Source organism: Myotis daubentonii, chromosome 8, assembly GCF_963259705.1.
Source record: "Myotis daubentonii chromosome 8, mMyoDau2.1, whole genome shotgun sequence".
Classification (NCBI taxonomy): Eukaryota; Metazoa; Chordata; class Mammalia; order Chiroptera; family Vespertilionidae; genus Myotis; species Myotis daubentonii.
This window is the reverse complement of record NC_081847.1, coordinates 43,565,646-43,854,003: the sequence shown is the minus strand read 5'-3', so window position 1 is coordinate 43,854,003 and position 288,358 is coordinate 43,565,646. Positions and strand designations below refer to the sequence as shown.

Sequence of the window (288,358 nt, the reverse complement as noted above, 5' to 3'; positions counted from 1 at the left end):
CGAGCAAAGAGCTAAGCCTGCCATGCCAGCCTCGCCCCCAGGGCCCGAGCAGTGAGCGAAGAGCAAAGAGGGAAGCCCGCCACGCTGGCTTCACCCCCGGGGCCCGAGAGAAGAACGAAGGCCTGGGTTCCGGGCGCTGGAGGAAAACTGGTGCCAGCAGCCAGGTGAAGGGGCCCCGAGGGGCCCCAGACTGCGAGAGGGCACAGGCCGGGCTGAGGGACCCAACCAAGTGCACAAATTTTTGTGCACCGGGCCTCTAGTAATATCATATTGAAGATTAGGTTCAACACAAACATTCAATCTATATCATTCCAGTCTTGGCCCACCAAATTCATGTCATGCATTCAAAATACATTCATTTCAATATACACACACACGCAATATAATTTTAAAAGTGTCTGGATGGAGGCATGTGCCTCTATGTGGAAATACAGATACATGGATAATAATAAAGAGTAAATTTCACTTTTAAATCATTGTGAAAGTTCATATTTGATTTCTAATATGAATTTGCTTTGGACTAACCTCTTAAGTAAAATAGCTGATAAAGATCTACTTTCCCAGAATATTCAATCTGCTGTTCATGTTTTCTCTTATGGGTTGACAAGATGAATCTATGGGGAAAGGACTGAGAATTTTTTGTAATCAGTTAATTTTTTTTTTTTTTTTTGTGGTGGGCAGGTATAGAAGAAGGTCACCGAGGGGGAAAGCCCTGGGTGCCTAGCAAAAGGCAGCGGTAGGGTGGGACCTCACCCCCAGGGTGATTTTTCCCCCCCTAGCAGGTCCCTGGTCATGCAGTTTGGACCCCCTGACCTTTCTTCCCTAGAGATAACATCTAGGCCTCAGGTGCATTTCAGCTCCAGGCCCAGAAAAGCAATAAAACCAGACCAGTGATCCTATAGCTGCCCTCAGGACCAGCTGCTTTGAATAATGACCCCTGTCCTGGTGTGGACCAATCATCAGTGGAGAGCACAACCCTGAAAGGACACACCTGGAAAGCTGCTGAATATTCTATTAAGATCTTCCCCTGGGACCTCCCCTAAGCTCTCCACCTTTAAAACCCTTAGGACAGAGGACCTAGTGCACTCTCCCTCCGGGAGCAAGCCTGTGCCTTTCCCTACCGCTTCCTCCTTCCTTCCACTGCCTCCCCCCAGACAGGTTACCAGTACCTTCCTCACACCTAGGGCCCTTCCTTTGCCTCCATAACTCATTTCCTCAGCCTATCTCTTGTACAAATTACTTCTTCTACCTCTGGAATTTTATAAATAAATGTCCTCTTATGGTTTGAGTCTTATCTCTGAATTCTTTCAGAACTCAAGTACCAAGATTGCTGAACCCATATCCAGTCTGACCCCATGGGTCTAACACCCAGAGCCATTCCCATTACCTACAACAAAACAATGGCTCTCTTTCATTAAAACATTTATAATAAATGTTATTGGCTAAGTGCTGGGGTCCAACCCCAGCAGGTCCAGGGGTTCCCAAAGGTGTGGACGGAGTCAGCGAACGAGGAATGACACGGAGACAGCGTTTGGTTGATCAGCAGCCTAGCCAGGATCTCTAGCCAAGTTCTGGTCAGGATCTCCAGCGAAGTTCTGGTTAGGATCTCCAGCCAGGTTCTGTGTCCATGTTCCCTCGCTAGGTTCTCCAGCCAAGTTCTGTCCAGGTTCTCCAGCCAGGTTCAGTCACCAGGTTCTAGTCAGGTTCTCTTGCCATGTTCTATCCAGGTTCTGTAGCCAGGTTCTGTTTCTAGGTTCTTCAGCCAGGTTCTCTCGCTAGGTTCTGTCTCTAGGTTCTGTGGCCAGTTTCTGTCCAGGATCTTTTGCCATGTTCTCTCCAGAGAAGTTCTTCTGTCTCTAGGTTTTGTGTAGGTTCTGTGTCTAGGTTCTGTGTAGGTTCTGTGTCTAGGTTCTGTGTCCTGTTGTCTTGTTACATCTGTATTTATACCAGTTGATTCCAATCCTATCAATCTCTATTCCAAAGGTTAGGGCGTTTCTTATCTCCATTTCAGGGAGTAAAGATTATGTAGCTTAAGCGTGATTGTTCATAGTTAAAGTGATTAATTACCTGCCTGGCACTTAGTTAAGGGGTTTTATTCCCTCCCTAACTTCAGGGGAAAATCCCTACCTGGGGAAACAACCTTTCTCAGAGAGGTGACCTTGGTTAAAACACATAGTGCCCAGAAGGTGAGCAAACATATTAAGAACAGTATGCCATATACGCCAGGTCCCTTGAAACAGCAAGGATGGACCGGCTCCCGGCAGCTAAGTTGTGACACCTGCCTCCCTTCACATGTTAAAGTCCTAACCCCCAAACCTCAGAATGTGACTGTATTTGGAGACTGGGGCTTTAAAGAAATAATCAATGTAAAATGAGGTCACGTGAGTGGGCCCTAACCTGATATGAGGGGCATCCTTAGAACAGATTAGGACACAGACAACATGCAGAGGAGAGACTGTGTGAGGACACAGCTAGAAAGGCCATCTGCAAGCCCAGGAGAGAGGTGTCAGAAGAAAACTGACCTGCTAACTCTTGGTTTGGGACTTCCAGCCTCCAGGATGGTGAGAAAATACATTTCTGTTGTTTAAACCCCCCAAGTCTATGCTACTTTGTTATGGCAGCCCTCGCAAATTAACACAATAGTATTAACAGGTCCCTACATTTCTCCCCTTTTCGTGACATATGGAGCTCCTACTCCTTTGGGATTCACAGGGGCCCACTGAGACCTCACCTAGTCCTCAGGGAGGACTCTCCTAGGAGCCACTTTACCCGCCCTGTCCTTCATCTCTGAGCTTCCACAGGGAAGCAGGAAAGGAGTGAATCATTGTTAAGATCAAGCTGAAGCTAGGATGGCGAGGGATCACTTCAGATGTGTAAGTGCAAAGACTGAAACACCAGAGTGAGAAGCATTAAATTGGCCACCATGTCAAGAAATAAAATCTCTGATTTTTGGATGATAGCCAGGCTCTTTATATTGCAGAAAGAAAACACAAGACCACTGTTTTCCTGTACTTACTACATCTGATTCATTATCAACCCCTTTCTAATTCTAAGTACAAGTGAGTGAGTGAGTGTGTGTGTGTGTGTGTGTGTGTTAGGAGTGGTGGCTGGTTGGGAAGGGTTACCTGTCTTTAATAGAGCTGTGCTCATTTATCGAGGCCCAAACATGTATCATGTATCCTTGGTTGAGTTAGACTAATAGTACACCGCCCTCCAAACCACTCAAACTATTTTTTTATTTTACTGTTTATAAAATTAAATTGTTGCTTTCTGGTCTGGCTGCTTTGTATTTAATATTTCTGCAGGGCACAATTTATTTCCAAATAAGCATCAAAGAAAACAATAAATTTAAAAAATTCTTTAGAAAAATGGGAATGGCTTTTCTGGGGTAACATTATCCATTTTCTTTCTTATTTTCCTGCTGCTCACTTTATTATTTGCAGTCTTTCTGTTTCATTGGTCTCTGAACACTCAGAGCGAACATCTTCAATAGAATTAGTTTGACTAGATTCATAATTCTCTGTTGGAAACTAACTTTTGTGGTTTTGGTTTGTTGCTTTACCCAAAAATGACCAGGAGATGCCTCAAAGTTACCTGTATGTACAGGGTCTGAAATGACTTTTTTAAAGTGATACTTTGGAACACTTCGCTTTCTGAGTCCCATGGAAAGACAGCCATGAACTGGGGGGAGGCAGAGTCCGGTGCTGTAAGGATGAAGAACCCCAATCTCAGCAGCCGTGGGGCTCCCATTGCTGTGAGGATCCGGAAGTCCACCTCACATGAGGAGGATTGCTAAATTAAAGACTTGCTTTCAGGATATTGCTTACCAGAGGCAACCGCTCATGCAGCAGCGCAAGACACTGCATTGCACGCTAGGATCTCTAGATGGCGCTGCGAGCCCAACAGGAGGAGCTACCTCCCGGCTGACGAAGGGCCGCTGAAATGCAAGGCCTGGGACTTCTTAGATTTGCTTTCTCTTGGCCTTGGTGGCTGCCTCAAACCCCAAATAAATGCCCGTGCCAGCGCATGTAAGAATCTTCTCCTCCTCATTCTCAGAAAGGGCTCAGCTCCCAGACGCACATGATAGAAAAATACAAGGGAAGACCAGCCCTGTGGATTTCTAATTGTTCGGAAAAGAGAACCTTGCAGGGAGGGGTGGGGAAGGCGGGGGTGGGGAAGGCGGGGGGAGGTAATTTATGAATGCTCTTTGGAAAGCTGTGACTGTCATAGAGAAAGCCTGGCACAAAAGACACAGTTGGATGTGGGTGAACGAGAGAAAAACAGATGAACCACAGCAAAAAAAAGCAAACAAAAGTAATTGGCATCATAAATCATCGCTGAGCTCTTGGGATGATATTCATCTTCTGCTTTCATGCAATGAACACATTTGGCCCCGCTCTGTCCAGCTGTTCATGGAAAGTCAATCACTCTCACCGCGGGATCGTTCCATTTCAAACTCTTCTGACAAAATCAGCCTCCAGCTTTTCATCGGTTCCTCTTCGGCACAGTCACCTGCTGTGTTAGGCCAGGCTGCTCCCTTACAAAAAAGACACAAGAGAACTTGCTGACCAGGTTATAGAGAGCACAGGAATTACACAGGGGCAGGGCCCCGTGGTCTGTATTGTAATAAGTCCCCCGTCCCAACGCCCTCCCCAAATGATTCTTTTCTTAGGAAACGGTACCTAAGAAATTGTCTAGTCCAATTGCCTGTGAAGGGCCAGAGAGCAAATATCAGAGGCTTTGCAGACCATACAATCCCTGTCACAACGACTCTGTCACAGTGGAGTGGTCATAGACAATATGTAAATGACAGCCTGGCTGTGTTCCAAGAAAACTATTTACAAAGACAGATTGACGGCTGAAGAATGCTTGCGGCTGGGCCAGTCTGAGTTAATTTTACAGGTGAAGACACTGAGGACCAGAAGACGGAGGTGGCTTGCCCCAGCTGCAGTGAGTCAGTGGTCCAGCCAGACCGAGGCTCCCGGCCCCTGGAACAAGGCTCCCTTAACCACCCAAGCCCCGGCTCCCATGTCAAGTACAGGTTCACCGTGGTGGATTGACTGTGGTTGATTGACTCCTTTGGAATAAACTTCTGTCAGGCCCCTTGTGGACAGAGACTCTCATGATGGAAATGTTCATATCCCCTACTGAAGGTCCAGCCACCTCCTTTCTCTGGCAGGTGAGTTAAAAAAAAAGAATAAGAAGACAGAATCAAAGAATCTACTGGGTAAGTTGAACACAGCCTAGAGATTTGGGGGTAACTGAATTTTCCACACTTTCCACACTTCAAATGGCTTTAGAAATGCTCTCTTAAAGGTATCTGTGTCCACGTCTTGGATCACCTTGAGACGATACCTAGGTCTCCTGGTAATGCCCGCCCCCTTTTTAACAACCTTCCAGAAGCCAATCTCTTCATTACGGCAAACAATCTCCTCTCTCCCTGCTCTCCTGGCAGCGGGTGCATCTGGTTGCCATTTTCTTTGTGCATCTGAAGAACCATCGTTAAATCGCCACATAGTTGCTCTTCTGGCAAAGCAGCGGTTCTCTCAAAACTTCCTCGGAAAACCGGGCCTTTCATCCTGAAGGCATTTTTATGAGTTTGGATCCTCCTCCAAGCTGTCTACACCCTCTTCAACTGCGTGGCTTTACACCAGGCTCAGGCTGGTGAGTTCTGAGTTCTAAAGGGCGAACTTCAGAAGATCCAATTGTTTTCCTCTGTTGGCTTCCAGGATCTCCACCTACTCGATGGGTGATCCTTTCAATGCCAACCTCGTTCTAAGTTTATCTTGGGAGAAGCCAGAAAGCCAGAGAGCTGGGCTGCTGGTCACTTCTGGCAGGAGAGTCCTCACTCTCACTCAACCATCAGAAGCTCATGTCCTTTCTCAGTGGGGTAGGGGAAATTGGATTTCGTGTGTGTGTGTGTGTGTGTGTGTGTGTGTGTGTGTGTGTGTGTGTGTTGTTTTTTTGGTACCCAGAAAAACTTTGCCCAGAATATGGAAACAGTCAGGCATTTTTGGAACTCCTGTAGAATTATTTGTTATGCAGGAATTTAGGAAACTTTTAGGAATGGAAAACAATGTAGCAATCACTGCTTTCCAAAAACAGAGAGCATTTGGAATTCAAATGACTCTGGACTCCTGTCCCTTCGCCCTTCTTGCATTCAGGGTACTTTCAGCAACTTGCCACAGCCCCTCCTGTTTTTCTTACCTCACTTTTATCTGCAAAACTTTCAAGTCAGCAGTGAAGTTGAACACACATAGTATACTGTCCATCAGAGTCACCAGTTGTTAACATGTTCCCACATTTGCTTCATTGTTCATTCACTACCTTTGTACGCCTACACTGACACCCCCGCACACCACTCCCCTTTTTTGGCAGAAACACTTAAAAATAAGTTGCTGATATCATAACACTTCACTCTAAGTATTTCAGCCTACATCTCATGAGAATAAGGCCGTCTCCCACATAAATATCATTTAAATATCACTCCTAAGAAAAGTAATATTAATTCCATAACATCATCTCATACACAATCCATATTCAGATTTCCCCAGCTGTTCCAAAAACGTCTTTTCACAGCTCTTCTATTTTCTGATCCAGGATGCAATCTAGGTTCACGTGCAGCGGTGCCTTTTGTCTCCTGGGTCTCTCGCTAATTAAGAACAGTCCTCTCACTCTCTATTTTCCTTTATGACATTGATTTTTTTTGAGGGATCCAGGCCAATTGGTCTCCTGGAATATCCCATATTCTGAAACTATCTGATTGCTTCCTTATGATTAGATCCCATTTGGACATTTTTGCCAAGACAGTCACACTAGTGATACTGTGTACTTCTTTCTATATCACATCAGGCGGCCCACAAGGTTGATGCTAAGTTTGATCACTTTCCTAAGGAGATGTCCACCAAATCTCTCCAAGGGAAGCAACATGTCAGTGCTACTTTGAGCCTGTGGGAATAGTATGTTCTCCAATTATCTTATACCTGATGGTCTTATTGCCCATTGATTTTGTTTTTTAAAATATATTTTTATTCATATTAGAGAGGAAGAGTGAGAGGGAGAGAGAAAATAGACACATCAATGACAAATAGAATCATCGATCAGCTGCTTCCTTCCTGCACACCCCCTACGGGGGATCGAGCCCACAACCTGGGCGTGTGCCCCGACCAGGAATCGAACCGTGACCTCCTGGTTCATAGGTTGACACTCAACAGGTTGGGCTTATTGTCCATTGTCGATCTTTGCCTGAATCAACACAAGAGGCTGCAAAATGGCAATTTTGTAATTTTATTATTCCTTCTGATTATTAGCTGGTATTGTTCTATTGAGAATAGTTTTGCTCCTCTCTCTTCCTTCACCCTTTCTCCAGTTCATGCTCTTGACTAAGATGATTCACATAGTGTCACTGAGTTTTGCTGATGTGTCCTTTATGACAAATGACATGGAGTGGGTGGTAGTGAAGGTGTCCATATTCTACTGTGTTCTCATAATTAAATCACAGATTTAAGCTGAATTCAGTTTTTTCCTTTTGTTGGACCAGGTCTTCCATGTGGATGCTTAAGGCAGATAAAAAATGCACAAAATGGTGCTTGATGGACAATGACCATGAACTTCCTGGGCCTGCCATGCTATCTTCCAGTTATGCTATCTTCCCTAGTCTGTTCCCACTCTCCATCTCCTGTGACTGCTGCACACTTTCTACTCTCTCTTCAACCTTCACACCACCTCAGCTACAGGTCCCCGCTACCTGGGCTCTTCACCATGTATCCTTCCTTCCCTCCTGTGAGCACAGGTAAGCTCTCCCTGCTCCTCCCCAAAACACTCCCCCTGCTAGACCCCGCCCCTCCTCAGCCACCCTGTGCGTTGCTTCAGGAAGGCTCTCCTCTTTCCCCTTCACCATCAAATATGCTCTTTTAATCCTATAGTCACATCACCATCAGCAAAAAACGGTTATTATTTCTCCCCACTAAAGGAAACTCCCCTCTCCAGACCATTTTCCTGGCCGCCATCTATCCCATTACTCTGAGCCGGCAAAGCTCCTCAATGCAGTGATCAGTACTAGTATGTGTCTCCACACTGTCTCCTCCCTTTCCGTCTTTACTTTGTTTTAATTGGGCCTTTCCTCCCTGTTCCCTCTAAGGACACCAATGACTTCCCCGCACTTGCTCTGTCAGCAGCGTTTGACACAGCTGACCACTCCCTCTTCCCTGATTCGCTTTCTTCACTTGGCCTTCGGAGCACCTCACCCTCTCTTGACTACGTAAACTTTAGTTACCCAACCCTGCGCCTGATCTTCTTTCCAATCAGCTACGCCTGCTCTTTCCCATCTCAGGTGATGTAACTGTATTCTTCCATATAAAAACTTTGGAGTCATGACTCCTTACTTCACATTTGATCCAAAAGTAAATCATATCTGATCTTCCTTTAAGACAGATCCAGATCTAACCACTTCTCAGGAATTCCCTTTCTACCACCTGGCCACCTTATTTCCATGTGGCTGCCTACCTGGTTTCCCTGATCCCCTAGTCCCCCTCCTGTGTATTCTCAGGGTTTGCTGAACCCTGAATCCAAATACCACCACCTTCCCCACTCCTGCCTTTCCCACTCCCACCTTCCTCTCTCTCTGACCTCCTTTCATCACGTTGACCTCCTTGGTGTTTCCAGAACGTGTGGCATGTTTCCACCTTCCAGCCTTTGTATTGTCTCTTTCATCTGTTAGAAGTCATCTCCTGTAAGCTAGTAAGCGAGTAAGAAGTCATCTCCTCACTTCCCTCTCATCTTTTTTTAGTTATCATCTTCAGTGAGACCTGTTATGGCCATTCTATTTTAAGTTGCCATCCTCCCATCCCACCTGCACTTCTGACCACCTTTACTCTGTTCTACCTTATAAAATACTGCATAATGTATATATGTTTTAGGACAACAGTTTGCTGTCTATTTCCCCCATGAGTATATGTGAAAAGATGGTCCTTTTTCAATTTTGTCCACTGATGTATGCCAGGTGGCCAGAAGAGTAAACTTTCCACAAATATTTGAATTGTACAAATGAATAAATGAAATCAGCCCCCCCCCCCCCCCCGCATTTCTTATTAAGCAGTTTTGATCAATTTTAGAGGGAGAAGTATTTAGGGAATATGTACTTGATAAATTGGATGAAAACCAATCTCTTGTAAAATAAGTTACACTTTAAATAAGCCAGAAATCAGACGTCTCATTTAATTTTTATATGTGTGTGTATTTTAAGAATTTTATTGATTTTTTTAAGAGAGTGGAAGAGGAGAGAGAGAGAGAGAGAGAGAGAGAGAGAGAGAGAGAGAGAGAGAGAGAGAGGAGAAAGAGAAAGAAACATTGATGTGAGAGGGAAACATCAATTGGCTGCCTCCTGCATGCCATGGAGCCTACAACCGGGGCATTGCCCTGACCAGGAATTGAACCAGCAACCTTTCTGTGAACAGGATGATGCCTAACCAACTGACCCACACTGGCCAGGGCGAATTTATATATTTTTACAGTTTATGCACATTCACAGTTTTACAAGTTAAACAGTTGCATTGTTTAAAATGAAAAACACCATACCCCTGTCCTACCTCCTCCCAATCTTGATTTTTCAGTCTTTTGATAAAAGCATTTGTACCTACTTTAGCTGGTTGGGAGACCTATTAATAATTACACCAGGACTACAAGCATAAACCAGAATCATCCAGGGCCACCAGGATGAAAAGTCACCATATTTAAAGTGAACCATGGGCATCCCCAGAGGATTTCTGCTACCTGGACTGTGACATTCTTCTATTTTTTCAAATGTCTTTAATGGGGAGTCACACTTCTGTGGCCCTTTTCTTAAATATGTTTTAGTCATTTCATAGGGAGTACAGAAAAATAAAAATAAAGATGTGTTTCAGTCACTTGAAAAAGATGTCTTAAAGTAAACGTTTGTTGAGTGAATAATGCATAAACAAAAGTGTAATTGAAAAATTATTTTCTGTGAATAACAAAATGAAGGAAGGAAGAAAGAGAATGAATACTCACTGAGAAAATGTGACTCATTTAACTGTGTTCTAAATTTGTGTGGACCGTGGCTCTGTATCTCATAAAAAGTAATGCTCAACTAGCCAAGAAGTCACCAAGAGTCCAGTCCATTCCTGGATGTTTGAAGAGAAACAATCTCCAGCAGGTTATTGACCATTAATACACTTTACAATTGGGGGAGAGTTTTCTTTTCTTTTTTCATTTCCTGCTTCTTATCTTAGGTTCTCAAATTGAGGCCATTCCTTGGCCAGAATAGCACGTTTCTGCACAATCTGCCTCCTGCCATTTATCAAAACTTTGTCTTGACTCTTTTCAGTTAATCAAAACCAGGAGGCAGAATTTCAGAAAAGGACAGAGCTGTGTTTTTCACATCGAGAGTAGTCTGTGTGTGTGTCTGTGTGTGTGTGTGTGTGTGTGTGTGTGTGTGTGTGTGAGAGAGAGAGAGAGAGAGAGAGAGAGAGAGAGAGAGAGTGTGTGTGTGTGTGAGAGAGAGAGAGAGAGAGAGAGAGTGTGTGTGTGTGTGTGTGTGTGAGAGAGAGAGAGAGAGAGAGAGAGAGAGAGAGAGAGAGAGAGAGTGTGATCAGAGGTGGCATTGGTGTTACAACACAAACATAAGCATGGATTTTGACTGGAGGGGTGAGAAGTAAAGGGCTTCAAAGAAATGCCAACGTAGGCATCAACGTACACTCTTGGAAGTATAATCTGATGCCGCATACTTATTCAGGGTCCTTGGTAATAATAACAAAGTTGATCAACTTCAACCCCGAACAATTGTTTTATTATTGAATTTGTTTTGTTTTTTACTGAACACAAGGATATGAATTTAAGGTTTCCATTTGTGGTTTCCAAAAAGAGAGCAATTCAGCATTGCTAGTTGCCCACTGAGGGCAAATACAGCATGCTATGACACGAACCTGGCTTCCTCCTTGTCCACAGTGATTATTATATGTCAGCTTGGCCAGCCTCATTTATCTGCATGAGAAGCTTCGGGACCAGCAGCTGTGACCACGGAGACCCCTGAGACACTGTTGCATTCTTTAGGCTTGGACTGTTTGGAGAGCCAACGGTCATTTTGCTATGGGAAAATGGAGCACCATCTTCCTTCTGGAGAATCTTCCATAGGTAAGTAGAACAAAGGGAAAATGGTGACAGCTAACTTACATTTTCTTCCAGGTACTTGACATGCATTGTTTACTTATTGCTCATAACTCTGATATTTTATAGAAGAAGAAGTTAGGATTGGGAAATGAAACATTTTCCCAAGGAATGCAGCTCATAAGTAGTATATGTGGGATTCAAATCTTCATTTGTTTGGATTTAAAGACTGAGCTCCTAACCACTATTCTATACTACCCTACCTCCCTACCTAGACCTCACCATCTTATACATCATTTTCTTTCTCTCGCCTCAGGTGCAGTTAGTCATCAAATCCTATTAATCTCCATTCTGTCTTAAATCCACCTTTCCATTCTGATTGGCAAGATACCTTCCTCCGTGGGATCATCATACCAATTCCTACAAGGTGTGCCTGCTTTGCGTCTCCCCTCTCAATCTGGCATGTACATCACAGTCAGACCAATCTTCCTTCTTCACCATTTTTAAAATCCATTCTACCAGTAGAGCTTAAGCACCCTCTTTGTGCTTAGCTTGGCACTGTATAGACCCCATCATAAAGTGAATTAATCCGTTCCAGACCCCCAAATGATTCCCTGTTTTAACCTTTCTTATATATAGTGCATGTCTAGTGTACTTTTAAATCTATAAATAAACACTTCTTTTCTTAAATTTATTGAACCACACCCTACTAGACTTTTTTTTTTTCTTTCACCCTACTAGACTTAAATGAATGTTTTATATATCATTGACTCCCAAATGCTATCATCAGCTAACTATGTTTGGTTTATCCAGTCAACAACAGTTTTTCTACCTATTCATTTGCCTATGATTATTGTTTTGTGAGCATTTTCACACCCTAGGCAACATTAGCACTCTTGATGGCCTCTTTATGTTTTAAAATTGTGCTAATATAGATTTCTGCCAACAACAAAAGCATTCTCTCCTTTGTTTGTTGTCTTGAGAGATGCTTTTGTCATGCTGAGGTATCAGCATGAAAGGGTTGTCAGGTCAAAAACTGAAGTTTTGGTCCACAACCCAACCATTTTTTTTTCTGTGAACAACTTGGTTGAGAACCGAATTGTTCCAGATGGGAGATGTTCTAGAAGTGAGGTTTGACTGTACTTGCAATCTTACCTGGTGATTTGCTGGGATGAGTACAGGCCTGGAAAGGGACTGGCAATACCAACTAGCTTCAACAGTCCACCAACCGCTTCCTGCTTTGGGAGATTTGTGACTCTGTGCACAGTGCTCAGTTGGAGTCTGAGCCAAGTAGCTAAGAGAGAAAATAAGGGTGGTCAGACTGAGCACCATGAATGAGGCTGAAAAGGCCAACAATAGAAAAAGGAATGGACTATGCAGTTGGCATTGTGATGCCACCTGAGAAGGAAATTTAAGGCTGGGGGATGGGAGGCAGAGTGGGAGCTGGGCAGTAGGTCAAGGGGCTGTGGCCTGGGAGGAAGGGGAAGGACAGGAGGATCACTCTAGTCGTTAATGGGAAGTAGAAGGAAGAACAGGAATAATTTATGTTATTTGTCCAGGATCCATTCTTAATCAACAGCTTTGGGATTGAAAAAATAATAAAATGACAAAATAAAAACCAAATATGCACACTATTAGTTTGAGTCATATCAGTTTAAACAGTCTGATATATCTTTTCAGTTGGGAAATTGAAAATGTTTTGGTTATCTACATGTCAAATTTCAAGAAGGTAACAGGAAGCACTATTTAGTAATTGTAAGTGTCCTAAGGAAATATGAATAGCACTTTCATTCTGTACAGTGGACAGTTAAAGGAGCCAGAGGAAGGAGGCAAGAAGAGTGTACTTAAAGGAATGGAACCAATACTAAATGAGGTTCTAACCAAGGCAAAACATCCATAGAAAGATGGCATCATCTGCACCCTATGCTCATTGCAGAGCTATTTACAACTAGAGGCCTGGTGCACAAATTCGTGCACTGGAGGGGTCCCTTGGGATGGCCTGTGGGATCGGTCCCCAGCTCACACCCCCAGCCTCACAGCCCCACAATCCCACCTGGCACCCCACTGTGACCTGGCACCGCCCCCTCACCTGCTCCACCATCCCGCTTGCAGGCGATCAATAGAGGCTGCCCTCTCAACCCCCCGCCTAGCTCCCTCAGAGCCTGGGAGTTGGGCGGCAGCCCCACCCCCTGCTGCTGCTGCTGCTGGCCACCATCTGCAGGGCTATTGGTAGGGTGATCGGGGCCCCTGCTCACACCTGCCTTGGCCTGGTGCCGCCCACTCACCTGCTCCACCATCCTGCTGCGGTCCTGCTCTCGTTGGGGCCCAATGGGGCCGACAGCACCTCCACTGCTGCCCACTGCCAGTGCTGTGTCACCACTTGCCATATTATGCGCCGCCCCCTGGTGGTTAGCACATGTCATAGCGAGCGGTCGAACTCCCAGTTGAACGACCGCCCGAGGGGACAATTTTCATATTAGGCTTTTATTATATAGGATAGCCAAGATTTGGAAGCAGCCCAGGTGCCTATCAGTAGATGAGTGAATAAAAAAGCTGTGGTACATTTACACAATGGAATACTACTCGGCAATGAAAATGAAGGAAATCTTATCTTTTGCAATAGCATGGATGGACCTGGAGAGTATTATGCTAAGTAAAATAAGCCAGTCAGTGAAAGATAAATATCACATGATCTCATGGAATCTAATGAACAAAATAAACAAACAAAATAGAAACAGACTCATAGATACAGAGAACAGACTGACAGCTGTCAGAGGAAAGGGGGGATGAGGGCCTGGGTGAAAAACATGAAGGGATTAAGCAAGACAACACACACAAAAATCCTAAAACTCATGGATACAGACAATAGTATGATGATTACCAGAGGGAAGGGGGTCAGGGAGGAGGTAGAAGAGGGTAAAGGGGGGGGTAAGTGGTGATGGAAGGAGCCTTGACTTTGGGTGGTAAACACAATACAATATACAGATGATGTATTATAGAATAGTACACCTGAACCTATATAATTTTATTAACCAACTAGAGGCCCAATGCACGAAATTCGTGCAAGAGTAGGCCTTCCTTCCCCTGGAAACCATCACCAGCTTCCCTCTGACACCTGAGAGCTGGGCTTCCCTCACAGCCCCAGCTTCATCCAGAAGATTGTCTGGTCTAATTGGCATATGCTTTTATTATTATAGATGTCACCCCAATAGACTTAATTTAAAAAATTTTTAAATAGCACCATGGGAATCAGGCCAATAGATTAGAAGGCAAAGTGGCACAGACACAACCCACCACTTTGCATACTTCTTTGTTGAAAACACATCTGTAAGAATGGGGCTACCTTAAACAAATGTGTATACCTCACATTCAGCAGATTGAAAGCCGACCAACATGGCTGCAGAAACCTTTTCCTCTTTCCTCAAAACAATGAGACAAAGGCTTCAAATGAGCAAAAGCTTATCCAATTCTCAATCAAATGAGCATGCTATGGGACCAGGGCCAACTAATAGTTTGTAGTGACTTTAGTCAGTGCCCCTCATTTAACCAGCTGGACTGTTTTACAAATACCAGGCCTTCAATTCTTTAACATGAAGGATTTGTCTCTTTTGGGAAATCTGCATCTCGTCATAAAAATGGAACACAGTGTCCTTGGTTTAGTTCTTCCCCAGAGAAGCAGGCTTTATTGCTCTAGATGCCAGGACCATATAGTAAAGGCAGGGGGTGGCGGGAAGCTGATTGCTGTGAATTCATTTCAGGCATGAGAGACTAGGAGATTTCTATATAGATAGATGGATAGATTAGAAACATAAAACTATAGGCTCCACTCCCAGGCTACTAATATTCATGGAACAAACTCTAAGACAGAAATTATTACTAATTCTGTTTTTTTTAAATGTCCAAGAATTCATGAAGATAGAACAAGCCAAGAACAAAGGACTAGCTTCAGAAGAAGTATGATAGATTCAAGGTTTTAGAAAACAAAAGCTCAGTTACAAACACTGGGTCTAGTTTAGATAGGAAACAACATTCCAGAGCTCTTTCTCAAACTTGTGCATTTTTTTTCTTTAACCCTGGAAAAAAGGTAAAGATTGATACCATTCTTGGACCACACATCTTTTACTAAAGTAAATCACAGACTAATTGGAAATTTTAATGTAAAAAAATTAAACCATACAAGAACCACTGAAAAAATGCAGGGCAAATAATAAAGGAAAACAGAACAAAACAACAACAAAAATACAGGTGAATATTTCTGTAATCTTGAGGTGCAAATATGGCTAGTTGAAGGATAAAAACAACAGCAAAAACTATAAAGGAAATGAGAGTTAGATTTGACTTTATTCAGGTTAAAAAAAACATATTTGTTCAAGATAAAAACACCATAACCAAAGGCAAACCAACTTGGAAAGAATGTGTACAAAATTCTCTTCAAGTTTCCTTTGGGTTGCTCATAAGCCACTCAAGGCTGGCTTATTACAAAAGAAAAAGGATAGAAGACAAGGGTTAGAAATATCTCCCAGACTCCAAGGGCAGGAGCATAGCTGGATCACAGGAGAAATTGAGAACCAGGGCATACGAGGCCCTTGGGAATGAAGGGATGAAGCGGCTACCCTTAGCGTTGTCCTGGGACCAGAATCTCCTGCCATTCATTTCTCGGTCTACACCATTACTTCCTTCCTTTCTCTCTCAGGCTGTCTGTCCCCACCTCCATGAACCTAACTGCTCCTGACCTTGTAGGTCCTCACTTCCACCCACATACAGAAGCTGCCTTTTCATTGCAGCCTTTTGTCCCCATAACAGAGAAGATTACTGGCCAGTTTTTCCAACTGTAAATTCCTAATCCAGAGAGCTGTGACCAGACCCCATGGTCACATGGAACACACACAGCTGAGGGTAACTGGGCTGTTATCAGAGGAAAAGGGTCAGCACGGGCTGATCAGACACCAGAAATGGTGACTACTACAACCTTGTGCGGATACTATTTGCTCTTGACCTTTTACAAATTAATTTTTTAAAAACCAGTAGATAAAGAAACAGAGGAATAAATGAAAAAGACCAATACAATAATCTAATAGAAATGTTAGACCTACCTTACTTGCAAACAAAATAATGACAATTAGGATTCAAAAATTCCTATTTTTATATAAGATTGTTATATAAAATTGGTGAATATTAAAAATATAATAAAACAACTATTATAACTATATATGATTATATTAATTATTGTATTGTAATAAAATTCTACTTATAATAAAATATTATTAAAGTACTAGAGGCCCGGTGCACTGGTGGGGTCCCTTGGCCTGGCTTGAGCCCTCTCACAATCCAGGACCACACTGGTGCACGACAGGGACTGGGGAGGAACCGTGGGAGGACTCCAGGGCGTGTTTGACCTGTCTGTGCCAGTCCTGATTGGCTGGACCTCAGCAGCAAACTAACCTATCAGTTGGAGTGTCTGCCTCATGGTGGTCAGTGAACGTCATAGCTACTGATTGGTAGAACGGTCGAATGGTCAAACGGTTGCTTAGGCTTTTATATATATATATATACTAGGGGCCCGGTGCACGAAATTCGTGCACTGGGTGTGTGTGTGGGGGGAGTGTCCCTCAGCCCAGCCTGCCCCCTCTCACATACTGGGAACCCTCAGGCGTTGACCCCCATCACCCTCCAATCGCAGGATCGGCCCTTTGCCCAGGCCTGACGCCTCTGACAGAGGCGTCAGGCCTGGGCAGGGGACCCTCATTTCCCCCCATCACTGGTTCTGCCCCCAGCCCAGGCCTGATGCCTCTGGCCTAGGCGTCCGGCCCGGGCAGCGGGGACCCACAGCTGCAGCGGCCCCGCGATCTTGGGCTCCGCTTTAGGCCCAGGCAAGGGGCCCCTAGCTCCTGGGACTGCCAGCTTCGACCGTGCCCAGCTCCCATCGCTGGCTCCACCCCTACTTCCTGCTATCACTGGCCAGGGCGGAAAAGGCACCTGATTCTCCGATCATGGCTAGGGGGCAGGGCAAAGGTGGCCCCCCAGCTCTTAGCTCCCCCCTGGGTTTCCGATCACTGTCAGTGGCAGGGGTCTTCTTCCTGCTTTCCCTTTCGCCTCCCTGCATTGTGCCTACATATGCAAATTAACTGCCATCTTGTTGGCAGTTAACTGCCAATCTTAGTTGGCAGTTAACTGCCAATCATAGTTGGCAGTTAATTTGCATATAGCCCTGATTAGCCAATGAAAAGGGTATCGTCGTACGGCAATTACCATTTTTCTCTTTTATTAGTGTTGACTAGAGGCCCGGTGCACAAAAATTTGTGCACTCTGGGGGGGAGGTGGGTCCCTCAGCCCGACCTGTGCCCTCCCGCAGTCTGGGACCCCTCAGGAGATAACGACCTGCTGGCTTAGGCCTGCTCCCGGGTGGCAGAGGGCAGGCCCAACCCCTAGGTGCAGCCCCTTGTCGGGCTCAGAGCAGGGCCGATTGGGGAGTTGGGGCACTGCCCCCTGTCATGCACAGAGCAGGGCCAATCAGGGGGTTGGGAAGCTGTCCCCTGTCACGCACAGAGCAGGGCTGATCAGGGGGTTGAGGAGCTCCCCCCTGTCACTCACAGAGTAGGGCTGATAGGGGAGTTGGGGCACCGCCCCCTGTCACACACAGAGCAGGGCTGATCAGGGGGTTGGGGCACTGCCACTCTCACACTCAGGGCAGGGCCGATGGGGAGGTTATGGCTCCACCCCGTCACACACAGAGCAGGGCCCGTGGGGGGGAGGGGATTGGGGCGCCACACCCTGTCACACACAGAGCAGGGCCTGTTTGGGGTTGGGGGGGGTTGGGGTGCCACACCCTGTCACACACAGAGCCGCAGGGTGATCAGGGGGTTGGGGAGCTCACCCCTATCAGGCACAGAGCAGGGCTGATCAGGCGGTTGGGGTGCCTTCCCCTGTCACGAACAGAGCAGGGTGGATAGGGAGGTTGTGGCCCCGCCCCCTGTCACAGAGCCGCAGAGCGATCAGGGGGTTTGGGCGCTGCCCCCTGTCACGCTGATCCCGGTGCTGGGAGGCCTCTCGGCTCTGCTGATCCCGGTGCTGGGAGACATATTACCCTTTTACTATATAGGATAGAGGCCTGGTGCATGGGTGGGGGCCGGCTGGTTTGCCCTGAAGGGTTTCCTGGATCAGGGTGGGGGTCCCCATTGGGGTGCCTGGCCAGCCTGGGTGAGGGGATGATGGCTGTTTGCAGCTGGTCACACATCCTTCAGGGTGGGGGTCCCCACTGGGGTGCCTGGCCAGACTGGGTGAGGGGCTGAGGGCTGTTTTCAGGCTGGCGGGTGACTGAAACTCCCAACTGCTCCTTTTTTTCTTTTTTTTTTATTCTGGGCCAGCTTTAGCTCTGGCTCCAGCTCTGAGGCCTCTGCTGCTGAAAGCAAGTATCTGGTTTGTTTGGGTTCTATAATTGAAACACTATCAACTCCAGCTCTGAGATCCTGGCTGGCTGAAGGCAGGCTTCTGGGGTTTTGTTTAGCTTCTATATTTGTAACAATGTTTCAAACTGCAAGCTCAGAGGCCGGCAAGGCAGGCGGGGAATGTTGGAGTCCTCTGTCACTGAAGCAAGCAAGCCTCATGTTAGCTTCAAGCTGGCTGGCTGCCAGCCGCCATCTTGGCTGGCAGTTAATTTGCATATCGCCCATATTAGCCAATGGGAAGGGTAGCAGACGTATGGCTAATTACCATGTTTCTCTTTTATTATATAGGATATAGATAGATAGATTATAACATCCAGGATCTGGAGAAGGTGTAGAGAATCAGGTATTTGCATGTGCTACATATATGGCCTTTATCATGTTAAAGTTCATTCCTTCTATATCTAAGTTGTTGAGAGTATCATGAAAGAAGCATTTGTCAAATGCTTTTTTTGCATTTATTGAGATGATCATATAATTTTTATCCTTTGTTCTGTTCAGTATCAGTATGAACATGTAGTGGTGATTGCTAAAGCATGGAGGAATATTTACCTGAATTTAACATCGCCAAAATGAAAACCACTACATGTTAGAGACATTTATAAAACAATAATTACATAAGCTATTTCATGAATAGATTTTATTATAAAATTTAGTACAGTCTTGACATGTGTTATTATGCACAATAAACATATCTGATACAGTTTTCCTGCTATTCATTGTGAATTTCTAGATCTAACACTGTTCCTTTAGCAAAAGGAGAGTGGTCTCTGGTGGGGAAAATAATATTCTAAGTGAATGTGTATAACACGCATTAAAGTGATGCAAAATCTTACATGGTTTATGTGATTAGTACACATATAATTTATGCTGAATATGACAGTACTGAGGTGTAATAGAGAGTAATGCACAGATTCAGTGAGAATCACATTCTCTTTAGCTGGAAAAGTAAAAGAAAGAACAGATGTTTACTGATATTGACTTTGGAATATGAATTTAAGGAGATTGCTATCTATTTATAATACTATGTAGAATGGTGCTCTAACGTTTGTGAGAAATCAATTTGTATCTCATTTAAGTCCTTCCACATTTTCTTTAATTCAATTTTTCAAATTCCATTTTAAGCCTACTATAATAATTGCTAAAAAAATGTTAATCTTTACCTGAGGTTATTTTTTTAGATAAATTATTGATTTTAGAGAGAAAGGGAGATAGAAAAACATTTATGTCAGAGAGAAATATCAGTAGGTTTTAGATTGCTTCCCATTTGTGCCCGACCAGGGACTGAGCCTGTAACCTTTTGGTGAACAGGATGACATTCCAACTAACTGTGCCACTTGGTCAGGGCCAATAATTCCAAAAATTTTGAGAAGACATTCTGTATCAGAGGAGAGTGTTTTACAGTTCTTTATGTTCTTTTTTAAAATATATTTTATTGATTTTTTACAGAGAGGAAGGGAGAGAGATAGAGAGTTAGAAACATCGATGAGAGAGAAACATCGATCAGCCGCCTCCTGGACACCTCCTACTGGGGATGTGCCCGCAACCCAGGTACATGCCCTTGACCGGAATCGAACCCGGGACCTTTCACTCCACAGGCCGACGCTCTATCCACTGAGCCAAACCAGTTTCGGCATTCTTTATGTTTTTTGAGGTAAAGAAAGAACAATATAAATCTATGTCAAATCATACACAGCCACCACGTGTGGGCATTTTGGCAGGGGAGCAATTTAGAGTTGAAATTGGTGCGCTGATTTGTTCCTCTATTTCAGTGGTTCTCAACCTTGGCTGCACATTAGAATCACCTGGGAATCTTTTTAAGAGATCAGGATTTTAAAAAGATTCCCAGGTGATTCTAATGTGCAGCCAAAGTTGAGAACCACTGCTCTATTTTGAGGGCAACCATGTTAGTAGATAATATACACTCATTTAAAAAAATCTCTTCAGTGCCTGTCTCTATAGTTGACTGAAGCATTGAAGGTAAGAAAGACAGAGTGGCAGCCTTCAGCGAATGTATGTAGTGATACATATGAGCAAGGTTGGCGCCCAGGAGGGAGGGGCCAAACCCATGGGGTGGGTGGGTGGATAGGCAGGAAGACGAAGGAAGAGGAGGAGTCAGGAAATGGCCCTGAGAAAATGTGCCAGCTAGTTCCTGCTCCCGGCTTGACCAGTGAGGGAGAAGGGTGTAGATAGGATTAAACTGCCTGGGCATCCGGGAAACAGCTGTGGAGACTCAGTGGGTAGTTTCTCCATCTTTTCATCGAAGCCGAGAACAAGTGCACCTGAGGAAAGAGCACCAAACGGCATGGAGAGCGACCTGCCGCCCTGGCTGCGGGAGTGACTAAGCGCACGCGGCCAGCCCCAGCCGGCAGGGCCCAGGCCCTCAAAGCCTGTGCTTGCTGAGGTGGCCGGGACCCAGTGCCAGGTACTTGCACGAGGGGCTTGGTGACTTTCAGCCCCAGATCAGTAAACAGCATTTGGGAATGATCTCACACTCCTCCCTTCCCTGGTTCAGCTGCCTTTGATCCCAAGTGGGAACAGATGAGGACTGTTTGCTTTGAGAGAGGCCTTTCCTGAGGTCAGTGCAGGCCCTGAAGCTATTTGTTGCGCTGCCGGCTTTCAGCTTTGGTTCAGAAGAGCCCCGGGTCAGATGCGTTCCTCTTTTCCCCAGTTGCATAGTGTTCTCTAAAACTGATATTTTGACCATGGTTCGAGGATGGGGAGATAGACCCCTCAAGACTGGACTGCGGTAGATTTATACATCACGTCTGTAATCGGTACTGGAAGCTGACTGCCCCTCATACTGCTCTTCCCAAGAAGAATGAGGTGGTGAGTGTCCAGTGGGCAACTTCACAAGTGGACCTTTAGAACACAAGCCATTTCTCTGCAGGGTCTGGGTTTTGTTTGTTTGCTTGTGTTTATTTTGAGAGTATGTTTATTAAAGCTGGGGATGGTGAAACAAGGGCTTAAGATAGAAAAAGCAACAGGAGAGAGCTTAGGCAGGGGTGCTTTGCTCAATAGATATGTTATAGGCCCTGGACAGAATGGCTCAGTTGGTTGGGTGTCTTCCCATGCACCAAAAGATTGCTGGTTCAATTCCCAGCTCAGGCACATGCCCAGGTTGCAGCTCGATCCCCAGTAGGGGGCGTGCAGGAGGCAGTGGATCGATGATGTTTCTATCTCTCTCTACCTCTCTTCCTCTCTCTCTAAAGATAAATAAAAATGTTTTTTGTTTTTTTTAAGAAATGTAATAGGCTCCAGGGTCTGGTTTTATTCGTCTCAGGAGAGGATTGCTGGACCTTGGCTGTGGTTTTGTTTACTCTGTGTGCTCAGTGTCTGGCATGAAGCCGGTACAGTGGGCACGCAGTAAAATGTGTGGAATGAAATAATTGTAATAATTAGGAATTAGAATGGAAATTTTCCAGATGCTAAGTATTTGTGTCTAATCCTTCATGTTTTGTTACATATCGTTCAGAATATTGTTTCTGATACTAAAGTGATTTTTGTAGTTTCAGCACAATGCTATCGCATTAAACCTTATTTTGGAAATAATGAGTACAAAATTCAATGACCGAGTAGGGCTTCCTGAGTTGCACTTACAGGGAACTTCTTTTAAATGCAAAGCCTTCCTAGGAGACTGCCACAGTCAATATGTGGCCTCACAAATGAATGGCATACCGAGTACCCAGAAAACAATAGAAAAATTCTCAAACCCCATTGACAGAAGAAAGAGTAAGCTATCTAGATTTAAAAAAAAAAGTTAATAAACAAAGACAGCATGAATCAAAGTAGATAGTCACTCCATGCAGTTCTGACAGTTAAAGGGTCTAAGTGCCTACATGGCAAGAGTCACATGTGTTGTGCTTCTAAGGCACAGGGCTGTTTGCTTCAGTATTGAGAGTCCTAGCAACCAAGAAGGGGGTAAGCCTTCAATTTAATCCTGTGCAGTACATGAAAAAAGCATTCCTCTCTGGGAATAAATGGCACTAAAGTGTGTTCAAGGCTTGTTGAGACCTGAGAACCCTGCCTCTGATATCTGGTGTAGTTCCAGAGATAATCACAGAATTGCAAAGGCAGGAAGGGAGAGACTTGGGAGGGATGAGGAGAGAGGGAAGTGGAGGGTGAGGAGGAAGAGGAGAATGTAAAGTAGAAGATGTGAGAAGCCAACACAGATGTTCAGGGCTTGGTGAATTTCTGAGCTCTCCAACAGTGACAACCCATGTGGATTTGGCCTTCCCAGAAAAATTCTAAAGTTTTCACAGTATCTTCTCTACCATCAACACTTACTTGTTCTATCCTTACTTTCCCAACTCCTTCACTATCATCAAAGCTTGCGGGTCGTATCCCTTAAGTTACTCAGGTCCCAGATACGGGACTCACAGACTCGATAACTGAATGAGAGGAGGTGTGAATGGCTGATATCAGCAGCATGGTGCATCCCCAGCAGGCCTTATTTCCATTTTAATTGAGGTCTTGAATGCCTTAATCTGAGAGAGAAAGAAGTGGTTAACATGAGAACCTTAGGCTCTATGGGGAGGCGTGGGAAAGCTAATTGGGATGTGGGTAATGAGTTCCCATTGCCATTTTTATCACGTCATCAAAGGGATGGGGGTGGGGAGTAGAGGGGGGATGGGGGAGGCTGTGATCTACTCGGGTGAGAAGCCAATACCTAAGCCTTCCAAAGTGGATGGTTGGATATTCTTGGGTTTTATTGTCTAAGATCAATAAATCCAAATGTTGAATTAAAAAGTCTTCTTTTTAAATTTGAACTCGTTTTCTTGTTTCTATCTCAGTGAAGGTGGGCTGAAATTGGGCTGTAACTCTTCTCGTTAAGCATTGTTTTATATACAGAAGACAGTCTTTAAGTATCGTCCTCTCTGGCAAATAACCTCAACTTCTCTGTATTTCTCTTAATAAGAACCCCGTTGGCATTGCTTTAACACTATCATTACCTTTTCCCGGAACTTGCTCCATTTTTTTCACATAATATCTAAAATGCAAGGGTTGTGCCTGGTTGTTGCTGTGTCACTTGGAAAGCCACCAGCCAGTGCAGCCTACGTCAGTCAACAGAGTTGCTGCTTCCCAGAGACATTGCTGGTCAGCAGCCATACCTCCCCAAAGGTTAAACTTTTAAGTAAAATAACTGAAATCACAGTGTCTCTCTTGAGTTTCCCCACATCTCGTCAAAGTCCTCTAGTATGAAGATACAAAATCGGGGACAGATTTCATGTTTCAATTACTTGTACATTGTTCGTAGCCCCTAGCATGCTGTCCTGACTCTAAGCGGCTCCTAAAAAGAATAGCCATTTCAGCTCAAACCATCTTTTCATTTGGTCTATTTCCCATGTCTTCCAACATTCACAGTTAAGAAACAGACCAAATGTGGACTCTAAACTAATGCCACTTATGCCCACTGTTGACTGACGGCTTAATTTTTGAGTTGGCTTTTAAAGCACAATGATTAAACACTAGGGAAGGTTTTCTTGGATGAAAGCCAGTGCTCTTGGGAATGTCAGTTCTGGAGAAAACTGAGACTGAAATCTATCTCAGCCAACGTTTCATCACATCATCATAGAGTGGCTGTCATCTGTTCAGATGAGAAGGGTATACCTTAAGTCTTCCCAAGTGGATAGTGTGTATTCTTTTGAAGGTTCTTTAGGGATATAGAAACCACAGAAACTACTTTGGGGATGGAATGAAAAAATTAACAGAAATATAATAATGTTGGATAAAAATAATGGTTGTGAGGGTCATGGTTTTTTATTTTACATATTATTATTATCACTAGAGGCCCGGTGCACAAAAATGTGTGCACTGGGGGGGGGGGGGGGGCGGTCCTTCAGCCCGGCCTGTGCCCTCTCGAAGTCTGGGATCCCTTGGGAGATAACGACCTGCTGATCCCGGTGCTGGGAGGCATATTACCCTTTTACTATATAGGGTAGAGGCCTGGTGCATGGGTGGGGCTGGCTGGTTTGCCCTGAAGGGTGTTTGAGAGGCCTGATGCACGAAAATTCATGCAAGAAGGACATCCGGAAAAGTCCTGTCTAATTAGCATATTACCCTTTTGCCTGGCCAGCCTGTTTGAGGGGATGATGGCTGTTTGCAGCTGGTCACACACCCTTCAGGGTGGGGGTCCCCACTGGGGTGCCTGGCCAGTCTGGGTGAGGGGCTGAGGGCTGTTTTCAGGCTGGGACTGAAGCTCCCAACCGCTCCTTTTTTTCTTTTTTATTCTGGGCCAGCTTTAGCTCTGAGGCTCCAGCTCTTAGGCCTCCACTCCTGAAAGCAAGTATCTGGTTTGTTTTGGTTCTCAAAACTCTGTATCAACTCCAGCTCTGAGATCCCAGCCGGCTGAAAGCTGGTTTCTGGAGTTTTGTTTAGCGTCTGTATTTGTTACAATGTTTGAAACTGCAGGCTGAGAGGCCGGCAGCGGCAGGCGGGGAACGTTGGAGTCCTCCGTCACTGAGGCAAGACTCATGTTAGTTTCAAGCTGCCTGGCTGCCGGCCGCCATCTTGGCTGACAGTTAATTTGCATATTGCCCTGATTAGCCAATGGGAAGGATAGAGGTTGTACGCCAATTACCATGTTTCTCTTTTATTAGTGTAGATTATTATTATTTAAAGTACTAGAGGCCTGATGCACGAAAATTCATGCAAGAAGGACATCCGGAAAAGTCCTGTCTAATTAGCATATTACCCTTTTGTTATTATAGATATTTTTATTGACTTCAGAGAGGAAGGGAGAGGGAGAGAGAGAGAGAAACATCAATGATGAGAGAGAATCATTGATGGGCTGTCTCCTGCATGCCCCCCTCACTGGGGATTGAGCCTGCAACCTGGCCTGTGCCCTTGACCAGAATAGAACCTGGGACCCTTCAGTCTGTAGGCTGACACTCTGAGGATCATGATTTTATTTTGTTTTATTTTAATTAATTAATTTATTTTTAATAATTCTTTATTGTTGAAAGTATTACACATGTCCCCTTTTTCCCCCATTGACCTCCTCAGGCCAGCCTCCACCCCCTCAGCCCCAGGCCTTCAGCCCCCTATTGTCTGTGCCCAGGGATTATGCATTTGTGCATATAAGATCTCTGGTTGATAACCTCCCACCTAACCCCGCCCCCCCCAAACCCCTCCTTCCCTCTGAGATTCTGCACTCTGTTCCATGCTTCCTTGTCTCTGGATCCTCGCTGTTCATCAGTTTATTTTGTTACTTAGATTTCACATGTGAGTACGACCATGTGATACTTGTCTTCCTCTGACTTATTTCACTTAGCATGATACTCTCCAGGTCTGAGGCTCATGATTTTAGATTGCCTCCTTACTCCCTTTGGGGCATAGTTCAATAGTCAGATCACTGCAGGCTTACATATCCATTCACTTCTGAGTGAGGCCGACTGCAGTTTCCCCACTCTCCAACAGGGTTCAGAACCCCTAAGCCATACCTCTTTACCCCTTAGTGTTTTATTGTGTTTACTCTAGAAACAAGATATTCTCTTATATACCACAGGACAGTTATCAATTTTAGGAAATTTTATATTAATACCATAATTTTATCTAGTCTGTAATCCATATTCCAGTATCGTCCATTATCCCTAATAACGTTTGGTCCAGGACGCAGCCCAGGATTACAGTCTCCTTTACTCTGGAACAGTTTCCTAACCTCTTTTTTGTCCTTTATGACAGTGACTTTTTAAGAATACAGGCCACATATAGAAACTTTCTCAGTTTGGGTATGTTTGGTGATTCCTCAATTACATTCAAGTAGATTTTGAGGGCTCTTCCTTGGAAAGTTAAAAATCATGGGGCTCTTTCAACAGCTTCCTATCACATTGAGAATGAAATTTATATACTTTGCCAAGCCCTACAAGGCCCTGCTTCCCCACTACTGGCCCTGGCTCTCTCTTTCTGCCTCAGGCCCTTTGCACTTGCTGTATTTACTTCCTGGTACATTCTTCACCTTTTTTTTCCTCTTGTTCCCTCACTTCATCCAGGTACATTTAGCTACAGAGTGAGCAATAATATCAGATTCCAATCCATAGCATTCTTTCATTGTTTGCAGCCCTCCCATCCCAAGATTCTGAAACCTTGTCTCCTCTCCGCAAAGTGTCCACGTGCGTAATGCTGATTAATACATTGCTCTTTGGAACCAATCTGGTGTCCCTTCAGTGTCTAGTCTTACAAAGGAGTTTGCATTTAGAACACTATTAATTAGGTGAGAGTGACATCTAGTGGGCCAGTAATGGCAGTTTTTGAGTTAAAGGCTCTCCATTAGCTCTGAAGACTTAAGGAGGGGCAAAACAACCAAACCCTCCACGAAAACTCCACACTGATTCCTGGATAGGTTCCATGGTGAGATCTGGAGATTTCAGTGAGATTCCTGTTGACATTTGATATGGCCAGCCTTCCCGGCGACCCTGGAGGAGCGCAGGCAACTGTAGCCTTGACCGCAAGCCCATGTTGCTGTAACTGGCCTCACTGGAAGAAATGTGGTGAAGGTCTGTCACCATGGACTGGTCCCCATATGGTTTTCACTCAGTTTGACTTGTTTGGAGCAAGGCTCACAGAACCGGCTTCTGCTTTTCGGTATCTGTCTGTCCCAAAGGAGTTCCCACCTGTACTCCCCAGGCCACCCGCTGGCCCACACTTGCTTCCCACTTATTCTTTTCTGGTTTGATCCCTGACTTACCAGGTGAGCACATGCTGAACCACCACTCAACTGAGCACGCGTGGCCCTCTGGATTTCCCACCAGTTCTCCTCTAAATTTTAATTTATAAATTGATTCACACAGCAAAAAACTCTTCATTTTGGCAGGTAGAGGCCCTGCCCGGCCGTTGGGGACCTGACTTAGCAGCCGGTCTCACCACAGGACGGGGAATGGACCGAAAGAAGATGCCGAGTTTCCTGGGAACATCCCTCCTTCCTCACAATCCTGAGTCCGGCAGGCTCTGCTGCGATCAGGAAACCTTTGTTTTGTGTACTTACGTGGGGCAGACATTATTGGCAATGGCTTTGTACCACAGAGCACTAGGCTTAGGGCTAAGGAAAACTCCATTTTATATGTTCACAAGGTCTCTCCATTCTGAGCAAATGGTTTGCTGCTCGCCATGTGAAAGAACAAACTTTCTCTTTTGAGACTTCGGGGGAAATCAAAGGAAAAGTGAAATGAATGGATCAAAGAGAGTTGGGACAACAAACTGAACAAACATTTGCTTTCCAAACGCATGTTTCAACATTTTCTCTTGAAAATCTTCCCAAAGTTTATAAATAGCTCCTAGCTAGCGGTTCCAGATCAACCTTGGAGAGGCACTTCCAGCTTTATGACCGAGTGTGTGCCTGTGGCCAAATGGGTTTGGAATGGAAACTTGTTTCTGTCATCTGGCGTATTGTTATTCCCTTCTGTGGCCACAATATTTGTCTGGGCCATGGGATTACTCAGGCAATTAAATATTTATTGAGTAACCAGACAAACAATGGAAAAATTAGACTGGGGCCATATTCTATTCCATACTATCTGCCTTAGACTCATCAGGCAGCTGGGATGATGGACGCTCATCTTTTGCTTTGGAGCTTAGAAAAGAACCTAGGTTTGGCTGGAAAAGGAGAAGATGTATGTGCAGAAAGACATTTTTTTTTAAATCTTCATCCGAGGATATGTCTTTTATTGATCTTAGAGAGAGAGAAAGCTGGGGAGGGTGGGGGCAGAGAAACATCAATGTGAGAGGGAAACATCTATCTATTGCCTTCCGTAAACACCCTGGCCGGGCATCGAACCTGCAACTCAGGTATGTGCCCTGACGGGAGATTCAACCAGCAACCTTTTGGGGTACAGGACAATGGCTCCAACTCACTGAGCCATCTGACCAGGGCGGAGATACATCCTTATGACATTTTGCAAGTAAAATGTTCACACTTTCAGTTGCCCCATTCTAGTGTCTGTTTATGAATGTTTCTCTCCGTTTTGGCCGTTTTCTCTGTAAATGTTGACTGTGCCAATGGCATCCACTTGAAACTGGAAGTTCTGGGAATTAAATTTTAGCCTCTCCAATTTACTATAGGAACAGGTCCCTGGAGACTGTAAGTCCAACATAAACAATGTGTGTGTTGGGGGGAGAGTATATTTGTACACATATTTTTACTAAATGGGTGTGGAGGGAATCACTAGTGTTATTTGCCCATATTTCTGCTTCTCCTCCTTCTGGGACATGGGAAGATTTCACTTCTCTGCCCATATGAAGTTAGGGTTGGGCCTATGACTTGCTTTAGCCACTGAAAAATGAGCAGAAATAAAAATGTGCCTCTTTGGGGTCGATGCACAATTTTTAGTGTTCCCTTTCTCCTTACACAGTAACTCAGTAATGTTCCAGAGATCCCCAGTGTGGGTCCAGGAGTGAGGATAATATAAAGAAGTGCCCACACTAACTTGAGAGGGACATGGAACAGGAGACAAAAAATCCTAAGATTATTCCAGGCTGCTGAAATATCAGGGGTGTTTTTTCCTGCAGCATAACCTTGTGTATACTGAATAACATAGCAATTGGTCCACAGAAGAGGGCTGCAGCTATGGCAAAAACCTAAAACAAATGGCATGGATTTAAGGGCCAGGGAGTGGGTGGCAAAGACATTGTGTCTGTGGCAGTTTGGGATATAGATTTTACCCCATGGATCTATGCTTTTAGGGGAAAAGAGTAGGGAGAAAAGATGATTGTTAGTAGAGTGTGTTGTTTGCTGATGACTGCTTTTGGCAAGATATTACAAGAAAGCGGTGAGCTCAAAAAGGAAGTGGCTCATGTTCAAGCAGGAATGTGGAAAAAAAGAAAAGAGTTCAGGGACTTAAAAAAGACTGAAATAAGACTCAATCCTAAATAGCAAATGATAAAATGAAGAAAATTGAAAGTGGCTGAGACCCATTAAAACTCTACCTTGCACCAAGGGGCAAACTGAGGGTTTGGTAGTCATACTCATTATTAAAATCTGTGAATGAATTAAGATCTCTCTGAGTAAACTTCCATTAATGGTGTGGTGTCCAAAAATCCTTTTACTTCTACAAAATGGCTCAGGAAAAGAGAAAAAGAAAGTGTGTGTCTCTCTCATTGAAGCCTGATGGCCCCAGGGAATTGAAATTAAATTGATAAAGTGATATGAGAGCAAGAAAGCAGAGCAATATAGTAAATATGAGGATTGTGTCTCAAAAGGAACTGTGGCTATTGGCATATGGAGCTGACCAGAAGGAAATACACAAGAAGCTATGTTTTTCACAGCGTTGTACTAACAGATGAAATATCTATCAGCCTGGATGAAAGAGAGGTTTTTAAGACCTCACGTGACTTTGGGACTCCACCTTATAGCAGGAAGTGGGCGGAGAAAGCACCTCATCCCAAAGAGGAAATATTCCCATTGGTCACCTCAAATGTGGCCACAGAGGATAATGAGAATGGAAGACACTTTCAGAATTGGAGCCAGGCTTCAGGAGAATGCTTGGGTGAGAGAGCTTTTCCCAGGAAACAGGATCAGAACATAATCGAGGGATGATCCCTACCTCCTGGTAGGAGCCCTCAAAATGTCTGATTTAGAATTGCTATGGACTAGTGTCTGCCACCTGTCTCTTATCCTTCCCTTTTCTGAATGGGGGTACTTACTGTAGTTATCTTGTTCCTGTATTGCTGTTGAAGGGTGGTTATGTGCGTGGCATGGGTCCCTGAATCAGTAGGTGCCATCTCCAGACCTCACAAGAAAATGTCTGTGCACCTCCCCAAATCCTGCATTTGGAACTCAAACCCCTTTCAGAAGGAAACTTGCTAACAGTCTTTCCTGGAGGCAGAGATGAGTATATTTTGTATGCACAAAGGAAAGTGAACTGAATCTTCCGTACAAAAAGGACAAACTCTAGTAGTCATGGGGCTGTTTACCAGTATTTCCGGGTCTTCTCTTTTCAAGCATGAAAGGAATACAGCATCTCTTTTTTAAATATATATATATATATATATATATATATATATATATATATATATATATATATATATATATTTTTTTTTTTTTCAGAGAGGAAGGGAGAGGGAGAGGGAGAGAGAAATAGAAACATCAATGATGAGAGAGAACCACTGATCCATTGCCTCCTGCATGCCCCTTAAGTGGGGATCGAGCCCACAACCTAGGCATGTGCCTTGACTGGGAATTGAACCATGACCTCCTGGTTCCTGAGCCACACCGGTCTGGCAGACTACAGCATCTTGCCATCATGATGTTTCGCAGGCCATGTGATTTGCAGTGTCTATTAATAAGTAAACTTGCTTTTACTGAGTACTTCCTGTTACTTGGTGCTCATATATTTGTTGAAATTTTAGTGAAACAAATAATCTACTGTTTTAAGACACCTCCTTATAGGGACACTGGAGATTCAGTTATATATGAGTGTCCCTTACTCACATTGTCAGGTAACATGTTTTTCTTAACCTCCTGGCACTTGGATTAAACCATGATTCAGCAACATATTCAGTTTTATTTGTTTAAAACTCACATCTTCCAAGATAGTACACAATATTTTTAGACATATGTAAGAAGAAAAGAAAATAAACACACTCATTTTTATAAATTTATAGGAAAAAGAGAGCAGTCCTGAAGCATTTGGTATGAATTAAGTTACTGCGTTTGAGCTTAAATCAGCTCCTGGCATTGGGTTATGAAGTTGTTATTGCTTGATAACAGCAAGTATACAAATTTGTCCAGGGAAAAAGTCTTTTTCAGATTCTTTAAGGATGGATAACATGGTATGCAGTGTGTACAGTGCATATGATTTCGCAAAGATAAGAAAATATTCTTCAGATTAATGTTCTATTTCTCTTCTCTAAAGTCCAAGGACATAACATTAATCTTAATTCTATGGAACCTGATCTGTGGGGAGTGAAGATAATAAAGTTCAGGGTTGTGGCTTTCTGATGATCTACTTTACCTCAGGGATTGGGTTTATAGGATCTAGAGAAATGGAGAAATAACCTATTTCCTTCAAATCCCAGATGCTTTAAGCAAACTTTGGCAAGTGCTGAGCTACAGTTAGTTTGTGATGGGTTCCATGACAAATGCCTGAAGTGCGTGCACCCTCACTGTCTTCTCTTCCTTCCTTAATGTTGTCTCCTCAATTTGGAAAGTCCCTTTCTTCTCCAACCATCAAAGCCCTACTTGTGTTTCCAGGTCCAGCTAAAAGGGTAATCCTTCATGGAACATTTGACAGAAGCAATAATAATAATAATAATAATAATAATAATAATAATAATAGATGACATTTAAAAAATATATTTTTTCACTGTATATCTTTTAATTTATTCAAATCTTTACATTTTCAGTAATATTTTGTAGTTTTTCAGCATAAAAGTCTGTCCATATGAACAACTGTAAACCTACTTTTGCCCCACCCTGTAAGTGAAACTATATATTTGTCTTTCTCTGTCTGATTTGTTTTGCTTAACATAATACCCTCTAGGACTCAGTGATGGCGAACCTTTTGAGCTTGGCGTGTCAGCATAAAAAATATATTTTTATTGATTTCAGAGAGGAAGGAAGAGAGAGAGAGAGATAGAAACATCAATGATGAGAGAGTATCATTGATCAGCTGCCTCCTGCACGCCCCCTACTGGGGATTGAGCCTGCATCCCGGGCATGTGCCCTTGACCGGAATCGAACCCGGGACCCTTCAGTCCACAGGCTGATGCTCTATCCACTGAGCCAAACCAGCTATGGCAGAGATGACATTTTTAACTAGAAGTAAGACAGTAATATTTAGGATCCCACTGTGCCAGGCACTGGGTAAACACTTTGGGTGATTATCTTATTTGAATCTCACTGGAAGCTTATGTCTTGAAACTAATACTATCCACACTAGGCATTCTTTTGCTCAGAATCCCGTAATTATAGAACTGCTTTATCATGCCTTTGCAGCAGACATACTTGGGTTTAATTCTTAAGTTTAAACTTACTAGACTAGCTGTGTAACCTTGGACAAATTATTTTACTTTTCTAAACCTACGTGCAAATAATTTAAAGAATGAACAAGTCAGAAGCATAGATAGCTGTTACCTGGGACAGTCCTTTATCAACAACCCAGGATGCCGTGTGCCTCCCTTCTGTGTTAAATCCCATGCCATCTTGATTCTTGGCTTACTCTTTTATTTTGGTGGAACACATGCTCCAGATGCTTTCTGAGAAGTAAACATGAGGCAGAAGGCTATGTTTGTGAGACCTCACATGTCTGCAATTTTATTTATTTGATTGCTTCTTTAAGAGGTGCCTGGAGCCTCCTCTTCCTGACCATTTCTGGGGTTCACCCACGTTGATTGCTTGTTGCTGGCTTTTCCCCTCTGCCAATGAGGTTCTGATTTTCGTTGGTTTGACTATTTATCCATGTGCTTACCTTCTGAGATTGTATAGCTGTCCTCTCCTCACTGTCTCATTATCCTTGTGGGTTTATGCTTCTTTTTAAGTGCTTTTATTGTAATGCAATTCTGATGGGGTTTTGGTGGGAACAGAAATACCCACAAGTATTTCATTCACTAAATTGAACCAGACGTGAGGACTGTTGTTATTTTAGCATGAACACTTGCAAGGACAACTAGAGTTCTCATCCATATAGAAGGTCACACCTCTTTTGCATCAAGGTTGGAATATGGTAGGGGGAGTTAGGGTGGGGAGTTAATGATTTCCATTTGGGACAAGTTGATGTTGAAGTTCCTAAGGGACATGCAAATAGAGATTTCTTGGAGATGTTAGGAGTTTAGGAGATAATTCTGGGTTAGATAAAGATGTATGCAAATTATCAGTAGGGAGGAGACACTGTGGAGAGCAAAGACTTGTTGGGGGGGGGGCGTGCAGAATCTCAGTAAGGGTCAGATAGAACAGAGCATTTTGACAAGGAGACTAGATTATTCCCCAGCATTTGGTTTTGTTTTGCTACCCCCACCCCACAATTTCTGGGATTAAAAAAATTAAAGCAAATGTTCAAATTCTCCTCTTTTATTTTTCAAATAGACTTTATGGGGGGGGGGAGCATCAGTTAAAATTGAGCAGAAAGTAAAGAGAATTCCCAAATTCCCTCTGTCCCCCCACACCCACAGCCTCCCCCACTATCAATGATACAATTGATGAACTACATCATTATCACCCAAAGTCCATGGTTTACATTAGGGTTCACTCTTGGTATTGTACATTCCATGGGTTTTGACAAGAATATAATGACATGTATTCACCATTTTGGTATCATACAGAGTAGTTTCACTGCCCTAAATCTCCTCTGTGTTCAAGTCTCTTCTTTTTTAGGGAGTTACGCAACTTACTTTGATCTCCAGTACTGCTTTCTGAACCTCAGCCTACATAAAACCAGAACAGAGATAATAGGGATAAAAAAAAAGCTAAGACGGATGGAGGGTTGTTCCAAAAACTGTGGATTACCTTAAAAGGTCTAAGTGATTTATAGCATGTCACTAAAAACTGCCTTCCTCCTTAAACACCCACAGACAGGCTAGAACCGGCCTCCCTGCCATAGAAATGGGTCATCCTCACTCATGATCCAAGAAATGCTGACGGGAAGCCAAACACCCTGACAACACGAGCAAGGCAGTGCCTCAGTTACTAGGCAAAGTCACACACACACTCCGGCATTCAAGCATAGTAGCATCCTCTGAGGGGAAGCTAGTTAATCACTTAACATGGGAGGATTTGCCTCTGACTATCCCAGGAGTTGTGAATCATTGCATGGCATGTCTCCTGTGGAAGGAATTAGAAGAATACTACTCTGTGCTGATTATGAGTTCGATTACCTGTGGTCAGCAAACTGCAGCTCGAGAGCCACATGCAGCTTTTTGGCCCCTTGAGTGTGGCTCTTCCTAAGCCTTAGGAGTACCCTAATTAAGTTAATAACAATGTACCTACCTATATAGTTTAAGTTTAAAAAATTTGGCTCTCAAAAGAAATTTCAATCGTTGTACTGTTGCTATTTGGCTCTGTTGACTAATGAGTTTGCCAACCACTGGATTAGACCGTCAGACCTCAGAGGAAAGGTAGGGGAGGGTGGGGGTAAGGGAGAGAGAACAGCCAAAGGACTTGTATGCATGCATATAAGCCTAACCAATGGACACAGACATCAGGGGGTGAGGCTATGAGTGGGGGGTCGGGGGGGGGGGGCAATGGAGGAATAAGGATACATATGTAATACCTTAATCAATAAAGAGAGAGAGAAAAAGGAGTTTCTCCGGCAGGGTCAAAATATTTCTCCAGACAGGCCTTTGAATCATCCCGGGTGTGAGGGCAGGTATTTGATTAAGAGCTCCAGGTTCTGCGCCCTGAAGCAAGGTGGAGATGCATTTGATCTGAAAACCTTAAAGGGCAAATGTTACCAATTTGTCACCAAGACAATAAAGAGATCACCATGCAGCCTTGCGGACTGTCTGATTTTAAGTGAAATTACCCAACGCTAATGGCTGCTCATTAGAATCACCTGGGGAGCTTCTAAAAGCAGCGATTCCCCAGGTGCCATGGGTAGAGTTCTGATTAAATGGGGCAGAGTGGGCCTGGGCGTATGTTCATCTTCAAAGCTCCTTCTGCGGATTCCACATGCACCCAGCTGGAGACCCATCGTAGGAGCTAGCTCCGCCTGTGCTCCCAATAGCTGAAGGATGTCTGTTCAGATGTCAGCATCCACTGACAAAAGTGAGCCAGGCGCAAGGCTGGAGTGACATGGTCTTTGTTGAATGAACAGATAAGAAATTGAAGTTGGAAGAGGAGAAAGCCTCCCTGGGAGTCACAAAGCAAGACCTGTACCAGGTGCAAGATCAAGCACTCCGCTAGAGACAGACTTTTGCTTCTTTGTCGCATTGAGTTCTATTCCAAATTCCGTAAATCAGCTCACCTGGCAGGTTTCAAAGAGCCCTAGCATGTTAGTACTGGTGGGACACCGTGTGGCCTCTGCTCGCTTCCTTGAGTGTCTTAGGGGCTTGTTTTATGCAGAGGAAGCTGGGGATGGGCAGAGATGGAGAGAAGGGTCAGGATAGACCAGGATCTGGGTGCCCCACCCCTGTTTCCATCAGAGCAACTCCAGTTTTACCTGTTTTATAGTTTGGTATCCCACACAAGAAAATGTTTGGAAGGAAAGTGTCCAATCCTAAGAAACAAAAGGAGGATTAAAAGTAATGGTTTAGTCCAATCAATCCTCTACTGTTATAAAAGAGAAAACAGGCTAAGAAGCTAAAAGACATCCAAGACCTAAGCAGGTGATGCTGCAGTAGAAAATAGCTTTTATGGTGTCTCCATATTGTCAGTTATAATCATGGACCATGCAGTGACTGAAACTTCCAGAAAGATGTTAAGTAACAATGATGTTGAGCATCCTTGTATAATTCCTGATTTATTAAAAATACCTACAATGTTTGAGTGTTACGCTTCTTTATTCTAGATCAACTGTGGGCAAACTACAGCCCGCGGGCCGGATCCAGCCCATTTGAAATGAATAAAACTAAAAAAAACAAACAAACAAACAAACAAAAAAAACCGTACCATTTTATGTAATGATGTTTACTTTGAATTTATATTAGTTCACACAAACACTCCATCCATGCTTTTGTTCCGGCCCTCCGGTCCAGTTTAAGAACCCATTGTGGCCCTCGAGTCAAAAAGTTTGCCCACCCCTGTTCTAGATAGATCTTTTTGGTGATTTTTTTAAAAAAATCAATTATAAGAAAGTTCATTAGAATAAATGAGAGAATTATAAGCATCTGAAAAAATCATATGATTTCTCTTAGTTTTAACATTTTTTGAAATAAGTATAGATTCACAGGAAGTTGCAAAGATTCTACAAAGTGATCCTAAGTTCCCTTCATCTAGTTTCTCCCAATGGTTACATCTTCTAGTAACATTACTCTACTTCTATTTTGATGCATTTGCCTGTTTGAGGTTTTTAAATATATTCTTGATTTCAATTTACAGCATTGCATGCATATTCCTAATTATATAATTTTATCATGTTGGTGCTTTACCAACTGCTTTCTACACAGATTGAGGAAAATGAGGAGATAGTCAAATGGTACAAACTTCCAGTTATAAGATGTATAAGTTCTGGGGACCTAAGGTACAGTATGGTGATTACAGCTAACAATACTGTATTGTATACTTGAAGTTGCTGAGAGGATAGATCCTAAATATTCTCACCACCGTCACAACAAAAAATGGTAATTATGTCAGTTGATGGATGTGTTAACTAACCTTATTGTGGTAATCATTTTGCAGTGGATACGTGTATCATATCACCACCTGTACACTTTAAATTTACACAGTTTTAGATGCCAATTATATTACAGGTAAGCTGAGGAGGAAAGAGAGAAGCAATTAAAGGCTCAAGATAAGCAATTGACTTTATTTCCTCCTCTCTTGGATGATATGGACTACACCCTTTCATTCAAGTTGTCCAGTTACATTTATCATTATTAGAATTTCTAAAACAGGCAAAGGGAGAATACATTCCCTTTTTATAGACTTGGGATAAAACCTAATACTACTTAGCTTTGCAAAGGAAGTGACTGTCCTCTTAGCCAGCCCTGGTAATGGTTTAAAGATGAGACACTATGTTTAAGTAAAAACAACAAGTAATATAATAAAGGGTAGCTTATTTAACTAACTGCTCTCTTTATCAGGGATCATTAGTACCTTGATTGTTCAGTAGGTTTCATAAAATAATGTGCTCTTTATTCTTTGCTGAAGGCAATATCCTTTTTAGCATTTTATGACCCCTAACGAGGACAGTAAGTTACAACATGAGACTAGCATTTTCCAAAATGTGTTCCAATGGATATTGCAGGAACATTTTTTTCTGTGGTCAAATACATTTGGGACACATTGGATTAAACTAATTTAAACAGGTTACTATAGGACTTCTCAAACATTCAATATGCCGTGTGTATTATAAAACTTCATAAGTGGAATGTAACATGCAGTGCTTCCCAAACTCATATTTCTGTAGAATTCCTCTTTCTGGGGCCAGATGATAGGCAAGGAGGCTAGGTGCCAACAGAGCACGCTTTAATAAAATAAAAATTAGACTAAGAACAAGAGGAACAACAAAGGCATATTATTTAATTTGTTGAACATCAATGGACTTAAGTTGCCAGACTTCAGCTGTAATATATTTAAATCTGCTATATTGAAGGATGTGTTGATTTTCAAAATATAGCAGACAACTGGGGCATACCACCAACAGAGTGTTGCCAGTCAGTGGTTAGTAATGAGGTAAAGAATGAGTGGAAGCATTGCTCATACAGATGCAAAGAAATTTTGAATTTTCTTAGGAGTATAATAAAGCCTCATGATTGATTTTAAACTTTTGAAAAGATCTAAGGTAAAAGAAGTTGTCTTAGACCTCAATAAAAGGACACAGAGAGCAATAACACCAATTATTGATGTAAAAAAGTTTATATTAAGAGAATAATCATGCTGTCCTTAAAGATCAAACAGTTCTTAAAGATCAGAAAAGGTAGCTTAATAACAGTATTAGTAAAAGTTCTCCAAAGAAACAGAAACAAGATTTATATATATCAATTGACAGAGAGAGCAAGTCAGAGAGAGATTTTGTTTTATTTTAAGAATTGGCCCACACAATGATGGAGGCTGGCAAATCCAAAATCTGCAGGCCAGGCCTTTGGGTAGAGCAGGAAAGACGGTTTCTATCTCTGTTAGCACATTTTCTTGATACATTCATTCACTGATGGACACTTAGGTTGTTTCCATACCTTGGCTGTTGTGAATAATGCTGCAGTTTTCATAGGAGTGGTGGTATCTCTTTAAGATCCTATTTTCAGGGGAGAACCAAGATGGCGGCATAGGCTAACGCTGGAGTTTGCTGCTTTGAACAACTACTTCAAAAGTGAAACCAAAAAACGGAAGGGACATCACCCAGAACCACAGGAACGCTGGCTGAGTGGAAGTCTTACAACTAGGAGGAAAGAGAAACGCACACGGACACTCAGAGGAGGCGCAGTACTGAAGTCAAATTCTGAGGTGCGGAGTGCGCGGAGCCGACTGGCGGCGGAGGGCGCGGTTGTTGTTTTCAATCGGGAGGGAGTCGCAGACTCTGAGCACCAGATCCGGGCGAGTCTTTAGGGACCCAGACTCAAACGGGAGAAGCGGGACTGTCTGGCTTCGGTCAGAGCGAGTGCAGCTTTCTCTCCGAGCTTTGCAGTGGGTGCTGGGACTCAGAGAGGCAGAGCCCCTGGGGACAGGACTGAGAGCCGCCATAACTGCTCTCTCCGGCCCACCCTGTTGATCCTGTGCGACCCGCCCCGCCCAAGCCCTGCACAGAGGCATTTGCCGGATAGCCTCAGGCAAAGGCTAGATTAGCACCTCCCTAGAGGACAGAAGTTCTCTCACTGCTGACACTCATAGCTGATTCTCATAGCCACTTGGCCTGGAGGTCAAATCCTCCCTGGAATTAGCTACAACAATCAAGATTTATCTATAAGACTGCGAACAAAGACCACTAGGGGGTGCACCAAGGAAGCATAACAAAATGCGGAGACAAAGAAACAGGACAAAATTGTCAATGGAAGAAATAGAGTTCAGAACCACACTTTTAAGGTCTCTCAAGAACTGTTTAGAAGCTGCCGATAAACTTAATGAGATCTACACGAAAACTAATAAGACCCTTGATCTTATATTGGGGAACCAACTAGAAATTAAGCACACACGGACTGAAATAACGAATATTATACAGACGCCCGACAGCAGACCAGAGGAGCGCAAGAATCAAGTCAATGATTTGAAATGCGAGGAAGCAAAAAACATCCAACTGGAAAAGCAAAATGAAAAAAGAATCCAAAAATGCGAGGATAGTGTAAGGAGCCTCTGGGACAGCTTCAAGCGTACCAACATCAGAATTATAGGGGTGCCAGAAGATGAGAGAGAGCAAGATATTGAAAACCTATTTGAAGAAATAATGACAGAAAACTTCCCCCACCTGGTGAAAGAAATGGACTTACAGGTCCAAGAAGCGCGGAGAACCCCAAACAAAAGGAATCCAAAGAGGACCACACCAAGACACATCATAATTAAAATGCCAAGAGCAAAAGATAAAGAGAGAATCTTAAAAACAGCAAGAGAAAGAAACTCAGTTACCTACAAGGGAATACCCATACGACTGTCAGCTGATTTCTCAACAGAAACTTTGCAGGCCAGAAGGGAGTGGCAAGAAATATTCAAAGTGATGAATACCAAGAACCTACAACCAAGATTACTTTATCCAGCAAAGCTATCATTCAGAACGGAAGGTCAGATAAAGAGCTTCACAGATAAGGAAAAGCTAAAGGAGTTCATCACCACCAAACCAGGATTATATGAAATGCTGAAAGGTATCCTTTAAGAAGAGGAAGAGGAAGAAAAAGGTAAAGATACAAATTATGAACAACAAATATGCATCTATCAACAAGTGAATCTAAGAATCAAGTGAATAAATAATCTGATGATCAGAATGAACTGTTGATTATAATAGAATCAGGGACATAGAAAGGGAATGGACTGACTATTCCTGGGGGGGAAAGGGGTGTGGGAGATGTGGGAAGAGACTGGACAAAAATCGTGCACCTATGGATGAGGACAGTGGGTGGGGAGTGAGGGCGGAGGGTGGGGCGGGAACTGGGAGGAGGGGAGTTATGGGGGGGAAAAAAAAAGGAACAAATGTAATAATCTGAACAATAAAGATTTAATTAAAAAAAAAAAAGATCCTATTTTCATTCTCTTTGGAAATATGTCCAGCCTTCTTGGCCACCACCCGAGATAGCAGTTTTCTCTCAAGTCAAGCAAAACCTTCTCTTGGGTTGCATCAATTCTGAGCCACAAGTCCATCAGCTATCCAGCCACCACAGAGTGGCTCTATTAATCTGACTCAATTCTTTCTGGAGTTGGGGCACAAAGGTTGCTTGGTTTCCTGGGTCTCTTAAAAGTTCCAGGTAGAATGCATGTATTTCTTAAAATTAATTCATATTTATTTTGCTCTGAGCCATTTGTGACTAGTGAGATCATCTGGAGTTCTAATTTTAGAATTATTTTTTCTAAATGTTATGTATTTGCATACCCAGAAAGAATATTTCCTTGTTATATCTCTTGTAGCTAAAAACAAAAAGTTTGAATGGGCCACAGCTGGATATTCAAATAAATAGGAGCATTTTTCTATTTCTAGTTTCCCATTGATGTCTTATGGAAATAGCACCCATTTGATGGGACCATCCTGCTGAGTCACAGACAGGCTGCTTCACAGAACAGATGACTAACAAACACAACATGCATGGCATCCACATAAAGAAAGGGGAGGGGAAGGAGGAAGAGGAGGAGGAGGAGAAGGAGGAAGCAAGTAAAGTGGGGAAGGAGGGAGGAAGGGAGGGATACTCAAATTCAATAAGGCAACTTTAAGACTATTGTCTTAGGTCATTTACCAACAACATTTCCAGAAAGTCTTTTTGGCTCAGGCCTTTTTCACCATTTTATTGACACAGAAACTAGTAGCATCTCATGTTATTCTGTCTCAGTGTTAAATGGGATCCCTGGCCAAATTTTCATGTTATATCAAGAAATAAAGACAAGAGCCCTAGCTGGTGTTGCTCAGTGGATAGAGCATCGGCCTGTGGACTGAAGGGTCCTGGGTTTGATTTCAGTCAAGGGCACATGCCCGGGTTGTGTGCTCGATCCTCAGTAGCGGGCGTGCAGGAGGCAGCCAATCAATGATTCTCTCTCATAATTGATGTTTCTATCTCTCTCTCCCTCTCCCTTCCTCTCTGAAATATATATATATGTATATATACACATATATATGTGTGTGTGTGTATATATATATATATATATATATATATATATATATATACACATATATGAAATAAAGACAAGAATTAAATTACAGGGGATCTCTTTTCTCTGCTATGTTGAATAAAGATACAAGTTCAAGGTCTAGTTTATAACCTTGGATAAGTCATTCACCAGGTAGTCTCAATTTTTTCATCTATGAAATGGAAACAATAAGGATGACAGTATTTTTTTTTTTAAAAAAATTTATTGATTTCAGAGAGGAAGAGAGATAGAAACATCAATGATGAGAGAGAATCATTGATTGGCTGCCCTCCGCATGCTCCCTACTGGTGATTGAGCCTGCATGTGCCCCTGACCGGAATTGAACCCGGGATGCCTCAGTCTGCAGGTTGACGCTCTATCTACTGAGCCAAACCAGCCAGGGTAAGGATGACAGTCTTCACACAGCTAGCATATTCAGCTCTTTGCATGATACCTTAAGAGACACCTGGACAAACTGAACTGTACTGAGAAAAGTAGCCAGGATGGTGAGGGGGATGGAAATCCATACTCATTTAACCTGAATACAAAAGCACTGTGGAGGGCAAGCCAGTTGCCTTTAACTATTCTAAGAGCAACTATGTGAAAAAGATGTTACGTTTCAAAACTTGGGTCAAGGGGTAGAAGTGACAAGATTCATACTAACAAAGTTTTTTTTAAAATTTTTTTTCCCCAATAGTCAGAGGTTTTTTTTAAGATGGTGTGCTTTGATTGTGTGACGGTGAATTTCCTACCACTAGAGCAGTGATTCTCAATCTTCCTAATGCCACGACCCTTTAATACAGTTCCTCATGTTGTGGTGACCCCCAATTTCATTATTACAAATTGAACATAATTAAAGCATAGTGATAAATCACAAAACAATATGTAATTATATATGTGTTTTCCGATGGTCTTAGGCGACCCCTGTGAAAGGGTCATTCGACCCCCAAAGGGGTTGCGACCCACAGGTTGAGAACCTCTGCACTAGAGGGATCTAAAGAGAGGACGGGTGACCACCTATGTGGTTTCAATAGGAGGTGCAATTGGAAAACATTAAGGTTGTATTCAATCTGGAAACTCCAATTCTCCTTTCCTGGTTATTTTATTTAAAAATGAACTAATGTATGGGGAAAAAAAGTTGAAAAGACTTAGCTTTATGGATGTCAGATGTCAAATACAACGATGAAAACGTGAGCAGCAAAAGAGTCTTTGAAAGCTCATGTTTATATACAGTGCTGGCATGCAATGAAAGCTGAGTAAGAGAAACAGAGCTAAAGCTTTTATTTTTATTTATTTTTCTTTTTAAATATATTTTTATTGATTTCAGAGAGGAAGAGAGAGGGAGAGAGAGATACACCCTCTACTGGGGATCAAGTCTGCAATCTGGGCATGTGCCCTGACCAGGAATCAAACCCTGATCTCCTGGTTCATGGGTCGACACTCAACCACTGAGCCACACCAACTGGGTCAGAGCTAAAGCTTTTAACTACAAGAAGAAAATTGCCCCAAATTTTCCTTGACCCTTCACCCATCTGTATTTTAGGACTTCTTTGGAGGAAAACATGGGAGGTTAAGCTTGGCTAAGGGGAAGGAAAGAACAATGAGCATTCACCCAGAAAAAGGGCGAGTTTTAGAGCTTGCCCTACAGAGAGAAAGTGATCTTGGCTCTGCTCTCTTGGCCAATAGGGATCAGTTGTGGGCTCATATGTATGTCCCACAGAGCATGACTGTGAAGGATCTCTCTGCATGGGGGTAGGGAAGAAAGCTGCAGGTCACCTGGGCCTGCACTTAGAGTTTCCTGCTCAGTGCCAGTGAAACGGAGATCCAGAAAGCAGCCTACAGAGAGCTCAGTAGGTGACAATTCTTAGATTGTCCTAACTCTTGAGTTACACAACTTTGTACATGTTAATTTTCAGGTAAATATCATGCATTTTATACATATGAGACAAAATATTAGCACACACTTTAGAGCTAGAAGCATCTTAAAAAAAACATATTTATTCATCATTAAGTAATTATGTGTCACCAACCTTGTCCTGCAGGTCACATTTGCCACAGAATGGTTAGTACACTCAGGATTACTCAACCAGGGCCTTTCTTGAAGGAATTGACATCCCATTTGTACTGAAACTACCCGTCCTCGACGGTCTGCTGGAGAACCACACTTATTTGAAGAGTAATCTTTCTTGGCAAGGGCAACAGAGTTGGTGGGGGTCTCCATGAAATCTTCAACAGGTTTTATTCTGATGATGATTAACAGGGTGAGCTAATGTCTTGTCTGACCACTGGAGTATGAGGCCAAACAGTTAACTATGATCCCCGAGTGTTCCTTAGAGGCAGCAACGAGAGAGAGAGAGAGAGAGAGAGAGAGAGAGAGAGAGAGAGAGAGAGAGAGAGAGAAAGGAAAGGACCCCCAGAGACATCACAAATCTGTTCTGCTCAGGACATAATGACCACCAACTGCAGAAAGCCAAGAAAAATCCCCAGGACTGAACCAGAGATGAGTGAGAAGAGTTGATAAATAAGGCCCAGGGTTAAAGCAGGCTTAGTTATTATTTTCCAAATGGGGAAATTTGTGGTCAGGAAGTGGTTCAAGTCTGTTCAAGGAATGCAAGTCTATGGAAGACCAGAGTGAGGAGTTAGGGAATATTCATTTAAAATAAAGTAACCCACAAAGAGGAAATTCTAATTCCCCTACTATGTAATCACTTGGACTTCTCCTCCCTTAGAGGAGACATAAATACTACAGTATCTAATAGAGTGCTTGAAGGCTGGAGAGGCAGATGAGAAAAGAAAATTTATTGTGAAGCCCTTTCCAATGGCATTAAGACATACTTTATCATCTACTTGTATGAGTATGAAGGATAAAGTGAGGTCTGGAGGTATTGATTGTACACCATCCCTAAAGCAATCTAAAGGTGGTATGGGACAGCACTGGCAGAGGTGAGGAGGCAAAATGTCAACAAATGACCAGCTTGAAGTTCCCATTTGGTATCCCTATGGAACATAGCTCCCAGAGGTCGCCTAAGGAGGGAGTCTCTGGGAGGACTGCTTTGTTGTCAGGCCAATGATCCAATGTTCCCACAGGGAAGCCAATCTTCTGTAGTCCATGCCCATTCCTCTTCCCAAGAAGGAAAAGAAATATAAGCTCTTCAGGCTGAGGTCAAGACATAGCAAGTAATATAGAGATGGATTGAAAATGAGTGAGATCCCATAGAATTTTCTTTGTCTCATGAGCTAGCAAGGCAATTCTATATGTCATGACTACAAACACAGAGCATTTGATACTCCAAAAGGGAAGCAGTGGGAAAGGGGGATAATGGAAGTCAAGAGGTCAGCCCAACACTTGTGACACAGTAGCAGTTTCCACAGTAGAGGTCCCAGCAATAATCCTCTCAGTTGCTGGGTTCATCCATGCCACTGCTCAGGAGTTTGTAGAACACACAGCTATTAAAAATAACCTCTCAAGGCTGTCAGTGTTGTGTTACAAAGGGCCAATACAAAGGCCTGTGAGTTTTCAGAGCATGAGATAAGCAAGGACAGACTCTTGAGTTTCTGTCCTTTAATTTCAGATTAAGTGGGTGCTCCAGTGACCTCTAGTTTTGGCCTTGGCCCAAAAACTTAAGCTAGAGATCTAAGCCCAGTCTACAGTATGTAAACCAGGACTGTGCAGCCATTGTAAAACCAGTCAGATAGGCAGTGTCCTAACAATGGTAGTGATTAACTGAAGAGAGGAGATTCTGCCAAGCAAGCACATATTATTAACTGATTCTTAAGTGGGTCACCTACCTTTTTCCCCCCTATGAGTCTATTTATGTTTTTAGGATCATAGAACCAATTTAACAATGGAAGGGCAATTGTAATTTATTAAACTCTCTGCCTAAATTCTGTGGCTAAGATGAGAGAAAATAAAATAGAGGTCTTTGGGGAACTTTATAATCTAATTTGGAATTTATGGTCTAGTTTGGAACATCAGATGAATATACAAAATGAGTTGATGCTTAAGGGGGTGGGATGGGGGTGTGATGTAGCATGAGAGGCTAGAGAAGGGACATGGGTTCGGGAGCCAGGAATGCTCCCAGAGAAGGGCTCAGGTTAGACATATAAGGTTGGGTTGCATTTGGGATCTGGATGCCTGGCAAAGGGAAAGGCAGGGAATCTTTGGAACACAGAGTGAGCTACCTAACAAGAATAGTAGGTTTGATATTGAGGAGTGACTGGAAAAAAGAGATGGCGAGTACTACAGGTAGGAACATGGGTTCAAAGTCAGATTTGAATCCCAGCTCTATTTTCTTGTACCCGTGTGACCTTGAGCAAGTTACTTAACTTCTGAGCCTCAGTCTCTTCACCTGTAAGTTGGAGCTGTATTCTTCATCAGGCTGTGCGGATGGACAGACAACCCAAGTTAAGTACCTAACACAGTGCCTGGACTTGTAAGCTGTCAAGAAATATTAGCTCTTTACTTTATTAGTTTCCATGAGAGTAGGGACTGTCTGTCTTTCTGTCATTGTTTCCTAACACAGCATGTAGTGAACTGTCAATATATGATTTTGAATAAAAGAATGAGTGAATGGTCCTAGCTGGTTTGGCTCAGTGGATAGAGCCTCAGCCTGCGGACTGAAGGGTCCTGGGTTCAATTCTGGTCAAGAGCACGTGCGGGCTCAATCCCCAGTAGGGGGCGAGCAGGAGGCAGCTGATCAATGACTCTCATCATTGATGTTTCTATCTTTCTCTCTCTCCCTCTTCCTTCCTCTCTGAAATCAATAAAATATATATTTTTTTAAAAAAAGGAATGAGTGAATGAACAGAGGACATGAAAGGACAAAGAAATCCATGTGAGCACATTGGCAATGATGTCATCACCAAGAGCACCAAGTTTCTTTCAACCCATTGCCATGTTTATTTAGACAGAATTTCCTCCTCAGGAGTATTTCTTTCTTGAGTCATGGGAAAAGCAAACAAACAAACCACAAAGAACCTGATATCTCATTGATGGCATTATAATTACAAAGAGGATTACCCAAATAAATGATGTGTGGTAACATTATCATGTTAAAATAAATCCAATTATTTATTTGTAAAAGTTCAATGAGTGATCAGGTTTCTCTACAGAAAGACAAAAAAGATCTCTATTATATAAAACCCTTGCTAATTTGTTCAGACACACAACAGAGAGAACTATAGCACAATGTTAAGAACAGTCGTTTTTTTGTTTTGTTTTGTTTTTTACTGATAATGATACCCCATGCAATTCAATTCATTACAATAACTTCCCCCCAAAGTCAATTTGATATTCACTTCAGTAGGCTAGCTTATTGTAACATAAGTTAATTGAAATTTTAACTCTGACTCTGGGCATGAACCTAGAATGTTTTATGTAGAGTCTGACTGAAGAGAATACATGAATTTGGCAAGTGTGCCAAGAGAACAGGGTTAGTGATGTTAATGATATTACCCTCCATTCGCTGCAGGCTTCCCATGTGTCAGGCACTTGGAAGAACTTCAGTTGTACTTACTCATTTAATCCTTACGACAACTCTACAAAGTAGGTAATTTTACCATCCTCAATTACACATGGGAAAATAAAGTTACAGGGAGTTTTAATAACCTGCCCAAGAGCACCCACCTTGCTCAGGTGTAGAGCTGGGAAGCGAAGCCAGACACTGGGATGTGTGAGTCCAGGCTCAGTGGTTCGCCAGCGCTGTCCCAGCACCACCTCTATGGCTGTGCACTGCCACCTGTCTCCTCTTCTGTGCAGGACTGTGCATGCAAAAGGGGAGGGGTGACCAGCAGGTGGATCCTTATCCACTCTGAGACCAGGGAATGAGACTGCTTTGAGGGAGGACTGGGCTGCTAGAGAGTGACTCTTTCTTTCTCTTTCTTTCTTTCTTTCCTTTCTTTCCTTTCTTTCCCTTCTTTTCTTCTTTCCTTCTTTCCTTCTTTCCTTCTTTCCTTCCTTCCTTCCTTCCTTCCTTCCTTCCTTCCTTCCTTCCTTCCTTCCTTCCTTCCTTCCTTCCTTCCTTTCTTTCTTTCTTTCTTTCTTTCTTTCTTTCTTTCTTTCTTTCTTTCTTTCTTTCTTTCTTTCTTTCTTTCAATATATATTTGTATTTATTTCAGAGAGGAAGGCAGAGGGGGAAATATCAATGATGAGAGAGAATCATTGATCGGCTGCCTCCTGCATGCCTCCTACTGGGGATTGAGTCCACAACCCAGGCATGTGCCCTTTCTGAAATTGAACCCAGGATCAAGGGACCCTTCAGTCTGCAGGCCAACACTTTATCCACTGAGCCAAACCAGCTAGGCTCAAGTCCCCTTAGGTTTGTTAGCAAAGCCTGGGGTCTTCTTTTTAAAATAATTTCCAGCTTTATTGAGACATAATTGACAGATAATATTGTGCAAGTTTAAGGTGTACAGTGTGGTAGTTTGATACACATGTATATTGTGAAATGATTAGCACAATAAGGTTTATTAATATCTCCATCATCTCCCATGGTTATCATTTTTTTGTGTGTATATATGGTAAGAACATTTAAGATTTTTTAGCAATGTTTAAATATGCATATAGATTGCCAACTATAGTCATAATGCTGTACATTAGATCCTCAGAATGCATTTTAAAACTGGAGGTTTGTCCCCTATGACCAGTATCTCCCCATTTCCCCCACCCTCCAGGCCTTGGCAACCACCAATCTACTCTCTGTTTCTGAGTTTGGCTTTAGAGTATACCTATACTAGTAAGTGAGATCACTGGCTGGCTTATTTTGCTTAGCATATGCCCTGAAGGTTCATCCTGGGAACTTTGAAATTATGCTGATTCTTGGGCCCTGCATGCCATAGATTTTGACTCAATAGTTCTGGTAGTGGGACTCAAATCTGTATTCTAGTACATTCCCAGGGGATGCTGACACAGATCTTCCCCTAGCCACAGTTTAGGATACTCTTTTCTGATTTACCTTAAAATATTCCACCCATCTCTCTCTCTCTCTCTCTCTCTCTCTCTCTCTCTCTCTCTCTCTCTCTCTCTCTCTCTCTCTCTCTCTTACACACACACACATATACACAAATGGGTAACAAATAATAAATATATGGTTTGAAATTTTCCATGATTACAAATGTTAAATAACAAAGATCCCTCCCTGGTCTATGTGCTATATACCATAGCATGTGATAGAATTTTAGATCGTGTACTGAAACTAATACAGAACGCTGTATTAGGTTTCTATTGCTGTGTAAAAAATTACCACAAATTTAGCAACTAAAGACAGTATCCATTTATTCTCATAGTTTTGTCAGTCAAAAGTCTGGGTGGGCTCAACTGAGCTCTCTGCTTAGATCCCAAGAAGGCCAGACAGAATACGGACTTTGGCTGGACTGGGGTACATCTGGGAGCTCTGATGAAGTCTGTTTCCAAGCCTTTCCTGACTGTTGGCGTTTAGTTCCTTGCACTTGTAGAACTAAGTTCACTTTCCATGCTGACTATTGACTGGGGTCACTGTCAGCATCTATAGGCTGTTTTGCTGTCCTTGCTCACAGGTCACGTCCCTCTCTGAGCCAGCAACAGTGTGTCCAATCCTTCTGGAGTTTCCAATCTCTGACTTTCCCCTGCCATCAGCCAGAGAAAACTCCCTGCTTTTAGAAGACACATGATTAGTTTGGGAACATCCAGATAATCTCTCTTGATCATTTCAAAGTCAACTGATCAATAATCTACGTACACCTACAAAATCTCATTTGGCTTATCTACACTAATGAAAGAAAAACATGGTAATTGGTGTACGACCACTACCCTTTTCATTGGCTAATCAGCGAGATATGCAAATTAACTGTCAGCCAAGATGGCGGCAGGCAGCCAGGCAGCTTGAAACTAACATGAGGCTTGCTTGCCTCAGTGACGGAGGAAACCAACGTTCCCCGCCTGCGGCTGCAGGCCTCTGAGCCTGCAGTTTAAGAAACATTGTAACGAATACTGCCGGACTTCAGCCAGCGGGATCGCAACATTGTAAGCAAAGGCCAGAAACCTACTTTCAGCAGTGGAGGCCTAAGAGCTGGAGCCAAGCCTCAAGCTAAAGCTGGCCCAGAATAAAAAAAAAAAAAGGAAAAAAGGAGTGGTTGGGAGCTTCAGTCACCCCCAGCCTGAAAACAGCCCTCAGCCCCTCACCCAGACTGGCCAGGCACCCCAGTGGGGACCCCCACCCTGAAGGGTGTATGACCAGCTGCAAACAGCCATCATCCCCTCACCCAGGCTGGCCAGGCACCCCAGTGGGGACCCCCACCCTGATCCAGGACACCCTTCAGGGCAAACCAGCCAGCCCCCACCCGTGCACCAGGCCTCTATCCTATATAGTAAAAGGGTAATATGCCTCCCAGCACCGGGATCAGCGGAGCCACGAGGCCTCCCCGCACTGGGATCAGCCTGACAAGGGGCAGCACCCAAACCCCCTGATTGGCCCTGCTCTGTGTGTGACAGGGTGCGGCACCCCAACCACCCCCCCTCCCCCCAACCACGGGCCCTGCTCTGTGTGTGACGGGGTAGAGCCATAACCTCCCCATCAGCCCTGCCCTGAGTGTGAGAGTGGCGGCGCCCCAACCCCCTGATTGGCCCTGCTCTGTGGGTGATAGAGGGCGGCGCCCCAACTCCCCTATCGGCCCTACTCTGTGAGTGACAGGGGGGAGCTCCTCAACCCCCTGATGGGCCCTGCTCTGTGCGTGACAGGGGGGAGCTCCCCAACCCCCTGATGGGCCCTGCTCTGTGTGTGACAGGGGGGAGCTTCCCAACCCCCTGATGGGCCCTGCTCTGTGCATGACAGGGTACGGAGCCCCAACCCCCCTGATGGGCCCTGTTGTGTGCGTGACAGGGGGCAGCGCCCCAACCCCCTGATTGGCCCTGCTCTGTGCGTGACAGGGGGTGGTGCCGCAACCTCCCCATCGACCCTGCCTTGAGTGTGACAGGGGGCGGTGCCCCAACCCCCCAATCGGCCCTACCCTGAGCGTGACTGAGGGTGGCATTGCAACCCCCCAATCCGCCCTGCTCTGTGTATGACAGGGGGCGGCGCCTCAACTCCCCAATCGACCCTGCTCTGAGCCCGACCAGGGGCTGCACCTAGGGATCGGGCCTGCCCTCTGCCACCCGGGAGCAGGCCTAAGCCAGCAGGTCGTTATCTCCCGAGGGGTCCCAGACTGTGAGAGGGCACAGGCCGGGCTGAGGGACCTCCCCTCCCCCCTGAGTGCACAAATTTTTGTGCACCGGGCCTCTAGTCTAATATATAAAAGGCTAATATGCTAAATGTTAGACCATCTGACCAGTTGCTATGAGGCGCACTGACCACCAGGGGGCATGCACTCAACACAGGAGCTGTCGTGACGCATTCTGGCCATTTCTAGAGAAATGGCACTGCAGACCTGGTGCCCACAAAGCAACACTCAGCTTCCCCCAAGTGGGACACAAGCCCTGCTATCACCCGGGAGTGATACCCCACCAAATTGCAGCCGACACTACTGAGACCACACAATGCAAAATGCGGCCCACAGCCCAGCCTAGCCTGGAAACGGTGGCTGTGGGCACCAGGTAATGATGTCACGTAGCAATGCCTGGCTTCCTCTCCCTAGCGACTAGTCCCCTTGGAGTTTCTTGGAGCCCAGAAACACGACTTGCTTTATAGCCAGGTGGAAACATTTTACACTTTAACCAAATGTCTGTGAAGCATTTTCCTGTGCCTCATTTCATTTGATCCTCACAGAAGTCTTGGAGTAGGTAGATAAGAGACTCGGTGGAATCCTATTTTCTTTTCATTAGCTGGAAAATGGAGATTTAGAAAGCTTAGAAACTTGACCCGACTGAGAAGTAAGAAATGGTGGACTTTGAAAATGACCAGGTTTTCTCACTGTGCAGAATACAGTCAAACACTGCTGCAGTTAAATATTTTACCGTTTGTTCTCCCTGCATATTCTAAAATAATAATCTGCTTCATGTTGATATTTACTGCTGTGTTGCTGACAATTACCTGAAAGAGAAATTGGGGTCCTTCACTGGGCTGGAAAAAGTTTAGCTAAATCAGAAAGCAGGTCTAATTAAGCAAGTTTATATATATACATATATATACTAGAGGCCTGGTGCACAAAAATTTGTGCACTCAAGGGCGGGTCCCTCAGCCCAGCCTGTGCCCTCTCGCAGTCTGGGACCCCTCGGGGGATGCCCACCTGCTGGCTTAGGCCCACTCCCTGGGGAATTGGGCCTAAGCCGGCAGTCGGACATCCCTCTGGCAGCCTGGGAGCCCTCAGGGGATGTCCACTTGCCAGCAGGGAGCAGGCCTAAGCTGCAGTCGGACATCCTTAGTGCTGCTGAGGAGGCAGGAGAGGCTCCCACCACCACTGCTGTACTGGCAGCCATCAGCCTCGCTTGTGGCTCAGCAGAGCTCCCCCTGTGGGAGAGCACTGCCCACCAGGGGGCAGCTCCTGCATTGAGCGTCTGCCCCCTGGTGGTCAGTGTGTGTCATAGTGACCAGTCTTTCCCAGTTGTTCTGCTGTTAGGGTCAATGTTCATATTACCCTTTTATTATATAGGATTATTATATAGGATAGAGGCCTGGTGCATGGGTGGGGGCCAGCTGATTTTCCCTGAAGGGTGTCCCGGATCAGGGTGGGGGTCCCGCTGGGGTGCCTGGCCAGCCTGGATGAGGGGCTGAGGGCCGTTTACAGTCTGGCCACAGCCCCTTCAAGGTGGGGGGTCCTGCTGGGGTGCCTGGCCAGTCTGGGTGAGGGGCTGATGGCTGTTTGTAGGCTGGCCACAGCCCCCAGCCACCCAAGCTCTCAGTGGAGGCTGGCTGGAAGCAGGTATCTGGGATTTATTTATCTTCTATAATTGAAACTTTGTTGCCTTGAGCGGAGGCCACAGCTGGCCAGGGCAGGCGGGAAGCTTGGCTTCCTCCATTGCCGGGACAACCAAGCCTCCTGCTTGCTCCAGCTCCTTGGCTGCTGCCGCCACCTTGGTTGGGTTAATTTGCATATAGCCGGTCTGATTGGCTGGTGGGCATGGCTTGGGGCATAGTGGAGGTGCAGTCAATTTGCATGTTTCTCTTTTATTGGATTAGATAAAGCTCTCGCTGGCGCCAATCACATGCATGTGTTTCCATTGGTCATTGTCGATTGTGAATTTGGTTGACACTTCTATTATAGAGAAAGGGCGAATAGTGATATTAAAATATTTCTTCTAATTAATTTCCTCTCAATGTGCATGAATTCATGCACCAGGCCTCTAGTAACATAACATAAGCACAAGTGTGATATCTCACCATTTTCACAGTTCCAATATTTAGGGCAGGAAGTCATCTAAGTCCATTTTGGAACTTTGTCTTCAGTAAGCTCTCATTGTTAGCCATGTTTCATATTCTTTCATATCACCCTATGGGCCTGGTCCAGGATCTTTCACAGAGACCCCTCTTCTAAGAGTAAGTTCTCCTTGCTTGCATTAGTCAGACAATTGCTGAACTCAATTCTTTTCTCTATTTCTCCTGGAAAGACATAGCCAAAGTTTCTTTAAGTCAAGTGAATCTTTAAAATATGCCCCAGACCCCATTTTAAGAAAATTGAAGTAATGATTAAATTAGAGAATTATGCAGAATGAATCTTTCAACTTATAATGATGCAAACTTACTTCCTTCTAATGCTGCTCCAGGGGCCCAAAATATTTCAATAGATACAAATTGGAATTGGAATCAAAAACTTTTGGCCAATTAGTAGCAGGTTTTCCAGAGAAGTATTTTTTTACTGACATTGTGGAAACCAAAATAGGCTTCTCCCTCAGGGTCATCAAAAGAGTCTGGAAATATCTATCAGCCCTAAACACAGTCCAAGACTTTATGTTTTCTGGTTTTTTACAATGTCAGTTTTGATTTTTTATTGAGCAACAAGAAATTTGGTTGTTTATTGGAACAAACAAGGCTAGAAGTAATTCTTTCCAAGTGCTGGATCTTTCCACTCACTTAAACTAAATAAAGTATTTCTGGTATGCCCACGAGAGACAGGAATGTGGAACTGTGGAGCATGTCTTAGAAGAGTCCCAATGCCTCCCTCAGGTCATTTCCCCACGATCAGCCCATTTGCATTTTTAAAAATATCTTTAGCAATTCAAATTGGATACAAATTCTAACTCCCTGGTGGGGGAGTTGAAAGAAACTTTTAAAAATGAATAAATCAGGAATTGCAATTCTATGGCTACATCTTCATTTTAAAGCAAACAAACCTAGCATCATGTCCTCAAAGGTAAAAGCCTGGAGACTCCCACCCTGAAGAGGAGAGACAGGGCATGTGGTGGGGGACGAATTGGTGGGCGCCTTGGTGGTGTGGCCTGTCAGTGTGAATGGTGACAAAGAATCAGTCACTGACACCCAGGAAGAGGGTGTGAGCATGTTGAAGCTGTAGCTTAGGCCTTTCCCTCATTTGATTGAAGGGTGAGAGATTCATATATAGTTTGATATCAATTAAGTGAAACAAAATCTGTGCATAGAAAAATGTTAATAGAAACAACTGTTGTGTGGTGGGATTTCAAGTGAATTTTTTATATTTTTTTATACTTTATACCTCTACTACAATTTTTTCTAAATTCTCAACATTGGCAAAAATGACTTCTGTAATGCAAAAGCAATTTCATGTTAAAACTAAATGCACTGAAACATTCATAGTTGTTTTTGGCAGATTGTAATATTGTGAATCATTTTTTCTTTATTCTAGTTTTTCTTTCATTCTCTTCTCTCAACAGAACCATGGTTTTAATATATATATATATAATATTGTACAATCATCACCACTACTCACTCCAAAATATATATTAAGCATTCCCTATATCATTAAACATGCTTTCCAAACAAAATATTAACAACAGTCAAGCATTCCAGCACATAGAGGTCCTCTATCCAATCACTTATGTAGACTACTTTTATCTTCATCTGTCAACACTCTTAAGCTAATGCTTTCTGCATTGTTTATAAAGCATATCTTTAAAAAACAGGTAAAGATGAAGGGAGTATATCCCTGTTAGTGATAAAATTCTAGTTTTATACAATATTCACTAGTAGACAACTCAACTATTAGCCAGGCTAATCAGGATGGGAGCCAAAATTCACCAGTGCCAACAAAAGACACAATAATTCCTTAAAAGTCCATAGCTGGCTCATGTATTACCCTAGTAATAGTAACATATGTTTTCCTGGTGATATTTTCTAGTGATTTTCTTCTAAGGACTGACAGTTTGATAAAAACTCTATTTGGTGATTGTTTAACTAGATGAAGAGACATATGAAAACTTTAAATCATAGAATTTTGATAGTTTATAATGTCAATTGCTTTTCCTTGTAAGGACTTCAAGTGTTAGCAGAAGTGTAGCCCTCTGCTGGACCATTTAGGGTGTGGCAATATTATTGATGAGGCTGGAAGTGTTAGTAGATGCAAATGGTTTACGGACTAATTTTTGAATATTTAACCTAACTAATCCTTTATATACTAAAAATAGACATCCAATAGAATTAAAACTATAAACCAGGTATGTTAGTTTCCTAGTGCTGCCTTAACAAAGTACCACAAATTAGGTGGCTTAAAACAACAGAAATGTATTATCTCACAGCTATGGGGGATAGAAGTTCAAATTCAAGGTGTCAGCAGGGCCATGTCCCTACTGAAACTTGTAGGGGAGAAGCCTCCTTGTCTCTTCTGTTTTCCAGCAGTTCTTGGCTTATGGTGCATCGCTACAATTCCTGTCTCTGTGACATGTCAACATGGCCATCTCCATGTGGATGACTTTTCTCCACTTTATAAGGGCATCAGAGATATTGCATTAAGGACCCATCCTACTCCAGTATGACTTCCTCTTAGCCAATCACATCTGCAAAAACCCTATCTCCAAATAAGGCCACAGTCTCAGGACCTGGGGTTAGGACTTCAGCATAGTTTTTTGAAGGACACAACTCAATCCATGGCACCAGGAAATGGAAAGTTAAAGCCCTGAGTAACTGAAATTCCCCATGTGAGTATCTGCTCCTATTGCTTAGCTGGAAAGAGTGAATAAATAATAAAAACATGTTTCTACAATTGTGGGATGGCTTTAATTAATAGAATGATGGAAAGTTCTTCTTTAGTCACTTACCAACCCACATTCTATTTAAATTCCAAATTTCAAGAGTATCATGTGAGCATTCTGAGAGTATAGTATCTCTACATAGCATGGTCACAAACTTAGTAAGGGAACCTCCTGAGTTAACTACTGTTTTCTTGGAATTTCCCAGATTTCTCTGAATTTCAATATGAGTGATATGATCCAGAGTAACAGTACTGTGTGATATAGAGTGATCTGGCTGGAAGGCACAAATTTTCCTGGCTCTTCATCTGATTTGCGATTGAGTCCATCTCAGTTGCACAAGAGCCAAAGGAGAAGATGTTTCCCAGAATGAGCCTTGATTAGAAAAGTCTGCATCAATGCACTCCAGCTCCAGGCTAACTGGCAATGTCCTGAGTCACCAAAGACAGCATTGCAATGTGGCTTTCCTCGTCATTCTCCTCATCATTCTTGATAAGTAATTACTGGCCACTCGGATATTTCAGAAAGCACTCATTTAAACCCCCAAGCTCATTGATGAATTGATTGTCATGTTATAAATTAACTATACACAGACATTGTAGCCAAATTGTGCATGCTTTATTTAACCAACTGCGCTTATAAAATACCCATGGTGGTACGAAGAATCTGTAGTATGTAAAATAAGCTTGCTAGTAGAATAATTTATAAAATACCTCTAGAACAAGCTCAACAAAGAGACTTACAAAGGTTAAGATAATTTTTCTTTATATTAGAACTGATGAAGGATAGCAGAAGGACACTTTGTGTTAATAATATGCTTCTCAGTAGAATGTAAAGTACTATCTAAAAGTTATTTCATTAATTGCCCCCATCGTTGAGGTAGGCATATCAGTTTAAAGGAGGAAAATCTGAGACAAAGAGCGAATTAAGTGACTCTCTTTTGATCCGGGTGTTGGATAAAATTCAGATCCTTATTTATGACTTCTCCAGTCACTAAGTGCACACTCACAGAAAATTGTGTGCAGTATGTTTACTGAGCCCACTTTGTATACTCAGTACTCTCTCCTGTGTGGGACTTTCACGTATTATCTAACCTCCCAGTAACCTTACGTAATGGGATTTATCAACTCCATTTTAAAGAAAAGGAAACTGAGAACTAGAAAGGTTGAGTGGCTTGACTATGACCCCTAGCTAGTAAGGTACAGCATAGATATGAACCCATGGGGGCAATTCCACCATCTGTTCCCTTCCTAAGTCAGGTTTATTCCCCCTCCTCTAAAGAGAAGACATCCTGTGATTGTGTTTCCAGTCAATGTGCATTCCAGAATTCATCATAGATTCAAGTGTGACCTTAGTTATGTGAGCTGAAAAGTTAAGGCTCAAAGATGCAACAAGTAGCATCTGATCAGAACCAGCATCCTTGTCACTGCCATTGTCATAGACTGACCGTGATGTCCCTGCTGCAGGTCAGGCATGCACTGAAGTTTGGGCTCAGACAAGTCTGTGTGCGGGACCATCGCTTCCTAGCCCTCCCAGGAGGCCAAGCCTCTTCTAAATTGGAAGCAGGCTGCAGGTGTCAGGAGAGCCAAGTACCTCCCTTGCATTCCTCCCAACTCACATGAGCTGCTATTCTTGCTGTGGAAAGCAACCCCTGGATGTGTTCAGTATGAGGATTATGAGAGATTATAAATAACACCCCACCCGTACCCCTCGCCGTAAGCATATTCCAGGAAAACACTTGGGGAGCCTGGAGGAAGATGAGTAAGTAGGAATAACCTTGGCCAGCTATGACTTGCGCCAAAACATGCGTTTTGAAGTCAGAGTGTTTCTCTTTTCAAGTCAGATTTAACTCTGTAACAGTGAGCTGCTGTGGGGACCACCTTTTCTCTGATTTGTTTCTAAAATGTGTCATTCATGTACTGAAATAGTCCCCCAAAAGGCAAAGTACACCCAAATAAAAGAACCCAACAGCTGACTTCCTGAATGGATTACACAAGGTATTAGAAAACTTCAGATAACATCCCTTGATGGGGAATGCAAGAGATGGTCTCAGTGGTTTGTTGGCCATGGAGAATGGGGGAAGGCACTGTTCCCTTCTGATACTCATAAAATGTTTATGCAGCTTTTATCATTAAAACTGGGGCCATAGCTTCCCAAGGAAGTGATGTTGCCCACAAGGGGGTGTATTGAGTATGAAGCACACATAAGTCTCCTCCCCACCCCATCCCTGTGCTATTATCTGCTCATCCTTGCCTCTGGCAGACCTCACCATGATTGCAGTAACCTCTCATCAGGGACCAGGCCACTTCCAACAATCACAACACCTCATTAACTGCAACTTCCAACCTCTCCCATTGGGCCGCCTAGCAGAATTGTACCAATAGGGAAAGCTTCTGACGAAATTTTAATTCTATTTCCTTTTCTTCCCCCAGACTTGTAGAGTCTGGTGAGGTGGCTACGTAGTGAAGAACTTCAGGGAAAACTGGCATCTAGAGGTCTAGAAACCTACACTATGTGTTCATTACATCAATTACATAACAATTGATTGAGCTGTGAGGGTTGACTCAGATTCATGGAGAGGGGAATGGAGTCCTAATCCCAGGTCGCATCCTTAACACTGGCTGCACAGAGCCCAGGACTTCATATCCAGCTGCCTCTGCTGCAGCCTCCTGCCCACCGGGGGAGCCAGCTCTCAGCCCCTGCTGGGGTCAGTGTCTGTTTCCCATTGAGCTTCCCAGCCCATTTCTCTCTCTGAGGTCCTGTTAAGTCCTTTATCTTAGGGTGCCCACACACCCAGTCATTCCTCTGCTGCTTGTTTTTCCTCAGGAAAGCCAGCTATAGCTGAAAATCCTCAGAAGCTGAGTTGATGGAAAAGAACCAGAAAACCAAATAGCCAAGGACCGAGCAAGGCAGCCAACCTATCCTATAGCCTCCAGCCAGCTGAGAAGGAGGTGGATATGGTTGGGGTGAGACAGGCTGATCTGGACACTGGCTACTAGCTTCAGTTTCATGCCTGGAGCAGCTGATCTTTATCACTAGATGATGATGATGATGATAATGATGATGATTAAAAAAAAACTTAGCAAATCGTTTCATAACTGACTCTGATCACTTCCTTCCGACCATGGTGGAATCATTTAACAAATAGGAGATGGACATCCTATATGAAGAATGCTACCATGCACTAAATAAATCTTTGTTTTCTTTATCCAGTAATCAATTGCTAGGAATATGTTATGTATAAGGCCTACAGAAAATATTCAAAGATGTATAAGGTTTCTTGTCTTGAGTCTTAAACTTGGGCTTCAGGCTCTAGGCAGATCCCCAGTGACTGTTTTCTTGTCAATAATGTAGTAACATGTCCTTTTGTTCACATGCATGTCCCTCGTCCCCAGACGTGCTTGAAGTAGCTTTTCTAGTTGTGGTCCTGTTTGCAATCATCCATTTTTATGTGCTCACCAAGGTCCCTCCTGACTCTTCATGAATTTGCAGATGGCTGCCTGGAATTACACACACAGCCTGTGGCCACGGAGCCCAGCACAGCTGTCTGGCTCACACAAGAACTGTTCTGTGAACCTTGGTGCCATGAATCACCCAACTGGGCCAATTAATCGTGAGTGTCAAGAAGGCACCACAGGGCACTGTGGGGAATGAACTCTGGGTTCCCTTCCTCTTTCCTTAAGGGACTCTCAGACCTTGTTTCCAGGCAAACCCCCAGCTGCCTGGTGACTCAGGTCTCCAAGGACTCAGTGGAGATCAGACATGTCAGGAAACAGTAGCGACAGATCCAAACGAGGTTTCTGTAGAGGGGTGGCCTAGGCAGTGACTCCCTGTGCAAAACAGTCTCTTTGTCTAGAGCCAGAGCCGGGTGGTACAATGGCTAAGCGTGTGCTCTCCCAGACCATACAGGCCCCACCGCTTACTGGCCAGGTGACCTTAGATGAGTGACTGGCATTGCCTGCCTCAATTGTCCTCATCTAGAAAATGGAGATCATAACACTTACCTGGCAGGCTTGTTGTAAGGACTGGATGACATCACATCACTAAATCACTTGGGACAGCCCTCGGGAGGGAGGGAATGATCCATCAAGGATTATCAAAATTGTTGGGGCATGACAGGGCACAAGCTCAACCGTGATGGGGACACCGGGAGGCCGAGTTCTCACCACAGGCACATTACTTGCACAGAGCCGTGAAGAATGTGCCTCTAATCTTCAGTCTGGCACCAGCACCCCAGCCTGGCAGCAGATAGTGGTATCACAAACAGGATTAAGGTCCTTTCAGGGACACCCACACACCCACAGAGAAAGGCCCTGCTCGTGGGAAAACAGAAGGTGAGAATGCACAGGGAAAGGAGTTTCAAATGGGTTTTGGGCTCAGTTTGATCTCAGGGAGGGGGGATCCTCTTCCTTTTCAGGGACCTTTCGGTACCCAAGTTGCCCCTCCAGGAATGATAGTGTTTTGAAGGCTTAGGCTACATCTTCCTGTTTTCCTTCAATCCCCTAAACTGCTGAGCTAAGTTTTCTTAACCTTGCCCTTATATTTCAGGGAAGTCAGGCCAGAAGAAAAATAAAACCGGCCTCAAAATAGTTACTGTTGGCTACAGATTCCATAATATTGGGAAGACGTCCTATCCCCAAGCTGGGGCAACTTTCCCACTTTTCGTAAATGTCTTGATTTCCAGAGGTGAGGCCTTTTTTGCTGCCGACAGGGTCGAGTTTCCTTTGGTAGCAACACAACTCAGTGGCTTTGATTTAGTAATTGCTCCAGGTTTGGAGAACAAGTTTGGTCTTAAGAGAAAGACAGTATTTTTTTGTAGGGAGGGGCTGGTAAGCATAGGTAGTTAAAACCACTTGCCTTCTGACCCCTTCCTTTGAGACTTGATTGAACATTGATAGTGTTTTTGTAAGGAGTGAGAAATAAATAAATACACAGCCATGGAGCTGTCACAGTGGCATAAAAGCTCCTGAGTCACGGTGTTTTGTGCTTTGGGGTCAAACATAGGAATCTCCAGTTACAGTGGTCTTTTCCAGAATGCTGGGTTTTAGTGCTGGTAGTAGGGAGACGGGAGGTGGTAGGCCTGGGTTTTGATGATGGTTCCACTAAGCTATATTGTGTCCAACTGGATGGCTGCACTTCACCCTCCATTCATCTGTAAAAGAGGGATGTTAGATACCAGGAAGGAAACTGATGATTGGCAGCCTCTGATTCCTGGTCCTTGCTTTGCTGTAGCCTCACACATTCATTCAGCTTTCATGGCCTGCAAACATTTAATCAATAAGCTGTACATTGGAGTCCTTGGTTTTATTTTATTTCAATTTTTATTTATTGATTTTGAGAGAGATTAACATCAATTTGTTGTTCCACTTACCTATGCATTCATTGGTTATTCTTGCATGTGAGGATGAAACCACAACCTTAACCAATTGAGCTGCCAGGGCAGGGCCTCCACTGGAGCCTAAAAAAAAAGAAAAAAAGAATAAGCTCATTGTTTCTTTCCTTCCTGCATCCAATCAAAATTTTCTTCCAGATCCTGCAAAAGGAACAAAGTCCTGCTGACACCTTGATGTTAGCCCAGTGAGACTGACTTCGGACTTCTCACTTCCGGAACTACAAGGTGATAAGTGTGTGTTGTTGTAAGCCACTATGTTGTGGTAACTTCGTCTCCTTCTTCTTTAAATGTTTTTATTTATTTTAGAGAGAGAGAGGAAAGGAGAGGGATAGAAACACCAATGAGAGAAACATCGATCGGCTGCCTCCTGCACGCCCCTTACTGGGGATTGAGTCCACAACCAGGGCATGTGCCGTGACCAGGAGTAGAACTGGTGACCTCTTGATTCATGGGTCGATGCTCAACCACCGAGCCATACTGGCCAGGCTGTGCTAACTCCTTATAACAGCCATAGGGAACTAATATAAAGGACTTACACCACGCAGCACCAAGTCCGGGTATGGGCACTTGCCCTGCCTGTCTCCCCGTTAGAGCCGGAGCTCCTGGGGACAGTTGTTCTCTTGTTCACTTTTGTTATTACCATCCCCAGTATTGCCTGCCGTACAGCAAATGCTCATTTGATTTTTTTTTCAGTGAAGGAATGAAGGTAGGGGAAGGTGTTTCTCCCCTCTCTTAGAACAGGAAATGAGCTGGTACTATCACACCACACCAATGCAAGCAACACAACCATCAACATCATGAAGACACGACAGGGTGGCCTGTGTAGCCAGCAGCGGGTGAGCGGAAGGAGGTGTAGCTGGATGGAGCGTGGATGCTCAGCGCAGATGGTGATGTGGCTGCACCTTCGGGCACATGTGACATGCTCGAGAGAATTTAAAACCTAAAGCTTAAGAGCTGCCTTGGATTTGTGAAGACTTGGAAAATAAACAGAATTCTAAGAATAATATTTTCACAGTTCCTCCAGTTGAGAGATAAGGGAACTGCTGAACTAAGGTGAGAACACAGAGGTGGGAGGAGGGAGAGTAGGAGGTGAGATCTGACCAAATGTAAAGGCATAAAGGAGATGCAGCCAAGGAGAGGAATGCATGGCCAGGAGGAAGCGATAAAGAGAAGATGGGAAATAGCCCTAGCTGGTTTGGCTCAGTGGATAGAGCATCTACCTGCAGACTGAAGGGTCCCAGGATCGATTCTGATTAAGGGCACATGCCCAGGTTGTGGGCTCGATCCCCAGTAGGGGGCGCGCAGGAGGCAGCCGATCAATGATTCTCATCATTTATGTTTCTATCTCTCCCTCTCCCTTCCTCTCTGAAATCAATAAAAATATATTTAAAAAAATAAAAGAGAGAGAAGATGGGAAATAAACTAAAGGGTGGTCTGGGGAGGGAAGGGATTAAGCAACTGGGATTTGGAAACAGGAGATAAAAATCGAGTTGAAAGATGGACAGATATCTGCTTAGGGTGGGATTTCTCAGTCTCAGGCACGTTTGACACCTTGACCCTGACAATTCTTTGTTGTGAGAGGGGCTGCCCTGTGCACTATAGGAGGCTGAGCAGCACCCTGGCCTCTACCCACTAGAGGCCAGCAGCATCCACCTCCCTGCTTGTGACAACTAAAATGTCTCCGGCCATTGCCAAATCTCTAGGGGTGATAAATTGTCCCCCAGTTTGTAGCAGGCAGTTAGACAGGCATGAGCAGAGCAGGAGCTATAGGCTACGTGCAGAGGGTCACCAGGGTGGAGACCCCTAAGTGCTTAGCAAGGGGCAAAACTACAAGCCCTTGCAAGAAAATCAGACCAGTGATGCCATGGCTGACATCAGAACCAGCTACAATGGCCAATGACCCCCTGCCCTGGCGCCCACCAATTAGCAGAGACCATGAGGAGGGCACACCTAGAAAGCTGACTCCCCGCTGAGGCCCCCAAATAAAAGTCTGGTATAGGGATCCAGGTAGGCTCTCTCTATGGGGCATGCCCGAGCCTTCCCCTCACCCCCCATCTTTCCCAGGATGCACTACACCTCCTCCCCTGTCCCCATGTGCTGGAACCTTCTGGAACTGTTCCCCGTCTTCTGCCCTACAGGTGCATTTTCTCTGTTCTTTGTCGCTCTCTTTCTCTTAAGCTGTAACTGGTTTCCTGAGCTCACTTCTACCTCTGTGACTTCCTAAATAAACTTCCTCTTAAAGTTGGAGTCTTGGCTCTGAATTCTTCTCTTAGCCAGAACTCAAGTACCAAGGTTGCTGAACCCAGGTTAACACCCGGTGCTGACTTTCTGCCACTGGCAGGTTGAGAACCAGTCATTTTGAGAAGGACATAGGATTGGGGGAGGAGAATACTTGATACTTGGGTATTTGGGAAAGGATGGACGCTAAGGAAGAGCAGAGAAGGGGAAAGAAAATAACACAGATAAGATAAGGGGATAGAAAGTGAAAGTTGGTAGGTGAAAGGGCAGAATCTGACCAAAGGAGGAATTACAGCAAAATGATTGATGAAAAGAGAGGGACGAACAAGGAGACAAGCAAAAAAGCAGAAACAGGACTCAAAAGGAAATCAGGGATGACCGGCCAAGAAGGAAGGACGCAGCCTGAGAGGGAATTGACTTCAAAGCAGGTCACTCGTGGGGTTTAATGATGGGTTCCTGACATGAAGGGTCAGAGCCCATTAATCTTCTATCAGGAGGTGAAGGTTCGAGAGCCAAATACATGTCAAACTGCATACACATGACTTTCAGGCTCATTATATCTATACCACAGATAAATGCTGGAACAGGGAACATTCGAAAGGCCTTAACTCCCTTTCTGATGAATTGTCAGGATGCTCATCAGCAATCAAACCAAGTAAACAACACAAAAAAGATACACTCAGGTCTAAACATCACTGATCAAGCAGAAGGAAGGTAAACAATTGTCCGGCTAGCCCGCAAACAAAAAGGGAACCTAAACCAAGGCAGCTTATTTTATCTGGCATTCCTTGGGGCTTCTGCTTTGTTGGTAAAGATTAGAACTGAGGAATGCAAACCCATGCTGATCTTAAACATCCCCTGCAGACCAGCACACAGCCTCTGAGAGCTGGGGGCGGGGGAGATCCCAAACTCTTCCGACCTTGGTTGCAACTGCTTACTGTCCTCTATTCTTTCCGAATCTTTGAGAGGAATCCGTGTCCAGTTGGGAGGACATTGCCTGGGACTATGCCGGACTCTGAAGTTTTCAAAACACGTTGCCTCGGTATTTCTTTGTAATGATTACAGAAATGCTTTCCCCCCACCCCTCCAGAGCTTTCCTAATCTCTACATTCTGTGCGAGTTCTAGGTCTGAGAAAGACCAGTATGAGGTCCAGGAATAGAACTGGAAGCATGGTTTGCAAACGTGCCAGAGCTCCCAGAGTTCTGAGCTCCGCGAGCTCTGCCATATTCCCACATAAATCAGCAGGCTGTCTGCCCCATGAGGACGGTCTGGTGCATCTAGCTCAGCTCTGTTGTAAAGAGAGGGGTCAGCTGATACACAAAGGTGAGAATGTATGGCAAACGGGTTGGCATAGAGCAGCAGAAGAAGGATTATACCTGAGCATGAACCATAATAGATCCGTAGGGTTATGGGTTATGGTGGCAGTCCTTTGGCTTCCCTGGTTACACCCCTGGACAAATTTCCAGGATGCAGTCTGTCTCTTAGGACAAAACTGCCCTGATACTTAGTGTAGTGTTGAGAGCATGCGCCTGGGGGGTCCAAAATGCCCCAATTCAAAACCTGCTCAGTTTCTCATAACTCTGGATCTGAGGCAAATTAATTGCAATCTCTACCTCAGTTTTCTCATCTGTAAAATGCAGATAATAATAATCCTATAATAAGGATTAAATGAGACAATGCTTTGTGCTTTGTCTCAAGTGCTCAAGAAATATTCTTTGTGTTAAATTCTTGGAAAATTATCATGATCCATTGAAAGTTTGCAGGAATGTGGCTCTTTTGGTATTACATCATGAATAGGTGCCATTTTAGTTCATGCATCTCATGTTTTATTAGAATCTAACAACCTTTAACTTGAACTCTAAGATGTTGCTACACAATGGCCTTGGAACATTTTCTTTATATCTTCTGTTTGTTTGACTTTTAATCCTCACCTGAGGATATTTTTTCTATTAATTTCCGGAGAGAGTGAAAGGGAGGAAGGGGGGGGGGAGAGACACTTTGACTGGTTTCCTCCTGCATGTGCCCCACGCCCCCACCAGGTATGTGCCCTTGACAGGGAATTGAACCTGTGACCCTTCAGTCTGTGGGTTGACACTCTAACCACTGAGCCAAACCTATCAGGACTGAAATGTTTTCTTAAAACATAACTGCCCTGCTGGGAGATTGTGGCCTCCTCAGGCAGAGGCCCTTCACACTGGTGCAGATTTTCCAGACCTGACCCGCTAAGCTGCACAGGAATGACACAATCCCACCAACGGATAGCTTTGAAGAGAGTGTTTGCTCCACTCTAGAATTGACCACAGGTGGGTTTTCACTAGCCAGCTCCTTTACATTTAAATCATGATTTCATTTAGAATATATGAATGTCAGACAGCACAGTACCCAGAAGCACAGCTATTCTCCACGGGGAAGAATATACATTCTAATCTCCAGCCACTGTTATTGATTTCACTTACCCAGAGCCTTAATCACTCCCCAACGTCTAATTAAAGCACAGTGGAAACGACACCAATATCAACCCAGCAGCTTAGTTTAGTCTGTTCTGTGACAGGGCATCTCCACGCTGGCCATCCACTTCACAACGTATCTCTTAGGCAAAGCAAATGAGATGAGACAGGGTGGATAATTACATAATCACATCCACATTACTGAAGAAAAGCAATTAAAATTATATTAGCTATCATTTATCATCTCCGATGCGACTTCATGCCTATTATATTTCTCATTTACTCTTTTCAATGATCCTGACTTGGAGATTGTTGCTTCTATATTTTTTATGGATAAACTGAGTCCCAGGATGGTTATGCAATTTGCTCAGGGTCGTTGAGGTTTTAGGTGGAAGAGCAGGATTTCAAACCTAATTTCTTCCCACTTTCCAACGCTATTTCTCAAAGCCCATTTTTTAAAGGAGGGAGGTAAAGTCAACCTCCTATCCAGAGGAAAAAGTTGTTTTTCAGGATACTAAGTACCCATGCTCTGCTAGCATGGGTAATATAGTTATTCACCATAAAAGATATCATGATTCAGATCAGAAAACTTCCAAAGTCAACATTCTTATTACCTGCCACACTGGCTTGATACCATATTTCAGGGCTGAGTATCTCCCAGTTCTCACTAAATGTCAAATAAGAACTCTTACCCTCAAGGAGATAAGGCCTATAAACAGAATTAGCTCTACACAAGGAAAGCAGAGAAGCTGTGGGATTGGAGTTGACACACTCAAAGGAGCCAGCTCATAAATCCTGGGAGAATCCCAACACCCTTTTCTCTATCAGAGACTGTCGTGTGGGCCAGCAGCCCTGCCTCTCGTGCTGGCCCCTTACCCTCCCTTGTTCAGGCTGTGGGGACCACAAGAGATGGCGCCATCCCAACCGTATGTCCTGCTGTCTCCACTTGAGCTACAGAATCGAGTGGTATTAGAACCCAGTTCTCCGAGAAACCCAGGGTTTGGTCCTACAGTTCTCACTGGTCAAGGAGACTGCCAACTCCTATTGTCTCAAGGAGCTCCTGGTTCAGGAGAAACCCGAAACAAGGACTCAGTATCAGAACTTTTAAGAATATGATACTAAAATCACAAGAATAATTTTTCTTGATTTTTTTTGGAGACATTCAACCAAGTAACAAGAAGGTTCTCTTTTTTGGTATGGTTCGCACATTTTCTGTCAGCAGCCTGTATACACAGAAGGCTAACTCACCTTTTAAAATTGTTTTTATTTCTACGTTTGGCAAAAATGGTGTGAGTTTGTTATACACATAGGAATCAGATGTTTCTTCCTGTCTTGGGAGGAAATTCCAGAGACCTATAGCTTCAATGTATTGCAAATTAAAACTAAGGTAGAGTAAGTGCAAAGATAATGACACACCCCAAAAGCAGGGCTTTAAAGCCCTTTTACTGTATTAACATGTTGGATTGTTGTTGCCTCAAGCATTTCCTCACAATGGCTTGGAAATTGGCACACTTTACCACTTTTCAAGGTGTAGCCCTGATTCTCTAAGTCTGTCAATCAACTGAAACTGAAGGAAAGGATTCAAGGCAACCTGTTTATTGTCGAGAAATTATGTTGTACGTACATCACTCACAATTCAGTAGGAACTCAACCCATGCTTGTTGAGTCCTGTTTCTGTGAAAGACATTTACCTGACAGCAGATGGCTGTTGTAACGTTTCAGGGAGATCTACAGGAAAAATCTGTAATTTTTTTTTTTTTGAGGAATTTATAGGTTTTTCCTTTATGGCAGCAGTTCTCAACCTGTGAGCTGCGACCCCTTTGGCGGTCGAACGACCCTTTCACAGGGGTCGCCTAAGACCATCCTGCATATCAGATATTTATATTACGATTCATAACAGTAGCAACATTACAGTTATGAAGTAGCAATGAAAATAATTTTATGGTTGGGTCACAACATGAGGAACTGTATTTAAAGGGCCAGAAGGTTGAGAACCACTGCTTTATGGCTACCATGAAACTTGTAACTGATCATGTAATTATCCTGAATGGACTTCTGAGAACCTGAGAATTGAGTGTGATCAACTTTAAACAGCACGGGACTTTCTGCTTATATGATCCTGTAGCTTCATTTTATTATCCAGTCCTGATTTTTCCTCCTTTGCCTTAATTGCTTCATTCAATCTTGTTCTATGATATAATATGTCTAATATGCACAGAAATATACATACTGTATAATAATATGTATTTTTATCAGCCACCAGAAATCCTTTTAATTAGGACATTTTTAAACAAGCAATAGCAAAATGATTTGTGCCCCTAATTAGTGGTGTGTTTTTTTCTCTCTAGAGTAACTTATTTTTTTTATTGATCTCTCTTTTGCAATACTATGTTAATTGTCTCCAAATGAGATGCTGGGGTCTCTTAAAAATGAGTGGGCAAAATGGGTGAAGATGAATGATACAAAGATATAAATGTCCAGTTATAAAATAAATAAATCAAGGGAATGTAATATACAAATAGTGACTACAGTTAATATCATCTATTGGAAAATTGCTAAGAGAGTAAATCTTTAAATTTGTCATCACAAGAAAAAAGCTGCAACTTTGTGTGATGGTGGATGTTAACTGGACTTATTGTGGTGATCACTTTGCAACATAGACGAAATCAAATCATTATGCTGTACACCTGAAACCAAAATGCCATATGTCAATTTGGCCTCAATTGAAAAATAAATAAAAGTTAAAAAAAATGAGTGGAAGAGGCCACTGGTTTTATTTAGAAGGACACTCTCTGCTCGATGGCCCTAGCTTTTCTTTTCTTTTTTCCTTTCACATTGGCTTTGTATGCTGGCCTCTGTATTCCACAACCCATCTCCTCATCCCCACCCCACTGCCCCCAGACAACACTCAGCGGTCCTTAACAATACCCGGGCCACCAGGGAGTCCAGCACATGGCACGGTCCTTGCGCGAAAGCCCTGGACATGGTAAAATGTATAACTATCCACTCTCTGGTTTGTTTCAGGGGAGCTGACAGGTCTCTGTGGAAAACATCGCAGAGAGTGGTATGCTGAAAAGAAATAATCACACAGAGCCTCCCCTGGGGAGCACTGAGGTCCACATCATTCATCTTTGTAACACTCTGATGGGAGAGGCAGGAGGCGAGTCCGCTCATCCGGTGTTTCAGAGAGGAGGGGGACATCAAGGGTCCTCATGACTTTGATTAAATTTTGTTTTAAGTCCTAGCTCTAGAAATCATCTCTGTCTCTCTGTTTCTATCCCTCAGAGACCTAGTCTTTCCCCCTGATAATCAACACGCCCTAAGGCAGCAGAGGGAGGTTGCCCAGACCTGCCTAATGGTCACAGCCCCAGGCCCCTGGCAGCTAAAGATAAACTTCTTGCTGTAAGTTGTGTTTCAGCTCCTGAGCCCTAAGATGAAACAACCCCCTGGCTACTTGTTTAAGAAACCAGACAGAGGGACACGGGAAAGGACCTCAGAGCTGTTCTCAAGACCCGAAGAAATGATTCACTTCCCTTACCTCACCTCCGACCAATCAGCTCCCAGCAAGACCCAAACCCCTGCGACTTCGCCCTGTAACCCACATGCCATCAGGGAGTTCGGGCTTAGAGCATTAGCTTCCCGTTCTCCTGGATGGCACCATTCATTACAAAACAGCCAATATTTCTCCACTGCAGTTCTCAGGTGTCGAGTTTTGGACTCTGCTAGTGCCAGGAGGATGAACTGCCTGTTCTGTAACAAGGAAATGGGAAGGGAGAGAGTCAGGGTGTCAGGAGAGCAAACCTAAGACCCTGGAGGTCCCTATTACACTCAGCCTCATTCTGACATGTCCCATGCAGGCTGCAGCCTGAGCAGACGCAGGCTTTGTCTTTTACAGGAGTGTTTACCTCCTCAGGGGACTGTTATCTATACATGGCCAGTCACATCCCCTTCTGCTTGGCTTTGCTCTCTAGCCGGCCCCTCCAGCCCCACGCTGAATGTCACACTGTCAGTAGCTGCCAATTCGTTTCAGTTCCAGGCCTCCAGGCAAAGGTTTTCAAGAGGTCCCTGCTGCAGCTCACCTCCTTCATAAACGCTCCGACCACCTTGGGATTGCCTCCCCTGGCAAACCCGGGCTGTTAGCTTGGCCTGGGCACCTTCTCTGACACCTCATTCTTATCTGTGCTCAGTGTAAGGGGCTGAAAATAAGGAGGCAGCAAAGTTGGCTCGGCCCCGATCTTCTGCCACACAGCTGTGCATATGGACAGTTTTGCTTTTATCATCTGCAGCCTGAGTTACTTTCTCTGCAAGGCAGTGTGTCCCCATGGGTGGCTTACTAGCTATTTAACGAAGCTGATAGCTAATCTCCTACACCGGTCTCTATTATCTGCAGAATTAGCATCCACAATGCAGCAGTAGAAAAACAAAAGGAGTAAAGATGGGGAAAAAGATAGCAAGATATTAAAATAGAGTAATTGGTAAGCAAATAAAAACAGGACCTGCTAGAGAATGGCCTCTTCCCTGCAAGACGAAGATTAAATACCTTTGTGGGTCAATCTGGAAGTGACACAGTCTTTATAAATTCTAGGATGGGTTTATTTTTCATATGCTTGTCTCTTTAGGAACCCAAACAACAGTTGTGAAATAAACTCTTATATAGCCAGAAAGGGAAAGCTTAAAAGTTAAAGCTGAAATTTCTGTGCAATGGTTTATGTAAAAAAAAAAAAAATAACAATAGTTAATGTCTACTGAGCACTCAATATATCCCTGGCACTATAAAAAATGCTTTATAGGCATGACCTCATTTAATACTCACAGATATTTATGAGGGAGGTTTCCCCATTTTACAAATGAGAAAACTGAGCTTCAGAAAGGTTAAAGGTAACGTGCCCAAGTCCACACACCTAGGAAGCTCACAGCCTGGGTCTCAATCTAAGGTTTTTTTGTTTTTTGTTTTTTCTCTGACTACATAATGGCCACTCTCAGGTTTTGCAAACTTCTGAAGTATCCTCTGAATCACTACGTGAAAATACACTTAATTTGTGTAGTGCCATATTTAAATATTTGTGTGGTTTATGGTCTTCTTTGTCTAGGTAAGATTTGCAGGGGGTGAAAAACACCTCACTGAACCAACAAGTCAGACTCGTAGCTTCAAGGACTATTGTGAGTGTCAAATAAAATCGTAAATGTGGAAAATCCTTTGGAAAATATAGAAGCATTCTACAGAGGAATGAGGATGTCATTGCTGTTAAAAATGTCGAGGTGTATGTGACAGGCACGGTAATTCTCAGTTGATCAGACTATTTTGAATCAGAACACCTGCCTACCTAACCAGTTAGCACGCCCATAACTTGTGACAAGCTACCTCCCACCTCATGGTCCTGGGGCTGGAGTTAGACATTACAACCTGGCGCTCTTCCTACCATCTCTGGGCCAGACCACTTGCTTGGCACTTCGGGGCACGTTTATATCGCGAGCTTCTCGTTATCAGAAGAGAACTCCTAATGTGCAATAAAGTGTTAAGATGCAGACATGTACGAATTACAGCCGAGCCCCCACCAAATGCGCTGATGGACGCCCCGCATTTCAGGCTACCCATACAGCGCTGTGTTAACTGGATGGGGTTGGGGGTGGACTTTCAGCCTCTCACCTGATCTTCCAGGAGTTTCCAGCTCTCACGTGTGACATATAAACAGCATTCAAGCGGCTCAGGGTAAGAGGATTTAGAACCCCTGGAAAGAGCCGCTGAGAGCTCATTACTGAATCGAGCGGCCCTGCTAACGAATGAAGCGAATGAAGCGAAGCGAGCAGGGAACGTTCTCCTGGGATTCTAACGGGGGCACACTAGCGATCGGACATGAAAGGCAGTTTGGAAAAGCAGTCTGAGTCTCCCCACCACCTCCTTCCTCTGTTCAGGGAGAAGGCGGCGGGAAAGCCCAGGGCAGGCGCTCCAGGAGGGAAAGCCAACGTCCTGGTCCTGGTCATTAGAAGCCAACTGACGACAGGAAGGAAGCGTGTTAACCCCTCGGCCCCCCTTCTCCCCGGGGGAGAAGCGGCTCCTCCTCCTCTTGGTCGGGCTACCCTGGTGTAAGATGCGAGCGGCCGCCCGCTTTCCGCACCCTGCCCTCGGCTCAGCCCAGGACGGAGGCAGGAGGGAGCGCGCGGCGCAAGGCTGAGTCCAGCGAGTCTGGTGACAGCGTGACCATCCCGGCCGAGACGACGTGGACCGCTCCACCCTCCAGGTCGTTCACCAGCCGGTCTACGGAATTTGCACTCTGCACCCCAACTCCTAGCCTGGTCCCCCAGCGCCACAGCAGCCCAGCCCCTGTGCCTTCGCAGGTGGCGCAAACGCCCCTGCCCTCCGGCGCCCCCTGCCGGGGAGAGAGACGGCGGCGGCGGCGGCGGGCGCGGAGGAGCCGGGCGCAGGGCGAGCGGAGGGCTCGGGCGCCTGGAAGAACCGGGAGCGTCCCCGATGGTGCCGCCGCCTCCGAGCCGGGGAGGAGCGGCGACGGGGCAGCTGGGCAAGAGCCTGGGTCCGCTGCTGCTGCTCCTGGCGCTGGGACACACGTGGAGCTACCGCGAGGAGCCTGAGAACAGCGACAGGTAAGCGCTGCCGGCCCCTGAATGGTGCACGCCAGGCGCTCGGGGTGCAGGCGACCCGCACCCTCGCCACCCATCGGTCACGGGCTGGGCGCTCAACTGTCCCGGGCGCCACTCAACTCTGCCCGGGGGGTGACAGTCTCCGCGCCATCAGCCTGGGCTTCCCCGATCTGTGATACCTCTGCCCCCCACTCCTGCCGCTCTCCTGCGATCCGCTTCTTCAGCTCCAGTGCCCCTGGGACTGGGTTCGCTCGGTGGGACCCTCTCCGGAGGCCGCTGGGAGTCCGCGCCGCTCGGGGACCAGTGGCTGCTCGGCGCGCCGGGACGCGGATCCCCCGGCGCGCACTGGCCTGCGCTCTCACGTGGGGAGTCAACGACTTTGCCTCTCTAACTTTTTCGTAGAGAAGTCTGCTCAGAAAACAAAATCGCCACGACCAAATACCCGTGTCTGAAGGCCTCGGGCGAGCTCACCACGTGTTTCAGGTAAGCCTCAGGCTGTGTCGTGTCGCCGCTGGGCACCCTGGCTGGTGGGAAGGCGGCGCCGCAAAGGAGGGGGATGGAGGTGCTTTCGGGCACGGGGTGCTGGGATGCGCTGGGTGACTTCTCCGTGGTGCGCACCTTTCTCTGTGTTTTCTGGACCAGGGCAGCAACGGGCACCCGAGTGTCTGCACCTAGAGGCTGTGCCCTAAGGGCCAGAGGCTGTTTGCTGGTCTTGGGAACTTTTGCGTGGCTGAGGTTGGAGGGGAAGAGGTGGAAAGTTTATAAGGAAAGTGGATCGGATTGTGGTTGTAAACAGCGAGGCAAAGACGAATGGCTGCTTTTGTATCTTGTTTTGAAAACACAACATCAACAAGTAAATACTTGGCCTTGGTCTGTCTTGTGACCTTCTGCCAGGACAGAGTGTAACACTGTCAGGGCCTCTGTGGGCAAAGGGGTGGGGAGATGGTTGTGTTGATTGAAAACAAAAACAAAATGTCAAGATTGTTGAGCCATCAAGAAGAGGAACAGCCTTTTTCCTAAAACATGGCCCACAGAGCACCTGTGTGCTTGTTAAAACTAAGCCTGGATGGAGCTAGGGAATCTATAGTTTGGAAAATGCTTCCCAGTTGTTGTTTTCTCAACAAAAGGAAGGGAAGGGACTATTTTTTGCTTGCAGCTTTTCGGAGGTGAGGGTTGATGTGATTTTCATCATGTGTTCTTGGCTTCTATTCATTCCAGTGCTCTCACTGGACGGAGGAGGCGTGCACCCATAAGCGTGTATTAGTTGCCTGCTTTCTAAAGGTGCTGTGGGAGATACTGTGATCCCCATACACACCCGACTCATCTCCGTCTTTGGGAACCGTACACCGTTTGGGGTGCCAGGATAAATATTGGGCAGTGCTAGGTAACACTGCAAACCCCAGAGATGAACTTGAAAGAAAAGGAAATTTTACTATTTATAATGTCATCGCAGATGAATCAACATGATTGTTTTCAGCTTTCAGGAACATGTTATTTCACGAGCTCAGAGGTTCTGGTGTAAGTGGTTTCAGGGCTGGTCAGTTTAGTGGTACAAAAGCGCATCAGTTACGCCAGGTGCCATGCTTTAAAATCTGCCCTTGGCAGTGGAATGATGACGGGCTTTTAGACGAATCAATAGTCACTCCTTGGGAAGGGCTGCCTTCTCCGGGACATGGTGTGTGTGTGTGACCACTGAACAAAATACGTGAGCGTTAGAGAAGGAGGAAGAAGTGTGTTTAGTTGGCAGGTAAAGATTGGAAGAGGTTAACTGGGTATGCAAGGTCACCCAACTGGTGAAATGACTTGGTGGTACTGGCACCAGAATTGCTTGCCTGGTTCTAGCTCTGTGTTTCATCCACATGACCACAATATTTCTTCGGATGCATTGTTTTCCTATCACCACAGTAGAAAGCCTCTAATTTAACATGGAAAGTGTCCCTGAGGTGGTTTGCTCATTTGTTCAGAGCCTGAAGGTCCGCCTGTGCATAAATCAGCGAGTTACAGAATGCATGTCCAATTTGCAGGAGCCACGGGTGCCTGATGAGTGTCCTAAGGTTAGGACAAGTCCGTTTGTTAGGACTGTTACTGTCATTTTTTTCCCCTTCAGATTTTTGAAACAGCAGGGTTTCTTTCACACCTAGACTCTCGGCAAGAAACACGAGCCGTGTCTCGATGTGTTTCCACTGAGAGGAATGGGAGAGGATGTTTCCAGCCGGAGAAAATGCCCCATGGATATTCAGTTATGTGGGTTTAAGTTACTTTATGGGAGTGGAGAGTTCTAGGTGTACTCCATTGCTTTAACACTACTTCCATAATTTAGTGCCTTTTTCCCTTTATATTGTCATTCCTTTATTTTCTATTTTTGATTTTTTTCCCCCCAAATTGAGATATAAGTGACAGTGAGCACACAAATCTAAACTCTGCAGTTCCATATGTGTACACCCATGCAACCTCTACTTGGGGACAATATAGGGCAGTTCTAGTGGTTTAGAAGCTGTCTCAGGCCGTCCAATCAGTACATCCCACCAAAAGTTAGTAATTTTGTAAAGATAGTGTCTTGGCAGTTGCTGCCCCTATTTGGTTTTTGAACCCTGAGAATGGAGGAATACTATGGACGCCTTGGTTTGTGAATTGCGGTTGTCCTGGCTCTTGCTAATTCAACTGTGGTCTGGAAACCAGCCACGTGGGCATCATCTGGAAGCCTGTTCGAGTCCTGGACCTCTGGAACCAGAACCTGCAGGTAAATGAGATGTGATTAAAGCTGGGAAAGCTTCAGCTGTAGAAGGCAGGCTCCTCAACCCAGGTCATGGTGCGAACCCATTTAGCTCGGTCCTCGAGGAGTGCGGGGCGGGGCGCTCTGCAGATGGACTGCATTCACCTTAAACCAGACCGAGAACCAGCCTTCCAGAAAACCAACTCTTCAGCTCTTAGGCGACCCCCAATTAAACTGTAAGTACCATAGCAACGCTACTGCTACGTAGCCTACTGATTACGTAGGCCCACTCTTTACTAGCTATTTTTGGTGAACAACTTTATTTTATTTATTTATTTATTTATTTATTTATTTATTTATCTATTTATTTTTAAAAATATATTTTATTGGTATTCTTACAGAGAGGAAGGGAGAAGGATAGAGAGTTAGAAACATCGATGAGAGAGAAACATTGACCAGCTGCCTCCTGCACACCTCCTACTGGGGATGTGCCTGCAACCAAGGTACATGCCCTTGACCGGAATTGAACCTGGGACCTTTCAGTCCGCAGGCCAGTGCTCTATCCACTGAGCCAAACCGGTTAGGGCACAACTTTAGCACAAGAGAAAGAACTTCTTGAACTTGTTGAAAATGACTTGAGAAATTATTATTGATATGGAGACGGGTTTAATACTAAAATGAGCATGGTAGATGCAATAAATCTGATCTCCTACCTAAAAAGATAGGGAGATGAAAAAATGAGAATAATCTTCATTCTGCCCCGCCCCCCACCCCGTACATTTCTACGTGGCTTCACGTAGGCAGTATCTCTCCATTTTAGCCTTTGGCAGTATGTTAAATAATGACAATTTGAGGATTGACTATGTATCCAGCACTGTGCTATGCACTTTGCATACATTAAGTCTTATCCTCAAAGCCACACTGTAGCATTTGTATTCTCAGTTTTGCAGAGGAGGGAACCCAGACTCAAAGGGATTAAGTAAACTTGCACAGAGTCACAATTAATACATGTGAGAGCCAAGATTCAAACCCAACTTTGTCTGACTTCAAAGTCTGGATCCTTTTATCTTCCCAGAGGTGTCTACAGATGAGGCCGAACTTTCCAGACCCTGGGACCTAAGTAAGGAAGAAGACTAAATTCAAGTGACTATAAATTCAAAAGAAAGTTTAATAGAAACCCGGGCCATGGTGCGAACCCATTTAGATGGGTCCCAACATTCACCATGACCATAGTGATTTATGCCCTTGAGATCTGTCTTAAACAATTAACTCTGTATTACCATATTATACACAAAATTGGTTCATACATGTATAGCTTTCCTTCCTTGTAGGATTTTACCTTAATCATAGGGTCTGTCTCTAGAGATTCTCTAGGGCAGTGGTCGGCAAACTGTGGCTCGCAAGCCACATGCGGCTCTTTGGCCCCTTGAGTGTGGCCACGAAGTTTCAATCACACTGTACGTGCGCGCCCGCACGTGGTATTTTGTGGAAGAGCCATACTCTAAGGGCTGCAGTTTGCCGACCACTGCTCTAAGGCAATGTACATTGTGCCAATACCCAAAATGTACTACGCACTGTTGAATGAATGCCAGTGACACCTTAACAAGAGTCCATATTTACTTAGCATTATCATCTGACATAGGGCATACTCTTTCCCAGCTAAGATGTCAGAGTTGGTGTGGGATGTAGCTGAGTTTATTAGAGCCAAATGAAGCATATAAAGCTATCATGGCCTTACTCCTCCTGTGACTATTAAAGCTTTTCCCACAAGCTGACTTTCCCTTTACCGCCCCCCCCGCCACCCCAAACCATGTAGCTTGAATGAAAGTTTTGTGTTTATTTTCACCTTCCTTTATGGGTCTCATATCAATAAAAGGAGATGTTAAAGGCTTTTTAAAAATAAGACAAAAGGAATACATATGTTATGTGTATGAATTGTCAGTAAAATCCAGTTTTTACTGAGTAAGGCTGTGTCTAATAAACATCCTAGTTAAATTTTTTGGTCTATTACAGATTTATTGAACATCTATTATGAGCTTAAAATAGCCCAAAGCCCTAGCTGGTTTGGCTCAGTGGATAGAATGTCAGCCTGCAGACTCAAGGGTCCTGGGTTCAATTCCTATCAAGGGCATGTGCAATGGGTTGCAGGCTCAATCCCCAGTGGGGGATGTGCAGGAGGCAGCCGATCAATGATTCTCTCTCATCATTGAGGTTTCTATCTCTCTCCCTCTCTCTCTGAAATCAATAAAAATATATTTTAAAAAATAGTCCTAGAAAATGAGCACAGAAGAATAAGCTACAGTTACTGGTTGCAGTTTACAGACTTGATTTTTAGACAAGGCCTTTGAAACTGTAACCAACACACATGGTACATGATTGAGTTCAAAGTCATGTAATTTACACTATACTTACTATCAATGATCAGGGAGAGATTCAAGCAGCTGGGAACGAGTTTATGGGGAAGAGAACACAGCTTTGTTTTTGAGCATGGCTGTTTAACATAGTGTGCTCGGTGTTTGTCTAAGTTGCATTAGCTATGATTCTCAGCATCGGGGTTCATGGGCCTCCAAGTGGAGGCCCCCAGCTGCCCCTCAGCTGTATTTGTTCAGGCAGTGGTGTCTTACTAGGCACTGCTCTTGCTCAGGGTCATGTTCCCATAGGAAGTAATGACATGGGGAGGCAAACCTCCCACTTCTCTTTGAGATAATACAACAGCGTTGCCAAATCCTATTAAAACTTGGAAGTTAATGTGATATTTCTGCAAATGTGTTTACTTGGAATTTGGAGAACAAGAAGGTCACTTAATTAGAGCAGCATCACCAGATGAGAGCACCGGACTGTAGCTAAGGCTACACTGCGGGAAGGCCTGGAGAATGCACTATCTGGTAGGTCACCGGGTTCCTACAGAAGACTTCAGTAATGTCAAACATGCATAATAGTAGAAACTCAGCCAGGGTTTGAATTCCAGCTCTACCATTTGTGTTGTGACCTTGAACAGTGTCTTAATCTCTGTGCTTTAATTTTCTCCTTTGTAAAGTGAGGATCACATTAGTACTAGAGTTACAGGGTTGCCATGAAGATGAAATGAGTTAACATGTGTAGGAAGTGCTCAACAACTATTACCTCTCATGATTGCTACTGTGTCTCCCTATGCCTGGTGTAGTGAGTGCATGTAGTAGATGCTCCGGGGACATTTGTTGAGTTTTATTTGTGAGTTTGGGGCTTACTAGTAGACATTTTTGAAAGTGCAAATTCAGATGACAGCCAGAAACACTGAGAGTGTTTATGTACCAGTCACACATCAGTTGTTTCTAGATGCTGTTCCAAATGGAGGGTAGCCCAGATTGGGAAAGTAACAAAAGAACATAACCTTTGCTTCCTGCCTTCTATCTGACTACTCAAGGTGCCCTACTTGTGTGACCATAGGATCAGGTAGAGGCCCAGTTACCCCATTTTGGAGGATCTTAGAGGTGAATCCCTTGCATAGGGTCATGAAGGAGTCTTGTTGGCAGAGAGAAGACTAGAAATCAGATCATTAAGTCCTCAGTGCAGTTCTGGTCTCTCTTTCTGCTGCCTCCCTGTCTTGTGGCCCACATACTAGTAGCTCAGGACAGGCACCGAGGGCAGCTCTGTGAATAGTTGGCTTATTTTAGGGCATGCGATCCCGCTTTAAAAAAGCATTTCTATCTTAACTGTTGACACCCTAATGTTAAGGAGAAAGTGGTAATGGATGTGGGGAAGAACAGAGCAGGGGACAGGTGAAGGCGGCTTTATGCAAAACTGCCTAAATCGCAGGCATGCTGAAGGCAGCCTCTGTTTCCCTGTGCCGGGCCTGTCTCCCATTGGGCAGTCAGCCCTCGGAGGGCCTGAGTCAACTGTCCCCTCATCCACAGCTGTATCCCTGGAGGTTAGCCCTATGCCTGGACAGTCCTGCATACATATTATCAAATGACCAAGAGAATGAATATGTGAACATTACAAGGAAATAGTGATGAGATTTGACTTTAAATCTTTTAGGCCTTTCAGCAACCAGATTACCTGCACCTGTACGAGATGCTGCCACGGTTTGCATTGGTTCCCAGTTTGACTGGCTTAATTTTAACTGCTGATGTAGTTAGTACAGGGCTGATTCTGGCAGCTCTGGCTAACTCCATGAGCTTGCTATTTTAAATAACGCCTGAAGAGGACCTGGGTATTCCTGCTCACGTGACAATTGCCCTATAGACACTGGCTTTGATGGGGAGGATGATAGTTTCAAAGGGAAGCCCGCTTCCTCCCACACTCTCTTATTTTTTAAGCTGAAGAACAGGTGTTAGAGGAGGGAAGGTAGCGGGCATTGGCCAAGGCAGCCTCTGTATCACTTTTCACTCATTCTTGGAGACACAACACAAAGTGTTAGGAAACAGATAACAATTGAACTCGCCACAAAAGGCCGTGCTTTCACTGGTGTGTCCTTTGAGTCCGGGTCCAGTTGCTACTCTCATTGTCCCTGAAGTAGTTGATGCCTGACTTCCTACATTAATTCACTTCATCTTTTCTAAGTGAAGCTGGGGTGGGTGCACCCGCAAAAAGCAAATGTGCTCCTCCTTTGTTCTAGAATACTCTATCTTCTTAGGAGAAAGCTTGCATTTCAATCAGTAGTTTCCGTGTCAGTGGGTTCAGCTTCCGAAAGCCCCTACCCCGCTGCTCAGCAGGACTCTCACTGAGGGTCTGCCTGCTCGGGCAGTTGCAGAATATCAGGAGAACAAAGGTCTCCAGCCTGTTCAGTTTATTGCTTTTATTTGGGCGATGAAAAAGTAAACACCTATAACATCTGCAGCTTCTTTTTTTGCCAAGCTAGGCTCTTCCTTTTCTACGAAGCCATTTACCACTCTTCAAGTTTTACCAACAATTTTCATTCACTTATTCAACAAATACCTGTGAGCTTTCTTTGTATGCCAAGCACAGTTTCTAGGTGCTTGGAATTCATCTGTGAATAGAGTAGATACAAAACAAACTTCTGCTGTTATGGAATTTATGGATTTTAGTTCACCTTATCTTTCAGTAAAGGAATGTTGAGCCAGCGATGACCTTTGGGACATTTTAAAGAGAGCTGTTTTTGGCACACATCTGATTAATATCACATTTTGGGGGCTAGGGACTTGAAATTTCCTGTGGCCCAGCTGTATCCTTTCAGCAGAAGAACCACCACAGGTCCAAACAGGGGCACGAAAACATGAGGTTGGTGGGATTCAAAGATTTTTCTGCAGAGGTGCTAGCAAGGAATTGCCACGTGCCACAAGTTTCTCCTAAGCATGATTGGAATGTGAAAGCATTACCGGGAGGTGGCGAATTCTCTGGTCATGTGCCCTGACAGGTGGCCAGTGGCATCAGAATTGGCCCATTAGGGACAGATACCTTGGCCAGTTCACCTTGTATTTCCCAACAGTAACTTTAAGCAGAGTGCATCCACCTCCAACACTCCCTGAGTCTCCTAATGATCTATTATGGATCTATTGTCATAAATGTATTAGGACCTTCTGGACAATTTCTGGACCTGAAACACCTGTAGGGGGTGGAGTGGTGTTATAATGCCTACGTGATAATCCCCGTTGAGCAAAGGAGTGCTTTATCTTCTTTCCAGCTTCAAGGTGTGATCCGTGCAAGTCAGTAGCAGGTGTGAGAGAGCTTGTCTGGGTCTATACATTGCCTCCTTGTTCAGTGGGATAGAAAACTAGAACATCTTTCCATGCCCTTTATGGTCTCAGAAACTTGATCCCCATCTATTCTCAGCCTTCATATCCCTTCTTACCCTTTCCCCCTTGGCCCCTTCTGTGGGGTGTTTCCTGTTTACTCCTACCAGGGTGAAGCCCCCATCTTTAGTTCTTTGGGAGTGGCAGGGGCAAATGTCAGCCTGAACTGGCGGGAAGCCAGGAGGGCCCTCTGCACACAGATCTGGGCCTGAGAGTTTGGTGTAGAGAATAGGAATTGGCAAAGTAGAGCCCATGGCATGTTTTTATACAACCCATGATCTATGGATGCTTTTTGCATTTTTCAAGGACTGTAAAAGAAAAGTCTATGCAACTGAGACCTTATTTGGCCCCCAGAGCCTCAGATATTTACTGTCTGGCCTCTTGCCAACTTCTAAAGAACCAGCAGAATACAGAGACCAGGAGTGGGTTTCACTGCCATACATAACCCTGTCCACAGGTTTGAGTCCTCAAAGAGGTGACTTTGGGGGCATTTAGTCAGCTTCATCTTTGGGTCCTTTGCCTGTGTGTTGCTTCATTTTATTGTTATTAGACCTCCTGGTCTGAGTGAGCATCTTTGACCATGACTTGGTTTGCTGAATCACTTAATAGTTTTTGTTGAGCTGGAACTTTATTGAATCATCACCCCTCAGTGATATGCTAAATAAACATAACTTGCCAGAACATTAAGAAGCTGGGTTTTATTGCAGGTCGTTAAGTATTAACTCACTGCTGCTTTTCTGCATTCCCAAGATGAGCCTTCCTTGCTTGTTGAGCAATCTTGGGATGGCCTGGGTCGCCCTCCCACCTCCCCTAATGCCCCACTTAATTCCTGAATGTGCATATTGATCATCACATGCTTTGATGACTCAAAGCCACCCTGTGAAGCCATAAACTTCATGTACAGGGGAAAACTTTTCACATTCAGAAATTAAATGATAATATGTATTTTACTTGAAGAATGTCTAGAAAAAGTCATTTTCAATGAAAGGTATTCTAAATCAGAGTTGCAATGTTATATTTTTCCTTATATGGCTAAAAAGTATCATACCATTACACAACTGCACTATATACAAGACAGGGTGAGGCAAAAGTCAGTTTATAGTTGTATGCGAAACAGTTTATTCTTGTATTATTAATAATTGTATTTTCCACATGAACAACTGTAAACCTGCTTTTACCCCATCCTGTACATCAGTAATTAAACTTTTGAACTTAAACTCTTTCAGAATGCCAACTCTTCTTTTTCTCCTAGGTGTTTTTAGAAATTTTTATTGAATTTATTGGGGTGACATTGGTTAATAAAATTATACAGGTTTCAAGTGTACAGTTCTATAACACATCAGCTATAGATTGAATTGTGTGTTTATCACATGATGCCAACTCTTCTGTCCCGTGAAAGATGGAGGGGAGTCCTAAAGAGTGATGCCTTCTGACACCGAGAATGAGGAAAAGTGGAGAAGGAAAGAGACCTGTTTAAAAGAAATATTTTGAGGGGAGAGAAGCAAAGTTTGCCAGTGGTGTTTTGGAGAAAGGAAGAAACATGTTACAATACACCCCTTGACATACTAGGAAGATTAAGATGTTGTGGGGTATAGCAAAGAGGAAAAATAGGGGTGTGAAGGTTTGATAAGAGCATCCTGTGGGTATGAAGATGGGCAAATAAAAAAAAAGGTCATGTGGGAGCTTGTGACCTTGATCACAGCCATTTTTACTGATTTGGCTAAATGCAGCTTAAAAGAAAGGCAGACTGAGCTTGTGAAGGTTGACAGACTTACAAACCTATATTTTTAACATCTTGCATGCATGCATTTGGCAGATCATATTCTAGCTTTGTACAAGTTCTCACTCAGGGTCTCTGAGCAGGTATGTGGCCAAGCCGGGGTTCTAGGGCAGACAGTCTGACTCCAGAGCCTGTATTCTTCTTAACCACTGGGCTCTCCTGAAAGGCCTGACAATTGCAGTTACCCTGCCAACCACAGATTTAAAAGAGGCATTTAGAAGAGGGAGAGAGAGAAGGAGGGAGGGAGGGAGGGAGGGCGGGCTGCTAGAACTAGGGATGGCAATCCCACTGGTAATGACTGGTGAAAATGTAAGTTGGACAAGTCATCAAGCGTAGACACAAGACCCCCCCCCCCCCCCCATATTAGTTTGCTCAGGCTGTCTAAACAAACTACCATGGACTTGGGGGTTAAACAACAGAAATTTATTTTCTCAGGTCTGGAGGCTAGAAATCTGCGCTCAAGGTGTGGACAGGATTGATGACCATTAGGAGGCCTTTCTCCTCAGCTTATAGATGGCTGTCTTCTTCCTGTGTCTTCACATGTCTCTCCTCCGTTCATGTCTGTGTCCTAATTTCCTCTTATAAGGACACCGCCTGTTGGGACTCATTGGATTAAGGGCCATTCTAATGGCCTCATTTGAACTCAGCGACCACTTTAAAGCCCCTATCTCTAAATATGCTCACATTCTGAAGTACTGAAGTTAGGACTTCAACCTACGAATTTTGGGAGAAAAGTTCGGCCCATAACATACCCCCTAAAAAACACACCCCACGCACTGGGTCCATGTAATAAAGGGGGCATTTTTCATACACACCGTAATCCTCATGGCATTGCTGTCCACCATGGTGCTCCTGAGCCAGCCAATGAAATTAGAGAACCTTCAGCAATACGCCTGAAGAAGAGAAAGGATTAAGCTGTACAGCTAAAGCCTGTGTTGGCGGGCCATCGGAAGCCTGGTGTCTCCCATCCCTTGTCTGCTAGGTCCTAGTCTTTTTCTCCTGGCATCTCCTTTCCACTCAGGGAGGGTGGGAGGGCAGCCAGGGCACCATGAGGTGGCCAAGGTGGATCACAAAGGGTGGGGAGTTCTGAGTTTCCGAAGCTGATCACTTCTAAGTCCCAGGGTGCGAATTCCATCACTTCATTTCCCAATGCAGGCTCTCAGCTTGGTGTGTCTAGCTACTTAGTGACCTTACATACATTTTTATAAAATATTTTGCTTTGTTGCTGCACTGCATGAAACCTTCCAAGATGTAAACATGGCTCAGAATATTATAAATTAAAGCATTTCAGTGTCAAGCTGTGTTTTTCTTTCCTTGCAAGCATCAAACACAAACACACTTTTTCCCACATAGTGTGATAGAAAATCTATGTGCTGGCCCGGCAGTCTCTCGAGTCTTCCCCTGTGCTAACTGAAAGAATTGTCAACCCCCAGCAAACGCAAGGCTTTTTATAGGTTTGCATCAACTTGATGCAACGTGAGACAATGCTCTCTGCGGTTTGACTGTGTAGTCATCATCCCAACCCTCTATTTACCATATGGCCTTAAGCCAGGCAGCCCTGAAGAAAGGTCTAATGTAGTGCAGAGTCACATTCATGGAATTGCATCTTTTGAGTGAAATAACAGCAATTATGCTGATCAAATCATAGAAATTACTGTAAATCCAGAAATAAAAGAACTGTAACTGTATTTCAGGGATGGGTGTGCCCCTGAGCTTCTTACTGAGGGATTTCTTTGAATTGGAGGCTGGCAAGATGTGAAGTGGTTTGTAAGTGATCTTGGAGTTTGATAGCATATGAGTGTGGCACCCTATTTGAGAGGAAATAATAGGAATGGATATTTAAAATCTTCTTTTTTAAATCTATTGATTTTAAAGAGGGAGGGAGGGAGGGAGGGAGGGAGGGAGGAGGAGGAGGAGGAGGAGGAGGAGGAGGAGGAGGAGGAGGAGGAGGAGGAGGAGAGAGAGAAAGAAAATCAATTTGTTGTTCCACTTATTTATGCATTCATTGGTTGATTCTGTATGTGCCCTGACCGGGGATTGAACCCGCTACCTTGGCAGATTGGGATGACACTCGAACCAACTGAGCCACCTGGCCAGAGCTGGTTATTTAAAATCTTAAGTGAAGGCATGAAAGAATCCCAACAATTTACTCGACACCTCTGTCACCCTCACTCTCTTCTTCAAGTCCTTTCCCAGAGACCTGTCACGTTTGGGAAACACATTTTCCGATCGAGGCACACGGTGATCATCTGTGGAGGGCACGTGGAGGTCAGTGACAGAGGACGCTCAGGCTGGAGGTGCCTGGCCCGGGGAGCTCTGGCAGACTAGCTGCCACCATGCTGTCCTAGGGCGAGAGGAGGTTGGGGTCCTCACACTCCTGGAGCCATTTCTGGGCAGTCAGGGCTGGGAGGGTGTGATGGGGAGGGGATGCCCCTTTTGGGAAGCTCCAGTGTAGACCTGCGCTCCCCCCCTTAGCTATCCAGTTCTGTTCAAGCTGCATCTCCAAGTCCGGCCTCTTCAGTTAATCCTTCCATTGCTGTTTCTTAAGATGCGTTTTTCACATGCATTCTTTAAAATATGACTTGTATCATCTTTGGACGTGTATTTATCCGTTCACTTATCCACAGCTTGGCTCTGCTGGACTGCCTTGACACTGGTATGTGCTCGTATGTGTACCTTTGATGTGATGCAGCTTTTGTTTTGTGAAGCCCGGGGTGCCGCTGGGACTGCATTGAACTCCCTAGGTCCTGACAGAGCAGGGTTTCATCCACTCTTTTTAGGACTTTACAACTGAGGGGCTTGGCTTTTGATGGAAACTGCCTTGATGAATTTTTTAGGGAAGAATTTATAAAGGGCGGGAGTCATGCTTTGCAGTCCCTGCAGGGAAAGGGGCACAAGAAAGAGGAAATCTCCCTTTCTAAAACTTGACCTTTTTTATGATGATGATAGCAATACTTGCTCTTTGCCCATTTTTCATCTATCAATGTCTGGCTTAGAACTGCAGGTCCCCCCTAATCTCAGCCTCCGGGTTGATTGTCACGGGACTGCATGCGCTTTTGGTGACCTTTCCCTACTTGCAGTCATTACTTACAGAAATGGGATTGTTCTGCAGTTGCTTTTACTCACCATTACATAGAGTGCCAATTCATTTTTACAGCACGGTATTCTTTTATAGCATATTTCATGTATGGATGCATCATCAATCATCTCTTCACTGGAGAGCTTTTTATAAGGCAATTATCAGATGCTAATGGGGCCCTCCCTGACGTTGCGGGTTCAGGTTTAAACTTCAGATGCAGATTTCAAACATATCAAGCTTTAACTAAATGAATCAGAAAAAGACAACAATCTAGTGTCACCAGGTAGCACATGGGTCTGGAAACTTTGAGATATGGCCTGCAGGGTCTAGCCCTGACACTGCCCTCCTAGCAGGCATGGCTATGGATCCTCAAAACCCTAAGGCTCTCTTGGGGCAGGGCGGGGTGGGGGTGGGGTCACTCTGATGGAGTTCCGTCTAGGACCGGCAATGTGAGCAGAGCAAATGGAAGCAGGGTTAGTTTACAGCCCAGAGGATTTGTTTGACAGAAGGAAGACCGTCTTGACTGTGAAGACACTGGAATAGTTGGACACTTATCTTCCTAATCTGCCCTAGAAACAGGACAGCCATTCGTGAGCCGTCAGCTGCATCTCTTCAGTGCCTTGGGTAGTTTTTCTTATCCCAATTATTTACTTAAAGAGGAAAATGTCTTTTTACTTTCCAGATACATACTTTTGAAAGCCAGCTCCTCTTTTTTTTTTTTTTTTTTAAAAAAAAAGTAAGTTTGTTTTATAGACAAATCTCTCTTTTTAAATATTCTTATTGATTTCAGAGAGGAAGAGAGAGGGAGAGAGAGAGAGAAACATCAATGATGAGAGAGAATCATTGATCAGCTGCCTCCTGCATGCCCTCTGCTGGGGAGGGAGCCCACAGCCTGAGCATGTGCCCTGACCAGGAATTGAACTGCGACCTCCTGGTTCATAAGTTGACGCTGAGCCACTGAGCCACACTGAGTGGGAGCCGCTCCTCTCTTTGCTGCAAGAACATGCTGGGTGAGCATAGGAGCCAGCGTTTCATTCTGCCAAGGGTTAGGGACACGCCATCCCCACCGGCTTGCTTTGCTCTCTGCTGCTTTCTTTCAAGGTGTGCTTCCCACACAGGAGGGTGAGGTGTCGGTTTCCTCACCTAGGGAGGACCTATACTCCCATGGTGACCTCTCCCCTTCTAGAAAGGAGAAGCTATTTCATTTGGGAAGACTCATGAAAAGAAAGTGAGGAGAAAAGGTGATATCAGGTGAGAAGGGCTTTTTATAAAATTTTGCATCTTTTAGCCTAAAAGGCATAATATTTGTCTTATATTTACAAAAAATAATTATTACAAACTTACGAGTCCATGTGCGTATCCTTTTGAATTGATTTCTCCAAGGGCCCTTGTAAAGAGTTCATGTGCTGCAGCCCCACTGCCCTGTTGCCTTCTCACTGTCCTGGCTCTGGGTCCATCTTTGGTTCTGTTTAGAGCCACCAAGGAGATGGTGAAGCAAGGCAGTCAGCTACATAACGGAGACACTAGCCTTTTCTTTTCTTTTTCTTCCAGCCATTAGCCACATACAAGGATGAGGCTTCTCTTGCATTATCCAGATAATTGTCAGCTATTTGCCCCTCCCTTTCCACATTTAGGCAGCCTCCCTGTAGCATAAGGGTGTCCAGGTCACTTTCGTATTTGAAGCCTGATTCTTTCACTTGCTCTGCCTGCATGCTAGCCTTCTTTGTCTGCATTTCAACATGTGTTCCCTTGGAAGGCGTTTACATGAGGTTGGGGTTATGATTTAATGGATGACAGTGAATCTTTACTGCAGCCTTTGTTTTTCAATGGATTTTACTTGCACCATAAATCACTTATAAAGAAAAAATGTACATGCCCTAGCCAGTTTGGCTCAGTGGATAGAGCCTAGGCCTGTGGACTGAAGGGTCCCTGGTTTGATTCCTGTCAAGGGCACGTACCTCGGTTGTAGGCTCCTCCCTAGCCCAGGACCTGGTCGGGGCACGTGCAGGAGGCAACCAATCGATGTGTTTCTCTCACATTGATCTTTCTCTCTGTCTTTCCCTCTTTCTAAAAATCAGTGGAAAAATATCCTCGGGTGAGGATTAAAAAAGAAAAAAAAAGAAAAGAAAAAATGTACAAATTGACCCTTTTTGAAGATGAAGACAAGCTGGCCATGCTTTCCCTCAGAATGTGATCTGAATTATGAAACTCAAATATGCTCTAGTAAAATCCCTTCCCATCTGCTCATCACAAACAAGATTTTGCACCATGTGCTTTATCTGCCCCATTTTCCTGTGCTAGTGTATTTCACAGCAAATCCCAGACAAGATGGCGTTTGACCACTACATATTTCAGCACTCATTTCTAAGAAATGTGGAGCCTTCATACATTACCAAAATGTCATATTACACCAAGAACTAACAAACAAAAAACAAACCAATATGAATGTTACCTTTAAACATCACCCCCCCCCCCAAATAAAATGGGGTTTGTTTTGTGGAGTTATTTCTGTTGAATTCTGTCATGGATGAGTGGTCCTTCTGTCACCACTAATGAGTGATCTGACATTTTTAAAAAATATGTTTTTATTGATTTCAGAGAGAGGAAGGGAGAGAGAGAGAGAAACATTGATGAGAGGGAAGCATTTATCGGCTGCCTCCTGCATGCCCTCTACTGGGGATCGAGCCCGCAACCCAGACATGTTCCCTGACTGGGAATCAAACCAGTAACTTCCTGGTGCATGGGACACACCCAACCAACTGAGCCACACTGGCTGGGCTGATCTTACATTTCAACACATACGCCTAATTCTGAGAGAGTGTCTGGAGTAGAAACCCTGCATTGTACACTGTGGTGTTGCCGGCAGCAGAGCAGGACTCTGTGAGTGGCAGTGGCCCAGGGGCAGCTACTGGCTTAACTTTAACCGTAAGGTTGTGAAATCTTCACCTTAATAAGAATATTTTACCTCAAAGGCAGTTCTGTACATTGACTCCATTGACTCCTAAGATGATACCATACTATATATAGGTGTGTGTTCTTAGATTAAAATGTAGGTTCAAGGCGGGGGGCGGGGGGAGCTAACTTTTAATTTATTTTTATACTTATATTTAGGGTTTATTTATTTATGTTTTTAATTGAATTTATTGGGGCGACATTGGTTAATAAAATCACATAGAGTTCAAGTGCCAGTGATCTTATTCCAGCATCTAGAAGGGGTTCAGGAATCTGGAGAAGGCACTATGCTTAAATTAATAGAGTCCAGAGATGAAACATAATTTTGAAAGGCATTTTGGGGAGTCAGAGAAGACTTAGCTAAAGGAACTAAGCTCTTCCTTGACTCAGGACCCCTTGCTATTTATTAACACAAATTGTCCTAAGGCAAGGTAGCCATACAGCAAAGGCCAGGGTTTAGTATATAGAATCCATTGTCAAATTGGAAGAATTGCCTACGGCTGTTCAGGTATTTGGCCAGTAGGAGGCAATAACATGTAGATTGAAATGCCCTCAGCTGTCTGGCAGCAAGCAATCAATTTATGCATGCTTTTCACGTTTGGGGAAATGCCCTCAGTCATTTCCAGGTGATTCAGCCCTGCTGACATGCTGGAATTGGCTTCTGGCATTCAGGTGTACAATTCTATAAATACATTATCTGTATATTGTACTGTGTGTTCACCACCCCAAGTCAAGTCTCCTTCCATCACCATTTATCCCTCCTTTACCCTCTACTACCTCTCCTCACCATTTTTTTTGTAATCACCATACTGTTGTCTGTGTCTATGAGTTGTTGTTGTTGTTGTTGTTGTTGCTGCTTAATTTCCTCACCTTTTTCACTCAGTCCCCCAACTGCCCTCCCCTCTGACAGCTGTCAGTCTGTTTTCTGTACCCGAGTCTGCTTCTGTTTTGTTTGTTAGTTTATTTTGTTCATTAGATTCCACATATAAGTGAATTCATATGGTATTTGTCTTTCTCTGACTGGCTTATTTCACTTAGCATAATACTCTCTAGGTCCATCCATGCTGTCTCAAAAGGTAAGAGTTCTTTTTTTATAGCTGAGTAGTATTCCATTGTATACATGTACCACAGCTTTTTTATCCACACAGCTACTGATGGGCACTTGGAGTGTTTTCAAATCTTGGCTATTATAAATAATGCTGCAGTGAACATAGGGGTGCATATATTCTTTCAAATAGGTTCTGAGTTTCTTTGGATATATTCCACTTTTAATTTTTTGAGGTAACTCCATACTTCTTTCCACAGTGGTTGTACCAATCCACATTTTCACTAGCAGTGCATGCGGGTTCCCTTTTCTCCACATCCTCGCCAACACTTGTTCTTTGTGGATTTATTGATACTAGCCATTCTAGCAGGTATGAGGTAATATCTCATTGTGGTTTCAATTTGCATCTCTCTGATAATTAAAGACATTGGGTATCTTTTCATATGTCTGTTGGCTATCCGTATGTCCTCTTTGGAGAAGTGTCTATTCAGGTCCTTTGCCCATTTTTAAATTGCCAGATCTTCTCCATCTTGGAAAAGAGGTCATCCCAGATTCTGGTCAGTTCATCGTTTCGTTTTTTGTTTTTTTTAAATATATTTTATTGATTTTTTTTTTAACAGAGAGGAGGGGGAGAGGGATAGAGAGTCAGAAACATCGATGAGAGAGAAACATCGACCAGCTGCCTCCTGCTCACCCCCCACTGGGGATGTGCCCGCAACTAAGGTACATGCCCTTGACCGGAATCGAACCCGGGACCCTTCAGTCCGCAGGCCGATGCTCTATCCACCGAGCCAAACCGGTTTTGGCAGTTCATCGTTTCTTTATCTTCTGCTCCACAGCCTTCTCTAGCGAGTAGACGTGCATCTGCTCCTTCCTTAGGCTCTCCTGGAAGGCCAGCGCCTCTGCCTGGGCCTCGCTCCAGACCGGGGGCTTGGTACCTCTGGCCTTCCTCCTTACACCTGATGATATAACTGCGTCAGGGATTCTTCATTCATACGGTAGCCTTGATTAACTCCTCCTGCTTCTCAAACCTCTTGAAGAGATTAGAGAATGACTTTTCCATGGAGTTCAGATCCACGGTCAGCTGGTCTTTTTCTCTCAGAATGTTTTGGGTCTTGGCTTTGGGAAAGTCCTGCTGTTTCTGAGTGTTCTCCATCGCCTGGTACTTGAAGCTCTTGTCCCCGTCCATGACCTTCCCCATCCCCTGGGACATGAAGCTCTCATCCCTTCCCCTTCTCCAGGTTCATCTGGTGCAGCCCCTCACACTGGCTCCTCAGCTGCAGGTTCTCCTTCTGTGTTGCCTCCATTGCCGGGTCCAGGTCCTTGGTGGTCTTGCAGCATGTCCACAGTAGAGCCCCCAGGCCCGAGGTGGGCCCAGCACAGGAAGGCCTGGTGCTCCCAGGAAGTCCAGCTCCACCAGTTTGGCCTCAGGTGGGCTACCCAAGGAAGGCACATCAGCATCCTGTGTACTGCTGGCCTCAGGGCCATACACACTGGTTTCTGAGGATTTTTCTTCAGGAACAGGTTAAACTTGAAGTATTAGCCAGGGCTGACTCCTTCACTAGGAGTCCTGAACTGCTCCAGGTAGTGCCCGTCAGCCCCCATTCCTAGAACCTTAGCTGGGTCTCAGAAGTGCTCACACTCAAGTCTATAGTTGTCCATTTTAGGTCCTTGTTTTATTTTACTACAGTACTTAAACAATTTGTAGCTTATTTTGTGTCTTTTCCTGACTAGACACAAGGGCAGGGGCCAGGCCTGTCTTATTTATTTTTGTATCCCTTGTAGCATGATGCCTGGTCCATTTTCTGTGCAGCATAAATGTTTGTGGAAGAGTGAATGAATCCACATGGTTACTGTATAGTAAGATCATCCCCTGAAACAGAGCCACGTTTTGTATTTGTGGATTTAAATTTATACTTGGATCTATTCCAGATATATAAGGCAGTTTGTAATACATAAAATATGAGAAGATAGCATCCATTAAAAAAACAAAAACAAAATTGGAGACTTAAGGAAGGGAGCCAGGATTGAGGGTAAGAATGTATGCCATAAAGGCACACAGGCTTGCGACGACAGGTGGGTCATGAGGCTCTGAGCTCTTTAGCAGCCAGGCAGAAAAAGATGTCAAACTGGTCCATATGGTAAAATGCCCAGGACTATGACAGCTGTTCTTCAGACCAAAGAGAAATTTCACCCAAGGGTCATGGTAAAAAGAACAATACATCATGTGATAGTGCTCACCCCTAGGATGGGCATGGCAAGTTGCCCATGGTCATGACCTTCAAGTATAGTCGGTTGCTGTCTTGCCAAGTGCAGTATGGTTAAGGCCCATTGATGGGGCCCAATAGGAAGCTGTTCCGGCTCTAGGTCAGTGATGGCGAACCTTTTGAGCTCGGCGTGTCAGCGTTTTGAAAAACCCTAACTTAACTCTGGTGCCGTGTCACGTATAGAAATTTTTTGGTATTTGCAACCACAGTAAAACAAAGACTTATATTTTTGATGTTTATTTTATATATTTAAATGCCATTTAACAAAGAAAAATCAACCAAAAAAATGAGTTTGTGTGTCACCTCTGACGCGTGTCATAGGTTCGCCATCACTGCTCTAGGTGCTGTAGGACATCGTTGCTGCTGCTTTGGTTTCTGCTGCTGCCTGCTTCACATTACCTATGGGGTGGGGGCAGGAGGGGAAACACATATTTGTTACTTTCTTGGACCTAAACTGCTGACTTTTACTATTGCATTCTTGCTTATTTGCTCCTGCTTAACATTTTTGAGATCCTGCTCCTCTCCTTACAGACTTCTCTGTCCTTTCCTTCTAGCCCGTCCCTGGGTCTGCTGCACACTTCCTCTAGCAGCATCTCCTAGCTCCTAGTGCTCATCTCCCAGGCTGTGTTTGGAGAATGTCCGAACCTTCTTTATCCTCATATTCTATGTGTCTCTTCACTCTGGATGGACCAACTCTCAAATGTTGTGGGACATTCTTTGCACTCAGTAGTGCTGCTCTATCTTCACAGCCCCTGGGATTCTAAAGAGAATGGAGATGAGTGACCAAGGAAGTTATATCCCTTTGTAAGAAGAGTCAAGTAAGTCTTTTAATGTGGGAGTTGTCCATGTACAGTGAGACTGCTTAGAGCAAAACTTGTTGAGGGGCAGAAGCCTACCTGATAGTTCCGTAGTCTTGTGTGTGCGGCAGGGAGGGCAGGTGGAGTAGCAGTATATCTTAGTTAGTATTGCTTGGTTTTCCCCATAAGGAGCTCAACATGAAATTGATCACTACAGAAAGCAATCATTATTCTAGCTGATAAGCAGAACTAGCATATTTTATTTAGTACCCTGGGTAGTACAATGCAGAAAAACTTCCTGCAGGATCGGCTTTCATACGATAAATTGGATATAATGCAGCGGACTAATTGGAGAACACCTTTTCTATCACACGCTGTCACGTGGCCTTCCTTCTCCGCTGGGAGCTAGAACACTCAGAGCAGCAAACGTTGTCGGTGATACCTGGTTTGAGCAGCTGACTGTTCGATTGGCTTTGGGGTCTTCCCTTCAACATTCTTATATTCTAAGCGCAATTTATTTTAACTTTGGGGTTTTGTTAACCCTCGTGTTTCGTTTCTACTTTATGGAGAGCCATAGTTAATAAAGATAATGTTTACAAGAGAGGGCAAGGGATAGTCTTGGTGGAGATAAAAAAGGCCTTTTGAGCACAACCTGGATGTGATTAAATACTAAATTTTCTCAGGGATATTTAGGTTTACAGCCCTAAACCCCACCTTTTCCCTGTGGAAGCAGTTATTTTTATAACGTAATTGTTGATTACACAAGATTCCTTAGAAATGCAATGTATCAAACAACAGAAGAGATTGTGTTTGTTAAATTTTCCTAGATGGTACCAAATACACACTTAATAACATACTAATTATGGTGATGTTCAGAAATATTCTTTTTGACCTTTTAATGATAATAATTGTAAGTACTATGCATTGAACACTTACCATGTCCCAGCTGCTGTATGGAGCAAAATAGATGGTTTGCTTGAATGTTCTTGGCAATCTTGGGAGTAACAAACTGCTTTTATTCCTCATTTTACAGATGAGATACATTAAGGTTTTGGCTTACCAGCAACTTTCTCAAAGTCATATAGCTCTTAAGTGGAGGAGCCATGGTGAAATAGCGTTTCCAATTTTCATAGTTTATTCTTTGTTCATTTCTTAGAATTTTGTTCTATCAGTCATGTCCTGCAGCATAACCAAATCCCCAAGCCTTAGTGGCCTAAAACAGTGATTTTCTTACGGTTCTGTAGGTTTACAATTTGGGCAGGTCTCACGCAGATGGCCTGGCCGTGCTCCATGTGGTGTTGGCTGGGGAGACTCAGCTAGAGCTGGAGGGACCAACATGGCCTAGCTCATGTGCGAGACCTTGGTGTTGGCCGCCAGCAGGAGACCCTCTGTTGTCCTCCAAGTGACCTTTCTCTACCTGCTCTCTTCAGTCAGTAGTCTCGATGGGGCTTCCTTCAGGTGGTATAAGCATTCCAGGAACACAGAGATGGAAGCAGTCAGAGGTAGGAGCTTTGAAACTGTAAACTACTGAAGACCGGACTAGCACAGGTCACTTTCTCTTTATACTATTGATCAAAGCAAGGGACAGGGCCAGCCAGATTCAAGGTGGCCTGTGCAGAGGAGCGGGAGGGTTGTATGAGAGCATGCTTGCAGACACGCTTCCCTGTAGGTCTCTCAACAACACCCTGTGAGCCATAATCCTTCTTCACTTGACTTTTTCTCTTTAAAAAAAAAATATTTTATTGATTTTTTGCAGAGAGGAAGGGAGAGGGATAGAGAGTTAGAAACATCAATGAGGGAGAAACATTGATCAGCTGCCTCCTGCACACCCCCTACTGGGGATGTGCCTGCAACCAAGGTACATGCCCTTGACTAGAATCAAACCCGGGACCCTTCAGTCCTGAGTCAAACCAGCTAGGGCACTTTTTCTCTCTTGTCTTCTAATCTCATATGGTTACTGTGATTCTCTACACAGCCACTCCAACCACGTCTTTGATACATTTTATAGTCCCTGTTAATTTCTTTACAGAATAGCAGTTTGGAGCCCTTGGCTCCAAGGTCTACTCCAATTATACCAGCATTAATGCATTTATTATTTTATGCAAATAAAGATGGTCCCCATGCCCACAGCTAACTGCCTTGTTACTTTCTTCTGTCCTTACGAATGTTCAGGCTTCACTCCTCTCTTGCTTGAACTTATGATCTGTTATCTTCAAACCCAGCATCCTGCCAGCCTTGTCATTATTGCTAATAGAGCTCATTAAACCTGCTATCTCGGAGTGAGTATTGATCCCTTTCTTAGCTTCCCTCCTTCCTTTCCTCTATCTAATCCAACCCGTAATAACAGCCTTTGAACATGCCTTTTCCTCCTCCCTTCACCACTCATGTTCAGGCTTGTCTCACCTCATCCCTCACTTTACACAGGGTTCAAAGTGATCGCTCTCCCAGCCTTATCTCCCCAACTCCACTCTCTTCTTCCCGCAGCTGCTGGTCTTTGGAAATGCTCTTAATGAAACCTACGTTCTGTCATTTTCCTCTCCATGGGACCTCCCCTCCCACCAGTCATGTCATACTGCTGGGTGCTTGAACTGCTTTCCTAGTGTCCAGGGCCTGTCAGCAGCTACTGCCTGCTGCCCCCAGACTCAGGGATAGTTAAGCGAGCATTCTCCCATAGTCAACCGCTGTCTGCAGAGCTCTGCTTGAGACCACTTTGTGACATGGCTTGGAATGTTAGTCGTGGGTTTAGATTTTGATTTTATATTGATGTGGGATCATGGGTGCCTGGCATTTAGCAGAATGTTTTGCTAAGGAGGAGACAGGCAGATCTACTTTAAAGTAGTGGCCCGATGGCGGTGGTTACACAGTTGGAGTTGTCTAGGACATGGGCCGACTATAGAAGTCGTACAGGGTATGAGCCATGACATTACTGTGCACACACATGCATGGCTATTAGGTAAATCCTAATTATGAAGGTGGCTGATAACATCTCCTTTAGGATCACTTTTTCCATCCTAAACTCACACTTTCTCATCTCAGACACGGCAGTGGGCACATGCAAGGTGCATTCAACTCTCAGAATCCTGGGGTGCTTTTGACAAAGAGGACTGCTTTCATTAATTCTTCGGGTAATTTGAGTATTAAGGTTGTTGACGCCAATATTTAGCCTTAACAACATAATCTGCTTTTTAAAGGGAAAATTCTCATGAAATAAGAAATAATAACACATTAAAGGCCCAACACAACTTGGTGGTAAGGAGGCTGCCTTATAGCTTTGGAGGCAGTATATCAGAGAGGCTAAGAGAGTGGGCCATGAAGGCAGATGGCCCAAGTTTTAAAGTCTCTGACACAGAGAAGCTGTGTGACTTTGGGCAGAGAACCTAACTTTCATGTCAGTTTACCCACCTGCAAAATAGCAATATTACTTTCTTCATACGGCTCCTATGGTGACTCAGTGAGTTAAAACACAGAGAACACGCTGGCACATGGTACTTGATGAACATTATCTGACACAATCTACCCTCCATTTTAAGGAAATCATATTCCATGAAATGAGATGGGATGCTTAGGGCTGTACAACCAGAAAGGTTCAACCAATTGCTATTTCCATCAGCTCCATATCAAAACCTATACCCCACAAGGAATAACCTTTAAAAAATGCAAAAGAGCCCTAACTGGTTTGGCTCAGTGGATGGAGCGTCGGCCTGCAGACTGAAAGGTCCCAGGTTCAATTCCAGCTAAGGGCATGTACCTTGGTTGTGGGTACATCCCCAGTAGGGGGTGTGCAGGAGGCAGCTGATCGATGTTTCTCTCTCCTCAATGTTTCCAGCTCTCTATCCCTCTCCCTTCCTCTCTGTGAAAAATCAATAAAAACTATATATAAAAAACAAACAAAAAAAAATGGAAAAGAAAAGCAATCCAAGTCCACGCGCATGCCACACATTTCTGTGAGTGGCTTCCACACACATTACAGAGGTCGGGGGTCATGAAATAATAACTGCAAGTCCTCTGACCTCCTTGGAGAAAAGTTCCATGTCAAGACTGGATTATGTTACTGGAGAAATTACATAAGGAAATGAGGCCTCCCACATTGAAGTGTAAACACATTCCATAAGTGCTCTTAATACATTAAGTTAAAAGATTTACATGACTTTTTTTGTTTTACAGGAGCCAATTTTGAATGAGAAGCCAGTACAGACACTGTTAAATTCAAAAACACAGGTTTCTTACATGGCTTTCGAATAACCAACTAACTCCCAAAAGTGCTGCTTGATGCCTTCTCGTGGGTACCACAAGGTGGGGAGGTGGGCAGGCAGAAACTTACTCCCAGCCTTTCTAAGAGTTTACAAGACGTGATCAGGTTGCACTTTTAGCAATTTATTCATTGCGTGCCCAACTGAAAGAGGAAAAGTGACATGAAACAAAATTCATCAAGGCTGTTAGTGTGAGCCAGAGAGCACCATGCCATGGCTCTGCCCGACCACAGTATCCACATTTCCAGAGAGCCTGGTCCCAGGAAACGTGGCTGGGCCTGGCCACAGAGTCCACTGACATATGGCTGTGTCTCATATGGATGCAGAGGAGATAGGAGGTCTGCTCTGGGTGGGCTAAAGCAGAAACCTTTCCCATTGTCAGCAAGGAGCTGCATTACCAAACACATGGACAAAAGTTTTCTTGACCAGAGTTTGCTCATCTGTAAAATGAGAAGGTTGTACAGACAAAACAGTTCTCAGTGTCTGTGACACCAAGTCCCTTTTCCCCTAGCAACTCCCTGTGGAACAGTTTCCTCTTCTCTTTAGCTGTGTCCTTAAGTTGTGTGACAGGCAATGCCGGAGTTTATTGAGCCCATGATAATTCTCCAGATGGCCACTTCAGGACTCAGGACCTCTGTGTACAGTGGTGTGGGTGCGGGCTAGGAGGGGCCAATGGGGGGAAAAGGAGGATATCTGTAATACTTTTAACAATAAAGATAAATTTTTTTTAAAAAAGACTCTGCCGATGTAAGTAATAAATGAAAACCCAACCCAATTTGGCTTTCAAAGATGATATGAGATAATCCAAAGATTCCTCCTGAAATGCTTAGAGAATTAGATTCATGGAAGGATTCAGCTGGAACTATTCCCTCATTGGAATAACCTCATAATTTCACAGCCAACCACAGGTCTACAAATGCCCCACCCCCCAGACATCCCAATACCTGGCAAACTTTGAGACTGAGAGGAAATGTATAAATAGATACATCTTTGTAACTATTTCCACCCATGACTACTTGATGAGCATGAATTTTCTATGTGTATTTTTTCCTCCTTGACCAAAGCTATGCTCCCTGGAGATGTTCCAACAACATACTGCTAACATACCCCCATTGTGGAATTCATCTGGAAAATTTTGCAACTTAACAAAACATCGCAGCCCTCTAACAGGCGTCTCTGTGGACCTGCAGAGTGGAGACCAGAAGCACACAGTAAATAGTTCTGGTCTAGCTCGGAAGGCGTTCAGCGGATCTGTGCATCTGAGCTTATTTCTTTAAATAATTGACTGAAGAAGTTAGAACACTTTGTTCACATTCATTTGGTTTGGGGTTAAGGATCTGGAGGATCAAATGGACACAATTGCTGAGTCAGAGGAGGGGCTTAATAAGTATTTGTTGAATGAATGAAAGCTTCAAGTCTTGCGCTCACTAACTGTCTGCGCCTTGAGGCAGGACATTGAAATTCTTGGTGCTTTCATTTCCACAATTAAAGAAATGGAGCTCGTACAGTCGCTTCTCATTATCCATGGTAGTTATGTCCTGTGAGCTCGTCACAAACTGACCATGACTCCTACGGGAAATGCAGGGTTAGGCTTCGGTAAGCCTCTAGTCATAGCAATTTTTTGCCAACGGATCAATACATAATCTTTTATGTGTTTCTGCTTAAAAACACCTTATTTAATGAATACCCACCAGCACTATAATTCATGCCTGGAAAAAGTGTACCTTACACACATATTTTTTCCCAAGGCCCATCACTGCTTTCTTGCGTTTAGTACACTAGACAGCACTTCAGCACTACACTTGGGGGCCATTTTCAACTGTGAAATCACCAACAAACAAAAATGCAAAAAAGTGGCGTTAAAAAAGGACACGTGTTTCCAATATGAAAACTGAAACGAGAAGGCAGAGCCTCGCTGGGTCAGCCTCAACTGGAAACGTGCACATCGGGACACTCAGAGTTTTCACTGCTCTGCATGTGTCTGTGAGTGACCATGATGGTCCCGCGAGGACTGACTGGGAGTTACAAATAAATATTAACCAGTAGACAAATTTGCAAATGCACACCCCACAAGTGAGGAGGAGTGACTGTACTTTACTCATTCCCTAAGTATTGACTGAGAGCCTTCTCAATGCCAGCCACTGTGGTAGGAATGTGACCAGAACGGAAAGGTTCCTTCCTCATCGTGCTAGTGGCCCAGTGGGAGGTAAAGTTAAACTAATAATCACCCAAATATGTAGTTACTAAATGTGGTAACTGCATGATGTGGAAGATACGGGGAGGTATGCAGGGGGACCACAATCTATCAGCAGGTTCAGGAGGAGGATGGCATTTAAGCCCAGTACCAGGGCATAGGTTGGAGTTAGGGGGAAGGGACGGAGCGGATAATAAGCAAGAATAAGAGCATCTACATTCTTAAATCACCTCCCCCATTGTCTTCCTCTCTTAGAAACTGCATTTACTTGAAGGGTAAGCCCAAAAGCGAACGTCAGCCCTGACTTCAAGTGAGATTCCACTGCAGTGTCCTCCTTGTGGTTTCTGCATGGGAGTAACCACACACAAAGGCCAAAGCAGTTAAGAGCATCATCTGGCTTTCTCTTCTCAGTGCCTGTGGACCATCTGAAAACCAGATGGCCCGACCTGTGTCCCCATCGACCAGGGTGCTGTGCCCCCCAAGACAGAAGCTCACTCGTGAGGACACAGGCAAAGATTCTCTGTTCACGAGCCAATAATCATATCTTAATTAGCTCCAGAGGATATTCTGTATTTCAGCATTTTGAACCCAATTTTGTTGGTGATGGTACAGAAAATATGTTGACTTCTGCTCAGTGTATTAGCATTAAAGGCCACCCCAGTGGTTAACAGCAACTAAAACAACACACACATACACACACCAGACTGGATGGCTGGTAATCATGGGAGAGGACAGAATCTGCAGAAATTTTTCAATTTCATTCTAAATAAGTGGGGGATAATCCTTGTTAAGCTTACAGATGAAGCAAAGAATGAGTGAAAGCAGTCCTCTTTGTCAAAAGCTCCCCAGGATTCTGAGAGTTGGATGCACCTTGCATGTGCCCACTGCTGTGTCGTGCCTGCTCCATCGGGGTGGGATGCAGATGGAGGAGATGACGTTTGTCTTTGCGGTCTCCATTCTCTCTCCTTCCTTTCAGCAACCTTCTTAGTATTCCCTGTCTGTTCCGCACCCCTTACTAAAGAACTAGCTCTCTGTCCCAGATGTGCCTGGGAACCTTAACCTTTCCCTCCATTGTGTCCAAACCTGCCTCAGGTCCTGCTTCCTGGATGCTTGCTGGGTAGCTGGGCGAATCTGCACCACTTGGTGTTGTTACATATGTATGTGATTGGTGGCCTTTGAAAGTAATTTCCTTTTTGTCCAGGACCGCTAGAGATAATGGGACCAAGGAAAGGAAGGCTCAAGGTAGAATTTTAGGTTGTGAAAGATAAGGGTAGAGCTCTTTGGGGGCCCGGACCTGTCCCTTCCATTGGTCCCGGGGAAAGATCAGTAAACAGTTTGAGACCCTAGATTCATCTTCATGTTGTAATGTTCTTTTCTGCTTTTTTGGAATCTCCAGGTTTAGCTAATGACAGATTAGAATGGTGGCCTCTAGGTGCTAAGCACCCTGAGAGAGATGCTTGTGGTCCTCTCTGCACTCTAACCAAAGGTTATGGTCACATTAGTATGAAGTTATACTGAACCTACAGTAGTTTCTATAGTGAAGGAAGTCTGTGACATTAGCATTCGGTACATAAGGAACTTTGTTCTTTAGACAAATAATAAGCCTTGTGTTTACAACTTTATCATTAAAAACGCTGACCTCTTAAAATATATTGGTTAGCCAAGCAATTGCCCACTAGATGCACTTACAAATAATTAGGCCCAGATGCCATTCCTGACCATCAAGAACTAAAACTAATGACCTGGAATTCATGTCCTCAGATTGGCGTCCTTAAATTCTCCCTTTAAGACCAATTTAGAGCAGTGACTCTCTGAAAGGTAGATTAACCTCCTTCCATATATTGCAAACTAGTAATGACCAAATACCTAGGAAAATAATTTAGTTGGTACATAGTCATTCTCCTAAGATTTAATGTAACTTATTATACTCCATCTAATATACAGTGAAATGAGTCACAATCATGATTGCTTTGTAAGGTTTTAAAAATTCTTCTCCACTGTTTAAAAATAGTACAAAATATAATTGGCATGTGTTGTTGTTGTTTTTTCATGAAGGATGAGAATTTCAGTCAACTATTGTGCCCTCTGAAACCAACCCTGCCCCCATCTCATTGAAATGGACATTCTTCTCTCTGATTCTCTGGAAATGGACCTGCTCATTGAAAATCTAATGGTAAAATTACAGTGCAAGTTCACTTGCTTGGGAATGGTCATCAGTCTTTTAAAAGATGCCAAAGTAGAAATTGCATTCAGAGCACCTTATCTTCCCCTCCCTTTCCTCCAATGGCCCCTCTTACCGTTCTGTGATCCTGGGAACCATTTTTAAAGCAGAATCAATATTTGGAATAAATCGCCAGACTAGATTGTTTACAGGTTTATGAAAACCTCCCAGACCCACTATGAGGCTCCATGAAAAAGTGAACGTGGTGTTCTTTGCTTTCTGAGTGATGGTGTGTTTGTTTTTGGAGTGTTCACATGGGGCTTGAGTGCCTGATGGCTGAGTGGCAGTCCTTTGTGACTTTGTGTGGAGACAGGCTTCGGCCAACAGTTGTGGTCCGTGGGCTCTCTGCAGCCCCACTGGCCTCTTGTGGGATGTTTTGGCTTGGGAATTACCCTCTATCCTCAGGGGTTGGCCAGTAGCCTATGCGCTGAATCTGGCTGCTGCCTGTTGTTGTAAATAAAGTTTTATTGGAACATAACCACACCAGTTTCTTTACATGGTGTCAATGGCTGCTTTCCTGCTACAATAGCAAAACTGAGTAGTTGAGACAGAGACTGTATGGACCATCAGGTCTAAAGGATTTGCCATCTCACCCTTCACCAAAGAGTTGCCAGGAGGTGTTATATCCTATTTGTTTTTGTTTGTTTTGATGACCTTTTAAAAATAAATCTTTATTGTTGAAAATATTACATATGACCCCCTTTACCCCCATTGATTCCCTCCATCCCGCCCCCACCTCCCCACCCCTGCCCCAGGCCTTTACCACCCTATTGTCTATGTCCATGGGCCATGCACATATGCATACAAGGTCTTTGATTGATTACCTCCCACCCACCCTCCCTCCCCTGCCTTCAATCCTATTTGTTTTTAACAAGTCATTGACATTTGGCTTCTGTCACCTGATGCACTGATGCTCTCACCACTCTGCTCAGTGGTTCAGCCTCACCTCCTTGAGCTCCCTCATGTTGCTGCCAATGGGTAACCAGTCTGGAAGCTGTGCTTGGGGTCAGGTGCTCTTGCTAACCTGTGGTTGGAGACTTTGTCCTTGGGTCTCCATGTTGAATGGAGCCTATCAATATTATAGTTACAAACTAACATCTAAAAGTGGGACTCTGAATTTTAGAATCAGAAGAGACCAGCCCTTCATGATCAAGCTTCCTCTTTGTTTAGATGACAATGTCGAGACCATAGGAGGCTGAGGGACTGCCCTCACACATCCAGGTAGTGGCAGTCAGGGTCCCCACTGGGCCTCCTGGCCCAGGTTTTAGCTCTCTCCCCACAAATGCCACATTGCTGCCACGCAAACGCACCTGCTGGAACAAAACATGTGCTTTGTGATGTTTAGTTAATGGTGAGCATTTTTTCCCTCCTTTATTTCTACTGTGTGTGACTGTATCCAGGTTGGCCAGAGAGAAATGATTTATGCTCAGAAGTAAAAGCAAAACTCCTGTTAATGCTGGATATGTTTATTCACTGTTTTTCCAGGGACTCAGCCATCAAACAGAATAAAATGTGTTTAACTCCTCCTGTCAGTAATTCTAATTGCTAAGCCTCCAGCCTAGTTTTAAGCCATCAAATTATGCTTTTGTTTCCTGTTATATGTTCAATTTTAGCAATGCCTGAAGCCTTCTGGCTATATATGTAACCTCAAATCAGCGGTTTTATGTATTAGTGTTGCTTAGAGAGCTGATATTTTTTTATGATGTGTGTGCATTATAAGCATTTCAATTTTGTAATTAACATGACAGCTATCAAATAATCCACTTTTGATATAATTTCCTATTCTCATGACAGGGTCAGTTTTAAATTGGATAGTAACTAATATTTACACTTGTATTTGATTTTCAGCAAATTAATAGATTAGTTCAGTGAAAGGCAGTTACCATGCCTAGTTCTGAATTTTTTTTACTTTTTACTGTCAGCATGGAATCTCTTAATTTGTTTATAGCAGCATTGGCATTGAAAGTGGATTTCGGGTCCTAGCTGGTTTGGCTCAGTGAATAGAGCATTGGCCTGCTGTCTGATGGGTCTCAGGTTCTATTCTGGTCAAGGGCACATCCCTTGGTTGCAGGCTCGATCTCTGGCTGGTCAGGTTGTGTGAGGGAGGCAACTAATCAATGTGTCTCTCTCACATGGATGTTCCTCTCTCTCTGTCTCTCCCCCTCCGTACCACCCTCTCTAAAAATCAATGGAAAAAAATATCCTCCCATGAGAATTAACACAAAATAATAATAATTTTAAAAAATTAATAAAAAAGAGAAAGAAAGTGGATTTGAGGGCTTACTGGATGACCTTGACCGTGGGCAATTTCTTAACTTCTCTGAGCTTTAGAGTCCTTATCTATAAAGTAGAACAATGGTACTAATCTCATAGGATTGTTTGAGGGAAAACTTGGCAGAATGAGTGGAAAGCACATGGTACTGTGTTTAGCATAGTGTAACTTAAGCATGTCAAACTCAAAGGCTAACACGGGCCAAGTAAACAAGGTTTAAGTTTATGTGGGCTGCAAAAAAACCCAAAAGCCTCAATTTTCATAGAAACCATAGAAATGTGGGTTTATTTCGATAGAGACATGCTGAATACAAAGGGCTGAAATAAATGAGTAATTGTTAACATAAAACAATAGAACATTTTAATAAAAATTAATATTTTTTCTTGAACATTAACTTACCAGACACTGAATAACTGCACAAATACACATAATGCAAATAAACCTATTTTTCTTGTTCTCTGAAAGCAAAATATTTCCTATTGTGCACACCCAACAAGTCAGTACAAGACTAATGACATGGCAATTGGCTGCTGAAATATTCGCTGCTAGTATTAGTGGAGAGAAATGGTACGCTATAAGGCACGTAAGGGAAATGAATGCAACACTATTATAGTGATCAGTTATTAGCGAATGTTGTAGTTTGTTATTAATAATTATGTATAACAGGATATTGTGAAAATTAAGTTACGAAATTTTTATTAAAACATTTCTTACATACTGTTATATTGGCTGGACTGCAAAAATATTCATTGTGGGCTGCATGCGGCCCGCAGGCCACAAGTTTAACATGCTTGGTGTAACTAGTCCAAATAGAAGCCTTTAAGCTATGTAATTTGTTATTGGTTTTCTATTTGGATAGTTATGAGCCCTCAAATATATTTGTTTTATTAAGCAGGTGGACTTAAAAAGAAAGAAAAAACCAGTTAATTTTATCCTTAATAGGGAGTGAAGAGTTTTTATGTCTCCTTCCTTGAAGGAGTGGCCTCCAGCGGTCTCAGGGTGTCTATGGAAGGTTAGTTTGGTTCTCACCAGGCTCCTGGGGACAGGAGGGATGTTGGCCAGCTCTGTGGCATTGGAGACAATAACAATGTCATTCCCTGAGAGAGTTGAAGGAAAGGGTACTATGTCAATAGGAATGTTTTTCCAGGCTCATACCACAAATCTACAGATTATTTTTTGGAACATGGTGAGGAGGAGGGCTGAGAAGTAAAATCAGAACAGTCCTGCACAGCTTTCTTTTCAGAGTTTCATTTAGAAGCACCATTATACTGGGGCTGGGGCTGGGGCTGCACTGGAACTGGAATTCCCTTCTATGCCTAGAATTCCCTTCCACTTGGCTCTGAGCCAAAGTGGGACAGTACTGGCAATCTCTCTTTACCTCTTTACCCTAGTGTCACAAAATGTTTTTGTAGATCAACTTTGCTGATTATAGAAACCAAGGATGTAGAAAGAGCCTAATTATCCCATTATCCTTTGAGGTCAGGCTAGACCCCTGGCCACATGACAGATCCATCACTGCTGATTGGCAACATCTGTCAAAAGAGATTCAGCTGGAATCCTCGTAACTTGTTCAAACCCATCAGTGATGAAAGAGGGCTGAGTTTCCCTTGATTCTTTGATTCCAGGGCTGAGGCTCCCCGGGGGGAGCAGGTTGGGGTGTAGGGCAGAGGAATTGAGCAAAAAAGAGAGAGAGAAATAAAGAGAGAACTTGTGGACACAGACAATAGTGTGGTGATTGCTATGGGGGAGGGAATTGGGGGAGGTGGAGGAGGATATAGGGGGGATAAATGGTGATGGATAGAGACTTGACTTGGGGTGGTAAGTATACAATACAGTGTACAGAGGATGTGTTGTAGAATTGTGCACCTGAAACCTGTATAATTTTTTTAACTGGTGTCACCCCAATAAATCCAGTTAAAAAAAGGATTATGCATATATGCATATAAGTTCTGTGGTTGATCTCTTCCCACCCATCTCTGAGATTTGACTTATATATGCATACATGTATAACCCATGGACACAGACAATAGTGTGGCGAAGGCCTGGGGTGGTCATGGTTAGAATACCAATCAGGGCACATGCCTGTATTGTGGGTTCAGTTCCCAGTAGGGGACATGCAGGAGGCAGCTGGTTGATGATTCTCTCTCATCATTGATGTTTCTATCTCTCCCTTTCCCTTTCTCAATAAAAATATATTTTTAAAAAAGAAGTAGAAAATCTTACGTTTTTGCAACAGCATGGATGGGCCTGAATATGATTTCATTTATATAAGTGGAATTGAATGAACAAAAACTAACAAAATAGAAACAGACTCATGGATACAGAAAACAGACAGCTGTGAGAGGGAAGGGAGTTGTGTGGTTAAGTGAAAAAGGTGAAGAGATTAAGCAGAGAAAACCCCCCAGGAACAGATAACAGCATGGTGACTGCTGGGGGGGAAAGGGAAGTCTGGGGAGGTCTAAGAGGGCAAAGTTGGGGATAAATGGTGACAGAAAGAGACTTGACTTTGGGTAATGAGTGCACATGAAGTGTGTAGATAATGTGTTATAGAGTTGTACACCTGAAACCTGTGTGGTTTTATTAACCAATGTTACCCCAATAAATTTAATTTTTAAAATTTATTTTAAGCGAAGTTAAGAAATATTACCCAGTATTCAGATTCATTAGCTTTCATTAGCTCACCATGGCCTGGAAACAGCCCATTCTTTAAAAAACAACAACAAAAAACACTGACATATAATTGACACACAATATCCTAGTAGTTTCAGGTGTACATCATAGTGATTTGATATTTATATGCATTATGAATTCCCCATGATAAGTCTAGTTGCCATCTATTACCATATCAAGTTATTACAATATTATTGAGTCTGTTCCCTATGCTGTACATTGCATCCCCATGGCTTATTTATTTTATAACTGCAACTTTATACTTATTAATCCCCTTCACCTTCTTCTCCACCCTTCCCCCACACACACACACCCTCTCTTCTGGTAACCACCAATTTGTTTCCTGTATCTATGAGTCTGTTTCTGTTTCTGTTTCTGTTTTGTTTGTTCACTGTTTTTGTTTTTTGTTTTTTGATTCCACCTATAAGTGAAACCATACGTTTATTTGTCTTTCTCTGTCTGACTTATTTCACTTAGCATAATATCCTCTGGGTCCATCCATGTTGTCGCAATCCTTAATAACCCCTCAAAAAGTTCATCTTGACCTCTAAGTGCTATTTTTTCTGAAGCTGCGCTAGCCTTTTTCTTCCTCCAGGTCCTGTGCTGCTCCCATGCACAGGAAGAGAACCTTTGCCTCCTTATAATGCATCTATTTCTGCTGCTTCCTGACTGCAGACGGTTAACCCTGCTTCCCACTTCAGCGTCACTTTCCCAGGTGCAGTTTGGTAGGGTGCGGGGGTGGGGGGGGAGGGATGGGATTATATTTTCAGGTGGGACCTGCAAGGCAGTAAGAGGAGAGGAACTCATAATAAACAAAAATGCTCAGCTCAGTAGCCCACAGGAGTGGCTGTAAGGTCCAAGCAGAGAGTAGATTAGAGGGTGACGTGTGGTTGGTTCTAGAATGTCTGGGGAGCTTTCCCAGGGCATCAGAAATGTTTGAATGCTCACATTCCCGCTGGGATAATAAAGGACAATGCACTGAGGGTACGCTGGTGCTGAAGGTTTCCCTGAACCGATTATCCAGGCTTACACCGAAGGGATCAGGCACTTTCAACACATCACTTTCTGAGTCTACTCACGTTAGGAGTAGAATGATACTCCATGGAACGATACAAGCTGAGGGGAACAGGAGGTTAAATGTTTTCCACAGGAGGAACCTGGAGAGAAGCAGGGCACTCTGAGGAGTTTCAGAGCCTGTGTTTTGATGATGCTTTGTGATCCCTCCCCATTCCACTGAAAGTGGTATCCAGGCAGAGGTGGGCCCGGAAACAAGAGTCTACTGCTGTGCATCTGTCTTATTTTTCTAAAAGCAGATTGTCTTAGCCCTAGCTGGTTTGGCTTAGTGGATAGAATGTCGGCCTGTGGACTGAAGGGTCCCGGGTTCAATTCTATCAAGGGCACATGCCCGGGTTGTGGGCTCAATTCCTAGTGGGGGGCATGCAGGAGGCAGCTGACCAATGATTCTCTCTCTTCGTTGATGTTTCTATCTCTCTCTCCCTCTCCCTTCCTCTCTGAAATCAATAAAAATATATTAATAAAATAAAAGAAGATTCTCTTAGATAATTCTATGGGAATTATTTTCATTCTGTAGCAGAAGCCTTTCTCTGGGGAGTAGTTCCATGGATTCTGCCATATTTCAGATCAGCTCTATGGCGCTGAAGCTGGGAAGAGAGGGCTGCAGGGGGCTGGCTCCCCAGTTGGGCAACCATGGCTCACACCCCCTCCAAACTAGTGTTAAAGAAGCGGACAAAGCCAGCCTGTGCCCCTGAGCCCCTTTCCCATATGCCCCTCGAGGCCACCCTGTCATGGTCACGTCCTGCCATTAGGGACCACCGAGCTCTGACTGAGCTCCTTGATGGCAGCCATGGCGGGCACTCCTGGAGCTCCTGCACCTGGACTGGGGTAGCCCAGACCCCATCACTGCACCACATGCTCCATGAAGGTTTAGATTTATGAAACCTTTGTCTCCCACCCCACCCCCTTTTTTTGTTATGAGAAAGGAATGGAGGGTGTGTGTGGTATTGAAATCCAACAGTAGCCCAGGTGGCTGAAAGAGTGCACTCTGGAATCATTAAGACATCGGTTGAATCCAGACTTCACTGCTCAACAGTTACAAGGGCAGTGGGGCCCTCTCCTCACCCTCTCAGAGGCCCCGTTTCCCCCTCTGTAAAATGATTGTCATGAGGTTGAAATGGGCTCTTGTGTGTAAAATGCCTGCCATGTGTTATTAAAATACTCTGTGAACAGTAGCTTCTCTTTTGCAAGAAGCCTTAACTTGTAAACGACTTTTTACTTTTGGTGAATTTAAGCAGGAGCGCTGGGTGTGGATTTTGACTTGCATTTCTGTAAGTCAACTGCCGGCCATGTAGAGTGTATTTTCTGGGCTTATCTCGGGACTGGAGGAGCCGAGCCCAGAGGCCTGGCCACCAGGTTCAAAGCAGGCAGCGCACAGATCTCCTGGTGATCTCCCTCTCCAGAAGATACAGGGAGAGATAGAAGGTTTGTGAAGGTTCTAGTGTCTGCTAACAAAACACTAAGTGTGTGCTGTATTTCATGGAACCTTCCTGTCCACTCTTAGAAATAGACATTGAACTTTAAAAAGTCTCAACAGGAACATTCAAATTGTCCACAGGCATGTGGAAAGTCCCATAGTTAATTTGAAATGTGTTGAGAGATCACACCTAGAGATTTAAGCAGGATCAGCAAATGACAGCAATTAGCACAAGATGCTCACAGCTCTAATCTGAGCATCTCTGAGAGGGGGCTAGCCTTGGTTGAGAAGTAAAGGGAGATGAAGGCCCAGGCCCTGTTCACGGCCAAGTTCTGGGCTGTGGGGGAGGTGGCCTGTCACTAGCTGAGTTGGTTTATAGGCATCAAAAGTTTCCCAGTTCCAGCTGCTGGTACCTGGCTTTACAAACTTATCAGCCAAGGGATTCTAGAAACATCTGAGCTTGAACAGTCTCTCCCATGGGTTCTGTAGCCACAGGTTCTCCAAGCATTTATGTCCCCAGGTCTTCAAGACAAGACAACAGCCAGTTCCATGTGGCTCTCTTCTCCGTCACTGGATGGAGGGGAGGAAGGGACAGGGGTGACACCGCTACCTCACACTTGTCAGTCAAGCCTATTGTTCCTTGCAGTGCGGGGGAGACCTGACAGAGGTCACCCTCAGGCTTTTCATTTTCATACATTCTTCCCCCTTGCCTTCATCTGCCTCGCTCTGTCTGTTCCTCTTTGTCATGTACTTCAGTTCTGATGTAAGGATTTTCTCAGATATACTGTTATGGTGGCTCTCTGAGAGAGTCTGGAGATAATGGTATATGCAAAATCCAAAATAGTTTCAGCTTTTGGCAATATATTCCCCCAATTTCTCTCTCTCTCTCTCTCTCTCTCTCGCTCTCTCTCTCTCTCTCTCTCTCACCACTTTTTAATTTTTTATTCACTTAAAACTCTTTAAGGCTGAAAGCCTTGGTTTCTTATTCAAAACCAAATTTATATTTCATTTATTCCATGAAAACAATTGAAATGTGTACCAAAATGATGGAAAATTGTGACAATTCTGCCCTTTCTTCCACAAGTACCAGTTGAAAATAGCATATTTGAATACTCTGGAGGTTATTATTCACAGGTGGAAGGGCAGGTCTATAATACAATGCATTCATTTATTTCTGTGACTCTGGACTCAATTATGCAAAGTGGCCAGAATTTTTCAAAGGAAGGAAATGAACAGCATTTTCTGTTAATCCAGTTGGTAGGAGCAAGCCTTGCAGAGTAAACAGGGTCATTACAGATTCTGATTACAAAAGCAAAATGGTCATTGTTGAAAACTTGGAAAATGCAGAAAACTATAGAAGTATGAAAATAATTGATTATTGCGTCATCCAGAGGTAGCCTTACTAATGTTTTAGTGAATATCCTTCCAGTCTTTTTTTCTGTGTATATGTGTACATGTTAATTTCTTGTTATTGTGATATGCACGTACTGTTAATCTAATTTTTCCATATACGGTGAATATTTTCCAAGGTATTAATTATACAGACATAAAAATAATTTGGAATAATTATATTTGGGGATGACTTTGAACGCATTCCATTTTATTGCGAACATTTTAAGGCTGAATTTGTTTTCATTGAATACATGGGAGGTATTTTTAGGCGCACATGAAACCAAATGTAAATAAGGGATTAAAGAAAAAAAGAGTCTGGGAAACTGCCACCAAAGTTTTTTTGTTTTTGGTGTTTTTTTGTTTTTGGTGTTTTTTTGTTTTTTGTTTGTTTTTTAGAGTATAGCATCAGCATCAACTTTTTGCCTGAGTCACTATTTCTATTATTAGATAAAGTCAACACAGCAAATTTCTTCTAGAACTTATGCTCCCATCCTTCAAAACACGGAATGATCAGAGCCTATTGACTGTTTCGCCAAGGCTGGTGGTCCCTGGTGCTGGATGAGGAGTGAACATGGGCCCAAAGTGACTTTCTGGGAGGACCTGGTCCTCATCTTAGACTTCACACGTCACGGACAGCCCCATGCTCGGCTGATGGTTAAAGCATATGGATCAGCACGTCACCAGCAGCTTAGACACCCTGCACGCCAGGCCCTCCACAGGAAGCACAGTTTCGAAATCATGGTTGCACAAGTTCAATCAAAAACCTGCTGAGAGATTTTATGAGGGATATTTATGTCTTCGGGGCATCTGTTCTTAACCATATTAGGCCACAGACCTATTTAAGAGTCAAAACAACTGGCCACATACATGTGAAAATCTGCATTAATTTCACAAGGTTTGCAGTCCCCTATAACCCACGCTTCTTCCCACGTTGAGAAGTCTTGCTTTAGATACTCTGAACTCTGTCCTGCATAGCACCAGCGTTAACTGAGCACTGGCCTCTCTAAATGACCATGCGCATTCCCTTCTCGGTCAGGATCATCACTTCCTCCAGGTGGGGTTCTTCTTGGGTGGGGTCCCGCTCAGGCCAGGCCAGCCCTGTTCCCTTCCCTAGTCCTGCAGGAAACGCACACATTCTTGGCCTTGACACATCCTGAGGATGATCATCCATCTTGGTAGCCTTTTGGAATTTTACATTGTGAGTTCAGCACTAGTCATTGTGGCCTCCAAACTCCAGTGGACACACCATACATTTAGGTTGAGCCCGGGAGCCCCTCTCACTGGTTTGAGGCAAAGGGAGAGTGACTCCATTAGCTTCCTGCAAATAAATTCTCTCTACCTCTCTCTTAAACGGCTATTGTGTGATATTCTTAAGGTAGGTGATGAGCCAAGTCTGGTTGAATTGGTTCCAAAACCACTTAGTATGTCTTGCATAGTATGTCTGTTGCTTCCTTGGAATAAGGGAAAAGGTCTTTGCCACATATTATTTTGTCCTAGTTTATGGGCAATCTGAGAAAGAAAGTATTCCATTTTAACATCTTAACCTAGGTTGCTCCTTGCAGATGGCCAAAAGTAGGGGCCTCAATAGGATGGGATTTGGGAGAGAATGCATTTGGCTTGGGGAGAAGTGTAATGGATATGCTTCTACAGGAATGAATCTGAAAGGAAACAGGTAGTTTTTTAACCCGGCTCCAATTTTCTCTCACTGAGAAGCAGAAGGGACATGTCCAACATTATCATGACATTTTCCACATCCTATCATACTGCGTGTGTTAAATATCCAGATGGGAAATCCTGGTTCTCAGAAGCCGCATGTGGGCTGTGGCATTCCTGAGACTTCTAAACCAATAGATGACTTACATTGGGAGCAAGCATAGCATCTTGATATGATGGATATAATTTTTCACCAATATTATTTACTAGAGGCCTGGTGCACGAAATTCGTGCATGGGTAGGGTCGCTAGGCCTGGCTGGCGAACAGGGCCGATCTATGGGGCAACAGGTGGGGAAATTGGGGGACCCCACTGGCACCGCCTTGGCCGGCCTGGCACCACCCGCTCGTCGGCCCTGCACTCTGCTGCTACCACAGGTTGCCTCCCTCTGTGGGGCGACTGGTGGGGAGATGAGGGGGCCCCCACTGGCACCCACCTTGGCTGGCCTGGGGCCTGTGGGCTGGGGGCAGCTCCTGTGTTGAGCGTCTGCCTCCTGGTGGTCAGTGTGCGTCATAGCGACGGGTCGTTCCACCGGTCTTTCTGCTGTTCGGTCGATTTGCACATTAGGCTTTTATTATATAGGATATTTAGTAAAAGCAGAGACTTGAGAGCAAGAATTTGAGATACCTATTTTTCACTGACACCTTGTGGAAAGCAGGGAAGTCTTTTCTTTGGGTTTTAATTCACTTATTTAAGAATTGGTAAGGTTATTCCCATGGGGGAAAGGCAGTGAAGAGTCTCTGTCCCCAGCCACCCTCCCTCTCCCAAGCTGGGAGTTAGTGAGGGAGGAATAAGAGGTATTAATGATACATCTATACCCAGAAACACCTTCCCACATATTGGACCAGTTAGAGACTTTTTTCATTTAAGAAGCTTTGAAATGGCAAGTGGTCTCTGAAAAGGATTACCCACATGGATGTTCAATTAGAAAATCAAATTGTTCTCTTGAGGGTCATTGCTCTAAAGAAATAATGAGACTGGGAAACAGTAATTTCGGAGCATGCAGCTCTTTACTGGAGGACAGGTTGAAATGGCTTGCTAGGATTGGGTCTCACAGGGTGCTTTCTGTAGCCAAAGAGCATAGCCAGAGCAGAATTTATACCATCCATCAATAGAGACCCCTGAGAGGTGATCCAGGCCAGTGTGTCTCAAACTATGTCCCACAGAATACAATCCTGTGGATGTTTCAGACGGGGAGAGGAAGGGGCCATGTGGAGATACGTTTGGGAGGCATCACTCGCATCCCTGGTTTGGGCATTCAGGGTACATTTTAACACATTAATAGTTCTGATAAGACTCACCATTCAGGAACTTGTCTAGTTGGGTTAAAGAAGTGTTTCCCAAAGTTCCTTAACTAAGGAACACCCTACCCCTCAAGTGTTAGGACTTGTGCCATTGGGACGTCAAGCATTTCACTCATGGAATATTCTCAGTTTTCCTAAGCAGCTGCTATGACTCAAGATGCATTTCCAGCTCTGGTTAAATTGCTTTGAAACCAATGGAAAATATGCTCGAGTGGCCCCTATGTGGTTTGCTTTCTTTATCTTGAGGGTCAGTTTGAAATTAGAGAGAACCACATATTTAAGGTCTGATAAAAAGATAAACAGGATTAAGTAATATTGCATAGGCTTAAGTAACATGAAGTAATTGGATACACGAAATGCACACAAATATGTTTATATATGTGTGTATGCACCCACACAGGCTTTGAGTGCAGTTTAAGAAAAAGGAGTTTCAGATAGGACTTTGATAATAACTAATGAAAATAAATAACTCATTTAAAATATACAAAGTCTTCTAGTTTTAATGCACCCAATTATTTTACAACTATGCTTTAGATTAAAATATTGAGGACGGAAGCCATGGCTGGACCCTGGCTCCAATGTAACCGATTTTTTTTTTTTTTTAACAAATACATAGGAGTTTAACAGCAAATTAAAGTTCATCTGCGGGGAGGCAGAAAGAAAAGCCATTGATAGTAAATGATCAAAGTCTGGACTGGAGCCACCTACCCATCCATCCACTCATGCACTCACTAATTTTTAAAAATTAATTTATTTTTAATTAAATTTATGGAGGTGACATTGGTTAATAAGATTATATAGGTTTCAAGTGTAGATTTCTATAATACATGATCTGTATATTACATGTGTGCCACTACCCAAAGTCAGATATTTGGCCCCCTTTACCTCATATCCCCCACCCCCGTTCCCTCTGGTAACTACCATTCTATTATCTGTGTCTTTGAGTTTCATATGAGTGAAATCATAGGGTTCTTAGTTTTTTCTGACTGACTTATTTTGCTTAGCATAAGTGACCACCAAAGTGTTCTTCAATAGAAGACTGGGTAAAGAGGATGTGGTATATATATATACTAGGGAATACTACTCAGTCATTTGCAGCAACATAGATGGACCTTGAGAATATAATGAATTCACTAATTTTTGAAAGAATAACATTTGTCCTAAATTATTTTATCTTCAATGTGCACCCTGTTAGCTGCTTTATTACTTCAACACTGTGTTTTAAATAATAATTTTCCCTGTAGTGTTATTGACTCATTTTCACTGTAATAAACCCACCGATGTTTCTCACATTGATGTTTCTCTCTCACTCTCTCCCTTTCTCTCTCTCTAAAAATCAGCATAAACATATCCTCAGGTGAGGATTAAAAAAATTATTTCTACCACATCATTTTGTGCTTTTTTCCTTTTTTATGATGCTGCTGTTTTGTTTTTTCCCCCCTGTCTTCTTTTTAGATAGTTCACCTAAATATTTTCCCTCTATCTTTTTTGGAAGTTAAATACTTTATTTCTAGTCATTTGGTGGGTTACTCTTAAATTTTTAATCTGCACACTGATTTTCAAGTCTGTCATTAATAAGTACCTGTTTCTTCTCTTGAATAAGGTAATATTTTATTAGACTATTTAAAATTGTGATCATACCTTTTGTAATTTTTGATCAATATTTTGGATATATCTTCCAATCCTTCAAACTATATTTTTTATTATTTGTTTTTACAGTGGCTGATTTGTTTTCAGATTTCACAACATGTTTATTCTGTCTTTGCTTATTTTTCTTTATTGCATCTCAGACCTCTCTTTCAAGACGGTTATTGTCCTTTCTGATGAAATAAAACTCTTTGGCAATTTCTTCTGCAATGTGCTATTCATATTTAACTTTCTCCTTATTTCCTGAAAATTCTATTTTTCTTTATTTCTTGAATGCCAGTTTAGCTGTTCACACAATTCTAGATTGATAGTTATTTCCTAAAAGCACTTTGAAGTTATTATTTCATTGTCATCTGGCTTCCATCTATAGCTGCTGAAGTCTGATGTCAAATTGTCATTGCTTTGAAGTAATCTATTTTTGCTCTGTCTGCAGACTGTCTTTGCTTTCTACGTTTTTATTATGCTCTATCACCCTCCCCTTTTTTCACTAATTAGAATTTTTTGTGGCTTCAGAATCTGAGAATTTTGTCTTTCATCAATTCTAGGGAATTATCAGCTTTTGTGGCTATAAATGCTGTTTTTCTAGGTTTCTAATTGGACGTGTTAAACCTTCTTATTCTCATAGATTTCCTGTCTCTTTCTCTTTTTTGTTAATCCTCACCCAAGGATATTTTTTCCATTGATTTTAGAGAGAGTGGAAGGAAGCGGGTGGGGAGAGAAACATCAATGTGAGAGAGACACATCGACTGGTTGCCTCCCGCACATGCCCTGACCTCAGGGAATGAACCTGAAACCCAGGTACATGCTCTTGATCTTGACCTGGAATGGAACTGGAGACCCTTTGGTGCGCAGGCCGATGCTCTACCACTGACCCACACCAGCCAGGGCAGACCTCCTGTCTCTTAATGCCTTTTTCACTTTTTAATTTCAGTGTTGTGTACTGGGATGTTTCCACAGATAATTATAATTCAATCTTCAGCTGTGTTTAACCTATTTAACTCTTTTCTGAGTGTTTAATATCAGTTATTATATATTTTGCATAATTAGAAATTATAGTTTCTTTTAAAAATCTTCTTGGTCCTTTAAGTAATTTGTTTCTTGCTCATCTTTAGTTCCACTTATTATTTCTTCAAAATCAATGATATTTTACATTTGGGTATTTTATATTATTATTTGAAAATTCAGATTGATTTCCTAGGGCATTCTAATTTTTAATTTTGATGGTTTTGTTTTTTGCTAACTCTAGCTCAAGGAATTTTGTTTCCTTAGTGTTTTGTAATTTTTTGTTGTGAACTCATATTTAGTCATTGTGATTTGTGGGAATCCCAAAAGGCCTGGCTTCAGGGTTTGCCTCTGCCAGGTACCTTGCAATGCTTTTGAATTGGAACTGCTTTCAGTTAATTTTGCAGCTTGGGGACCCCACATCATAGAGTTAGGAAAAAATGCAAACCCTGAAGTTGTGTGAACACAGATCATCTCTGATGACAGATTCACAGGGGAGACTTTTTCTTTCCATCTGAGCGGAGGCCCAGACAGATTTCCTTGTTGTGCTTCGCTGCTGGCTAGCAAGTTTTTCTAGCCTATCCTTTCACTGAGAATGTAGCCCTTTGAGGGTCCCGTTACCATTTAGCAAAATGATTGTCTTTGACTTCAGTTTGAGGTTTAGCGTATTGAGTTCTAGATTTTACTTCCCAGGTGGGTTCAATTCCCTAGTATGTTCAGGTTATTGAGACCCAAATGATTAAGAAGTCCTTTATTTCATTTTTATAGATTAACTGCAGTTCCTCTAATTTTGCAGGCACATCTGCCTGTCCTGTTTCACTTTCCATATTGGCTGTGTTTCCCTTGAGGTCACAGATATTCATCCAGAATTTGACTAAGCTTTTCCTATGCTAAATCAAGATCTGACCCTTTGATTTGGTGTTGATGCATTTATACAACTTATTTATGCTTGGGCCCCATGTCAAGTAGAATGTTGATACCATAAAAGAAATCTAATATTTTGCCATACATTTTTATGTGTGAAATGGTTTTTTACAAATTCTAAATTATGTCAGAGTGTGTGTAATACAGGAAGGAGCAGCCTGTCTTTGGATAGGTTGGCTGGCCCTTCATTCTCCTGGCTATTTAACCTCTGAACAGTTTAAACTACTCTCAGTGTTTTGCCTCATGGGCTATTCCTGGCTGAAGGTCCTTTAATAACACCTTCAGGGATTGAAAACCTGGAAACCTAGTTTAATGAAATGTACAGATGATGCTAATGGAGTGGAGTGTTCCCACTGTCCATGGGGACAGGAGCTCGATAGCAAGAGGAAAAACTCATGCTAAAGGCAATAAATAATGAAACAAGAGAATATGCCTGCATTTGGACTAGAGAAAATTAATGTATCTTCAGAAATATGATCTGCAGTGATTCTCAGAACAGTGACCGAAAATTGAAGCCAGAGAGGAATTGTGAGAAAAAGGGATGGGAGCTACACTGTAGTTCTTTTCAGCTAATTGGTTATAAGCTAAACAACAGGGAGTCTTTCTTTTCTTTTTTTGGGGGGGGGAGGGGGGGGAGTCTTTCTTAATAGAAGAAAATTGTTATGCTTGTAGAGCAAAACAAATACTTGCAGAGTGCTTGGCTGCTGTTTACATCCATCACCACAGGTTATTTCTGTCATAAACTGGATTTTATAAGATATTCTTCCTGTGAGCTCCTGGAGTATGAGTTATCCAGATGTCCTTAAGAAAGAAGGCTCTTTGTTGTTGTTTTTTATCCTCACCCACAGATATTTTTCCATTGATTTTAGAGAGAGTGGAAGAGAGAGGGAAAGACGGAGAGAAACATCGATGTGAGAGAAACACATCAACTGGTTGTCTCCTGCACATGCCCTGACCAGGACCCAGGCAAGGGAGGAGCCTGCAACTGAGGTATGTGCCCTTGACCAGAATCAAACCCGGGACCCTTTGGTCCGCAGGCCGACACTCTATCCACTGAACCAAACCGGCTCAGGCAAGAAGGCTCTTTGGATCATCTCCTCTTAATGATGAAGTTATTTAAGCACAGAATACTTAACGCCAATTTTAAAAATTGTATAGCCTTAAGAATGAATGCTTGACCTTTCCCTCATGATCCTCTCCTTGGTTAACTCTATTCCCTTTTACTTTGTAAAGTTACTTTTAAATGTCAAGTCGCAGCCAAGAACCTACATCTTGGATGGGCCCTTCCCTGACTCCCCAGCCCTCAGTGATCTCTTCTGAGGTTCTGATGTCCTTGTGCCCCCTTTGTGGGCCCGTGTTTCCTCATCAGCGAAATGAGTAGCTTGGAATGGCTCTCCTGACTCAGGGTCTATGGAGAGTCCTACCGCCCTTTTAGCCGGTGGCACAAAATTCAGTGCTAGTTATTCATTGTCTTGTATCGCAGGCTGGTCTTGGCTTCACATCCTGATTAAGTTCTTGTGGACATCTGTGTCATATTTTATTTGAATCCATTGGACAAACAATGGCAGTCCAGTGCTGAATCTAGAATAGGTCATTAAAAATGGTGGCTATCCCAGATCTTTGCTGTCTCATATTTCCTGTTTTCTTCTCACTCTAAGATTCCCATCCCAGCCACCAATGCTTAATATTAGGGCTCTTAATTATGGTCAGTTTACTTGTCAAACCCCAGACTTCCCCTCCCTTGATGCAGGGTTGCCACCTAGTGGGAAAACATGGCAACTGTAGGCTATTCAGTGCCCTGCTCCCCCACCAACGCCCACCCCCCTGATGCTTCTTTAATTGATGAGAAGTAGGCATTTTGGAGTGAGTTGCAGCAGTGCGACTAGAACCATGCTGTCCTTACACATAGCACAGGAGGCTGAGGTCTGTCTGCATCATGTGACATGAAGGAGTTGATTTGGGTTCTGCTCAGAGGTCCTTACCCAGTGACCTTTCATGTCTAGTGTTAGAGGCTCATTCCACAAATGCCTCTTTACGATATTGTGTTGCCCTCACTCATTGTTCCTGGATGTAAGTCAGGACTGTCAGTTGCGATGGAAAGAAGCCCAGCTCAGGCTTGGTTAAAGCTAACAAAGGGTGTGTATTGACTTAATGTAACTGGGAAGCCAGGGGTAGGCTGGCTGCAGGCATGTCGGAAACCGTATCATCAGGAGTCAGCCTCTTCCTCTCTGTCTCTTGCTCTGCTCTTGACTTTACTTAACGGCACTTATTTTTCACTTGGTGCCACCAACCCCCGCCCCCTCTCCCCGCCCCGAAGCTTACTTTATTCCTTCTCTCCAAATCATGCAAAAGTCCTGGGGTTTACTATTGGGCCATGTGTCAACCCCTGAACCAATTACTGCAGGGAGGAAAGAGGGTGGGGGAAAAAGTTGAGTTCTGGTTGGCCAGGTCTCAGTCATGTGCCCACCTCAATCCCATGGACTGAAAGGGAAGGGGTCATTCCCCAAAGGAAAATGGAAGTTTGATTTCCAAAAGGAGTAAAATTGGATGCCAGACAGGCAGGATCGGATGTCCATGACGTTGGCCATTGCTTTGATACTTACCAACATTTGCACATCGCTAGATATCTAATATGTGCTTAATAACTACTGGCCGAATGATTGAGGAGTAGGTGGGAAGGGAGGCCAGTGAGTACAAGGGCACTGGGTACCCGGGGGAGGGCAGAGGAGAGGTTGTATGGGAGAATGCAGAAACAACTGCGGTCCTTTTAAAACTTAGCCTCCAGCCCTTAAAACCCCTTCCATTGAGAAGTGCAGTCTGTGTCCCCTGCCCTTGAATCTGGGCGTGTTTGCGATTGCATCAGTTAACAGAATATGGCAGAAGTTTCACTATGAGACTTCCAAAGAGCCGCCATAAAAGACCCTGCAGCCTTGTTCGCTGGGATACTGGATCTTGGAGCCTAGATCCACCACATGAGCTCAGCATGAGACCACCATCCTGGACAGTCCCAGGTGAGCCCAGCCTTCCCGTCGTCCCTGCTACAGCACCAGCCATGAGAGTGGAGCTGAGCCCATCACCACATGGAACAGAACTACCCAGCCGAACCCTGTCCGGTTTCTTGACCTGCCGAAGTGTCCGGTTTAACAGAACGAGGTGTTGGAAGCCACTAACTTTTGGGTTAGCCTATCACTCAGTAACAACACAAGGGGAGCAAACTGCGTCTCTTCAACAACCTCCGCGAGCAAGTAAAGACCAGACACATTGCACATCACTCTGACTATGATCTCAACACGAACGTGCTATAAAAAGAGCTGTTTATGAAGAAAGATTAAATGATTCCCCCCCCCAGAAGGCTTTCAAATAATAAATTTGGATAAATAAATGTCTTCCTCCTGCCAGCAGCGTGTTGGCGGGCTGCCTCCTTTTATCTCAGGGAGCCCGTGCAGCGTGCAGCGCACGAGGAAGAGGCAAGGCTGAGCCCGCCAGCTGTCCCAGCTATGCCGCACATGGTGGGGGCATACAGGTCCCCGGGGACCTGCTGATTTTCCTCAGATGGATGGATCTGGGGGGCAAGTGCAATGAGGTTTATTAGTATATTACAAAATAGAAAGTAGGTTCTCTTTCTAGAATTTTGATTCCTTTTTTCCTCTCCTCCTCCTGCTCCCCCAAGGCATGTAGCCTCATTCTTTCTCCAGAGCCTTGTTAATGACGGGGCAGTAAGAGAAGTAGGGTGACGTTGGAAGGACCCCTTCTGTCTGCCCAGTGGGTTCCTCCTGGCCTTCCCTCTCCCTCCACCTACAGGCCCTGCCCCCAGCTTCCCCCAAAGTGTTCAGAACCAGCAGGCGCATGTGCACGTGTATGCTTGGGAACCCACAATTTCCTCCTTAGGACGAAGTCTCCCAGCTGGGGCTCCCTGGACCCCCAGAGGCTGCGCTGTCTTCTATTCCTGACCTCACTTAGCAAATGCAAAGGGACTTCTTGCTGGAAAGAAGGGGATACAAGCGTTCCCTCTTGCCCGTCCCTCCTCACTCCATCAACCAGCAATCACGGAGCTCACACTCCAGGCCAGATGGCGAGCACGCTAGACTCGGGAATATGTACGCGAGCAAAACGGACAAAAATTCCTGTGGTTGCGGGATTTACCTTCTGAAGTGGAGGAGAGGGAGAGGCAGGCAAACAAGGAGCACATAAAACACCCTGCAGGTTAGGAAGCTGTCGCTGAAGTGAAAACTAGCCAGCGCAGGGTCAGGAATGGGTGATGGGGTTGCAGTGATGGATGGTGTGGTCAGAGAGGTCGTCTCATGAAGAAGACAGCATTTGAGCAAAGACCCAAAAGAGATTAGGGAGCCGGTTACATGATATTCGGGGGAAAGTTATTCTGGGAAGAAGGAACTCTCAGTGAAAAGAGCTAAACTGGTAGCAAGGAAGCCTGAGTCTCTGAGTGTCCTGAGCAGGTGAGAGTAGACAGGTCAGGGGCCACGTGGACCATGGTAGGGACCTCTTCCTGTGACAGACATGGGAGCTGTTGGAGAGTTTTGAACAGAGGAGGGACAGGGTGACTTGTGTCTCAGAGAGGTGGCTCTGGCTGCTGCTTAAAAATAGACTGTAGGGTTCAAGGGTGTACACAAGAGATTTGTAAGAGGGTGTTGCAATAACATGGATGAGAGATGGTGGTGGCAGGGCCCCTGGAGTTAACTATAGAGGAGGTGAGAAGTAGTGGGCTTTTGAGAGCATCTTGAAGGTAGAGCCTACAGAATTTGCTAATGGATTGGGATTTGGAGTGTGGGGAAAAAGTCAAGGATGAATCTGAAGTTCTTGGTCTGTAACCGGGAGAATGGGGCAGCTGAGAAAGCAGGTTTGGGGAGAAGATGAGCAGTTGCCAGGCTACATTTGGGTGGGAGGCTGTTAGACACCAACTAGAGCTATGAGTAGGCACTTGGATGTGCAGGGCTAGTGGTCAAAGGTGAGGATCAGGCTTAAAAAATGTTTTTATTGATTTTTAGAGAGAGAGGAAATGGGGGTTTGGGGGTGGGAACATCGGTCAGCTGCCTCCTGCATGCCCCCTACTGGGGATGGAGCCCACAATCTGGGCATGTGCCCTGACTAGGAATTGAACCAGCAACCTCTTGGTCATTGCACGGGACAATGCCCAACCAACTGAGCCACACTGACAGGCCGGGACCAGGCTTTAATGAAAGAGCCCTTCCTATTAGGCAGCATGGTGACTTGGGTTAGATTAGTTCTCAGAGCAGAGTGGGCACACGGCTTTATCACTAGGTGTCAGAATGTTCTCTAGCCCATCTGGTCTTATGACCACCATCTCTTCCACAAACTTGTGGACATTGTGGTGGTGACAGAAATATGAGATGTCTCACAGCACCATTCAGAGTTGTCCGTGACAACAGGGTTGGCCTGGCGCACAGATCGGACTGTTGGCGTGATCAGATAGAGAGCTGTCTTCTCTGATCCTGTGTGTATTTAAGTTTGGAGAGCCTAGAGACAGATTATTTTCCCATCACCTCATGTCACATGGGGGTAAGAGAATTCAAACTAGAAGAAAAAAAATTAGGAAAAATACCATTTTATTCTGAGAGAAGCCAATACAAGAAAAAGCATTTTTTTTCTGTCTTTTTCTTCTTTTTTTCCATTGAAAAAATAGCACTTGCACTTAGTTGATCCTTGTGTAATATTTATTAGTTGAAAATATTCTCCCAAAGGATGGACGTCCAAATCTGGCATGTGTAATCCACTTGCAGTATACCTCTATCAATTTCCTAGGGTTGTCATAATAAAATACCATAAACCAGGTGGCTTAAAACAACAGACATTTATTCTCTCACATTCTGAAAACCAGAAGTCTGGAGTTACAGGAATGAGTGAGGTGCTGGGACACTGATGAAGCCCGGGAGGTAGAGGGACCTGGCCAATGTCATGATAGGGGCTGGTGGCAAGAGTCTGTCTCTGAGCTTGCCCGAGGCTCGCTATGTCAGAAAGCCTCTCCGACTTGAAAGCGCTGTGGCTGTGTGCTTATAGTCATGGGAAGCTGAGGACCCACTGGTCCTGGGTCATCTTGTTTTGTAGTCACCACCTCATCACAATATTTGAAAACTTGATTGTGTCAGCTGCTTAAACTTCAGGAAGCCTAACTCTGTATTTTGTTCCCTTACTCCCTGGAGTGCAATGAGGTTGGAGCGTTGTGTTCATTAGATGTCAGTAGTTCCAACAATCACAAATATATTTTTAAAAATTTAGAAAACCATTCAGATCTATTGCATGTTTCAGAAGTGATGCCTACATCTTTTCTCCACCACTTCCTATCCCTACACCCTGAGGTCCCCTCATCTCAACTCCAGGATGCTCTTGTATTTGTAGGTGAGTCCCAACTGTTCTATCATAGCCTTGGAATGGTTATATCACAGGCCAAAGAGAATTTGAGCCTGAAATGTTATGGTCCAGCCAAAGAGAAGGAAATATCCTTTTGTTCTCCTCCCCCGTCGCAGTGAGGAGTCAGGGCAGCTAGAGTTGCAAAGCACTTCTTTACCAGAAGCTCAGAGATGGAGGCAGGCGACTACACATCGTCTTAAATTGCATTTCTAGTGAGCTCAGCCTGGCCAGACCACCCTCCTCTTTATGCGGAAAGGTGATTCTGCTACTAAGTTCGCATTCACCCCCCATCATTTGGAACAACTTATTCCCAGTGGCCTTGTGGTTTGGGTCTGTATGCACTGGGGAACATATTTAATGAAAACCACACAATTCATTTTGACAGACTTGGCCCATCTCTCCCAAAGTGAGTTGCTGCTCGTGACTTAACTCTCTTCTATTTTCAGTTTGTGTTTTTTTGATTGCAAAATCAGGCATTCCTTTGAATTCACGTGTGTCCTTATAAACAAACCAGCTGTGTTTTCAGTGGCGCCCCTCTCCCCTCTCTGTGGTTGTTGGTGGGTGTGTTTATTCTTTGGAGGGGAGGGGATGGTAAACAATCATTCGCAAACAGATCCCCCCAGGGTCCTACTGCTTAAAGGCAAAGGTGTATCCCTGAAGCGCTGCCCACGGTCAGTGGGATCCTAGCACTGGCAGGATGAGACTCAGGAGAGCTTAAGACCTTTCACTGCTACATGGATGTATGTACATGTTCCCCAGGGGTGGTCCTTCAGCGTGCTGACCCAGGAAGTACCTTGTCCCTGTGCAGACTTGTCTCAGTAAGAAGCAGGGTGGCCAGTGCACAGAGCATGGCTGGTGAGATAGGCAAGAGCAGGGTTTGAAAATTTGCTGTGCCGTCTCATAATCCTGTGACTTGGACACGTGCCTTGACCACACGACATGCCTCAGTTTCCTTTTGCAAAATGGGAGACAGTGATAGTGTTCCTAGTTGATGCGAGAGCTGAGAGACCCTTCAAGGACCTGGCGCGGGCACTCACTGGCCGCAGTGATCAGCGTGGCCCACTGGCCCCATCCTGTCGCTGGCAGCTCCTTTTAAATCCCAAATGGAGTTCAGGTTAGCACATTTTCATTAGATTCGGCCCGAGGTAACATTTGTTTAGACCAAAAGTCCAAACAAATCTGGAAGAGAATATTTAGAAGGATATGTTGCAGACTCTGGAAAGAATTTCAATACATGAGTTTCCCCAAAGTTTTGAGAAATGGTAGGATTGTTGAAATAAATATGCAACTGCTATGGTGACTGGTTTTACCAGAAATTCTGAGAAGTGGGCAGGCAGCTTCACACTGTATGGAACGGCATTTCTGCCTTGAAGGGCAGATCAGACTGAAGGGCTATCCATATCTTTTTATCCCTGTAGGATTTCAGAGGAGTGGCCTCGGGTCGGCTCATAAACACTTTGATAAGAGGCAGGAAGCATCCTTGGACATTGCCATGGAAGAGAAAATACCAAGCGAAAGTCTGGACCTGGGAGGGAGGGGCACAGATACAGAGGAGGTGGGAAGATGCTGAGAGAAGGCAGGCCTTGCCGTACTCAGTGCCAAGGTGGGGGTCCAAGAGGACACGTGCAGGCAAGTTTCTTTTCACAGCAGTTACAGAGGTGTCTGATAGTGCTGGTGTCTCAGACAGATGGACTGTGAGAGTTCAGGTCGTGGCTGGACTCTGTCACCAAGAGGGAGGTCTGTGAGTTGCCTGCGGCTTGCCACTTGTGTGACAGGTTCTCCGTGGGCACTTAAGCTGAAATTTCTGATGTTAAGACAAAAAATGAAGGGACAGTGGCTGTGCCCAATTCCCCACCCTCCTCCAAAACACAGATCCTCCCTTTCTTTTCTTTTCTTTTTTTTTTTTTTAAAATATATATATTGTATTGAGTTTTACAGAGAGGAAGTGAGATGGATAGAGAGTTAGAAACATCAATGAGAGAAACATCGATTAGCTGCCTCCTGCACACCCCTTACTGGGGATGGAGCCCTCAACCAAGGTACATGCCCTTGACTGGAATCGAACCCGGGACCCTTCAGTCTTCGAGCCGACTCTCTATCCACTGAGCCAAACCAATTAAGGCTCTTTTCTTTTTTAAAATATATTTTTATTGATTTCAGAGAGGAAGGGAGAGGGAGAGATAGAAACATCAATGATGAGAGAGAATCTTTGATTGGCTGCCTCCTGCATGCCCCCTACTAGGGATCGAGTCTGAGACCCAGGCATGTGCCCTGACAGATTATGGAACCGTGACCTCCTTGGTTCATAGGTTGATACTCAACCACGGGCCACACCGGCTAGGCAAGTTGGCTATGTTTCTGAGAATGCTTTGATATTTAAGTACTTAACTCTAAAGGATCCTAGATCCACCTGTACAAATCTTACTTTGAGGTGAGTGGTATGATCCATTAGTTTATCGAGTACCTGGTTAATCCTGCATGGCGTGAAGGCCGTGCACTGACTTTATGGGCTCAGGCACTGGGCCTTGTCCTTTCCCGTGGGCAGTGATGGAGCAGACAGGAGCATTTGCAGATATGGAGGCCCCCAAGGTCAGCCTGGCTCAGACCTGACCCTAGTAATCCCTGAGTCAGAGAAGTATTGTCTCAAAAAAAGTTTCTGCCAACTCGGCTGCCTTCCGAGCCTGAAAATGAAAAACCTGATGATAAAATTCTCCAGGGAAAGGAACTGGTCTGAGTCAAAGGCCAGGCAGGACAAGACTGGCATTGCTTTCAACCCATCAGGAAAAATTTTCCAGAAAGTCCCCTGAGGGAGGTTCACCTCCTTTTATCTTACCTCCTGCCCTGCGACCTGCTCTTGACCAGACAAAGACAGGCCGTCACCTCCCTGATGGAAAATTGCCTTTCTCTCCATTTAAAATAGAACCACCACTCTCATGTTTCCTGTTCTTTCCCTCAGCAGCTGACCTTTGGGCTCAGGAGCATGTTTGCAGGTGATGCCTCTGCCAGAGTCTGGGCGTGTGGTCCTGCAGGGGCCCTCTTCAAAGGCAGTTTTGCTAAACAAAGAAGCTCAGGCTAAAAATCTGTGAGCATTTCAAAATCACCTGTGACCTCAAAGGAGGAGTGACTGAATGCCTAAAGTTTAGAGAGAACAATGGGAAATGCAAAAGCAACATATAGTTTTGTCCTAAGGAGATTCCAGAATAATTCTTTCAGCCTCTCAATCGTGTGAAGGCGAGATAGAGTGATCACCTTGAGCATCATAGCCATCGTCATCATATTGTAAATTCCTGGAACGCAGTGGTTCCCAACTTTGGCTGCTCATTAGAATCACCTGGGAAATGCTTAAAGATACTGATGCTCAGGTTCCACATCCAAAGGTCCTGATGTCATTGGTGTGGGGTGAAACCTGGACAGCTAGATTTTTGGAGCCAAGGTTGATGATCAATGAGCCCTGTGAAGCAGACCAGACAGGCAATATTATTCTCACTTAGCAGATGTGAAAGCTGAAGCCAGAGTGATGAACTGATTACCCAACATTACCCAAGTAGCCAGTGGCAGAGTAGGGATGAGAAACAAAGGCTTCCATCTGAGTGGACTTTCCAATGAAATCTGGCCGTCCATTTATCACACTGTGTGAAATTCTTTGGTTATTACATTAAGAATTCGTTTCTGGGAAATGTAATGCAACTTTTTAAATCCTGGAAGCCCTCCAACCTTAATGGACACTCTCCCATGCACCAAGCTTTCACTGGGAGGGAGAAAGATGAAGGCAACCAGCCCTCGCAAGAGTCAGGGCTGAAGGAATGGGTTTGGCATCGAGCCTCTGAGCGAGAGTTTTGTAAGAGACGAACTCCAGCCGAGATGGCACTATCTCCCTCTCGCCCAGGGGACCTGTTTCCTCTCTGGGGAGCCATAACCCCAAAGAAGAGGAGGGGCAGTTCTCTGTCATGCTCTTGATATCTAGACTTGAAACTGATCCAACTTTCCGAATGTTTTAGATAACACCACTTAACCTGAAATTGCTTCCCTCAGAGTTTGTATTAATCACATTTGAGGTTCCCCATAAGTCAGTTAGCCATCATTTTTAAGATCTCTCTGGATGACCTTTGTGGATCCCCACCCCCACCCCCACCCCCCATTTAGCAAACTTTGTATTTAAAGCAAGTTTCCCCCAAATCTGTCATCTCTCGGTCTTTCTTTCTCCACCCAGTGCCCATGCTCCCCTGCACAGACCCCACCTCACCTATTGGACAAGGCTGCCCATGTTTTCCAGAATAAGGGGAGGTGGGTTCTTGGTAGCTCGTCTCCACTGGCCCCCAAGCAGATCCTCAGGTCAGGAGGCACCAGGTGTGTGCCAGCCAGGAGGAGGCCAGGCCACCCATTCATGGATCTGTACCTTGTTATGGGACCACAGCAGGGCTTGGCTGCTCTGGCTTCTGTGGCTTTAGAATTTCCTTTTGATCCTGATATGACCATGGCAGCAGGCTTTTTTTAAAGTCAGCTTTTCCTACTATTAATAGAAAGGGAAGTGTCCCCTTTCTTCTAAAGGAACTCACTTGCTTATCTGCTTTCATCTTTCTTGTCCCCTTTCTTTCTCTTCTACAAATATTGAATGCTTGCTAATTCACTGTTTTAGCAATGCCAGCAAACAAAACAAAGTTCCCATGTGGGCCATGTCTTTTAAGGTGATGTCTGTGTGCGGTAGGGGAGGACATTCATTTAGCACCTACTTTGTGCCAGGAAGAACCTCATATACTTTATGGAAGAAGGCAGCAGGTTAAACCAAGTATGGTGTTGATAAATAAAACGGCTCCTTGTCCTATGCTCATAACCTATTTAGGAGATAAACATAATAGTATAGTTTAATATGGTCAAGGTGTATAATAAATGCAATGGACATAGATGTAAGAGACAGTCCATTTCTTTTTCCGACAGCTAATCAGGAAAGGCTCGACCAGTGCAAATGACATTGGAAATGACCTGGGAATCAGGACTGGCATCTGATGAAGGCCGTTCTATTCAGGAGGAATTGGGTGGATGTAGATGCAGAGCAATGAGTGAGCCCAGTGCCTGGGAACAAACAAGAGCAAGGGATTCTGCCTGGGAAAGAAACTGGAAATAAAGCTTTGAACAGCTGTATAAGTCCTAAGGGGTGACCTTGTAGGTAATAGGAAATCATTCCAGGTTTCAAAGCTTAATGGTTTAAAAGGCCTGTTCCAAAGGTCCCTTTAATAGAGTGGAGGACCTGTACAGAGTAGACTGGTTAGGTTCCCAGCTATGGGTAGTCTAATCAAGCCACTATGAGGTTCTAGTCTCCATCATAGTCAGGGCGAATGGAGAAGAGAGAAGGATGCAAAGAGAACTGGCAGCCTGGTTGTCCGTCATTGGTAATTGGATGTGCTAAGCGAGTCAGGGAAGGAGTCAGGAGATGGGTGTCTAGCTTGGACAGCTGGATGTGCCATTAACCAATAACGAATATGCTATGGCTTGAGGTGGAGATGCAGGGAGCATAATGAGTTGTGACTGAGACACATGTTTCTTTGTCACATGTTAACATTTGTTCTGAAATCAACCCTGAGACATATGTCGGTGGGATAATGCCATCCATTCTGTACCAACTCAGTGGAAGTCAGGAGAACTTCCATCAACTCAACTTTAGAACTGTGGCCACGGAGGCCAAACAAAGCCTTAAGAGAGAAGTGTTAAGAGCCAGAGAAATGAAAACTGTGCCCTAGGATTAAAGGAAGTTAGCCAGAGACCCAGTGTTCAGACTCGTCAGGATTGAGAAGTCGGCAGCCTGTACCTAAGTGCTCAGACTGTGAGGCCATTCCTTCTGGATAGCATTGACAAGACAGCCATAAGGCGAGGTGTTGAAAAATCACCCAGCAGTTTGCTGCTCCAGCTTCCGGTAAACATCTGAACCAGCCAGCTGAAAACTGTTCCCTAGAATTAGCTTAGGAAGGCAACTCAGAAATTATTTAAAAGGCCTGATCATTTTCTTAGTAGATTGAGTGTGTTTTAAATTTAAGTGAAAACTATGTAAAAAAAAAAGATAAAGTAAATCAAGTCATTAATTTTTTTGTTAAGACCCATCTGTGTACATTTGCTATTTCAAATGTTAGTGATAATTAAAATTCATAAAAATGTTGCTCATGAGAGAGAAATATCATCCTTGTGCTTAAATGTATTTATTTGTTAAATATATCTTGATTGATTTCAGAAAGGGAGAGAGAGGGAGAGAGAGAGATAGAAACATCAATGATGAGAGAGACTCATTGATCATCTGCCTTCTGCACACCCCACACTGGGGACCGAGCCCACAACCCAGGTATGTGCCCTTGGCCAGAATCGAACCTGGGACCCTTCAGTCCACAGGTCAACGCTCTATCCACTGAACCAAACCAGCTAGGGCTGTGCTTAAATTTAGAATAGTGAATTGGATAAGGCTTGGGCTTAGTTTTACAAGTATGGAAGCATGAGAGACATGAAGAATGAATTATATTGGCATTTCAAATTAAAATTCTGAAAGTTAAGTTGTTATATAGTTGAAGTACGCTAAAGAGAATGGGCACCAAACATTTCCGAATGTGGTTTAAAACCTTCGGAGGGTATCATTTCCCCATTAAAAATAATTGCTAAAATGTGCTTGTCTAGAAGAAGATTTTTTGTAAGTTGAACTTGATTTCTTAGATTTGGATTTCACTTGAATGCATTGGATAGTAATATTTAAAATTAATAAAAATTCAAAAGTAACTTTTGAATGCTCTTTTGTGCATGCAGACACAACTCTCAAGAGTACAAAACCCACACCCACAGGAAACACTTTACAGTTGGCATTTTTTTGTCACTTATAAATGGTGACAAATGGTTCCTGTGCCCAGCCTCTGGTTGTGTAGTTGCCCCGACATGGGTGTACACACACACACACACACACACACACACACACACACACATACACACACCAGTCATTTTTTGAAGTGCAGGTCTTTGCTCTTTCTCACCCCATCCCCCACTTCAGGGAGCTCCCTTGAGGTTTTTCTTCTCTAAATCCCTTTAGGGCTTAAAATCCATACCATGCAATTTAGGGCTTAATTGTATGCCCTCTGGTCACAGTCTAATTCTTTCAGTGTGTGTGAGGCTAGTTTTCCAAACCAGAGCGAATTATCTCTTCATTCCTCACATCTAAGCTCCGGCCAGCCATCTGAGAGACAGGCTTCAAAAGAGAAGAAGGAATGAATGAAAAAGCAGATGCACACAGTGTTTGACTGATTGCATTCCGAGTTCTTTTCCTCATGACGTTAGATATAAGGAAATCACATAAGGTGCGTTTTAAGAATCAACTTCATGGCACAGCATGGGGCTTAGGCTTCAGAAGGCCCTGCTTCCTGTCTGGCTCCGTCATTTATTTATTAGCTGTGTGAACTTGGCTAATTAATTGAGGCATTCCAACCCTCAGTGTCAGCATCCCCTTAGCCCAGTGCCTGGGAAGTAATAAAGCTCCTTAAACATTCATTGCTCTTGGCAAAGCCAGCTGTGCAGAAGCCTCCACCTTCTAGGGAAGAAGGGAATGGCTCCACCTCCAGCTAAAGAGGCTCCTCTCTGCTGAGCAGGCCAGAGGGAAGATGGGCAGCTGGGCAGCACCTGCGTCCCCTATTGTAGTCCTGGAACTGCTGTGCCTGTTCTGCCCCAGAGCAGGCGGGAGATTGGGGTCCTCTCCGTTCTAAGCCGCCACCACATTGCTGGACAGATGGATGGTTGGAGAGTGTGAAGAACCAGCAATTCTGCCAAAGGACTAAGATTTCATGTGAGGTTTAGGATTTACCCCAGCGACAACCTGTTCAAAGATGAGCCAAGACTGTTGGTAAAGACACCATCATTAAGGCCATGCTGTGGGTTTCCTGCATTGACCTGTGAAATCCAGGAACTCTGAGGGGACTCCACTGCTTAGGAGTGTGAGAAATCATGCAAAGCCCATAGTCATCACGTCTGAGCAGGGCTCAGTGTATGTAGACTGAGTAGCTTCAACCCAGCAAACCAGATGGACCTCACCCTGCTGCTAAGACTTTCAGGCATCTCTCTTCTCAGTGACTGTACTTCACTCTGAACTTATACTTAAATCTCAGGCACAGTTTTTGAGCTTTTAATTCAGCATCACGAATGTCATTTTTCTGCACTCAATAAAGAAATGCTTTTTGACAAGCCTTTGCTTTGCTCACGTGCGGGCCTCTCCTAACAAGTTTTAGTTGTTGCCTTTCAGCTTTCTGAAAGTTTTACTATGCTTTTCTTTCTGAGCTATGCTCAGAGGGTCAAATCAAAGAGAAAGGCTACCGGTGTCCTCGGAGTCCCCTTTTTCATTGTCACTCTCGAGTCCTGACCCGCACGCTTGCCAGCCATCAGCCGGAAGCAAGCGTGGGTGTTGAGGGTACCAGCTGGGTGGCGCCTAATAACTTACAAGGGACATGCATTGAGGGTAGTGCTGCCGTGTGGTGTCTGAGCACAGCTCAAGACTACATTGTTCTCACGTCAGAGTCAGCCGTGAGCTCTGTCAGTTGATGTCTCAGTTCCTTTCAGGGCATTGGCCTCCCAGTTCTTTGAAAACAAGCAGGCTGCTGCAGTGTTTCTTCACTTCCTTGTTTTCTTTGTGCGAAAGCGTGGGAGCCACGTGGTGAAAGCAATTCAGAAAGCTGGGTGAACCTGATTCAAAGGGTGTTGGCTTGGGGACATCTCAAAAGTTGATGTTGTGCATAGAGAGGCATTTTGGATTGTGCCCAAATGAAACACTTGTCGCTGTCCTGAGTTTTGGCAGAGAGGTGAGGAGCTGTGTGTTGAGACCCACTGTGCCAGCTGGCTCTGCAGAAAAAGTACCTTTGCCACCTTTGGCCTCTGTCTGAGGCTCAGCTCATGTTGAGCCAACTAGCTCTTGTTAACCATTTTCATTTTCCTGATATTCCCGTGCGTGAATAAGCCGAAGTCAGAGAAGGAGTTTGATTGGTGCAGAAATGTTTCATTCATGTTGTCCTGGTAGTAAATGGAAATCTTTGTCTTGCCCAGTCATACGGAAATACTGCCCCCCATAACTGGATCATGGCTGGCATGGGTAGATTTTCTGGTCCAGCTTATGATTTGGAAAATGTGTGTTTTGGTAATGCTTCTTATTAGAAGAGTAGATCCTCTATGGAAAATGCCTTTGCAAATTTACTTAAATGTTCAAATCTGATCATCTGAAGACTGAATTGGAGGAGGGTAAAACTTCATGTGAGGTAAAGATGCTTTTAGAGTGAATTAGACCAGAAAGTGTGAGGCCCATGATGAAACAGTGGCAGTAGGGATTGAGAGAAGTATAAAGATTTCAGAAATAGTAAGAGAGTAGAAACTATAGTACTTGGTGGACCAGAAGTGGAGGAGGGAAGAAATGATTTCTATCTGGCTTTGGTCTATTGGATGAATAATGGAACTATGTTCTAGCATATGGAATACCTAGGAAGGAACCATTTAGATGGTGATGAGGGTGGATAATGATGATCAGTTTATTTGCTGAATTTGAGATACTTGTGAGATATAAGAGAGGAGATGTCCAGTAAGCAAGTTCACATATGAGTCTGGGGAACAGGAGGGATGTGTGAGCTGGAGCTAGACTTCTGAGTCATTGGGATGTGAATGGTGGATGAAGCCAAGGAGGTAGACAAGGCTCCAGAAGGAGTGTGTACAATGAGAAGGGGAAATGGCTGAAGACAGAACCCATTAGAATGCTAAGAGGTGCCCACAGAGCAGCGTGGACAGTAGAGTCCCAATAAAAGAAGCGAGAAAGTACCATCCTGAGACACTTCTAATGGCTTACTAGTCATTCAACATCATTTCCTCAAAAGCTGCACTAATACAGTAACCACCAGCCACTGAGAAGCTTGTTACAGATCTTTCTTTTTCTTCAATATAAGCCCAATCACATATGTGCTTTTATTATCCCCATTTGACATATGGAAAATGAAGAATGTGAGTTTAAAGAGATTAATAGCATTGTTAGTGTCACAGAGCAGGTGGTTAGAATTTGAACTCAGGTTACCAACTCCACAACCTGTGTTTAACCACTGTGCTTCATGAGCTCCCAAGCCCCAGTATTCTGCTCTGGAATGAAATCTGAGGCCCTCAAAGGCAGCTGAAGGTCAGGGGAGGAGAACAGTGAAAGAAACAAAAGGAGAACAATGCATGTTGAGATTCAACTACTTGGTCATCTTTCTTTTTGCCTACGATGGTCTATGGCAGTGGTTCTCAACCTGTGGGTCGAGACCCCTTCACAGGGGTCGCCTAAGACCATCGGAAAACATATATAATTACATATTGTTTTTGTGATTAATCACTATTAATTATGTTCAATTTGTAACAATGAAAATACATCCTGCATATCAGATATTTACATTACGATTCATAACAATAGCAAAATTACAGTTATGAAGTAGCAACGAAAATAATTTTATGGTTGGGTGGTCACCACAACATGAGGAACTATATTAAAGGGTCGCGGCATTAGGAAGGTTGAGAGCCACTGGTCTATGGGATGGTAGTAACTGTGCCTCACAGTTCTATCTTTACAGGCAGTTCCTATCTAATAAATGAGTTGTGTCCCATAGTTCATATGTCAGTGATATGAAATTTGGCACGATTCTGCAATCTGAACAATATGGTAAAAGGTTGGGCTTTCACTGGTTAGGCCTCCAGTGAAACACATCGGTATCCATGTAAATAATCCATCCTCTTGGTTCACAGATGATCTGATTGTGGGCACTAAGAGGACGATCTTTATGTCATAGACAAGCTCATCCATGATGCTGACTGGTAGCTGCTTCTATAAATGTCAGCCCAAACTGCACAAAATTCAAGGACTAAATCCACAATTGCAAAAGCACTGTACACTTCCACGTGTACTGGAGAGGATTTGGGTGTTAATCTTTATTTTCTGGAGTAAGTCTTTTCCTTTGATCAGTCTGACTGATGCATGAATAGGCTCACAGGTTTCATGTAGAGTGTGGGTAATGATGATTGGCTTAGATTTGGACTGGCTGAATTTGAGATACCTGTGAGGCGTCCATTGAAAAAGGCTCTCTAAGCAGCTGCTAAAATGGAAAGTGAGAGAATTAGCATTCTTGCTTATAAATGTAAAGCTAATCCATTTTAGTTCAGAAAGTGGTCATGCTCAAAGTCAGAATTCTTGAATAAAAAAACCAAACAAACAAGTTGGTTTTCTTTTCGTGGTCGAAGAGCCGGAGTGACAAAAGAACCAAGATAAAACACGATCTGCTGAGATTGTTCTTGGTGTTTCTTGACCCCCTCCGAGGGTGTTTATGTCACCCTGTGGCCCAGTGGAGATTTACAGATGCCCAGCTGGCCTAAGATGGCAGCAGTCACAAATGGGCGCTATCTTAAAGACTAAGGCCATGCCTACTGCTTTATTTGAAGACAGTTTGCAATGGGATGTCATAACAGGCTTGTTAAGTATGTGGATAATTAAAACAAAGTCTGGTTTATAAACAAAAACAAAAGTCAGCATTGCACGCGTGCAGTGTGTTGTTTGCTAAATGGACATTTCCTCATTACAGATGCCTTTCTGCTTTTTCTGAAAGGGTCACTGTGTCCCTATCTGTCACTTCTGAGGAATTTCATCCTAAGTAACATTTTTTTTAAGCTTTGTCATGGAGCATGCAAGTGTGACCTCTGCCTTCTGAGAGCTCCGCAAAGCACTTTGTGAAACAGTTAATAAGCAGGTAAGAACTAAGCTTGCATGACTAAGAAAGCTATACTTGTCCATCTTTAAGTTTGGGGTAAATTGGCGTTTATCTCAAAGCACAGTGGGGGCTGAGATCAGTTCCATGGTGATGGTGGTGGTGGTGGTGGTGGTGGTGGTGGTGGTGGTGGTGTGTGTGTGTGTGTGTGTGTGTGTGTGTGTGTGTGTGTGTGTGGAGGGGGGGTAACACAGTGTGGGCAGGAAGCGATAGCTGGGAACTCCAAGCATTTTGATTCATGTCCTTGGTCCACTTCTAGCCCAGGCTTCCTGGGGCCTGGCCTAAGCAGTTTTCAAGCAGAGCAGGTCACTTCCACTCTCCTTTTCCCATAGAAACCACCAGAACGTGGACAGGTCACCCCTAAGGCTGCCTCCCTGGGCAATTATCTAGTTGGCTCTGGAATAGTTGAGTCTTCCTCTGACTTTTCCTCCCTGATGACAACCACGTACATTTTAACTCTGTTTGAGGTGTCCTGGTGCTTCATCATCCACCTGGGAACTATCGCTGGGGTAAGTGAGAGGCAGAGGCGGGGTCCCTGAAAGCGCCGGGTGAGAGAGGCTCTGTGTCATCCTTAGGTCCCTGGCTTTTCAGCAAGTACCGCGGCTCCGCCCAGGAACTCTCTGGGGCTTGTGTGGCCCTGTAGCTTGGGACCTCTTCATGGAGTGAAGAGGGCCCACTTAGGTAAGTTTTCAGTTTCTTCTGCCTGCCTTCTCCATTGGCCCCTTCCTCACTGGCCCGCCCGAGATGGGGGTAAAGTGCCAGAGAGAAATGGGAGGCCTCTTCCCACTGTCAGTGTTACAAAATAATTGATCACAATACCAGTGGTTGCACATATTGAGTGTCAGGCTTTGTCTTTATCTTAGAATCGCCTGCAGAGCCATCCATCCCTGTTTGGATGTGGAAACCGAGGCATGGAGAGCCTGTGCACCTTTCAGCCGGAGGAAGGCAGAGTAGGAATGTCCCTGTCCCCTCAGCTCCAGGTGCTTCCTCAGATCCGCTTGTCATGTCAGAACTGCCTTTTATCTCTTTCAATGGTGATTTATTGGCTCAGTCTCCTGGGTTTTAACAAGGATAAGAGATTCTCTTTCTCTTAAAATGAGTGTGTTTCTTAATAGAGGGTAAGGGAGATCTTTCTGGAGTGGGAGGAAAACATCACAACTGCTTTGTAGTAGGAAAAGGACACTAATTTCATTTTGCATTCCAGTTGAATAGAGCAACAAGATAGGAACACATAATTGCTTGGTAGATAATTCTCTAATTACTTAAAGCAGAGCAAAAACTTGGACATGCCCCAGGATGCAAAAGGTTTTGAAGCAGGGAGACACGCTCCCTGAAGAAAGCCAAAGACTGTATTTAAATCAGATGTTTTATGGAGGGATGAGCCATTGCTATCCCTGAAGGCCTAATTCTGCCTCTTCACAAGGATGGAGGAGAAAGCTTGTTTACAAATAACTGTATATACAGAAACCTTCGGCCAAGGACCTGAAGGACCCCGCTGACATTAATTGATGAATCCAGCCCAGCCAGTGTGGCTCCATGGTTGAGCGTCAACCTATGAACCAGGAGGTCACGGTTCAATTCCCAGTCTGGGCACATGCTTGGGTTCCGGGCTTGATCCCCAATACAGGGTGTGCAAGAGGCAGCCGGTCAATGGCTCTCTTTCATCATTGATGTTTCTATCTCTCCCTCCCTCTCCTTCCTCTCTGAAATCAGTGAAAGTATATTTTAAAAAAATTGATGAATCCTTGCAACACTAAGCTTCTCCTAATCCTTCAACTCTTCAGAAGAAGAGGTTAAGCCCAAGAGCTGAGTTCTATGCGCTGATATTTGAGGCTGCAGGAGTCCTGATTGTTTTCTTCTAGTGCTCATCTTGAGTGGGTGGTGAGCATTTGGCTATGGTGTGCACATACCCTACGTTCTTTCAGGGATAGTTTAAAATGAAATATTTTGTTCAACTGGTCTTCTATGTGTAATAGCGAACAAATTCAGTATTCTGTGTTCCTGGGAGCACATGAGCGCAATTCAAGTGTTATCTCCTTTAAGTCCCCACAACAACCCTCCGGGGTAGGTATTATCACTTCCTTTTATGGTTCAAGACAATAGGCACGGAGAGGTTTAGCAAGTTGTCTAAGGGCACAGAGTCTGTAAATGTGAAGCCAGGTTCTGATCTCAAATCTGACTTTGAACCTGAGTTTTTTTCCTGTCTGGCTGCACCGTCGAGTGTTTTGTTAGACCACCTGTTCTGGTTTGGAACTGGAAACAGTGACCATTGTATGTCCCTCCTCTCCATGGTCTGAGGGTCCCACTGCTGTTGGGCAAAACCATCTGTGTGTCAGAGTTCCTGGGGCTGCTTTGACCAATCAGTGTCCTCTGGGTGGCCCACTGCCTCAGGCGTGGCTTTTCTCTGTGGAACCCCCTTCCCATTCTTTTTCTCTTACTTTTCCAAGGCCTACTCATGCTTCAGTTTCCATATAGCCTTTCATGGTTATTCCAGTGTATTGTGAGCACTGCTTCTTGAGATTCCTCCCCACTCAGAACTCAGTTTGTCTCTTTATGCCTTGTCTCTCTCTCTCTCTCTCTCTCTCTCTCTCTCTCTCTCTCTCTCTCTCTCTCTCTCTCTCTCTCCTTTTCTGCATTGTATCTACTTTTTGTTTTCACAATGTGATTTTTTTATAGCTAGGTCTTTGTTGATGGGAACATTTATTTATTCATTTATCCATCCAGTGGTTTTATATTGAATTCGTGCTCTGTGCGTAAGCACCAGGGATACAAATGAAATATAAGGGGAAGCGCAATACTTTGAATCTTTAATGCCATGCTGGTAAATTTTGATGGAAGAAGGAAGAAATGAAGGAAGGATCACATGAAGATGATAATGCTCGTTGTCCCTGGACATGGCTGTTGAAAGGCAAAAGCAGAATAGGGAAAAAAGATGAAAGGGAGATGAAAAAAAATCAGCTCCTTTTGCTCCTCCAGCCTCTCTTTGCCCCCCTGGCACCCTAAAGGGATCCTGGTGCCAAGAGCTTGCACTTTTCTTAGGTTTTCCTTAGCTTTATAGGACTCAATAGGTGGCATTCGTAAAGTAAAATGAGGAGAATTCACATATGTAATAACAGACGGTCTCTGTAAATAATGAGCACTCGCAAGAACTGGGGTGCACCCTTTCACTATTATTCATTCCAATCTTGTATTTTGCCGATGTTAAAAATGTTTCAGATTTGTGGATGTTTTAACTTTCCTATATAAACAAGCTGATCAGATGTTGAACTTGCTAATTATTTAAGTATGGGCCAAGTGGAAAAGAAAAGATCTTTTAGAAAAGTTAGCAGGCTACAGAGGGTGATGAAGGGTGTGAATGTGTGGGGAAAGGCGGTTTCTTCTAAAATTTCAATGACATTATTTAATTAAAATGTCTGGCTTAACAAAAGCAGAATGTACCCCTCCCCCAAGTCCTTAATGTTCTGGGCTTCACAGACTTTCTCAATACAAGTTTTGCTGTTAGATAGGTAATGAATGCAATTAAAAGAAAACCGAGACAGCTAATAAAACAGCCTCCTGTTTCAAGCAGAGCGTGGGCCCCCTTTTCTCTCCCCTAGCAGGGAAACGGGTTTAGTGAAGTCTCTTAACAGAACGTTATTATGTATACTCTCCTGCCTGCCACTCCTCCACGCTTGAAATCTTTGAAGGAATATCAATTCCCAGGCTGGGGTGAGAGGTGAGGATGCTAACTGGAGAAATCAGGAGAGGACCCAATTTTTGTACATAAGAAAAGGGAGCCGGCTGCTTAGATGGGAGACTCTATGGGGGAAGAGTGGGTGGTAACCAGCCAGCGGGGCTGGAGGGGGTGCAGCTGGAAAGAGAGGAATTTTAGGATATAGATGGGGCTTCACTGACTATGGTGTATTGTGAGCCTTTCCTTCATCTCCTTACATATGCTTCAGTGGAACCTGCACTGTTCGTTTAAAGAGACAAAAATGCCTGGCAGTTCTTCTGACATACAAAAGCCAAAACCGCTGGAGATGAGGGCTCTCACTCTGGAATGATCTTCAGCAACAAAAAAGAAATTTTTGCTCTCAAATGGTGGATGGAATCGGAATGACACGGTGTCTTTTTTTTTTAAACCAACAGCAGGTGTTCAAAGTCATGTGATATTGTTATTTCATAAACTGAAATGACATTAACTCCAATAAGAATATGGTTTCAGCCTGGCAAGCGTGGTTCAATGATTGAGTGTCAACCTATGAACCAGGAGGTCATGGTTTGATTCTTGGTCAGGGCACATGCCTGGCTTGCGGGCTCCATCCCCAGTGTGGGGCATGCAGGAGGCAGCTGATCAATGATTCTCTCTCATCATCAATGTTTCTCTCTCTCATTCTCTCTCTCTTCCTCCCTGAAGTCAATAATAAAAGCCTAAGCGAACATTATGGTGGGACGACCAGAACGACCAGTCACTATGATGCACACTGACCACCAGGGGGCAGACGCTCAACTCAGGAGCTGCCCCCTGGTGGTCAATGTGCTCCCACAAGGTGGGTGCTGCTCAGCCAGAAGCCAGGCTCACAATTGGTGAGCACAGCTGCTATGGCGTCGGGAGCCAGTGTGCCAAGCGGTGGCGGCAGGCACAGCAGGCTGGGATGAGCGCAAGCGGCGGGGTGACTGGCCCCAATTTTGGCTCCTCCCTGGCCGCCTGCTGCTTGGCACATTGCTACATCCCCCAAGGGGTCCTGGACTGTGAGAGGGATGTCCGACTGCCAGCCTAGGCCCGATCCCCATAGCATATATGATATCCACATAGAGTCCTCATATTTCTTAAAGCATTTTAACAAAAAAAAATCTCATGTGGGATTGGGCTTAAGCCAGCAGTCGGACATCCCCTGAGGGGTCCTGGACTGTGAGAGGATGCAGGCTGGGCTGAAGGACCCCCAGTGCATGAATTTTGTGCACTGGTCCTCTAGTGTATATATATATAAAAGAATGTGGTTTAGTTGCCACAAATGAGTTCCTAATTTCTGGAAATGCCTCATTCCATTTGGAAGCCTCTCTGTGTCTGGACTCCATCTGTAGATCCCAGACTGTACATGGCCCACATTAGTTCTTTGGTCAGGACTTGGTGTCCCGGTGGTAGAGATGGAGAAGTTAAGGCACAGAGAGTGACCTGCTCAGATCTCACAGCCAGGAAGAGATGTAGCTGACATTTGAACCCAGATCCGACTCTAAACTTTGGCCATTGAGCCACCATGCCGCAAGGCATATGATCACAATGACATACTTCAGTAATGCCCAGGGATAACATGAGACTTATAGGAATAAACCATGTTTGGCTAGCTATTCACTACACTGTAGCGATGATAGTCAAAGAAATGGACCACAACAGAAGAGTCATTTAAATTTTAGTCTTTATATAATTCAGGGCTGCTTCTGTTCTATCCGGGCATGATAATTGTATTCATTGCAGATGCCTCTGGATCCCAAACTGCATGTGTTCTCAATGACTACTTGTCACGTATCATTTTTAAATTAGTTCTAAATGAGATCATGAAACGAGTAGTGTGCAGCATGGTGCCACGTCCATGGCAATGTGGCCCCGCATTCTGCAAGTTCACCATATGGCAGCTTCCTCCAGCGGTGGCGACTTTCTATATCAGGGCAGAGGCAGTGTGATTCTGCAAGGTAGGAGACTTATTTTTGGCAGCGCAACCTAGAGCCTGCTACTCCAGGTCTTAGAAACCACTTAATACCTGGTAATATCTTTCTGCTTAAACTAGTTAGCATGGTTTCTGTTTGCCCTCACTGATCCCCTATTGCTATTACTGGAAGATGAGGACATGGACACTGGGTGAGCAGCACAATGCATGTCCCTGGGGTTCCTAAGCTCCATTTCCATTTCCTTCTTTCACTTCTCTCTCTCTCCATTCCTTTGAAATTCAGACTGGGAGGCTCCAAGTTGTGTTCCTCAAGAGTTTCCAAAATATTACTCCTTCAATGATCTTGAAGAAAATGATAGATCATTTATTTCTAAGGTGCTTAAATGAAATCTGTGCAGAAGTGGGGATGGACTACCAAGGCTCTTAAAGTCTCCCCTAAGCTTATATATCTGTGCTCTTCTGGACATTTCCTAATGAAAGACAGTGTTAGTGGAAGTATCATGGACTTTGAAGTAAGATTTGGGTTCATAGCCCTGCTCTTCTATTTGCTAGTTGTGTGACCTTGAACAACTGTGTTTCGTGTCTCTGAGGTTAAATCCTCTTGTGTGTAAGAGGATAGTAATAAGACCTCATGGATTCACTGTGAGGGTTAAATAGTGTGCATACATCTTTCGCTCAGTGAATACGCCAGTAAATACCTTTCCTCCTTAAGCCTCATTCTGCCCCATCTGTTCCTTTCCTGACTCCACACTGCATGAAATGATGACTAATACTAACTGAACACTTACTGTGTGCCCAACCATATTAATATGGATCATCTCATTTAACCCTCACAACAACCTCATGAGACAGGTACATTGATGATTCTGAGTTTACACATGAGGACATGGAGGCAGGGAGGGATTGTGTAACTTGCCTAAGTGTACACAGCTAGTGAGCAATAGATTCTAGGCTTAAACCCATCAGTCTGACTCCAGAGCCCACAACCACTGGCTATACTGTTGCTTTATTCCTAGCACCCTGGAAGCTCAAAATATAGGGTGGGGGAAAGGTAGGTTTATAGTTGAGGACATGAAACACGAAGTTTATTCTGTAAATATATATATCCCATGTAATAAAACCCTAATATGCAAATCGACTGAACGGCAGAAGAACCGGTCGCTATGACATGCACTGACCACCAGGGGGCTCAATGCAGGAGCTGCCCCCTGGTGGTCAGTGCCATCCCACAGGGGGAACACTGGTCAGCCAGAAGCCAGGCTCATGGCTGACGAGCACAGTGGCAGTGGTGGGAGCCTCTCCTGCCACCGTGGCAGTGCTAAGGATCCCTTGGGGGCCTGAAAGCCACCCCCCCCCCCCAGTGCACGAATGTCATACACCAGGCCTCTTGTATTTATATATGAGAGAGAATCATTGATTGGCTGTCTCCTGCACACCCCCTACTGGGGATTGAATCAGCAACCGGGGCATGTGCCCTGACTGGGAATCGAACTGTGACCTCCTGGTTCATAGGTTAATGCTCAACCACTGGGCCATACTGGCTGGGCCACAGAGTTTATTCTTATATTATGATTTATTAATTATTGTATTTTCCATACGAACAACTGTAAGCCTACTTTTGCCCTGTCCTCTATTAAATGAATGTGAATGCTTTAAATAACGGAATACAAAGCACCCCCGTTCCTTTTGGAAGAGGGTTTCATTAACAAATCTTCAGAACTTCTATTTCTCATTGTGCTCTGTTGACCTGTTTGCACTGGCCACCCGCATGCCCTTCGTCTGTGGCTGTCTTTGTAACCGCAAGCCTACCTTTATGAGGTTGTAATGGCGGTGTGTGTCCTTTAGCCACAGAACAGGGGCTCTGCTCACGTGATGCTGGGTGGTCTCCTTAGATGTCAAACCTGTGGCTTTGTTTCCAGATGAGTCCTGTTTTAACAAAACAAATTACACTGCCTTCGCAATGCAATGCTTTATCAATGGTGGGCTCACACCCAAGCCATCACTACATGATAGAAACAGACAAAAGGCTTCTTCAAACCCTTGAAATCTCCATCATATAAAACAGGAGAATTGGCTGTAGGTGCTCTCCTCACTATCACCTGTGAGAGCCTGAGCTTGGGAGGGGGACACTGGGCACAGGAGGTTAGCGTCTGTAGTAACACTGAATTGTTTGCTACTTCTTAGGGCGCTCTTCACTGTTCACATATCAGAGCCAGGAATAATTTCCTGTGAATGCAGATCTAGCACGTGCCTGAAATACTATATACTTTCATCTAAAACTTTTGAAAAGGATTCAGATATTGAAAGCAAAATATTTCCAAAAGGGTCAATTCATGTAAACATTTCCAGGTACACCTTGTTTTTAGGTTAAACAAGGAAGACTAACAATTATTTGGCAAAATTATTTTTAAAAAGTAGACTTCTGTCCTTGTGATCTGTTGTCAGTGGCCTGGAGTAGGGTCCATGGACCTGACATTGGACCTTCTGTCCAAGCATCTTTCCCTCCACCCCTTCTCACAGTAAATCACTGAACTATTTTGAACTCTACATAATGTCCTCAGGGTTCAGCCAGGTTGTCACATGTTACAGAATGTTCATCTTTAAAGATGAATACTACTCCAATGTATGTATATACATTTTCCTTATTTATCTATCGTGGACACTGAGGTTTGTTTCCACATCCTGGTTATTTTTATTAGAGCTGCAATGAACATAGGAGACCTACTATCTCTTCAAGATCCTGATTTCAATTCTCTTTGGTAAATACCCAGAAGTGGGACACTTTTTAACATTTTAACACTCAAATTGTCCAGAACCGTCTTAGCATCTTCACTTGCACAGATAGAAGAAAGACATAGGGAAGACATTGGGGTAATTTTTCAATGGCTATTTATCCTTAAGGAGGAGGATAGAGATCGAACAGGCCTTTGTTGGGGCCCCAAGGTAGCAGGAACCCTGCGGAGAGAGCATGTCTTTTTCAGGAGGTTGCCGCAGCTGGCTGGGCTCTGCTGAAGCAGGCATTTTCCCTGCCTTCAGTAGATTCCCTGGGAGGTTGAGAGAAGAGGGAGCCCGTGTAGTTCTGCCTGGGTTTACGAGGGGCCCTGGTTCTCGAATGTGCAAGGTGAGCATGAACATGATATCGCCACTGGAATGAGACCCCCATTCCATTGTGAAATGGTGCCCCTGCAGGTACCCGCAAAGTCATTGTGGCTTTTCTTTTTCTGGACCAAAGGCTACCACCTCCAGTGACCAATTGAGTTGACGGCCGTGTCCCAGACTTAGTCACAGTTTGCACAACTAACTGATAGAAGTTGGACAGTGTGAACAGCCTTGAGTTTGCTTTTCCCCCTCTCTCTCCAAATGTTTTAAGTGTTCAAATGTCAGCACAAATCAAGAATCTTGGGAATATGCAGCCCAAACTGCCTGCAGCTGGGATTACAAAGATTAGAAATGTGTCCAGTGAGTTCCCAAAATTTCAGGCCTTGTCTTATATAAGCACACTAGGCTTCTTTCACCTTTTTGTTTTTTTTTACTCTTAAGAAAATGAGCCTATATTTTCTCTCTCTCTCTCTCTCTCTCTCTCTCTCTCTCTCTCTCTCTCTCTCTCTCTCTCTTTTTTCATTGTCTGTGTTATTGAGGGAGGATGGCAATGTGGCTAATTTAAAACGGCTGATAGGGCAAACAATTTAGAATTTATAGTTGGTACTGGAATGTATTACAAAAGTTTTTGTTGGCAAAACTTAAAGCTTTCTATTCATGTGTTTTTTTTAAGCTAATCTGAAAATTAGAATGTGTTCTCTGATCACGCAACATTGAATGGAAGGCATGTGTTGCACAGTTGTACTGAGTGGTAGAAAATGCTAGAGATGTAAGGATGCCCTCAGATAAGCGTCCCATGGACAATTGAGAAATGGCCAGGCATGGAGTCTTTTCTCAAAGAGCTTTCTATTGTAAAATGAAATACTATATGACATAGAATATCACTCAGAACAACTGTGCACCTTAATATAAGGCAGATGCCTTTGTAGCCACCACCTGCCTTGCCGGCCTATGGGCAGGAAATATAACTGTCTGCCACCTAGAAGTCTCTCCATGTACCACATCCTAAAATACAAACCTTCCATCCCTCCAAAACATAACTACTATTGTAATACTTTCTTGCATTTCTTCATAATTCTATCACGCACCCGTGCCTTCCCAAACCCTAGAATTTGCCCATTTTTAATTCAAACTCTCTTTCAATCTTTAACACTTTGTTTTATGTTTACTGTCTGACAGGGCTAGTCCCTCTCATCCCCTGGCCAAGCTTTTCTTGTTTAGTATTTTCTTAACTATTCTTTCATGTTTGTCTTTCCATATGAACTTTAGTATCATCTTGTCTAGGCCCATAAAAACAAAACAAAAAAAGTGTTGATATTTTTATTGGAGTTGGTAATTTTATTGGAATTGGTGAATTAAGGAGAATTGACATCTGTGTGATGTTTAGTCATCCTGTCCAAGGACAAGGAATGTCCTCTTTGTTCTAGTGTACTTTTTTGTCTTCCAAGGTATTTAAAAATATCCTTCATATAAACTTTGCAAATTTCTCACCAAGCTCACCTTTTAAGTAGCTATGTTATATGTTACTTTGCTAATTTCTTTTTTACTGTGGATATTTTTAAAATTTTTTCTCTTAGGTATACTAGTTTTTCTAGGTATACTATCATCTGCATACAGAGATAGTTTTAATTCTTTCTGAATTTTGATGTCTCTGATTTCTCTAGTCTAGTTGAGTTGGCTAAATAGAATAATGTTAATGTCAAATAGTAGTGAGATAGCATCTGTGCCTTGTTCCTGACCTTGTTCTTGGAAATGCCTCTGATGTTTCTCCATTAAGAAATTTGTTAAATAACATGGCGGTTTTAGGACTAAGCTGTATGTCCATCGAGTCTTGTTTTCTTGAGCACAGATCTGTGAGTGTGTATATGTGTGTTTAAATCAAGAATGGGTGTTGAATTTTGTCAGACTTTTTCTTTACCACTATAGAAATTATGATCCTTCTTCCTAGATCTGTTCATCTGCTATGTTTGTTGATGCATTGATGCATTTCCTACTATTGAACCTAACGTGAAGTATATCCTAGTTGGAATTTCCTAAATACAGTTGACCGTGGTGTGTTATTTTTAAGTGAGACATTAGATTCTATTTGCTATTGTCTTTGGAATCTTATATCAATACTAGAGGCCCAGTGCATGAAATTCGTGCAAGGGGCTTGGCCCTTGCAGCCTGGGGTTTGTCAGGAAGGTCATCCAGATTGTTGTTCTGCTGTTCAGTCTAATTAGCATATTAGCTCCTTATTATATATAATTCTTTTGTGATGTGGGTTGTAACACTCATTCTTGGTGCTGTCAACAGTAGGCTATTTATCTAACATATGCTTCCTTTACTATGCAGCTCCTCTTACCTCAATTTTTAAAGAAAATGGAAGCCTGCATGTATAGTGTAAGGTGGTTGCACACACTTAACAAAAAGTACAAGCATGACTCATGATGAGGAATGTGATGCTGGGTGAGAAATGAATTACGGTGCCAGGCAATTGCTGTGTCTGTTTGTAGCTTTTACCGCCACGTGGGTTTATGATGGCTAAAGAGTTATTTTGTTGACACTTAGCAAAACAAGACATTTCCCCATTCTTCCACTTCTGATCAGAGAAACTAGAATTTAAAGTATCTGCTCTGCACAAATTTTAATGGGTTTGACTCAGAAGTCACTCACCCACCAGTTATTTTCTGGGCTTCTCTGATGCATCAGGCCCTGACCTTGGTGTTGGGGGCCTAGAGGTAGCAAAACCCAACATAATCCTTGTTCTCAACAGGACCCTTGTGGCTCCTTGTTTTCAGGAGTATATAGGATAGGGGCAAATAATCAATCAAACAATCACTGAATAAATGTAAAATTGCCTTGTAGGAAGTGGTATTTAGGAGATTTCATGGGGATAAGAGTGTTTACAAGAGAGACCTCAGGAGAGGAGTGGGCATCAGAGAAGGTTTCCTGGAGGTGACATTTATGAGTTATGAAGGGTGAGCAGGGGGTGTTCCATATGGAGGGAACAGCACGTTGGAAGGCCGCGTGGCTGGAAGGAACGTGGCATGTTGGAGAAGCTGAAAGAAAGCCAGTGTGGCTCAGGCCCAGACCCCCAGGAGGGGTGTGGTCCACAGTGCATGCGGCTCTGAGAAATGGCAGCGGGCAGAACATATGTGCTGAGTTTTGATTCTTTGCCTTGCAGTGGTAGGAAACCACTCACTCGCTGGTCTGAGCAGGAGAGTGATTAATGAATCAAAGTTGTCTTTTGAGTGGATTCTGTCAGGCTTCATACAGAGAAGGCCCTGAGTTTTCTGGAAGGTTCCAAGGGAGCATGAAGCCCATGAGACACTTGGAACCAAAGAATTGCCCTTCTCTGTGTGGGAAGCTCTCTGCTTTGACTCAGTCATCCAAGACCCCAAAGGTCAGTGAGGGCACAAGACCGTTGGCTGTTATTTAGGGGATGGCCTTTGGTCATAAGTATATAAGGGAAATTCGTTACAGAGCTCTTTAGAAAAGGGGCATTGGCTGCTGGGTGGATAATGAAAACCTGAAACCAAAGGATGGAGCACATTCTTGTCCTCCAGGCCTCTTACCTGAGACACTTTTGCCTTCCACCCTCACAGGAAAAAATTTTTGGTTAGGTGTGTGGGAGACATTTCAGATATAATGAACATTAAAATGGACAGCTAGAGAGTTGAAGTTCCCTTTCATCTGTGAGAATCTTTAATTTTATATCTTTAGAAAGTTTAGGAAAAGCTTGTGTGTTTTATGTTTTTTTCTATGGACATACAATTAACGCTGAAAGCAGAAATTTCAATTTAATAAAGGTACTTAATTGGGAGAACTCATCCATGTGCTGAGTTCAGATGTTGAACCCAGTGCAGGTTTAAAACTTAGCCTAAAAATGGATAGTATTCACCTTAAAGCTCAACTTTTTCCCTCACAAAAAAGTCCATAAGCACTTTTCAGCTAGAAGGCTTAGTACGTGTGTTTAGCTGGTCGGAAAAGAGAATTCACTTTCTCCGATGAGCAGGATAGAATGTGAGCCTGAAGGCCGTCCTAATCCAGGGCATGGGTGTGGGGATGTGTGGCTGCGGTGCAGTTGGCCACTCCTGGGCTGTTGGGGATGGACCTTTTGGCTCCATGACTCGGCAGCTCCTTCCTTCCTCGGTGTTCCAGAGCACACGAAGTGCTGAGTGGAAGAGCCTTACTTCTCAAGCTAAGACTGCTTCTTGCCTCAGTCTCTGCTGAGAGTCTCTAAGAAAACTCTGTTTGCACAAAGCATATTTCTGTTCCAGCTTTTTCTTATCAAGTACTTGGCATTAGCATTGTGGTCTGGTGATCACAGTAAGGCTGGCAAAGCCTCAGACATGGATACCATAAGCTCTGAGGTCTAACACGCTAAGATCCTATCATGAAAAGTCAGTGCAGCCCGCATTGCGTCGGGTCATGATGCCGTTTTTCTGTTCCCACAAGAATCAAAGTTCAACAGTCAAAGTATAAGAAAGTGAAAGGAAGGAGAGGTGGTGACAAAAGGCCTCATGGAAGAATCTGCTTTTGACTTGGGTCTTAGAGAGTGGGTAGGACGTGGCTGTTGGAGGCAAGGGAAGAGAGCTTTCAGAAGGAAGAGAGTCGTAGCATGAGGAACAGAGGCAGGTCAGTTAACTGAGTGCAGAGGTCTTGTGAGGGCTAGATGTGTTTGGGTCAGACAGTAACCCTCCATTTTCCTCACTGATCTAATCTTCACGCTTGGCCCGTGTGACAAGGAGGGTTATTATTATTAGCCACGAGACAAGGATAGAAAATCTACAATATTAAATGAGCTGCAGATGGGGTTGGATAAGACACTTTCATGCAGTGCTTCTCAACTGGGTGCTGGGGACTGTTAGCAATGTCTGCAGACATTTTTGGTCGTCACAACCGAGGATGGCTGCCACCAGCATCTAACACGTAGGGGCCAGGGATGCTACTAAATGCCCTGCAGTGTGAAGGACAGACCCTGCCTCCCACTGTGCCGCCCAACAAAGAAGCATCCAAATGTCAATAGAACTGAGGCTGAGGATGTCCTAAGGTATTCGGAGGGTCCACAAAGCCCCATTCAACCCCTCTTTTCCTTAGGTTGCCCAAGATGGTAGCAACCATGGATATTTCTAAACACAGGAAGACAAGAGTGCTCTTTGTTACCCAGTGAATCTGGGCAGCTGCAAGCTGGGACCTGTTAACTACCCTTGTGCATAACTCCTTCTCCTCGTATCCAATGTTTGTTACTTTGGGACTTCTCAAGAAAGTTGAAGAGACATGAGTGGGAGTGCCTTGAACATTCTCCACAGGAAATAGGAAGCCTGTCAGGTAAGCTGACATCTTGCCCGTCAGCGAGCATTCTCCTTGGCTCCCTCTGGGTGTTAAGTGAGGTATGAAAACTTGTCACTTCGGTTTCAGATGTGTTGGCAACTGTTACTCAAATTAAAGGAAATAAATAAAACTAGCCAAGGGAAATGGCACAGAGGTCTGGTGCCTCCTCCCATCCGCCCCTAAGGCAGCTCCGAATGAAAAGCACGCAGGGGTGGATAGAATCACAGTCAGACTTTGCCGAGTCGGGCCAGCACGCTGTAGACACGTCAGGATTCTCGGGTCCCTAAGTGATCACACAGCATCCCAGCAAGGACTGGAAGTTGGAAGCAAGTACATAGTCCAGTGGGAAAGGCACAGACATGTCACAGGGCCCCCACTTCCGTCCTGGCCCAGTCACCAGACAATACCTTGGACAAGTCACTATGTTTCAGGACTTCATGACTCAATGTCACAGATGAGAATGTGGAACTAAATTGTGTCCAGGGTTTTCTAACCCTGAGACTTTCTATAAAAGATTGACAACTGGCTTCACCTTCTTAGACTTTCAGGAGGGTTTACTTTTTTTTTCCATAGAAAAGAACTTATATTCAAATCAGATGTGATTTGCTCTCCTTGAATTATGGAAAGTAGAAGAACTTCAGGTAGGTTTTTCTTTAGGCTCTTATGCTCCTGTCTTCAGATCCTGGAGGCATCTTTCTCTCTCCATGGGCTCAGGGTCACCAGGTGTCAGTGAAGGCAGGTGCTGGTGGCTCAGCACATGCAGGCATGTTCCTTTGTAGCAGGGAAGAGTTGGGTCTGTGTGTGCTGGTAAAATAATTGGAAATTCCTGGGCAGGGAATCCAATGCTGCTGCTGCTCAGGGACAGTCCCAGGCGGGTCTCACTGACAGGCTCTCTAAGACAGTAAGAACCTGCACCTTTCTTTCTGCTGGCATGGCAGGTGGCACCGCACACGGTGTGGGGAACAATGAGGGTCCTGGAATGAGGTATTTGGGGAGGTGGCGTTACATAGTTATGAGTGTTGACAAGCGTATTATGAAGGGTGGTCCCAGTAGCATTGTCCTGGGTTGGTAGTTTTCAGCGGAGTTTTTAACCCTTTGATTGCCAACCAATATCCTAGGAACTATGCTAAAATTGTCAAGGCATTTTTTGCTGATTTTACAATAGTTTAGGAAAAAAATTATGAATTGCAAGTAAATGAAGTTACATATTCAAAAACTTAAGGAAACCTTTACTACATTTGTTTTCATCTTTGACATATATTGTTTGCTGATTGTATTATAAAATACTAGTAGAAAAAAAATTTGAACAAAACATAAAATCTGAGTAAACTTCATAAAATCGTAGTACCTAAAAAATTAGGCAGATAAATGCCAGTGGTCAATTTTAGAACTACAAACATTCGGCATCATAAGTAATCTGCACTAAGGTGCCATCTGTCAATAAAGAGTGAACTACTAGCATCTAATAGTGACACTGCAGGAGGAGTGCGCTAGCGCTCCCAGCACTTTTGGCAAAAGACAGGAGGAGCGCGATTGTGCGATTGTGCTCCCTGGCACTCTAGGGGGTTAAAGGGCCCATTGCCCAGGCGACAGGGCGGAGCATTTAAATGAGCATCTCTGAGAGTGGGACCAAGGGTCTGTCTCAGAGGTCCGGGGGTTCCAGCATGCAGCCCAGCTTGAGAAAGCCATTCTTGAGAAATGTTTATCAGGTACATGATCTGTGTTCGTGCATTTATGGAACCATAAAACTGTTGCTTATTTTTGCTTTTCTAGCTAATTTTAACAAATAAGGAGGCTAATCAGTGCATTTGCCAGATATGCAGTTACAGCAGTTGTCAAAAGAGATTCAGAAGTTGTCACGAAAAGATGAATGACCTGTGAGGCTTTTGTCAAAGGGTTTCTTGTGTTTTGAGAGAAGTTGAAAAGAAATCTTATCTCTGAGAGTCTAAGATTCAGTGATTAGACTTCTGTCAATGAGGCTGAAATGAATCTGTCATTAAACTGTTTGTATTGTGCTTTTCTTCATGTTCTTAGTAATAAAAGCAAGTGTCTTCTAGTGAAAGCACTGCAGCTCTGTACATTGGCTCTCTGGGTGACCACTTCCTTTAGTCAAATAAAACACATCATCGATTTTTTCTTTTTACATCTGTTCAAAATTAGGTTGACATAGTAATATTACAATTGCTGACTTTGCTGAGTGTTTTCCCAAGAAGATACATGGCATGTGTCGGGGCACAGGCTTGAATTGTATAAGCCTGGGCCCCCATTTATTCGTAGACACCTGTAGAATTGATTCTTTAAAATCCGCAAGTCTTATGAGCGCGTCTTTCCATATGGCAAACCAGTTTGAGCTTATTGTCAACAAATGTGATGGAAGACCTTTGGGGTAGATTTCTGATGATTTAGCTTTAGAACTTGGGGAATAACAGAAGTGCCATCAATCAAGGGCAGCTTCAGCTGGTCCCTCGTGTCTTTCCAGGGGGCTTTCTTTTATTGAATTAATATTTGAACCCACTGCCCTGCCAGACTTCGCTTTTGTTGGAGAGAAAACCAGCTCAAGCTGGAGCCTTTGCCCAGAGACTTAAGCAGCCCCCCCCCCCCCCCAGGTAGGGCTGCTCTGCCTGGTGACCCTGTAACTCCTTCTCTCCCTGAGTATGCAGTGGCCTACACGTGTCCTTAATGCTCACACCTTTCTCTCTCAAACTCCGCCTCTCCCCGCCACTGCCAGATCCAGAATTCAGAATTGCTAAACTCCTGATTCCCACAAACACAGGTTCACATGAGGACCCTTCAGAGAAGGAACCAGGGTATCAGATTTGTTTCTTTTGTGTCCGAGCCAGCTGGCCTGTGGACTTACTACCGGGATTTCTCTTGGTCCTGCACATGGAGGCACATCCGTGATTGGAATCAGGTTAGGGAGAAAATAGGGATTAGGGAGCAGTCAGAAAAAAGACCTCTTTCAGGTGGGGCAAAGGCACTCCAAAGAGTGGCTGGAATCCTCACTTCCAAAAAGGCAGACCTCTCAGGGGAAGAGGCTGCCTGGGTGAGACACGCAGGAGCTCTTTACAGATGGATGCGTTTCACCTCCTCAGCTCCTTTGAAGTGATCACTCACTGTTTGGCACCAAAACAGAAGCCACGATGAGGTGAGGCGCCTGGTGAGAGCAGCAGGTGGGAGGGTGAACAGACAGGGACCTCCGGGGTAAGAGCCATGTCCTGGCTCCACTCCCAGCTCGTCACTGCAGGGGAGGAGCAAGCGTGATTTAGTCCCACATTTAATCAAAAGTGAGATAGAGGCAGAGAGCGGTAGCTTTTCATCTTCACTTGAGCCTCTGTCCACTTACAGCATTGCTCCATTTGTTTTTTGCCTCGGTCGTAAATGTTACGGTTTTTGACAGCCTTCCCCATTTCTAATGAAGCTGTTCACTGACATTGTTTACCAACTGACTTTAATCTTTTCCTGAATGTCAAGGGTAATGTAGAGCCCATGGAGTTACAAAAAACAACAACAACAAAACATCCTTTAAAAACAACCATTTCAATGGTCTAGCATTTTGGAAAACACTTGAACATTTTCTTATAAAGTTAAACATGCATCCATCATTTGACTCCAAAATTCCACTTTTGAAGAGGCAAAATGAAAACTGGTGTTCACACAAAAACTGGTATGCAAATGTTTATGGTGCCCTTTGTCACCTCCCGGAACTGGAAGCAAGCCAGGTGTCTTTCATAAGGGGAACGTATAAAGCTGTGATGCATCTATACCATGCATATGTCTACAGCACGGAATACTGCTGAGCACTAAATGGAGGGACTGTGATACACGCAAGAGCATGAATGGACCTCAAGTGCATTATGCTACGTGAAAAAAGCCAAATGATAAAAGGCTGCCAACTCTGGTGTGATTCCATTAAGAGACATTCTCACTGACCAAGAGTTACAGGAACAGAAAACAGATGAATGGTTGCCTGAGGCGTAGAAGGGGACATGAGGGGAGGACTTGGGGTGATGAAAGTGTTCTATGTCTGGTGAGTGTAGTTAATGAAGGTGTACATTCACCAAATTTGCAGATACTATACACTTAGAAGTGACTTTTACTGTATGTAATTTATAACTTAATAGATAGAAAGAAAACAAAGGTGAGTGAGGGTAGGGAGAAGGAACCACCTGTGTGAGGTGAGAAGGGTTCTCACCCAATATTGCCCACCTGGGGCATTAAGATTGCAACCACCAAAGTGGATTGGGTCCAGTCTTCCAGATGATTCTTTCCAACTGTTTTAACTCAGGACTTGACAATTGACTAGCAAAGCATCAGTTAAGAATACAGTGAAGGCACATAAATGAAATGAAACCTATGCAGTTGACTTAAGTAAAACCTATTAACAAGATTCTACAAGGGTCATCTAGCCACCATTTCATTTTCCTCTTTTTTTTTAAATTGTTTTCAGAGAAAGGAAGGGAGAGGGAGAGAGAGATGGAAACGTCAATGATGAGAATCATTGATCAGCTGCCTCCTGAACATCCCCTACTGGGGACTGAGCCCACAACCCGGGCATGTGCCCTACCTCAGAATCAAACTGTGACCTCTGGTTCATAGGTCGACACTCAACTACTGAGCCACACCAGCTGGCTCTCTTCACTTTCAAGTTCTTCTGTTTATGCCGATCCTGTTGTGCTAGTCAATTAGTCTATTTACACATATTGTGTCTTAGACATTTCTAGTATCAAAATTCTGATTATAATTTGTTGAACTTCTCAGTCTCTGAGGTCACTTTTATAAAAATGTCATTTTTATTTTAAAACTCCCTTATTCCTATAGGTTGGTTGTCCCAAGTGTATTTGGTAAGACACTGGCTGCTGGCTTTAGGAGTAACCTAGGGAGGGTGGGCACTCGTGACCTTGCTCTGCTCTTAAACCTTTGGCACTATAACCGGTGCCTCCTGCAGCCCATCCCTTTGCGTGTCGTGCATGAGTTTTGGGGCATGGTAGGCAGGAGTGTGAGTTAGTTCCTAGGGCTGCCATAACAAGCACCCCAGCCTGGGAGGCTCAGAGAAGGGACATCTATTGTTTCCCAGCTCTTGAGGCTAGAAGTTTACTGACTTAAATGTTAATCCCATCTAAAAAGTAACTTTACAGCCACATCTATTCTAGACTAATACTTGACTAAACAGCCTGTTGCCATAGCCTATCCAAGCGGACAGACAGAATCACCCGTCTCATCGGGCACACATGTACAGGGCTGGGCAAAGGTAGGTTTACAGTTGTTCATTTGGAAAAATACAAATTAGCCCATAATACAAGAATAAACTCTTTCTCATACTCACAGCTGTAAACCTACTTTTGTCTACCCATGTATATGGTCTTCACTGTTTTCAAGACGTTGCATCCTGAATGAAGCACAAACATCCCAAGAGATCATAGTTGATTCTCTTGAAAACTGTCCTGGGAACCAGCTTTGGCAACCTGCGGTCTCTGGGCTGCCCCAGGAACTCTGGGCCACCCTGCTCATTGCTACGGGCTGAGGTTTGCAAACAAATGAATTTAATCCATCCAAGCTTGCCCAGACAATTGAAATTATCTTGACTGATTTACATATTTTGACATTTCACGAAAACGCAGATTGTTTTTTTTCAAATAACCAATGTGATATAAATTCATGATAGGAAATATTAAGGGAAAACATGTTATAGAGTCATTTTTCTTCCTTGAAGCATTTCATTTGGACATATTGTCAAAACAATCCATGGCAAAGTCTGTGCAGTGCCATTTCACATGGGTTTAATTATGTTACAAAAAAACCCCCAAAAACCCAAACACCCATATGATATTATTCTAGCATCTCCTGTAATAGCAGGAAATCCGGGCCCTCTTTTATTTAGTCTCCCTGTAACAGCAATTGGTTCCAGCTTCACTGGGCAAGGCAGAAAACACGTGAAATCTGTGGCAGCTACAGTAACACTGCCCAGGCTGGATTACACTCAACAGCAAGCTGATCAGGGCATTGATTTGATGCTGTGAGACATTTTTTAAAAACACACACATTCACTCACTGTTAGGTGCTTCATGGTTTACTACTTTTCATGCTCAGGAACTATGAAAATGCCAAGGTGATACCAAGTAATGTGTTCTTTTCATTTTTGTTTTCTCCCCCAGATACCACCTCTGCCAAAACAACCATGGCAGGGACCCACTTGGCTGTCGAACTCAGATTATTCTGAAAAGGATGGAGGTGTCACTGGGCTTCTCTAGTGACTAGAGTCCGGACTAGACTCTCCAGGAGTCTTAAGTGTGGGCTCTGTCCAGTGTCCAGCCAACAATTAAAACTGGCTCAGACTATCTGATTCCGCAGGTTTGGGTTGGGCCCCGAGAATCTGCGTTTCTAACAGGTTCCCAGGTCCTGGAATCCCTCTTCTGCCTATACCAGAGGTGACATAGGAGGTCAAATCAACCTTCTGGTAAGGCCCAGATAGCTCTCCTGATTGTCCATTTCACCTAGTAATTCATTTACTTGTTATTTAGTGGGACAACTATATAGGTATTTTTAAAAATCACTGTCACCGAATTCCTTACAATCCATTTAAAATAAAGCAAGACAAAAGGAAGCACACATGCAGGGAAAATCATGTGAAAATGTAGAGCCCCCTCTCATCACGTGCCGAGCGCTGCAGCCTCTCCTGACGCCCTTGGCGAGCCGGCCTCTAAAAGGAACTAAGTGAATCCTGGCCTGCTCCCGCATGGACCGAAAGGAAAAGAATAAGAAGCACGTGTCATGCGTGGGGCTGACTGTTGTAATCAGAAGTGGTAGGGAGAATTTCTAAGTCAAGCTCACATATTCCAACTCAGCAGCCCGCTTACTTCGTGATGGAGCGTGAAATTGGAGCAATATGGCGCCCCCAGCTGAAGGACCAGCTTGGTGGGATCTGGGCCCAGGGCACTGCTGGGGGCCATGTGAACGACAGAGGCTCTGATGCCTTGATTTTCATCCTGGTTGGTGGGCAGCCCAGGGGCGTCCGGCTCTCTTGCTCTGATTCCTTTGCCCAGCAGCAGTCCTGCCCTTTGTCCTTCCTGGAAGTCCCTCTTGCCCTCCCCCCAATGTACACAGCACTTTCAATAAGTCTTTCATGAGCTGCAGGGCCCCTGGGAGGTCCTGGCCTCCAGCACATGCCTGAGGGCACTTCCCTTTCATTTTCTGGGAGGTCACCGCCCTGGCCATGTCACACAGGACTCTTTTCCCCTGGCTGTGATCCCAGGGACCCTGCTCTGGCTACTATGCTTGCTCACAGCTGTTTGGGGCTTATGTCAAATCCAAGAGAATGTATGTGAAGCCCTGCAGAAGCCAGAGATGTTGCAGCCAGCAGACCTAAGGCCAGGCGCACCTTCCTCAAACACCTTGTACTCCCCTGATCAAATCCCATGTGGACTATTTCCAGTTCTGGCTCAGAGCCTGGCTTTCAGGGCCAGTCCCTACCGAGCATAGAGTCTGCTTCAGAGGGTGGTCTGCTTGGCCTGGATAAGCATTTTCCCCTTCTTTGTGTGGGTGCACACCCCCCAGCAGACTGTTGTCCCTCTCCCTTATGAGTCCCAGGTTTAGTCACACTAGATGGTCTCAGCACGTAGCTTCCTACTTAATTCCTTTCTCAGGGCATCCAGGGAACTTCCTCTCCCCAGATTACTAAACTCCCAACAGAAGTCCTTACACTTGACCCTTTGGTGACTAGTCACCTAGTCAGAGTTCGTGGCAGGTATACAATACCCACTTGTTGAAAGAAAGTAAATGACTAGCAAAAGACTTTAAAAGGAGTTGAAGATGACTTTGCCTGTCCTGTTTAGGAAGGAAGAATGAGAGTTTAGAATCTTACATCTTTCTGGTGGCCATGTCTACCTATGAAAAGGGAGCAGAATTGCTAAAAAATAATGTGTTTGCAACATCCTGTGAGTATAAATTTGGGCTTTTTGCCTCATTTTGACTCTTCAGTTTACTGGCTGTGTGATTTCTGTTAATTTACTTTCTCTCTCTGATGTTCTTGTGTGTGTGTGTCTGTAAAATGAGAATTAAATCTACCTTGCAGGGATTTTGCAAAAATTAGAGGACTTGGTGGATATATGCAAAAGTAAATAAACTAATGGAGAGTCTGTTGGCACCAGCAGTATAGTAGGTGCTCAGGAAACAATACCTGCCTTTTATGTTAATGTTGTCGGATATACCATTTCAGAGTTAAATGCTGGTAAAGTCATAAAATGAGCTACACAGAGACTGCAGAGAGTCTTGACCTTCTGACAAGCCAGTGCAGCAGGGTGTTGAAAACCTTCGTAATTGGGTAGTGGCCAGGCCAGCCCTTCCTATTACAGTGGGTTCTATAACTTTCTGGATTGCTGGAGGCAGAGCTGGACTGTGGGGAGGCACTTGGGTAAGGAAGATCATTGCAGAATAAAAGGAGGGAGGGCAACCAAACATGGTTGAGAGACAACTGCAGATGAGCCTCATTGCACAGAGGAAATTTGAAGGGGCAGCCATTGGGAAAGCACGTGGAAACAGCCAGTGAATGGCCCAGCCGGTGTGGCTCAGTGGTTGACCGTCGATCCATGAACCAAGAGGTGGCTAGTTCGATTCCCAGTCAGGGCATATGTCGGGGTTGCAGGCTTGATCCCTAGTAGGGGGTGTGCAGGAGGCAGCCAATCAATGATATTTCTCTCTCATTGATGTTTTTATCTCTCTCTCCCATCCTCTCTCTCTCTCTCTCCAAAATAAATTAAAAAAAACATTAAAAAAACAAAAACAAAAAAACAGGGCAGTGACCTCTCAGAAAGTCTCTAGATGAGAAGCCACTCAGGTGGGTCCTTGGGGTGGAGGTGGCAAGTGAGAGGGTTAGTTGATGAGGATGTCATTAGATTGAGAGAATTTATGCCCTGCCCATGGCCTGTGTGTCAGTCAGCTTGCTGTGTGACTCCAGACTGGCCCTAGCAGCAAGCATCCTGTCCACCTTTTGCAGGTGAGCAGAGGTGTGCAGGTACCCACCCAGGGAGCCCCTCTGGGCTCAGTGCGCCGGTCCTGAGGTGGAGGCCTGCATGGCTTACAAGGCACATGCCCAGCTGAGGGCCTTCTGCAGCCCTGAGTGGTCGGCCGGGCTGCCTACAGCATGCACTGTTTTTTTCTCTGTGCACGTAATCCAACCAGATGCGCAACCTGGCTTGTAAAAGACCAGCTCCTGGTCATTTCAGTTTAGCCATCTTCTCCTTAGTTCTTCCGGTCAAGAAAGGGTTACGTTATTGGAGGCACAGATTGGAAGGCTTACATTATTAGAGATTCTTTTGAAACACTACTGAGAAGTAAAGAGTCAATGGACTGATTTTGTTGGAGGCCAGCGGGTAAAGGGGGCGCTCAGAGGACTCCACACAGCGCACTGTGCTGGTGTCTTTCAAGAAGTAGTTGGGGGAAAATAACACTATTTTCAGCCATATCTGTATTGAACTCCCACCCACCTTGCTCCAGTCGCATTGGCTCATTTGCACAGCCCCTGCAAACCAGTCATTAGACAGAGCAGAGGCAGGAATTCTGGATCAACTCTCTTATAAACCAACTGAATAGCCGTGAGAAGGCACTGTGACAACAGAGCAGACTTGACCATTATTTTGCAGAAAACATCAGCTTCTCGCTTCTCCCAAGTAATTTAATTGAGATGTCAGGATTGGGAGGTATTTTGGGCTAAGTGTTTATGCCCCCTCCCCGCCCCCATTCATATATTGAAGCCCCAACCTCCGATATGACTATTTTGGAGAAAGGGTCTCTATAGGGGTGATTAAGGTTAAATGAGGTCAGAAGGGTAGAGCCCTGATCCAATAAGATTAGTGTCCCTGTTCGCTCTCTGCGTGAATGAGCACCAGGCAAGGCCATGTGAGGACAGAGAAGGCGGCTGTCTACAACCCAGAGAGAGGTCCCACCAGACTCCAGCTCTGCTGGCACCTTGATCTTGGCCTTCTAGTCTTCATAACTATGAGAAAATGAAGTTCGGTTGTTTAAGCCATGAACTTGTGGTCCTTTGTTATGGCAGCCTGAGCAGACTAACCCAGGAGGGTTCTGCTTTGGAAAGGGCTGAAAGGACCCCTGCAGGGACCCCTTTTTTGCCCCTAAGAGATTTTCCTCGCTGTGATTCTTTCTGTACTAATTCGGGTTTCAAAAGTTTTAAAAAAATAATATTAAACCACAACAGTAATTTTTAAAAGCCTATGAGTAAGTAAACAAAATGAAAAGTTCAACACAAGTTAAAAATTTTTTTTAAAATAGCACAATTTAAAAATAGCATTAGGAAAGGGATGTCTTGGATCGATGCTCTGGTGCATGAAATCTGAGTCTATTGATAAAACCTGGAGCTGGCTCTGCTTTCCGTCGGCACGTTATTGACAGTGACTTTGATCCCTGTCAGAAGCAGACAGTGTTTTTTGTGTGTTGTTAAGCAAAGTCACATTGTTGGCAAGTCTTGGATATAGTTCCAGACACTTCTAGGCAGAGCACAGCACAGCGAGGCCTGGAAACTGACACATAGAAGGGCCATCAGGCACCAGCAGAGGCAGTGGCCAGCGTAGAATCACTACAGTCACCAGGTCCACTTGGGTGGCAGCTGGGGACACTCCAGGGTGGAGGCAAGCAAAAAATGGGAACATTTGCTCCCCCACCACTTCCTGCTTTGCTTCCCTCTTAGCTAATTGAAGAGTGTGAAGCCTCAGAGATGCGCACAGCAAGAAAGGTTTAACGACTAAAGACAGTGAAGGAAGGAAACTGCCTTTTTCAGCACAGCCAGAACATCAGAACAAGGAGAGACCTTGGAAGTGACCTGTCCCTCTGCCTCCTCATTTTACAGATAGAGAAGCGAACATGTGCCGAGTGATTTGTGGTGGTCACGTGGTTGCCTTAGCAAGGGGGTCTTAAACTAAGTGGGTTTTTTTCTCATCTTAATTGTGCCTTTCACCCTGGCTTTCATCTCTCTACTTAATGTCTTCTGAGGCTTTAAAGATTTGTTGGTAGCTAGACATTCCAGGAAGCAGCAGCAATTTTTTTCTTGGGGAAAAAAATAAAGGCGGTGGTGGGGAGGGAGGGAGTGATATTTCTTAAGAACCAAGTGTTAGTCAGCCACAGTGTTAACGATGACATTTCTTACAGAGGGAATCTAGGGGCTTTATTAATGTCCAGATAAGATTAGCAGCATCAGCAAATACCTCTGGCAGCATTCAACAGAAAGAGGTCCTATCCCCCTCTTGGCTCTTTAAAGTTACAGGTATTTAATAACATAGCACTTTTAGGTTCATTTTTTTTTAATGTTTTTGCCTAAATTTTACAGCATTTCTAAAAACAAGTTGAATTAGATTTACTAGCAAATTGTGCAGATGAGCCTTAAGCAAACATGTTCAATATCAAGTATCCTCTTTCTCCCCCAGAAATCTCCTCCCAAAATGGTCACAAGAGGCAAGTGATCAACTGAGGGGCCTTTTTCATAATGGAACATGGATGTGTTATGAGAGGGCCTGGAAGAGGCGTTATGTGCTCCCACAGGGGTGGGAAAACGACACATCCGTGGATGGACTGCTTTGCTGCTTCTGTGGCACCTGGCTTCTGTCATTGCTCCTGCAGCGTGTGTCCTGGATACTCTGCTGCCCAAGTCCTCCTGTAGTCGCGCTCTGACTGGGAGCACAGTCGAGCCCACCGCAATGGCCTGAGAGCTGTGCCTTCGGAGAGCAGAGGTCAGGGGCTGTGACCCAGGGGTCCTTGGCGGTGTGATGAGTGATTGAAGCAGCAGCCTTAGACTATTTTACACATGAGGTTGGGCGATTCATTTGATTTTCTTCGGGGATAAAAGAGTTTGAAAACCAACAGCATGTTTGAGAATTTAGCAGGATCTTGATCTGTGCTGGAAAACAAATGACCTAGTGTTGACAGCCCACCTCCCTGGCTTAGTGCAAGGTCTGGGCTTGTCCTTCCTCACAGGTGGGGCTGCCTTCACGATTACATGGCCTCTGCATCTGCAGGGGACCCCATGCTCAGAGGGCCCTGAGCTTAGTTTAATGCTCTGCTATCACCATCTTGAGAAGTCCTCACAGTTTCATAATAAGGGCCCCACATTTTCATCTGGCACTGGCCCTGGCAGAAATGTAGCTGGCCCTGCCTACAGCCTCAGCCACCCCTGACTTCAGGCTGGGGAGGCACGTGTTAAGCCCTGAGGGGGCCCAGACATCAGTCTTCCTATGTAGCCCTGTATGAGATCAGGCATGGAGAGTGAATTCGAGACCCTGCACTCCACCTGCTCTCACCCCTCAGGGTTGGCCCAGCCTGGATGCCTGGGTGATGGCCTGTTTCCCTGCATTGGCCTGGACACAGGCCATGATAGCCCTTCTCAGCCACTGACCTTGGGGCTGGAGTTGCCCCTCTGAGGCCTTGTCTGGGATCCTATTCTAAACACAAGACTTCCTGGAGCTCTCACTCGGCATGCACAGGTTCTGTACTCAGATAGCTCTTCCATCTCAGAGCTGGTGCTCATGCTCTTCCTCTTCCCGAGAAACCTGACTTCCTCCCCTTCCTCCTCTTCCTCCCGAGACACCTGACTTCCTCCCCTTTCTCCCAAGACACCTGACTTCCTCCTCTTCCTCCTGAGACATCTGACCTCCTCCTCGCTTACTCAGATGTGCTGTTAATCACGTCCCTGCCCTGGCCACAGCCAATGCTATTTCTTCTCAACACTAAGGCACCGCTGATTTGAGGTCAGATCATTAATAACCTTTACCTTTGTGGGCCTGTTGCATATGATTTACTGACTCCTAGATTTTAAGCCCTTTAGTTGGCAAGAGCCGGATTCTAATAGTCTTTCACATCCCCAGTAGCATGAGGATTCTGTGCACCCAGTAGGCACCCAACAAGGACTTTCGGGCTGAATCGGAACCCAGGGAGCTTAGCTTGCAAGTACCTATTAAAGCTGGCTCACTTACACCAGAAGAGGCCTCACCCTGTGAGCTCAGTGCTGCTCCGGATTCTGTGACCTTGGAGCTGGCCCAAGAAGGGCCACAGCCAAAGTCAAATAGTGGCATTGTTTTCCTAATTCACAGAGAAAAAAGGTATTATGGAATTTTCTCAAATTTTTAAACACCCTGATGTTTGCTGCCAATTGCCTGCTTATGAGTGTTGGCTGGATGGCCAAATGAATGCACAAGTAGCAAAAAATACATTATTTTAAAAAATAAAATACAGCTGATCATGTTTATTTCAGCAAATTGGTTCTCCCCTCCCCCAACTCTCTTCTTCTCTCTCGAACAAGTGTTGAGTTTTTCTATTGGAAACAAGACAAAGCTGTATTTTGTGTTCTTTCTGGATCAGGCAATGCTCTATCGGGCATGTACTTCTGTCTGTGGCTCTGATGCCATACCCACCTGGTGGGGATAGGGGTCTTCCTGGCCTCCTTATGGAGACAGGGCTACCAGAGAATAAAATAGGCAATTTGTCCCATTCACAGGCCAACAGTTGGGTTTTTCTTTAAGTTTAAGCAATTCATACCCTTGATCCACATGGAAGACATCTTTCCAGAACACTGCTCTCAGTTAGAGCAGCAGAAATGGCTTAGCAGAGACTAGATTGAAACATCTAAGATGGCTACACTACAAGTTCAGTGACATCACCAAGGACTGTACACATCATGTGTGACCACAGCACGAGAAAGGCCTTCCATAGCGTCACAGGGTGATGTAGGAGCAGCTGAGTTGTCCATGGTCCCAGAGGAGGGGCAGGTCTGTACCCATGTAAGGCACACCTAACCCCTGGGCAGGAGTCGTGCAATAACGAAACCGTACGCTGTGTGGTTTGGGGAGCGACACCTGGACTCTGGTCTGTACCCATTAGTAATAAGACACAGATCCCCTCCAAGCCACTCAGGTGGAAAGCCATTCTATTATTGAAAGTTGGGGGACTGCCCTAGAAGTGTGGTGCAGGAAAGACACTGGGTCACACAGGCATTGGGACGCCTCTGGCCCATGCTTTCTCCATTTATTGGTCTCTCTGTAGTCACGTGGTCTTTTGTTCCTGCTTCTCTTTGCCTCTGGTCAATATTCTTGTTTGTCTGAAAACACATCAATTTGCCCAGCGTGGAAAATGACTGCCCTCCTCCCCATGATACTAGGTTTGCATCTCTAAATGTCTTAGTATTCTAGAAAGGTGGGCCTGGATTGGTTCCCAGTTTATCAATGGATGGGTTTCCTGTGAGTCAGGTACTTATGCCAAGCCTGTGGGCACACACAGACTTCACACATTTCATGGAGCTAAGAATTCACAAGTGAATCTAGGGAAGATCTCGTTATAATCTAGTCTTTGATTTTCAGCTTTTATGCAGTGAATGACAGTGGGCAAGGAGTCCTGTCCTCCTGCAACCTCAACTAACTACAAAACTGTAATTAACCCAAGTATACTGTTGAACTGAGGTTAACTGCTTTCCCATTTTGTTGCAAAGTGGACTTGGATGTCTGTGAAATGAAGTTTGATGATTTCACAAATCAGGTGATCATGTTTCCATCTGCTAGCAAACTGAGAATGGTGTTGAGAAAGGGGAATGGGGAGTTGTTCAACAGGTATCAAGTGACAGGTATGGAAGATGAATAGTTCTAGAGATGTGCCATACACCTCCATACCTGTGGTTAACAACACTGTGATGTAAAATTTAAGAGGTGGATCTCCTGATGTGTTCTTATCACAATAGTAAATGACCACATGCCTACATACATAAATACTTATACTATTAAAAAATACAGTTTACAAAGAAAGAAAAGTTTGAAGGAAGCAAGGTGCATTGTAAATCACTTAGAAAGGAAACCTAAGATACACCTGAGTCACCAAATATAGAACAGCCTTCTGTTCTTCCCTGAGAGTTTTTCTTCCCAACACTTAACTGTGTCTGATCTTTGACAGACAGGAGCAGTCATGATAATGACATAGTCACACACAAAAAAACTTCTGTACAGTTTAATATAGGTATGTGTATCCATTAGGAATTAGCGAAACAGAAACACAATGATAAAATAAGATTGTAGGGCTTTAACCATATGCAATTGTGGGTGATGGTTAAACAGTCTCTATAAAGCTCTTTCTTCTGTATCCAGTGCTGAATCTGAAGTTTGCAGGGCTGGTATCGCAAAGAAAGATGGACAAAGTGGGCAAGAGCAAAGACCAGCTAGAATCTATGTCTGTATTCTGCTGCCTCAAGGCCTCCAGATTTCACAGTGTGGGTACCTGCAGGAGAAGCTGCACACGCTGGCCTGAAGGACAGCGAGATGCTAGTTGGGGGATGTGGAGGCCCAGCTGCTGCACCACAAGCCCCAGCAGCACCCGACGCCTAGCTTGATCTTGAGGACAGGCAGAGCATGGCTGGGCTGCACTTCCCCTTGCACATGGCACACAGGTTTCCTCTAGTGACCAGTGTTAATATAGAAGCATGCAGGGCCAGGAGTTCTAAGAAATGCAGTCCCCGCTGAGCTGAGCTGAGCTGAGCTGAGCTGAGCTGACGTGGCATGAGTGCAGCAGACTCAGAAAATGTGTGTTTCCATAAACAATGCAAACAGTTTTGTCTTGCTTAATGCAGAAGCTATCCGTAAAATAGACGTATGGAACCTCCTTTCTTGGAAACTATCACATCGACGAAACAAAAAACCATAAATCTCAGTGTGGGCTGGAGACGTTACAAACTGGTGATGTATTGATTCTCCAAGTAATTATTAATTTGAGAACTGATTAGAGCCTCCTAAACAAGGCTGGTTCTTCGAGCAGAAAGGAGCCTTTTAATTAAATTCTGACACACAAGGTCATTGCTGGGCCTTCCACCTGTTCCCTGCCCCAGGGCCTCTGCCTCCAGCTACCTTTAACGTTGCATAAACCTCTGTCTTCTGCAGCTGGGTCACATTCAATAAGGAATTACAGGGCTTCTGATTAAGGTCCCTCCCAGAGCTGCCATTAATCATCTCCAGGAAAGAATGCCAGGGAGGCAAAGGTTACTGCAGGGCACGTCTCCTGACCTGCTGATCCGAGGTCTCCTCATGCTCTGCACCAGGTCGGCGCTCACTGACGTTGCTCCTGGAAGACAGAACACAGCTGGACGCGGAACACCCTGGGGGACTTGTCCACAGCTGGGCTTTGGCTCTGGTGAGATCTCCGGGACATTCTGAGGACAAGGCGCCTTGTCTGCATTCCACGCATTTCCCCAAGCAGCCCACACCAAGGCCATAGCAGGTCGGTCAGTTGAGATGTCAGTCAAGCCAGGAACCAGACAGGAGGCGGTGTCAGAGGAGGGGGGGACAAAGGTCCTGGGGCAGGTGTGGCTCACCTGGGAGCTTGCATAGCCAAGACCTGGCTGACATGCTTCTGAGTGAACCCCGAAAATGGTGAGTGTCTGAATGCCCTGAGATGTTGCAGAAGGCACTTTGTTATCAAGGCTGCAGCTGCAAAGCACTCCTCCCGTGCTTTCTGTGAGCTCCCCCAGCTCCTGGTGCTAAGAAGGACTTATAACAGACGGAGTTGGTTTCTGTCTTCAGGATGTCTCTATGTGACAGGAACATTGACTTCCCTTCATACAACGTAAAGAATGACTCCAGGTCGTTGGCACTTGTAGGAGATACAGCAGCATTTCTTTCCAACCTTTACATGTTCTGGATGAAACTGAAAACTTCCACAGTCAGTGAGCTCTGTGACTATTTATTTCTAAGGTAACTGCATGGCCTGCTTTAGCTGAAATAAAAACCCAAGGACCTGGCACAGGAGCCAGACTCTTGAGTTATGCCATTGACTTGGACTGCAGGAGCAGAAGCTGAACACGACCTGTTGGCAAACATAAGGAGAGAGACAGCAAGAGCGGAGGATGCAGGTGATGGGTACAATCACAGCTCTCATGATTATAACATGCCTGCTCAAAGTTGCCATCAAGCCCAGCTTCCCTTCCCCCTCCCCAGACAAAGAGCCAAGAATCCATGTGTTCTCTTAAACTTTTCGTCTTTTACCTTTGAACATTGGGCGATCCTCTTGTTGAAGGATGGTTTTTTTTTTTTAAATGTGCCATTTCAAGAATAACAGTTTCACATTCTGAAATCATTTATCAACTAAAGTTCTCATTATTAGAGACGAATGGGTGATATTTCTAATTTATATGTTGAAATCTGAAGAACATACATGCCTATCAAGTTGGCTGGGGAGAATAAAATGAATGCCAGAGCCAGAGGAATCAAAGAAATCATGTCCTTCATCTGTGTCCTCATACAGATGACTTTAAACCAATGCCTGGCTTGATTAGGCTTATGCTGGTTACAGGCAGAGGATCAAAACTTGATGCTCTGAGCTTGCATTCCAGCCCCTTTCCCACTGTACCTCCAACACACTGTATCTTATCCAGCAGGAGGAGGCTGCTCACCTGCTGGACTCTGGAACACTTTCTTATCACCTTATCATACAAAGTCTCTGATGTCACAGGGAGAGAAGAGACTCTAGTAGCTCATGGATATCTGGCAGGTCTATCTTTTGAGTCCTTAAGGGTTGGCCATTTTGGCCCGTCGTTGTACCTGAGAGCTCATTTCTTACTGGAAGTCTCCTGGCCTCCCTGCCTCTTGGGACTGCTGACCCAGCGGAAAGTGGGAATGACATAGAAGTCAAGAAATGCTTTGAGCTGGATAACTGGTTTTAAGCCAGATGATAATGAAGAACGACCATATGGAACAGAGTCCACAAAGGGGGGAGTATGGTGGAATGTGATGAACTGTATTCAGTTTTTTTAAATCAAACACAAAAGACAAAAAGTCATGAGCCAGCTCCCCTTCCTAACTCCTTTACTCCAGGTTAAGTTTTCAATTTAGAAAGACGTATACTCTTTTCATTGACGATTGATTGGCAACCAAAATTCTCTTCTAGATGCTAGTTGTCCACAACAGTGCCTTATCCAAAGCCTGGAAGGGAATTGAAAACTGCACCATCATTGGCCATCCTTGGCAATACCTCAGATGTATTTCATTTACACTTCCAGAACTTTCTTCATTGGGCCTCCATGTCACCACAGTGGTGACAGGGGCTGCAGTATTGGAGGAGCAGCATGGAGTCAGTGGCTGATCAAGATTACTGAAAACAGAGTGGTGGCACTGCAGTTCTACTTGTCTTTTTAGTTTGGGGCTCAATAGCAGGACACTGACTGCAAGGCAATATCTGCCCACTAAAAAAGTGTGCTTTCTCAAACAGAAATGGTACCTGGGGTAGGTCTGGATTTTGCCCCAAACTTTCTCCTTTTTCCTTTGCCCCTGGAACAGGAAGGATCTTAATGGCCTGGGTTTATGATGCTGCTGACAAGGCAGTATGAATATCTCCATACCCATTCAGGGCCTCACAGCCCATCCATTGTTTTCCAAGGCGGGGCTGTCAGTGGGTTACAGGTGCCTGGCTTGAGCAGTGGTTGTGTATATAATGATACACAAGCCTCAGTCCCCTCATCTGTCAATTAAGAGGGTCCCTGGTGCATCTGAGGTCTGTGGTGTCGTGGGTACTGGTGCTTGGATGAGGTTGGGTTGCTCAGGGTAGCTGTAACGCACCTTCACCCCATCTCAAAGTAATGACCGTGATTAAGTAAGCAGAGACTCTCCCCCACTAAGACTGTTTGGCTTCAGATGAGTACCACAGAGGCCATTTAACGTTGTCTCATTCATTTGACCAGGGCTTTGCTATCCTCTCTTATTGATTCTAGGAATAGGATGGTCAACCCTCTGACAATATGTAGGCTGCAGCCAGCTTTGAAGAGTAGGGATGTGTCCTGACACTGAGAAGATCTGCAAAAGACTGTCAGAGTGCAGCTGTGTAATTAGCAGAGACCAGTGTTCCATCTTTTCCATGTCTCCCAATGTTACTATTTTATCTTTGACTGGCTGGGCATGTGGGACGACTAGATGATCAAAGGAAGGCCAGCATCAGCTCAAAGGGAAAACTCCACCCTTAACCAAGTCTAAACACTCATTTCAAGGGCATAGATAGACAATGATTTTTCCCCAAAAAATTATTGATTACATGGGCCCTTTCACTAAAGAGTCAAGCAAAAATACCCTGACATATTTTCTGTAGGTTGCTTCTTAGCATTATTTATTGTGATACAAAATGAATTTGATAAGGTATTTTCCTTTTTGATTTAGACAACTTCCCAGAGTAATCTTTCCAAACCAGGTTTCCTGATAGGGAAACAGCATTGGAACTATTGCCAACTTTGACGTACACTCCTTTCAAATTGCTAAGTGAGCAAATGAATACTCAGGACTGTTGAAGCATAAGGAGTTGCCAGATTAGTTCCATGCCTGCCAGAATCAGGATGCACGCTAACGGGAGGAATGTCTTTGTAAAGATATACATGCAGTCTTGCCAAAAACTGGATGAAGAGTAGAGAAGTTCTTTTTATACACTCTGGATAGTTCATGAACTTGACCCTCTGATGAAACATTCTGCATGTGTTACCTCATTCAGTAATCACAGTAAACACAAAGGCATGAATGTCCTGGGGAAAACATGGCCACAGAATTTTGCAGCTCTTGCCATCAAGAGGTGGAGTCCATTTCTCCACCCCTGGTTGCTTCCTCTGGCAAATAACATGTGACTGAAGTGATGATGTGCGAGTTCCGCAGCCTTGGCCACAAGGGGCATCTCCCCTCCTGGAATGCTCCTGCCCTCAAAGAAAGGAAGTCCAATCTTTTTTTTTACTGGATGACAAGTCCCCAGAAAGAGAGAGAGAGGTCCATATGACAGCCAATGACAAGGCATCAGCCATGTGAATGAGGCCATTTTATACCCTCTGGCCCCAGGCCAGCTGCCAAATTTTACAACCACATGAGTGAGTCAAAGCAAGAAGAATTACCCAGCTCAAATGGAAAATGATGATCAAATAAGTGGTGGTGGTTTTAAGCCACTGAGTTTTGGGTTACACAGCCATAGATAACAGATGCTTACCCCCACATTACAGATGAAAAAACTGAAAATCAGGAAGGTCAAGTAACTTGCCCAGGAGTTGTAGAGGCAAAAGTGGCGGAGTTGTGATTTGAACTAGGTCTTCATGATATCAAGTTCTCCTTTGCTTGTCCATATCAAAACTACTTCAGTAAAAAAGTCCTGGATCACTGGAAATGGTTTTTAAAGGACTAGTCTCTTATAATCCTATATAATAAAAGAGAAACATGTAAATTGATTGTACCGCTATGCCCACCAGCCAATCAGGAGTGAGTATGCAAATTAACCTGACAAAATTTGCATACACAGATGCAGGGCGGAGAGCAGAGCAGGAGAGCTGGAGGCTTGGGGGGACGTGGCTCCCTCAGTCACTTCCCCCAAGCCGCCGGGTGGAGAGCAGAGCAGGAGAATGGATGAGAGTCGAGCGGCTTGGGGAACTTGGCTCCCCAAGCTGCCAGATGGAAAGCAGAGAGGGAGAGCTGGCGGCTTGGAGGACTTGGCAGAGTGGGAGGCCATGGGACAGAGACAGAGCAGGAAGGGAAAACCAAGAGCATGGGGAGCACCAGGAATGCTGGGAATCGTAGTTCTGGTGGCAGACGGATCTCCTAGACCAGTGATGGCAAAACTATGACACGAGTGTCAGAGATGACACGCGAACTCATTTTTTTGGTTGATTTTTCTTTGTTAAATGGCATTTAAATATATAAAATAAATATCAAAAATATAAATCTTTGTTTTACTACGGTTGCAAATATCAAAAAATTTCTATATGTGATATGGCACCAGAGTTAAGTTAGGCTTTTTCAAAATGCTGACACGCTGAACTCAAAAGGTTCGCCATCACTGTCCTAGACACTAGAGCAAAGTGAGCCTGGAGCAAGTTACTGTTGCTATGGGGGATGGAGGGAAAGTAAAGGTGAGAGACATAAGTAAAATCAGAGTGTCTAGGAAAAATTAAAGGAAAGATATCCTAAAACTTCCAGGAAATCTCCACCAGTGAAACAAAGAAAAAAAAATGCCTCTATTATTCTGTGAGCAACAAACCAAGCTGGGTTGGGGTCTCAGACAGTTCGCTCATATGATTGCAAAGACAGACAGAAACTCCCAGAATGGAGAGGGCTCCCCTGAGGTCTCCCAGATTGGAGAGGGTACAAGTCGGGCTGAGGGACCCACCCCCCGTGAACGAATCTTCGTGCACCGGGCCCCTAATAGATGATAAAGACTAGTTAAGTATTACCTTGTTTCGTTTGAGTCTTTATTTTTCTGTATTGATTAGGGAGTGTTTTTGAAAACGCCTTCCGAGAATGGGTCACCTGCTCTTTGGGAACAGGATTCTCGATCTCACAGGGCTCTGGGGCTGCTGATTTTCTAACATCAGAGGGCGTGAGCAGGCACAACCACCCGGAGTACTGGCCTTTTCTAGTCCAATCCACCCGATGAAGGAAAAGATTTACCAGGAGTCAGTGGCTGCAGAACTTGATGTTCTGAAACTTGTGAAGTCTTATAGGTGAGGGCTATCTGAAGAGTGAGGCCACCAACTAGGGGTCAGGAAACTTTTTCGGTAAAAGGCCAAATGGTTTTTGTCACAACTACTCAATTCTGCCTGTGACTCTTAACCAGCCAAAGGCAGTATGTAAAGCAATCAGTGTAGATGTGTTTAAATAAAATTTTATTTATAAAAACAGACAGCAGGCCATATTTGGCCCATAGGTCATCATTTGCCTTCCCATCAGGAGGCCATGGTGGCTGTGCTGCTGGCCTGGGGTCTATTAGGTTTGAGTGAATACATAGCTTCCAGGTAGCTGTTGTGTAGACAAACTAAAGCTGGTGTAGATACAGCCAACAGGATCAGATCAAGAATTGCTTTCCAAGGATTCATGGAAGCACCCTTCCAATAGTGCCATCATCCCAGTGGGTTCCTGAGGAAGCTAGGTGTCAGGCAGACAGCCAGCTGGTACAGGTGTGCCCTTGGGCAAATGATCTTTCTGAGTCTCAGCATATGTATCTATATTATGGGGGAATGAAAAGGAGCAGACTCTGCAAATGAGGGAGTTCTTTATGTCATGCTGGTGTTGTCTTCTCCCCATGCTCATGGAGAGGAGTCAAGTTCAGTGCTCTCACACCGAATGTGGAGAGCAGCTGTAGGTCATTAGTTATTGCCCACTCGTTTTGCTAAGGGCATGCTAATTGCTCGACTAGACACCGTATCACTGCCACACTGCTGACTGCTGGCCTTTCTTGTTCAGCTAATAGTCTGAGTTTTGGCATCTCCCTGTGGCAATTCACTCAATTGGTAACAGAAGGCAGCAGGGCAAGAGTGGGTTCAGTGCCTGTTGTCCCCAAGGGTTTAAGCAGCTGATTGACAGAGGTTACTTTCTGGGGTCCAGGTGCACCAGATGGTTTATTTTAAAACTCAGCCTCAATCAGCGAGATCAAATATGACATGCTCTTAATTCAACTTGTTTTTTGGGACTCTCTTGTATCCCTCCATGGAAGTGCCTGCGAGTATTGCTTGCTCCTTCACACTTTAGTTTGTTTGATTTATTTTGCTGGAATTCTTTTGGTGGAATAAGAATAGTTTAGTTTAGTTACATTCACCGTGATGGATTATTTTCAGCAATGTTACATTTCTAAAATGCTGCCATATGTGAATCAGATGTTGCCATTTTGAAGTGTGGATTATTTTATATTTTAGAAGCACACATAAAACATAGTCTGGTCTATATTTCCAAGTGAAATGAAGAACCTTGCAGTGCAAAGTATATTTCTTTTGGTTTATGCTCTTAGTTTTAAAGGCTTTCTGCAAATAGTTTGTTGACCCATGATTGCATTTGTTGTGGCAGCAGTTGATTTCGTCTATCTGGGGTGTATCAGGAGGGCTTTCCTTCCCGTGTACTTATTCCTTGCCAGATTTAAAAGGAATCTTAGTGATTACCTAGTCAGTTATGGACTGAATGTTTGGGTCCTCCCAAAAACCCATGTGTTGAAATCCTAGCATCCACTGTGATGGTATTAGGAGGTGGGGCCTTTGGGAAGTAACAAGATCATGAGGCTAGAGCCCTCATGACAGGGATCAATGCCCTCACAAGAAGAAACAAGAAAGCTTGCCTGTGTGCTCTCTCTGTTCTTCGCCATGTAAGGACACACCAGATCTGCTGGCACCTCCATCTTAAGGGACTTCCCAGCCTCTAGAACTGTTGAGGAAGGCATTTCTGTTGCTTAAGCCATCCAGTCTCTGGTAATTCATTATAGAAGCCTGAACTAAGACAGATGGAATTGACTATGTTTGAACAATGGAAACCAGAGCAATCTGGAAGTCTCCATATAATTTTTTTTTTTCATATCAGTGCAAATGTTCTTGGTCTCATAACAAGGATACCTTTCTTCTCAAGGAAAGAACTATGAGCTGAGAGTAAAGAGGCTTGGTGTCTTGGCCCAGATGGATCACTAACCAACCTCATAAGATGAGGAGACCACCTTAGATGGGCTCAGTGTGTGGCTGTCACTCTCCTGTGGACCCACCTGACCTTTTGATCTAAACTATTCCCCAGGTAATTTTTAATGTATGAAACATTTAGGATTGAACTAGGAAAATTGAGGACTTCCAATGTATGAAACATTTAGGATTGAACTAGGAAAATTGAGGACTTCCAAAGAAGGAAGCCAACATTCTGAGGAGAAGGCTAATTATGCATGTTGGCTTGTTCCATAAAAAATTGTGAATACTTTTCAAAAAGAGGGAAGAGGTTACTTCTGGGTGGCCTGGGTTTGGCGGGATCTTGGAGGAATCAGTCTTCCTCTATAGTGAAGTTCAAGAAGGTTGCCAGGATGCGGAAACCAGCGGTGGCCAAGAGAAGAGGGACATTGGCAGGGCAGAGCTTCAGCGAAGGTTTGGTAACATGGAGCCTGCTGCATTGGCACCTGGGGCCTCAGGGGGACAGAGCCAGAATTACTGCCCTCGGGGAGAAAGGGCTCTGTGGTCGGCAATGCTCTGACACCATTTCAGAGCACTCTTCAGTCCTGCCCTCTCTCAACTGTCTTGGCCAGAGACCTTTTACATTGTGACTAGCTTCCCAGCAATAGCTCATAAATTCTTTAAAACAGGGCCTGCCTCTTTTAGTATATTTCATTTTTCACATGAACACAGAGCACAGGAACATTAAGAATGACTTTGTCATCAGTCCTATAAAGTGGCAGTATCATTTTTCCTGATCCCTTGTGGTATTATTTTTAAACATCTATAATATATTATTTTAAAAATCCATTGTCTTCAGTTCATGTAATTTTTCTCATCTTGGTGGTGCTTTAGGTTTGCATTGAGATTCAGAGTTCTGCCTTTGTATGAGAACTAATGTATCATGTTACATGGACTACTTGTTCATAGAAACTCTGGAATCTCATGTTTGGAAAGGTTGTCAGATCTCATACTGTGCAAATGCCCCTTAAATTCTACAGGGCTTTTCATAGGAGCACATACAAGACACTATTCAGCAACAGGGGACCCAAATCACACTGAGAAGGCACCGTTCTTTTAGGGACAGCTAGTTCTAATTGTAAGAAATGCTTTAAAAAAATTAATCAGAAAACTATCTTCTGGCATCTTGACTAATTGGCTAATTCTGACCTTCTGGGAAAAGTAGAATGTCTTCTCTATCATATCATATCACCTGTTGGAATACAGTGAGTGTATCACCCTATGTCTTCCCTCTTCAAACTCTCTTTCTCCCATGGGCCACTCTCACGGCCCCTCACCCCTCCTGCTGATGGATGTCAGACAGCTCCAGTTACCAGTGACCCTGACATGTAGACACCTCGGACTCACTCCTGCCCTCTAGCAAGTCTGAACAAATGTTACCTCCTTTCTGGATACCCTGTGCCTGCTGAAGTAACCTTGTCTCCCTCTTCCCCCCTCCCAGTTGTTTTGTGATATAATTGACATCTAACTTTGTATAAGTTTAAGGTATATAACGTGATTTGATCCATGTATATATTGAGAAACGATGATCACCAATAAGTTTAATTAACATTGATCAGCTCACATAGTTACAAATTACCTTTTTCCTTATGATGAGAACTTTTAAGATCTATTATCTTAGCAACTTTCAAATGTACCAGTGTTGTTAGCTATAGTCACCTTGCTATACATTGCACCCCCAGAACTTATTCATCTTATAACAGAACCACACTCTGCCCCTGCCTCTAGCAATCACCAATCTGATCTGTTGCTATGAGTTTGTTTTGTTTAGATTCCTCACATAAGTAAGATCATGCAGCATTTGTCTTTCTAGGTCTGACATTCCACTTAACATAATGCCCTAAAGGTCCATACATGTTGTAGGCAATGCCAGGATATCCTTTTTTTATGGCTGAATAACCTTTACTTATCTCTTATAGCAGGTGTACCATAGAGCAACCCATTTAATTTACAGTTAACTAAGAGCTTAAAATTTTTACTCATTAACTGCTATTGAGCCCCTTCTTTCCCATTGTAACCTTTTGAAATTGGTCGTTAGAATCCAGTATACTTGTTACCTTGTTAGATTTGGCTTATTCTTTACAGCCTGTTGATCCTTTTGGGTCCTGCCTCAGCTCTTGCATAGTGAAGAGAAAGTGGGACTTGTCATCAAAGCATGGGATTAAGTCCCAATTCTGTCACTTATCCTGTCCAAGTCATTAATAAGTATGTAGAACTTCCAGGCCAACAATGAATTTCAATCCTTTGGTCTTTTTTGGAACAACTGATATAATGGTGTCTTCCCTCCACAGTATGTACTACGTTTTTCCAGCTTCTCCTCAAGGAGATCATAAGAGACTGTTAAATATCTTGTTGAAATCCACATATGCTAGGAACATATTGCATTCACTTCCACTAGGCTGGCAGCCATCTCTAAGAAAGCAATGAATTTGAAAGTGCTTGTTCTTAGTAAATCCATTTTTATTCCAAATTATCCCTACATCCCGCTGTCTCCTTATTACAAAGCTCCATGGAAATAACTTAATCTACAAATTTTGCGTATGATTGTCATAAATCTTCCTGGCATGCAGTTACAAACTTCACCTCCTGTTTATCTTTATTTTCAGTTTCCCATCATCAGTGCATTTGTTGTGATTTTCTTTTATGTCTTTTTAAAGTAAATAAATTCTCTCAAGACGATTGCACCTAATTCCTCAACTTAAATAGTAGACATACCAGTAAATAGTGAAAAAAAAAAGATGATTGCTTTACAAAGTTGTCTCATATAAATTATGTCATTAAGCAACCTTGAGAAATGGGTCAGATATTAATCTCATTGTGTAATGAGAAACAACAACCTCAGAGAACTTTACTGAATTCTGCCCAAGGTTCTCAGGTTAGAGGGGTAAAGATTCAAATGTGATTCTCTGACCTCCAAATTCAGCCTTGCCTCCAGGGACAAGATAACTAGTCTAAGTCTTTCACTCATTGTTTTTCTAACAGGTCTATCTACTTTATTGTAAAGCACTGGCTGGACAGACTATCTGTTCCTTAGAGTTTCTATCATGATTTTTTAGAACGGGAATCAGCAAACCTGTTCTGTAAAGGACCAGGTAATAAATATTTTATGGGCCATATGGTCTTTGTCACAACTGCTCCATTCTGTCCTTGTAGTATGAAAGTAGCCATAAGCAATCTAATCTAATAAAAGAGAAACATGGTAATTGGCGTACGACTGCTACCCTTCCCATTGGCTAATCAGGAAGATATGCAAATTAACTGTCAGCCAAGATGGCAGCCGGCAGCCAGGCAGCTTGAAACTAACATGAGGCTTGCTTGCTTTAGTGAGGAGGATTCCAACATTCCCCACCTGCCTTGCCAGCCTCTGAGCCTGCAGTTTGAAACATTTTAACAAATATAGAAGCTAAAAAACCCCCCAGAAACCAGCTGTCAGCAAGCTGGGATCTCAGAGCTGGAGTCAGAGCTTGAGTTATACATTGTTTTGATTACCTACTTTCAGCAGCGGAGGCCTAAGAGCTGGAGCCTCAGAGCTAAAGCTGGCCCAGAATTAAAAAGAAAAAAGAAAAAAAGGAGCGGTTGGGAGCTTCCGTCACCCGCCAGCCTGAAAACAGCCCTCAGCCCCTCACCCAGACTGGCCAGGCACCCCAGTGGGGACCCCCACCCTGAAGGGTGTGTGACCAGCTGCAAACAGCCCTCAGCCCCTCACCCAGGCTGGCCAGGCACCCCAGTGGGGACCCCCACCCTGAAGGGTGTGTGACCAGCTGCAAACAGCCATCATCCCCTCACCCAGGCTGGCCAAGCACCCCAGTGGAGACCCCCACCCTGAATGGTATGTGACCAGCTGCAAACAGCCATCATCCCCTCACTCAGGCTGGCCAGGCACCCCAGTGGGGACCCCCACCCTGATCCAGAACACCCTTCAGGGCAAACCAGCCAGCCCCACCCATGCACCAGGCCTCTATCCTATATATTAAAAGGGTAATATGCCTCCCAGCACCGGGATCAGTGGAGCCGAGAGGCCTCCCGGCAGCGGGATCAGCGTGACAGGGGGCAGCGCCCCAACCCCCTGACCCGCCCTGCTCCTTGTGTGACAGGGGGTGGTGCCCCAACTCCCCTATCGGCCCTACTCTCTGAGTGACAGGGGGGAGCTCCTCAACCCCCTGATGGGCCCTGCTCTGTGCGTGACAGGAGGCAGTGCCCCAACCCCTGGATTGGCCCTTCTCTGTGCATGACAGGGGGTGGCGCCGCAACCTGCCCATCGACCCTGCCTTGAGTGTGACAGGGGGCGGTGCCCCAACCCCCCAATCAGCCCTTCCCTGAGCGTGACTGGGGGTGGCATCGCAACCTCCCGATCAGCCCTGCTCTGTGCATGACAGGGGGCGGTGCCCCAACTCCCCAATTGGCCCTGCTCTGAGCCCGACCAGGGGCTGCACCTAGGGATTGGGCCTGCCCTCTGCCACCCGGGAGCAGGCCTAAGCCAGCAGGGCTTTATCTCCCAAGGGGTCCCAGACAGCAAGAGGGCACAGGCCAGGCTGAGGGGCCCCTCCTTCCCCCTGAGTGCACAAATTTTTGTGGACCGGGCCTCTAGTATGTAAATGAGGGGTGTGGCCACATTCCAGTGGAACTTTCTAAGAACGGGCAGAAGGCCATAGTTTGCTGACACCTGTTTTAGAACTTGAATTCATTTAGAAGTAAAACCTTGCTACATAGAAAGATTGATTTCATTTGTGGAAGTGCTTATGTTAAGAAAATCAATGGGGGAAAAGGATTGCATTGGCACTTTAACCTAAACCACTACTGTTTGAAACTGTAAGAAGTCAAAAAGCCCTCTTCCCCCCCACACCACCACCACCAAAAAAATAAATAAATAAATAGAATGACAGCAGAGCCTCCCTTCCCCTCTATTACCACCCACTTAACACCAAGGTTGACCACAGTCCAACCAAAATCTGGGCAAAATTTGTGCTCAACTTCACTGGCACATGTTTGACCCTGAATTATTCCAATTTATTTTAACAGACCTAAACTGCACTGCCTTCTGGGTCCTATATATAGTTTTCTCAGATAATGGATGAAAAATTGAGCTGTTGGCTCCTTTGGGTTAGAGCCCATATGGAGATCACACAAACCCCAAACAAGTAAACAAAACAAAACAAAACCAAAAATACAGTTGTAATGTTTAGCTGCCTTTCTCTATGCAGGAAATAAAAGAGTGCTAATGGTAAGTCCATCAATTTCTCAGAGATAACAGTGGGAGGTTAAGTATACCATAATTATTTATAATGCCACCTAGTTTCCACTGTTTTATTCATCATAGGAAATGAGAGGTTTATCTCAGAACTCAAACTTTTATGGGCCCAAAATTATACGTGATTTTTAAAGTCAACTAAGTGCATTAAAGCAGATTCAGGAGGTAGGGAGTGAGGCGTGACCCCTCAGGGAGAATTGACCAGTTAGAGTCCCCCATGGAGGAAGGGAATGTAAGTTTGAAAAAGCCTGTTTGCTACTATAAAACAATTTTATATTTCAAAAACAATAAAAGGGAAGAAAATCTTAACAGAAATCATAGTCTGGTATAATGTTGTTGTTTTCTAAGTTGAAAATCATGATTATTTAACTATTATTTGGGTTTTAAAGCATATTTGGTAATACAAACTTGGGGAGAACAAGAATTTAATATTTTAGTTCTCAAACTGGTAAATGGAAGTTTAGAGGTTTTGAGGAACCAGAAGATATGGTCATATTCATACAGTCCTGGAAAATTAGGATGGTGTTATTATTGCAAATAGCTTTATACCTTAACGGATTTTCATCATTAGTGGATAGACTTTCTAGCAGTTATCTATTGCTGTGTAACAAAAGAACCAAAATTTAGCAGCTTAAAATAATTCATATTTATTATCTTTATTTCTGTTGGTGAGGAATTCAGACACTGCTTGCTTGGGTTCTCTTCCTCTGTGTCTCTCACGGGTTATAATAAGGTGTCAGCTGGACCATAGTTTACTCGAGGTTCAACTGGGAAAGAATTTGCTTCCAAGATCACGTGGTGGTTGGCAGAATTCAGTTTCTCATGGGATGTTGGACAGGGTTTTGGTCTTCATTGGCTGTTGGCCAGGAGCCCCTCTTGCCAAGTAGGCTCTTCAATGTGCTTCATAAAAGCATGCAAGCCTAGGAGATGCTAGAAAGGGTCAACCAGCAAGATAGATGACACAGTCTTTTATAACCTAATCAAAGAATTGACGTTCTGTCACTTTTGCTATATCTATCAGTTCTAAATAAGTCACTACACTCAGCCTACCCAGAACAGGAAGGGATTACAAAAGGATGCAAATACTAACAGTGGGAACCACTGGAGTTATTGTAGAAGTCTGCCCACTATACACTTATAACTTCTTTCCTGTCAGGCCAAACCAGTCTTTGTAAGAAGTTACATGTAAGCTTCACTAATGTTTTCACAACAGGTGGCTCGCTTTTGGCTCTTTCTTGTCCTGTTTTATGTTAGGCACTGATTTTTCAGGTTGTCACGTGTCGTACCTTTGGCTAGTAGTTCTCAAAATTAAGTACAAATATTTTCATGTCCTTAAATTTTCCTTTTAGAAATTTGTGATACTTAAGAAGCTAGCCAAGAAAAGGCTTATGTTCTATAGAGAGAAGGCAGGAGTGGCAGGTTTGAGAGATGTGTGCTGAAATACTTGATTTTTAGCATTGTTTTGTTTCTTTTGAAAGCATCTCAATAACAGATACAAACCTGTTTATGCTTATGTTTAATGGAGCTAAGTTCTGAGGAATAATGGCTTTATCAGAGGCATTTAGAAATAGAAATGGAGAAATCAAATGTGCATGTATATTTTAGCAACTGAAGAGTAATATTTTTTTAAGTTCTTTGAAGTTTGGGAACTATCTTTGGGTTTTTGAGAATGAACTCATCCATTTCACAGCTTTTACTCTAGCTACTCTATAATATTCTTACATTTGCTCGTCATTCTTGACATCCTTGGTATGCAAGACTATAAATCTTTAGACTCATTATCTATTGGTCATATCTAATAAAAACCAATATGTTTTGTGAAATATCACCTTGTTTTGCCAATGTAGCTTATTTATAACCATATTTATTTGGAAATACAAATTGCATTTATATGTTCTAGGCACTCTTTATGGTATTTTAAAATAATAGTTCATTTAGTCCCCATAATACCCCTATGAAATACTAACTATTATTATCTCCATTTTCCAGATGGGGAAAGAGACATAGAAAATGTTCAGTGACTTGCCCAATGACGCATGGCTAGGGAAGGGGTGGGGCTATCTATCGGATTCCATTAAGGTACATTATGTAGTTCAACTATAAGTTTTATGGATGAGTTGAAAAATGTGTTGAAAACAGAGGGGTTAGCCAAGTTCCTTTTTAGTACAGAAATTATTTGCTTGCTAAAGTAAGAAACTTGGCAGCTGTATTCCAAGTATTTGTCACCTTGGTTTGGCTGGCATTGTGCCACAGAGACTATAAATATAATATAGAGCGCTCCAAATTCTGTGTTTGGAATTTAGGGACAAGATTAGAAAATGACAGCTTGAAAATGGATCAGAGCTCATACAAAAATGAATGACATTAACTGTTGGAAAAACCCCAGCCCCAAAGATAGTTTTTAAGTCTTAGCAGATGAGGTCAGAGGTCTCCCAAATTTACCCAAGACCGGGCACTAAAAATTATTTTGCTTTCTCCATTTTATAAGCTAGCAAAATAAAGAAAAACACAAAGTATCCTTTTGTTTTCTTGATTTCATTTCAAGAAACAAGGAGAGATGCCCAGTTAATGTAATGTTTGCTCCCTTACTTTATGCCCATCATTCTTCTCATTTGTTTTCTTCACTATCTCCAGTAGCAAGTTGTGGTTCTCCTGGCACTTTATTACAAATCTCCCTCTTGCATTGTCTTGGTTATATCTAAATACACACTGGATTAGCATAACCAATGGACACAGACACTGGGGCGGTGGGGGCTTGCCCAGGGTGGGAATGGCTGGTGCGGGGGGTCAACTGGGGGGAAAGGAGACATATGTAAAACTTTAGACAGTAAATAAATAAATAAATAAAAAATAAATGAATACACAATGGTTAGTCTCTTACACATGTCAGCTAGATTCATTCAGATTCTGTAGCAAGAAAGAAGAGCTAGTGATGATGGTGGTCATGTTGCAGGAGAGGCGGGGTGGGGGTGGGGGGGGGGGAGAAGGAAGATGATGAACCCAGGGAAGGGACACAAAGATTTCTTGAAATTTCAAAAGTCTCCCAGATGAGAAAACCAAGGTTCATAGAGGTTAATTTGACCAAAGTCTCGCTATTAGTAATGGCTAGAGTTGATATTCCTATCTCTCTAGATTCAAAACATATTATTTTTAAATAAGATATTTCAGACCCTTTACACACTATGAAAACATTTTGTATCTACCTGACAAAAATAAAATATTACAAACAATTGAAAGTCTCTGTATATCCTTCTCCCTCTTGAAGAAGTACACTCTGTCCCATATCTGGATTGTATTATTTCTCAGAAATGTCTTTATGCTGATATATGTATGTATTTCTTGCCAATAAATACTACTATTTTCAAGTATTTAAATTTTGACATAAATGGTATCGTGAATGTACCTTTTCTTCCACAGCTTGATTTTTGTATTTTACATTATCAAAACATGTGACATTTTTAAGTATGAGTAAACCACAATTTATATATTCATTCTCTTGTTGATAGATGTTTGAGTTATTTCCAAAATTTTAACTATTGAAAATGCTGCAGTGAACGTTCTTGTATGTGAGCTCTTGCACTCAGGTGCACAAATTTCTCAGTTTTCCAGTCCTCAGTGTAGTTGATTGAGCTACTGGGGTAATAGGCACATTTTCAGCTTCATTAGGCATTGCAGACTGCTCTCCAATGATTATGCTAATTTTCACTTACAGTGCATGAGAGTTCCTGTTGCTCTATGTGCTTATCAACACTTGGTTATATCAAGCTTTGGGGTGTCTGCCAGTCTAATGTGTGTGAAATAAATTTGAGTTCTTGTAACTACTACTGTGGATAAACTCACTTTTGCAACAGAGAGCTAATGCTAATTGAGTACCATCATCTTGTCAAATTTCAACATAGTCTACAGTATTCAACTTTGACAGTCTCAACATTTACTAGTACCTTCTCTTCATCAAGATTCAATTATGCTCTTGATTTCATTATTACTGACGGCAAACTACAGCATTCTGAATTGCGTGCCCTAAGATTAAAGAAATTATAGTTGTGAGCATGGAGAAGGGATGGAGCATGTGGTATGGAGAAGGAATTTTAGAATGCTGGTTAAAGCCTGTGTTTTAGCTTAGGTGATATTTACACAGGTCTTTCTTGATAAACATTTGTTACACTGAATATATAACTTACATACTAGTTTTATGTTTCACAATAAAATGCTTTAAATATTAATAAAGTTAAAATCAAATCATTTAATTTTTTTTCATATTGCTCAGATTTTTTACTGATTTTAGAGAGAGAGGAAGAGCAAGAGAGAGAGAAACATTGATTAGTTGTTCCACTTATTCGTTGATTCTTGTATGTACCCTGACCAGGGGTCGAACCCACAACTTTGGTGTATCAGGATGATACTCTAGCCAGCTGAGCTACCTGGCCAAGGCTGCTTACATTTCTTTAGAGGAGTTATGCATAGTCATTACAGTTAGTATATCATATATATGCATGTGTGAATATAAAATGTGGGAAATGTGGGTTAAAATAATATAAGAAAATAAAGTGTTATTCTCCTTATAATCTTTTTAAATAAATAACTGGTCTTACATGGGAGGATTTAATTATTTTAAATTTTCTAACAGGAAAATGTGCCTTGGTTTCCATTTTTATTTTCTTTATTTCAAAAGACAAATATAGATTCACAATCTGAAGTAACGGGAAATCCATATGCATGTACTCGGATATCACTGGCATTTCATTTCAACCTAACAATTCTAACAGTTCGTTTCCTTTGGACTTACTGTGCTGAGAATAAAATGTAATTTCTAGTTGTAATCTACTTTTTGTTTTCTTGTCTTTTAAGATTTTATTTGAACATATGTTAAACATAATGAAATAGAAACCAAGAATAGCTTGGGGAGTAAGAAAACTAGGATCAAGGTTTCAAAATATTATGAAAAGGAAACAATCAAATGCAACACTTCCCTTTTATGTTGCTCTTCTGGCTCTGGTTCCTTGCCCCTCCCTCGGGGAAGTGCTCTGAAGCCTGTGGGCACCCGTGACCTGCCAGACAGGAGGTTCCAGTTCCCAGGCAGACAGAGCACTGAGGGGTTTGGGGGAAATGGATGAGCCTTAGATAGCCTCCAGAATAATGCTTTATTATATAGAAACTGTTCTCTCAGGAGGAAAGTTTGCTGTGAAACCTCTATATTCTGAGTTCTGAACATGAACGTTGAAATCAGACAGACATGTCCACTCCCCTCCCTCCTGTTCCTGGCCATGTTATATTTAATCCAAGTTAATTAACCGTAACATTGGTGAGAATGCTTCTTCAGTCTGCAGAGTAGGTATCATACTATGTCACAGGATTTGAGTCAAGTGAAGGCAAGTTATTGAAATGTTACTTCCCATCTCTTCCTGCTCAAACCTGGTCTTTGAAGTGTGGTGCATGTTGCCTGGTGCCGGCACCCTCCAAGCCAGCAGCGTTGGAGGGTAAGCAGGCGATTGGCCCGGCTATTGACTGGCCCAATCATTGAATGAATTTGGTATGCTGCTAACCATGTTTTCTGATACAAATCCCGCTTTCTAGACATTGTCCACATAAAGAGACTAAAACATAAGAACATTAAATGAAGAGATGTAGGTGGTCGTGAGTGTATTTATTTACTGCCCAGTTGATGAAAATGACATGGACATAGGTTTTTAAAGCAAACTCAACTGGTATGGCACATGCTCAGACTGGGGGCTTATGTCACTGGGTCCTTTTCAGAGGCCATACCGAGCTGGCCTGCTCAGCACGTCCCCTCCCCCAATCCTTAGGATGCAGAAGTTACTCATTCTCAGCACATTAGTTGATGAGTCACTGGTAGTTGAGTGAATGGACGGGCGACCTGTAGGTTTGCCCGGGCCAATGTGTTTTATGTTCTTATGATATTTTAATAATGCTCTCAGAGAAGGATCATGTTTCTAGAAGCTGAGTGAGGGGCTGTGGAGCTCTCCAAAAGAACAATGTCCAGGGCCCTTGACTATTTTCTTGTTTCTTTTTAATCCCCTGGGGCTTTGTTTATTTGTTGCTTGCTTTTCAATTCATCAAGACACCAGGACTCATCACCCACCTTCGTGCCTGTCTTTGCTGTGGGCGGTCAGTACATCCACGATGAGCTGGAGGGCCATCCATTTCCAATAGTGACCAGACAGGAGTAATAGTTAACACTCCAGTAATGCCTGCTGCTATGTGCCCGGCACGCTTCTGAGCTCCTTCTGATTGTTAGCGTATGGACTTTTCTCAGGTGTAAGGATAACAGCGATTCCTTGGAAAGTGTGAGACAGAATATCCTGGAATCGATATATGCTAGCTTCAAGATGAAATATGCAGGATTATGAGATCGTTGTACATAGACTCCCAACTATTCCAGTTTATTACTCAGATCCCCAAATGAACAGGTTGTCTATTGAATTCTGTGTTGAGTCACATAATCGTATGTAGCAACCAAATGCTAAAATGATTATCAATACTACCACATCAAAGGCAACAGACATTTTTTGAGTGATTATTGTGTGCCAGGCATTGTGATAAGTGTTTTACCTGCCTTATTATCTTATGCTCCCAACAACCCTACAAGGTAAATACTATTACATGAACTCCTAAGTTTCTGATTTAGCAGTCCTCTGATCCACGCTGCCTCTATGAAGAAATCAGTGGGCGGGTGGGCAGAGGAGTTGTCTAGGGGCAGGAGGGTAAGCAGTGACAGGGTTGGGACCGGGATTCAGATAGTCTAACCTGAACCCAATGTTCTTTCTATTACACTACATTGTTCTTAAGATCATCTTTTAGGTTCTATCTCCCTTTAGTTAACATACTATTATGTACTTCTGGAATCCTAGTTAGGACAAGATGGGATTTTAATGATGAAGAAAATGAGAATGCTTATTATTAACTATCAGTACTACTACCGCTACCACTACTACTAACACACACATACACACTCCTCACATCAAAAGTTCTAACTGTTGTACCCAAGGGGCCCCACCTTCCTCTTCAGATGTATCCCCATCACTCTTCTCTGCTTCTTCTGCCCTTGCCACACCCTGGAGAAACTGTACAGTCTTGGACTTACCCTTTGCTCACCCACTTTGCTTTTCTGAAATATCATAGACATTTCTCCTCCTGTGTCTTCTGAGACTCTTCCATGGCTACCGTCCCTGCTAGATGACACTCTCAGAAAACCTGCACCTTCCCAGTCTCTGCCACTCAGTTGGACTGGCTGGATGCCAACTTGAATCACTCGTTACTTTATGCTGGTGTGCCTTGGGCATCACCTTCTTATAGAGAGTCCCTTAGATACATGGTAGGTATTTAATAATTTTTTATTATTGTTGTTCGTGGAGACAAAATTTTTTTGCCTCTCTTTCTCACACACACACACACACACACACACACACACACACGTGTTTTTCTTTTATTCTAAGAAGCCTGATTTAATAGCCCATGAGAGTGTGGACAGAAGGAAAGATCACATGTGGTTGAAAGTAAAAGTGGTTTTTATTTTTATCTTGAATGTGTTTTCTCATCTTTCATTCAGGCAGGGGCACAGATGAGGCCATATTTCCAGTGTCTGGGTCATTGCTTTTGCAGTGCTGGGAGTTCTGTTTTGTTCAGTAATTGTGTGGCCAGCAAGCTGATTTGAGGGATATCAGATCATTCAGCTAACCCCACGATCCTTATTGTGTTGGAAGAACATGAAGTTCTCGGGTGTATTTAACGAAGACAGCCCTCATTTAGCGGACATTCCAACTGGGTTTTTGGTATTTTACTTGAACAGTTTTGAACTCATCAATTCATGACCATTACTTAGACAACTGGCATAGTCAGAATGGAAGAGTTTGCTCATTAAATATTGTGATTAAGAAAATATTATGGATAATTCAAGAAATAATTAGATCCAGTACTGGAATAAGACAATGTCAAAATAATTTGGAAAGCTGTATCTGCAATAGCAATAATAATAATACCTAGTCCTATTGATTAGTAAGGCATTTAAGAAAACTATTTTAGAACAAAGGAAAGTGGTGCTTTATGGAAACTGTGTGTGTGTGTGTGTGTGTGTGTGTGTGTATCACTCTGTTCTCATTCTTAGTTCCTCTGTTTTGTGCCATCAAGCATAGCTTAAGCCAGATTTTCCAGAAAATGCCAGAAGCCCTGTCACTTTGATGAATGTCAGCTATGAAACAGAGACAGGAACGACATTGAAAATTAGCACCAGAGGATGGGATGTCCAGCCTTGAATCAAGGCCAACCCCAACCTTGACCCCTTTCCCTTCTGCTTCCTCAAAGACTTTGCTCTGTTGGTTATCTTTTACTGAGTTATTTTCTGGCTTCTTCTCACCTAAAAAAATGCTTCAACATTATGCTGACTATTATCAGTCTCTCTTCCCACTTAGCATCCAAATTTGGTGGAAGAATAGTCTGTGTATAACTCTCTCCGTTACTTCATTTTCACCTTCTTCCCTACAGTTGCTCACAGTAGTAAGACTTTTACCCTCACTGCTCTTCTGAAATTGTTCTTCTTGAAGTCAACAAAAGATCCTCTTGTTGTATGCAGTGTTCATTTTTCAACTCTTCTCTTATTGAGACACTGTTTCTCCTTGAAGCTCTTTACTCTTCATCTTGAACATGCTCTCTCAGGTTCTCATCTTACCGTGAGCATTTCCCTATTTCTCCACCATGCATTCACTGGTGTTTCCCAGGTGCCATCCTTGGCTCACTGCTCTCCCTCTGCTCCCTGGTAGCACATCTCTTAGGATCCCAACATTTATGTCTCCTCTACAGCCAATGACTCCCAAATTTTCCCTCTACTTAAGGCTCACTGATGACTGAACTCATCTCTTTGATTCAGTATCCTCCCTCCCCCACCTACTTGCTTCTCGTTATTTATTTCCAGTGTTACCCAGACCTGCATTAGAAGCAGGAGTTGTCCTGTAGTTCCTCATCTTCCACATCCAATCCATCAGCATGCCTTTGACTTAAATTCCAAAGTTTTTATTTCTGAATCCATCCCATGATATTTATCACTTGCCGTCTTTCTCCTGGACTACTCTGATGGCCTCCCCTCCTACTGGCTTCAGTCTTATCCCCATCAGATTCTACCACTTTATTCCAGTTGGAGTCTCTAGGCTAGGACTCACACATGGTTATGCCATTCCCCTCCCTGAAAATGTCAGTGCTTCTTCACAACCTACAGGATTAGTCTTGGCTCTTCAGCATGGCACACAGGACCCTGACTTCCCCATAGCTTCAGATTGCAATGCTGCTCATGACCGAGTCCCCTCTGTCACTTCCACTATATTCTGTTTGTAGAAAACAAGTCATGATGTCCAGCTCACACTCAAGGGGAGGGGAATTACACCCCACCTTTTGGAAAGAGGAATATATTTCAAACCGGGAATTTAAGGCTAATTTTAAATAAGTACAAGCTAATAAAATTATTTCTAACCTGAAGAATGCAAATAACTTAGGAGAGGATCTGATTATCAAAGGAGAAAGTCTCTTTAGAGTGTTAAATTTGCTTTGAGGGCCCAGGCCTACAGGTAGGGTTTCCCATTCACCCACACCAGGCCCTGGGCAATCCTGACTTCACTTGGTGTTTGAGAGGTGAGGGGAGGGACCCCAGGCTCCAATTTATCAAATCTGATGTACACAAGAAGGAAGAAACAATCAAAAGAGAATGCACATATGGGATGAAAGAGCTGGTCTATGACTGCTCCTATTTCTAATCTTTCAGCTCATTCAGGAACGTGCCATCTGTTGATAGTAGGCTGGGTTGACCATGTGTCCCAGTTTGACAGCTATAGTCCTTAGAGACTTGCACCATAAAGCTATGGAAGCCTTGCTTACTTTTCCTCTTTGGGAGGGTCAACATAGACAAGCCTCTCACTGACTCACAAAACTCAGCCCAGACTTAGTAGCTGCAAACAAAGCAGGAATCTGAGATATCTGAAACCCAATGGTGAAGTCATTAAATCTGTGAAGTAGGTTAACCAGGATGAGGATATGCTGTTATTTGGGGTTTGGGTTTGTTTGGGTGGTGTAGATGTTTTTAAGGAAGGTTTAATAGCACCAGACAGCTTGGTGCTTAGCCAACTAAATGCAAAGGAGAAAAACTGACTTTTGGTTCCTTGACTCCACTAGTCTAGATGTAGGCTGAAACTAAGGCCCTTGTTGCTCTTCCAGACCTGAAAGGCAGTCTCTGCCCAAGAGACAGCAGCCTGGTGTTACCTCTCCTTGCCCTTATCACTAACTCATCAAGCAGGTGCTAAAGCTGCCTCAGTCATCTCCCAACAGATCTCCTTTCCTAAACAGCTTAGGTAGATAAGGAGTCTCAGGCAGGGAGTTTCAGCCTGCGAAGGGCACTTAGTGGACATGAGCCAGCAGGGCAGGCCTCCACGAAGGACACGGTGCAGATGTCCACACACTCTGCAGGCAAACAAGAGCCACAGGGTGAGCGTCATTCAATGAGGTGTAATCACATCAGATACTGTGTCCTGTGCTCCCTTAACCTTTTGCCTGAACAGCGGACTCCTTGCTCAGCCCTTAGCAAGGCTTCCTTTACTAAAGGCCTCTTGGGACCCAGGTGTCCCATGGCTTTGTAGTTGGGAAAGCCTGAAGGCACTTTGTAAGCTAGCAATGAAAGCACCTTCTATGCGTCATCTGACTTAAACTTCACAGCCCTGTGATGTTATTATAATTCCCATTATACAGTTGAAGACATTCAGACCCAGAGAGGTTAAGTAGCTTGTCTGAGACCACCAGCCCATGAGTTACACACCCAGGTTTTGAGTCCAGAATGTCTGACCGAGGACTGTGCTCGTTATTGGTGCACACACTGCCTCTCTGCTGAAACCCCTGCCCACTGTTGGGCACTGCCCAAGCAGGGCCTCTGTGCTGGGAATGTCTTCATTCCCTCAATCCCCACCACTGTTGCTGCACCACAGTGAATCTCAGTATATGCATCGCCCACTGGAAACAATTTTTAAAACTCAGTGCTCAGTGTTGATGGGGGGTGGGTGGGGGAGGGACACTTTTTCATTGTGCTGATAGGCGTTTTCCATGATGGAACTTTCTGGAGAGCCAGTTGGCAATCAACAGCCTCTAAGTCCTATTTAGGAATATGTAATAAGAATATAACCAGGGTTCACATGAAAGGTGTCTATTAAAGGATTATATGTCTTAGCATAGAATCTCATTCTAGTCAAATATACAATAACTAGAGAAAGGTTAAATTGTGGTTTATCCATCTGCAAGAACATGATGTAGCCAGAAAAATGTCATGTAATCACAAAATCTTTAATGGCAGAAAATATAAGATTTTCAAATGAGAGCCAGAAATAAAATAGTATAAAGAACACAGTCCTGATTTTGTTTAATATGTGAATATGTCTTATACAATAAAATGTAAATATTACTTATGCATGATAAGTGGGATTATGGAACATTTGTCATTTATTTATGCTTTACATCTTCCAAATTTATATAATCACCATATAGTATTTAGAAAAACACACACTAAGCATTACTTTAATTTTTTTCTCATTAAAATATTCATTAAATCCAATGAATGTCTTCTTTCAAAAGTTTGAACTTCTCACAAATGTTTTATTCTGCAAAGCCTAGAGATTTCCCATAGCACTGTCTCCACATTAAAAACAAACACATACACAAAAACAGATCTAGTGGTATGACAGATTGGCTTATGAGAAGAGGCCAAGGGTGATATCTGGTTCCTTTTTTAAATCAATTTTTTCCACCTGAACTTAGAGTGAGGTAAACACAGAAAGAATCCTTGACTGGAAGCCAGACCCAGAGATATGGGTGGGAAGCTGGGTCCAACTCTGCATAAGAGCCCTTGGCTCCACTACTGGTTATGAAGACTATTGGCCATTTCCAAAATCATCTTGGAATTCCCTGTTGACCCCCCCCCCCATATTTTGGGAATGCTCCCCGCAAAGTGACTTCTTTTCCCATGGAAGGATGCATTCCACCCAGACTCATCTGTGGGCCACATAACTCACAAATACATCTCTTCGTTGTCACCACAACCGAGAAACAGTGAAATCTGTATTGAAAAAACAACAGTGTTGAAATCACATAATAAATCCAAAATCACAGTTCTGATGCATATCAAAGTCAGAGCTGGGGGATTTTTATGTGCGTAATGTTTTTTCAAATTTGGCTTTTAATTTTCAACTTAGTAAAAATTCCTGTGTGCTTAAAATAGTCATCTCAGCTCTAATGGAGCAATATTTGAATGTGAGTGCAACACATGAGATTAGCTGTTGGCAGGGAGCGTTGAAGATTCCACTTTGGACTGTAAAGTCTGCACATCTGGCTGAGGGATGAAGGCAGATGGATTGAGTAACGAGTCAAGTTCAGCATTCAGAGAACATCTTTCCAGAAAAATAGCTTTACAGCCCTTTCATGACTGATAAAAACCAACAAAAATGTGTTACTTTTTAAAAATCACTATTTTAACAAAGCACCCAATGTGTACACTGTTACAGTTTTGCGAAAGCGGATTAATTTATATTTGTGTTTAGTATGTCTGGATCTTTTTTCTTTTTTTATAGCAAGTTTTTTGTTGTTTATTTAAGCATTTTAACGGGTCAGTTGGCCTCTTAGTCTAGCCTTTCACTTTTTCTTTTTTACTTTTTATGTTGAAATAATTTTAGACTCACAGGGCAGTTGCCAAAATATTATAGAGATTTCCTACAGAACTTCATTCAGAGTTTGTTAACATTTTGAAATATATGCATATATACTGACTAAGTGTATATGTACATCTCTATTTACATTTTTGTATCTGTTCTTTTATTGAACTTATTGGGATGACATTGGTTAATAAAATTATACAAGTTTCAGGTGCACAATTCTATAATGCATCATCTGCATATGGTATTGTGTGTTCACTACCCCATGTCAAGTCTCCTTCCATCACCATTTATCTCCGCTTTACCCTCTTCTGTTGCCCCTCACCTCCTGCCCCTCTGGTAATCATCATTCTGTTGTCTGTGCCTATGAGTGTCTGGATCTATGGCTTTGAATGAATGTTTTCCAGAGCAGGAAATGATGGTGAGCATGAGGCTCATGCTGGCAATCAGCCAAATCAGCTCAGCTCAAAATCATCATGGAAATTGGATATGTGTGGTTCTGGTGGATGCTACTGGATCAGGAAACATGAATTCAAATATTATTCTAAATTTTAGAGTCAACTTGGGTTCTTTCTGTGAGTTTTGCCAATTACTTTGTATGCAAAATTGCTACCCCTCCCCATGGATATTTTGACCTTTATTTGAAAAGTCCCCATTGCAAGAAGTCACTTGGAGAAAGTTCAAACATATGTGCTTACTTAGAAACTGCCATTGAGTCATCATGAAGCAGGTAAGCACAGTCTGTGTTGACTTCTACTAAATCCAAAACATCTCATTAAGGAACTAGTGTTTATATTCAACACCTTCATTTTGGCAATGGCATGAGTCTACATAATGTGTGACATGTTGCCTTTGAGAGAAGTAAGATCTTTCCTATCAAAGCCACTTCTCCTGGATATTTAATGAAAGCTATTAATTTAGGTAAAAGTTGATAGATTCGGGTGTTACTTTTCAATTGAAATGTGTAGAATAAGCTATTTTTCTTATTGGGCTTATTTTCCCGCTATGAGAGAGCCTTCAAAATATTCAAGTAATTAATTTTTAAAAAATATGTTTTTATTAATTTTAGGAGAGAGAAAGGGTAAGGGATAGAGGGATAGAAACACCTATGAGAGAGAAACATCATCGATTGGCTGCCTCCTACACACCCCCTACTGGGAATTGAGCCTACAACCTGGGTATATGCCCTGACTGGGAATCAAACCAATGACCTTTTGGTTCACAGGTCAATGCTCAACCACTGAGCCACACTGGCTAGGCCTGCAACATTTTTAAAAATGGAAGTCAAACTTTCAAAAATGTAAAGCTTTGCATCGTGTGCATGCAAGTGCACATATGCTGAAATGAACGCATTCTCCCTTACATATATCTATACATAGGCTGTAATTTCAGATATGTCTTAAAACAGGGAAGGGCATATTCCTGGATTGATTCAAATGCTTGTCAGCTTAATTTAGAAGTAACCAGAGAGAATATATTTAACCAAATATTTTTTTTCTCTAAAACATATGATCAATTTTAGTTAACGTGATTTTTATACTGCATAGCATATCCATTCTCTCTTCTTAGTAATATCATTCTCATTTGGTTTGGGAAAGTTGTTCTTTCCCACTCTGAGTACATCAAGTTGAATAGACTTCCCGTACTGGTCCCAGGGTCAGAGCCTGTGGCTGACACATGAGCCTGTCAAAGCCTTAGCCTTCATGCCGTGATTGGTACAGAGATGGGCACGTGACCCAGTTTGGGCCAGTGGAAGAGAGCAGATCCCAGGAAATGTGCAGCATGTTGTGTAAGACCGTTGGACCTGGTGCTTTGAGGATGCGTGCCTGAAGCTGCAGGGAGTTGACTCAGAGCAGCAGTGCTGAGAGATGGAGCCTGATGGTGCTTGTACTTTGGATTGAGCCATCCCTTAAACTTAATCTTTCCCATTGTCTGAGCCAGTAAGTTTCCTTGCCACTCAATCTACTTTGGGTTCAATTTTATCTCAACTAAGTGAGCAGTAACTGGTACAGAAGCCAGATAGAAAAATACAGTAACCAGCCAAATACCATAACATTCATTCTGATTCAATACTGTGTTGCAGCACATTGGATCGTGTGCCTTTGTTGGGGACTCTCCAGTGTATGACACTCCTTTACCAGGAAGTGTTTAGAGAAGGTGAGCATTTGAAAATCAGCACTGCATGTGTACAGGGATGTGATGGTCAGCATAGGGAATATAGTCAGTAATATAATAACTGTGTACAGTGACGGGAGGTTACTAAACTTGTCATGGTGATCACTTTATAAGATATAGAGATGTCAAATCACAATGTTGTACTCCTGAAATGAATATAATATTGTATGTCAATTATACTTTTCATTTTTTAATTTTTTTATTAAATACTTATTGTTGAAAGTTCTTTTTTTAATGGTGTTTCATAGAGGTACCATGAGTATATGAGAAAAATGTTGTGAGCCACCAGAAAGTCCCAGGGTTCACCTGATCCTACTGTTTTGTGCCAAACCCACAAAACATTATTTCCTCTTATACCCCTAGCAACAGGGGTATAAGTTCCCTCCACCCCAACTTCCTAGAGAAGCGCCCAGCTGGGTTCAGAACCACGGACAGTGTCGTGGGAGATGCCATCTGGCAATATAGGACACATTGATCCTGTGACACATCTCTTTTTCAACCTTTGAATCTTCCCCATCTCCATGACCGTGTGTGTGTGGTTGAGAAAATTGTTATTGCTTCCAAACTCAAGACATATGACGTTCAGTGTCTGTAGCTCTAACCCCCTGCTAATGGCTCAGCAGAAGAACCCAGTGCTCTGAGGGCCCACTTCTCCCCACCCTTACTGACAGAAGTTCAGGTTATAAGTGAAACTTACAAATGGGAAGAAGGGAATGAAATTTGTCAGGTGGTTTCACCTAATCAGCACATTCACTTCTTAAAATGAGGCTTCCACAGGACTTGGGGCTCTGGAGCCCAATGAAACTTGACAGGTCAGAAATAAAATAATGGTGTGTATTACAGGGGAGTCGGTGAGCTTTGGTTTAAGCCAGTGGTTCTCAACCTTCCTAATGCCACGACCCTTTAATACAGTTCCTCATATTGTGGTGACCCCCAACCATAAAATTATTTTCATTGCTACTTCATAACTGTAATTTTGCTACTGTTATGAATCACAATGTAAATATCTGATATGCAGGATGTATTTTCATTGTTCGCGACCCACAGGTTGAGAACCACTGGTTTAAGGTATATGCACTATATTCTTCATATGTGAATAAACGACATTTTTACCTGAAGCCGAGCTGGACTAGCTCTGCTTATCCTTGTGAACACACCTAAAAATAGGTGAAAATTCCTTCTGCCCCAACAAAGGGAACCTTGCCACTAGGGTAGTTAAATTGAATATTCCAAGAATGCCAAATGCCCAGGGTTCATTACCATTGGACAACAATAGTGGAAAAGAACAGCTTGTTTATGAGTGAACCATTGGATTAGTTCTCAGTGATACAATTCAATTTCATGCCAGGTTCTCTCAGCATCCTATGCTTAAAAGGGCCTTAGCAAGCTCATCTACTCCCATGTTTGCAAAAACAAGGAAATAGAAGCATTAAAATTAAATACCCCTGTAGGTGGTATCAGACCTCATCTCCAGTGACTTGACCCACCTGCCATGAGAAAAGTGGGAATGCTTGATTTAGACACTTCTATCTCATGTAGTTTAAGCTTATGGTATGGGCTAATGTACTAGGGAAAAAAGTGGTAATTACGTGATCTGGCTGGCACTAAGGAGCTTAATCATTATCTAGTTTATTTCAAGACCTGAACATAAGATATGATAGGAAAGACGCTCACACCATGCTTTCTACAGAAGACCAAGTGAAAAGGTTGAGTTCGGACCAAGACTCTGTCCTGGCACATAGTGTGTGGACAGCCATTGTAGACACTTCCCAGCACACTCTCAGTGTTTGCTGTGATATCCTGGCAGCCCCTAGTAAGTTACCACACTCGCCTATCACATTTCACTGTAACCCTACCCGAGAAGACTGGTGGCTCTGAAGCATCTGGAGTCTCAGGAACAAGGTCACAACATGGAAACCAATTAAATAGAAATTTGGTTAGCAAGCCAGGAAGGCCTATGGTAATGAGCCGAATCATCTCCTAAGAAGAAAAACAGACTCTGAAAATGAGTCATAACAGGAGGGTAAACAAAGATAAAGGTTGGTGACTCCCCAGCTTGCCTTTCCAGCACAGACCATGTGCCCCCTATCAGTGGAATGCGAATGACTCCATCCACGAGGTGCCACGGCAGCAACAAACACTGGCAGCTACAATTGGCCGTTTGACGGGTTTGGTGGCCCTTCTCATTTCCCTGGCTGCTGCTTCTCCCTCGGCCTTGATGAAGAGTTATAGATGTTTGTGTTCCTAGCTAAAGAGCGAGAAAAGGAGAGGTCTTTCTGAAGAGGAAAATCTTTGACCTTGTTCCCTTTCTTTGGCAACATGGCTTCTGTGAAGAAGGGTAGTTGTGCTCTGCAAAGTCAATTAGAAGAAAAAAAAACACAAGAAAAGACAGGCACCACACTTACGTATTACTTGCATTATCCCCTCCACCTCCACTCAAACTTTTAGAGTAGATCCTATTGTGCCCATTCTGCAGATGAGGAAACTGAGGCTCAGGGAGATTAGCTTGTCTGAGACACAGCTGGAAAGTGGCAGAGGCAGGATTTGAACTCAGTCAACCTGACATCCCAACCTTTCTCTTGCCTCTCTCCAAAGATGATTTTACAAGGACTAAAAGAAAGCAACATGGAGCCAGCATGATTTTGAAGGTAATGTTTGTTTTCCCAAAGGATCATTTTTCTTACTATTTAATTAATTTTCATCCAACTTAAAGATTACCTTGGCTTCCTAACGTGAAATCGTGTCCAAGATGAACTTTCAGGAGGGTCTGTGTTGACATTCCCAAAGAACTGCTCAGAGATAGAATCAGAGCGCTGGGAGTTGCTGGTCTAAGAAACACAGAACACAGTAGCTCTGCGAAGACCTAAAAAGATAGGATGGAGGTCAGCCTTAACAGCATAGTTTTGGATAGGAGACCATGTATGGGCAAATTGCAGCTCAGGGCCCTTCTTAGGAGAAGTACCCCCATGTTTATAGAGGACGTATTTAGTGCCATCCCTGGCATACAGTAGGCACTTAATAAGTAGTTGCTGTTTGAATTACTAAAATCTATTATATTGACTCCCGAACAACTGATCTTTAACTAAAATATAGCTGTTGTTTACATAACTCCAGTGTCAGCTTAAAAACGTTAGAAGTGCGTGGTCCCCCGTGGTCAGGGGTAGGTAGGTTGTGATGGTCATGCATTTTCCCCTTTGAACCTCATTCTAGGTCTGCTTTCCCTCCCACCCGTCTTTTCTTGGCACCCCTGCTTTCCCCCCTTGTTCTCTTGATTTTCATGTGTCACTTTACACGACTTTCTATCTTCTTCGGAGAAAGCTATGACATGCACGCGTTTTCAAAGTCAAATAAATATCAGAACTTCCTGCTTCCCAGCTTTGCAAACTTGAAAGTAAAACCAGACGTATTTGAACCTGGCCCCCAGGTTACTGCAATTCCAGGCGTCATCCATAAGTACAACTGAGGGTCAAGAGGGTCAGGAATTGGAGTTATAGTATAAAGATTTATCAGCAACCCCGGAGAAAGCTGAGGGACTGTGGCCAAAACGACTTCAAATATATCTACTAAAACGGATGACTTTTCCCTCCTGCTTTAATGATTAAACCTAAAGGCATTCTGCGCCATGGCAAGGGTGCTCGGGGTCAAGGAGTAAGTGTGTGTTCTTCAAAGTCAGCAGATGCCACTTAGATTAGGGTTGCAGGCTTATGGCTTTGTTTTATTTTTTAAGAAAAGAAAAAAAGAAGAAAACATGCCTGAATCCCCCAAGGGAAGTCTGTATTCCATAGCAAACAAGGCCCCAGCCAGAAGTTACCCTTCCACGCACAGGGCTCTGAGCCAGCTGACCGTGTCACCCTCGCCTTTCCAACGCAGTCTAGCTGGTCAGGTCGCTGGTCTTGGCTGCCCCGAAGGCTGAGCTTGGGGAAAACAAAGTGACAGATCAAAGAGCCAGACGGCTCTCAAGTTCACTCACTTGGGAGGGCCACGTGCCGACTGAGGAGCCAAGTGAGGGGCCTCCCAGACATGGTAATCAGCACTTAGTAAGTGCCACTGTGTACTGTACCACCTAGCAGCGTCCGCTATATGCTGCAGAAGACGCAGGAGTGGTCCATCCCTTGAAGAGCTTATTTAGGACAAGTGGTGTCCTGGGTGGGGAAAGTTCTTTGAAAATGATAATAAAGCAATGGCCCCTTGCCAGATGGTGGTGGCCATACTGCTGTTTTTGCAATGGTTACTCTTGTCCCCGACCTCCAAGCTGCAGCTGTCCAAGGGTCAGCAAGGTCATTCAAGTCCCTTGTGCCCACAGCAGCCATGGTGGCCTGAGCATGGGTGCAGGCTGCCCCAAAGCAGGAGACATTGCGGACAACAGAAGGAGCAGGGGCTTGGGGCCATTCAGACATGCGTCTGTATTCCTGCTGTGAGCCTCAGCTTCCTTATCTCCAATTCAGGGCTCATTGCTCAGTTTGAGATCAGGCTCTCCCATAAATGTTGCCCAGCCTCTCTTCCTGGTTTCTCTCAAAGTGTAGCCTTTGCCAGTTTGCAGGGTAACCAGGGCTATCTTCTATGCCACCTCCTTCAATCTCTTGTCTCTCAGTTGAAACTCCTGAGCAAGCTTGATTGGCTCAGCCAGTTTATTGGGGGGACAGATCTTCAAGGCTGGTGTCCGCTGATGGTGGGACAGAGGGAGTTTAAGCAGAAGAGTAACTGACATTTTTAAAAGATCGCCCACTCTATTTACTAGGAGAACAATGTCATATCGGTAGTAAGGAAAGAAGGCAGAGAGACCAGAGGTGGATAAGGGTTTGGGACTGAAGACATGGAAGGTTAGAGCAGAAATGAAGAAAATATAATAAAAGCCTAATAAAAATATTAGCATATGTTCTCCCTCAAAACTCACACAGCAAAATATGGCCAGTGGTCCCAGCATTCTCCACCATTCACCAGCAGCCAGAATGGATGGTCACACAGGAGAACAGATCTTGTGACTTTGCCAAAACAGGAGGCATTGATCCCCAGGTTTCTCTGCCTTTCATGGCCAAAGAGGAGGATGTGTCCTGGGCTGGACTTCCAGGGTGGGAAGCCTTCGGGCTCCATGGTGACGGTGGCTCACATATCACAACATGAACTCTCAGCATTGCTGTGGCCGGGCGTTCGGGTTCACGGATTTTTCCGCTGGCTTCCCGCCTCTGGCAGCCCAGCATCCTTGTATAACGTGATTTGCACAGTTACTCCCTTCCCCAGCCTGGCCCTCAGATATCACCATTCCATCGCTTGGAAAGCATGCTGGGTCACTTAAACAATTATTTCTTTTCTCACCCAGCTCATGAATAACGACATTCAATAAATCCGTCCTATCTACAAATATGTTCAGAGCAAAAGAGCCATCTGGCTTTCAGGGAGGTCATTAGATGTGCATATGAAATAACTGTTTCCTAATGCCCGCCGGTATGAAGCTGGCTGTTTTCCACTGGGCACTGAAGGCCCTCTTTTGTGTGGTGTGCTTCTGTAAACATCAGAAATGTGCTAGGTCCTCCATATGTCCAAAATCTCATCGTTTCAATATGTGACTGTGAGGGGTTCTGGTTAAGGACCAAATTCTTTGTTTTTCCTTTTTTTGTCCCCTTGTGTTAATTATACTCAAAATAAAAATGTTACAATTTTCTTAGTATTTATCATATATCTGTAAATGCACAACAGTAAGAATAAAAATGGAATTTTCCTTTATGTATTAAGCCATTGCAAATTATTTATAGATATCATTAACATTTTTTTAAAATATATTTTATTGATTTTAGAGAGGAAGGGAGAGGGAGAGAGAGATAGAAACATCAATGATGAGAGAGAATCATTGATTGGCTGCCTCCTGCATGCCCCCTACTGGGGATCGAGCCCACAACCCAGGCATGTGCTCTTGGCTGGAATCGAACCTGGGACCCTTCAGTCCACAGGCCGACGCTCTATCCATTGAGCCAAACCAGCTAGGGCTCTTTAAAATTTTTAATCAGACTAGATTACTATCCATTACAGCTACTACAATATATGCAGTAATTTTTCATTCATGTTTACATAGAGAACCTTCCATTTAGCCTTTGATTTTGACTGTTAATTAGTGCCGTAGAGTAGTGGTCGGCAAACTCATTAGTCAACATCCCTTGAAGAGACGGGGTGGTGTGTCAGTGTCCCAGGGCTGCCACAGCAAATCACCACAAACTGAATGGCTTCCAACAGCAGACACTTATTCTCTTACACGTTAGGAGGTCAGAGTCTGAAATCAAGATGTTGTCAGGGTTTGTTCCTCTGGAGGTTCTTAGGATGATACTATCCCATGGTTCTCTCTTCTGGTGGTTGCCAGCAGTCCTTGATGTTCCTTGGTTTGTAAACACCTCACTGCAATCTTTGCTTCCATCTTTAATTGGTTGCCTTCCCTGTGTGTCTGACTCTATGTGTCCTCTTCTGTCTCTTATAAGGATTGTCATTGGCTTGAGGACCCATCCTAATCCAGTACAATCTCATCTTGATCCTTACCTTATATCTGTAAGACCCTATTTCCAAATAAGGTCATGTTCTGAGGTTCCTGGGATGGACATGAATGGGGCTGGGGGGATGGGAGCACTATTCAACCTATTATAGGCGGTAACAGCTCTTCTGTGGTCAGCTCTATGTCCCTGCACATGACCTTATGGCTCCCCTACACCAGTGATGGTGAACATTTTGAGCTCGGCGTGTCAGCATCTTCAAAAACCCTAACTTAAACTGGTGCCGTGTCACATATAGAAATTTTTTGATATTTGCAACCATAGTAAAACAAAGACTTATATTTTTGATATTTATTTTATATATTTAAATGCCATTTAACAAAGAAAAATCAACCAAAAAAATGAGTTCACGTGTCACCTCTGACACGTGTGTCATAGGTTCGCCATCACTGCCCTACACCTTGCCCATGTATTTGTACTTTAGTCCTTTCATAAACAAACACTCCTTGACTTATCCTACTTTTACCATGCCTTCTATTTCCCGTTGAAGAGCTGACTGATGAACATCCTTTTGGTAAATGCCTTACGTTTTGTACAAACCTATATTAAAATGAACTCATCAAAGCTCCCTTTTGGGGATAAGCTGTCCGTAAAATTAGCCCTAAACATAGTGCTTAACTATAGAAGCTCTCTTTAAAGTCCTGCTCTATCGCTCTTTTCCTTTCAAATGACACTGTTATTTTGTTCTCATTTTAACATGTCTTTATGAATTATTTTTAAAGATATGAAATTGTGTAATTTAGTAAGAAAAACGCTGGTTCTCCAAGTCTTCCTCTCTCTTGCCAAATTGCTTACAGTTTAAAGCTTATCCTCAGAGGAATCATATTCAAGCAGCTATTTTTCACATTCTGGAGGAAGTACATTTGACTAATCTAAAGAATTATATCTTGAATTCCACGGTTGATCATGACTAAAAGGAATGTTTAAGTAGTTGCTTTGGGGGTGTTTTGTTTTTGGGGGTTTTTGGTGTGTAATGCTGAGTTTGTGAATAATTGTGATAACCCAGCTTTTTCATGATGCACATTTCTCAGCATAGTTCATATTACCCACAGCATCAGGCCCAGTAACTCTTCCCCCGCTGGGCCATCTCTTGGTTGCATGCTTAGTTTGAGAATGCCAATGTCCTTTGGAAAATGAAGAGGAACATAACATCCAAATCCCTTCAACTCAATAGTTTGAATGTGACCCAAAAGTTCTATACTTTTGCACTTCATCATCCATCCACTAGGGAGTTTTCAAATAGTATCAAGATATCTGGCATTTTTCATAGAATTTTAGAGCTGGAAGAAAGCTGAACGGCCAGCTATTTTGTAATGAATAGATGAAGGCCCAGAGAGGTGAATCCACACCCGGTGTCCATGATGCATTCGTGTTACAGCAGGGACAGTGTTCTCATGGCAGGGTCCGTTCCCCTCTGAGGTGCTGCATGCTACCTTGACAAATCTGAATGGTACAGCGAGTGAGTGCTAAGAAGTTCAAGGAGAGAGGAAGTCACTTCCTGCTTGGCTCCAAGAACCATGGATGGAGTCAAAAAGGAAGAAGAAATCGAGCAAACCTTGAAGTGTGGGCAGAGGTTAGCTAAGTTCCAGTTCACTGTACAGAAGACAGGAAGACATCAAAGACTCCAAAGACTCCAGTTTCTTATGTGTATTTCAAAAATAAGTAAAATCTTTAAAACTGTAGCATGGGAATTGTTAAGATTACATATATAGTCAGTTGTTAAAAATACAATGATCTTTGTTAATTATCCCCCATGAGATTCTGTTTATTTGGTCAGTGAGTGAGTCAGCAATCCTATCTAATAAAAGAGAAACATGGTAATTGGCGTACAACCGCTACCCTTCCCATTGGCTAATCAGGGAGATATGCAAATTAACTGCCAGCCAAGATGGCGGCCGGCAGCCAGGCAGCTTGAAACTAACATGAGGCTTGCTTGCTTCAGTGACGGAGGAAACCAACGTTCCCTGCCTGCCTTGCCAGCATCTGAGCCTGCAGTTTGAAACATTGTAACAAATATAGAAGCTAAACAAAACTCCAGAAACCTGCTTTCAGCGAGTCGGGATCTCAGAGCTGGAGTTATACATTGTTTCGATTATAGAACGCAAACAAACCAGATACCTGCTTTCAGCAGCAGAGGCCTCAGAGCTGGAGCCAGAGCTAAAGCTGGCCCAGAATAAAAAAAAAGAAAGAAAAAAAGGAGCAGTTCGGAGCTTCAGCCCTCAGCCCCTCACCCAGACTGGCCAGGCACCCCAGTGGGGACCCCCACCCTGATCCAGGACACCCTTTAGAGCAAACCAGCCAGCCCCACGCATGCACCAGGCCTCTATCTTATATAGTAAAAGGGTAATGTGCCTCCTGGCACCAGGATCAGCATGACAGGGGGCAGCGCCCAAACCCTCTGATCGCCTTGCAGCTCTGTGTGTGACAGGGGGTGGGGCCACAACCTCCCTATCCACCCTGCTCTGTTCATGACAGGGGAAGGCGCCCCAATCCCCTGATCAGCCCTGCTCTGTGCCTGATATGGGGGAGCTCCCCAACCCCCTGATGGGCCCTGCTCTGTGTGTGACAGGGGGGAGCTCCCCAACCCCCTGATCGACCCTGCTCTGTGCGTGACAGGGGGTGGCGCCGCAACCTCCCCATCGACCCTGCCTTGAGTGTGACAGGGGGTGGTGCCTCAACCCCCCAATCGGCCCTACCCTGAGCATGACTGAGGGTGGCATCACAACCTCCCAATCCGCCCTGCTCTGTGCATGACAGGGGCCGGTGCCCCAACTCCCCAATCGGCCATGCTCTGAGCCCGACCAGGGGCTGCACCTAGGGATTGGGCCTGCCCTCTGCTACCCAGGAGCAGGCCTAAGCCAGCAGGTCATTATCTCCCGAGGGGTCCCAGATTGCGAGAGGGCACAGGCCAGGCTGAGGGACCTCCCCTTCCCCCCGAGTGCACAAATTTTTGTGCACCGGGCCTCTAGTATAACATATACGACCATGTACTTTCTGCCAAACCCTATGGAAATGACCAAGGTGAATAAGGCAAGTCTCTTGACTCCTTAGCTCACATTTTGGGCGGAAAGACAAACATGTACACAGATGAGACTGAAGGAGGAAACAGGATGTTTTACTGAAGGGATCTCCTGAGCTGGTCATTTGATGGGACAGGATCATGGTGGGGAATGACAGAGAAAAGACTGAGAGGGTGGAGTGGGGTTTCTTTTGCTTTGCTAAGTGTTGGACTTGAGTTACAGGCAGTGGGAGCCAAGAGACATTATACAGAGTAATTAAGTAGATGTGCTTTAAAATATCTGCTTGATGTGATGAGGGGAAGATTTGAAGCAGGAAGATGAATGAAGAGGCTTTAAAAATGGTAAGGAGTAAGAGATTCTAAGGTCTGAACTAAGGTAGGTGGCAACAGGGATGGAGAAGAGAGGTGGGTTCCAGTAGTGAGGTTGTAGAACAGTGTGATTAGGAAGCCTAGAGCCAGAAGGTTTGGGTACAGGTTCCAGCCCTGTCACTTAGCAGTTGTGTGACATGGGCAAGTTGCTTAACTTCTCTGGACCTCAGTTTCCTGATCTGTAAAGTAAGGATAATGTCTCTCCATGGTACTTACAGTGCAGGGCACTCAGATGAAAGGCACATAGTATGTACTCATTAAACACTAGCTGTTGTTACTACTGCTCCTGGTACTCTTACACCCAAGTATCCTGACTTCCAGGTGGGTTATTGTTCCCAAATCACTCTTTCACAGCAGTTGAAACTTCATGGAAGGTAAAGGGGAAGGGGCGGGGGTTATTTCCACTGCAGTAGTTCTCATTGCTTACCCCACGGCTACCAACTGTACCCACAGCACAGCAGGCTGTGTCATATGCCCATCACAGGCTGGTCCTTAGAGAGAATCGGCACAGACCCACCCCACTAACAGTTCACAGCACTTGTCTTGCTGACAGTGAGCCAGGAGCCTGTCTTTGCATGTGAGAGATGGTCTTTCCACCACTTCCATTTGCAGGTCACCCTAGGTCGGTCCCTGTTCCTTTTTTAAGAGGATTTATTGTTCATTGGTGATATAGAAAGTTAAGCATCCTTTGATGGGAGGGAGGGATACTTAGGACTGCCTCCCTGCCAGGGAGTTAGGGCTGTTTGATTTAGGCAGCCTAGCAACAGAACCGCGCCAGCCACACTGCGCAGCGTCCTCACCGCTCCACTCCAGCCGGCTTGCATGCTTTCATTTCTGAAATGGAATTTATGGCCTTCTATCTAGCGTGCCTTGTTTTTCCTTTTTTTTTTTTTTTTTTAAGGAAATTGGATCCACAAAGCCAAGTCCTATAAGCTTGAGAATTCCAAGGGCTCGAAGTGGGCTCAGGTTCACCAGGCGAGTATTTGGCACTGCCCTCTGGCTCACCTTTATTTAGATAAATAATTGAGAGTGCGCCATTTACAAAGCTCGGAGCACAAAGGAATCTGGCTGCAGGCTCTTTAATTGAAAGCAGGAGATAACCAACAACATACCCTGTCCCTCCCTAGGGATGTCAGCATGGGGAAATTTATTTTCCTTGGGATTCATGTTCTCGGGTTGCCCAGCCCAGGAGATGACACACATACAGCTTTTACCTTATAAACAAAGCAAAGCATGCTCCCTCTCCCCTTGGGGCACTGTTTGATTTTCAGGCGAGGATGCAGTTACTCAGAAAACGTATGAGGAGCATTGACTATGGGCAAGGCCTGGGGTCGGTGCTAAGGGCAGCATGACACCAGGCTGGGGCCTTTCTCGGAGGAGCACCCAGCTGGGTGGGGAAAAGGACATAATGAAATCCCAAGGCGTCCCAGTCTTGGTTCTCAGTCCTGACGCTTTTCTTTTCTTTTGAGATTGTTATTTATTTTTAAAACTAGAGGCCTGGTGCATGAAATTTGTGCACTTAGGTTGGGGTGGAGAGTGGGCGTCCCTCAGCCCAGCCTGCACCCTCTTGCAGTCCAGGAGCCCTCAGGGGATGTCCGACTACCAGCTTAGAAGCGGGCCTAAGCTAGCAGTCGGACATCCTTAGCACTGCCATGGAGGCGGGAGAGGCTCCCATTGCCACCAGCGCTGCACTCACCACAGCTTCTGGCTGAGCAGTGTTCCCCCTGTGGGAGTGCACTGACTACCAGGGGGAAGCCCCTGCATTGAGCATCTGCCCCCTCGTGGTCAGTACTCATCATAGTGACCGGTTGTTCTGCTGTTTGTTCAATTTGCAAATTAGCCTTTTATTATATAGGATAATTCTTTATTGTGGAAAGTATTACATATGTCCCCTTCCCCTCACCACCCCCCCCCCTTTGATCCCCTCCAGCCCACCCACCCCACCTAGGCCTTCAGTACCCCTGGCACTTTTCTTAAAATACCAATTCTCTGGTTCCAGCCCCAGAGATTCTGATTTTAATTACTTCAAGGCTGGGCCTGGGCATAAAGATTTTTTCATCTTTTATTTTTAAACAGTCCTCTGGTAGGTGTCTAGCATGCAGCCAGATTAAGAACCACTATTTTCTTTGGTTTGTTTGTTTTTCTAGATATCCTGAGATGGGTGCAGATTGTGAGAATGTGGATGTTCAGAGAAAGTGGAAACCTGTTCCTGGGGAGGAATTCTGAGGAGGCTTCTAGGAGGAGGGGCCTCTGAAGAGTGCATTAGATGTATTTGGGATCAGGCAGGGAAAGCTATTTATGCTTTAATCCAACAAGTCAAGACTGGGGGCGGGGAGGGGTGATGCGTTCCACACCTCAGCAGGTTTTCTAGAAATTCTGAAACCCTCTCAATTCAACCTGGCACTCAGAATGCTAACTGCCCATCATCCTCACCTGTGTCCTAGGAAGGCTGAACTGGTTTTACCCATCTTTGTGTCCTAACCCAGTAACCATGTATCCAGAGCTCCCCACCTAGAGCCAGGGGATGGAAAGATGGGCGCTGTGCCCAGGAGGAGAGAGCAGCCCAGCAGACGGTGATATCAGACTGATGGTCCAGCTGAGTGGCTCTGGCACTCCTGGCCTCAGAAGTGGGCTCTGCTCATGGTGGCGTGAGGACTTCCACATCTGCATTTTTTTTTCATTCAGATGTTAATCAGTGACTGTTCGGAGTGAGACATTGTGCTTCCCTCTTTGGGGACTGAAATCTCAGCTGTCCCCCTTCTTCATAGTGTGACTTTGGGCGAGATTCTTTAGCTGTCTGGCCCTCAGTTTCCTCACCTGTAAAATGGGGACAGCCACAGACTGCCTTGCTGTTCTTGATGATTCACTGAAGCCATAGAGGGGCCAGTTTCTTGCCTTGTAACTCACTGTGAGACCCCTTGGGAAGAAGCCCGACAGCAGCAGGAACACAGTCTTTAGGGAAAGGTGGGAAAGACCTGGGTATGTGATTTCGCCTTGGCTTGTTGGCTTCTGCTGGAGGGTATGATGGCACCAGGCTGTGCATAGGAAGCAGTAAATGTTACCACTGTTCTGCTGATTCGACCACTACTACCTTTCAACATAAGGCCTGCCTTCCAGGTTTTATCAGACAGTGGATCTAGACCAGTGGTTCTCAACCTTGGCTGCACATTAGAATCACCTGGGAATCTTTTTAAAATCCTGATTTCTGGGCCTCATCCTCCGGAAATTGTGTCTCTTTGTTATGGGGTGAGGCCACAACATTAGTAACAAAGAAACAGAATTTCCGGAGGTTGAGGCCCAGAAATCAGGATTTTAAAAAGAATCCCAGGTGATTCTAATGTGCAGCCAAGGTTGAGAACCACTGTCCTAGAAGGATGCTCAGGATACCATGGCCAGGTAGAACTATGGTCTCTATCAGCAGAAAAAAGCCAACAAACTACAGGAAAGTCACATACCTGGGACCTGCTGGACCTTCTGAAGGTCCCACTGCTGTCAGAGCTGCCTTTTCTGTGACAGTGGAAATACAAAAAGGGTGGGAAAGGTGTTGCTATCATTGTCTCCCAGAGCAAGTCACAGGTGAGAAAATGGCACTGCGGGGGTCTCCCAGGGCCTGTGGGAAAGCATTGTGCTTAGGCCCAGCTGGTCAGCATATAGCCCTACAATTGTGAAGTAGGGTCGGGCTCAGGCTGCTGCTGATGGGGTGGCCTGGAGCTGAGGGTGGTCTGGGTGGTTGTCAGGGTGTTCCTGTTCTGCTCTGGAGGTTATCTTTTGATTCAGGGAAGCCCCTGCTGGGGCTAAACCCTACCTTGTAGAATTCGGCCATCTAGTAGACCCTGATTTGATAGCATATACCCTGTGTTAGCCTTCTTCACAGCTGTCCAAGGCCCCCAGAGCTCCTGTCCCTGGGAAGATACTGGCCCCAAAGGGAGTCTCCTACAGCGACTGTGGTTCCTTGGGAAAGGGCCATGTCATCTATACCTGTGCCCCACCACCGCCCCCCCATCTTGCTACCACACACAGCACACTTCAGTCCCAGAAGTTCTGCATGAAAAGCCAGATGCTGGTGTCCTTTATTAGACTTCAGAAAGCAACCCCCACTCCATCTTACCATAGAGGCATCACTCCCACCACAATGCCTGGATTCTATCCTTTAGTATGGTGCCTGGAATTCCATCAAAGAGTTACTCCTCTGAGTTGAACACCATCCTTTATACAGCTGATGCCCTGAAATAGTGTTCTTTTGTTTTGTTTTGTTTTGTTTTTAGGATGCCCAGTTCTCCAGGTGGACTTTTGTTTGACCCCTAGAGTCAAATAACAGGAATCCTCTGTCACTAGACTAGATCTTCTAGCAATGCTTTGGGATGTATGAGTAAATGATACTGAAGCCACTATGGCAGGTTTTCAAAGTTATGTATTACACTTAATCGTATGGCACTATTTTCTCTTTGTCTTAAATGCCATACTTGGGATGGGGGGAAAAACTACCCTCTCCAACTTCTGAGAGCCCCATGGTCTTAGGCTATATCAGGAGAACAGATAAGAAAGCATTTCAAAGATCTGGAGGAGCGGAGTCAGTTAATAATTCCACAACAAGGAGTGGTCAAGTGCATGATACAGTGCATCTGTTTATCAGTCTGAGCCCTTCTCTCTAATGGAACCCACAGAAGGATTTATTTTGGCTGCCAGTAAAGATCCAGACCCCAGGGAAAGCCAAACAGAAGACAGAGAGCACCAAGGTACCGCCAGTGAATTATGCGTTCATGTTGCCAGAGACACTAGAACTTCCATGTTATTTAAAGCAAGCTCAGGCCTGTAAAGCACATTTGATTTTCTTTTTTTATTGGGTTTATTGGGATGACATTGACTAATAACATTATATAAATTTCAAATGTACCATTCTGTAATACTTCTGTATATTGCATTGTGAGCTCACTACCCTGGAATGGTGGCCGAGCTGCTAAGCAGCCCCTGGATTCTGGTTCTAGCTGCTCTCTCTGTCTACAGTCTTGTCCTTTCTACCTCTCCTCTGAGCCTATATGTGGCTCCCTGGCTTACAGATTAAATGAAGTTTGGGTTTGGGAGGCACATCCTAAAGGTTGTCTGAGGACACCCTGAGCCAAGGACAGGGCATTTTCCCCAGAGGGAAGCTGAGATCGCAAACCAGAGAAACTGAATTTGGGACCAAGCTGGAAAGGCAAGACTGGTAGGTTGTGAGGGCGGGTGCCCCTTTATATGGAGCCTGATATGTTTTTCTCGGCCAGGACCAATTCCAGTGGGCCAAAATGTTTGCAGCCGCTGAAACTGAGTTAATACTCTTCCCTCTTTTCTGAAAGAACACATTATACTTGTGTTAGGATGCTTTTAATGCTCTCTTGGGTTATTCGTAGCAATATATATATATATATATATATATATATATATATATATATATATATATATATATATATATATATATATATCTTCTACAGTGTCTTCAAGGGCTAAATGCAAATCGTAATCATTTCCATTTCTCCTGTAACACCCAGTTCAGGGAAGAGGTGGCCTCGGGAGTCCTGCAGCCTGGGATTAATTTATCCAGCTCAGCTACCAATTTGAACAAGTTACTTAAGTGCTCTGTGCTTCAGTTTTCCCATATGTAAGAAAGGGTGGTTATGAGAATTAAATTAATCTATGGAAAATACTTGGCTTGGTGTGTAAGTAAGCTCTCAATTAAGTGTGTGTTGAATTAAGTCAGACTCAGTGCTTCCAGTTCTTAACTAATCTGAATTGAAATTTTTGCTTGACATTGTCTAAAGCAAATAGAAGATTCCTTCTCTTATCTGTAAATGATTTCCAGGTAGAAATCCTATTTCCGGTGTTGTTTGAATTTTTACCCTCCAGTGACCTAGACCTGAATCAATGTCAGTTGTATTTTGTTTTCCATGAGGGTTTTATGCATGTGAGGAATGGGCTGTGTCACATCGTGATTAATTAACCTAAGAGAGAAAATCTCAGATTGGGTCCCTTCTGTCTTTCCACGTCATTACAAGTAACACTCTCTACTTTAAGACTGCCTAATGTAATTCCCAAGTGACTGACCTGTGGGCAAAAATTTGAATCAGCAAATTGTATTTATATGTTTTCTGTGCTGAGATCTCTCTGGAAATGCCTCATTGACATGGTGAAGTATAGGAAAGGGGGCTGAGCACCAACAAAAGTCTGTCCACTGTGTGGAGAGAACTCCTGTCAAAGCAGAGAGCTCTATAGCTTTGGATAATTTACAGAGAAGGTTCCAGACATTTATGTTCCAAGGGTCAGTATTTCTTAGGGCTCAAGGGTTCCATGCACAGTTATTACTGGAGCAAAATGAAAGGCCACATCTTCTCCGGGCCCCTTTTGACTTATGAATCTTGCATTTCAGTAGATACTTCCCCAAGGATTTATTTCCATCAGTTATTTTAGCTTAGGCTCCTGCAGCTGAGACAAAAAAATAATAGCTTAAACAAGATGGAAGCTTGTTTCTCTTAAACAAAACTATTAGGAGTCCTTAGCTCGCGTGGTGGTGGACAACATCGTGGACTCAGCTCTTTGTATGTCCATCCACTCATTGTTAATGTGTTAATCTCATTGTCCAAGATGGCTCCCCACCACTTCTTTCAAGTTCCCACTCATGGGAAGGTGAAAAATGGAGGGCATGTGCCCTTCTACTTAGGGGCAGCACCTGAAAGTTGCACACGTCACAGTCACTCATGTCCCATTGGTCAGGCTGATTCATAAGGCCATGCCTGGTAGAATAAGAACCTGGGAAATATTTCCTTTATTCTGGGTGGTTATGTACTCAGATATAGTTTGGGATTTTATTATTGAACAAAAAAGAGAAGATAGATTTAGGAAAACAGCTAGCTATCCCTGACCCAGTAGTAACCTTTTGAAAAGGCAGCTGTTGTGGGGCTTCTACTAGGGGAAAAAAATTAGAGGACAATATTTATAAAACAGGATTGTGGATTATTTGCCTTTACACTCTGAGCCCATCAAGGAAGCTATTATATTCCACCTTGGCAGTGAGAAATTATTTTTTTCTCTTAGTTTTAAAATAGCACATTTTACATATGTGTCCTTATCAGACACATATGTAATAACTTAATCAATAAAAAATAATAAAAATTAAAAAAATAAAATAGCACATTTTCTCATTACAAAAGTAATATCTGATAATTATAGAAAACTTAGCAAATTCAGGCAAGCAAAATGAAGGCCATTAAGATCCCCGGAAGTTTGCAGTTTAGGAGTCATGAGTAGAGAGGTGAGAGTTTAAATCCTGAGGCTAGATCCACCTTTGAAAGAGAGAGAGGAGTGCGGTAACAATGGCTCATCTGTAGAGAAAGCCCCAAATGGAAGGAAAAGGTGGAGGAGCAGTCAGGAAACTTCCAGAAATGCTTTGGTACAGTAGATAACTCGTATGGCTCAATTTATCATGAATAACTCAATGCTTGAAGATAGGATTTTCTTGATGAATGCCATTGCAGCATATTATTAAAAAACATTCAGGTGATTCTAGAATGCTTAGAAAGTTAAGGTTAGAATAAAAATAAGTCAATAGCAAGGGCTTTGGGTCCCGCAGTGTCATTGTACTGTCCAGAGACAATGACTCACAGAGTGAGACATGGTTCACAGCCATCAGTGCTTCTGAAAATTAGCAACTGTGGAAATAAATGTGAGCAGAGATTCCTTGGTTTAAACATGTCTCACAAATAGAGAAAATTGTTCCATTAAAATTCTCTCTATGAGAAATCTCTATTAAACCAGTTACTTGAGGTGAAAAAATAATGAATATCCTGCCAAATGGTGCACTAAATCCCTGAGGCCATCTATAATATAATAAAAGCCTAATATGCTAAGTGTCTGACCGTTCATTCAACAGTTTGACCAGTTGCTATGACGTGCACTCACCACCAGGGGGCAGACACTTCAACTGGTAGGTTAGCTTGCTTCTGGGTTCCAGTCAATCACAACTGTGCAAGATGGGCCAGATATGCCCTGGAGCCAATCTCCCGCAGTCCCTCTCAGGCCTCTAAAATATTTCTTCTAATTAATTTTCATTCAATGTGCACGAATCCATGCACCGGACCTCTAGTTTCTTTCTTTTTTAAAAAAATATATTTTATTGATTTTTACAGAGAGGAAGGGAGAAGGATAGAGAGTTACAAACACCGATGAGAGAGAAACATCGATCAGCTGCCTCCTGCACACTCCCCACTGGGGATGTGCCCGCAACCAAGATACATGCCCTTGACCAGAATCAAACCTGGGACCCTTTAGTCCGCAGGCTGACACTCTATCCCCTGAGCCAAACCGGTTAGGGCTAGTTTCTTAATAAATACCATATATTGGTTCCAGGTGACTTGGTCAAAAGCAGTTTGGTTGAAACCTAGGTGGTCAAGTTGCTCCAAAATGTCACTGCTCAGCCTCTGGGTTGGTTAAATAACCCTATAGGCAGTGATGCTCCAACACGTGCTCATGAGCATTATACCCTAACCAACTTTCAAATCAGAGTTTCTGAAACTGTTGCCAAGCCTGGCATTCAAATGTGCCAAACACCCAAAAGTTCCTAAAGATCTCTCTATTTTATTATTCCCTCTATTTTCTCTTAGTACAACATCAACACCTGCTCATTACAGGAAAACCAGAGAACACACAGAAAAGAACATGAGAAAAACACCTCATCCACAAAGTCAACCTAATGACTACCCAACATGACCTTTGTATTTTCATGTAAAATTATCTCACAACCTATACATATATAAGTATGTGCATAGATAAAATTTTATATTTTTACAAAGATAATACCAAGCTACTTTTTCCAATTTGTTATAATTTTTTTCTTATATTTCAGAAATTGGGAAAAGGCAGACAGCCAACAAGACAATTGGGGTTCACAAGATAGAAACGCATTTGGGGACATAAAGAAGTGGGGGGATGTGCGAGAAGAGGGTTGAGCACCTGACATTGGCATAGGTGCGAAGAGGAGTTGAATCAATCCCAGGTTCTTGTTCCCTCTGGACTCCGGTGGCCCACTGAGGAGGTCCTTGACCCTGTGAGTCTGAGGACACTATGCCAGGGAGGTGGGGCGGTGTTGGCAGAAACACCCTGCAAAAATGACCACGCGTGTGCTCAGCCCACAGCCTGGGCTGTTGTCTGAATTGCCCATGTGCTCCTGGGCCAGCTTTGAGTAAACAGTCAGAGATCCAAACATGTGCATTTCAATGAGAACAGATACCGTGCTGATCAGAGAGAGGGAGGTGGAATGCTTTAGTGCTTCACTTCTCCTGCAAGATGATACAATAAAATCATCTGCACACAGGCGTTGGCGTGGAAACAATTATGGCCAAGATATGGGCCCTTGTATTGCTCTGCCTCTCACTTAAAACAGGCCCATAGGAAGTCAGACTATGGTGGGCTGAAGATTTCCTGGCCCTCCCTCCTCTGCAGCACTCCAGGGTCCTTGAAGGTGGGGGTAGACCAGTGACACAACAGGAAAACCAGTACATTTCTTCCTATATTTTCTGTTGGAATGATGTAGGCCAGCAGTGAAGTACTAAAGTCTATGCACCCAAACTCATTGAACCCTCACACCAAGCTGGTGAGGTGGGTTCCATTACCCTCCCATTTTACAGATGAGGAAATTAAGGTAGAGGAACTTAAAGTCGCTTGTCTAAGGTCCCACAGCTGGAAAGCAGCAGAGCCTGGATTCATCCCCAAGGCCCAGGGCCCTCGCTATCAGCTATTCTGCCTTTAGCGTAGATGCAATATGAATATTTGTTAAATGAAGACATTATTGTCACCCACAGTCTTGTAGGGGTAAATACCTTCTGGTTGTTACCTTAGTTCTGTTTAAGAATAACCACACACACTTTTCCCCTGTAATTCACATAGCTAAAACCTAGATGATACCATGACCAGGGTATTAATGGTTAGAGGAGTAAGCACTTGATCATTTTGTGTTTGTGTAGTAAAATATACACAACATAAAATTTACCATTTTAACCATTTTTAAGTATTTAGTACAGTGACATTAAGTTTTTCCACATTGTCATGCAATTATCATCACCATTCATCTCCAGAACTTTTTCATCTTCCCAAATTAACACTCTAACCATAACTTCCCGTGCCCCCTCCCCCAGACGCTGGCAACCGCCATTCTTTTTGTCTCTGTGGATTTGACTATTCTAAGTACCTCATATAATTGGAATGATCCAATATTTGTCCTTCTGTGTTATTTCATTTAGCATAATGTTTTTAAGGTTTCCGCATATCGTAGCCTGTGTCAGGATTTCCTTCCTTTTTATATCTGCATACTATGCTGTTGTGCGTATATAGCACAGTTGCTTATCCAGTCATCTGACCATGGACATTTGGGTTGTCGCCACCTTTTAGCTATTGTGAAAGGTGCTGCCAAGAACCAACATCCATTCAAGTCTGTTTTCAATTCTTTTGGCTGTCTACCCAAAAGTGGAATTGTTGGATCACGTGGTAACTCTGTTTAATTCTTTTAGGAACTACCATACTGTTTCCATCATTTGATCTTCACCATCAGTAATTGCATACACTACAGCAAGTTATATGTAATAGATTCCTTACAATTCTCTCAGTATTGTCATTGATGTGGCAGTAACAAGCTTATACATAGATGAATAAATGGGTAGGTTTGTTTGGTTTTTAATTTACTGATTGCTGTAGTAAACATATCATTCCATTTTGGGGCTGTGGGGTGCACATTCTGGCTTAAAGGCTGGAACCAAGCATGCCAAGATGGGAGGTGAGTCATTTTACTGGGTTCTGTTCTTGGGACTTCTAGCATGAAAGGAATCCTAGTAATTCACAGGAAGTCACGCAAAGCTCAAAAGTTTTGGAAAGCAAGAAGGTTAAGAGGGAAAGAGGAAGGCTTCCTCACTCTTAGGAGCTTTACAAGGAAATTCAGGACCACTTTTAGATCCTCGGGCCCTTAATTATAGCCTCGAGGAATTCATGTTCTGTGTTCTTCCTGACTAAAGTTTCTTATGGACCCCCTCCACAGGCATGCCACAGCGCCGTTGGAATGGTGAACATGAATTAGGCAAGTTGGGCTCTACAGATTTTCATGCGTCTTCATTTGGGACTGACTGGTTGATGGGAGGAAGCCACCATCAGTTTGCCTTTAGAAGCCGTCACCAGGAGAGCTTCATTGTTTTGGAATGAAATATGAAATTGAAGGGGTTCTTTAAAAACATCTGGAATTTTGCATGTCAGGGTTCCACTCAGTCCCCTGCTTGGTGTCCCAGTCTTGAGTTTCTCCCGTACAGTTCTCACAAATATATACCTTCTGCCTTTTGCATGAGTGGGAAAGGGTATCAGGCTAACTGCTTGGAATTGGGGGTGGGGATGCTGGAAATCCAACTTCTCGCCCAACTTTCAGCTCATCTTGCTCTCTTCGGGCCTCCACTTTCTTCAATGCCTGGTGTCTGCAATTCCTAAGCCTTGCTTCATGATGAGCTCCTCTGGAGGCACTTAGGTTTGAGTTGCTCCACTCTGCAAAATCACTCCCATCCTTCCATCCATTGGCCACATTCCGAGTTAGAGAGTCTCCTGGATCCATGGCATCTGAGCTTGCATTTTCATTTTGTGTTCATTTCGTTATTTGGGATTAACCTGTGGAAGAAGAAGACAACAATACGACTTTTCCATCATCTTGAAACCAGAGGTTCCCCGCCCCCGCTTTTTGGGAGAAGACAGGGCATCTACCACTGAATAAGAATTGGAAGAAAGAGATGAGTCTTAAGATGAAGGCATCTGGGTGGCATGACTTCTGTTGTTTTCTTGCCTTGTTCATAAAGCTGCAGCTAGTGTTCCGTGGTGAAAGTACCACAGCTTTTTTTATCCACTCATTATTGCTAGGGGCGATGGGTGCACGATGCAGTGTGCAGACGATCATTTATTGAGTTATACACTTGAAACCTGTTCCCCTATAAGTTCAATTTAAAAAAAGAGAGAAAAGAATAAGTAAATTACATATCTCTTTTAAAAAAGAAGAAAAAGCCCTGGTTGGGTGGCTCAGTTGGTTGGAGCATTGTCCCTTACACCAAAAGGTTTCAGGTTCAATTCCCTGCCAGGGCTCATACATAGGTTGTGGGTTTGATCCCGGATCAGGGTTGGGGCATGTACGGGAGGCAACTGATTGATGTTTCTCTTTTTCTCTCTCCCTTCCTCTCCCTCTCAAATGAATAAAAACATATCCTCGGGTGAGAATAAAAAACAAAAAAGAAAAGAAAAGAAAGCTGCAGCTAGCACACTGTTCTGACCCTGAACCGGGCCCTGTGCTAGGTACCTTTGTTATCTGTAATCAGTGTGATAATCCTGTAAAGCAAATGTTATTATTCATGTTTTATCCAGGAGGAATCTAAAGCTCAGCGAGTTTCAGAAATGAGCCCAAGGCCACCTCCTGAGCTCTTCCAGTGGCAGAGCCAGAACTGCAAACCTGGTTTGCTTGACCCTAAAGCCATTGCTTCACCCATTGCACATAGCTTGGCACCAGGAACTCACAAAAGTTCAGTTCTCTCATTTAAAAAAAAAAAAATCTGATCTATCTGGTGCATGTCTAGGCAGTTCTGGAAAGGAAACCCTAAGTAAATCATAGGAAAATTTACTGTTGCCTTGGAGCATGTGTTGACATATTTCTTGCCTACTAATTCACTTGACCTTTCGAAGTCCCTTGTAGTCCTCTAATTCTTAGGCAGTTATTTTTTCAAATTCTTTTCTAGACTCTGATAACTAACAGCAGACAGTCGGATGACCGTACCTCTATTATCTTCATTGCCTTGATTTAGTTTTCCCTTCCAAAAGCTCTCACACATATCGGCTGATGGGATATATTTCAGGCCGCACTGTTTTTATTTATGATTTTTTTCATGTGTGTTGCTCAGAGGCACCCAGGGGAAACCTCCACAGACTTTCCTGATTACCAGATGTCGCCCTTTCTGTGTAACAACTGTCTAATCACCACGGCCTCTGGCCAAGAAACGAGAAAGGCATTTGCATTTGGAAAACCAAGCTGCGCCACGTGAAGCATATTAAGAAGGACGGCCTCCCCTGAATCCACATGAGCCTTCCCCCGTCTGCGTTTGTTTTGCTTACAGATAAAAACCACACGGCCGTGTTTGCAGTTAGGACTAACAAGTGCTTGCGTAACCAGGAGATTTCACGTGGGCTGGCTTAACTTCATTATGCGCAAATTACGTCCTAAGTAATCTTTGAACCAGTAGAACATGTGTAGCCAGTGTTTGTTTTTGGAATATTTCAATTGTTTATTTTAAATGGTGATTTATGATGGATGTGTGTTTAACATGCAAAATAATGCTACATCCCCAGGAATTCTGGGGGAGACAGGAGGTTGTGGAGGCGTCTCAAACCTCCTTTTCTTGAGCAGGGACATGGCATTAGTTATGCAGTTAAGAAAAAGCAGCGGAGGGGAAGGTAAATCGTAGCTGAGCAGGTATTTAAATGAAGCGTGCCCATCCTGAAGCTCAGATCTGCTCCTGCCAGGGCTCTGTAGCCTTTTGAAAACATATCAAATCACTGCTTTCTCACTTAATTTTGTAACAAGGCCAAGGACAGGTTACTTTGGATTCCACTGTGTGGACAAGCCCAAGCCCTTGAAATGCTCAACAAGGTCAGAGTGCCCAAGTTTAATGTCTCAGATGTGGAAAGAGAGATTGTAAGGATTGCATTCATTTGCATGAATTTTAAAATGCCATTGAACACCTCTGAGGCTGTACCTTGGATGCACCATTTAAGTGGAAAGAGCCACACAGAACCATATGTTTAAATGTGGTGCTATCCTTGAGACATGAGTATCAAAAACACATGTTTCCCCCTCCATTCAACTCTCTCATGAATCACTTAGTTTCAGACCATGGAGTGCACCGCTTTTCCTCTTACAGATTTCTGTTGGACAGCGTCATGTAACACAGTAACTAATAACCAGAAAATTGTAATGAATGCTCAATTAAGCCAATTTTCTTCTTGGTTGTTAGGAACTTGGTCTTTCTTTAACCATGGAAAACTAGGCAGAGTTTAAGTTTCATGGAATATAAAAGTAGATCCTCTACCTCTGTTAGAAATAGTAATTATCATAAATTTATACCCCATGGGATTCTTTTGTCACGTAAAATTATAATTCAGCCGGAGATGGTGGGAAATTATATCTAATGGGAAAACTCTGGACGCTGTCACCTGCCATTTATATCAGTACATTTTATTTATATATGAAGAAATATGTGCATATACATTAAAATATATACATAAAATATATATGCACTCCCTTTTGACATAAATATACTGTAGATTCAAAATAGCCTATATTGAGTGGACACGTACAGGTAGGGAAATGTGTCATTTGCAGCACAGGGGGCCCTTAGCTAGTTCACTCAAGTCAGTTTTGAGAGCATCCCAGATGCCACTGTGTTTTATAATGAAAGCCCAGTGTTACGCCTTTGAAGTAAGATTATCTCTCGCAGCTGGGCTGCACATGAGACGTATTGCAGAGAGAAAGGAGGCAGTGTAGCAGCACCCGATGGGGCCTCAGAAACTTCTCCTGCCAGATGCAATGTTTACAAGCTGTATACATTTTTCATAAATTTTATGTAAAATTTGTAAGTGACGGATTGAATATAATTTTTCTAAATTTTAGAAGTCTTAGGAAGATATTGCTGGAGTTTCTCTTTCATCTGGCAGATGAAATCTACCTAGCAGACCAGCTCACAAGAGTGGATTTGACCAATAATATAGAGTATGCTATTTGCAAAAGTAGAAAACAATGCTGTTAAATTATTTTTTACTACAATGTGATGGAAAAAAGACATCTAAGTGTATCAAATTATTCTTCAACAGCAGGCCTTGTCTAACGTGGTTGAAGGGCACTTGCTTTAGTTCCCACCTTTGATTATCTACACTAATAAAAGAGAAACATGCAAATTGGTGTCACTCCACTATACCTACCAGCCAATCAGGGCAAGTATGCAAATTAACCCAACAAAGATGGTGGTGGCCACGGAGCTGGAGGCTTGGGTTGCCCCCGGTGATGGAGGAAGCCAAGTTTCTAGCCCACCCTGGCCGCTGCTCAAGGGAGAGAACAACACGCAGGTGCAGCCAGGAGCCTGAGAGATCAAAACAGAGGGACGCCTGCTCCATGCCTCCGCGGCATGGCTGGGGGCAGGCCCCCAGTGGACACACACACACCCACAGGGTGCCTGCTCCGAGCCTCTGACGCTGCTGAGGACAGGCCTCCAGTGGGGATGGACACACACACACACACACACACAGCACCTGCTCCGAGCCTCTGTGGCATGGCTAGGGGCAGCCACCAGTGGACATACACACACACACACACACACACACACACACACACGTACATGGGACAACTGCTCCAAGCCTACGTGGTGCGGCTGGGGGCAGGCCCCAGTGGGGACACACACACATACACACACACACACACACACGCACGGGGCACCTGCTCCAAGCCTCTGCTGCCAGACTGTGGCTAAGCCATCAGTAGGACATCCACTGAGGGCTCCTGGACTGTGAGAGGGGGCAGGCTGAGCTGAGGGATCCCCCAACCCCCAGTGCATGAATTTTGTGCACTGGGCCTCTAGTCCTATATAATAAAAGACTAATATGCTAAGTGTCCAGGTGTCTGGTTGTCTGGTTGTCCATTCAACCAATCAAAGCATAATATGCTAATGATATTCTAAGGCCGCTCAACTGCTCGCTATCATGTGCACTGACCACCAAGGGACAGACACTTCGACGGATAGGTTAGCTTGCGGCTGGGGTCCAGCTGATCTGGACAAAGTGAGACAGGCCGGACATGCCTTGGAGCCCTCCTGCATTCCCTCCCCAGCTGGCCAACCTCTTATATCCCTCCCTGGCCCTGATTGTGCATTGGTGGGGTTCCTCGGCCTGGCCTGTGCCCTCTTACAATTCGAGATCCCTCGGGGGATGTCAGAGAGCTGGTTTCAGCCTGATCCTGCAGGCCAGGCCAAGGGACCCCACTGGTGCACAAATTCGTGCCTCTAGTTTCTAATAAAAATAATTATCTTGTGTTGGTCCCCTGTTCAAAATTTCAACTCTCCTCCTAAGTCTGCCAGTTGGATTGACTTTCTGGAACTCTCACATAGTTAACAGATGCTGTTTTGTCCAGAGGGTGCAGCTGCTATCTGCAGAGGGGTAGGTCTGTTAGGAGCCCCCACTCCTACCAGAGGTGGAATCTTCTCAGTGGAGATTCCCTTTGGAATGGATGTCACCACAGGCAGAGATGTAAAACTTGGATGTGGGTTAGTAATTGCCTGTTTGCTTTTTTCATCCTTAGCTAATTTAGGTCCCTTTCAGTGCCTTCCATGGTACTCCAGTGGGAGTTAGAATGCTTGGGTTCCAGTCCCCGTCTTCTACTATAACTAGAATCAGTATGTTATAATTATCCAGTGGTGATTATACTTAGCTAATTGTTATTACAACTGGCAAGTCCTGTGAATCCTTGGTGTGTAGGATGAGGGGCCAGGTCAGCCTCGAAGGTTCTTTTCATACCTATTCCTGCAGACCTGGAATTATCTAATTTAAGTATCTTGAAATCTCTGAGTGAATTCACTTCATGGGATTCAAAGGAACATGTGATGAGAAGGACATTCTGCTATTAGAAGATGTGGTCATGTGATATGGACAATATTTTTCCTTTTTATCTCAGATTTCCTTTAAAATAACTCACCCTGTGTTGCCTTAGTGTTTCCTGGGCACAAGGTATTTCATTCAAGACCAGTAACTGGAAAGAATGATATTTTTATCTAACATGTCCCATTTAAAATGTGTTTTTGTTTGTTTGCCTCTTAGGAAAAAGTGCTGCAAAGGGTATAAATTTGTTCTCGGACAATGCATCCCAGAAGGTATGTCATAGGGAAGATTCTGCCTTCTCACCTTGTTCATGACTAATCACCAGATGTCTGTAACGTTCAGATGTGCCTGGAATGTATGTGTGTTATCTGTGTCTGGTTATCTGTGCATGTGTGTGTGTAATTTCTATGTGCGGGCATTATATCCCTCCAATGCCGATTTGGTTATATGTAGCATGCTCTGTCTAAATCATTACACAACATGTAATCATACATTGAGTAATTCTCTAATCAGCATATCACACACAGAACACAGCCTGCCTCCCCTACCTCTCTATCTGCTTTCCATGTGTTAAACTTGAAACCCCTTCACATGACCATCAGCAGCCCTGTGTGCAGCCCAGTCCTGAAGAGACAGAGGCCCGGCCCTCAACGCCCTCACCCTCCAGCTGAGTAGACAGGGTCTGGACAGCGCAGAATCAGAGAGACCTGGATTTCCTCATGGTTCCATGTCGCCTGAGTCCATTCCGACTGCTCTAACAAGAATACCATATATGGCAACTTAAATAACCAGCATTTATGTCTCACAGTTCTAAAGTCTGGCAAGTCCAAGATCAAGGTGCTGCAAGATTCAGTATCTGGAGAGAGCTTCCTGGTTAATACGGTCTTCTTGCTGTGTCTTCACATGGCAGAAAGGGCAAGGTAGCTCACGTGGGTCTCTCTTACAAGGTCATTAATCCCATTCATCAGGGCTCCACCCTCAGGGCTGAATCACCGCCCAAAGCCCCACCCAGTACCATCACATTGAGGGTTAGGATTTCCAACTATGGATTTCAGGAGGATGCAGGCATTCAGTCCACAGCACACTTCAAAGTTACTTTCTAAATTTGGTTTTTGCAAGAAAGTCTTAGTACTTGACTCATATGGTTGTTTAAGACTATTACCGCACCTAAAGTACTTAGATCAGAAGCTTGGTTAGTGGCGGTTACTGTTATGGTTGCTGTTGTTATTAATAATAACTGAAATGTGTGCGCTAGAAGCCTGCAGTGCAGCAAGTGTTCAGGGGTGTGGAGGGGAGGGGCACGTAGCGCAGAGGACCAGCGTGGTCAGAGGTGGTGTCTAAGAGGAGGGAGGCTCAAGCTAGGTTATCTGGGAAGGCTGCCAAGCACCTAGACAAGTAGGAGGAAGAAGACCGCAAAGGATTAAGCACTGATACAGGGAAGGCTAAGCACCATTTGAAGAGCGTGAGATTAGTTGACCCAAAGCTGGGGACAGACAGGTGAGTGAGTGATGTGAAGTGGGTTTCTTCACCGTTGCCCCAGAGGGCAGGTCCCCGAGCCCAGCCAACCTACTGCATGTTGTGTTATCTCATGGAGAGCAGTTGTTTTATTTGTTAGAAATAAATGAATCCCTCCTGTTGACTGCTCTCTTCGGAGGAAGGATGGCAGAGTTCATTAATCCATAGCTGGGACCTCTGAGGAAGTTGTGTTGAGGAAGGTTCTTAGGAAATCTCATCACTTACGATGGTTTATCTGGCCTCAGGTCTCTGCAAGACTGACTTTCTCATGCCAGCCAATTCCATTGCTGAAAGCTTGGTGGAAAAACCCACAAAAATTAAAGTAATTGCCTTCTTTTATAAGCCAGCTTTTCTCAGTTACCAGCTGTGTCTTTTATATTTCAATGTGGCAGCTACCGAAAGAAAATTAAGTTTAGGCCAATCATTTTAAGATCCCAGCTAAAGACCTTACCCCAACTAATTAAAAACACATTATACAGATACCACATACTTATAGTTCCTTTAAATGTTAGATATTGTGGTTTCAAACATCTGGGACAAAACTAATCTCCCTCACTCCAAGGTTGGGCCACAGCACCTATGATTAATGTAACCTAGAACTGAGTATTTCTGGGAAAAGTGGTCTCAGGAGCTGAAAGCTGCTCTGTCGTAACTAATTCTCTGCTCTCTTGCTTTTGCTAGAACATTTTCAAAAGTTAATTTGTTTTAATTTGTGAGAATAAGTCAGTATTGGCTTGTTTATCTTTTACTAAAAATACTTTTAGTCATAAAGGTTTCTGTTACCCAAAAATGCCAAGTATAAATGTAGGATCTCAGAAAAGATGGTGTATTAGGATTCTCGAGAGATTTTAATTTTTAAAGAATTGGCTGACAAGGTGTGGAGGCTGGCAACTTCAAAGTCCGCAGAGTAGGCCAGCAGAGTGGGGACCCAGGAGAGAGTCAGAGTTTGAATCCAGAAACCATCTGCTGACAGAATTCCCTCTTTAGCCGGGGAGGTCCATCTTTTCTCTATTAAGGCCTTTAAGTGATTGGATGAGGCTCGCCATCATTGTGGAAAGCAATCTGTTTTACTCAAATCTACTCATTTAAATGTTAATCTCATCTGAAAAATATCTCCACAGAAACACCTAGAATGTTTAACCAAATACCTGGGTAGTGTGGCCTGGCCAAGTTGACACACAATTTAACTATCATAGATAGTAAACAGAGACTAGAATTTCTTATGTTTTTTTTTTAGGCTAAATAAAGAATAGAAGCTGTAATTAAAACAGTGTTATTGCCTCATAGTTGTTGTACTGGAAGTTAAGAGTCAGCAAACTATGCTTGTGGGTCACATCTGACCCACTGCCTGTTTTTGCAAATAAAGTTTTATTGGGACACAGTCATACCCATTAATTTAAGTGCTGAATGCTTTTGCCCTACAACAGCAGAGTTGAATAGTTGCAACAAAGGCGTGCAAAGCTAAAAATATTATCTGGCCAACCAGATATATTTTGCTTTCCGTGCTGTATTATTTTAATTGGCCAGGTGACAGGATGATCTGATTTGTTCTAGTTCAACAATTATTAATTGAGTATAAACTATAGGAGGAGAGTGGTGCTGTACTCCATCCAGAGCAGTGATCACCAACCTTTCAGACCTCACGGACCACCAGTTAGCAACCACTGCACCAGAGAACTCAGTCCCTGCCAGGTACCCAAACAAGTGTAAGAACTAGGAATTTAAAAAGCAGAAGAGCAGGTGAAGCTCTCACTGCGTGTCAGGCATTGTGCTTAACGCATCATCCTATGTAATCTCATAAAAGCACCATGAAGTCGGTACTGTTGTTACCCTATTTTATAGGTAAGGAAACAGAGGCTTAAAGAACCCAAGATCACAGAGATTGTGGCAGAGTTGGGAAGGTTGGCTCCAGAACCTGCATGCTTCACCTCGGTGTGGCACCCTCTAGGCCTGCACAGAGTAGGCATTTGATAACCATGTGGAAGCCCATGAGCATGAGCATCAGAACACTGATGCTGGAGGTGATGCTTAGTTAAGGAAAGCGTGTTTGACCAGGGACACACATAGGCAGAGCAGCCTGGAATCTTCATCTTAGGGAGAAGCACTTATCCAGGGCAGCTTTCCAGGACATCATGAAAATGGCATGAGCCTTCTCTCTCTCTCTCTCTCTCTCTCTCTCTCTCTCTCTCTCTCTCTCTCTCTCTCTCTCACACACACACACACACACACACACACACACACACACCGTAGCAGCCCAACATTCCACCTTCATATGTCCCAGAGAGAAGCCAGGCTCAAGCCCTGTCCAAGGGTAGCTCGTCTGTCAGCACCTGGGGAAGATAGTGCAGTGATTAATGAGAGGCTGGATCTAGTCGGCAAGTGAATGTTCAGTCTGAGCACCTGACATAGAGCCAAGTCCCTTCAGAGCTCATTAACTACCAGTTTGTAAGGATAGAGAGAAGGAGATGCTCTAACCACTGGTTCTCAACATTGGCTGCACATTAGAATCGCCTGGGAATCTTTTTAAAATCCTGATTTCTGGGCCTCATCCTCCGGAAATTCTGTTTCTTTGTTATGGGGTGGGGCCACAACATTAGTAACAAAGAAACAGAATTTCTGGAGGATGAGGCCCAGAAATCAGGATTTTAAAAAGATTCCCAGGTGATTCTACTGTGCAGCCAAGGTTGAGAACCACTGCTCTAAGTCTTCACAAGTAATAGACCACCCACCCAATTCACACAGGCTAAGGGCCAGAATGAGATCTTTAGCTATTCAACCTTATTCAGCCCCTTCTCAGCAAGCAGAATCAACCCCTGGCATGCAGACCTACAACCCCCACACACTCTAACTCACACACATCTCCATTCCAAAGCCTCCCTCACACTCCCAGAAGCCAGCCTGACTTCTGGTCCTGCTCCCCACAGTATAGGGACAACGCCCATCACCAGGCCGGCTGTTCTTGAGTGTTCCACCAGAAAGAACTTCCTGTCTCTACAGCAGTTGGTTAAAAACAACAACAAAACAGGCCCTGGTAATGCTGCAGAGCAGAGCCTGACCAGCTAGAGCTCCCTTGCTCTTGGGATGAGGGACAAAGACCAAAGGATGAGGTGGTGAACGCCCCCCTCCCCAGGGGGAAATCACAAGTGATGTTTGCTTCTGACCACTGAGGAGCTGGACACCACGTTTCTCAGAGGCCCCCATGGCTGGAAGAGTGCATGCCCCTCCAAACATAGGTGGTCACACGTCACAGTTGCCCTAGAGCAGAGAGCAGCCCAGAAAGTCTGTTCCAGACCAGAGCCAGGTGACCCCCCTCCACCTCGAGAGTGACTGCAGTTGACATGAGCTCACACTTTCCTCTTTCAGATTATGATGTGTGTGCCGAGGCCCCCTGTGAGCAGCAGTGCACAGATAACTTCGGCCGCGTGCTGTGTACTTGTTACCCGGGATACCGCTATGACCGTGACAGACACCGGAAACGGGAGAAGCCCTACTGCCTGGGTGTGTTGGCAATGCACATGTTTTTCAGCTGACACTGTGCCTCTTTCAGATGAGTCTATGCTTGCTTGGACGCTCTTCATCAGTGGGACCAGCTCCCAGGGGCCGCTTTGATCTTTGATTCCTCCAGATATTTGTTGGATGCAATGTGTTGGCATTATCCTAGGGCAGTGGTTCTCAACCTGTGGGTCGCGACCCCTTTGGGGGGGTCAAACGACCCTTTCACAGGGGTTGCCTAAGACCATCGGAAATCACATATATAATTACATACTGTTTTTGTGATTAATTACTATGCTTTCATTATGTTCAATTTGTAACAATGAAATTGGGGGTCACCACAATGTGAGGAACTGTATTAAAAGGGCCGCAGCATTAGTAAGGTTGAGAACCACTGTCCTAGGGGATCACCGCCCTTCACCTCGATTATTGAGATGAACGATGGCCATGGAATTCTTCAGGGAGTTGGTGCCAGTCAGATCTTCAAGGGCAGTGAGATATATGAGCAAGAAAAGGGGAACATTAGCAAATGTAAATTAGGAGAATATAAAACAGAACATTAAGTGGGAAGAAATGTAAAACCAGAAATAAGAGTAAGCATTCTCTCAGGAGAGAAGTAGGAGGAGAGGCTGGGAAAGAGGGCATCCATGTGGCAGACAGGTTGGGAGTCAGAGAGATCTGAAGCCAGCCACAGGGGCTACAGCTGAGCAAAATCAGCGCTGCCATTGCCACAGGCATGGTCCCACCCCCAGCCTGCACTCTGAATTTCTGAGGCAGGTTTATTGTCCCCTGAAGCCATGTTTCAAAGTGTGGTCAGTCCTGGCTAACCTCTCAGAAACAGCTAAGGTCCTTTCTTTAAAAAAAAAAAAAGTGGCCTCCCCTCCAGACTCTGAGGGTGGGACTGGAAATCTGCATATATGCAAATGCCTCCAGTAACTCCCATGTACAGTCAAGTTTGAGCATCAGCTTGAGGATGAACCTAGGAGACTGGCGAATGACCCAAGTGGAAAATAAAGGAGCTGCAATGAGCAGGGGCTCTAGAGAGAACCATTCAAAAGAAGTTCTAGATATTAGGTCTCCTGTCTTCTCCCCAGGGCACCTTGGAAGTGCCCCATGCTGACAAGGAATGGGATTGAGGCCACCAAGTGAATGGAGTGGGGACCCAAGGCCCCTCCTACAGAAAGCATGGGATGCCACTCTGGACCCCTAAGGTCCCAGGCACAAGGGCTCATATTTGTGGTATGGTACCCTGTTCTTTTCATTTGGGGGTCAGCAAAGCCAGCTTGCTGCTGAGTTCCATCCATTTCTATCTCTCAACCTCCTCTGGACATAGAGGCAGCTCCACGCTTAGGTGTTGGGCAGGGGCACGCAGAGGGCGTGGTCAGCCTGAGGAACTGCAGGGGATGATCCAGCTACGTGGCATCATCTACAGAGGACATAGCATGTACCACCAAGGGAAAAGATGACCACACTCCCCTCGGCACACACAGGGCCTGCCAGAGGCAGGTCCATGGCAGCTTGTCTGGGGAGTAGTTGTTGGAATCCGGAAGTAAGGACTGGGCTGAGTCAGCTGCCACATGTGCACAGTCTCCCACCCACTGCCACCCAGGTCTTCAGTGAATGAGAGAAAACAGACTTGGGCTCCCTCTCTTCTTCCTGGTGGGAAACGGTTTTGTTTCTACCCTACTCAGGGGAGCAAGTCTGTGATGTGCTCAGTTCATGGGGACTCTTACTGGTTACTTGTTTGAGAGTCTCACGGCTCATTTCCACAGCTCAAGAGGAGTCTGTTTGGGTCATTGACGAGGCTGAAATTTCCTGGGGAGAACTCTCTCTGTTAGGCCCATTATGACTGTTTTCTTTGATCAGAAGTGGCTTTTCCCAGGTACCATCACATCTCTTAACTGGGAAGGAGTCCTTCATAAGTGACCTTGGGTCACCACATGCTACTTGGAATGATAGCCAGGCATAAAGAAAACATAAAACCTGTGGCACACTGGGTCCTGGCAGAAAACCATTTCTATAATGCTCACTTTTGCAGAAAACTGTTTCTATAATGCTCACTTTTCAAAGGGTGTTGCCATTGGGGAGCTTGTTTTCTCACCTAAGGAGCCTTATGAAGTGTGCAGTCTTCATTATCATGGGTTACAGGTGACAACTGTGAAGGCTGGCGATGCCTGTACCAACCACCTGACTTGGTAATGGCAGAGCCACAACCAGGAACCCCATCAGGATCTGTTGTAACCATCGTGACACGGCCTGATGTCTTCCTGTCACGCAGGTTTCTAGCTTCCTGCTCTATTCCAGGCTTCTCTGTTAGAGTCTGACAAAGTGTGCTTTGCAGACATAAACATGTCACTTGGGTTGGAAATCAATTCTTGGAAACTAAGTGTCGTCTGCATTTTGGTCCAAACCTAGATATCGACGAGTGTGCCACCAGCAATGAGACTCTGTGTGCACACATCTGTGTCAACACCTTGGGCAGCTACCGCTGTGAATGCCGGGAGGGCTACATCCAGGAGGACGATGGGAGGACATGCATCAAGGGAGACAAATACCCCAATGACACTGGTGAGTGGGGCAATTATGGTGGGTGGGTGGGTGGCTGGCTGGCTGGATGGATGGATGGATGGACAGGCACTAGGAAGGGGCATTTATATAAATTGTAGGTGTGACTGGGTAAGAGGAGGGTAGGACATCAGGTCAAGTCTCTTCCAACGAGACCTGGTGAGAGCGATGCCCGTGAGCAGCGAGGTTGTGAACTGGTGTGTGTTTGAGGAAGCTCTCCACCAAGCAGAGGTGGTGTGCTTGTGGATAAATTAGTAGAGCTTAGTTACATGCTTAGACCAAACTAGGATGAGCAAAGAAGAGACCAGAAACACTATGTTCTCTCAAAAGACAATGGGCTGAATATAAATATGAAACATTTCCATATAAGTAAGCTATCTACATCAGTGCAGCTCAAAGTACATAGTCCACAGCCCTGTGCCTGCCGACAAGCTATTTGTGATTTGGTTCAGGACTGGGTAGAAACAGAAGTTGAGAATGTTTAGAAGTTTTTATTCTGATTTGACAGAGAAATTTTGTTTAGATCCAAAGATTTCTGCTGGTATTTTATGCTTTATTTTTCTAGCAATTTGTTTTAATTGTATTTTGCAAATACAATCACAGTGGAGTGGAAATTTTTAAAAGCTGGCCCTTCTTCGCAGCATTTGAGAAGCTGATTGAACTGAGATGTCTGATCCCTAAGGATATGATTAGCTCGCATATTGAGTTACTTCCTTATTTAAGTTTGGAGGGAAAGGGAGGGAGGGGGCAGGGGAGGCAGGAAGGAAAGAAAGGGGTTAGGGGGAAGGGAAGGAAAAGAAGAAGGCTTTGTGCTCCTTATCCAAGGCTCATAAGGCCAGGAAGTTGTCATCTTCCAGAACCCAGGACTCGGATCCTCTCTGTTATCCTGGGGAGGGAAAGGGGCGTGGATGCTGGAGGTGGCATGGTGAGGCTGCCTAGGTCTGGACCATCTGTGGGTGGGGAGGGAGCGAGTCCCAGGTACCAAGAAATGCAGGGAAATGAAAGGCCAGAACTGCCTGGGTACTCAGGAGCTAGTTAGCGATTTGGGGGGTGTAGTCTGAGGTTCACAAAGGGGCGGAAGGCAGTTGCCATGGGCTCATCACAGCAAACAGCTGGGGACCAGCTGCCTCCCACGGGAAAAACTACAAAGCACAATTCTGAGGTTGAGTCATGAGGAAGCCACCATATATTAGAAGTAGAAGCAAAATATCTGTTTGGAGCCAGCTCAGAATTGGGCAATTTGGGATGATGTGAATGAATCAGAGACCCTGTGAAATCTACTGAAAGCCGGAAGCTCAAGGGACCCGTGTGCCCAGAGGTGCTTAAAGCAGGGGTCCGTTGGGAAAAAAACGTGTGCAGGTGGCTTTTCTTAGAATTCAAATGTAAAATCCCTTCATTTTTGTTTCATGGTGGAGAGGGTGGGGGAGGGGTGGGACGTGTCACTTACCTCTTAGATTATGTCCTATATTGAAAGGAAGAATCTCACTGAAAAAATGAGGGGCAGCCTCTTAGTCACTGATACATTGATGTGTGGGTCGACTTAAGAATTAGCAGCAGGAGAGCAGCGTTCCCATTTTTCATTCTGGAATTGGATTTCCAGCTGCCCTCTGAGCCAGGCAGCCCGAGGCTGTGGGCCACTCAGCCTGCCAACTCCATTGTCTCTTTGCCTCACGTGTCTATTCAGGTGAAATCCCATTTACGTGGGCATGAGGGGCAGTGTTGAGCAACCCAGTCTAGAGCACAACCATCAGAAACAGCAACCAGTGCTTACTGCCAAGTGTCAGGGTGGCCTTTGATGGTAGGGATCTGGTAAGACCTGGCCCCGCCCCACCAGCAGTTCCCAACTGGTGGGACAAAGTGACCTGCTCAGAGACTTGGTCTTAACCAGCAGAGACCAGAGAAGCAGAGACTAGTGTGAGATGTTATTCACTGGATTAACTGGTTCTTTGATCTCAGTGGCCTCCACCTCTTGCAATGATTCTTAGGTTCTACAACCACATCCCTCTTCAGTCTCATACATTGCACTGCTGTGTGGTTCCCTAGGGATGGCTCTGAGCAGGGCAAGGTGGCCTTGGTGGCACTTAGCACCCACCTTGTACTTTGCAGCGTGCACCCAGGAGGGGCCCAGCCACAGGGCAGGGGTACAGGAAGGTCTCACTGCATCTTTGAAATTAGCAGTGCGCCAGATCGGCGCGTGGCTCTGTGTAGCATTGACCTATGAACCAGGAGGTCATGGTTCAGTTCCCAGTCAGGGTATAAGCCTGGGTTGCGGGCTCGATCTCCAGTTGGGGGTGTGCAAGAGGCAGCTGATCAATGATTCTCTCTCATCATTGATGTTTCTCTCTCTCTCTCTCTCCCTCTCCCTTCTTCTCTGAAATCAATACAAAAATACTTTTTTTAAAGATGAAATTAGTAGCTGGTGGTGCCCAGTCAGACCTGAGACCCCACTCTTGTTTCTGTCCCTGAGAAACAATTTCTCAAACACACAAAAAGTTTCAGTGCAAGAGATCAAGAATTTTATTTAAGAGATGATCGTTTGACTTCTGCAGCTGAGAATTCAGTAAAACCCTAAGCAGCCATAATTAAAAGGAATATGTATTTGCAGCTTTTGGGGTACTTTCTCTAGTATTACTTTCATGTAAAGGCATATGTGACCTCAACCATTTATTACAGCATTTCCTCACGTTGTGTTCTATACAACTTTGGGGTCATATGGGTATTGCTGAGCCTTTCTTCCTTAAGAAGCTTCTGTGTTCAGAGATTTGGGGAAGAATGTGTTACTGCACCCACTTCTTAAGGATTCATGATGCAAGTGTATTCACAGCTCTGAGAGATGGCCATTTTCTACCGAAAAAAAACATGTTAATTTTAAATAAACCTGAATTCCTCAAAATTAGTTTCTTAAGAAATACCTTCTAACATCTCCCAGATGGTGGTGTCCTGGAAATTAGAGTTTGGAAAATTCTAGCTTACTAGCATCGAAACTCTGAGCTCTGGGGCTCAACTTGGTAGGTCATCTGGTCGACTTTCAGGGAAGGATGTTTTTGGACGCAGCCACGAAGTCCAGAGGGAAGCCATTCGCTGCAGACAGCAGAGCATCTGATGAACAAAACAGGGCGATACTCCTCCATTCTGCCATTCCGAGAGACAGGATGTTCCTGTTTACAGGGGCTGGGAGGGGGCGCCCTTCTGTTTAATCAGAAAAAACTGTCTGGTGGCTCTACCGCTGCGCTTCATTGTAATGAGCTCCTCACTGCCGATTCTCTCTCTCCTCCTCCTCTACACATAGCAGCCTCAAATGACTTTTTAAAAACCTGAAAGGTCACCACTGCCAGTTGTATCATATTCCCCCCGCCGCCAGCAGCAGCATTATAAAAGAATTTCTCAGTATTTCATGTTCAGTAACTGGTCTCTATTGAATTCACCACACACGCGCAGAGGGCTTAGCATTTGGTTTTAGTATTTTACTAAGAAAAACATTCCAACACCCGTAACCAAGGAAATCAGGGAGTCACAGCCTGAGAGGAGTAATTCATACACAAAATTATGAGAAAGGACAGGCACATTGCTTGCCCTGAATGTTAAAGTCATAACTCATGTGATGGGCCACCGAGAAAGTGAGGGGCCGGCTTTGGTGGTTCTGGCAGCAAAAGGCAAGTGCCCTGGATGCATTTCTTTGACAGTGGTGACGCCCGAAAGTTCCTTGGTGTAGAAGTTAGGAGAGCTGGTAGCTGGAGCTGCGTTAGGATTAACCAGCTGTCATGGGACGGTCGCCAGGCTTCAGCTTCCTCCTCTGTAGACAAGAGGGTTGGATAAGGAGAGCTCTGAAGACCCTTTGCCCTTTGCAAATATTTTTTTCCAATGTGGTGTGAAGAGCTTCAGTAAAAGTAATACAAGCCCTCCCAGCCCTGGGAGTCCCTGTGCGGTCACGTCTTTGTCCTTCATCTAAGCGAGTGCCAAGACTCTAAGACATGCCCAGCTTCACTACCAAAACAGAGAACTTACTATATCTCAACAGATGAAGTATCAACATCCAGCTATTCAGCTCAGGACTAAGAAAAGTTAGGGGCCAGACAAACCTTGTATCTGGAACATCAGAGGCAGTTAAGTGGTTTCATCTGTTTTGGACTAATTAATAAGTCCAATATTTCATCACAGTCAATTTTTTTTTGGATGAGGAGGTAATGATTATTAAGTATAAACACATGATGTAAAACCTCCTTTCCTCCTCCTGTGTTTTTTTTAAATTTTGCATTGTCCATTGACTGTAATATTACAGTCAGAGGAATTTAAAATCAAGGATGGCCTCAGCTCTTTATCCAGAGAGCGGGCGGAGAGCAGAAGGGGCTGGCCCTGGAACTGTGTCTCATAATCCAAAGGTCGCTGTGCACACACAGGCACGGTATCTCGGCTGGCTAATAGGGAAGAATGGCTCGCTCAGTCACTTTGATTCTCTTTGAAAATATGTAGCTGGAGCCAGCTTAGTCACTCCAGGGAGTCTGTGTAGCCCCCCTGAGGAGAAGAATTAAGGGCAAGTAGGCTCCATAGTAATTAGCTATTTATCAACTTTTGTTTACTTTCTGATAAATTGACCATGACCCCCAGTGCCACTTAGTACAGTTCAAAGTGTCAGGGATGGCCAGGTGTTTCATATAACTTTCAAGCTCCACTAATCCATAGATCAGTGGTTCTCCACCTGGGGGCTTGAAAAAATGCTGATACTGTCCCGTGCTGTGACTCCCAGATGGGAGGGGTACAACTTAGTGGAATTTTAAAAGCCCCCAAGCAGTTGCAATGTGCCACCAGGGTTGAGAACTGCTGCCCGGGCACAAATCTGCACCATCAACTTTTAAAAACAAACATGCTTTGTTCGTTTGTGACACTGCTGATATGAAATGTGTTGGGAACATTCTTTAGTTCTTCTAAGTTTATTAAATATTACTAATATGGTATGTAAGGAATTCTATTTCTAGTGCTTAGGATGTATGTATACCCTGCTCAGTTATCAGTAAAAATTAGAGCTATCTGCCCTCATGTGGCTAATTGATAATATTGCACCTTTATCTGAGCAGGTTGGAGCAATATGTTGTGACTAGGGGCCCAGTGCATGAATTTGTGCACCTTGAAAGGAACTGTGGGCTGCAAGGCTGCAGTAGGCAAAGGAATGGGTCTTGACCCATCCTCTGTGCCCCTTCCCACTGCAGCCCCAGTCCCCTGTCTGCAGGCAGCCCCACTCCTGCCACCACCACTCCCACTCGCTGACAGTGCCGGCCCCACTCACACCCTCTGATGGTGCGGAGCAATTGGGGCTGGCTCCAGCGGCAGGTGCAAGTGGGGCTGGCACTGTCAGTGGGTTCAAGCAGCGGCTGCTGCCCCAATCACCCTCGGAAGCAGAAGGAGGTGGAGAAGCCCTCAGGGGCAATCAGGGCCAGCAGCTACTGCTCACACCCCCGGGTAGCACCGAGTGATCGGGACCAGCACTGGGCATCAGTAGCGGGTGTGAGCGGCAGCTCTGGCACCGGCTGCGGTGCAAGCGCCTGGCAGGACCACAGCGTGTGGGGAGCAGAGAATTTTCAGTAACCACCAGAGGCTTGCCCCAGTGACAGCGACTGGCACCCCACCTTGGTCTGGCGCCCCTGCTCCACCATCCTGCTGTGGCCAATGCCCACCATGTTCCGCACACACCCCTGCTGGTCAGCACATGTCATAGTGATCGGTTGTTCAGTTGTTCCGGTTGTTCCACTATTTGGTCTATTTGCATATTAGCCTTTTATTATATAGGATACTTCACTGAACATGGTCATAGTCACAGTCAGAGACACTCAGTGGCTACATTGAGAGGATTGAAAACAAAGTCCCAGATTCCTACCCAGATTTCTATATGAATTATTAATGTAGCACACACAGGATTATTCTAACACATTTGACAGTACTGTAGACAAATTGCGGGAGAGATGAGCCCCAATTCAGAAGAGATAGTGTGCTCTGATCTACACACAGTTATTTATCTTCAAACCCTCTGAGAGCTCTTTCCAAAGGAAAGACATCTGTAATTTTGTAGGTAACATAATTTTTAAAAAGATACCAGCATTAACAATCATATCAGCATTTATGGAGCATTTGTCATGTACTAGGCACTGTTCTGGGAACTTACAGGTATTGTGGATGCCTCACAGTAATCCCAGGTGTTGAGTGTCATTGTCACTTATCACGTTTCAAAGAATGGGTGCTCACAGAGGCTGTGACTTCCAACCGAAAAGGTACGAAGCGGCAACATCAGGATTCAGTCCTGATCATCAGACTCCACCAGAGCCTACACCCCTGGCTACTACTAGTATGTTTCTCTTTTGGTGGAAGTTTCATAAGACTTTGGAGCAAAGTTTATCTTTTGTGTGTGTGTGTGTGTGACAAAGTTTCATTATAAGGAGGTCATATACATAATTTAGAATACATAAATTTTTTAATGATTATTTTAAAGAAACATAAAATGAAAAATTTCTATAGGGAACCTCCAGAGCTCTGAGATTATGTCCATGCATCCTGAGGAATCCATTTAAAAAGAGTTTGTAATCAATATTTTCCTAATGCATTTGACTTTAAAAACCTCAGAGCAAAGTTCATCTTGATCTTTATTCTGATCATTTCACAAAGGGGCAGCAAACAGGCTGAGCACTTCTAGGTCAAAGGTCACTCTGCAGGGCTGTTCTCTGGGACAGTGAATGTGGGTCATTTGATAGACGTGCTCTAGGCCCACTCCCAGGATTTCGGATTTCAGAGAACAGGTCCCTGCGTGATTGTGGTGCTGGTGCTGCTGCTGGTCTGTTGATCACACGTGGGAACTACTGCCGTGGAGCCAGCCTGGCAGTTGGCTCTCAGGTGTTCCAAACAGAACCCCCTGTAGCAGGCTCTCTGCACCCCCACGGTGCTCAGTCGCTGCCCACAGCGTTCTGGGAGACCTTATCTGTAAAGGAGACTGAACTAAAGATACATTAGTCCTAACACCCCATGATATAAATGAAATAGTCTAGAACCCGGTATAGAGGTTTACTCTTATGAAAATATCAAATTGCCTTAATTATTACTACCCCTTGGTGAGTTCAACTTTCTATAAAAGTAGAAATAAAAAGACGGGCTTTTAACCCTTGTTCGTGATGGCCTGAGAGTTAGGGTTTCAACATATGAATCTGGGAGGCGGGGACAATTCAACATCTAACATCCTATTTCACAGACATTTTTCGAGCATCCATTATGTGGCTACCAAGAAGCGACTCTGGTTCTTAGGTGACTCCCACTCTGCACCAGTATCCCCTCTGCCGGGAAGCCTGGAGCACCCGCCACTTGAGTGGGACAGGTGGTCAACACCGCTGACCTCGGTGGCCTGAAGGGTCTCTGTAGACAGAGGTGGGCTTCATGGACACTTGAGCTGGGTCTTGCTAGTTGGTAGAATTCACTAGTGGAGGCAGCCAAGAGGCCTTTCCAGAAGAGAATAGTAAGAAGAAAAGCACGTGGGCCAAGAGGCACAGGAATTGACTTGGGGGAGATGTTGCTCTACTGTCCTTGAGTTGCATTCCAGGTAGCAGTATTATCCATCACAATCAGCACACCTGGCCCCACACCAAAGGCCTCCTAAGCTAGGAGGAGGGTTTCCACTTACCTGGAGTCACACTGCCCTATCCGCCCCAAGAAAACATTCGTACACCCCACTCTTTTCTTAAAAAATATATTTTATTGATTTTTTACAGAGAGGAAGGGAGAGAGATAGAGAGTTAGAAACATCAATGAGAGAGAAACATCGATCAGCTGCCTCCTGCACACCTCCTACTGGGGATGTGCCTGCAACCCAGGTACATGCCCTTGACCGGAATCGAACCTGGGACTCCTCAGTCCACAGGCTGACGCTCTATCCACTGAGCCAAACAGGTTATGGCGATGCACCCCACTCTTGATCCACACCGCTGCTGCCTCAGGACAGCCCTTGGTGGTGTTCACCTCCCATCAGTAGCAAGGTTGCCTCCAGTGTCTAGTCTCCAGCACACAGGTGTCTGTAGGCATTTCAGTGCCGGTAGGATAAGAGCTGTGTAAATTCTTGGCCATGGCACCATTTGACCCACTCTTTCTTTAGTGAAATATGATTTTACAAAAAGCCCTGGAGCTCCCAGTGCTCTACAAGATGTCACTGGGATCCTTCCCAGGGGATGGCCGGGGTGCCTTCTCAGGGCCTGTTCCATTTGCCCCCAGGTGGGCATGTCCAGAGTGTCTGGCACGTTTTCCATCCCAGCTTCACATCTCCATGGAGCTCAGTGCCCAGCCCTGATCTGTGACCCCCGCCTGGTCTGGCTGTGCTGCCTTTGATCGGCTGGATGACAGAGGTGATAAGGACCAGCTTTGTGAGCCCTGCGCCCGCCCGAGGCCCACTGCCTGAGCTTGGGGATAATTTACAGCGTGTGAACATTGGCCTTTGGAAGGGAGTATAAATCATGTCGCATTGATGCAGCCTGCCTTCCGGAAAGTCCTGATAAAAGGGCGAGGGTTCACATTTCCCCACATGACAGAGAAAGAGGCTGGGATTCCTAAATGGGAACAGCTGAGCCCAAAACATAGAAGGGTCCCTCTTGCTCTCTCCACCACCTGGGCGTACTGTCAGTGCTCCCCTAAAAACCGTAAATTCCTCGCACGTTCCATTGTCAGCCAGTCTGCCCAGGTCTGCCTTCCGTGAGGCTGTCTGTGGGGCTGGATGTCCTCCGGCCTCCCAGATGGACCAGAGCCCATCTCCTCTCTCAGGGCACGATGAGAAGGCTGAGAACGCGGTGAGAGCCGGAACCTGCTGTGCTTCATGCAAGGAGTTTCACCAGATGAAGCAGACGGTGCTGCAGCTGAAGCAAAAGGTACATGCCCCGCGTGTTAGACACAATCACAAAACAGGAGCACTCGGCAGAGATAAGGTGGATGAATGCTTAGAGACAGGAAGGAAATAAATCCACAAACTCGTTGAGCATTCCCTGGGGTTGGTGCCAACTAGGGTTAGGCTTGAAACGTTTGCCCACCACCCTCAGAGCTGACCGTCTAAAGGGCAGCAGAACACAACGAAGGCAGGACATGGACTAAGTGACTAATAGGCCCCCAGGTTAGGGGCACGTGGTGGAGCTGTGGAGGATGAACTATGACAATTGGGACTTTTTTATGAAATGATCATCCATACACATGGCCCTGGGGCCAACATAGGTGATTCCATTTTTATCTAATATTTTGCCTATATTCTATCAATAGGGAACATTCTCTCTGTACACTTCCATAAGCTGGTGATTATTTTCTGTGGCAGCTTTATTTTTCACATTTAAAAATTATAGCCTGTGCTTTGTCTGGGTTCCATGCACCTTGGAAAGCAGCCGTTTGGGTACCCTTGTCACCAAGGGTGAGGACTGACTCTCCCTAAAAGTCTCCCACGCATGCCTGGCAGAACATCCGGGTTCTAATAATGGCGGTGTGCTGTGGGTAATGCCCTGGGATGGACCTGGTGACCTGGTTTCTTGAACAAGCATCCTCCCGCACATCAATGGTATTTATTACACCTATCGTCAGTCACTTCACCTGTTTGTCAGCAGCTCAGAAATTGCACTTATGCTGAAAAAACACAAACTCCGGGTTTAGAAGGAGGATCTCTATATCCCCTATGAGCTCTAACTGGCTCAGATAAAGGGAAATTATCAATAGTGCAAAGAATCTCCTGGCAGTAGAGCCATCGCTTCCTGACTGAGGTTTCTCCTCTCTCTGCAGATCGCCCTGCTCCCCAACAGTGCCGCTGACCTGGGCAAGTACAACACTGGTGACAAGGTGCTGGCCTCGAACGCCTACCTTCCAGGGCCTCCTGGCCTGCCTGGGGGTCAGGGCCCTCCTGGTGAGTGTGGACAAGAGCATCGAAGGGCAAGAGTCACCAGCCAAGGGCTCACGTTTAGTGGAGGCTGGACGGAGTTCTCTAGCTTCCATGGATGAGAGCAGAAGCAGGAGTCCAGGGAGCATCCACACCTGTGTGACCAGAGGGCCTTGGGGAGTTGGTCCTCAAGCCCGAGAAACCCTCATAACCAACAGTATTTGGGGAGAAAAAGGTCATTGTCTTTTTCTTAAATGTCTTAGAGATCATTTTAAATTACAGAGAAACAAAATGAAAACTATTTTTTGACATTGATCTATATAAAAATAGATTGGTGTAGTGAACTCCTACGGGCTCATTGCCCAGCTCTGTGGACTCAGGGCCAGCCTGGTGTCCACTATTCCCTAGGTCTTTCAGATGCTGAACCCTGTACTCTTGACCACTCTCCATGTGTGGTAACTGCCACCCTGCTATGATTGATGGGATTCAGAGGAACCAGCAATTCTAAGAAATGTGAAAGAGGTAAATTGTAGAAGAACTGGTCACAGATTGGGTGAGGGGGTTGTGGAAACAAGGAAATCTATAGGAAGACTCTCAAGATTCTGGCTTGAGTGGACAGGTGACTGGTGGTTCATAACAAGAGAGGGAGAGGCAGAAGTCCATTTAGACTGGGTTAAATTTAAAATGCCAGTGGGACATCCCAGAGGAGGTGTCAAAAGGCAAAGGACAGAGTGCTCAGAGAAATGGCTACAAGGGCTCACAGACTTGTGAGCCAGCGCCCTGGCCTTCCTCGCAGGATGCGAAGCTAATGAGCTGTTCTTTGATTGCAGGCTCACCAGGACCAAAGGGCAGCCCAGGCTTCCCGGGTATGCCGGGCCCTCCTGGACAGCCGGGCCCACGGGGCTCAATGGGACCCATGGGACCATCTCCTGATCTGTCCCACATTAAGCAAGGCCGCAGGGGCCCTGTGGTCAGTATTTTCTCAGAGATCCACTTACTTTTGTTGAGGAAATCGTGTTCTTGTTCCTGGCTTTTTCCTTCTGTTAAACGAGATCCCTTTGTCTTGTAGGGCCCACCAGGTGCACCAGGAAGAGATGGCTCTAAGGTAAGTCTCATGAATGGTCCTTAACAGCCAAAGGTTTCCCAAGTTCAATAAAGCTCAAGCACTGTTTACTGTCCCTATTTTGCATGACAGAATTGAGACACAGATACACTTTCCCCCCCAAAGCTGGGAAGAAAATCTAAAAAGCAATTTCCTTAAAATAGGAAATAACCATAATAACAAAACAACCACCAAAACCACTCCTAAGAGAGATTACTCCTATGAATTTTTAAAATATTTATTAAATTGATTGGGGTGACATTGGTCAACCTGAACCTATAGGTTTTATGGTGTGGGTTTCTATGTTACAAGATTTGTATGTTGCACTGTGTGCCCACCACCCAAAGTCAAATCTTCTCCTATCACCTTATATTAGGGCCGCTTCCCCCGACCTTCTCCTATGAATTTTAAACAAGCCCATGTTGTCAGAGTAACACATGCTTTTCTCTTTAGCCAGTGTTCTTCTCTAGGGCTATTTTGTGTGTGATGTGTGTAAGTCAACAGCACAAGGTCCCTTCTGTGCAAGTGGGAGTGGTTTCACTTTGAGAACTGCCTGCTACTTGCCTCATAAAGTCAGTGTGAGTTCCTTCAGAAAGCTCCTAACTTATTCCACACCCTGCCTGGGAATGCAAGCATTCCTCTTGTCAGATCTGGTTTTAAAATATATGACCTCGGGGAAAATATGAATGAGAGACACTTGACCCAAGCAGTCTGTTCAAATAAGTGGTCCCATGAGTCCAGCTTAAGCTTACATTTGTTTCTGATGGAAAATTGTTGTTGTTTTGGGCAGGGAGATGGTCATGGCGGGTGTCTACATAGAGACTGTAGTGGTAGCCTCCATATGGTCCAAGAAGCTAACCCTGACCTTTCTCTGCTTTTAGGGGGAGAGAGGAGCTCCTGGACCCAGAGGGTCTCCGGTAAGTAGCACCATCTGCCTCGCTTCCCCAAATGTTCTCGGGAATGCAGCTCTGAGAAGTCTGTAAGTTGGTCTTAATAGCAAAAGCTGGCTTCCTCTAGCAGGTCACTCTGTCTGCCCAAACAGAACGAGGTAGTTAGGAGGGAAATCATGGAGGCCTTTAGCAGCTGCTTGGAATTTATTTTGAAATTTTGTTTTCTATTTCTTTTTCTTTTTATCATGGCTAATCTTTATTTGGAATATCTTAAGATTCAAAACCTCAGTATGCCATGAGTCTATTTTCAAGTATGTCATAAAACATCTGAAGGAGACTAGAAGAGAAATCAAAGGGCTAAGTCCTAACTCTGAACACTTCAGTATTTAGCCACCACTATAGCCTTAGCAGGTCAGGTGACCATCCCCTCAAGAGAGTACAGAGGCATGCAGGGGGGTTGGGACCACTGAGAAGAAACTAGTTGGATAAATGCATAGTATCTGGGAGATTAAAAATGAAAATCAGGGAGAAACTAAGATGGCTGCATAGGTAAACACCTGGAAATTGCTGCCTCCCACAACAACTTGAAAAATACAACGAAAAGACAAAATGGACATCATCCAGAACTACAGGAAGGCTGGCTGAGGGGAAATTCTACAACTAGAAGGAAAGAGAAAAGCACACAGACCCAGAGGAGCTGCGGAAGTAAAGTGCAGAGGTACGGAGGCTCGCGCGTGGAAAGGGGCACCTGAGGACGCGGCTGTCTTTTTAAATCAGGAGGGAGTCACAAGCTCCCGACTGCTCTGAACTCCGGTTCCGGGAAGTCTCTGGGGACCCAGGACTCATACGGGGAGAAACTGGACTGTCTGGCAGCAGGTAGAACTCTGAACTTGAGGGCAGCTTTGGCAGCAGGCAGAACTCTGAACTTGAGGGTGGCTTTCCCTCAGAGGTGCTTGCAGCAATTATCAGGGACACTGAGACGCGTGGCCCCTTAGGGCAGGGCTGAGGACCAGCCATAGCTGCTTGCTCCACCCTTTGATTCCCTGAGACCCCGCCCCACCCAGGCTACAGCAGAGGCTTTTGCATATGAATGCCCTGGCCCTTTGCAACCTGAAAATTACCTAATAAATTGCAGCTGGGCCAGACAGGCCCAGAACTTCCAAGAGAAGGCCCAAGGCCCCACAGCAGTTTGCATTGCTTCACAGCTGGGCCTCATCAGGCCACCTCCAAACTCCAAAAAAGGAAGGGGAATCTGCAGTTCTCTTTGTAGCTCCTGCTGGGTAACCTCAGGCAGAGGCTAAATTAGCACCTCCTTAGATCCAAGAGCCAGTGTACCCAGTTGTCAGAGGGGGACCATCCAGATTACAACTCCTCAGATCCATAAGGGACACACTGAGGGGGCAGACTCAGTGAGCACCAAAGCCCCACTAAAGCAAGTCTTGCCCCAGAAGGGTGTCTTCAGCACAGAAGTTCTCCCACTGCAGACACAGCTGATTCTCACTGCCAATTGGCCTGGAGGTCAATTCCTCCCAGTGATCCTACAACAATCAAGGCTTAACTACAACAAGACTGTGCACAAAGCCCACAAGGGGGTGCACCAAGAGTGTCCACCTCAGGTAACTGGGGAGGCTGAGCCACTGGGCCCTACAGGACACCTAGCACACAAAACCACTCTACCAACACAGGGAAGCATACAAAATGCGGAGACAAAGAAACAGGTCACAAATGACAGAAATGGAGGAAAGCAAATGACTGGATATAGAGTTCAAGGCCACATTTATAAGGTTTTTCAAGAATTTTATGGAAACCGCCGATAAATTTAGTGAGACCCTGGAGGATATGAAAAAAGACCAACTAGAAATTAAGCATACACTGACTGGAATAAAGAATAATATACAGAGATCCAACAGCAGACAAGAGGATCCTTAGAATCAAGTCAAAGATTTGAAATACAAAGAAACAAAAAATACCCAACCGAAAAAGAAAAAAGATTCCAAAAATATGAAGATAGTGTAAGGAGCCTCTGGGACAACTTCAAGCATACCAACATCAGAATTATAGGGGTACCAGAAGAAGAGAGAGGGCAAGATATTGAAAACCTATTTGAAGAAATAATGACTGAAAACTTCCCCTACCTGGTGAAAGAAATAGACTTACAAGTCCAGGAAGCGTAGAGAACCCCAAACAAAAGGAACCCAAAGAGGACCACACCAAGACACATCATAATTAAAATGCCAAGAGCAAAAGACAAAGAGAGAATCTTAAAAGCAGCAAGAGAAAGACAGTCAGTTACCTACAAGGGAGTACCCATACGACTGTCAGCTGATTTCTCAACAGAAACCATGCAGGCCAGAAGAGAGTGGCAAGAAATATTCAAAGTGATGAATAGCAAGAACCTACAACCAAGATTACTTTATCCAGCAAAGCTATCATTCAGAATAGAAGGTCAGATAAAGAGCTTCACGGATAAGAAAAAGCTAAAGGAGTTCATCACCACCAAACCAGCATTATATGAAATGCTGAAAATATTCTTTAAGAAGAGGAAGAAGAAAAAGGAACTCTTACCATTTGCCACAGCATGGATGGAACTGGAGAGCAGATAAATACCACATGATCTCACTCATTTGTGGAATATAATGAACAACATAAACTGATGAACAAGGACTGATCCAGAGACGGAGAGGCATTGATTGGACTGTCGGGCCTTGGAGGGAAGGTAGGGGAGGGTGGGGGTAAGGGGGAAAGATCAACCAAAGGACTTATATGCAAGCATATAGGCCTAACCAATGGACACGGACAACGGGGGTGTGAGGGCATGAGCGGGGGGGTGGGGGGGTAGGGTGTAACGTGGGGATAAGGACACATATGTAATATCTTAATCAATAAAAAATATATTAAAAAATTAAAATCGCAGTATCCAATCTCTTATCCAAAGCACAGAAAATTCAAGTAACTCCATTGCTTTTGAAGAGGTCAGTGTCATTTCTGAAAAAAGTCAAAGACCTTTAGTGTTAGAGGTAGGAGGTCTGGATTCCATCTCAGCTCTTCCATCTAGTAGCTCTCTGATCATGGTCATGTCACTTAGCATGCCTGGGCATCCATTCCCTCACCTGTGCAATGCCAAGTGGAATCTGATCTGGCACCCGTCTGCCAGCATCCAATGATGTCAAAATACTACACATCTTAAGTATTTGCAAGTGTGAGCTGCTGTTTCTAGCACAGCACGGAGGTTCTCTCCGCTTCGTTTAGGTTGTAGTTACAGTCAGGCATCCTTATAAACACTACTAATTTTGTTTTAAAAGATAACATTTTTTTAGCATTTACTATGGCCTCAGCCCTTTACATTTATTAACTCATTTATAGATGCACTTGGAAGCCTATGAAACCCAATGAAGTTGAGTCTATTATCTCCTTTTTATGGATGGGGAGATGGAAACCCAAAGAAATTAAGTAACTGCCGGAGACCAGCTAGTAAGTGGCAGAGCTGAGATCCAAACCCAACAGAGCCCCAATCTCTTAACCCCTACTCTGCCTCTATAGTATCATCCAAGTTTCTTTGGAAAATCACATGGGACAGGTTCTTCTCCTATTCTTTCATTCTGCCCGATTTGATATAGCCTAGAATTGGGAGAGAAGAGAGGTTATACAAGTGGTAAGGGAATCAGAAAGCAATTTGAAGAATCCCTCAGGCTATGCTAATAGTCCGTATGTCTTCTCCATTTGGGACACAGAATTATTGACCCAGTAGTGGCCAGCACACAGCAGGAATAGCAAACTATGGAGCCCTGCAAACCTTCACTTTGCAAGGGGCTGAGCCTGTGGTTCTGGCTTTGATTCCTCTCTCGCACAGGGGCCGCCTGGTTCTTTCGACTTCCTGCTGCTGATCCTGGCTGACATCCGCAACGACATCGCCGAACTGCAGGAGAAGGTATTCCGGCACCAGATTCACTCTTCCCACTCTTCGGCAGAGGAGTTTTTACCTCAGGAATTTGCCAGCCATCCGGAGACCATGGACTTGGGCTCTGGAGACGACTACTCAAAGGGGACTGAGACAAGAGATGTGGGGACCCCCAGGGACTTTTATCCTTAGCACATGCCAGCATCTTCATGCCAGAGGAAGAGAAGTTTTCACACCTGCAGTTAAAGCATCTGAAGAGAAGACAAGAAAATAAAACCCACCACTGGAGACCTAGACAGGATACATTTTAATGATCTTTGCTCTTTTCCTGCCTTCTCCCTACTTTTTTCCTCCCAAATACTATTTTCATAGGCCCCTCCTAGAGGTACTGGTTATATGAGGGAGTAAATGATTGGTTTATATACCTCCCTCTGAGAGCAGTTGACATTGGAACTGCTCTTTTATTTATTTATATTTTTTGGAACTTCTGGGTTTCTAAGTTAAATATTCTCACAGTATCTTAAATTTGACAGAATAAAAGGGAAAAGTGGCAAGGTGAGCTCCAAGAAATGTTAGGTTCCTTATTTAAAAAATTGGACATGTGTCCAAAGGAGACTATTACTCCTCAGTTTCAAATAAGGCTCTTCAATGAAAAGGGCAAGACAACAGTGTATATTTACTTTGGTAGATAATTCTTTGTCCTTGTTGATCTAATAGATATTCAATATTCTAGCCTCTTGTCCAACCTCACTTCCCAAATTCAATTAAAGATAGGAGAGAGTGAAGAAAGAACAGTTAGGGAAGATGGAGAAAATGAATCATAATATTTACTGCTATATAGGTTGCTACATTCTAAATTCAAATACAACTATTAAATGTTCATGCCATGCTTATCTATAAGTATCCTCCTCAGAAAAGGAAGTTACCTAGATGTAGGACTAAGTCCTCTTTTCAAAAAAGAGAAGTAAATAAAGCGCCCTGATTCACATTAGGATAATGGGTCCCTGTTTGGCCAGGACATTTTAGGGCTGTTTGATCAAACGAGTGGGCCTGTTCAGTAAATCACAGATTATTGGTTGAACAAAGGTGGATGACCCTTAGAGAGAGTTGCAGAAATTCCCAGGCTCTGACTGGGTGCCCATTAAAAAAAACAGAGGTGCCATTAGGCTATGATTCAGGTTGGGTTGATGCACAATGGGACTCAGGGCTAGAAGGAGGTAGCTGGCTCAGGTTGTTGGCTAGGGGGAAGGGGAACCTTGGGCAGGGACCCCACTAACCACAGACAAGTAATTAGCTTTCCTCGGGGACTAGAAGTCTTCATCTGGGGCCAGCCAAGCTTGCCAGCATAGAGAATTATACACTATTGAAAGTTCTAGATGTGGAAGGGGGGGGGGGGGGAGAAACAGTGTGGCAGAAATTTCCTTCCCACTAGTCCCTTTTTTTCTTAATTGTCCATAATTTAGTTCAAGTTCCAGATGTTGCAGGCCTTCTCATTCCCAGCCAATGCGGAAGGCCTTGGGAAAGGGGTATATTCCCACCTCCCATTCCGTCAGTGTTTGCTTGTATACCTCTGGGCCCCGAGGAAGCAGGCTCTGGAGCAGGCTTTCTCTGGATCCACAGAGGCAGGCGCGAGAGGACGTGCTCCCAAGGACCAGCAGAAGTGGCTTCTCCCTTGTATCGTTGGGGAACCACTTAGCTTTGAGGGCAGCGTGCAGGTTTCTTGAAGTACAAGTTCTCATTTGACACACGGACTGGCTTTTCATCCACCTGGTCAGGAGCCCTTCACCCTTACAGTGAACCTCACCAGTTATCCTGCCACAGCTCCTGTTTGCTTGTGTTGGGGTTTCCATTTCCCATCCTATATGATTTCCCCCCATATTTCTGGGAGATTCATGTTCAGTTTTCTTTTCCCATCATTTAACTCTCTTCCTGGGAAACTTGTTTCAAGAGAACCGCTGTTGGTGTTTGCACGCCACCGTTCCAGCATGCTTCGGGTTGATGGGCAGGGCTTCTGTTTGCGAATCTCAAGGGACAGCAGCCTTCCCTCCCATCATTAGAAACTCGGGACTCCAGTCAGTCAGCCAACAGCCGAGTTTTTCACAAACACGTCCGTGCTTCTTCCTTGTGCAAAATTCCCAAGGACTGTCCACCAGAATGTCACAGCTGAAAGCCACACATTCCCAACGGTCCTCTCCTAGCACTTCCCTTCCCTCTCCAGCCTCGCCAGCGCGGGTTTACGAGGCAATGAACTGAGCAGCCATTGCTTCGCATTTGGAATATATGTAATGTTCGCCTGCTTGTGGAGTACAGTATTTAAAGGGTGTGGGTGGATGAATGCTAAAGAAATTTGTGCACAAGCTCTATGAGAAATTATTAGATCTGTCTTTGATTTGTTTTTAATGAGGAATTTTATTACCTTTTCTTTTAACAGTGAACTGTGTTTAGAACTATAATCTTCTTTATTGTTAAATGCTCATAAAATGCAAGCAAACTGCATGTTGGACATGCAGAAGCTAGGATAAATATATTAAAAGCATGAACTGATGATAGTAATATCTTGGATTCATGAGACTATTCTAGATAATATTCTCCAGCAAAACACACACAATAACCTCTATTTTATCATCTCAGTCTGCTGGATCAGGTCAATTTATAAAATAATTATTCATCCTCGGATTTTCAAAAGTTGGACTAGGACCACAGGACTAAATATGCACTCTGGATGCCCAAATTGTATTTTTCAAAGATAAGACATAATGAGGCACTGTTATTTCTAATGTATCTTTCAGTTATGGATAGAAAAACAAAGCTTCGCTAATCTAAACAGGCCAGCTGCTCAAAACCGAGTGGAAAAGCTGCTTTGGGGATAAAATTTGCTACAGTTTTGCTAAACTACTTCATGGTTCAAGGGGGAAAGGGTCTTTGTAACCTCTTCAACCCGCCAGCAGAAATGTCGACTTCCATGTTTTGTACCCTGATAACTAGGACTTGTGAATAGGACCTAAATAGATTGCTTCTGTTTCGGGACAGCAATGGGAATAAAAATCTGCTATTGGAAATAGTGCAGGGAAGGCGAACATTTTAGTTTGGGAATATCTCCCTCCCTTCCCAGTTCCAGAGAAAGAAATGATAAGCTTCGCTATGCCAAAGGACATGGGGGTACAGAGGGAATGCTCTCTTCTCTCTTCTTCCCTGTTAATTCCAACACCTGCCACAAAATGAATTGACCAACTGAAGTCATTTTATTGTATAAAGGCAGACAGGTGTGTCCACAGTTAAACAGGTAAATGATAACTGCACGTGGGCATCGGTGGCAGTATCACCCCACCACATACTAGGTGGAGGGCACCCTGGTTCTGGTCGTGCTCCCTCTCCAGGGTTCGTAACTGCTTTGGCCTCATGAGCCCCATTTCCAGACATGCCAGGGAAGATAGTCTCTGTGCCAAATGTGTCCTTGGGGTGACAGCAAACCCCTCATTGTACTTTGGGTGTTACTCCCCCTCCCTCTGTCCCCCCACTCCAGCCTGTCACAGAGAGAAGCAGCCTCATTGTGCAAACTTAACATCTCTCAGATAGCCTTCCTGAAAAAGATGTATATTTGCAGGAATCTGGGCCAAACAACTAGTAGAATAGAGCCATCTAAAGTTATTAATGATGAATTCAGGGAAGTTGATGGATTTTCCTTGGCACTGTCACCATGTATGTCTCATAACAAATAAAAAAAAATGATTTTCCATTTGAGAAAAAAACACATGCGACCATGACATAATTGTTAAAAATCTTGGGCTTCACATGTTCCTTCAACAAATACCATTAGTGCTTTAGGGAAACCATAGGAAGGAGAGCCTTCCACATCCCCCAGGGACCTTGGTGTTCTTTGTTATTTCCCCAAAGCAAGTGCCCGGGGGGGGGGGGGGCGTGTCATCCATGTGGGGACTTTCTTTACTGCCCAGGGACTAGTCCTATTCTTCAGCAGCTATTTTGTTCATTATTTATAAGAGGTTCACACAACAGCTGAGCTAGTATGCAAATAGTTATGGATGTGATACTATGAAGTACTTTGATAAGATTGTATATGCTTAATAACAAAGTTATTTTTCTTATGTGGTTGTACTGTGTTTTGTCCTGATACGCAGTCCTGTGCAAAGTGTTCTCTCTCTACAAGGGACGGAGAGAGGGAGTTCTCTACAGAGCTAGAACCTGCATTCTGGGTAGGCTACCTCCTGGGGTACCAGTGTGGTCTCAACATTTGAGCCTGAGCCCAGGTCTGAAGGCCTAGGTTCCACTAAATTCTGAGTCTCAGAGGCCCATATCTCCCAGCTGGGATCCTCTGGTCCTGCAGGAGGGGTCTTCAAACCAGGGACCCTCAGGGGGTCACTGGAGGTGCCTAAGGTGCTCATGTATGGAGAGCCTGTGAGGGTTCCACCTCTCCCTACACCCACTGTACCCCAAGCAACTCCATTTTTAGTTGGTTTTGGATTAGAATTTCTCATTAGGTTTCCTTTGGAGCGGAAAAAATGACTGCCTAAAAAAAGGTTAAAATAGATAGAGTTGAGGGGAGGAAGCCCCATGAGTTGGTAAGTGAAGTGCCCAATGTGAGGATCAGAGGAAGGGAATTTTCACCAGCGGGGCCATACAGGAGGCAGTTATAAAGCCATAAAAGGGGAGATTACTTCTAAGGGATTTTTCCCACTCTAGAGGGTGCCTTTAGCATCCTGAAGTCATCCATCTTTACACATCTCCCTTTCCTTTCGCGAATAATTTATCAAATGCTTGCTGAAAGCTGCGCGCTGTGCTATGCACTACAGACACCATGGGGAGCGAAAAGGCCATAATCCCCACCCTCCTGGGGATTTCTGGCAAAACGGACAAGGATCCTTCCAGGCAAAATAAATCACATAAACATGCAATTACAATCTGATAAGTGCTATGAAGAGCTGTAAGTGTGGCAAGAGCCAATAGCAGCTCGTGCCAGTAGGACCCGCCCTTTGCTCCCCATTCACACATGGAGCACCCCACAGCACCCAACAGCGTCCACACCAAGCCACAGGAGACCTCGGCCCTCGCAGAGAAAAGCTGCCCCAGTCCTCGGGGCGAAGCTGCAGTCGATGGAAATCTGGGATGCCCCCTTTTTTTTTTTTAATGTTTCCTGTTCTTTCTTTTAAAAGCAGCTCAACGAACCCACACTGGCTGAAACACCCTCACTGCTTCTGGAAACCCCGCATGGGACCCTCGTGCTCTAGCGTGGATCCCAGCGGAACCTGAGGCCAGCTCCTCCCCACCTGGTAGACCACAGTTTTGAAAAAGCATCTGCGCTTTAGAAACACCCCCAGCTCCTGGAGAAAATCTGCACTTGGAGATTTAAATACCGTCTCAGGTCCAGATTCCAGGTTCCAGGGTGGCCACGTGCAAATCTGCACTTAGCTACTGGGGGTTGGGGTCACAAGGAATCCTTGAAGGTTATGTGGGGGCAACTGCAGTTGAATCGCAAGGTTCTGGGGACCTGGCAGATGTGAGGATGAGGGTGTGTTTGTTTCCTCGGGCTGCGGTAGCAAAGCACCACATCCAGGTGCTTAAACGACAGAAAAGTATCTTCCTACAGTCCTGGAAGCTGCAAGGCCAAGAGGTGTCCCTACCTCCTAGAGGCTCTCTGTCCAGGTTCTGGTGGTCAGCAGCCGTCCTGGTGTTACTTGCCTGTGATGTCACATGCTGTTCCTCCTTCCTGTCCCTTTGTCTCTCTGTCTTCACGTGGTGTTCTTGCTGTGGGTTCCATTTCTCTGTTTTCTTATAAAGACTTACTGGATGAGGGCTCACCCTAATCCAGTATAACCTCATCTCAATTTAACTGGTTATATCTGCAGAGATCCTATTTCCAAATAAGGGTACATCCTCGGGTTCCAGGTAGCCATGAATTGGGGGGAGGGAACACTTCAACCCAGTGCAAAAGGAAATTTTCTCTCTATCCATTGGCTTGTATCACCCTGCTTATTTCCTTTAATAGGATTTTTCCAATCTAATTTTTTTTTTACCCGAGGATATGTTTTCCATTGATTTCTACAGACAGTGGAAGGAAGGAAGGAGGGGAAGAGAGAAAAACATCGATGTGAGAAAGACACATTGATTGGTTGCTGGGGTTGGGAACCTGCAACTGAGGTACGTGCTCTTGACTGGGAATCAAATCCGCGACCCTTCGGTCTGCAGGCTGACGCTCTAATCACTGAGCCAAATTGGCCAGGGCCAATCTGAAATTTTTACTTGCCCACTTCACACAATAAAAATGTATTGAGGGCCAAGGGTGTAAAGTAGTGACAATACAAAGTCCCTGCTCTCATGGACTATGCATTCTGGTCCAGGAAGACAGACAAATGTATGTATTAGGGCTCTACAGGTTGGGGCAAAAGTAGGTTTACAGCTGTTCATATGGAAAATAATGCAATAATTAATAAATAATAGTACAAGAAGAAAATGTGTTTGTGTACTCACAACTGTGAGTGTGTGTGTGTGTGTGTGTGTGTGTGTGTGTGTGTGTGATATGTGGATAGATAGATGGATATATATGTGTGTGGGTTTATTATTACAGAGAGAGATTTATTTTAAGGACTTGGTTCATGAGACTGTAGAGACTGGTTCCAGAGACAGGAGGGCAGAAATGAAGTCCACACAATCCATTAACTCAGCAGAACTAGGCTTGCCCCCTGTTCCCGCGTGGTGTGCTGTCTTCACCAGCATCCCCAGGAGGTTGAGGGACTCTTGACTATCACCCATTTCTGACAAGGTGACCACTTACGTTCTGGATTCTCACTTCTCCTCCAGTCCATTTTCTGTGGCTGTGTATCCTCTTCGGTCTCTAACATCACTGAGGGCCACACTGGCCTGGGAGCTGTGGGGAAATGACTAAACCAGAAGGAAAGTCGTATCTATGGAGTCATGTTTTGCTTTATAAATAGTTTTGGTGATATATGAGGATGGAACTGTTTCCACAGTCAAGTTCTCTTGTTTTTGTGTTTTTTCACTGTGATCCATGGGTGTTCTTGGCTCTTTCTGCCTTGCCTGTCTCCCTCACTGAAACCCAGTAACGTGCTGGATCTGCCCTGAGTCGGTTTGGGGACGGCTGTCAACCGTGTTACCCCCAGCATCCTGCAGATAATACACAGCATCTCGCTAGGCTGCCATCGCGCCCTGTAATTGAGAGATCATGTGATGTGGAATACTTTCCCCTGTACCCATGGGGCCACTGATTTACGATTCAGTGAAAGTCTCAGCCAAAACCCGGGAACATAGAGATGACTGCAAGAGCCGTATGCCGGTAACTAGCCTCTGAAAAAGTCTGGAAGAGAGAAGGTAACACGAGTTGAATTAGGCTCAGATCATTCAGAAAGGAAATAACAGCTGCAAAACATTCCAAACAGAGGTCCCTTCAAAACAGGCTTCCCGGGACAGCAGCCAAGTATAGTTTCTTTCTGGGCTTATTTGACGGTGTTGTTGGCGGCTGAGGTTCAACACCACTGACCAGATTGACACACTTTATGTTTAAATATTCACACGAGGTGAGATGAAAGCCTCTGGGTTAATATGATTTGGTTTGGGTGTTCCAAAAAAATAAAAAAGGATAGACTTTCCCAGCTACACCGGCATCCTTCTATCATGGTTAAAACCCCGGATCGTGGAGGGGTCACTTTCTCTTAGCAAGTCTTAGTTGAGTCATTAACACCCGCTTGGTTGCCTCTGGGTCTTCCTCTGGTCAGTTCTTTGATTACTGGACTTGAAGTTCCACTTGGTGGCCTGTCCATGGTCAGGTGGGACTGGAGGGCTGCAGCCACGCTGCCCCCTAAACCAGGGGTGGGCAAACTTTTTGACTCAAGGGCCACAATGGGTTCTTAAACTGGACCGGAAGGCCGGAACAAAAGCATGGATGGAGTGTTTGTGTGAACTAATATAAATTCAAAGTAAACATCATTACATAAAAGGGTACAGTCTTTTTTTTTTTTTTTTAGTTTTATTCATTTCAAATGGGCCGGATCCGGCCCGCGGGCCGTAGTTTGCCCACGGCTGCCCTAAACCCATTTTCTGGAGAGGTATATGGGCAGCTCACAGGCATTGCTTCCTCAGGTAGATTAGTCTCTTTTTTGCCTTTATCTTGATTCCAAGGTCCCAGGTGAGACCACGATATCTGGTGACTGTTCTCAGGGGAGTGTTGCCCCCACCCCCAGAATCACTCAGGACTATGGAGAGGGTCCTATCCTGTCTGCACAGAAGGGGCCTTAGAGAAGTGAAGGGCCACCCTCTGAGGAAATAGGGAATCTGCACCTGACAACCCAAAATACCAAGCGCCCCATTCTAAATCTGCCTCAAGTCTGCAATTCTCACCACTAACTTCCCTTCTTAGGGAACATTCACGCACCGCGGCTTTTGGTTATGGATACTGGTTTATCCAATAACCAGCAGGTACATGCAGAAGTTAATTACCTGACTCCATGTTAAGATCCAACAGGAAGCAATTTGGAGAGAATTAGTGAGATAAAGTGAAGAGAAAGGAACAGATCTAATCTGAGAGCTAAACTCGGGCATTGCTAGTTCCCAGGGAAGGCGGGTGGGTTATAAAATAAGCCAAGACAGCAACCCATGAGCTATATTATCTCCAATGCACTTTCTCTTCCAATACAATGAATGTTCTCTCCACTAACCATCATTTTAAACTTGGGGGTTTCTGGGCCACTTCCATTATTAGCGGGGTGACCCTCATGTCATACTGGGGGATCATGAAGGAAAGATCCAGCCTCACAAGAATGTGCACCAGGTAGGAGCTGTGCCAGGGGACTCTCCATCTCCCACCCCTTGCTGGCTTCAAAGTCCAGGTCTTATTTTCTCCCTAATGGAATCTGGACACTTTATTGGGAGGTAGTTGTGCCAATCTGTCTCCTACCCTTACTCATAAACTTCCTGAGGATAGGAATGTTAACCATCTTCATAGCTTCTGAGGGACCTAGGAATAAGAGTTCAGGAAATGTTCTCAGGAAGCAACTGATTTCTAATAACACAGCCACTAATGGCCCCCCAATTACTTCTGTTCATTCAATTATTCAACAAATATGTACTGACTGCCTCCATGTGACTTACACACTGGGAATATAGTGGATGTGAAGACCAGCCCCAGTCCCTGTGTGTGTGGAATTATGGTCTAGTGAATGAAGTCACAAAGCTGTGTCAGCACACACTGAAGCCCCATCAGCTTTTTAATTTTCCTCTGTACAGAATTTCCTGGAGAATATTTATTTTACAACTCAAAACGATTCTGCATCCTAGATAACACCACCTGTTCTGACTTTCACCCCTTTAAAGGAAAAGGATCCACCTTTACATACTGACCAGTACGATGAGGCTTCTTTTCCTGCAGCCTCTTCCCACACTAATGTAGTATAGGTGGATTTAGCAAGCTGTAAGGTCTGTTCAGTTACTTTTATTTATGCCTGGAGATGATCTTGTTTTATCTTTGAAGTCGGCAAGGGTCCAATCACAATCTAATACAAGTACCCAATAAGCTGGGGACCTGAACATTTAGACATGTTCTTTCATCTTTGTGAGATACAGCACCCTTTGGCCTTTGGCACTCTGCACTGTTTTCAGAGGAAGAGAGACATCTCTGCTGTAACCATTCTATCATTTCATAACTAATGTTGCCTAGGGGGATGCATGGAAGGAAATCCAGACATAGGCAAAAACTTCCTTCCAATGCCAGGGGCAGTGAGAAATGAAGGACATGGATGGTAAACCAAATGTTGAGGTCATTGGATTTCTAAATGGGAGGGAGAGACACATGCTTGTGCAGATTTGCCTGCAAAGATCCACAATTCTTAGAACTCAGGCCCATAATTTGGATAGTGCTGTTGACACTGGGGATGTCCAAATGTCATCATAATTGTTCTTGATTGAGATGACTCACTTTAGGGGAAGGTACATGGAGGATAAAAGCAGATTTGTTTCTTTGGCCAGATTTATCTAATTCTGATTTGTGAGTTTTGGGAACTCAGTCTATGACACCATTAAAACATATGTGAATATTATTATTTTTAAACTCTTAAAAACAATCATTTAAGATGTCATGATGTCTGTTACATGACATCTTTAATCCCATGGGATAGAGGGAATGGGTGTGAATATAGATAAAATCAGATTGTCCATGCGTTGATAATCGTGAAAGCTGGGTGGTAGTACATGGATGTTCATAACAATATTCCCTCTATTACTATATATGTTTGAAAATGAAAATGTCTATAATAAAAGACCTTGCAAAATTGCATGAAAACCCAGTAGCTTTAGAAAATCACTTACTGATTAACAAAGGGAAGCATTATTTGTCCTAAGGTAGAGATCACGGTTTAGCTGCCCTTGGCGGGCAACTCTGAGCCCTCTCCCTCTCTAGAGCAGTCCCCACTTGACAGGCTGGCTCTGTCCCAGAGAAATCAGAACCACATACTTTGGATGAAATGAAATCCCATCCCTCTGGTTTTACTCTGTGTTTCCCTTCCTTACATAATGGGCCCAATATTTGTGGAAAAAGCTGAGTTGTGTATACCCTTCACTGCCATTTCTGGGCAAGGTTTGTTCTCTAAAAAGTTCTAGTGGGCTAATCTATTTACTTGGGGATTTGTCACAGTCATTTCCTGACCAGCCCCATGACCATAGGCAAAAGCACTAGGATTAGGTTTGATTCCTAGTGAAAAGAAATTCTCAACTCCCAACAAGTAAAAAAAATCTTTACATGGAATTTGCTGTGGGCCTTTTTCCACACTATCAGGCTCCACAGATTAGTATCAGCTTCTCTCTACTCCTGTTGACCAGACAAAGGAGATATGGTAGAGTTAGACTCTGGATCTCATGGGAAAAGATTCCAAAGATTTCAATTTTTTTTTTTTGTCTCTTTAGTCAATTCAGTATGTTCTAATTCTAAGTGAATTAGAAAGTTTGGTTTTCTGTAAACAAACACAGCATCTATAGTGCTGATAGGGTATCTCTGTTGTTGATTACCCAGCAATTCTATCTCTTTCTGGTAACAAAATCTGCTTCCCTTTGGAGAACACATTTGATATGGTTGGAGTATGGCTGACCCCTCTTCCACCACAAAGCAGGACACATATTTGACCCAGGCCTATCTACATGGTATCTCTGCTGCCAAGCAGTGCCTAGAACACATAGGTGAAAGTTATAATCAAATGAATAAATGGATGAAAGAAATCTTGGCTCCAGTGACCGATTCATTAGTAAGTATGTATATCCCAGCAGTTATCAAACTTTTTCTCCTCAACACCCTGTCATGTTTTTAACTATTATTGAGGACCCCAAAGAGCAACCATTTAAGGCAACAAGTCATATTTTCTGCCACATGAAGAAAGCCTGTCTGAGAATAAAGTCAACATAGGAGAAAGCAGAGCCAAGAGATAGAAAAAAAGAATCTGAACAATGAGATGAACACCTGGAACAGACCCAGAGTAAGACCTACCCCAGCATTTTTCAGGTATGTAAGCCAGTCATTTCCCTTGTTGCTTAAAATAGTTGAATTGGATTTCTGTTGGATTTGTTGATTACTACAGAATAACTTAGGCTGTATAGTCATGATTCCTTACTGAGCTCATTCTCATGGGTCTGATCGATCATTATGAATGGGTCCATATGGCTGTGGAACTTACAGTGAAGCAGTTCCTAGGACCTCTAATTGCTAATGGCCTTCAGAAATTTGGGAAATTTGTGAGATGTAATATTTGTGAGACATGTGAACCAGAACAAAGGCTTTGAGTAGTGGTTAGAATATACCCCAGAGGCATTTTAAGAATGGACAGGCTCAGGACAGAGTGGTAATGCTAAGCTACATGAATGTTTACAAAGCCTCAACATTAAGAGTTGTTTTTGGAGTTAAAGCCCAAAGGTTGAAGCTTTTGAGCTGAACTGTCTCAATTGCCTAGAACACACTTGACGATGGGTGGAATCCATGCCAAATTCATGATCATATCTAGGCCCAGCAAAGACTGTTTTGCTTTCATTTTCTTACAGGAAGAACTATGACAATCTGCTTTTTTCCAGAGAATCACAGAATAATTCTTGCAGCCTCAGAAGTCTCCAAAGTGAGCTGCATGGAATAATGTAAAGAATTAATAAGCAATTTTGAACTTCCTCACTACCCAACAGACCCAGGTAATCTCTTGCAGCTGGTGAATCTAATTAGCAGTGAGAAAAACAGAGAGGTAAGTCTATCAACAGAACTGGCCCCCCAAAAAACTCAAGCAAAGGACTCTGGGTGGACGTAGAGAGCCAGAGTGATATAGGTGTGACTGGCAGCCCTTACAATTAGACCTCTGTAGAGACTGTTCATTGTCCTTAACCTTCTATGTTAGTATGAAAACTCCTGGTTTGTAGCTGGGCTTGTGTCTCATTGACCAGTAGAAATATAACCAGACAGAAATAATTAACAAGTGTCAAGGTACTCTACCCAAAAAGTACTCTATCCTAAATAAAGACTACATTTTCCAGACTCCATTGCAGCTAGAGATGTCATATGACTAGGTACCAGTAAGCAAAATTTTATGTTTAACTTCCAGACTTGTCCTTAAAGGGAGGGACATGCTCTTTTCCTCCTTCCTGCTGACTGGAATTCAGATGTACTGTTGAGAACGTAAGCAGCTATTTTATACATAAATTAGACCATTCAGATGGTAAAGCAGAAAGAAAATGGAGCCAGGATCCCTGATATCTTGGAGCCATTCCACTAATCCTTGGCCGCTTAACTCTGGCCTTGTATGTGAGATGAAAATGAACTATCTCTTTTAACCACTTGAATTACTGGTATTTTGTTTTGTTTTGTTTTATTTTCTGTAATGTGCAGTTAAACTTTATCTGATCTGATAAAACCCTCAGTAGACAAATTCTTTGCAAATGAAAATTAGCAAATCCTCAGAGCCAGCTGGGAGACCCTCCGAAACTCTGCCCCAGGTCTGGGACAGACAACATTTCCTGGCATATCTCAGTGGTGAGGAGATAGTCATTCAGCACCTGGCCTTTTGCCCCAGGATTAGTAAAATAGATTCTGAAAAGATGGGGACTGGAGATATCTTACTTTCTTTGGCTGTGGCATTGAATAGCTTTGAGTGGCTGTTTGCTCTCAGACTTGCTTTTCTTCCCATCCAAAGACTAACCTCAGAGGGATTGGGGATGGGTGGTGCAACTGCTAGCGGATGCTACAACTTACATGTTTGCCTGCTGCTCTTTGGGAATTCAATTTCCCCAGACCCAATGCTTGTCAGCACCTCCAGGGGCTGCATACACACCTAGTAAGAGAAGGAAAGTAGAAAAGGGAGACATTAGCCCTATGCTTCTCAGACTTGAGTGAGCATCCTAATCACCCAAAGAGCTTCTTTAAAACAGACTGCTGGGCCCCACATCCAGAGCTTGCGATCCAGTGGTTCTGGGGCAGGGCCAGAACAGTTGTGTCTCTAACAAGCTCTATGAGCCATCCTTCCAGAACCCCTGCCTTTGACTCTGAATAGAAATAACATATAGGTGGCTCCTTTCAATATTGGTTTTCTCATTGACCAGTGGAAGTATAACCAGACAGAAATAATTAACAAGTGTCAAGGTACTCTACCCAAAAGCAGAATTGAAGATGAGAGGGGTGAATGAAAAGGGAATCTTTCCCAGAATGCATCTCTTTTCAAAGGCACTGAGAGTGGGAGGAAAGGGTCCTTTGGAGGAGGCTCTGCAGAGGCATGACGCAAGGCAGTCCTGGTGACCGAGGCAGTGGGTAGCGGGTAGGGAAGAGGTAATTGGGGAAAAGAAGCTAAGAATTAACTTCACTATTTGTGAAAGAGGTAGGTGGGAAAGAAGCAAATCAATTTTTTAAAAGAACAGAGTTACTGTGAAACTGTAACTGGCAGATGCAAACACAAACCCTGTCTGCAATACACACCACTCAGAGAACTAGCAAGTGCATCAAGATTTCGTAAGCATCAAACTATTGAAGCAGCATTCATTATCATAGTCGGATCTGTTGTGTGGACAGATAGTCTTCATTCTGGAGCCCTATAGTGTGCCCATTGGATAGTTATTGGGGGATTGCTTAAAAAATGTCTCATGTATCAGAGCAGAGAAACCTATCTTGAGTAGCTGCAAATTTATATTAGCATCCCACCAGTTCAGGCAGGATGCTCAGGATTGCTAAATATTTTCCTTTTCTAAACATAGAATTCCTGCCAGGATTATATTTTGTTTAATTTTCATATCTTGTGCTATTTTAAGATGAAGAATATTTGGGAGATTTGTTAAAAAAAAAAATGTTGGCCACATTGAACCAATTCTTTTCAAGGAGAAGTCATGTAGGACTTTTGCATTCATCTTGCACCACAAGGAGTTCCTGTTTCCAGGAATATTTTGGAGCAGATATTCAGGAAAACCACTCCTTTTGTGAACTTTGAGATGATGGATACAATTTTGTCAACATTTTTTTAAATGTCTGGTTGACCTAGTGGGAAACTACGAATTATTTGGTGGTCGAAAGTGACAAATCTAAACAGACATGTGAGAATTTGAGTTGGCATTTACCCCTGGGTATCCACTAGTCCCTTGGTCACCTTGAAATTCCATTTTAATGGACCATGTACATGTGGACTAGAAACAAAGTCTGGGACAAAGCAGCGAGTTATGGGTTTAATTGTCTCCCCCTCCCAAATTAATATATTGAGGTCTTAACCCCTAGTAGACCAGAATGTGACCTTACTTGGAAATAAGGTCATTGTAGATGCAATTAGTTAAGTTCATTAGGGTAGGCCCTACTCCAATATGACTGGTGTTCTTATAAAAAGGAGAATTTGGACACACATGCATGCAAGCGAAAAAGCCATATAAGATGAAGGCAGAGATCAGGATGATGCTTCTACCAGCCAAGGAATACTGAAGATGGCCAGGGGGCAGCATGGAGCAGATTCACAGCCCTCAGAAGGAGCCAACCCTGTGATGCCTGGATTTCGGACTTCCAACCTCCAGACTGTGAGAGAACAAATTTCTGCTGTTAAAGTCACTAAGTCTGTGGTGTTGGTTATGGCAGCCCGAGGAAACTAACATGGGGGTGGGAGAGTTGGGGAGCGGAAGGCAACTGGATTGGATGCTTGCATCCCACCCAAAGCCTGGAAACACCCAGTACAACCAGCTCAACAGGCGAAAGAGAGGGAGAAAGCACCCACAGAGGAATCACAAGATGTACCCAACCCAAGCTGAGCTTTAAACTACTCCTGGGAGGAGAAGTACTCAGGGCTGAACATTTTGTTTAAAATAACCCCAGGCTGATAATGTTCCCAGGCACCTGGCAGAAGCAATCGCAAATCCCTCCAGATCTTAAAGAAAAATCCCACAGATAACTTTCCAAGAAACATGAACCCCTGGTCAAAAATCATTAAACACAAGGAAACAAGAGTGAGGGTTGATGGAAACAATGAGAACTGCAAAGACTGCAGATATGGAAACTTTAGATGCAAAATATAAAATAAGTATGTTCAACATAATTTAGGAAGAAAGTCATAGAAAATAGGAGGAGGAACACGGGACTTAAATTTAATCAGGGATATTTGGAAAGGGAATCAACAAAACTTCTATAAATTAAGAGTATAATCACTATTTGAAAAATAAAATGGATGGTTTAAACTACAGGTGATAGCAGAATTGATGGACTGGAAGAGAAAGCTAAAGATGCTATGCAGAATGTAGACAAAGAGGACATTCAGAAAGCCAAGAGACATATGAAAACATGCTCAAACTCACTAATCATCCTAGAAATGCAAATCAAAACAACAATGAGGTGTCATCTCACACCTGTCAGAATGGCTATCACCAACAAATCAACAAACGACAAGTGCTGGAGAGGATGTGGAGAAAAGGGAACACTCGTGCACTGCTGGTGGGAATGCAGACTGGTGCAGCCACTATAGAAGACAGTATGGAGTTACCTCAAAAAGTTAAAAATGGAACTCCCATTTGACCCAGTGATCCCACTTCTAGGAATATATCCCAAGAAACCAAAAACACCAATCAGAAAGGATATATGCACCCCTATGTTCATAGCAGCACAATTTACCATAGTGAAGATCTGGAAACAGCCTATGTGCCCATCAGCAGATGAATGGATTAGAAAACTGTGGTACATCTACACAATGGAATACTATGCTGCGGTAAAAAAGAAGGAACTCTTGCCTTTTGCAACAGCATGGATGGAACTGGAGAGCATTATGCTGAGTGAAATAAGCCAGTCAGAGAAAGATAAATACCACATGATCTCACTCATTTGTGGATTATAGAGAACAACATAGACTGACAAACAGGGACAGATCCAAAGACAGAGAAACAGCGATCAGACTATCACTCCCCAGAGGGAAAGTAGGGGAGGGAGGGGATAAGGGGAAGAGACCAACCAAAGGACTTGTATGCATGCATATAAGCCAAACCAATGGACATGGACAACAGGAGGATGAGAACATGAGTTGGGGGAGAGGGCTAATGGGGGGGATAAGGACACATTTGTAATACCTTAACTAATAAAGAATTTTAAAAAAATAGATACAGAGGCAGAGCAGCATCAAACAGACTGTCAAACTACAGCGGGAAGGCTGGGGAGGGTTGGGGGCGGGAGGGGCGGGTAAGAGATCAACCGAAGGACTTGTATGCATGCATATAAGCATAACCAATGGACATAAGACACTGGGGGGTAGGGGAGGCTGGGGAAATTTCAAGGTGGGGGGAAAGGAGATATATGTAATACTCTTTGTAATACTTTAAGCAATAAAAAAAGAATGTAGACAAAAGATATGGAAAATATGAAGAAAGAGACATATGGGACAATATGACAAGTACTAAAATACAATTAATTGGAATTCTAGAAGGAAGTATTAGAAAGTGATAGGGCCCTGGACAGGTGGCTCAGTTGATTGGGATTTTGTCCAATGTACCAGGGTTGCAGGTTCAATCCCCAGTCAGGGCACATACAAGAATCAACCAATGAATGCATAAATAAGTGGAACAACAAATATCTCTTTCTCTCTCTGTCTCCCTTCCTTTCTCTCACTAAAAACTCAACAAATTTAATTTTAAAAATAGAAAGAAAGTGATAAGTTGAAGAGAAAGAGAAAATGGCTGAGAAATTTTTCTAAACTGTTAAAAAAAAAAAAAAAAAGCATTTCTCAGACTCAGGAAGCCAAACAAAAATACAATTAAATGGAAAACCCACCTATACATAGTAAAATTGAAGAGCTCCAGGAAATAAAAAAAAAACACACACACACACACACACACAAATATAGGAAAGACTAGTCCAAACTACCCTTATTTGCCAGGTGCCAGCCATGAGCAATAGAAAGATCATTTTTAAAAGATTCTGTTTGCCATAGCAACAAACACTATAAAGGACCCAGGAGTAAACCTAACAAGAAAGTTATGTGGCCTTTATGTAGAAACTATAAACTTTCCTAACAAACATTTAAAAACAAACTGGGCAAATGGTGATTTTTAAAAAAATGTGTTCTTAGATAGAAAGTTTCAATATTGTAAGGTTTTTACATTTCCCGACTTTAATATATAAGTTCAAAACAACCTCAAACAACATTTTCATATGATTTTCTTCTAACTTGACAAGCTCATCCTAAAATCCCTAAAGGGAAGTGAAAACGTAAGAACAAAACAAGAAAAGATTTGCCCAATCAAATATTAAAACACATTATAAAGCCACCATGATTAAAAAGGCATAGTATTTTTATACCAGAAGGTGAATAAGTAGAAAAATCAATCAAGGATACAATAGGTATCAGAAATGGCCTTAGGTATATATTTAAATGTAGTCCATAATGAAATTTGCACTTTAAATCATTAATAAATGTTGTTTGAATATAGGCTTTCTATTTGGAGAAATTATTTGGTCCTTAAGTTCATACCACTAATATAAGTTAAATCTAATTAGTTTAAATATAAACATAAAAATATTAAAAGAAAATGCTATATAGGAACCTATAGGTAATGGCATTACTATATGTGAAACCTTTTAATCAACCCATAAAAAACTAAGAGTCATAAAGAAAAAGTTTAATTTGACTATATTCAAAGGTAATACATTTATTTAAATGAAAAAACTATAACAATGAAAAATAAACAATTTTATAGAAAGAAAGGCATAATGGGCAATTCAGGATAGGATTGGTTGATAAACATGAGATGCTTAGACCCACTTAGAATGACAGAAAAACAATTTTTTTTAAAAAAAAAAAAATTGAGATAATCTCACCCAAAATGATGCCAAAGTTTTAAAGTGACAATAACAAGAGTTGCCCAAGTTAACGAGGAAGGCAGATGTTGCTAGTAAGTATAAACATTTTAGAAGGGCAATTTGCTCTATCCATCTATTTTTAAGGTGCATACCCTTTTGCCTGGCAGTTCCTTATCTCAAGAAACTAGCACGTGTGCACTAAGAGGTAGGAAAGAAACTAAGTGCCCATTATTAGGGAAACAACTGTGTAACCTGTGATATACCATTCCATAGAGTACTTTGAATGAATAATGAGGCTGATCTTTAGTCTCTCTCTGACATGGAAAAGGATCTAATCATATGAAGTTAGGGTAGAGGGGGAGAAAGCAGTGTGAAGACGTTGCATTGCATATGTTCAATTTAAGAAAGCAAATAGGTCTTAGATACACCCCATTTCCTTCCGGGGAGTGTACTTGGATTTGTATAAAGAAAATATACAAATGAATTCATGTGAAATGTATCTCTTCTTTAATATATTTTTATTGATCTCAGAGGAAGGGAAAGGGAGAGATAAAAACATCACCAATGAGAGAATCTTTGATTGGCTACCTCCTGCACACTCACACTGGGGATCTAGCCCATAACCTGGACATGTGCCCTGACCCAGTATTGAACCTCCTGGCTCATAGGTTGATGCTCAACCCCCACTGAGCTGTGCTGGCCAGGCTATCACAACTTTTTTTTCTTTGCTAATCTGCTTACTTTATTAATTTTTTTTGTATGAATCGTGTCTGTTTTTTTTTTAATTTAAATTCTTTGTTGCCGAAACCGGTTTGGCTCAGTGGATAGAGCGTCGGCCTGCAGACTGAAAGGTCCCAGGTTCGATTCCGGTCAAGGGCATGTACCTGGGTTGCGGGCACATCCCCAGTAGATGTGCAGGAGGCAGCTGATCGATGTTTCTCTCTCATCGATGTTTCTAACTCTCTATCTCTCTCTCTTCCTCTCTGTAAAAAATCAATAAAATATATTTAAAAAATAAAAATAAAAAATAAATTCTTTGTTGTTTAAAGTATTATATAAGTCTCCTTTTTCCCCCATTGAACTCTCCCCGGCCGCCCCCACCCTCCAGCACATGCCCTCACCTCTCCCCCACCCCCACTGTCTGTGTCCATTAGTTATGCTCATATACATGCATACAAGTCCTTTGATTGATCTCTTACCCCCTTGCCCCCCACCTCCCCTCATAGGTTAGATAGTCTGTTTGATGCTTCTATGACTCTGGTTCTATTTTTGTTCATCAGTTTATGTTGTTCATTATATTCCACAAATGAGTGAGATCATGTGATATTTATCTTCCTCTGACTGGCTTATTTCGCTTAGCATGATGCTCTCCAGGTCCATCCATGCTGTTTGCAAATGGTAAGAATTCTTTCTTTTTTACAGCAACATGGTATTGCATTCTGTAGATGTACCACAGTTTTTTAATAACTCATCTGCTGATGGGCACTTAGGCTGTTTCCAAATCTTAGCTATTGTAAATTGTGCTGCCATGAACATAGGGGTACATATATCCTTTCTGATTGGTGTTTCTGATTTCTTGGGATATATTCCTAGAAGTAGGATTACTGGGTCAAATGGAAGTTCCATTTTTAATTTTCTGAGGAAATGCCATACTGTTCTCCACAGTGGTTGCACCAGTCTGCATTCCCACCAGCAGTGCAGAAGGGTTCCTTTTTCTCCGCATCCTTGCCAGCACTTGTCATTTGTCAATTTGTTGATGATAGCCAGTCTGACAGGTGTGAGATGGTACCCATTGTTGTTTTGATTTGCATCTCTCAGATGATTAGTGACTTTGAACATGTTTTCATGTCTCTCAGCCTTCTGTATGTCCTCTTTCGAAAGTGTCTATTTAGGTCTTTTGCCCATTTTTGATTGGATTGTTTATCTTCCTTTTGTTAAGTTCTAAGAGTTCCCTATAAATTTTGGAGATTAAACCCTTATCAGAGATAACATTGGCAAATATGTTCTCTCATGCAGTGGGCTTTCTTGTTGTTTTGTTGATGGTTTCTTTTGCTGTGCAGAAGCTTTTTATTTTGATGTAGTCCCATTTGTTTATTTTTCTCCTTAGTTTCCATTGCCCTAGGACAGGGGTAGGCAAACTTTTTGACTCAAGGGCCACAATGGGTTCTTAAACTGAACCGGAGGGCCGGAACAAAAGCATGGATGGAGTGTTTGTATTCAAAGTAAACATCATTACATAAAAGGGTACAGTCTTTTTGTTTGTTTGTTTTATTCATTTCAAACAGGCCGGATCTGGCCCTCAGGCCGTAGTTTGCCCACGGCTGCCTAGGAGCTGTATCGGTAAAGATATTGCTATGACAAATGTCTGCTATTTTGCTGCCTATGGCTTCTTCTAAGATTTTTATGGTTTCCCATCTTACATTTAAGTCCTTTATCCATTTTGAATTTATTTTTGTGTATGGTGTAAGTTGGTGTTCTAGTTTCTTCCTTTCTTTTCTTTTCTTTTCTTTTTTTTTGCATGTATCTCTCCAATTTTCCCAACACCATTGACTGAAGAGACTGTCTTGACTCTATTGTATGCTCTTGCTTCCTTTGTCAAATATCAATTGAGCATAATGGCTTGGGTTGATTTCTGGGTTCTCTGTTCTGTTCCATTGGTCTATAGTAAAATGTATCTTTTTAATGAAAGCAAATGCAATCTTTTTACAAAAAGCTAAATTACAGTTCTATTATTCTCTGCAACAATCCTGTTTGCAATGGAATCTATTTCAGTCATGATCTGTCTTTCCAAAGCGTTCAGTTAACCAAGATTCTATTTACACACATCTTCTCCCATCTGTCTGTGCTGTGCAGAGTATATCTGCTCACTGGAAATAGTGAGAATGTCAGTAAATCCGGAATTAGTATCCTGGTGGGGTCCTTATTTACAGGCATGATATTATTCTATCTCTATCTGTTCACCTTCCACTCTCCATGTATGAGGGCCAAGCTTTGGAATCAGGCAGAACTCTGCTGTTTAGTGGTTTTGGGGCCGCGGATAAGTTACCTAATGTCTCTAAATTTCAGATTCCACCTTTCTACAAATCAGGAAAACACCTACCTCAAAGGTTTGCTGTACTAAGTAAGGCATTAAAAGTGAAATTATTTAACCTAATGCCTGATCCTACTATGCCACGTAAACAGGTGTATGAACTCGAACAAAGTAATTCAGTCTCTCTGAGTCTCGCTTTCCCTGCCTCTGAAATGGGTATAACAATAATTTCCTTATACATATGGGTTTCTCTGTATCATAAATGTAATGAACAACTCAATATGGGGACCAGAAGAGTTATCATGTCAGTGTTTCCCCCTCCTTCCTATATCCCTCCTCCTTTCTCCAGCAGCTTCTGCATTTCCTAGGTGACCCAGCAGATGGAGCAATTGAACTGCACGATGAGCCTTGGCGCAGCTGGCCTGAGTCACGTCCCCACAAGCAACTGCCCTGTGCTGCTGCTCTCATTGGGGACAAACCTACATTCATATTCTCTCTCTCTCTCTCTCTCTCTCTCTCTCTCTCTCTCTCTCTCTCTCTCTCTCTTTTAGGGTAGGTAAGTCAGAGTCACTCATAAAGTTTAATGCATTTCTTTTTTCAATTACAGTTTACATTTCTTTTTTCAATTACAGTTTACATTCAGGATTCCTTGTATTAGTTTCAGGAGTACAGCATAGTGAATTATCTAACCACTTTGTTCCCTGATATTTCTAGTACCCACCTGGAACCATACATCATTATTACAATATTATTGGCTGTATTTTGCAATCCCTTCTCCTTTTTCACCTCGACCTTCCCCCTTCCCCACACTGTCCTCCCCTCTGGCAACCTTCAGTCTGATCTCTGGAACTATGAGTCTGTTCCTATTTTGTTTGTCCATTTATATTCTTTCTTCAATGTCCATCAGATGAGGCCACCATCCTAGTAGGGGCGGTAACAGCAGTGCTGAAATACAGTCTGAGGTTTCCCATGAACCCTGAGCCACCTGGGAGCCCTCATAGATGCAACGTCAGTCACTGTTATGCCTGGGGCAGGGAAGCCAACTCTCTGTTGCTTTTCTGCAGGCTCTCAGACAAGCTTCAGAGGCGCTTCTTTAGGAGCCAACTTCTTATCAGTTCATATTCTGTCTGTTAGGAGGACTGTTACATACCTGGGTTTCATGAAGATGGTTTTGGCTTTTGGAATCAAGGGGAATATGTTGACTCCCCGCTTTTCAGTCTACTTGGGTGAAGGGAAGTTGATGCTCGAGGTGGATACAGATTAGAATAGGACATCCAGAGGCAGCTCCTTATATCGGGTCATCTTTCCCACGCCAGTCCTCAGAAGTTTATGAGCTTGAATACAGCACCTAACTTTCCAGGATCCAAAAAACATCTCCTGGTCTGCCCGGCTCCAAGAAGGTGGGTAAGCGCTGGACCCACATAAGGAGTGGAGGGTTGAGGTCAGGACACCTGTGGTACAATTGCAGAATGTCCAGCAAGTGAGCGCAGAGCCCCTAGCAGCCACATCCCAGAGCACAACAAAATGCCAGATTATTCCAGCACAGCAGCCTTGCTGGGGACTATAAGTTCAATTGAATAGCGCTTCTCAACCCTATCAGACCCAATGCCCCCCTTTCATAACAAATATGGTATAAGTCTTCCCTATAGTATCCTAAAATGAGATGCACAGATCCAACTTATCTATACAGGTAATATTTTACTCACTCTAATGTCCTAACAGTAATATAAAGGAGAAATAAAAACAAAGTTGTCATAATACATTAATATGTGTTTCAACATGTAAATGCTGAGCCACAGTTATAGGTAGAAGACATGAGGGAGTAGTCTGATGTCTGTGCCTGTACTTCCTCAGTGGTCTGTGACAGCCACAACACAGAATAGGTGGTGGTGACTCGACTACCATGAGCTGCATTGTATTAGTGAATAACTCAGTAAAGTTCCAACCAAATATAAGTATAATCTTTCCTTAATTTACATGGAGTTATTGTAGATTAAAGACATCTATACTAATAAAAGGCTAATATGCTAATTAGACCAGATAAGACCAGATATCTTCCGGACATCCTTGTGGACAAAGCCACAGTGGCGAGGGCCAAGGCAGAGGCAGTTAGGGGCGATCAGGCTGGCAGGGGAGAGCGGTTGCGGGTGATCGGGCCAGCAGGGGAGAGCAATTGGGGGTGATCAGGCCAGCAGGGGAGAGTGGTTGGGGGCAATCAGGCTGGCAGGCAAGTGAGCGGTTAGGAGCCAGTGGTCCCAGATTGTGAGAGGGATGTCCAACTGTCCAACTGCCGGGATCAGGCCTAAATCAGCAGTTGGACATCCCCTGAGAGGTCCTGGATTGGAAAGGGTGCAGGCCGGGCGAAGGGACTCCATCACTCTGTGCATGAATTTCATGCACTGGGCCTCTAGTAAAATATAAATTGTGTTTATATGTAAAACAGAGTTCATTTTTCATTACTTGAGGCAATCCCTCCTTTACCTCCTACACACACACACACACACACACACACACACACACACACACACACACACCATTCATAATTTCCTAAAAACCCCTAGGAAGTAGTATTGCCACTGTTAAGAACCACTGGTGTGGAAGGTCAGGGAGTGCCCCAAAGCATGGGGAGTGCCTTTAGCTGCCTTCCATAACTCCAAGAAAGCATCAGGTTTTGCAGGTAATTACCTAGCACTTCTCTCAACTGCAAAATCCAAGACTTTGGCACACCTGGTGCTGGATTTGATTACAACACAGAGTGGAGACCTCTCACAGGGGGCTGTGCCCTTGATTCCTGTATGATGATGCAGCTGCGATCTCAGACCTCAGATGGAACAACACTGCAGTCCACCACAGTCAGCCTGGGAAAAGGGACACCTGGTTTATCCCCTGAGCCACCTTCCACTCCACTTCAACTTGTCAGGCCACCAAGGAAAGGCCTAGAAAGCTGGGCCCATAACAGATCCCCACAGACCAGGGCTGGCCTGCAATTATTTGGGAATCAGGGATGTCGAGGGGCTTCTGGATGTTCTGGTTACTTGACAGTTAATTCACAATCCTGTTTGCTTCAATCTTTGTAAAACTTTCCTAAAATTCATGAATTTACCCTTCACCAAAATAACAATAGTTTAGTTAGGAGGCAAGATTCCTTTTTCTTTCTTCTCTTCCAGTCTCTCATGATGGAGTTATGATATTTCTATAGTAGTAGACATACATTTAGTAAACACACAAGTCCAGTTTCCTGACTTAATGTATAGTCCAAACCAGAGCACTGAGCTTTTGTTTAAGTTTAAGAATACTGAAATTCAGGCTCCTCTTTCTGAGCAGTCCTCACCAGGTGCCTATGGAGACATCAGAGATTGGGTTTAGTGTGGATTCTGGTCTCAGGAAGTCTCCTGAAAGTTTAGTCAAGTTTTAGTGTGTTTTTCTGCCACACTAATTTTTTTCTACAATAAGTGTAGTGTGTGCTGTGTCAGTTGGAGGTCTTCTAAGAAGCAGATGCAAAGATGGAATTCGATGTACATGGATGCTATTAGAGGAAAGGCCTGTTTGAGAAAGTGAGGAAGGAGCCAGGCCTGGTTGAGAATAAATCTATGAACACATGAGTACACATAAAAAGAAAACAAAATTGAACACTTTGAAGACACTGGGTAAAAACAAATATGTAGTCACTAAAACATTTTTTATCACATATGGATAAGATCGCTATAAAAGTTTAGAGGAAATGCATTAATATTTAATAGAATTCTACACTGTGATTGTGTTGCATTATCTCTGGACATCATTGTCAATATGTTAAAGATGTGATTTGTGCAAACCAAATGATAACGAGCTCAAATCAATGGGTCCTGCACAAAGAAAAGACGATAAGTTTATATCACAAGATTGGTGTGAGTATACATGTCTATGCTTTAAGCCAAATGATTTTTTTTTTAGAAGTCTGTGGTTTGATGGATTTTCTCAATTAGCCAACCAACTACTCCTGACCATGGGAGGCTTCATATGTGTTAAACACAGTACAACTGCAGTTATCACTATTTTTGTTTAATGTGTGACATAGTAGCAAAAACAAGATGTTCCTCAGATGGAAAGAGTACATGAAGGTCAACTTAGGGTCATGGTCAGATCCTTTCCTTCCATAAATATTTGTTAAGAAGGGTTTTAGAACCTCATCTAAATCACAGATGGCCTCCTTTGATTTCACATCTATGTTTTGCAAAGATAGATAGATGATAGATAGATAGATAGATAGATAGATAGATAGATAGATAGATAGATAGATAGACAGATGATAGATGGATAAATTTCAAGACCCCAGCAGATAGAGATAAGCATAATGGCTTCTCTACTGCCCCATATATTCTCCCCCCAAGGCCTGCTAGGGAATATTCAGCTATCACCTATGTTACTCTCTGCTGAAGGAATTGTTCTTTTTAAAAATTTGATTTATCAAAGGTCCATCTCCAGCCCTAACCAATTTCTTGTGGTTCATTCATTCATGCAGAATTGCATGCAAACCCTTAACTGTCCCCCATTCTCCATCCCGGGGTGGCATGGGGAAAGCACACACTGGAGCCATGCAAATCTAAGCTCCACAACCTGTCTCTGCCACCCAGGGGTGGATGGTGTGATCTGGGCAGGCCCTTTGTCTCCCTGCTGCTCCAGGTCCTCAACTCTAAATAAAGGTCCTAAGGCAGTGGTTCTCAACCTGTGGGTCGCGACCCCTTTGGGGGTCGAATGACCCTTTCACAGGGGTCACCTAAGACCATTGGAAAACACATATATAATTACATATTGTTTTTTGTGGTTAATCACTATGCTTTAATTATGTTCACTTTGTAACAATGAAATTGGGGGTCACCACAACATGAGGAACTGTATTAAAGGGTCGCGGCATTAGGAAGGTTGGGAACCACTGTCCTAAGGGCTACTTCGAGGTCTTATGATGAGGCTCACAGGAAACCTCATGATAAGGTCCTTAAAGCTCCTGGGTTACACTAGACACCAGAGTGGACACTCCCTCCTAGCGAGAAGCCTCCTCACAGCACTACAGAGTTACGTTCTGGAAGAAGCTTCGTCTTTGTCCCCTTTGTAGGCCTCTATTCCCAATATCCATCATGCACATACCATATTTAATCAAATCTTCAATGAGGTGCACATTGTTTCCCACTTAAACATCTAAAAGATCATATGCATCTTACAAATCAAAGACTTTTTTTATAATCGTTGTCAACCAGGTGACAGTCTTCATGTAGTTGTCATCACCTGTGTGTCTGCCAGCTTACCCATAGCTGGTCACGTCATTATCATCACTTCCATTGAGTTATATGGATTATTGGTACTCCATGCCCTTTAATGTGGCTTCAAAAGAATTCACTCAAATTCAACATTGAAACAAAAAATTATTGTGTCCACAAAAAGGCACAGAACCAGAACATCTGGGCATGAATTTGCTATTAGTAAAGCTAATATTCTTCCATGGCAGTATGATCACAATTCTATATTTTCTTGCAAACCACTTTAGAAGATTTAAGAAATGTAGATCCCCTCAAACAGGTAAAGCTCCGTCACCTTTTATCTACTGAGATACATGCTAAAAGATTGCTTACCAGGCTCCAAAAAATGCAACACACGGCAGAAGAAAGGGTCAAATTCCTCAGAGTGGATGAAAGAAATGTCAAAGCAATCAGAAGCCAGTGACATCAATTCATGCATTGCGAAGGACTGTGTAAGATAGTATCAGTGTTCAATGGGCAGTGGTTTTTTCCTCTTTAGTGAGACTTACGTCTTATAACCTAAGGCATCTTAGAAAAGATAAGGCATGGTACTTTCCTATTCTTATCAAGAATAAATGAAGTCAGCATGATGTGAGTGTTCTGAAATCACACTGATACCCACAGATCACATGAGAGGCAGAAGGAATGGGGGTTAGACCAGGGCCCTCTGCCTTCCTTCCTGATGGCCTTGCCTTTCATGATTTGTCTTCCTTGCAAAGCCCAGCTGCTCTTTCTGTTCTGAGACACCTGTTATCCTTGCAATAACTCACCCTACCATTTTTGCTTTCTTCATTGATGGGGTTCTACCTCTGATAATTATAACAGTCTTGCTAAGCATGACTGCTGCATGCATAGCCCCACCCATTGGTCTACTTCTCCAGTTCAGACGCAGCCTCTTTCTCAAGGTGTGATCAAGGGTTTTACTGACTCGCCCACATCCTCTTGTCCAGGCTTCTAATAGCCCAGGATACCCCTGTGCTGGTTGGGAGGGAGCAAGAATCTTCAGAATGAGAGACCCATGTGTATGCTCTCTAGGAACCACTCCATTGATTGGCCTATGGTTGGGGGTAAGATTCTTACATTTAGTATTTCAATAATTATTTATTATAAGTCAAGGACAGTAAGTTATCTGATTGAGTGAGTGGGAGGTGGTCAAGATAAATATTCTGATTATTATATAAAGATCATACATGCCATAAACAACAACAAAAATCAAAGAACTAGTCAGAGCACTTTATCTTGAGCACATTTTACCACAGCAGCACGTTACAGCTCCTTTTTCTTAATCCCAATTGTCTTCATCCAATAAGGTTAAAGTTCCAAGTTTAATAAAGATTCAGATTAATAGAATGCCAAATAATCAACATTTCATACCTGGGTTTGGGGAGAAATTTCTGAGAGGTTAAATGTACATTCAGTGTGCTTTTCATTAGTTTCAGACTCTATCTCCTCCAAAAATAACCTGAGGCCTGAGGTCACTTCCCTTCACCTGTTCCCCACGCCGCTGGACAAGCTCTAAACGTCCCCTCTTCTCTGAAGCACATCACTCTGCCAGGGTGCAGGCTGGAGGCAGAACCTCCCTTTCCAAGGAGTGAGCCCTGGCTGCCGAATGATTACCTCCAACCCCTCAAGTTCAGCCGAGCTCTGCATGCTGGCGGCACAAGTTGCTGCCCAGTCTTGCTGGCAGGGTGGCCACTACAATTCCAAGGGCAGGGAGCAAGCTGGGAAAGATTGGGACTGAGGGCTCCTTCCAATCACTGCTCACTGGCGGGTTTCAAAGAGCTGGCGGGGGGGGGGGGGGATTGAGCTAGACCTGTAGAGTTGCTTGGTGCAGGACTGGGTTGGGGACCGCTAAGAAAGCCAAGTATTCTGGGGAAGTTGGAAATTGAGATTTCTGACCCTTTCAGGAGGAAAAGGATGTGGCTGAGAGCGGCACTGGGGCACACGAATGCCCACATGCAGCGTGGATGTTTGAGAATTAAACCATCCATACAGCAGGGCATTATAAATGAGCTGTGAGTGTGGCAAACATTGACTTTGGGCTGCAGAGGTCTGGACGTGCTGAGCAGCGTCACGGGTGAGTGGATGACAGGGGGGTTGGAGCCCAGGCGGTTACCAGGACCTCCTCCATGCTCTGCAGGGTTTTCCAGGCAGTAAAACTGACCCTGGTGTGATCTGGTGGCCAACTAGGACAATATAAAAAAGCCACAAAGAGACTCCAGCCTAATTCTCTTTTTAAATAAAGCTGGGTACCTGGGGCAGGGGAGTTCCTATTAGAAAGTTTCATGGTGCATTTGTAGCATATTATGAATCCCACTTTGGCATCAAACAAAACGGTTGGAACATACCATGTTCTGAAGCTGGAACAAGATGGTCAGGGCTGGCTTTGCTCACCTCCCAAGCTAAGGCACCTACCTTCTCGGGGAAGAGACGAATCACCCCTGTGGTCTTTGTGGCCCCGGCTCGCCCTTTGAAAACCTCCTTTTTTCTCTCTTTCCTTCTGTCCTGCCTTTATGTACATTTGGTTCCCACAGGCTTCCTTTATTAATATTTCAATTGCTTGAGGCTGACCTATACTTGAATCCAAATATTTGCCCTATTCAGTGTGAATTGTGCATTCAGCCAAATGCTTGATTATGTCTGAGCTCTTTTGAGCAAACTGAATGGGCTACTTGACTAGGTAATGGCGATATAGCCTGGTCATTAGTAATGTTTGTTGGAATTGACCAGATGCAACAAGGAAGGGAGGACAGAGAAAAAGGGGGCTTGTGTTCGGCTTCCCTTCCATGCAGCCGTGGTGAAGAGAATGAAATTGTGTACTTTCCAGGGCATAATTATAGACTGTCTCCCTGTCCTTCCAAACAGACCCTTAGTCTGGTATGAATCAAATGAGCCAGCAATCAAAGGCGAGGACTGCCCCTGATGGCTCACAGTTTCATTTACTCATTAGAAAATTATGCCCTGTAAAGTGAAAACACTATTATTTTAGTGGTGGCTAGCATTTTTATTTTCTTATTCATTAATTGTCCTCAGTTAACCTCACTCCCTACACTGCCATACAATTGTGGCATTTTTTTTTCTGTATAAAAATTGTCTTTTATGAACATCACATATCACAGGACTGCACAATTTAGAACTATGATATGCCAAATCATAACTCATACGCTTATGTATGGATCTACTATACAAGGTGCCCAGTCCTGAGTTATGTTGTGGAAACACTTCATGTGGAATAAGTTCAAATTCTTGGCTCCGGCCCAAGGGAGGAAGCCAGTGCAGGCCCAGGAGGATTTTTGCCAGAAACAAGAGTGGTTTTGAAATGGGCATGAACTTGGCCAGGGCCCAGAGCAGGAAATAATAAGAATGTACCTGTGTGTTTGCACTTGCCTGTGAAGAGAGCATAGCTTGTTGGAGAAGGCAGATCTGTAAACAAAGTAGAAAGGGTAGGAAGGAGAACACTGGAGCAAGATACAAAGAGATTTGGTAATCATGGACCAAAACCAAAAAAAAAAAAAAAAGAGGAAAAGAACTCCTGCCCTTTAGGAGCTTACAGTCTGTTAGACGAGCTCATTAATGAACACAAACAAATAGTAACTACGGCAGGCTGTGCTTAAAGGAATAAGGTGGTATGGTGTTCTTGACCATAGAAAAACACCAGATGTCAGAAACCCTCAGAGCTGGAAAAAGTTATATCCAAGTGCACTGGGTATGCCTAACACACACCAAAGAGTTTACAAAATTCTTTAAGCATCCCCCACCTAGCTCTTTAATGACAAGTGGATTTTCTGTCTGACTGATTGCAATGCCTGATTGTATGAAAGAGGGGAGAGGAGGAGGGAGGTGGATATCTATTAAGGACTTACTATGTACCAGCCATTGAAGTAGACACTTTCGACCTTGTTTCTCACCTGTTTAAGGAGAAGATTTTCAATTACTCCTTGGTTCTTGGGTCTGTCAATGCTATAAATATATAATTTCTCCTATAATTTTTGAAATGTACATATTATCTTCATTTTTAACAAAGATGGAAATAGCTTCCTGTTAGTAAGAAGGTCACCTGAACATCTGGTCTTTCCCTATGGTCAACACCACAGAGTAAAGGCAAGACATGGAAGAGGCCTGTGCATACGGTATTTGATTGGGGGGTGAGAAAGGGGAGTGTCAGAGGGGTGCCTCAGGAATATATTTTCTTTTCTTTTTTTAAATTTTTTTTAATATATTTTATTGCTTTTTTTACAGAGAGGAAGGGAGAGAGATAGAGAGTTAGAAACATCGATGAGAGAGAAACATCGATCAGCTGCCTCCTGCACATCTCCCACTGGGGATGTGCCTGCAACCCAGGTACATGCCCTTGACCAGAATCGAACCTGGGACCTTTCAGTCCGCAGGCCGACGCTCTATCCACAGAGCCAAACCGGTTTCGGCAGGAATATATTTTCTAATAAATATCTAGCAATGATCAAAATGTTTTTGCTTAAAGGTCTTTGGGGGAAAAGATTATATGAACAAAAAGGTATTGCTCTAATAAAAGATATTAACATGATTTATACAGGAAATCACTGTACTACTAAAAATCATGATGACAGAAAGGTAAGGTCCATTACTTATTACAAAGTGAAGTAATCAACTCTAAAGGTATTTGTATCAAACCTGTGTTAGTTTCCTCCATCTACCGGAACAAAGTACCACAAATTAGGTGGCTTAAAAAACAGACACTTACCTCACAGTTCTGGAGGCCAGAAGTCCAAAGTAAAGGTGTTAAGGGCCATGCTCCCTCTGAAGTCCTCTCTCCTAGGCCTTGGTTGCTCACCAGCAACCTTTGGTGCTTGTAGGTGCCTCACTCCAATCTTCTGTCTTCTCATGGTGTTCTCCCTGTGTCCTCACATCATCTGTCCTCCCTGTGGGTCTGTCTCCCTGTGTGTCCAAATTTCCCCTTTTTATAAGGATACCCAGTCACATTGGATTAAGGTCCACACTATTCCAGTATAACCTCATCTGCAAAGATTCTATTTCTAAATAAGGTCATATTCCCAGTTTCTGGGGTTTAGAACTTCAATCATCATTTGGGGGGAACACATGTCAACCCATAAGAGCACCTGTTTTCCAATAACCTTGAAAAATCTGATCTTGCCCAGCTATTCCAAAACCTGAGTGTGTTTTATGTTTTCAAGTCAAGAAAATAAGGTCTTGAGCAAGAACATAGCCATTTCAACAATGACCAAGCCTAGTAAATATAACCAAAGGCCAGAAAAATGTTGGTTCTCACATTGGCAGAGTGGGTTATTTTCTAAAACCACTAATATTATATTAATTAAGGGAGATGCCTTGTTTGGGTGATGAAAAAAAATTTAAAAATAATATGCTTGGCTGTGACAACAAAAAATAGGTTAAATATGTGCAAATTATCTGACAGTCACATAGACTTGATGTAGAAAAATACATTTGTCCCCTTCCTGGTATTTTCTAAAAGGTTAGGATACTTGTATTTGATGTTTGTTGGTAAATATTTTATAATCTCAAGTTCTCAGAAATGTACAAAGCATTCTAATGCCATGTTTAAAACCTTGTGGTTTTAAAATAGTAAATGGTGATAGAAGGAGACTTGACTTGGGGTGGTGAACACACAATACAATATACAGATGATGTATTATAGAATTGTACACCTGAAACCTACACAATTTTATTAACCAATGTCACCCCAATAAATTCAATAAAATAGTTATACTTCCAATATTATGTTATGAACCATAAATATTAAATATATGAATAATGCAAAAAATATATGAATTGATGCATCTTGGGGCTTTTCCAAGGTATGAAAGGCATTTAGCTTGGTTCAATAAATTGTTATTATTAACTAGAGGCCCGGTGCATGAAAATTCATGCACTTGGGGGCTCCCTCAGCCTGGCCTGTGCCCTCTCACAGTCCAGGACCCCTCGGGAGATGTCCACCTGCCGTCTTAGGCCCGCTCCCGGGGGATTGGGCCTAAGCTGGCAGTCAGACATTCCTCTGGCAGCCCAAGAGCCTTTGGGGGATGTCCGAAGTTGGACATCCTTAACGCTGCCAAGGAGGCAGGAGAGGGTCCTGCCACCACTGCTGCGCTTGCAGCCTTCAGCCCAGCTTGTGGCTGAGTGAAGCTCCCCCTGTAGGAGTGTACTGACCAGCAGGGGGCAGCTCCTGCATTGAGCGTCTGCCCCCTGGTGGTCAGTGCACATCATAGTGACCAGTCGTTCCGCTATTAGGGTCAATTTGCATATTACCCTTTTATTTTATAGGATACAATCCTTTCTTTATGAAGGGGTCCAGAATAAGGCACTGTGGCATAAAAATTATTTGGGGTTGAAAACATTTAAGTTCCTGAAACATCTTATCATCCTAAAAATAGTCTCCTAAAAGAACTCAGTTGTCATAAACCATCTCCTCTGGGACAATTCTAATCTCTTCTTGGAGAGGAGTCTATGTCACACCAAACAGACATGACATTGTGACATTATTGTATGTATCTTCCACCTATTCTCCCAAGGGTCTGTGTATCTTTCCGAAATGTCATTTGTTTCTCCTAAGTGCCTTTTCTCCATCTCCCCACACCATGATTCTAAGAAGTCATTTTTCCTCCCAGAAGTACCCCATCCCCTATGAAAATGGTTTGTAAACCTCAGATTTCTCCTTGAGTCACATTTTTCTATGAATAAAACTCTGTCTTTTCTGTTGCTAATCTATCCTTTGTCGTTTTATCTGCAGGCCTCAGAACAGAACATGAGAAGTTAGAGGCAAAGTTTTCCCTCTGCAATACCACTTACTCTCTGAAACTTGCAAGGCATTGTTTTTAGGTTTACTTTTTTCATGTGTTATCTCGTCCTCATAAATGGGTTTATTATCCCCATTAAACACATGAGATAACTCAGACTGAGAAAATGGAAGTAACCTGTTATGGTAGAGGGGGATTTTTAAAGCAGACCCATCTGACCCCAAGTTCCATATTCTTTCCATTGAGCCTTATCTTGTTTGATGGTTATGTCACATAATTTCAGGTTTTGAAAAAACTAGCTACGTGTTCTTGTTTGGGTCTCTCTCTCTCTCTCTCTCCCTCTCTTTCTCTCTCTCTCATTGTTGTGCTTAATGATTGGATGATTGAACACCACTTCACATCCAGAAAGACCTACTCCATCAATTTACGATTCATGGCATATAATGAACCATGTGTTATATGATTTTCTATGTATACATCCCAACTAGGATAGTATTGCCAACTGGCATAGATTCTTCTTTATATACAAATTGAGACAGAACCAATGCAAACATACTTGATGCTCTGTATGTTACAAAAAACAGTTCTGACCTCAAAACCAGAGCATGTGTGTCCCCAAGCCTGCCATATATGGCCTCTGGTCCTGCCTTTGCCATGCACCATGATTTTTAAGGAAATCCCTCAGACTCCCTAAACCTCTGCTTTTTCACACACACACAAAAATAATCTAAGTCTTACTTCATAAGATTTTTCTAGCAAATGAGAAAATGTCAAGGAAAGCATTTATTAAAGGTTAAATCCCCAAAGGTCTATAACTTTAAAAATCATTATGAAATATATTATTAGAGCCCATGTACCTGGTGTGGCCCTGGCCGAGGTGTTAGGTCAACCACCGGCTTGCCCAGCCGGCGCACTTAGGGTCCCCCCCCACCACCTAGAAAGGGGGGGCCTGCATGGCACCCTTCAAAACGCATGTTAGAAAGCCCAGATAATAAATTTTTAAGAGAACAAAGACTGAGCTCATTGAAAAGCTATTGCTCTGTGGGTAAATACAACCCCACTGTGTATTAAACAAAAATTAAACCCCATTTTCTTTTTCATAGTTAAGTTGCCATCAATTCAAACAGAACAAGGCAGTGGACACAGTTAATAGTCTGCGGGCCAGCCAGGCTGGGCTTTGAAAGCAGTTAAGCTTCCCTAAAGTGCTGCTTGTGCCCAATTATAACTCACTACTTACCATCTTCATAATTTAAATCTGTCCGCCCCTCAGGGGGGGAAATTTTTTGCTAATCAAAGCCATGAATGCACCTTTTTCCTTTTGACAGCATTAAATTAAAGCTAAATGGTTGGTTTTGAATGAGTTACTGTGAAGAATAAAGGCATTAATGAGGTAATTTCATTACGGAGACTCATCCAGGCCTATGTGAAAACGAGGGAAGTAAGCGGAGGGGAAAGCTGCGGGGGAAATTAGGGTTCCTTCCACCCTAATTAATGTTTGGGGGCATTTAGGACAGGCACCAAATTAACTGCTCCAAAGAACTCTCATTGAAAAAAAAATACATTGTGGCTGCCCCGTGTAATTAGAAGACAGTACAAGAACACTCTGTGAGTAGAAAGCCGGCTCTAACCCAGGCGGCTGGTCACAGAGAACGGGCCATTAGGGAGGCGAGGTTTAAGGGAGCCCTGGACAGACAATGTGGGATTGTTTAGGTCCTTGAGCTCTGGGAGCTGTAAACAGGTAGCCTCTGAATAAGGAATTATGAGATTCCTGGGAGGCCTGTCTTCCCAGCAAAACAGTCTTAAATGCATCCAAAAGGAAGAAAGAAAGGTGAATGGGCCCAGCGTGGTCAGCAGAGAGAATGCTCAATGCTTGTCTTAAGTGATTACATGAGGTTGTACGGGCCTCTCTCATTGAGTTATCTTTACCCTGCTTTTGTCTCCCCTAATTGGAGCTGATGAGGTGCAAATTGGAGGCTTTTTAAAAAAGCCCACTACTTTAATCATTGGGAAATCTGGGGAGACTGAGGGAGTGGAGTTAATGAGACAAAAGAGAAAGAGAGAGAGAAAACTTCCCAAGTGTAGCTGGACGAAAAAATAAAGCTGTCATTTGCCATGTCTAGGAGGGGTGAAAGGGAGAGGCTTGATGGGAGAGAGAGGCGAGCAGCAGAGATATTTTATTTAAAAATCTTTCCAAAGAATCTTCAGAGGTTAAGCTAGAAAAGGAATAATCTGGTTAGTCCAGCTGTGTCTTCCCTTTATTTCTCATATTTAGTTTTCACAATTCTCTGAATTCAGGCTAAAGCCTTTGTGTTTCAACTCTCTGGCTCCTTTCCAAAACGGCAAGAAGAGAGTGTATAGAAGCATGTGTCATGCTAACCTGTGGGTCCTCCCTCCCCCACTTCTTCCCTCCCCACCCAAGTATTCAAGTGCTTAAGTTACGTTTTCCAAGCTGCCTTAATGCAAAATCCAGCCATGCTAGCCACCATAAAGAAATATGGAATTGACATGCTGCAGGTCGAGCACGTGATGTGTGCACATCCTAGGATTGAATTTTATCCTTTGTGAAGTGAGTTGATACATGTCAAGAGCTTGGAACAAGGCCTGGTGCACAGAGTTAGGAGTCAGTAACTTACAGTCGATAGGCACATGGAGACTGGGAGTAAGAGAGGTAACCGGGGGAAGCAAAATCCTAAAAGGCAAAACTGACATGCAAGGAAAAAGATGCTGCATTTGGTTTGAAAACTAAATCTAAGGAAGAGTTGGTTTGTGGGGAGATATTTATAATGAACATCGTTTATGTCCTTTATGGACTGAGAAGGCAGCCCACCAGTGTCTTGGCTCCAGGATGGGGAGACAACACTCTCCATGTGGAGAACCTCAGGATGACAGTGCTGCAAAGATTCCCTACGGGTGCCACTGCTGTGCAGATGAAGAAGTGATCTGCTCACCATCGCCCAGATCACCTCGAGTGGCCGAGTCCACACCAGACTTTCTGTATCTCTCCAGCCTCCCAGGTCAGTGCTCAGTGGCCCCATAGGTCCAGGAATGGGCCAGCCTCCTCCTCTAAAGCTCTTGAGAATGTTAGATTAGAACAGGAGCGCCCTGATGTCCTTGCATACACGTGCATGCATTTGCACTATACCAGCTCCTAGACCTACACGTTGGCCCCAATTTGGGGGGAAATCCTTCTCTAAACTCACATGGACAGTTTAAACATCAAGAGGAAGGTCTCTGTGTATCTGGGTGACTCTCCATCAAACTAATTCATTTGGTCACTCATGTATCCATATATTCAGCATCCAGCAAATACTCATGTGTCTGCAAATACCATACCCTAAGCTGAGTGCTGGGGAGCCAAAGGTGAGCCAAACCGGGACATAGCCCGACACAGCCTGCCCCCATGGAGCTTCTTGTCCCATGCAGGAGGCAGGCCTGACAAAGACTCATACAGGGAGTGGGCCGATTCCTGACGCTGTGCTGAGGGTGTGGTGCCAGAGCAGGTGAATGCTATAGGTCATTTACCCAGGTCTCCAGGTGACACTGAGGCAGGTGCTTTGACAGACAGCAGACCCTCCCCCCACCTCACCCTTGCTATGAAAGCAGCTTCTAATGAGTGAATGAGCAGCCTGAAGAGGAGGGTGGGGAGGCTGGGGGAGGAAGGACCCTCAGCAACCTGAGAGCCCAGCAGATGCTTCCTCAGGAGGCTGGGATGCTATTTGCAGTGGGCTGCAGCTTCTGAAAGAGCAAGCAGAGGGCCAAGCAACGTGGCCTCTATCAGGGCAGCCACCACATTTTAAATAATGATTTTAAAAAGCAGAGCACATAACCTAACAAATTGTTCCATTTTACATATTAATTTGACAAAATAACTTGCACAGACAAAGAGTAAAATGAACGGAGTTACATAATTATTCAATTGGCTTTACTGGGGGGGGGGGGGGAATACCTTTGGGACACACGAGAGCCAGGAATTAAGTTTTCAGCATTTTAGCTAAAATGTGAAGATTGTAGAGACACTCCTCTCCCCCAATGTGATAAGGAAGAAACAAAGTTCAGGAAGATCAGTGACTTCCTTACAGGTCAAGCCAATGGTAACATTAGACAGCAGGGCTGCTGGTCATCCTGACACCTGCCTGGCCCATGCATTGGTCAGCTGCAAAGTAAAAATTCATCCAATTAAATACATGACATGCTCCTATTGATAAAAGAAATGCAAATTAAGACTCCATGATGTACCACTTTTCACCTGTGAGATTGGAAAAGTTCAACAAGTTGTACCAGAAAGCAAGAAAACTATCAAAGTTTCCTGGGATTGTATCAACGGGACTGAGGAGGCAGCTTGAAGGGGGCCCACAGAAATGATGTGAGCATTAAGGACAATAACAGAACTGGGTTAAAATGCATCAATATGTTTAAGAAAAAAAAACACATGAGTTCAAAATGATACCTCACAATAAACAGAAAAACAACACTCAACAACAAAAACATATAGGTCGCTTTTGGAGGATGCCTGGGAACTAACTCTAGCTTTGAAGCTGTTTTGTGTTGTTGTTGTTTTTAAGGAAAGAATCAAGCATTTTTCTTGCCATTAAATAAGCTGTACATCAAGGTAAATCTTGGATGAGAAGTTTCTTTTTATGGAAGCATCCAACTAAAAAATGAAGAAGAAATGAAGGGATTAGAATATCACCATCTCATCAAACCTAATTAAATAATGGATGCAGGAAATAATTGTCAGTGGCTGCTAGTGAAAGTACACATTGCCCACAACCTAAGAATGATTCTTGCCAAAAGTTCCAGGGGGTTGGCCAGTGCTTCCAATGGCTCAGCATTTTCAGACATGACCTTTGTCAGGGCCTCGGCAGTTCTTACTGTTTTGAAATAAACTCCTAAGTGATCCTCCAGCATTTTATAGTCCTTTAGTCTCCTCACCTCAAACCTCCAGACTGATCCCTATAAAGTGTATTATTTATGTGCCTCTCTCCCTTGCTCTAACTTGCCAGTCCCTATTGTGGGTTAAATTTTATTCCTTCTCTGAGGGCGGAGGGTGGGGCGGGAACTGGGAGGAAGGGAGTTATGGGGGGGAAAAAAAGGAACAAATGTAATAATCTGAACAATAAAGATTTAATTAAAAAAAAAATAAATAAATAAATTTTATTCCTTCTCGCCTCCCACCCCAAAGGTTGGTTCTAGTCCAACCACCAGTACCTATGAATGTGACCTTATTTGGAAACAGGATTTTTGCAGATGTAATCAAGTTAAAATGAGATCATCCTGGATTAGGGTAGACCTTAATCAGTGACTGGGGTCCATAGCAGAAGAAAGAAATTCAGGCCCAAAAACACAGAGGGAAGATGGCCATGTGAACATAGAGATAGAAATTTGCCTGATGATGAATCCATAAGCCAAGAAATGCCAAGGATTACCACAACCACCAGAAGCTAGCAGAGTTGGCTTCCCACCTCATCTGCAGAGATCCCTCCCTCTCACCCTATCGCTGCACCAAAGCAGTCACAGCTCCTCCAGGGTGCCAAGTCTTGCACACCTCTGACTTTTCGTATTATTCCATTGGGCTACAATGAATGTCATCCATCTCCTGATTTGCTCGGATACCCTCTGGTCTTTGAACCCTCACATTTCCTCCTGAGCAGGATTAAAGCCCTCTGGGACCCAAAAGCACTTTGTGCCCACCTATTCCTTCGTGTTTGCCAGGAAATATTGCGGTCTGTTTCCCACCAGAGGTGCGCTCTGCCACAGCAGGAAAAACACCTTATTCACTCCATAATCCAAAATGCTCAGATGAGTAACAATAATAGCAGCTAATAGGGTTGAGTGATTCCTAGGTCCCAAGCATTGTTCCAAGCCTTTTCCATGTATTGACTCAGTTAATTCTCACAACTCTGAATCATTATTCCCATTTTACAAATGAGAAAACAAGAGGCACACAAGGTGAAGTGATTTGCACAGTATTACACATAATAAATGGTGGTGGCATGCATGAATCAAGACCACTCCAGACACAGAGCTCTCATACTCTACTGCCTCTTAGGACATGGAGAGATTGGATGGGGGAGGGAAGTGGGTGACAAATGAATGAATGAATATGCAAGACTTCTCATCATACTAGTACGGGTTCATAACCTAAGTCTAACCAATTCATGGTTCTCCTGGGTTTCCCAACTTATCCCAGAGTTGGAAGCACAATTTGAAAATGCATCCAAGGGATGTTAAATGGAATGGCAAAGGAGCCCGGTGGTGTCTCTGTGGTTCACCAGTACATGAACCCAGTTACTGAAACCTATTTTTGTCCACAGAGTTCTCTCTGGTCATGCTTTCTGACCCCTTGGTTCTTTTAAACTCTTGTACCTCTCTTACCTGCCCTCAGCAAATGTTTAGTTTCTCTGCTTAATCTTGTGGAACTGCATTCTACTTGATTCTAGCTTAATTTGGCCAAGTTCATTTTAATGTTAGTTTTCAACAAGGTACAACTAGGTTTATTAGTTTGATGTTTTCTAAAAGCAAGTGCATGTTAAAGTTTTAGTATCCTGTTCATGAATGGAAAGTTACAAAATGTAAACACAATTAGCAACTCCACCCACACATGACCCTTGAGGAAATGCCATTTGGTGTGTTTTTCACTCTTTTTTTAAAAAAAAAAATTATAACACAATACACATAACATGAAACTTACCACTAGTGACATTTAGTACATTTACAGTGTCATACAACCATTACCATTGTCTAGCTCCTAAACATTTTCATCTCCCCTAAAGGAAATCCTGTAGCAATTAAGCATCATCCTCCTATATTCCTTCCCACTGCTCCTGGCAACCACCAACCTGCTTTCTGCCTCAATAGATTTGCCCATTTTGAATATTTCATATAAATGAACCCATACAATATGTGACGTGCTGTCTGGCTTCTCTCACTTAGCATAATGTTTTCAAGGTTCACCCATGTTGTAGCATGTATCAGTACTCCATTCCTTTCATGGATGGATAATGTCACCACATTTTGTTGACCCTTCATCAGTTAATGGGCATTGGCATTGTTTCCACTTTTTGGCTATTGTGAATGGTGCTGCTATGAACATTCATGTACAAGTTTTTGTTTGAACACCTGTTTTCAGTTCTTTTGGGTCTATATCCAGGAGTGGAGTTGCTGAGTCATATGATAAGCTATCTTTAAGTTATTGAGGAATAGCCAAACCGGTTTCCACAGTGATGGCACCATTTCACATTCCCACCTGGAACGTACAAGGGTCCCAAATTCTCCACATCCTCACCAACATGACTTTCCTCTAAAAAAAAAAAAAGAAAAAGAAAGAAATCATAGCCATCTTAAGTAGGTATTCCTTAAAGTCTTTTCAAAGCATCAATATGATTATAGCGGTGCTTCTCAAGGTTTCGTGCACCCGTGCAGCACTCAGGGATCTTTTAAAATACAGATTTTTATTCAGTTGGTCTGGAGTGGGATCGGAAATCCACACTTCTAACAAATTCCCAGATTACACCGATGCTGCTGGCCCACAAGATTCATATATTGGCAGAGATCACAGAGCAGGATTATAGTTGTCACTGGCTAGAAACGCTCTAGTAGCTGTCATCTATGATTTTTTAAAAAATGCAAACTCCTTATCATGTTCAGAAGGCCCCTGTCATCCTTCCTGCCTCCTCTCCCATTGTTCTCCAACTACTGACCACACTCCTGTCATTCTGGGCTTCTCTTCTGCTCTTTGAACAAGCCACAGCTTTCCGTGGACTATCCACTCCTGTCCCCTCTGCCTGGGACACTCTTCCCCTCATCCTCACTTGGCTGCTTCTTCATCCATCAGGCCTCAGATCAAATGTCTCCCCCATAGAGAGGCCTTCCCAAGGCCCTCTACCCAAAGTGACAGTTCCCCTGCCTACTCTACCCACAGTCACTCTCAATCCCATTACTATGTTTGTTTTGTTGTTGGTGGTTGGTTGGTTGGTTATCAATATCAGAATTTGAAACTTTCCTTTTTTAAAAAATACATTTTATTGCTTTTTTACAGAGAGGAAGGGAGAGGGATAGAGAGTTAGAAACATCGATGAGAGAGAAGCATCGATCAGCTGCCTCCTGCACACCCCACACTGGGGAAGTGCCCGCAACCAAGGTACATGCCCTTGACCAGAATCGAACCCAGGACCCTTCAGTCCCCAGGCCGACACTCTATCCAGTGAGCCAAACCAGCCAGGGCTGAAACTTTCTTTTAAGAAATGTGATCACAGTTTTAGTCTCTATCTCCCCGCACTAGTATGTAAAACAGTGTGAGACCAACACCTCCTCTGTATGATTCATTTTTCTACCCCTAATGTTTAGAGCAGCACTCAGCACATATAGGTGTGCAATAAATGAATTATTAAATGAATTGATGACAGTTATAGGCCCTTCTTGCCCATCTCCATGGTTTTCAGATGTGGCCGTACATATCTGAAATTTAACCCAGAGGAGGTTATAAATAATTGTCATGATTATAGATATGAAGTACCATCCTGCATACTCCCAGACCAGTTAAACAGTCATTAGTTTATCTTCAGTTTATCTCAACCTTCCAATTGGCTTCATCATTGTCTCTACTTCCAAATCTACTTGTCTTCTCACCCCAAATCTACTTTCCCTTTTCTATCTGCTTATAAATATTCAGAGAAAGGACGGTAAGATATGCCCTCTATCTCTGCCTTTTGTGTAAATGCACACAGCTGTGTGAACAGCTCAGCCAAGGGTCATCTATTTCCAGTAGGGCTTTCCCCGGGGTCAGCTCATAGGAGGCACGTTTTCCCGCACTATACAAGGAAGTGTTCTCCACTTCCCTTGGTGAAGCCAGCTTCTTTGGACCTGAAAGCTCTGAATTCATTTGGATCTTGTTTCGGGGCCCTGCTTCTCACCCAGTGATCTTATTTGGGTCTCAACTTCCCAGAGTATTTTAAGTGTTATTCTATCAGGTTTCCTTTTGTCTTTCATATATATGCAAATAGACCGAATATGCAAATAGACCACCCGATGATCTTATTTAGGTCTCAACTTCCCAGAGTATTTTAAGCTTTATTCTATCAGGTTTCCTTTTGTCTTTCATATATATGCAAATAGACCGAATGATGGAACTACCGAACAACTGAGCAACCAGTCGCTATGACATGCACTGACCACCAGGGGCACATGCAGAACATGGCGGGCATTGGGCGCAGAAGGATGGTGGAGTAGGTGGCAGGGGGAGGGCACCAGACCAAGGTGGGGCACCAGTCACTATCATCAGGGCAAGCCTCTGGCGGTTACTAAAAATTTTTTGCTCCCACATGCCGTGGTTCCGCCTGGCGCTCGCACCTGATGCCAGCACCGGTGCCAGCCCCGATCGCTCAAATGGAAACATCACACTGGTCTTATTTTCCTAGTAAGGAAATCATAGTAAATCTCCATTGATATACCTTCCTTGCGCCTTACCTTTTTCTGCCTTAACCTAGAAGTTCAATACCCTCTGCTGCTCATCTATTTCTAGATGTGGTGATTATGAGCTAACATTTATCACTGCCAATATTTCCTAAAAATTTTTCTTCTGGTGCCATGTTTTAGTCAACCATGCCATTGGCTTTGGCCTTGGTGGTAAATGTCTTCCTTATTACTAGCTCTCTTTCTTGTTACTGACTATCCAAGAATGTACAGCGCCAGATGTATGTCCAGCTGTGTCTACATCTCTCTCAGGGCTTATAGCACATTTCTGCCTACTTGCCTGCCTCTTCTCTAGTCTGTGAGCACCTGCTGTCAGGCACCATATTTTATTCATCTTTGTCTCTTCAGCACCTAGCACAGTGCCCACCTCACAATTGACCCTTACTATATGTTTATAGAATATGAATATATATATATATATATATATATATATATATATATATATATATATATACCATGACTTATAAGCCAAGAGATATAAACCAGGTGAGACTATTAATGAACACTGAAAGAGAAACTACAGGAGAGTATGAAATGGGTTTCAGTAAGTATTCAAAGAAGGGCAGTGAATAAGGGCTCACGGCGTTGCAGAAAGCTTCATGGAGAATGTAAGACCCAAACTTGGCCATTAAGGAACAAAGAGAGAGAAGCAATGAGGAATCTGGGAAGATGCTTGAGTTTTCCACTCAGTCCCTCCCAGGTTTCTGTGCGAAGCTGCTTTTGTTTCCTTCTCATTTCTCACAGCACTGTCATTAGGTCGCCTGCACTTTTCTCTTCCACCTTTACCAACCTGGTCTAAAATCCTCTTATGGTGCTGATCTGTGCAACCTTATCTTATTTTTCAGCCCAGCGTGAGAAATCAAAGACTCTGGTGGACAATGCCACTTTTGTCTCCTCTTCCAAAGGTCCCGTGGGCTGATCTCCCAGCCTGATGTGGTTGCTGAGGCTGTCCCTCTGGGGAAAGACGGCTGTGGAATAATTAGGTCATAGGAAGCACTGAAACCAGAGGATTCAGTGAAGACCAGGTTAAAATTCATAAATAAGATTGGCATAGCTTGAGTTCAAGAGAAGCTAATTTTAGATCCATAGGCTTGTCTAGCAGAACAGTGACAATTATATCCTTCTCTAAATGTTTTGCCTCCCCTGACTTTTGAAGCACTTACTTTCTATTGCTGAATCATTCAATAGCCATATAATTGTTATTTCCATTTCTCTGGCCTAAATGGGTCTGGGAGGCAGTTACCATTCCCAGTTCATTAACCGACTGGCCTTAGCATTAACAGCCCCTACATGGGGGTTGCCTTGGAGACAAAGCTTCCTGTGGGTAATCCAAGATTATCTAGCTCTTTATCCTCCATGTGACCCTTAATTACTTGCTAAATTAGAATGGTTTTCTGAAAATCACAAGCGGAGGTTAATATGTTCTTCCAGAGCTGGTCAAGCTAAGATGACACTGAATTCGCAGGGAATTCAAGTTCCATGATCCCTGAAGGCGTCTCTTTGAGTAAGAAGATGAACTCTCCCCCTGGGAGGCACTGCCCCCCCATAAAGCCCCTGTCACTCACTGTTCCTCGGGCTGCTTTTCTAGTTGGGGTCTAATCTTCTCAGGACAATTCTCTATGTCAATATTGTGCAGATTCATCCTGGTCAGGATCCTGCCTCCATTTGTCTTTGATAACTAACTACTTTAAATTGAAGGGCATATTTTTAAATCATAATTGCAGGTGTTTGCTCTTTGCATTTACACAATTACAAGGCTTCATGTACCAATGTTGGACAAGCAGGGGAACTGAAAAAAAAAACAACTATTTTTAAAAACCAGAAAGTAAACTTTTGGGGGGAAAAGTTTGAGCACGGTGTGAGTGTCCTGCCTAGCATTTTATGGCCTCAGAGGGAGATGAGTGGAAAGGAGGGATTCTTAAAATGTACCTAATGAGATGCCTCTTTAAATGGTCTTTGCAAATAAGTAAAAGATGAGTAAATGCAGGTTTCAATTGAGAATTGCCATAAGAGCTTACATTCAGCATTACTACATTTTTATTCATCTAGACTATAATGAAATGATTGAATGTAGTTAAGGGGGGAAAATGTCTTAAAATTTTGAATGTTATAGTTACCAACATTAAAGTATCAAACTAGAAATAGTACAGAGCCTGGAATTGCATAGGCATCCATCCAAAAAGTGTTTAGGAAACTGAACTGAATTGAACGTGTTAGAAATAAACTTCATTGGTGACTCAACCCTCCAATTATTTACGGTACTCAGATTTCCGAAGGAGTCGTTGGCAAATTGCTGAAGTCTTTTTCAATCAGAATGTTTGACTGGTTGCACAGAAAACTTTGTGTATTCATGATTTTATTCCTTGGCTACGTCCCACCTTTAAAACGATTTAAGCATCTATTGTGTATAAGGCGTTGTGAGGCCCTCATTTTGTTCAACTGTGGTAGTCAGATTAAGAATTAGCAGAAAAGTCATATGAAAATCATTTTATTACATTGGCTCACAGCTTAATCATAGTATATGTGAGACATCAGGAAGCTGACTTTGACTATGGTACACTTAGATTAGCTGTCAGAGTGAACTTATTTTAAGGAGAAGTTTAGTAAACCTTGGAGTGGTTACCAATGGAAACAAATCTTTTAAAAGTACTTTTGCTCAGCTTTTCCTAAAGTGTGTTCCACAAACAGAAGTCCTGCAATATATTAATGTGTTGTGTAAAAGGGATTCTGTGATCAAATAACCTTGGAAAATGCGTGGGCTTCCACACTAGAGAACTTCCAAGAGCTTTTAACACTTTAAAGGGTGCAAGTGAAAAGTCAAGTCTCAAACTTACTTGCTTATAGAATTCTTCTCGTAGTACCTCATAGCAGCTCTTGGACCTATGAGTTTTAAGGAGCACAGTTTGAGAAACACCTTTGGATTTTTCTTACCCTGCTTTGGCTAATAGGTGCAAATGCAACTAATAAAAAAAAATTGACAAATCAAACATTCTATTATCACATCTTCACCTATTAAAAGGTACCTTAATTAAAAACCATCCTGAGATGAATTTAAGCAAATCACGTTGTAGCCCTGCCCTAGCAGTTACACACTAGCCTTGCAAAAACAATAATGACTCCATAAGCCCAGAGATGAGCTGGAGAGACGCGTGGCAGTTCTCCATAGAGACTTGATTCAACTCCATGTTCATCCTCCTTAGAAACCTTACCTCTTGTTTTCCTGTTGATTAAAAAATGTCTGATTATTTTAA

The 288,358-nt window shown here is 43.9% G+C and overlaps 1 protein-coding gene and 1 pseudogene across 3 annotated transcripts; one reads left to right on the top strand and one right to left on the bottom strand.

The window, feature by feature from the left end:
- The first annotated feature begins 71,326 nt into the window (after window positions 1-71,326).
- Window positions 71,327-246,400, top strand: CCBE1 (collagen and calcium binding EGF domains 1). 3 transcript variants are annotated; one of them, XR_009454102.1, is made up of 12 exons: window positions 71,327-72,152; window positions 72,552-72,632; window positions 219,187-219,239; window positions 223,846-223,980; window positions 226,390-226,542; window positions 235,321-235,424; window positions 236,314-236,434; window positions 237,238-237,377; window positions 237,477-237,512; window positions 238,391-238,426; window positions 242,250-243,666; window positions 244,092-246,400. XR_009454102.1 is itself a non-coding variant. In XM_059706238.1 (11 exons), the coding sequence occupies exons 1-11, from the start codon at window positions 72,022-72,024 to the stop codon at window positions 242,487-242,489; spliced, it is 1,230 nt and encodes a 409-aa protein (XP_059562221.1). In that variant the 5' UTR covers window positions 71,327-72,021; the 3' UTR covers window positions 242,490-244,850. The 3 variants fall into 3 exon arrangements, 1 of the variants encoding a protein (XP_059562221.1); XR_009454103.1 differs by lacking the exon at window positions 71,327-72,152 and adding an exon at window positions 184,649-184,841 and having other exon boundaries at window positions 72,561-72,632; XM_059706238.1 differs by having other exon boundaries at window positions 242,250-244,850.
- LOC132240103 (transforming acidic coiled-coil-containing protein 3-like) lies at window positions 85,236-91,112 on the bottom strand (annotated as a pseudogene).
- Window positions 246,401-288,358: the final 41,958 nt, after the last annotated feature.

Excerpts from the sequence above, each read along its gene's own strand:
- CCBE1 (XM_059706238.1), top strand. The coding sequence starts at position 72,022 with ATGGTGCCGCCGCCTCCGAGCCGGGGAGGAGCGGCGACGGGGCAGCTG. Across the intron at positions 72,633-219,186 it reads GAGCTCACCACGTGTTTCAG|GAAAAAGTGCTGCAAAGGGT; the intron begins GTAAGCCTCAGG and ends TTTGCCTCTTAG. Across the intron at positions 237,513-238,390 it reads CAGGAAGAGATGGCTCTAAG|GGGGAGAGAGGAGCTCCTGG; the intron begins GTAAGTCTCATG and ends CTCTGCTTTTAG.